At 47.5% G+C, this 242874-nt stretch overlaps 11 protein-coding genes, 1 long non-coding RNA gene and 1 other non-coding gene across 32 annotated transcripts; 7 read left to right on the forward strand and 6 right to left on the reverse strand.

Moving 5' to 3' along the window:
- The first annotated feature begins 8739 nt into the window (after window positions 1-8739).
- On the forward strand, window positions 8740-13315 carry MYL6B (myosin light chain 6B). Its single transcript, XM_066369746.1, has 8 exons — window positions 8740-8881; window positions 10144-10366; window positions 11092-11119; window positions 11335-11478; window positions 11706-11879; window positions 12806-12883; window positions 13033-13070; window positions 13215-13315. Exons 2-7 carry the CDS (start codon window positions 10190-10192, stop codon window positions 13059-13061), a joined length of 630 nt encoding a protein of 209 aa, XP_066225843.1. The 5' UTR covers window positions 8740-8881; window positions 10144-10189; the 3' UTR covers window positions 13062-13070; window positions 13215-13315.
- A 277-nt stretch (window positions 13316-13592) lies between these two features.
- MYL6 (myosin light chain 6) lies at window positions 13593-16732 on the forward strand. 2 transcript variants are annotated; one of them, XM_066369748.1, is made up of 7 exons: window positions 13593-13684; window positions 13953-13980; window positions 14824-14967; window positions 15179-15352; window positions 15445-15522; window positions 15816-15860; window positions 16541-16732. In XM_066369748.1, the coding sequence occupies exons 1-6, from the start codon at window positions 13682-13684 to the stop codon at window positions 15842-15844; spliced, it is 456 nt and encodes a 151-aa protein (XP_066225845.1). In that variant the 5' UTR covers window positions 13593-13681; the 3' UTR covers window positions 15845-15860; window positions 16541-16732. The 2 variants fall into 2 exon arrangements, with proteins under 2 accessions (XP_066225845.1, XP_066225844.1); XM_066369747.1 differs by lacking the exon at window positions 15816-15860.
- A 728-nt stretch (window positions 16733-17460) lies between these two features.
- SMARCC2 (SWI/SNF related, matrix associated, actin dependent regulator of chromatin subfamily c member 2) lies at window positions 17461-44139 on the reverse strand. Of its 4 annotated transcripts, XM_066369755.1 has the most exons (30): window positions 43965-44139; window positions 41004-41123; window positions 39932-40017; window positions 39408-39489; window positions 38985-39077; window positions 38309-38378; window positions 38014-38083; window positions 37195-37270; window positions 36898-37029; window positions 36677-36792; window positions 36199-36323; window positions 34040-34099; window positions 33870-33907; window positions 33467-33597; window positions 33131-33202; window positions 27959-28072; window positions 27164-27317; window positions 26400-26492; window positions 25992-26108; window positions 25838-25900; window positions 25235-25493; window positions 24844-25005; window positions 24510-24574; window positions 24159-24294; window positions 23913-24079; window positions 22168-22302; window positions 20494-20875; window positions 19681-19764; window positions 19345-19410; window positions 17461-18807 (listed from the first exon to the last, which is right to left on the reverse strand). In XM_066369755.1, the coding sequence occupies exons 1-30, from the start codon at window positions 44073-44075 to the stop codon at window positions 18731-18733; spliced, it is 3456 nt and encodes a 1151-aa protein (XP_066225852.1). In that variant the 5' UTR covers window positions 44076-44139; the 3' UTR covers window positions 17461-18730. The 4 variants fall into 4 exon arrangements, with proteins under 4 accessions (XP_066225852.1, XP_066225849.1, XP_066225853.1 ...); XM_066369752.1 differs by having other exon boundaries at window positions 19345-19764; XM_066369756.1 differs by lacking the exon at window positions 19345-19410 and having other exon boundaries at window positions 43965-44138.
- A 771-nt stretch (window positions 44140-44910) lies between these two features.
- On the forward strand, window positions 44911-44992 carry TRNAS-CGA (transfer RNA serine (anticodon CGA)). Its single transcript has one exon. It is a non-coding gene; the product is annotated as a tRNA-Ser (tRNA).
- An 11307-nt stretch (window positions 44993-56299) lies between these two features.
- On the forward strand, window positions 56300-60979 carry LOC136395283 (uncharacterized). Its single transcript, XR_010749306.1, has 3 exons — window positions 56300-56799; window positions 57268-58474; window positions 58844-60979. It is a non-coding gene; the product is annotated as an uncharacterized lncRNA (long non-coding RNA).
- Window positions 60980-61740: 761 nt separating this feature from the next.
- Window positions 61741-95467, reverse strand: RNF41 (ring finger protein 41). Of its 3 annotated transcripts, XM_066369749.1 has the most exons (7): window positions 95299-95467; window positions 90513-90697; window positions 76432-76544; window positions 67059-67330; window positions 65342-65477; window positions 64829-64932; window positions 61741-62109 (listed from the first exon to the last, which is right to left on the reverse strand). In XM_066369749.1, the coding sequence occupies exons 3-7, from the start codon at window positions 76519-76521 to the stop codon at window positions 61758-61760; spliced, it is 954 nt and encodes a 317-aa protein (XP_066225846.1). In that variant the 5' UTR covers window positions 76522-76544; window positions 90513-90697; window positions 95299-95467; the 3' UTR covers window positions 61741-61757. The 3 variants fall into 3 exon arrangements, with proteins under 3 accessions (XP_066225846.1, XP_066225847.1, XP_066225848.1); XM_066369750.1 differs by lacking the exon at window positions 90513-90697; XM_066369751.1 differs by lacking the exons at window positions 76432-76544; window positions 90513-90697; window positions 95299-95467 and adding an exon at window positions 74447-74470.
- Window positions 95468-98020: 2553 nt separating this feature from the next.
- Window positions 98021-108477, forward strand: NABP2 (nucleic acid binding protein 2). Of its 2 annotated transcripts, none has more exons than XM_066369768.1 (7): window positions 98021-98148; window positions 98541-98642; window positions 99039-99177; window positions 99289-99360; window positions 99533-99614; window positions 99708-99771; window positions 107941-108477. In XM_066369768.1, exons 2-7 carry the CDS (start codon window positions 98564-98566, stop codon window positions 108138-108140), a joined length of 636 nt encoding a protein of 211 aa, XP_066225865.1. In that variant the 5' UTR covers window positions 98021-98148; window positions 98541-98563; the 3' UTR covers window positions 108141-108477. The 2 variants fall into 2 exon arrangements, with proteins under 2 accessions (XP_066225865.1, XP_066225864.1); XM_066369767.1 differs by lacking the exon at window positions 98021-98148 and adding an exon at window positions 98176-98219.
- A 192-nt stretch (window positions 108478-108669) lies between these two features.
- SLC39A5 (solute carrier family 39 member 5) lies at window positions 108670-114477 on the forward strand. Of its 6 annotated transcripts, none has more exons than XM_066369760.1 (12): window positions 108670-108744; window positions 109367-109486; window positions 109830-110184; window positions 110692-110851; window positions 111919-112081; window positions 112225-112394; window positions 112605-112745; window positions 113115-113211; window positions 113289-113459; window positions 113625-113705; window positions 113815-114005; window positions 114217-114477. In XM_066369760.1, the coding sequence occupies exons 3-12, from the start codon at window positions 109898-109900 to the stop codon at window positions 114358-114360; spliced, it is 1605 nt and encodes a 534-aa protein (XP_066225857.1). In that variant the 5' UTR covers window positions 108670-108744; window positions 109367-109486; window positions 109830-109897; the 3' UTR covers window positions 114361-114477. The 6 variants fall into 6 exon arrangements, with proteins under 6 accessions (XP_066225857.1, XP_066225861.1, XP_066225859.1 ...); XM_066369764.1 differs by having other exon boundaries at window positions 113815-113915; XM_066369762.1 differs by having other exon boundaries at window positions 113289-113381.
- Window positions 114478-114622: 145 nt separating this feature from the next.
- Window positions 114623-135206, reverse strand: ANKRD52 (ankyrin repeat domain 52). Of its 2 annotated transcripts, none has more exons than XM_066369758.1 (28): window positions 135074-135206; window positions 134669-134752; window positions 134131-134209; window positions 133860-133930; window positions 132648-132848; window positions 131357-131444; window positions 131085-131227; window positions 130585-130797; window positions 130303-130381; window positions 129708-129822; window positions 129434-129516; window positions 129210-129327; window positions 128935-129003; window positions 128282-128422; window positions 128121-128201; window positions 126040-126151; window positions 125792-125863; window positions 125323-125524; window positions 125017-125104; window positions 124821-124938; window positions 122335-122554; window positions 122076-122163; window positions 121884-121967; window positions 121633-121778; window positions 121330-121412; window positions 121058-121140; window positions 120787-120878; window positions 114623-120357 (listed from the first exon to the last, which is right to left on the reverse strand). In XM_066369758.1, exons 1-28 carry the CDS (start codon window positions 135098-135100, stop codon window positions 120107-120109), a joined length of 3231 nt encoding a protein of 1076 aa, XP_066225855.1. In that variant the 5' UTR covers window positions 135101-135206; the 3' UTR covers window positions 114623-120106. The 2 variants fall into 2 exon arrangements, with proteins under 2 accessions (XP_066225855.1, XP_066225854.1); XM_066369757.1 differs by having other exon boundaries at window positions 126040-126208.
- Window positions 135207-145025: 9819 nt separating this feature from the next.
- Window positions 145026-149126, forward strand: COQ10A (coenzyme Q10A). The gene is made up of 5 exons (XM_066369769.1): window positions 145026-145356; window positions 145891-146037; window positions 146811-147003; window positions 147232-147333; window positions 147626-149126. The coding sequence occupies exons 1-5, from the start codon at window positions 145223-145225 to the stop codon at window positions 147791-147793; spliced, it is 744 nt and encodes a 247-aa protein (XP_066225866.1). The 5' UTR covers window positions 145026-145222; the 3' UTR covers window positions 147794-149126.
- A 1084-nt stretch (window positions 149127-150210) lies between these two features.
- CS (citrate synthase) lies at window positions 150211-194013 on the reverse strand. 2 transcript variants are annotated; one of them, XM_066369791.1, is made up of 11 exons: window positions 193789-194013; window positions 172237-172287; window positions 170458-170565; window positions 168629-168694; window positions 167847-167978; window positions 167410-167598; window positions 153401-153600; window positions 152743-152872; window positions 152521-152622; window positions 152109-152318; window positions 150211-151777 (listed from the first exon to the last, which is right to left on the reverse strand). In XM_066369791.1, exons 1-11 carry the CDS (start codon window positions 193828-193830, stop codon window positions 151607-151609), a joined length of 1401 nt encoding a protein of 466 aa, XP_066225888.1. In that variant the 5' UTR covers window positions 193831-194013; the 3' UTR covers window positions 150211-151606. The 2 variants fall into 2 exon arrangements, with proteins under 2 accessions (XP_066225888.1, XP_066225887.1); XM_066369790.1 differs by having other exon boundaries at window positions 172237-172290.
- An 8285-nt stretch (window positions 194014-202298) lies between these two features.
- Window positions 202299-206950, reverse strand: CNPY2 (canopy FGF signaling regulator 2). 4 transcript variants are annotated; one of them, XM_066369773.1, is made up of 6 exons: window positions 206755-206950; window positions 205802-205914; window positions 205537-205652; window positions 204473-204676; window positions 204219-204315; window positions 202299-203260 (listed from the first exon to the last, which is right to left on the reverse strand). In XM_066369773.1, the coding sequence occupies exons 2-6, from the start codon at window positions 205887-205889 to the stop codon at window positions 203217-203219; spliced, it is 549 nt and encodes a 182-aa protein (XP_066225870.1). In that variant the 5' UTR covers window positions 205890-205914; window positions 206755-206950; the 3' UTR covers window positions 202299-203216. The 4 variants fall into 4 exon arrangements, with proteins under 4 accessions (XP_066225870.1, XP_066225868.1, XP_066225867.1 ...); XM_066369771.1 differs by having other exon boundaries at window positions 206751-206950; XM_066369770.1 differs by lacking the exon at window positions 206755-206950 and adding an exon at window positions 206494-206744.
- A 1552-nt stretch (window positions 206951-208502) lies between these two features.
- Window positions 208503-239851, reverse strand: PAN2 (poly(A) specific ribonuclease subunit PAN2). Of its 3 annotated transcripts, none has more exons than XM_066369776.1 (26): window positions 239709-239851; window positions 238716-239101; window positions 235618-235787; window positions 235379-235499; window positions 235133-235210; window positions 231833-232100; window positions 230721-231063; window positions 230427-230523; window positions 228495-228614; window positions 228179-228298; window positions 227776-227904; window positions 227460-227659; window positions 227206-227351; window positions 226972-227078; window positions 226696-226794; window positions 226508-226581; window positions 226257-226404; window positions 225813-225956; window positions 225619-225678; window positions 224914-225004; window positions 211362-211519; window positions 211119-211262; window positions 210811-210990; window positions 210041-210134; window positions 209568-209765; window positions 208503-209213 (listed from the first exon to the last, which is right to left on the reverse strand). In XM_066369776.1, the coding sequence occupies exons 2-26, from the start codon at window positions 238995-238997 to the stop codon at window positions 209179-209181; spliced, it is 3606 nt and encodes a 1201-aa protein (XP_066225873.1). In that variant the 5' UTR covers window positions 238998-239101; window positions 239709-239851; the 3' UTR covers window positions 208503-209178. The 3 variants fall into 3 exon arrangements, with proteins under 3 accessions (XP_066225873.1, XP_066225872.1, XP_066225874.1); XM_066369775.1 differs by having other exon boundaries at window positions 227206-227354; XM_066369777.1 differs by lacking the exon at window positions 239709-239851 and having other exon boundaries at window positions 227206-227354; window positions 238820-238947.
- Window positions 239852-242874: the final 3023 nt, after the last annotated feature.

Consider the following 242874-nt stretch of genomic DNA (forward strand, 5'->3'; position numbering starts at 1 on the left):
GTAGCATCCTAAATAATGCTATAATCCTGGCATCTTCAATGTACATCGCAGGTCACTCAATAAGCATCATAGTTCCTCATTGCTGGTTTCATCCCTGATATCCTTTCCACTCCTCCTATTTTGGATGGACTTTAGTCTACCTCCAGTAGCACGGACATACTCTGAGTGATCACAAAGGTGGGCCATATCCCAAGCCTAAGCCAATCAGGGCATGATATTTCCCTGAATATCATGCCTGGCCATAGTGATTATATATATAATATTATATAATATATATTATTTATTTTAGATAGACAGAGAGGGAGGAAGGAAGAGAGAGAAACATCAATTTGTTTCTCCACTTATTTATGCATTCATTGGGTGATTCTTTTTTTTTTTTTTTACTTATTTATTTACAGAGACAGAGAGAGAGTCAGAGTGAGTGATAGACAGGGACAGATAGGAACGGAGAGATGAGAAGCATCAATCATTAGTTTTTCGTTGCGCATTGCAACACCTTAGTTGTTCATTGATTGCTTTCTCATATGTGCCTTGACCGCGGGCCTTCAGCAGACCGAGTAACCTCTTGCTTGAGCTAGCGACCTTGGGTCCAAGCTGGTGAGCTTTTGCTCAAACCAGATGAGCCTGCGCTCAAGTTGGCGACCTCGGGGTCTCGAACCTGGGTCCTCAGCATCCCAGTCCGACGCTCTATCCACTGTGCCACCGCCTGGTCAGGCCATTGGATGATTCTTGAATGTGCCCTGACTAGGGATCAAACCCACGACCTGACCTTGGCGTATCAGGATAACACTCTAACCAACTTAGCTACCGGTCAGTGCTGGTCACAGTGGTCATACGTTCCATTTTTCTAAGTTAGTCTAGTCAGAATGAAGTCTAGGAATTTATTCCAATGGTGAAGAGCAGCTCACTCACTTCCTCTTGTGGTATAAGAATGGCATAGCTGTGCAGCTAAGCCATATCTGGCTCCAGGAGGGGACCCAGGAAGGTGCTGACACATGGCACATGGAAAACAGTGGCAAGAGAATCAGAGGACAAATCCCCTTTGCTATGTCCTGAACTTCTGGATCAAAATGAACCTAAAATTCACGCGGCCTCTTGACTTTTCAGCTACATAAGCCAATAAATCCTCTGTATTGTTTAGCCAGTGTTAGTCAGATTTTTGCTATTTCAAATCCAAAGAGCCCTAAGGGACATTCTCCTCAAATCTAACAACCTTCACCTCACTACCTTTTCATCCATTCACTCCCATGGCCACTCATCTTTGTCTTCTTTTATATCCTTTGAAATATTAATCCCAAATGCACTCTTTTCTCCAACCATCACACTTCTTTCAGCCTCATTGAAACTCCAGCCTTTAGTGGATTTCCATATTCTCTCACTTTAATAGGCCACTGCTATACTCCTTCTGTATTTGTTGTGGACCACAAACGCTCTTTTACTCAGTCTCTCAGTTACCTCACCCCCATGTGCATTCATCATCTCTATTCCACAAACTGCCAACCCATTACCATCCGAGCTGCTTTTCTCTAGCTAATCGCCCAAGCGGCTGAGTACTGCTGGAGGAAGGAAATCACTACCATGTAGTTTGGTACCATTACAAATTCATGAACTCCCATTAGCAACCACCCAGAACACAGCTCAGCAAGTTCATGCAGAAAGCAGAGAGTAAGCACTTGGTAGATATGAAATGAGTATTGTGAATGAGTCCTGAGTAAGCTGTCTCCTGTCTTACACAGAACGTGCTTCAAACCCTTACTTTCTCAAGTCACCTCCTCATACTTTTTAGCAAATAAATCACCTCACCTTCTACTTTGGGTAAAAGAGTTCAATACATGAAAACCCTCTCAATCTCTTAATTTCCTAATCTGTCTACCTATCTCCCCATTGACTTATAAGTTTTCATCCTTGACTCTACCCCTTTACTCAGTCATTCATTCTACAGATATTTGAGTGCCCAGTACATGCCAGGTACTTTTTTTTTGTTGTTGTTGCTGTTTTGTGTGTGTGTGTGTGTGTGTGTGTGTGTGTGTGTGTGTGAGAGAGAGAGAGAGAGAGAAAGAGAGAGAGAGAGAGAGAGGAGAGAGATGAGAAGCATCAACTCATAGTTGTGGCACTTCAGTTGTTCATTGATTGCCTCTCACTTGTGCCTTGACTGGGGGGCTCCAGCAGAGCCAGTGACCCCTTGCTCAAACCAGTGACGTTGGGCCTCAAGCCAGCGACTCCATGCTCAAGCTGGTGAGCCAATGCTCAAGGTGATGACCTCCTGAGGTTTTGAAACTGGAACCTTAGCAACCCAGGTCAATGCTCTATCCACTGTGCCACCACCAGTCAGGCCAGGCACTGTGCTTTGGCCCTAGAAATAGTGTGTGTTGGTGGGGAAAGGGAGCAGAAACATAAAAGACAGAGGCAATAACATGAGCAGAGAGGACATAGGACACCTCTGAAGATCTGAAAGCTAGTAGGTATGGCTGGTATAGGCAAGGAGGTTTCAAAGTGTGATGGCTTTTATGGGCCAGTGTAAGGATTTAGTCTTTTTTCCCCCCATTGATTTGAGAAAGAGAGAAGCTTCAGCCTCAACTTGTCCCACTCAGTATTCCCCCTCATCTGTGCCCTGACTGGGGATTGAACCCACAACCTCAGTGCGCTGGATGACACAAGGATTTAGTTTTGTTTGTTTTTAATTTTTTTAATTTATTCATTTTAGAGAGGAGAGAGAGAGAGAGAGAGAGAGAGAGAGAGAGAGAGAGAGAGAAAGGGAGGGAAGGAGTGGGAGGAGCAGGAAGCATCAACTCCCATATATGCCTTGACCAGGCAAGCATGGAGCTTTGAATCAGCAACTTCAGCATTCCAGGTCGACGATTTATCCACTGCACCACAGGTCAGGCTTTAATGTTTGTTTTATTGACTTGAGAGTGAGTGGCATTGAGAGTGAGAGGCAGGGAGAGAGAGAGACAGGAATGTTGATCTGTTCCTGTATATGCCATGGGATTGAACCAGCAGCAACCTCTGGGCTTCAAGAGGATGCACGAACTGAGCTATCTGGCCAAAGCTAGGGATTTAGTCTATATGAGAATACAGGGATATTTATTTATTTATTTATTTATTTATTTATTTATTTATTGTGACAGAGACAGAGAGAGGGACAGATAGGGACAAACAGGAAGGGAGAAAGATGAGAAGCATCATCTCTTTGTTGAAGCACCTTAGTTGTTCATTGATTGCTTTCTCATATGTGCCTTGACCAGGGGGCTACAGAAGAGCAAGTGACCCCTTGCTCAAGCTGGTGAGCTGTGCTCAAAGCAGATAAACCCATGCACAAGCTGGCAGCTTCAGGGTTTCGAACCTGGGTCTTCCAGGCACCAGTCCAAAACTCTATCCACTGTGCCACCGCCTGGTCAGGCCACATAGAAGGATTTTAAGTTGGAAGATCAAGTGCACATTTTGAAAATATCACTCCGTTTATTAAAGCTTTGGTTACCTAGCCTGACCAGGCAATGGCGCAGTGGATAGAGTGTCGGACTAGGATGCAGAGGACCCAGGTTTGAGACCCCGAGGTCGCCAGCTTGAGCGTGGGCTCATCTGGTTTGAGCAAAAAGCTCACCAGCTTGGACCCAAGGTCGCTGGCTCAAGTAAGGGGTTACTTGATCTGCTGAAGACCCGTGGTCAAGGCACATGAGAAAACAATCAATGAACAACTAAGGTGTCACAACGAAAAAGTGATGATTGATGCTTCTCATCTCTCTCCGTTCCTGTATGTCTGTCCCTCTCTCTGACTCTCTCTCTCTGTAAAAAACAAACAAACAAACAAAAACCTTTGGTTAGTTCATTCTGTGTGTTCTCCAGTAGGATAAAAATATTTCAAATAGATTCCCAGGCTTTAACACAGATAGAGTCAGAATCTGTGGGGGCAGAATCTGGAAGTTTGTCTACTATAAAGCTCCCAGGATATTTTGAAAAACTAAATCTGAGAAGCACTAGTTTAGAACATTACAAAGAAACTAGCATTATATACCATAACACTTACTTTCTGGTTTTTTGTTTTTTTTTTTTTAATTTTTCTTTTATTAATTTTTAGAGAGGAGAGAGAGAGAGAGAGAGAGAAGGGGGAGGGAGGAGCAGGAAGCATCAACTCCCATATGTGCCTTGACCAGGCAAGCCCAGGGTTTTGAACCGGCGACCTCAGCGTTCCAGGTCGACGCTTTATCCACTGCGCCACCACAGGTCAGGCCTTTTTTTTTTTTTTTTTTTTTTTTTTTTTTTGTATTTTTCTGAAGCTGGAAACAGGGAGAGACAGTCAGACAGACTCCCGCATGCACCCGACTGGGACCCACCTGGCACGCCCACCAGGGGGCGACGCTCTGCCCCTCCGGGGCGTCGCTCTGCCGCAACCAGAGCCACTCTAGCGCCTGGGGCAGAGGCCAAGGAGCCATCCCCAGCGCCGGGGCCATCTTTGCTCCAATGGAGCCTTGCTGCAGGAGAGGAAGAGAGAGAGACAGAGAGGAAGGAGGGGAGGGGGTGGAGAAGCAAATGGGCGCTTCTCCTATGTGCCCTGGCCGGGAATCGAACCCCGGTCCCCTGCACGCCAGGCCGACGCTCTACCACTGAGCCAACTGGCCAGGGCCCACTTACTTTCTGTTTATATCATGCATCTGGTATGGGCCTATAAAAATGGGACTTGAAAGGACTTTATAAATTACCTTTTTTTTTTTTTTAAAGTAAGAGGAGGGGAGATAGAGAAAAAGACTTCTGCATGTGCCCCAACAAGGATCCACCTGTCTGGAGCTGATGCTCAAATCAACCAAGCTATCCTTGCCCCTGAGAAAGACGCTTGGACTAAGGGGCCCACCCTTGAAACAATTGAGACACTGGCTGTGAGAGGGGAAAAGAGAGAGAAGGGGGAAAGGGAGAGGAAGAGAAGCAGATGGTTGCTTCTCATGTGTGCCCTGACCTGGGATCAAACCTGGTATGTTTGTACCCCAGGCTGACATTCTAGCCACTGAGCCAACCGGCCAGGGCCCTCCCTCTTCTTTCTATTATGGGTTACCACCAGTACTACTTTCTGGTCAAAATGCCAGAGGACTGTAGACATCTTCTTAACACACTCCTATTTACTTAGGAAATAATATTCTCTCTTCCTAAATGATAATCCTTATTAACCTATTTGCTAGTGTTTAAAGGGCTAGTGAAGTTGTATAGGGTGAATGCACAATTATTCAAGCTACTGAAGATCTGTAGTGTTGTGTAATTCCAAATATTGGTCTATTGGGTTTTTTTTGTTTTTGTTTTTTAAATATTTTATTTATTGATTTTTTAGAGAGAGAGGAGTGAGAGAGACAGAGAGAGAGAGAGAAGAGGGAGGAGCAGGAAGCATCAACTCCCATATGTGCCTTGACCAGGCAAGCCCAAGGTTTCGAACTGGCGACCTCAGTATTCCAGGTCGACGCTTTATCCCACTGCGCCACCACAGGTCAGGCCTCTATTGGGTTTTTAATTTATATTTCTTTTTCTTTTAAAGATATGTCCTCTCTGCCCTGGCCGGAGAGCTTGGTTGGTTAGAACATTGTCCCGATGCACAGAGGTTGCCAATTTGATCCCTGGTTAGAACACATACAGGAACGGATTGATGTTCCTGTTAGTCTCTCTCTCTCTCTCTTCTTTCCTCTCCCTCTAAAAATCAATAAAATAAACATAAAAAAAGATATGTCAGCCTGACCAGGCGGTGGTGCAGTGGATAGAGCATCAGGCTGGGATGCGGAGGACCCAGGTTCAAGACCCCGAAGTCGTCAGCTTGAGCGCGGGCTCATCGGGTTTGAACAAGGCTCGCCAGCTTGAGCCCAAGGTCTCTGGCTTGAGCAAGGGGTCACTCGGTCTGCTGTAGCCCCCCGGTATAGGCACATATGAGAAAGCAATCAATGAACAACTAAGGAACTGCAACGAAGAATTGATGCTTCTCATCTCTCTCCCTTCCTGTCTGTCTATTCCTCTCTCTGACTCTCTCTGTTTCTGCCACACACAAAAAAAAAAAAAAAAGAAAGAAAAGAATTAAAAAAAAAAAGACATGTCCTTCCTAATTATTTTATGTTGAGACTAATGGTAGAATAAATATGCAATCCTTGATAGTATACAAGTCACATGCTAGACAGGGAAGGAAGAGAGGAGAGGTAGGTATTTGTCACAGAAAATCTACATATAAGATGTATAAATCACCTATGCCAGTTAACACCATGTTCAGTTCAGTTTGCAATATTTACGATTAACATAAGATAGGGATAGTACAGCCTGACCAGGTGGTGGCACAGTGGATAGAGCGTCGGACTGGGATGCGGAAGGACCCAGGTTTGAGACCCCTAGGTCGCCAGCTTGAGCGCGGGCTCATCTGGCTTGAGCAAAGAGCTCACCAGTTTGGACCCAAGGTCGCTGGCTCCAGCAGGGGGTTACTCGGTCTGCTGAAGGCACACGGTCAAGGCACATGTGAGAAAGCAATCAATGAACAACTAAGAAGTCGCAACGCGCAGCGAGAAACTGATGATTAATGCTTCTCATCTCTCTCCGTTCCTGTCTGTCTGTCCCTGTTTATCTCTGCCTCTGTAAAAAAAAAACAAAAAAAAACAAAAAAACAACAACAACAAAAAAAAGATAGGGATAGTACAGAAAATGAAGGCCAGTCCTCCAACCAGTATTTGCCAAGGGTCTTCATCTCTTCTTCTTCTTTTCTTTTTTTTGAGAGAGACAGACAGGAAGGGAGAGAAATGAGAAACATCAACTCATACTTGAGGCACCTTAAGTGTTCATTGATTGCTTTCTCATATGTGCCTTGACCTGGGGCTCCAGCTGAGCCAGTGACCCCTTGCTCAAGCCAGCGACCTTGGGCTTCAAGCCAGTGACCATGGAGTCATGTCACATGCTCAAGCTGGTGAGCCCGTGCTCAAATCAGTGACCTTGGAGTTTCAAACCTGGGTCCTCAACATCCCAGGCCAACACTCTGTCCACACTGTACCATCACCTGGTCAGGCCTTCATGTCTTCTTCTTGTACTAATTCTCTATAAAAGTAAAAAATGCTAGAAAGTTAGATGATGTTATAACTGCTTCTCCTTAACAAAGTGCCAGAAGAGTGCTAGAGATTGAGGAAAGGAAGAAGAGAAAAGAAAATCAGGTAAACCATATTTTCAAAATCACCTTCTGTGGAAGTGATGAAAGGCACAAAAAGGCATCTGTGATGTGGCCTATCCCCAAACATTCTTATAACCAAACACTTCTGAGAAATGTATTCCTTCTTGCTCTCCATCTATCTCTTTATGACTACCAATCCTCTATGGATGTAAAGTAGAGAAAACACCAACTAGCTCATATATTGGGAAGAGTAAAGGAAATCTATTTAACAAACATTTATATACCACTTACTCTATGCCAGGCCCATTCTGTTTTACAAATATTAACACATCGAATCCTCCCCACAGCCCTAATGAGGTAGGTACTATTAACCTGATTTTACAGATGGGGGAACACAGGCACAGCGAGATAACAAAACTTGGTAGATGTGTACAGTAAATACCTGCCAGAACCTAGATTCAAACCTAAGCAGGCTGGTCTGAGTCCATACTTTTTAGCATCCCCTGTGTTGCCTCTCTGAGATAATCTAGTCTCTCAGGCAGTACCAGCTTTGTGGAGGCCTCCAGGAATGGTTGCTAACTCCTCCTCACTGTCCTTATTTCTGTTATACAACCCATTACTAGTTTCCTTTTTAAAAATTTTTAATTGGTTTTTGAGGGGGAGGAGGGTAGAGAGAGAGAGAGAGTGCACAGATCTGCTCCTGTATGTGCTCTAACCAGGGATCCTATAGTAACCTCTGGGCTTCGCAAGGATGCTTTCACCGGATTGGGCCAGGGCGTGTTACAAGTTTTCTGAGAAGCTTTCTTCAACTAACAAACGTCACTTACTGCCCATAAAGTTAACTTATGCCTCACCTGACCTCTCTCCGTTGACTGCATGACCATGCAGCCCCAGCCTCCAGCAGGAGATGCTTGCCAGGGAATTGACTGATCCAGTGAGTGAAGGTGGGCCTGGCCGGGATGGCTCCCTCCCAGCACAGAGACTTTTGATAAATGTCAGAGGCAATGAGCTTTCCAACGCTAGGCAGAGGTGTCTCAGAGCAAAGGGCTGGAGAAGCTAGCCCTCAGTTCCAAGGAGACCTTTGTGTTCCGGACAGGGTGGCGGGCGCATACGCGGCTGCAGTATGGAGAAACTTCAACCGGGTGAGACTGGGGCAGGTGACAAGCTTAATTCCAAATCTTAAAATTTACTTCAACTACCAACTCATTTAAAAAAAACCTTTTTTTTTTTTTAAACTCTGGGGTTACTGTTCTAAGTCACACAGAAAGTCAATGGCCTCTGTTCTCTATTAAACCGTAAGCGGAAGCTAAAGAGACCGCACCACTCTCCCTGGGGCAGTAAGTGCTTCCTAAAAGCTGACCTCCAACCCGCCTGCTGCAGCTGCAGCTGCAGCCTTTCCCTTGGTTCTTTCTGAGTTCTCCACCAGGAAAATATCCCCCCACACACAAAACTTGGAACTCGGGGCTAAGCAAGGAAGATGTAAATCCTGAGGTGCCCCGCACAGTTTTAGGGTCAGGGGTGGGGTCTATAAATTGTGCATTGCTTTTCGGCTCCGGGACAAGAACCGCGCCTGAAAGAACCCGAGTCACTAACCGCAGCCACCGGTCGGAAGTCACCGCCCCAACATCCTCTCCGAGCCTGAGAGCCGCGTTTCCCGTGAGCTCGAGGGCGCGCGGGCACTACGACTCCCGGCATGCTGCGAGGCCAACGGCATTAACCCTTCGGGGCCCACGGCCGCCCCGCCTCCGTTCCTTACCTGGATCCCGCAGGGTGAGTTTTGTGGAGCTGGTAAGGGACTCTCCCCTTTGTGTGTGTGTGTGTGTGTGTGTGTGTGCGCGCGCGCGGTAGGTGATGTATATACTCCCGAGAAATGATTCCGATTTTTCTAAAATGGGACATTTTGCAAATAATGAGATTCAGACGCTTTAGTGGGAGACTCGGCATCTACTCTCTGAACCGCAGGGCCTAAATGGAATCACTACTGTCTTCCTCAGAATGCTCTACTTTAGGCCCAGAACGAAAGTAGCCAGCAATCCCTTCCCTCTCCCTAACGCCCCCGACTTCAGCCCTTCCCCTGCAGCCCCCAACAAAGTTTGTGACCTGGTGCCTGAGTCAAAATTTTTATTATTCCTCTGCTTTGGGGGGAGGTGAGTACTCATGGAGCTCATAGGACCTCCCACATCCTTTTGGATTAGAGATGTTAGAATTTAGGCCCTTTGTCTGCCAGAGCCTGCCCTTCCCCTCACCAGCCACCATGGAGATTTCAGCAGGCACCCTACCTTTGACGCGAATGACCAAGGGCTTGTGGAAAAAGGTTTCTTCTTTCAGAGTGTGGGTGGTGGGTGTTATACTGGTCATTGCCTCCATACCCACCCCTAAAACAACATGGCACAGGAAACAACGGTGGCTGGGGCCACAGTCCTTTTTCTATTACTATCCTTTCTCTATATTGTGCACACTTCCAGGTCTGGGCTGGGAGGTCTGGGCTGAGAGGGAAAAGGATGATGACTACAAGTATTGGGGATTATTATTAGGCTATAGGATCAATTACCCTGTTCCTTATCCATGGTCATAGAGGAGTGCAGAGGATGCTTGTTGTCACTGCTCCCAGATCCCACTTGAACTATTAAAGTTCACAAGGCCTCCCTCCTGCCTCAGCCTTTAAGAGTCTAAAGCTGCTAGAAAAAGGGGCTATTCTGAATCAAGGGGTTGAGAGTCTGGAATGCCTGGATCCCCTTCTTTGCCTCGTCCCTATCTCATTGTCACTAGCAAGCACCCTGTCTTCACTCCTAAGGTTCATCTCCCCATTCTGGGTAATCTCTGGCTTCCTTCCATTGCCCCCAAAGAGGCCATTGTTCTGGCCAGCCTTTGGGACTGGGTAGACAAAAGGGAGAAGACCTTGGGGCAGGATCTTGAATCATAGGAGGCCAGGCAGGCATATCTCTCCTCAATCTCACCCTCCCCACTGCCAGCTGGCTCCCTGCCTCTGCCCCCGCCCCTTGACATCCCAGACTCCCTGGCTATTTAAACAGAGATGGGTGCCCCCATCGGCACACTGTCCCTTGGCCACTGGACATCATGCCTCCCAAGAAGGATGTTCCTGTGAAGAAACCAGTGGGGCCTGCTATCTCCAAGCCTGCTACCAAGCCAGCAGCAGGGGCCCTTCCAGCCAAGACCAAGGCTGAGCCAGTGGCAGCTGTCCCTTCAGCTCCTGAGAAAACTCATGAGCCCCCCATCGATCTCTCCAAAGTGGCGGTGAGTCCTCAGAAAGTGAAAAAAGAATTTGGAGGGGGTGGTGCAAGGGTGGGATACAGCCTAGAGAATTGGGAGGTGTCTGGAAGGTAGGAATCAGCGAGCAGTGGAGTATATCGGGGGTTCCTCTGGGTTCCTCATTTGGAAGCATCCAGGCTTATGACTGCTGGTATCTTTGTTGTTCTCTCCTCTAACCTGTGAACACATTTGGGTGTATGTATACACACATACACACTCACTGACCCCCATGCTGGAGCCAGGGACTGTGAGATGGGGAACATCTGGGTCCCCAGGACAGTTTCAAGGTGAAGGGAAGGAGTTGCTGCCTGTGCCTGGCTGACTGTTCAGCTCTAAAGGCCACACATCTCTGAACTGCAGGAGGGAAGGCTGAAGAGGACAGACTTGTTAGACAATCGCAGCTGGGGGCCAGGGGTAAATTTAGCCTTTGTTCAGTCCCCAGTTATGTGAGGGATGCAGGGCTCAGGGCAATGGAGGGAGGGAAACAGGTGGCATGGGATTAACCCTGTTCCCAGGAAACCCTCCCCCCTGATAATTCCTCCTCTTGGGATTCTCCCAAGGTTCAGATCTGAGAATGGGACTGAGGTGGCTGGGCTTCTAGCGTGGTCCCTTTGGGCCCCTCCCCAGAAGTGGCTAGGAGTTGGCTGGGAGGAGTGCTACAGAGAGATTGAGTCCTGTCATTTCTCCTCACCTGCTCTTTTCTTCCACAGATTGAGTTTAACAAGGACCAGCTGGAAGGTGAGAAGTTGGTCCCCTGAGCCCACTGTCCAGACCCAAGCCCCTGGTCATAGTCTCTTTTTGTCCCTCTAACTCCAATCCTAACTTTGAAACCTTCCATTTCAGTCCTCTGTGTCCCCTGTTCTGCCTAGCTCTAGCTCATAGTTTCTGAACTTCTTTTCTGTCTGGGGGTGATGGGAACCCCTGGTCAATACTGACACCTCTTTATACTTCAGAGTTCAAGGAGGCCTTTGAGCTGTTTGACCGAGTAGGTGATGGCAAGATCCTGTACAGCCAGTGTGGGGACGTGATGAGGGCCCTGGGCCAGAACCCCACCAATGCTGAGGTGCTGAAGGTTCTGGGGAACCCCAAGAGTGATGGTGAGGGGACCCCTGGAACAATGAGGGTTTTCAGTTTGGTGGTGGAACTGAGGAATGATTGGTAAGGTGACAAAGGATGCTGGGGTGGGTCTCAGACTTCAGAAACTGTCAAGCCCTGGGGCAGAAACATCTTGAATGTTGAACCAATAAAATCCTTCATGGTTGGGATGGGAGCTGGGTCCTGGGTGACACCAAAGTGACCTCTCCTTCATCTCTCTAACTTTCAGAGCTAAAGTCCCGGCGTGTGGACTTCGAGACTTTCCTGCCCATGCTCCAGGCAGTGTCCAAGAATCGGGACCAAGGCACCTATGAGGACTATCTGGAGGGGCTTCGGGTGTTTGACAAAGAAGGGAATGGCAAAGTCATGGGAGCAGAGCTCAGACATGTCCTCACCACCCTGGGTGAGGCACAGAACAGAACTCCTGTGGAGCAGAAAGAGGGTGGACCAGCCTGGGCCCGTTGGCTCAGTGGTAGAGCGTCAGCCTAGCGTGCGGGAGTCCCCGGTTCGATTCCTGGCCAGGGCACACAGGAGAAGCACCCATCTGCTTCTCTACCCCTCCCCCTCTCCTTCCTCTCTGTCTCTCTCTTTCCCTCCCACAGTGAGGCTCCACTGGAGCAAAGTTGGCCCCGGGCGCTGAGGATGGCTCATACATGGCCTCTGCCTCAGGCGCTAGAATGGCTCTGGTTGCAGCAGAGCCACTGCCAGATGGGCAGAGCATCGCCCCCTGGTGGGCGTGCCAGGTGGATCCCTCCCGGTTGGGCACATGCGGGAGTCTGTCTGACTGCCTCCCCCTTCAGAAAACTTCAGAGAAATACAAAAAAAGAAAGAAAGAAAGAAAGAAAGAGGGCGGACCAAAAGATTGCCAAGTAGGAAGAGCCAGGGAGGGATTACTGTCCTGTAGGTCATGAGCAAGAGACTGAGAAGGTCAGAGTAATGGGAGGAGAATCTGAAGGGCTTCCTTCTCCTTCAGAGGCTAAAGAGAGCGGGAACACAGATGGCCCCTAAAGGGCAGAGGAAAGGGGATGAGGTGGGGACCTGAGTTTCTGTTTTGAAAGACATGCTGGTGCTCTGTGATCTGGTACTTTTAATTCTCTGGATTTTAGTTTCATTGTCAAAACTTTCACCTGGTGCTAATGCAGGTAAAATGGAAAGCAAGATGCAGAAACACATTCAAGACATTACCATTACAAGGATAGGATTCCTTTGGGGTTCTGTTGCTATGGGCAAATCTCCAGGGTGGGAGAGGAGGCGGTACCACCCAGAATAGCGGGGCCTGGTTGGTGAGGGAGGGAAGGCAGGAGCTAAAACGTTTTGTCTGGGGCTCAGGAGAGAGGATGACAGAAGAGGAGGTGGAGACGGTTCTGGCAGGACATGAGGACAGCAATGGCTGCATCAACTATGAAGGTGAAGGGGTGGAGGAGCAGAAGGGAAAGGGGAGAATGGGCGGCAGGAGGCTCCCGGTATGCGGGTGTGGGCACTCTGGGACCTGGATTATCTGAAGTCGGATGGATAGGGCCTGCTACTCACGTCCTTCTTGCCTCCTCTCTCTGCAGCCTTCTTGAAGCACATCCTAAGCATCTGAGCTCTGCGGGTAGGGCTCTCCCACTACGCTTTGAGAGACCAGTCTTTTTCCGGTCTCTTCGCCTGGGCAGGGGCAGAAAGGCTGGGGAATGTGTTTTCATGTTCTCCTGCGTGCGAGCGCCCGTGTTTGGTTACTTTTCATCTTTTTCTACAGATGCTGAGGGATCGGTCACTGAGTCCTCCGCAGGCGGAAGCACGTTCCTGCCATTAGGATGCCACCTATTGTTTCAAAATAAAGAACCAGTTCCTCCTTTGGCTTCCGACTGTTGCTTTCTCCAGAAGTAGGGGTGGGAGGGAGCAAAGAGAGGGTTCTCCTCTCCCCAGTGCGTTATCCTCAGATGTTCCCTGTGCTCTGAAGAGCAGGCTCCTTGCGCCCATCCACCCTCCATCCCCTAGTGCGGTTTCTGGGCCCTAGGTGTAACTATTCTGGAGGAAAGGGCGGCAACGGGCCCCGCCCACCTAATTACTAATATAGCAACGTCATCTGCATAAACCCAGGCCAGGAATCCTATTGGCTGGATGAGCTGAGGGTGACGTCATTTGGACGTACTAAAACTAGGGTTGGGCCGGGAGCCGCAGCCATTACTGCAGGAAAAGGTCCCGCAGAGCTCAGCCGTTAAGATGGTGGGGCCCTGGGCCTGGGAGCATGAGCGGGATTTGGGGCAAGAGGCAGGAAGCCGGAGATAGGGGGCGAGGAGAAGGCAGAGGTAGGGGGCAAAGGGAACTGAGGGCCTGGAAGGTTAGAAGTGAGGTTGGAAAGTCTGGGGTCCTGTCCTTCTGGGAGGCGAGTCCCCTGCATGGAACAGAAGTTTGTGGTTCAGTATGTGGGACTGGGATAGGAGTTTGGGGGATGGGAGTTCAGATGTAAACCGTTCCTCTCCTCTCTGAGCAGTGTGACTTCACCGAGGACCAGACCGCAGGTAGGTAACTAACTCCTTCCTACCTCACGCTTAGGGAGACCCCCCCCCCCCCGCATCTACCCCTAATTTCAACCTGTCATCTCTTCGGCACCCCCAGGGGAGCACATCCTGGGTTCTCTCCCTCCTGGAGCTTCCATTTTCTTTTCACTCTTTCTTCCTCCCTCCCCTTCCACTCTAGATCTGAACCCCAAGCACTGATGAGTTTTAGATGGTGTGGGTATGTGAAATAACTCGGTCACCTAATGCCTGCTGTGTATGTGTGTGTGTTTGGGGGGGGGGGGTGTTGGGGAGGGTGTCTGAAGGTGCCTGTGTGCCTCTATCCCTTAATCAGCTTCTTCTGCCTCCTTTCTTCTGTGACAATTCTCCCCTTTCCCCAGCTTGGAATTGTGAAGACTGTAAAAAGCAGTGACCTGGTATTTTGTAAAAATGGGGACAGGGGAGTCTATTGAGGATACTTTTGCTGAGCGTGAGAGGTGCAGTGGCAGGCTGGGATGACCCTAGTCCCAGGCTGCTGCTCCCACTTCCTTATAAGGACAGGACCCACACAGGGCGGTGGCAAATTCCTGCCCTAAGTAGTGTAGTGGGGAGACTAGGCAGACTTGCTGCAGGCAGAGTGGGTTTGTAAATGGATGTTATTCCTCTGCCTAGAGGGGAGGAAGGCTGTGTCTTTGTGTGGGACACCAGAGTTGGGAGGGATGAACACTGGGTCCCTTTTAGTGGACTTGATACAGTGGAATAAATATCTGGTTTCCTCAGCATGGTTAATGTTGAATGGGCAACGGACAGGAGAAGGGTTTATATTAACCCCTGTGTGCCCAGTGATGATGTTATCTGAATCCTCAGAGTTCAAGGAGGCCTTCCAGCTGTTTGACCGGACAGGTGATGGCAAGATCCTGTACAGCCAGTGTGGGGACGTGATGAGGGCCCTGGGCCAGAACCCCACCAATGCCGAGGTGCTCAAAGTCCTGGGGAACCCCAAGAGTGATGGTGAGCATCCTCAAGATCAACTCAGTGTGGTAGTGGGTCTACAATTCTTCAACTAAGAGCTTCCTTTACCATCATCACAGGCCACAAACTCAAGCAGGTCTTAACTAGCAAATCCCATGGATTTCTTCTGCTTTGAGTGGGAGCCATCTATTGGTTGTGATCCTTTTAATCCCCCCAGTCTGAGAACTTCTTTCTGCCTCCTTTATGGCAGAGATGAATGTGAAGGTGTTGGACTTTGAGCACTTCCTGCCCATGCTGCAGACTGTGGCCAAGAACAAGGACCAGGGGACCTATGAGGACTATGTCGAAGGCCTTAGGGTATTTGACAAGGAAGGGAATGGCACTGTTATGGGTGCTGAGATCCGGCATGTTCTCGTCACACTGGGTAAGGCTCTCTACCTTTGTTCCTGGAGCTGAGGTGCCACCTGATACTTCACCTGTCATGCAGTTCCCAAAATGTTCTCTTTCCCTCTACAGGTGAGAAAATGACAGAGGAAGAAGTAGAGATGCTGGTGGCAGGGCACGAGGACAGCAATGGTTGTATCAACTATGAAGGTAAGGGATGAGCTGGGGCCCTTGTAAAGGAAGCCATATGGGGCAAGTCAAGTAGTCTGGGGCTTTCCCTGTTCCTGGACTTGGTCCCCAGAAAGTGGCAGGAGGCATGGGGCAGAACCCTGCCCAGCCCAGGAGTGGGAGGCCAGACACGTGAAAGGAAAGGAAGAGGCAATGTGTTCTGAAGGGTGGGGAGTGGGAAGTACAATAACTAGAATGTCTATGCCCCCACCGCCTGACCCCTTCACCTATGTGTGTGTCTTGTCTTCACCATTAATGTCTCTTCCTTCCTGCAGCATTTGTGAGGCATATCCTGTCGGGGTGACGGGCCCGTGGGGCGGGTACGGCTCCTCCCAGCCTCCCCAATGTTTTTCTTCCCAACCTTTGCTTTTTAGCCCTTTCTCTACCCCTACTACCATGTAACTTCTTGGCATGTGTCTGCATGGAGCTGACTGGGGAGGGAGGATTCCTCAAAGGGGAAGACAGCCTGGGGATGTGGTACCTCCTTCTAGAGTGGGCTCTGAAGTTTTACTTACAGGGTCCTGGGTGCTGGTGCCTGGGAGTGCTCACCAGGCTGCCCCCATCCTGCTTTCGGGTGAGCTTTTGGCCCTGGAGCACTGGCAGTTTGCATAGCTGGGTGGGCTGCCTGCCCCAATGAGCTGCTGTAGCTGAACAGTCTCTTCCCCTTCCTTCTGCTGGGCAGCTTGGAGGTATCCTAACCCAAAACTGTCTTCTCCTGCCAGTGGCTGACGGTAGCTGTAGGTATAGTTCAGACCTTTTCTACCTTTGCTGTGTTCTTGCTGCTCAGGGTGGGGAGGGAACTAACAGCTGCTGGAGGGGAGCTGGGGGCCCAGAGAACTGGTCAGACTCACGGTGATGCCTCTGTAAACTGACCCCAAGTTTGGTTGCTGTGGGCACACCCCTTCTTAATGCCACCTTTGTGGTCTTATGGTCTCCTGGCCCCTCGTAGACCCCTCCCCTTGGCCTTACTCCCAGGTTCACACCTCTTTTCTTTCCACAGAGCTTGTCCGCATGGTGCTGAATGGCTGAGACATTCCCATGTGCCCAGAGCCTTTTGCCTTCTCCTGTGGAAGACTGTATGTAGCCCCAAAGGTTCCTAGGTTCTCTGTCACAGCACTTTTCCCAGCTTGTATCTCTTGGGTGATTTTTGTCATCAGCATTCACCAAATAAACTTGTTCCCTGTGCCCTAAATGTGGTTCTGCTTTCCTTCCTGAGCAGGGTGAAGGGGAGAGATGGTCCAGGTTCAATGGACCAGAGGCTGGGGAAAGCTGGGGAAGGGCCTGTAGGAGCCATCTTTGCCTCACTGAAGAAATGCTGACCCTATTCATTGACGTTACAAAGGCCATCCCTTGTGAAATGAGGAAAACCATAACTCTCTCTAGGACCAAGTCTGGCCATCCTTGTTCCAGACACATCAGGCTGAGTCAATGCTTAGTCCTCCAACTCAAACCCAGCCCTTACCCTCCCAAGCACTGCAGGCCTTTTGTGGGGTAGGCCTGGACACTGTTTACTGGAGCTAAAGTCAGGCTGTATTAGCACTGCCTGAGCCTGTTAACCCAGCAGGGCTAGGGGCCAATAATAACAGAAGTAGGTGAGATGCCTGCCTTCTCCCTACCTAATACGGGAAGAAATGAAGCCACTACTTCTGAAAGGATAAATGTACAAAACCTCCAGGTTGTGAGGATGTCCTTCCAAGCCTTAAACAGCTATTTTTAGGGCAGATGAAAGCCTCTGCCCAGCTCCTGCACCAGCGTAGTCCCAACAGCTGTGCCGTCCTCGCCTGTCAGGCCAGTGTCTGCAGGCGGACTGCCTCTCGGGCCCCAGTGGGTGCTCCTGGGAAGAAGTCCAGGGACGATGCCCCAGCCCAACCCCAGAACCTGACAGCCACAGATCAGGGAACACAGCAGGCATCCACAAGATAAAACTGAAAGCAAATTAATTTATAAAAAAGAAAAAGAAAGAAAAGAGAAAATTTACAGAAAACTTGAACAGAAGGAAGGTGCCAAGACGCAGAGGAAAAGAAACGGACATGAGGAACAAAGGGCCTGGTGGGAGGGACCAGGAATTGATGCAGAGCCTGGAATTACATCTGCCTTCACATCAAGGATGAAGAAGGGAGAGCTGGTATGTGAGGCACTAGAATCTGGGGAGCTGGCTGAGCGCCAGCACTATCCTAAGTTGAGCACCCCCACCCCTACTGCCTCCAAGTCCCAGTGAACCCGCAGCAACCAGTCAAGGTTCTGAGGGTCTTGGTGGAAGAGGAAAGAGGTTACGGGGATGATCCAGAGTCATAAGAATGAGGTGCTTAAGTGCTTTTTGAAAATTTTAGACTTTTAAAACTTCCCATCCTCTTATAGCTGCCCTCTCCATGTCTTCTAGGAGCACTCATAGAGCCTAAGGGGTCAAAGACCCCAAATGACTTGTCTTCCTCTTACCTATCACAGGAAATCCCCCAAAATATTTCTCCTCACCAAAAACACTAATGTGACATCAACTATGTCAGTAACTTAAAAACACAAAACTAACATTCAGAGGGAAAGGGCTCAACAGCTGAACTGGGGTGGCCTAAAATAGCAACACTGAGGAAACAGCAGGAGAGATTAGTAGGCATAAAACGTGGGGTAAGGTGGCTGAGGGGGTACTGGGTTACCTCGATCACTAATGAGGGCTGGAGGAGACAGGTTCTGTACCCTATTCTATCCTCAGAACTCTCTAGAATGTTAATTCCCCTTCCCTAAAACTCACCTCCCTCCAAAAAATGTATAAGTTTTTTTTTTTTCCCAGTGGGTGGAGGAAGCTTCAATACAGCTTAAAATAAAATTTCCTTTAAAAGGGCTTTTTTTTCATCCATAAAAAATGCAGTTTTGAGGGGGGGTGTACCCTTAGAAGTAGTTAATTAGAACCTTGTATAAACACCTTCCCCTAGCCATTCCTTTGAGGGCAGCATCCCCGTCCTATGCTTTCTCCCAGACATTAGAAAGATCTTTTAAACAAAAGTCCTTGAATAATCCGATATAAAAATGCATGCCCCTGACAGGCATGGTAGGGGCTTTGGAGGGGCAGGAAGAGCTTTCCTTACGTAGTGACGAACTCTCCAGGCTGGGGAAGTGTCCCAGTGGTGGGGGGAGGCTGTTCCTGGAAACTTGATCTCCACGGGGGAGTAAGGGACAGAGATGTCTGGCTGGATCCTCACTGTGGAGGTGGCACAGGTGTGATTGTGCCTGGGCTCGGGGCTGTGGGGTCTGGAGGCAGGGAGGTGCCTGGGTCTGTGGAGAAAGGGAAGATGAATCAGCTCAGGTGAGCAGGAGAGAAGGCTTCCGACCCAGGCCATCATAGACAAACAGAACTGGGCATGGCATGCAATGGGTGGGGAGATGAATGAGGTACCTACAATGTATAACTTCCTTTTCCCAACACCCTCTCCCACCTCACACTAGGAAAACTGACCCCAAATCATCGTCCTGCCCCCAAAGGAACTCTGTAAATGGGGCACTTGAGCGTGACAGGGACAAGCAAAGAGGATGCCAATCATCATGCAACCAGGTAGGTGTTTTTCAAGTTTACAAATGAGATGCTCTGTGCACAGGACTCCTCTGTGACCCACCAGTGAAAGACCCCAACGTCATCCCAGAGGTGGCAGCTGCCAGGCTGGGGAATGGTGGAGGACAGCCAGAGAGGCCCTTCCTCCTGTGTTCTAATTTTACCAAAGTACTCATAAAAGACCTGAGCCAATCCCCACTTGCCTTCCACCCCTCCATGTGAGCCCCCTCCCTCACCCTTCTCCCCTCCAGGACCCTTCTCACCTGGCAGTGGGCTGGCACTGGGCAGGAGGTTGCCCTGAACAGCTGCCACAATGGCAGGGCTCTGGGCTGCGGCGGATCCGAGCCCCGGCCCAAGAGGCAAGGAAGATGGCATGGTGGTGGTCGCCGGCAGGTTAGGATGTAGAGGGTTCGCCATGGACACAGGCAGGTTAGGTGGGGGGAGAGTGCCCGGGGCAAATGGGAGATGGTGGTGATGCCCATGCAGGTTAGGAGGAGGGGGAAGGTTAATACTGATGGAGTCGGCTAGACTACCAAATGGGATGATGGATGGAGCAGGAGGAGGCGGCATGCCAAAAGGCAAACCCAAAGGAGCATTACCCGCCACGCCTGGGTGCCCGCTGCCTGGCACTGCCCCTGGCATCATTGAAGGAGGAGTTTGTTGGTTGGGGAACGGTGAGGGGCCTGGAAATAAAGAGGAGAGATCAAGAAGGTTAGAGGCAGGCCTGACCTGTGGTGGCGCAGCGGATAAAACATTGACCTGGAATGTTGAGGTTGCCGGTTCAAAACCCTGGGTTTTCTTGGTCAAGGCACATATGGGAGTCGATGCTTCCTGCTCTTCCCCCCTTCTCTCTCTCTCTCTCTCCTCTCTAAAATGAATAAAGTCTTCAACATATTTTTAAAAATTAAAAAAAAAAAAAAGACTAGAGGCAGAAAATCTCACTTATCAACTTACTTTTATACGAAGGATAATCTAGCCACTCCCAGGTACCACCTTCCCTTTCCTTGACACTAGAATCAGTGGTAAATCCTTGGAACAAAATCCCAAAGATCTGGGTTTGGGGAGGGAATCCCTGCTAGCTTAAGGATTTAACAGAGCTGGGCCCATCAGTATAAACTGAGGACAATTCTATCTCCAGTCCTATCATATATCTACTTCCAGGGGACCTGGATCATTCACCTGGATCCCTCTAGTTGGCAAGAGTTCAAGAACCCACCCACCCTGGCTGGATGGCTCAGTCTGTTAGAGCATGATCCCAGTGCACTAAGGTTGCAGGTTCAATCCCTGGTCAGGGTACATACAAGAATCAACCAATGAATGCATCAATAAGTGGAACAACAAACTGATGTCTCTCTCTCTCCTTTCCTCTCTAAAATCAATAATAAAAAAGAGTTTAAGGACCCATCACTTACCATGGGGTCCAGGGGGTGGTACCCCTGGTAGGACTGCCCCCGGCTGGGGGGCTCCAGCTGGTTGCTGCTGCTGCGGCCCTGCAGTTGACCCTGACTGCCCAATCTGTTCAGAGGGGCCCAAGCTTCCAGGAGGGGCCCCACTGCCAGCAGGAGCAGGGGCCACAGAGGCCGGAGCCATAGCCAAGCCATGGACTGCAGGAGGCCCAGCAGCGCCTGTAGGTGGGATAGGCTGGGAGCCTGGGGGCAGGGCTGGTGGTGGCTGCTGCTGCTGTTGGTGCATTTGTTGGAAGTGCTGCTGCCGAGCCCTCATCTCTGCATACTTCAGCTGCTCCATGTGGAAGGCTTGTCTGTCGGCCAGGAGCTGTTGCCTCTGATACTCCAGCTGCCAGTGCCAATTGAGTACTGTTACCAGTGATCAGAAGATCTCCAAGGCAAACACCTTGACCCTATTTGTCTTCTAACAAACCCACCTTCTCACTCTGGCAGTTCCCCACATAAAATCTAAATCGTGTGTTGGCATCATCTTACCCTCCTCCCCAATTTTCTGGCTGTCCACATGGCTTCTCATTGCAATGGAATTAACCAGGGGTGTCCTTGCTCATTTCAACTCCAAAACTTTGTACTTCTCATGCATTTGGAAAACACTTCCAGTTCTCTTGTCAAGTCATGTTATTTTCTTTCTTAAGAATTGGTGCCTGACCACGTGGTGGCGCAGTGGATAGAGCATCGGACTGCGATGCAGAGGACCTGGGTTCGGGACCCTGAGGTCGCCAGCTTGAGTGCGGGCTCATCTGGTTTGAGGAAAAAACCCACCAGCTTGAACCCAGGGTCGCTGGCTCCAGCAAGGGGTTACTCGGTCTGCTGAAGGCCCGCGGTCAAGGCACATGTGAGAGAGCAATCAATGAACAACTAAGGTGTTGCAACATGCAATGAAAAACTAATGATTGATGCTTCTCATCTCTCTCCGTTCCTGTTTGTCCCTGTCTATCCCTCTCTCTGACTCACTCTCTGTCTCGGTAAAAAAAAAAAAATAAGTAAGTAAATAAATAAATAAATAAAAACATATTAAGACATTGCAAAAAAAAAAAAAAAAGAATTGGTGAGTGCCTAACCAGGTGGTGGCACAGTAGATAGGGTGTTGAACTGGGATGCAGAGGACCCAGGTTCAAAACCCTGAGGTCGCCAGCTTGAGCGCAGGTTCATCTGGTTTGAGCAAGGCTCACCAGCTTGTGCACGGGGTCGCTGGTTTGAACAAGGGGTCACTGGCTCAGCTGGAGCCCCCTGCTCAAGGCACATATGAGAAAGCAATCAATGAACAACTAAGGTGCCACAACGCGAAGGCTTGATGCTTCTCATCTCTCTCCCTCCTGTCTGTCCCTCTCTCTGTCTCTGTCACAAAAGTAAAAAGAAAAAAAATTAAAATCTCTGCCCCACGGAGGAGCTGACATTCTGTGGGTCCTCAGTCTCCAGGCTCCACCTGTGGGCCATGTCTTTAACTGCCTGAGGCTGGCTCCTTCTGTCCTGGACTGGATTGCTCTATTCTGTTTTGAAGTCCTATCTCATACTTTCTGTTCTGCAGCTCCCTCCTCCCCACTGCCCCATCCTCAACTGAGGCTCAGCATCAAAGTGGGATCTCTGGGCTCTGCTGACCACCCTTTAGGGGACATTACTCACTGCTTCTCGCTCCCGGTCCATGATCGTCTCCAGCTCCTCGAAGTGCCGGAGTTTGATTTCCAACTTTTTCATCTGGGTCTCTACCAGCAGGGCCACCAGAGATTTGATCTTCCTCTCCTCAACGGCAGCCAAGTGCTAGGAAAGGAGGGTTAGAAGAAACATCAGCAGGAAGACCCAGTGATGGACATTCTGGGGCAAAGAATGGTTGGGTGGAGGCTGACAGGTTTTAGGAAAAAACTTGCCACCTGACCTGTGGTGGTGCAGTGAATAGAGCAGTCAACCTGTAATGCTGGGGTTGTCGGTTTGAAGCCCCAGGCTAGCTTGACCAAGGTAAGAAGCAACTATAGACTGAAGCTTCCTGCCCCTCCCATCTTTCTCTCTCTCTCTCTCCTCCCTCTCAAATCAATAAATAAAATCTTTTTTTTTTTTTTTTTTTTTTTTTTTTTTTAGCAAGCAGGAGAGAGACAAACAGGAAAGGAGAGAGATGAGAAGCATCAATTCTTCATTGCAGTTCAGGAGTCGGGAAACTTTGTGGCTGAGAGAGCCTTGAATGCCACATATTTTAAAATGTAATTCCGTGAGAGCCATACAATGACCCGTGTATGTTAGGCATTATCCAATAAAAATTTGGTGTTGTCCCAGAGGACAGCTGTGATTGGCTCCAGCCACCCGCAACCATGAACATGAGCGGTAGGAAATGAATGGATTGTAATACATGAGAATGTTTTATATATATATATTTTTTAACAGAGACAGAGAGAGAGATAGACAGGGACAGACAGACAGGAACGGAGAGATGAGAAGCATCAATCAACTTTTCTTTGTGCTTTGTGACACCTTAGTTGTTCATTGATTGCTTTCTCATATGTGCCTTGACCGCGGGCCTTCAGCAGACTGAGTAATTCCTTGCTTGAGCCAGCGACCTTGGGTCCAAGCTGGTGAGCCTTGCTCAAACCAGATGAGCCCGCACTCAAGCTGACGACCTTGAGGTCTCGAACCTGGGTCCTTCCGCATCCCAGTCCGACGCTCTATCCACTGAGCCACTGCCTGGTCAGGCAAGAATGTTTTATATTTTTAACGTTATTACTTTTATTAAAGATTTGTCTGCGAGCCAGATGCAGCCATCAAAAGAGCCACATCTGGCTCGCGAGCCATAGGTTCCCGACCCCTGCCTTAGTTGTTCACTGATTGCTTTCTCATATATGCCTTGACCAGGGGGCTCCAGCTGAGCTAGTGACCCCTTGCTCAACCCAGTGACCTTAAGCTTCAAGCCAATGACCTTTGGGCTCAAGCCAGTAACCATGGGGTCATGTCTATGATCGAACACTCAAGCCAGATGAGCCCGCGCTCAAGCCGGCAACCTTGGGGTTTCGAATCTGGGTCCTCATCATCCCAGGTCGATGCTCTAGCCACTTTGCCACCACCTGGTCAGGCAATAAATAAAATCTTAAAAAAGAAAGAAAGAAAGAAAAAACTTGCCATGGTCACAACACAGGCTTAATAGTTTCAAAAAAACATGAAGAAAAATAAAGTGTGGCAAGAGATAAAACCAGATCAAATAATCAGAGGACAGTAAAAGCTTAAAACAGCTTAGAGCAGCAACAACGAACTCACCCTCTTAGAATCAAAAGAAAAAGGAAATGATCAGCATTATTTAAAGGATGAGCAAGGAAGGATTTCTTCCAGGTGAAGTGAAATCAAAGGGGGCATCTCCTTCTTGGGGTCCCTGGATCTCTGGCCCTCACCTTGGCTTTCACGGCGGCAGCAGCCAGCGCGGCGGCGGCAGCAGTAGAAAGATTGCCCTCTCCGATGTCCCTCTCCACCTTGGTCTTCCTCTCCCCCTCCGATTCCACCACTTCCTTCAGTACTTCCTCCTGCCCCTCCTTTGGTTCTTTCTCCTTCTCAGGGTCAACTGGGCCGGGAACAAGGTTGTTAGTCCTACAGCCTCCCTTCTCTCTTCTGGACTTCAATCATCATGCTAGGAGGCTCACCTATGGGGTCCCCATCACTCTTCTCTGACTCTTTCTCACTGTCGCCTTCTTTTCCTTTCTCTTCATCTTTCTTGGGAACATCGTTGGTCTTCTCCTTTGCTTCTTCCTCTACAGCCCCAACTCCTTCTCGGGGTTCCTGGAGTCCCAGGGAAAGAAAAATAGAGGATATCAGGGGGACTGGCTCTCACACAGAGGGTCGGACTGGAAATGAATTTACACCTTTTACTTGGGAGGTTGTCTAGCTCCAGAAGCCCAGCCTTTGACTGCCTGAGCTGGACTAAACCAGCTCCCCATCACCACAGAGCCATGCCTGCCCCTCCACCCTCCTGGCCCAGGTCAATCCCGCTATACCTTGGGCTCCTTCTTCTCCTCTGTGGCCTGACCCTCTGCCCGCGCCTCATCAGTCCCGCTCTCCTCTGGGCCCGTGGGAAGAAGAAATGGGAAATGGCTGATATAGTCTGTCTCTACAACACTTTTCCCACAGCCCCTTTTCATAGCCAAAATCTTAGTGAGAGGACTCATTGGGAGCCACAGTCCCTAAGGTCAAGTCCTGGGGAAAATTAAAAGCCCGCCAGTCTCCTATTGATCTTGTGCTGAGTCTTCCCAAGGCAGAGATGACAGAGGGAGGACAGGTGGCTCTGGCTCTTGGTGGAAGGGGAGAAATCTGGGAACCTGCCAACCTTACCAATCCGTTCAGGCTCGTCAGAAGTGGTTCCGGCAATACCACTACTTTCCAGACCAAAGGCCGGGTCTGCTTTGCCTGTCACCTTGGCTGCTTCTTCCACTTTCCGAACATGGGCTTCCACCAAGGCTGTGGGTACCTCTTCCTTCATTTTGGAGAACTCCTCTGCAAGATCCAGAGAGGATGAGGCTGGGAGTGGGGACAGGTAGGTAGTCCTGGCTGCCCCAGTGAAAGCCCATCTCTTCATCCAGACCAGCATGGAACTAGACAGGTGCCTGAGCTGATGCCAGCAGAAGACAAGGCCAGCAGGGCAGCCAAACCTGAGGGCGTCTCAGGGTCTGAGTAACGAATCCTTCAGCTGCAAACTAAGAGGGCCAGGATCCCTCCACATTACCTAGAGCCGACTTCGCAGCAGCAGAGGCGACTCGAGGATCAACAACGGAGGCCAGGAAGGCAACAGTGCTCATAACAGGGTTGCCTGACTGACTGAAGGGGATGGGCTGGTAGGCCAGGGGGCCCAGAGAGGCCTCTGAATCCTCCAGGTATGGGTCTTCAATTGGCAAACGAAGAAAATGCAAGATGCACTCGTCCTGTGTGCGGCTTCCCACATGCTCTGATACTTTATTCCAGTCGTCTTTGTACATTTCCAGTGCCTAGTGGTGATGGTGGAGATACAACTTTGCTTACTTGGCCACTTTCCTTGAAGGTCAACACCCCCCATCTTACTAATAAGGGTAGCTGACTTCAAAGCTCGCTGTTTGTGGTATTTGTGTACTCTGCTGGTTCCAAGGAGAACTTCCAAGTTGCATTGAGAAAGGATAGGGAGTTAAGGAAATGGCCCAAATCTCGGACCTGGAGCTATTCCCTAGGGCAGGTGTGATGGGTATCGGAAAGGAGAGAGACCGAGGGCAAGATCACTCTTGCCCCACTCACGAGTGCGCCTGGCACCCCGGTCACTTCTGTTTTCACAGACCTCTCTTTTCCTTGGTCCAATTACCTCCAGGAGTAGCAGGGTCTCCTGTTCTGTCCACTCTCGAGTGGCACTGGCCGCAGCTTTGCTCTGCAGGGAAAATACAGGTGAGTCAGAGAGAGGAGCCTGTGACCTCTGAGGAATAAAGGCACTCTAGCCAAGTCATCCCATACCTCCATACCTTGGAGGGAACGTTCTTCTTTGTGTACATGTCTGTGCGCAGCCCAAAGTTCTGCATGTCTGTTGGTTTCTCTTTGCCTTTATCAGGGAAGTTGAGCATTTGCTGGGAAGCAGAGGTCTATTTGTGGAGGGAAAGAAAGAAGTGAGTACAAATGACGACCAAGAGCCAGGGAAGAAAACAAGAAAGAGAGAGAGAAAGACAGAGAGAGAGAGAGAGAAAGTGAGAGAGAGAGAGAGAGAGAGAGAGCAGAGACAGAAGGAGCTTCCTTCCCAAAGCCAGGGACAGCCCTGGGCAGGACTTCCTCCCTCACTGCTGTAGTTCCTCTGCTCTCATGTCTCTTCTTCCCGGGCAGAGGCCCCCCAATAAAGGGGCAAATAAAAAGCCCAGCAGGGTCTACACCCCACCTACCAGCTCTGGCTTGCCCTTAGCAGTCTCTGGCACCAGGTCATCCAGCTCTTTGCCCTTGCGCCCAGCCTTGGTATCAGCATCAACCTGGCGGCCCTGGGGGACAGAGCTTGATGTCATGGAGGCTGGGCAGTGAATACCAGGCCAAGGCCCTAGAGGCCTCAAGACCAAATGCTGGGTGGCCCACAAGCTCTGCAGGCACTCATGCCACCGTTCCATGTTCCCTTAATGATTAATCAGATCTGTAGTTGGCATGTTATCCATTTATATTCACATATATCTTTACAAGTTCTCTTAGGAGCTGGACAATTAGGTTCTAACCCTAGATTTAGTACTCAGTGACCTTGGGCAAGCCACATAAACTTTCTTAATTTCTGTAATGAATGAAATGGAAGTGAAAAAATGGAAGTGATAATAATTATGAGGCAAAAATGAAAAAAATGTTGGAAACATAACCACGTTAAAAATTTCATGCAACTGAATTTGAAGCCATTTTCTCCCTATCTATTCCATCCCCTACATTAGTCTGCTCCTTGAGGACAAGGAACATCTCTTCTCCCTGAGCAAGTCCTCAAAGTCTTAGGTACAGAGGCTGAGAGGTTGCTAAACACCTGGGGGTGATTCTTGTCGCCCTTTGCATCCCATGGAAAAGGAAGAAGCCTCAAAATACTCCTGAACCATTACCCTAAAAAACCAGAAAAAAGAAAAGTCCAAAGAAGCCCAATTTTTACTCATTCCCACCCTGACCCTACAGCCTCTCACCCTACCTGTGGGGTCTTGGGCTGCAGAGGCACCAGCCCTGAGGGTGTGTCCGCCAAGACATGGAAGTGAGAAGTGGGTGGAGGCCCCATTGGGGTTGGCCGACTCTCAGCATCCACCTGGTAGTTTATAAGACCCCACTGTTCCAGGAAGGCGTGGACCCTGTGAGGACAGAGACAGAGACAGGGTCAGAAAGCAACCAGAAAGGTGGAACTGGGGCAGAGGTGGAGGCCTAAAACTCCCTCTCTCTGGCCCTCTTTTCTTTTCTTTCTTTTGCAAATATTTTATTGTTTTTATAGAGGGAGGGAGAGAGGGAGGAGAGATAGGAACACTGATCTGTTCCTGTGTGTTCCCTGACTAGAAAATGAACCAGCAACCTCTGTGCTTCAGGACGATGTTCTAACCCACTGAGCTATCTGGCCAGGGCTCCCTGCCCCTCTTTTCTCTGCTCCTTCTACTTCCTGGGAAATCTCATTTCCTTCTACTATGTATATGCCAAGTCTACATCTCCAGTCAGACCCTCTCTTCATACTCATCCACTTACTAAATATCTCTTCCTAGACAGCAAGTAAAAACCAGGATCCTGCAACTATAGATGTGCTCTCTCTCCTTTCTTCCACACTTCAGAGTGCAACTGCCATTCCTCAAATCACTCATACCCCAAACCTGAACTTCACTCTTCTCTATGGATGTGTTTTTCTGCTCATTCCCCTATGTTCCTTGCTGATATCTCTATTTATGCCAAGAGACATCTGCAGACAGACATCCTGATATACCCCTTTCCTCTCAGCTGCAAAACCTACCTCATGATGGCACAGACATCACCTGCTAGGTTCCTGCGGCAGGCAGTGGAGGTGAGATACTCTTGGGGGTTCAGCCGGTAAGTGTCAATCATAAAGTTTCGATAGGCCAGGTAGCTTAGAAGGAGAAATGAACAATGAGGTAGAAAAATAAATGTCTGTTGAGGGCTAAAGAGCAGGAAAAATGATAAAGGAACTAATGACTCTTGCATGACAAAGATAGAAAAGAGAGAACCACTGGATTCGTTAATATGGGTCTACTATGTGCCAGGGCTTCAAACATGGCTGACATTTTCCTTGATGGGATTTTAGCTAAGTGAATTATGTACTTGGGGATAATTCATCCAATTTTTATTTATTTATCTAGCTATCTATTTATTTATTTAAAGTGAGAAGAGGGAGACAGACTCCCACATGTGCCCCAATCAGATCCTCCCAAACAACCCCCATCTGAGGAGCCAATGCTCGAATCAACTGAGCTATTCTCAGTGCCTGGGGCCGATGCTCGGACCAACCAAGCCACTGGCTGCAGGAGGGAAAGAGACAGAGTAGGGAAAGAAAGGTAGGGAAGAGAACCTGGGATGTCTGACACCAGGCTGATGCTCTACACACTGAGAAAACCAGCCACAGCCTCATCTAAGTTTTTTTCTTTTTTTTTCTCTTTTTTTTTTTTACAGAGACAGAGAGTCAGAGAGGGATAGACAGGGACAGACAGACAGGGAGAGATGAGAAGCATCAATCATTAGTTTTTTGTTGCGCATTGTGACACCTTAGTTGTTCATTGATTGCTTTCTCATATGTGCCTTGACTGCGGGCCTTCAGCAGACTAAGTAACCCCTTGCTTGAGCCAGCGACCTTGGGTTCAAACTGATGAGTTTTTGCTCAAATCAGATGAGTCCACACTCAAGCTGGCGACCTCAGGATCTCGAACCTGGGTCCTTGGCGTCCCAGTCCGACGCTCTATCCACTGCGCCACCGCCTGGTCAGGCACTTTTTTTCTTTTTTTAATTAAGGTTTTATTTATTGACTTTTTAGAGAGGAGAGAGAGAAAGGGAGAGATAAGCAGGAAGTATCAACTTGTAGTTGTAGTTGTTTCTCGTATTTGCCTTGACTGGGCAAACCTGGAGTTTCTTTCTTGTATTTTTCCGAAGCAAGAAGGTGGGGGAGTCAGACAGACAGACTCCCGCATGCACCGGACCGGTATCCACCTAGCAAGCCCACCAGGGGTGATGCTCGGCCCCTCTGGGGCATTGCTCCGCTGCAACCGGAGCCATTCTAGTACCTGAGGCATTGGCCACAGAGCCATCCTCAGCACCCAGGGCCAACTTTGCTCCAATGGAACCTTGGCTGCGGGAGGGGAAGAGAGAGACAGAGAGAAAGGAGAGGGGAAGGTGGAGAAGCAGATGGCTGATTCTCCTGTGTGCCCTGACCAGGAATCAAACTTGGGACTTCCACATGCCAGGCCAATGCTCTACCACTGAGCCATCATCCAGCCAGGGCCAAGCCTGGAGTTTCAAACCAGCAACCTCTGCATTATAGGTCAACATTTCACCCACTGTGCCACCACAGGTCAAGCTCATCTAACGTAAATTTTCTATTATTTTTTGTAATTTTTCTGAAGTGAAAAGCAGGGAGACAGAAACACAGACTCCTGCATGTGCCTGACTGGGATCCACCCAGCATGCCCACTAGGGGACGATGCTCTGCCCATCTGGGGCATTGCTCCGTTGCAAGCAGAGCCATTCTAGCACCTGAGGTGGAAGCCATGGAGCCGTCCTCAGTGCCTGGGCCAACTTTGCTCCAATGGAGTCTTAGCTGAGGGAGGGGAAGAGAGAGACAAAGAGAAAGGAGAGGGGGAAGGGTGGAGAAGCAGATGGCTGCTTCTCTTGTGTGCCCAGACCGGGAATCGAACCCAGGACATCCACACACCAGGCCGATGCTCTACTACTGAGCCAACCGGCCAGGGCCTCATCTAACTTTTAAATAAGAAATCCAAAGGTTAAAAAACAAGCCCTATTTTCCAAATGCAGATGTTAAAGAGAGGTCCATATCCACGTATCCAACTAGTCAGCAGTGACATGGTATACAAATACTTTCTTTTTTATTTTTTTATACAAATACGTTTTGAACATGGAAAGATTTAATTTCTTTCTTTCTTTTTTTTCTTTTAGAAAGAGAGAAGGCAGGAGAGCAGCAGGAAGCATCAACTCATAGTAGCTGCCTCACAAGCTCGGGGTTTTGAGCTGGTGACCACAGTGTTCCAGGTCAACACCTTATTCACTGTACCACCACAGGTCAGGCAGAAAGATCCAATTTTAAATCCCAGTTCTACCATGATGGCCTTCAGTAAGTTACTTAAATTTTTGCCTCTCCATTTCTTCATCCACAAAAATGGAGTGTCTACTGAGGATTAGAAAGACCTGTGAAGATCTAGTACAGTGCCAGACATGTTGTAGGAGCTCAAAAAATGGTAGCTGTTGCGAGATAAAGTGTAAAGTTTAAGACCATGACCTAAAGGATTCAGAGCTCGGGTTTACTACTTACTATCTGTGTGACCTTAAGCAAGTAACTTCACCCCTCTATACCTCAGTTTACTAATCAATAAACTGGGGATACTAATAGGATCTTCCTCTCAAGCTGATATAGAGATTAAACTAGTCAAAGTATGCAGGACACTTAGGACATTGCCTGGGAGACATTAAGCTCTCAATAAATGCAGGCAATTATTATTATTATTTTTTTTTTTTGGTATTTTTTCTGAAGTGAGAAGTAGGGAGGCAGACAGACTTCCACATGTGCCCAACCAGAATCCACCCAGCATGCCCACCAGGGGGCGATGCTCTGCCCATCTGGACCGTTGTTCCGCTGCGACCAGAGCCATTCTAGTGCCTGAGGCAGAGGCCATGGAGCCTTCCTCAGTGCCCGGGCCAACTTTGCTCTAATGGAACGTTGGCTGAAGGAGGGGAAGAGAGAGAGACAGAGAGGAAGGAGAGGGGGAGGGGTGGAGAAGCAGATGGGTGCTTCTGTGTGCCCTGGCCGAGAATCAAACCTGGGACTTCCACACACTGGGCTGCCGCTCTGCTGCTGAGCCAACCGGCCAGGACCTTATTTACTATTTTATACCAAAAGTACAAAATATTAGTTAGGAAATGTGATTTTATTTTATTTATTTGTAAATGTTTATTTTATTGACTTTAAAGAGAGGAAGGGAGAGAGAGACAGGAACATCAATCTGTTCCTGTATGTGCCCTGACTGGGGATTGAACCCACAACCTCTGTGCTTCAGGATGATGCTCTAACCAACAGAGCTATTTGCCCAGCCAGAGTGGAAACATGATTTTAAAAAGCATTCTGCCACCAAAAAATTCTTTGTACCCTTTCTTTGCCAGTCACATCATTTTGACAGGCTTCGTTTGTTAGGTTTTTTTGGGTTTTAAAATTTTTTTTTAAATGTATTGACTTTAGAGAGATAGGGAAGGAGAGAGAGAAAAAGAGAAAGGAACATCACTCTGTTCCTGTATGTGCCCTGACTGGAACCTGCAACCTCTGTGCTTCCGGATGATGCTCTAACCCACTGAGCTATCTGGCCATGGCATGTTTATTAGTTTTTTTTATTTATAATTTTTATTCATTTTAGAGAGGGGAGGGAGACACAGAGATAAGTCGAGGGGAGCAGGAAGCATCTACTATATGTGCCTTGATCAGGCAAGCCCAAGGTTTCAAACCAGCAACCTCAGCGTTCCAGGTCAACGTTTTATCCACTGCACCACCACAGGTCAGGCCTTAATGTGGTTAGTATTATACAACTGATAAGCTTTCTTCCAGACCTAAAAATTTATTATTCTCTCTCTTTTTTTTTTTTTGTATTTTTCTGAAGCTGGAAACAGGGAGAGACAGTCAGACAGACTCCCGCATGCGCCCGACCAGGATCCACCTGGCACGCCCACCAGGGGGCGACGCTCTGCCCCTCCGGTGCGTTGCTCTGTCGCCTGGGGCAGAGGCCAAGGAGCCATCCCCAGTGCCCGGGCCATCTTTGCTCCAATGGAGCCTCGGCTGCGGGAGGGGAAGAGAGAGACAGAGAGGAAGGAGAGGGGGAGGGGTGGAGAAGCAGATGGGCGCTTCTCCTGTGTGCCCTGGCCGGGAATCGAACCTGGGACTTCTGCACGCCGGGCCGACGCTCTACCACTGAGCCAACCGGCCAGGGCTAAATTTATTATTCTCTTCCCAATGAATTTGGTTTATCTCTAAATGAAAAAATGAAACATATAATTATTTTTTTAAAAAGGGAACGAAAGTGTGGAACAGTTCTGGTTCCAACCATGCTTGCAAATCATGTTGAACTCATGCCATCTAGTCACTATTTCTTTTGCCCTGGAGAGAGCAAGGCTTCTTCACACACACTGCTTTCCCCAGGAAGAAGACAGACACATACCAGGGTACAGGAAAAGAAATACTGTAGGAAGGAAAAATGGCCCTGGAGAGGGGAAGCTGAGGAACAGCTGGGAAGCAAGCTTGTTGGGTTCTCAGGAACCCTGGCTCAGCACTCAGTCTCACCGTCTCATCATGATATTGATCCTGGAGCATCCCTAACCAGAGAAGATTGGCAAGTCTCATCCAAAGCCAAGCAGGCTTGGCCTGAGGCAACACCCTGAAGAAGAGAAAGACTTCTGAGCCCCAAGACTGCACTTTACCTAACACTTCTCTACAGAGAGCTCTCTCCATCCCTTAAATGACAGGCTTGAGTTTTTCTACTTGTTTTTCTATCAAAACCTACTCTCAGGGACCAGTGGAGCAATAGTCAATTACATTTTAGTCAAAGCTATTATTTATGCTAGGGATATTTGCATTTTGGACATCAGTAATTACAGATTGAAAGGCCCTGTATCCTGCTTAAAAAAAAAAATTGGAGAAACAAGAGCAGGTACTTGGTTTTGTACAGAAGACATGCTTACATGGCCACTGGGCAAATCCTAGAGAGTATGCTACCATGGTCACAGTGCTGGGCTGGGGCTGCCTGGGGGCAGAGATCACATCTTCGTTAGCCTTGCACAAGTGCATAGTGCAGGGAAGGAGCTTAAGAAATGTTTGCTAAACTGTATGTTGCTGGATCAGGAAAAATAAATGGGAAAATTGGGAATAGGGGGAGAAAGAGACTTATAAGCTGAGATTCCTTACATTTCTGGAGTCTTGGACTTGTTCTTGCCGTTGAAGAACTCAGGGAGAGCCCTCCGCTCAATGGCATGAACACTGCAGGAGAAACCAGAGTGGATTTAGAAGGCATGAGTGAAGAGATGGGAGCCCCAAAGAGAGGAAAAGCCTAGAAGGTAGGGCTGGCAAACAGAGACAGCAGGAAGAAATTAGAACTTCCTGCCAGGGCCCCCCTAAAATTGAAGTATACCTTGATCTATTTGGCTAAGGAAGACATAACTTATTCACAGGCAGGAGGAGGAACAACACATTGACAAGGAGGCAGGGAGACAAGGATTTAGTGAGAAGTTGGAGCAACAATACCTATTATAATCAAACCAGGCTGCATAGCTGGGGATGATGATGTGGTGGGTCTGTTCAGTCACATTGTCCTCATGCAAGTCCGGGTTCTTGGTCTGCTCCCCCTTGTTCCCCGTACTGTTTTCATCCTCATCCTACAAGTATGGAGGCTACTGGATACTCAATATTTCCATTTTGCACCTAGCATCCCCCTCCTTCCCCACACCCCAGGAATGTGGGCACTAAAGATGGGTATGGGAATGAATAGTTATGGCCCGCAGGACTTGAAAAGGGTCAGTTTTGAGCAATAGGTAAGGTTAGTCTAGGGTGGGAAACATCCAGGCAAGGAAAGTTCTGGGCAGAGGGAACTTTATAATCACAAATCAGAATCATATAGAGAGGTAGGGCCTCTCTAAACTGGCTCCACCTTGCCCGTGGTCTCCATGCTTTCATCCTCCTGTTCATCTGGAAGAGACAGCAAGATAGAAGGCTAAAGCTTTCTGAGGGGCCAAGAAGAATCCTACTTTCTGAAAAGCCCCAGCAGGGGGAAGGTGGCAGTTGACCTCCCCTCTTTCAAGCCACGGGCTCCCCTCTTACCCAAGTCAGTCATGGTGCCTCCTTTGACCGGGGCTGACTCCGAGTCTTTCTTAGTGTTGACTGCCAAAAGAGAGTCATTTTATCAGACAGGTTCTGCCTAACTCAGGCCTTTACCTCTCTGCTGTTAAAGTTCCAGAGAGCTCCCTTTCTCCAAAAACGTTTATCCATCTGATTACAAAATGTGGTAACTTCCTATAGTCATAATCATTCTAAGGTTGAAACTCACTTGCTATTTTGCCCCCTTCCCCAACCAAAAATTAATTTAACATTTTCCTTATAGAGAAGCATCTTCTACTCTATGGGCACTCATAAATCATTCTAGTCTTTCATAGGCCCTTATTCCCATTTCCCATTATGTGTCTGTAAGTTCTTAATGAACTGAGACAGCCTGCTCAAATCACCCTGCAGAAGGGTGGTTAGATCTTGAAGGTTTTGAAAGCAGAGGACACTTTCCTCAACTAAACTCATACACAAAAGCTCAGGAGAAAACACAGACAGAGGAGAAAGCTGCTCTGCTTGACTAGGGGTGGGAAGTGGAACTTGTCTTTCCCAGTGTCCCTCTTTACCAAAATGCTGAAATACACTGAAATACACTTGGGGCTAGTCTATAGAATAGATTTTAACCAGTACTGAAAAGCAGTGGTCTCCAAAGTGGGGTTCTAACACAGCATGCACAAGATGATCCACTAGAATACAGGCAGAGAATTATCAGAACTTCTCTTTATATTTGTTTTTAAATCTTATCCTTTACATTTTTCTTTTCTTTTCTTTTCAGCGAGAGAGAGAGAGAGAGAGAGAGAGACAGACAGACAGGTATGGAGAGAGATGAAAAGCATCAATTCTTTGTTCTGGCATCTTAGCTGTTTATTGATTGTTTTCTCATATGTGCCTTGATGGGGGGGGGGGCTCCAGCCAAGCTAGTGACCCCTAGTGCAAGCCAGCAACCTTGGGCTTCAAGCCGGTGACCCCTTGCTCAAGCTGGTAAGCCCACTCTCAAGCCAGTGATCTCAGGGTCTCGAACCTGGGTCCTCACCATCTCAGGACAACACTCCATTCACTGGTCAGGCTACACTTTCCCCATTTTTTTTTAATTTTTTTACTTTCCTCATTTTTTAAAATTGATTTTTAGTGAGAGGGAAGAAGGGATAGAAGGGGAGAGGGAGAGACAGAGAAAGGGAGAAAGGAGGAGAGATAAGTAGAGAAAAGGAGAGGAGAGAGGAGGAGAGAGGAAGCAAGATAGAGAGAGGAAGAGAGAGGGAGAAAGGGAAAAACATCAATCTGCTGTTCCACTTATTTTTGCATTTATTGGTTGATTCTTGTATGTGGCCTGACCAGGAATCAAACCTGCAGCCTTGGTGTATTGGGACGATGCTCTAACCAAATGAGCTACCTGGCCAGGGCCATTTTCCTTTTTTTCTTTTCTTTTTTTATTTTAATTTTTATTTATTTATTCATTTTAGAGGAGAGAGAGAGAGAGAGAGAGAGAGAGAGAGAGAGAGAGAGAGAGAGAGAAAGGGAGGAGGAGCAGGAAGCATCAACTCCCATATGTGCCTTGACCAGGCAAGCCCAGGGTTTTGAACCGACGACCTCAGCATTCCAGGTCGATGTTTTATCCACTGCGCCACCACAGGTCAGGCCCATTTTCCTTTTTTTAAAAAAATGTTTCCATTGATTTTTGAGAGAAAGAAGACGGTGGAGGGAGAGACATCAACTTGTTGTTCCACTTAGTTGTTCCATTTAGTTGTGCACTCATTGGTTGCTTCTCATAAGTGCCCTGACCAGGGATCAAACCCATGACCTTGGCACACTGGCATGATGCTCTATCCCCTGAGCCACCCAACCAGGGCTCATTTTCCCGTTTTTAGATAATGTTTGTATGTGTTTTATAATGTTCCTAAGGAACTGGTATAACAGTTTATGTAGGTAATTTATGCGCAAATATATTTTACTGACAGGGATGCAAAATCAAAGAGTAGATAACTACTGTCAGCCACAAAGCACAGTCCACAACTTAGTTATGAATGTGATGTTAGAGGATTGTCCTTGGTGATAGAAAGATCCTCTAGACCTGAAGATTGGCCTAGGAAATCAGCCCACTCTAGGGGTTTGACTGAGTAGGGGCAGGTTAGGCAGGCCCAGGAGCTAGGCCCGGCCCATACCTGTTTTGGGCAATGTCACCTCTTCTACATTGGGGACTGGTGAGGGCTCATCCATGTCCTTTGTTAGGTCTTCTTGCTCCTCTTCTCTGTGGCCACGCTTGGACTTGGTGTAGGGTGTTGAGGGACTGGGAAAGAAGAAGAGTGAAAGAGAACCCAGTCATCCTTGGACAAGGAGTCCCTGTTAGTTGAAATTAAAGGGAAGCAAGAAAGAATCCCAAGGGCAGAACTGAGCAAAAACAGAAACCAATCAACCCAGAATAACGGGAAGTGGCCAAGGCTTTCATTTGGAGGTAAAGCTCTTCTGGAATTTACTAGTGGCTGAGACTAGAACTAACAACTGGGTAGCTACAGATGACCTTTGCATCTCCCCTCTCAGACCAGTAGGACATGGTCAGGTGGTTATGGGAAGGGATCTGCCCTTTCCTGCAACATGGTGTGGAGAGAATGATGAAGGCTGGGAGCTTAGGGGCTGGCATACCCTTTCTTAGCATTCTTCTTCTTAGCTTCTGGGGTTGGTGAAGGAGAAGGAGAGCGCTTCCTCTTTTTATAGTTCCCCCCCTTCTTGTCCCGTCGATCTGAATCTGGGCTGTTCACCTGCAGGTTGGAGAATTAGGACAAATGTCAGCCAATAATCTCCAGTGCAGACTTATTTCAAAACTTATGGTGAGGGCTCAAAAAAGAAAGAAGAGGAATTTTTACCTCATCTGTCAATGTCTTGGCTGAAATCTTCTTTCGACGGGAGACAGAGTTTTTGTCATCATTTACTTCATAATCTTCCTCATTCATCCATTCATTGAAGGTGTCTGTGTCCAGGATCCACTTTGCATGAATCTAAAATACAAAGGCAGATTGTGCTGAAGAAAAGCCTAGAAGCCATAGCTGTGTTTAAGGGCCTTTTACAGAAAGCCCAAGGGCACAGAGCCTCTGCTTTGCCTCCAAAGAGCGGTCTGGTCCTGGCCTTCCTCTTGGGGCAGGGTGGGCACCAGAAAAGCTCACCTTCCTAGGTTTCTCAGGAGCTGGAGCATCTTCCACAGATGCTTCAATTTCACTGGCTGGGATCCACGTGTCGTAACTGCCACGGAAAATTCAGTATGAAACAGAATCAGTGAGACAAAGTTGTGGAAAAGGAGAAGTATAAATCTTTTACCTTTTCCATGTACAAAAAGTACTGGGTTGTTGGGTTATTTTTTTGATATATATCTTTTTCTAGTTAATACTGAGATTCTTTTCATTATCAAGTAATAAAAACAATTACAAAATATTTCAAAATTAAAAAGTGGATCATCCTAACACAACTACTTGTGACATTCAGCATGTTTTTTTCCCCAGGAACGTTTTTCTGTACAATTTTTTTTTTTACATAATTGCAATGATATTGAAGTTATTTTATATTCTACTTTTTGCAGTTAATATTCATCTACAAATTATCTATGTTACTTCTGTAAGTTCAAGGTCTGTATAATAACAGCCAACTGATATAAATTGGCTGAAACATTTTCCCACCATTAGACATTCAGATTGTTTCTAATATTTATTTATCAAAAATTATACTGGGATAACCATTTCATACATAAAGTCCCAATTCTTTTAGCCTAATCCAATAAGTACAAACCTCCCCTAAGACAGAAAATTTGCATAATAAGAGAGAGAAGAACAAATTAACAAACCTAAAAATAACCCAAAAGATAAAGTAAAAAATAAAAATAAAAATCCCAAAATATCCCCCCCAAATCACTCCTTGTTGCTTTGCTAGATGTTTCAGTGCTTCTCAGCTTGGCTCTTTTACTTATACCTGCCCCAGGAACCCAGACTCACCTGTCAGGGTAATAGCCCCAGTGCAGAAGAACCTGCTTATCTCTCTTCATGACTGGTCGTACCCATTCTTCTGGGGATAGAGATAGAGCAAGGAGAGATATAAGCTAACGGGGAACAGAAAAGTAACTTCATATACAACTATTGTAGCAGAGGACCTAGAAATGGGAATGTGAGACAATAGGAGGATTTCGGATTGAAAGGAGAGAGAAGCCCAGGCACCTCATGGGATCTGAACAGTCCTTCACTGCCTAGCCCAAGCCATTTACTGCAGCGGCTAGGAAGAGCCAGGTCTCACCTTCTTCCAGGTTCCCAGGGACAGGATACACAACATGGGAGGCATTGTTCTTATCTTCAGTGACCGTTCCCTGGATGGCACAAAAAGAAGAAGGTAATTTTAGTCTCCTCTAAACTACTCATAGGTATAAATACCAAAGTAAGATTTAACCAGAGATCTGCCTTCCTGATCAGTTTGCTCAAATTGGCATTAAAGTTAATTTGCACTGTCTGCCAAGCACATACCAGCTGAGTAGCAGAGAGGAATAGCTGGGATTGTGCTAATAATGGAGAAAAGCCATAGAATTAAAACTTGCTACAGGTACTGTAATCCCTCTGAATAAATACTCTATACAGGGAAAATGTAAAGTTGATGCTGTGTTTCTAGCAATGACATCTGCTTGTTATTCTAGATATCCAAAATGCAAAGATCTCATTTCTCTGAAATCAGGCAATCAACAGAAATAGATCTTTTCCCCCCAGGCCAAGATAACCTCTAGGAACAGTGATCCAAACCTGTCAAGACTGGGAAATGGGAGAAGCAGACAGAGAAAAGAGTGGCTCAAGGCTTCAAGTCTAGTCATTTTCCAAGGTAGTGGCACTTTTGCAGTAGAAAACACGGCAGCTCAGGGCTGTTTACTGAATGGAAAAAACAGTCATGGAGTTTCCAAAACCTCTCCTGGCCCCCACCCACTCACCTGGTGTCTCTTGATAATGTCCTTTAATTTTCCTAACAGTTTGGGTTCAATTTCTGGGCACAGAAAAATGTTCGGTCGAGACAGGCAATTATTCTGTGGGGAGAATAAATAGATGGAGCGAGCCCTGGCTGGGTGGCTAAATGGAGAAAGCATCCTCCATTGTGCTAAGGTCACAGGTTCAATCCGTGGTCAGGACACATATAAGAAGCAATCAATGAATATACAACTCAATGGAACAACTAAGTAGAATGGTGAACTTATGCTTCTCTCTCTTCCACATTCTCTACCTCTTTCTTTCTGTCTCTCAAATCAATGGAAAAATTAAAAAAAAAAAAAGAAATAGATGGAGTGAGATTATGGGGGAGAGTGTTTTGGACTCCTACTCGGGAAGGAAAATAGATGGGGGAGGTTCTTAACTAGTACCTGCACCAAGGACTTCTCAATGGTCATGAACATTTCCACGTTGCGGTCCATGCGTGATGGATTCTGGAAGTCGTAACGCCGCCTTGTGAAGAGGCAATAATCTAGTGAATGGTATAGCTCAGATCTGGGGATAAGGTTAGGGTATATGACTTTTTAACATGGGAAATTAGGACGCAGTCCTGCTGTTGCCAAAATAGTCTAGGATCTGGGGTTCACTGGTCTCAATTCACTTTGTACTTAGTCCAAACGGCAAGCAAAGCTTCAGATGCCAACCTAAGAATCCTTTTCCTCTACAATACATAGACTGATGCACACCCACATACTCACTCACTCTTGGAGCCTATTCTGGCCCTTAATTCCAGCCATTTTTCTGACCTAGCAAGTCAGGCCTACTGACCTAGCACAGTAAGAGATTCATAAGAACGTCTACCTAAGCTCTGTCACCCCAGAAGGACCACAAGGAATCAGAGGGGGGAAATTCTCTCTAAATTAAATGTAAGAAGCATAGAGAAGGGGCGTCTCACCATCCCTGGTCACTCTTGAATTTGTAGGCAGCTGCAAGTATGTGGCATAGGGAGCCTCCTGCTTTGAAATCTAGGAAACATTTGATCTACAAAATTGATAGAGGGAAGAAGTATGTAAGAGTTATATCCTAAATTCTTATTACTTAATCCATTCAGAAAATCCCATGCTGGTGATCTCTCCCTCAAAGTTGGAATTCTTTAATCCCTGTGCCATTGTATCATGTGGCCTAGAAGAGGGGAGAGAAAGATAACAACATTCACAAAGCCCCAATCTGTGCCAAGCACTTATTGTGTTATCTTACTGACCATTACAGAAACCCTACAACAGGGGTCCCCAAACTTTTTACACAGGGGGCCAGATCACTGTCCCTCAGACCGTTGGAGGGCTAGACTATAAAAAGAAAACTATGAACAAATCCCTATGCACATTGCACATATCTTATTTTAAAGTAAAAAAACAAAACGGGAACAAATACAATATTTAAATTAAAGAACAAGGAAATTTAAATCAACAAACTGACCAGTATTTCAATGGGAACTATGGGCCTGCTTTTGGCTAATGAGATGGTCAATCTACTTCTCTTACTGACTACCAATGAAAGACATGCCCCTTCCGGAATTGCAGCGGGGGCTGAAAAAATGGCCTCAGGTGGCCCGTGGGCCATAGTTTGGGGACCCCTGCCTTACAATGTAGGTATATTAATCCCATCTAGAGATAAAGAAACTGAGATGCAAAAGGTTTAAATTGTCCAAGTCACAGAGACACCAAGTGGCAGACCCAGGATTCGAATACAAGTCGTGCAAATCCAAATCTCATACCCTTTTAACTGTGCCATGAGAGTTTTGTACACCAAACTCACACACTCTGAAATAACCTGTTGTACAAAGTGTTACTAAGTCAAAGGGGATAATAAATTGGGGACTAGGCCAAGGCAGCATTGCCCTGACCAGGGATAGGTATAGTAAAAAATTACCCAGATTTCAAAAATTATGAAATTTGCCCCCAAAAAACAACTCCCTCTCCAGATTAGAGGATTCATGCCCCCCCCCCCCCCCTTGCTTTCACACTCACCGGCAGTTTAGTGAGCGGTGCATTGCTAACATGTTTGCCAAAAACTTCTTCCTGGAATTGTAGCAACTGTACAACCAGGCTAGACAGGGACTTGTTGGTAGGAGGTTCAGCTTGTATATACTGGGGAAACAAAGGGAAAAGCAAAGAAAAACAGACCCCTATAAATTGTCTACCACTTCCTTATTTCATCCCCAGGAACTCTGAGAACATCTGGGGCAGATAACATTGTATCTTCTTCCCCCACATGTGTAGTTTCTATAAAGAAAATGGCAGGCCTGACCAGGCGGTGGCGCAGTGGATAGAGCGTCGGACTGGGATGCAGAGGACCCAGGTTCGAGACCCCGAGGTTGCCAGCTTGAGCGCGGGCTCATCTGGCTTGAGCAAAAGCCCACCAGCTTGAGCCCAAGGTCGCTGGCTCCAGCAAGGGATTACTCGGTCTGCTGAAGGCCCGCGGTCAAGGCACATATGAGAAAGCAATCAGTGAACAACTAAGGTGTTGCAACGCGCAATGAAAAACTAATGATTGATGCTTCTCATCTCTCTCCATTCCTGTCTGTCTGTCCCTGTCTATCCCTCTCTCTGACTCACTCTCTGTCTCTATAAAAAATAAACAAAATAAAATAAAATAAAAAAATTAAAAAAGAAAATGGCAGAGGCCTGACCTGTGGTGGCGCAGTGGATAAAGCGTCGACCTGGAAATGCTGAGGTCGCCGGTTCGAAACCCTGGGCTTGCCTGGTCAAGGCACATATGGGAGGCACATATGGGAGTTGATGCTTCCAGCTCCTCCCCCCCTTCTCTCTCTCTGTCTCTCCTCTCTCTCTCTATCTCCCTCTCCTCTCTAAAAAATGAATAAAAATTAAAAAAAAAAGAAAAGAACGAAAATGGCAGAAAGGGGGCCCTCTATGCCCTTCACTAAGAAGTGGTACTTCTGCTGCCCCCAGGCCAGGTTGCCAGTAGGAAGGGGGCTTCCTACTCTTCCTCAGCTATATCCTGACATTGGAGTTGCAGGACCCTGATCTCTACACAGAGGACTGTAAAATTATGAAGGTTCATTGAGTTTAGGCCATGGAAGCAATCCCTTTGAGGCTCTAAGTAAGACAATAGTGTATTTCTTAGGATAATTTTATGGAAAGCCAAGATGTCCCCTATAATATAGCTTAATAAGACAAGTCCAAGAGCCGGATAGCTCAGTTGGTTGCATCTGGAACCACAGAGGATGCTGGTTCAACCCCCACTCAGGGCACATACAGGAACAGATTGATGTTCCTGTCTCTTTCTTGCTCTCTCCCTTCCTCTCCTTAAAATCAATGAAAAATAAACGTAAAAAAAAAAAAAAAAGACAGGTCCAAGGAAGCAAGGTAGGGCAAACAGACTGAGAGAGCAAGCTTGGGCAGAATGAGCTTGTGCATTCTGTTTCTACTAGGTACAGGGCACAAATGTTTTTGCAGGTTCTCCTAGATGGCAAGGATCAGCTACTATCCAGCCTGGGTGGTAAAGAGCAAGACCACATCTGTCTTCTCTGAAAAAACCTTAGCTGACTCAAGTAACTCTGGGCATTCTTCAACATTTCCACATTATGCTACCTAGCATCCTTGCCTTCTGTTCTAATTTAAAAGTAAGCCAGAAGGCTAACTTTTTCTTTACTATTTGACCCGTTTCCTCAACCCTAATCACACAGGAGAGTGCTCCTGTCAGTAAAAGGTGTAAAGAGATCCTTCAAGGAAAAGGTAAATGATCAAGAGCTAAGAGCTTGAAAGCTGAACCAGGTCACAGACTGTCAATCCCCCCGTGATCAGAAACGAAGCCCTTCCATTGATCTTCCTTCTGAAAGGTCAAAGGTAGAAAAGCCTGGGAACCAGAGCCTCACCTTGGGGGTACAGACAAACCACAGACTCAGCAGCTGTTTGTCAGGATCCTGACCCCAGAGACCTGAGCAGGAACAGGTTCCTAAGCAAGATCAGAGGGGGGGTGTTCTAAACCACTCATCACACTCCAGATAGGCTGCAAAGCTGGGCAGGAAGAACTGGAGAGCAGAAGGAAAGCTAGAAGAACCCCTCTCTGGGGGCAGTGAGAAGAGAGGATGCCTGTCTCCAAGAAAAACTGTATGTTTAGATGTTTCTTTCAACAAGGCCTAAAAACAAAGACAACACCAGGGAGAGGTTCAGTAGAAAAGACAGGTAAGGCTTCTAAAACCCTTTGTTTTAGTACCTATCATATTATCAACAGCATGAGGTGAGAGGCTTGAAATATAAAAAGAATGGCCTAGACTCTGAACCCCAAACCCAGGGCAACTCCAGGCCGGGCGGCGGGGTGAATTTATTGTGAAGCTGAGGAATGGTTTGAGAAGGGGTCGCTGCCAAGGAACTCCTATACCCTGGCTCCCGAAAAGGTTCTGCTGCTCCTTGGCTAGAGATAGGGGGTCGAGCGGTAGAGACAGGTGACCTCAGGGTGGGGGCCATTTTTTCAGGCTAATGGAGCAGCCAAGGGCCCGCTCTGTGGCTGTTTACCCTCCTGCTTCCATCATCTTGCTCTCAACGTACACAAAGCACCGGCGAGGCCTCAGCCCTACGGCGCCCGGCTCCTGTGGGGAGCTCTGGCAGGCACCGTGGCGGGCACGCTGGGGGTTGGGAGTGGGGTGGGGGCAACTGACACCCGGTCCAACCCCGGCCGCCTCTCCCGGAAGAGCCCGGAAGGCGACTGGCTCAGAGGAGGTGGGCTGCTGGCACCGGACCCGCCGGGCAACGGAGAACAAGGGGCAGAGGGCGCAGCGGTGGGGGCGGGGGCTGGAACCCGCGGCGGGAGGCGGTGGCGAGGGGCGGAAGAGGGGCGCGGGCCGGAGGGCGCGCAGGGGGCCGCAGCCGGGGCCGCGGGCCGCCTGAAGGTGGGCAGGAGCCCGGGGCGCTGTAGAGCCGCGGCCCCTTTGTCCCGCCCCCGGTCTTCGCGCGGCCCGGCCTGCCTACCTTCTTGTAGTTCTTGCCGAGCCAGAGCCGCACGTTGTCGAACTGGGTCACTGTGTCCGCGGCCTCGTAGTACTTCACGTTGGGGCCGCCGTCCTTCTTCCGCACCGCCATCTTCTCGGGCTCGGGCCCAGCCGCCGCCGCCCGCTCAGCTCAGCTCCCGCCTCCTCCGCCCCCTCCCGCCGCCTCCCGCCGCCGCCGAAGCCGCCGCCTCCCGCCGCCTGGGCCGGCCCCGGCCCGCGCAGGCGCCCCCTGCCGGCCGGCCGGGCGCGGCGGCCACGGAGCGCCGGGTGCGGGACCGACCTGGCGGCCTCCCCGGAGGCGGCGGCGGCGGCGGGAGGGGGTGCACACTCCTCCGACACGGCTTCGGGCCTGACGCACAACCTTTTCTTTCTTTTTGCCTCTCAACCCAGGAAGTGGTCCCTCTCCTACCTCCAGGGGACGCTTGTCGCCTGAGGCGCCCCCAGCTCCCAGTGGCCGTCACTTGGGCACATTTCCTAACTCCGTGAGCCCCCCTATCCCAAGGAGCCCCCCGACCCCTTTCATCCGTCTTCAGGAGTTCCCCGTTTAAATGTACTGAGCATCACTCACCCCTCACAACTTGTCCCAGCGCTCCTCCCCCTCCTGAACCCCAGGAGTCCCCTAGCCGCCACCCTCGGGGCCCAGCCCAGCCCCTTACCTTCAGACTGCTTTCTCTGCAGGCCACGCCAGTGCCTCATAAATAGTTTTGAGCTCCTTGAGACCCTGAATCTTCACTGGGCGGGTGACCCTCCCGCCCTGAGTCTCCCGGTACACTGACTCTTTTCTTTGAGTGGCACAGGGAAGAGGTAAGGAGTTGAGTCGGGGGCGAAAGGGGTCGGTCGGAGAGTGTGTGTGTGTGTGGGTTGGGGCCTACATTCCTGCGATGCACACCCCTTCTGTAAGCGCGAAGAGAACCACAAGTTGGGAAGTCACGGTGGCCGAGTGGTTAAGGCGTTGGACTCGAAATCCAATGGGGTTTCCCCGCACAGGTTCGAATCCTGTTCGTGACGGCCGCTTTTTCCTCCCGCCCTTCAGGTGTAAAGGGAAAGCCTCGTTTTTGCACTTTGTCTTCCGTGTACTTTACCTTTCTGTCTCGGAAATAGAAGCCAAAAGGTCTCACCCTCTGGATATGGTGTGCCGGGGTGGGGGTGGGGGTGGGGGTGGGAGGGGTTGTGGGGGCCACGGAAGCTTGGTTATGCACAACCGTATGGGCTGTTTGGAATACAAGGCACTTCAGAATTCTGTAACTTCAGGTTTGCTAGCAGACCTTTAACATTGTTTCATGCTTTTGGGAAGGAACAGCAAAGGAGTTGAAGAACGGTTACTTAACGTAACTTTTGTTTGGGAATGTCAATGCCTGTGTGCTATAAGAGTCAAAACTGGAGTTTCCAGGACAAGAGTGCACCTTTGGAGTTTAGGACCAGAAGTCATTTCTTGTAGGTCTGACTACTTAAAAAAGACTCAGGAAACAGGGCATTCTTTCATTTAGATTTCCTTGAGAAGGGGGAAGTAGCCTATTTAAACAACTCCTGCAGATGCAGCTGGAGCTAGTGTGGGAAGGTAACTACTACTTTTTATTTATTTATTTATTTTTTGTATTTTTCTGAAGTTGGAAACGGGGAGTCAGTCAGACTCCCACATGCGCCCAACCGGGATCCACCCGGCATGCCCACCAGGGGGCGATGTTCTGCTTATCTGGGGCGTTGCTCCACTGCAACCAGAGCCATTCTAGCGCCTGAGGCAGAGGCCATAGAGCCATCCCCAGCGCCCAGGCCATCCTTGCTCCAATGGAGCCTGGGCTGCGGGAGGCGAAGTGAGAGACAGAGAGGAAGGAGAGAGGGAGGAGTGGAGAAGCAGATGGGCGCTTCTCCTGTGTGCCCTGGCCAGCGATCGAACCCGGGACTCCTACATGCCAGGTCGACGCTCTACCACTGAGCCAATCAGTCAGGGCAACTACTGCTTTTTATTAAGTGCTCATTTTGTGCCAGGTACTGTTCTAAGTTCAAGTATTAGAAACCACGCTAGGGAATTAATCTCTTCTCTAACCTGTACTCACTTCACCCAGTTCTTCCCATCCCCCAAATACTGATTGTGAGGAGCTAGGATATTTGTGGAGGACATTCTTTCTGTATTTCGTTTCTTGAACAGCACTGCCTTCTCCAAGAAGGATCCCCAAAGGACAGAAAGCTCAAAAATAACTCACAGAGCTCTCTACACATTTTACTTTGGAGTTTCCTGCCTTTATACTATTGCTTATGCTGTTCTTTTCAAGGTCACCCTCCTTACTGCCTCCAGCCCAGCCCCATGGTGATCACTTTCCATCCTGCACATAATTTTACTCCTCCACCTTGAGGCTCTTGATTACTCCAGCTGGAACCTTTCAATCTACCACCACCATTCACTAGATTGCATGCACAGAATCTCCTTTGATACACGTCTGCAAAAGTTGATTACTTAAAAAGATCAAATCACGCCCTGGCCAGATAGCTCGGTTGGTCAGAGCATCGTCCAAAAACATAGAGGTTTATGGTTCGATCCCTGGTCAGGGCACATACAAGAACAGATGTTTCTGTCTCTCTCCTGCTCTCTCTCTCTCTCTCTCTAAAATCATTAAAATAAACATTAAAAAAATAAAAGAAGGCCCTGGCCAGTTGGCTCAGTGGTAGAGCGTCGGCCTGGTGTGCAGGAGTCCTGGGTTTGATTTCTGGCCGGGTTTGATTTCCGGTCGGGGCACACAGGAGAGGCACTCATCTGCTTCTCCACCCCTCCCCCTCTCCTTCCTCTCTGTCTCTCTCTTCCCCTCCCGCAAGGCTCCATTGGAGCAAAGCTTGCCTCAGGCGCTAGAATGGCTCTGGTTGCAACAGAGCAACGCCCCAGATGGGCAGAGCATCGCCCCCTGGTGGGCTTGCGGGGTGGATCCAGTCCGGCGGATGCGGGAGTCTGTCTGACTGCCTCCCCGTTTCCAACTTCGGAGGGATAGAAAAGAAAAAAAAAAAAAAGAAAGAAAAGAAAAACCAGCAAGCTCGATGGATGCCCATGGCTGGCTGCAGCAGGAAGGCATGCCTAAGGGCAGTGGTCCCCAACCTTTTTATTAAAAAAAAAAGAAAAAAAAAAGATCAAATCTGTCCACTTTTCTAAGGGCTGAGTGCAAGCTGGACCCATCATTTGCTAGAGCCTTCATTTGGAAAATAGGGATAATTGTGTGGACTACAGGAGTTAACTATGTGAAAAAGCACTAAAGCATGCACTCTGTAGCTGGAGACCTTACACCTTTCCATTGCTGCTTTTAGTCTCGTTTCTCTCACTGCTCTTCCATATTCCTTACCTCCATCCACTGGCATTCGTTTAGTTCCTGGTATTGTATTTGTCCATGTTCATGCAGTTCCCTGCCTGAAATCATCTTTAATATCCTCACCTTCTATTCAATCTCCACTTAAATGTTGGTTTTCCTGGAAAGTCTTCTGTAATCACCTATTGCCCACCATGTCCAGCACCCTAATCTTATTACGTGAACTATTTCTTCCCCTGTAGAAAATAAACACTCGGGCCTGACTAAGTGGTGGCACAGTGGATAGAGTTGGCCTCGGTCTCTGAGCACCCAGGCTCGAAGCCCTGAGGTTGCTGGCTTGGGCCTGGACTCATCCAGCTTAAGCCCAAGGTCGCACGGGGGCAGTGGCTCAGCTGGACGACCTCCTCCCCCTATTAAGGCACATAGGAGAGAGCGAACAATGAACTAAGGTGCCACAGCTATGAGTTAATGCTTCTCATCTTTCTTCCTTAATGCCTGTCTCACTAAAAAATACATAAATAAAATAAACTCTTGGCACATATAAGGTGCTAAAGATAATTTTGTTGAGTACATGGATGCTTTTTGCAGTAGTTATGTGCAGTAGTTATGTGGATATGTTTTATTTTTTATGTTGGTTTTTTATGTGTACATGTTTTAATCTTCACTCAGACTGTACTATAAGCTTCTTGGGAGTTAGGACTGTATTTTATTTAAGACTTTATTTACTCATTTTATTTTATTTTTTTTTCATTTTATTTATTTTTTACAGAGACAGAGAGAGAATCAGAGAGAGGGATAGACAGGGACAGACAGACAGGAATGGAGAGAGATGAGAAGCATCAATCATTAGTTTTTCATTGTGCATTGCAACACCTTAGTTGTTCATTGATTGCTTACTCATATGTGCCTTGACCGCGGGCCTCCAGCAGACCGAGTAACCCCTTGCTGGAGCCAGCGACCTTGGGTTCAAGCTGGTGGGCTTTTGCTCAAACCAGATGAGCTTGCGCTCAAGCTGGCAACCTCGGGGTCTCGAACCTGGGTCCTCTGCATCCCAGTACGATGCTCTATCCACTGCGCCACCGCCTGGTCAGGCTATTTACTCATTTTAGAAAGTGAGTGGGGGGAGGAGCAGGAAGCACCAATTCCCGTGTGTGCCTTGACCAGGCAAGCCCAGGGTTTCTAACCAGTGACCTCAGTGTTCTACTGCGCCACCACAGGTCAGGTACTGTGTATTTATATGTAATTCTTCTATTAGGTCTTAAACGTAGATGTGATCAAATATATACTGTAATAGAACCTAATCAACTCAGGAGTCAGCTTCCTACTAAATCCCATTTTGTGTGTATTTTCAGATTTAAGTATCTGGAGAGCCAAGACCAAAATTGACCAGCAGAGGGCAACTGACAACTATGTTGTAAAAGGAAGGCTCCATGTTTCATAAAATGGAGGATCTGTACTGCAAAGGAGAACCTGGCCTCAGTTGCTTGGTACTTAGGAGATCCTATCTTTTGCTCTTAAATGCTTCTCTGGTAACTTTCCGGGGTGAGATGCTAAGGCTTCTAACTTTCATGAATAGTAGATAACTTCTAATTTTTACCATCCCTACAGCCCACCCCAATTCCCCAATTCTTTCATCCTTCTCTTTCCATCCCAACAAATCCTGTCTCTCTTTCTTTGTATTTCATGATCAGACCCCTCTCTCTCTCACTATTCTTATATCTTACATTCTACCCACTGGCATTCTTTAGTTTCTTCTGGTCAGTTTTGACCTTATTTATCTGCTCTTAAATGACCTTCTCCTATGCTTGCAATCCTATTCATTTCGACCTCCTAAGGAACTTTCCGTAATTACTCTTCCATGACATGTTCAGATTCTCCTGCTCCAATGGGTCAACCCTTCATTGATTCAGAACAAACAAAACTACACCTGATGCAAACCACGGCATTGTTTTCTACTTCCTTTCTGCCTCACCTCCATACTATCTTAAAACCCTATGGTAGAGCCTGACCTGTGGTGGTGCAGTGGATAAAGCGTGGACCTGGAAATGCTGAGGTCGCCAGTTCGAAACCCTGGGCTTGCCTGGTCAAGGCACATATGGGAGTTGATGCTTCCTGCTCCTCCCCCCTTCTCTCTCTCTGTCTCTCTCTCCTCTCTGTCTCTCTCTCCTCTCTAAAAATAAATAAATAAAATTTAAAAAATAATAATAAATAAAAAAAAACCTATGGTAGAATTCTTTGCTAAATTTGAAATTATTGATTTATTTATGGGCTTCAGAGACACTGTATTCTTGTTTTTCTCTTAGAACAGTAATTTTCAATCTTTTTCATGTTGTGGCACACAGAAACTAATTACTAAAATTGTGTGGCCCTTGCCTGACTTCTGGTAGCGCCGTGGATAAAGTGTTGACCTGGAAAGCTGAGGTCGCTGGTTCAAAACCCTGGGCTTGCCCGGTCAAGGCACATATGGGAGTTGACGCTTTCTGCTCCTCCTCCCTTCTCTCTCCCTCTCTATCTCTCTCTTCTCAAACATGAATAAATAATAAAAATAATTTTAAAATTGTGTGGCACTCCAAAAAATATATTTTTTGCTGATCAGACAAAAAAATAGGTATATTTTTGATTCATTCACACTGAATGGCTATTGTTGTGTTGGCTGTTGTCATTTTTTAATTTGACAATCTAAGGGAAAAGAACTCAGTTCCCTTAATTCAAGTCAGGCTTTGCATGTTTCGTGTAGCACACCAGTTGAAAATCACTTTTACAACACTGTTTCATCAACAAGTAAATTAAGGTCTTACTTTACAAACTATGTTTCTTTAAAAAAATTAACTGCAAAGAGAGAGTTGTTTGTCCATCTCATTTGTTTTCTCTGTTCTTCTGGGGAATTTTAGCAAGGCTTCATTCTCTTCCCTCCTCATAAGACGAAAATCTCAAGCCACCATTCCAAGAATGGCTTCTCAACTAAACCATGTTCCTTTATCTCTAGCTGTTTGTATAGCTTAACTAATGTCATCTAAAACACAACTCCTTTCCCAGAATTACATTCTTAACTTTTTTTATTTATGTTAATATTGTTCTCAATTCCATCATTCATCAATCAGTGCTTCCTCCATCACATCATGTTTTATCTTTTTTAAGATTTTTATTTATTTATTTTGAGAGAAAGAGGAGGGAGAAGCAGGAAGCATCAACTAGTAGTAGTTGCTTTCTTTAGGTGCCTTGACGAGACAAGCCAGGGATTCGAACCAGCGACCTCAGTGTTTCAGGTCGTTGTCACTCTATCCACTGCGCCACTATAGGTCAGGCAGTGTTTTAAAGATTTAAGTGTGGTGAAACTGGGGCACCTGGAAGGCCATTGTAACAAAAGCATGAATTACATAATGTGATGGAGGCCTGGCCTGTGGTAGCGCAGTGGATAAAGCATCAACCTGGAACGCTGAGGTGCCAGTTTGAAACCCTGGGCTTGCCTGGTCAAGGCACATATGACAATCAATAAACAACTAATGTGAAGCAGCTATGAGTTGATATTTCTCATTCCTCCCCCTCTCTTCCTTCTCTCTGTAAAATCAATAAATAAATCCTAAAAAAACCATTTTTTTAAAAACACTGTTTGTCCAGGAACTTCAATGCTGTCTGATTAAACACATGCTCCTATCATCAATAACACCTGCCTAAGTCACCCATTTTTTTTTGTTTTTAAATTTTTTTTTCATTATAGAGAGGAGAGAGAGAGAGAGAGAGAGAGAGAGAGAGAGAGGAGGGGGGAGGAGCAGGAAGCATCAACTCCCATATGTACCTTGACCAGGCAAGCCCAGGGTTTTGAACCGGCAACCTCAGCGTTTCCAGGTTGACGCTTTATCCACTGCGCCACCACAGGTCAGGCTGTCACTCATTTTTTATCATTAATTATTCCCAGTAAATTACCCCCAATCTAATCAGGCTGGACATTTCCATGTAACAGCCTAATTCCTTCTCTCATAAATCTCCTGTTTCTTCACTTTATAACCAATGACTAGCTAATGCCATCCTATACTGATCTTTTTAGCTAGGAATTCTTTTTGGATTTTTATTGATTTTTTTTTCTTTAGAGATAGGAGGGAGAGAAGCGGAAAGCATCAACTCATACTAGTTGCTTCCTGTATATGCCTTGAGCAGGCAAGCCCAGGGATTTGAACTGGCGACTTCAGTGTTCCAGGTCAATGCTTTATCCACTGCGCCACCACAGGTCAGGTCTTAAAGTTGCTTTTATGTGACTAGTAAGCTAATGTGTGGGAATCTAACACATAAGAATTTAATATTAGCCTTACCAATAGTGGTGCAGTGGATAGAGTTGTCGACCTGGAACCCTGAGGACCGAGGTTTGAAACCCTGAGGTTGCTGGCTTTGGCAAGAGGTCACTGGCTCAGCTGAAGCCCCTACCCCTGTCAAGCTACATATAAGAAGCAATCAGTGAACAACTAAAGTGACGCAACTACGATTTTCATCTCTCTACCGTCCTCTCTCTCTCTCTCTCTCTCACTCTCTCTCTGTCTCACTAAGAAAAAAAAAAAGAAAGAAAGAAAAGAAAGCATGACCTGTGGTGGTGCAGTGGATAGAGCATCAACCTGGAATGCTGAGGTGGCCAGTTCGAGCCCCCCCCCCCCCCCTTCTTGGTCAAGACACATGCGAGAAGCAACTACAAGTTGATGCTTCCCGCTCCTCTCCCTCCCCATCTTCTCTCTCTCAAAATCAATAAATAAAAGCTTTCAGAAAAATAGCATAGCCTGACCAGGTGGTGGCACAGTGGATAGAATGTTGGACTGGGATGCAGAGGAACCAGGTTCAAAACCCCAAGGTCACTGGTTTGAGCGCGGGCTCACTAGCTTGAGTGCAGGGTCCCTGGCTTGAGCCCAGAGGTCGCTGGCTTGAGCAAGGGGTCACTTGCTCTGCTGTAGCCCTCCAGTCAGGGCACTTATGAGAAAGCAATCAATGAACAACTAAGGTGCTGCAACTACGAGCTGATGCTTCTCATCTTTCTCCATTCCTGTTTGTCCCTCTCTCTCACTAAAAAAATAATGTTATACCCTTCCAAGTTGTTGACTTGTTCCAAATGTGGCGTGGATCTCTGCAGTTTATCCAGTAAAGCAAATCATTAGAGGACTTGAACTGAAATGATCTCAACTTACACTTGTTCCAGGAATGCTGTTGTTGTACAAGACATTCACAGCTAGCCTGACGTGTAGTGGTGCAGTAGATAAAGCATTGACCTGGAACACTGAGGGTGCTGGTTTGAAACCCCAAGTTTACCTGGTCAAGGCACATTTAGCAATTGATGCTTCCTGCTCCTCCCCCCCTTCTCTCTTTCTCTTCTCTCTAAAATGAATAAAGTCTTAAAAAAAAACATTCACAGCTAGTTTATGAATGACATTTAAATGACTCATTACTTCAAAAAAATTTTTTTTAAAAACTGACGCATTGGCCAACTTTATAATTTATCTCTTTTCCTGATTTTATTCTAGATTACTTCTGGAATTTCCCTAAGGTCCCATTCCTAGCCTTCTTGTTCTCTCCTTTCATGTTTGCATTAATTCCTAGAATTTCTTGATCACTTCTGGGCAGGTAACTCCCAAATCCACAACTTTAACCCTAACTTCTTGCTCTTAAGTTCCTGACACACATTCTCATTTAGTGACTAAAGAATGCTATATGGAAGCACTCAAACCCAGTGTTCGCTGAATGAGCTCATTACACTTCACCCCTGAAACCTGCCAGTCCTCTCCGCCCTATTCAGGTTAATGACACCGTCTTCTCATTTATAGAATAGAAACCTGTCTTTATGACTCAGCTTTGGGTAAGTACCCCTGTTAAGTGCAGTGGTTAGGAGCACAGGCTTTGGAATGACTTTCTGGGTTCAAATCCCAGTTCTGATAGCTGTGTGAATTTTGTCCTTTGTCTATTTCCCCCCATAGAAAATGGAGATGATAATAGTGCCTTTTAATAAAGTTGGGATGGGTGCTGGTTGGCTCAGTGGTAGAGTATCAACCTGGTGTGTGGAAGTCTTTTTGTGTGTGTGTGGCAGAGAGAGTTAGAGAGAGGGACAGAGAAAGACAGACAGGAAGGGAGATGAGAAACATCAATTCTTTGTTGCGGCTCCTTATTGTTCATTGATTGCTTTCTCATATGTGCCTTGACCGGGGGGCTACAGCAGACTGAGTGACCCCTTGCTCGAGCCAGAGACCTTGGGCTCAAGCTGGTGAGCCCTGCTCATACCAGTTGAGCCTGTACTCAAACTGGCAACCTCGGGGTCTCGAACAGGGGTCCTCCACATCCCAGTCTGACGCTCTATCCACTGCGCCACTGCCTGGTTAGGCTGGTGTGTGGAAGTCTTGAGTTCAGTTTCCAGTCAGAGCACACAGAAGTGCCCATCTGCTTCTCCATCCCTCCCCCTCTCACTTCTCTCTCTTTTTCTCTCCTCTCCTCCTACAGCCATAGCTTGATTGGAGTGAGTTGGCCCCAGGCACCGAGGATGGCTTCATGGCCTCCACCTCAGGTACTAAAAAATGGCTCTGGTTGTAATGGATCAAGGGCCCAGATGGGCAGAGCATTGCCCCCTAGTAGGCTTGCCAGGTGGCTTCTGGTTGGGATGCATGTGGAAATCTGTCTCTGCCTCCCCTCCTCTCACTAAAATTGAAAAAATAAAATAAAAATAAAGTTGGGATAACTAATGTTTAATGCTTAGAGTAGTGCCTGACCAGGCGGTGGCGCAGTGGATAGAGCATCGGACTGGGATGTAGAGGACCCGGGTTCAAGACCCCGAGGTCACCAGCTTGAGCACGAGTTCATCTGGTTTGAGCTAGGCTCACTAGCTTGAGCCCAAGGTCGCTGGCTTGAGCAAGGGGTCACTCGGTCTGCTGTAGCCCCCAGGTCAAGGCACATATGAGAAATCAATCAATGAACAACTAAGGAACCGCAATGAAGAATTGATGTTTCTCATCTCTCTGCCTTTCTGTGTCTGTCCCTATCTGTCCCTCTCTCTGACTCTGTCTCTCTCTCTCTCTCACACACACACACATAATACTTTAGTGTCTCACTCAGTAAATGCTTGATGTTACCCCTTGCCTCATGGCCAATCTGATCCTTTCCATAGTTTAGCTCCAATGATACCTCTGAGAAGCATTCCTTCCTCGTCCTATTGTACTTTGTCCTTATCTATTAGCAATATACTATCCTGTATTCCCCATTGTTTGTTGAAGTGCATCTACTAAGCTGAAATCTTTTTTTTCTTAAGTGAGAAGTGGGGAGGCAGAGAGACAAACTTCCACATGTGTCCTGACCAGGATCTACCCGGCAAGCCCTCTATCTGGCAATGCCCTGCCCATCTGGGGCATTGCTCCATTGCTCAGTAACCAAGCTATTTTAGCTCCTGAAGCAAGGCCATGGAGCCATCCTCAGCATCCAGTGCCAACTTGCTCCATCTGAGCCATGGGTGCAGGAGTGGAAGAGATAGAGAGAAGGGGGAGGGGTGGAGAAGCAGATGGTCACTTCTCCTGTGTGCCCTGACCAGGAATCAAAGTCAGGATGTCCACACACCAGGCCAATGCTCTACCACTGAGCAAACTGGCCAGGGCTGAAAATTCTTTTAAAGACTTGTTTTTTGGCCCTTGCCGGTGGCTCAGTGGCTAGTGTCGGCCTAGCATGTGAACATCCTAGGTTTGATTCCCGGTCAGGGCACACAGGAGAAGCGAACCCCCCTCCCTGCCCCTTTCTCTCTCTTTTCCCCTCTTATGGCTTAATTGGTTCCAGCATGGCCCCAGTGCTGAGGATAGCTCAGTTGGTCCAAGGGCGGCAGTCTCAGGTGCTAAAAATAGCTCGGTATTCAAGCATCATCCTGGTTGGGCGGCATGTGGGAGTCTGCCTCACTATCTCCCCTCCTCTCACCTAAAAAATAAAAGCCCAAGCCCTAGCCGGTTGGCTCAGCAGTAGAGCGTCGGCCTAGCGTGCGGAGGACCCGGGTTCGATTCCCGGCCAGGGCACACAGGAGAAGCGCCCATTTGCTTCTCCACCCCTCCGCCGCGCTTTCCTCTCTGTCTCTCTCTTCCCCTCCCGCAGCCAAGGCTCCATTGGAGCAAAGATGGCCCGGGCGCTGGGGATGGCTCTGTGGCCTCTGCCTCAGGCGCTAGAGTGGCTCTGGTCGCAACATGGCGACGCCAGGATGGGCAGAGCATCACCCCCTGGTGGGCAGAGTGTCGCCCCATGGTGGGCGTGCCGGGTGGATCCCGGTCGGGCGCATGCGGGAGTCTGTCTGACTGTCTCTCCCTGTTTCCAGCTTCAGAAAAATGAAAAAAAATAAAAATTAAAAAATTAAAAAATAAAAAATAAAAGCCCTGGCTGGGTGACTCAGTGGATAAAACATCCTCCCAAGGTCATGGGTATGTATAAGAAGCAATCAACGAGTACACAACTAAATGGAACTAAGTGCAACAAGTTGATGCTTCTCTCTTTTACTCTCTCTCAAATCAATGGAAAACAATTTTTTAAAAAAGACTTGTTTCTCAATTATTTGTATATCTCAAATGCCTAGCCACTACATCTGGCACATGACAGGTATGCTATAAGCGGTGGCTGAGTGAACCTGTCAAGTTTTTCTCTGGATGTTTCTTGTCTTCTTTTTTGCTTTGTTTCAAGCTCTAATCCTCTCTTGCATGACTTACTGTAAAGCTTATTATCGTTGTCACCAGTTTTCGCTAAATTCCCATTGCCAATAAAATCATGAGTTGGAAGTCACTCTTCTCAAAAACTTACCTTTAAAATTTTTGGTTTTTTAAATTTTTTAAAAATTTTTTTTAATTTATTCATTTTTAGAGAGGAGAGAGAGAGACAGAGAGGGAGAAAGAGGAGAGAGAGAGAGAAGGGGGGAGGAACTGGAAGCATCAACTCCCATATGTGCCTTGACCAGGCAAGCCCAAGGTTTCGAACCGGCGACCTCAGTATTTCCAGGTCGACGCTTTATCCACTGTGCCACCACAGGTCAGGCAGTTTTAAAAATTTTTTAAGACTTTATTTATTTTAGTGAGGAGAGAGAGAGACAGAAGGGGTAAGGAGCAGGAAGCATCAACCCCTATATGTACCTTGACCAGGCAAGCCCAAGGTTTCGTACCAGCAACCTCAGTGTTCCAGGTCAATGCTTTATCCACTGCGCCACTACCAGTCAGGCAAAATTTTTGTTCTTTTTATTCATTCATTTATTTGTTTAGAGAGGAGGAGAGGTAGACAGACTCCCGCATGTGCCCCAACCTATATCCACCCAGCAACACCCCCCCACACTGCCAATGCCATCTAAGACTGATGCTCAAATCAACTGAGCTCTCTGCAGTGCCCAGGACAATGCTTGAACCAATAGAGCCACTGGCTGAGAGGGAAAGAAGGGGACGGGGCAGGGGAGGAGAAGCAGATGGTCGCTTTTCTTGTGTCCTGACTGGGAATCACAACCAGAATGTTGCTCTAACCGACTGAGCTAAACAGCCAGGGCTAAGTAAAATATTAAACCAGGCCCTGGCCGGTTGGCTCAGTGGTAGAGCGTCGGCCTGGCGTGCGGGGAACCCGGGTTCGATTCCCGGCCAGGGCACATAGGAGAAGCGCCCATTTGCTTCTCCACCCCCACCCCCTCCTTCCTCTCTGTCTCTCTCTTCCCCTCCCGCAGCCAAGGCTCCATTGGAGCAAAGATGGCCCGGGTGCTGGGGATGGCTCCTTGGCCTCTGCCCCAGGCGCTAGAGTGGCTCTGGTCGCGGCAGAGCATCGCCCCTTGGTGGGCAGAGCGTCGCCCCGGTGGGCGTGCCGGGTGGATCCCGGTCGGGCGCATGCGGGAGTCTGTCTGACTGTCTCTCCCCATTTCCAGCTTCAGAAAAATACACACACACACACACACACACACACACACACACACAAAATATATATATATATATATATATATATATATATATATATATATATATATATATATATATATATATTAACCAGCTTTCTCTACAGTTCTCTCCTCATACTCCTGAACTTAAAAGTTTAGAATGGATTGGCAAACTTTTTTTTTTAGCAAGAGAGACAAAGACAAAGAGACAGAGGGACAGATAGAGACAGGCAGGAAGGGAGAGAGAAGCATTAATTCTTCATTGTGGCACCTGAGTTGTTCATTGATTGCTTTCTCATATGTGCCTTGACTGGGGGGCTCCCGCAGGCCACATGACCCCTTGTTCAAGCCAGTGACCTTGAGCTCAAGTCAGTAACCATGGGGTCATCTCTATGATCCCACGCTTGACCACGCTCAAGCCAATGACCTTGCCCTTAAACTGGTGAGCCTGCACTCAAGCTGGCAACCTCATGGATTTGAACCTGGGTCTCTCTGTAGGGACAGAAACATCAATCTGTTTCTGTATATGCCCTAAGCGGGGATCAAACTGCCAACCTCTGCATATTGTATGCTGTAACCAACTGGGCTATCCGGCTAGGGCATTATAAAGGACCAAAAAAGCAAACATTTGAGGCTTTGTAGGGCTTAGTTCTGTGCAACTACTCAACTCTGCTGTTGTGATCTAAAAGCAGCTATAGACTGGCAGGGTAGCTCAGAGCGTTGTCATAATACACCAAGGTTGCAGGTTTGATCCCCAGTCAGGGCATATAGAAGAATCAAGCAATGAACACATATATAAGTGAAACAAATTGAAGTTTCTATCTTCCTCTCTAAAATCAATCCATAAACATTAAAAAAAAATAAAAGTAGCCATAGACAACATGTAAACAAACGAGCATGGCTATGTTCCAATACAATTTTTTTTTCTTTTACAAAAGCAGACAACAGGCCTGACCTGTGGTGGCAGAATGGATAAAATGACAACCTGGAATGCTGAGGTCACTGGTTGGAAACCCTGGGCTTGCCTGGTCAAGGCACATAAGGGAGTTGATGCTTCCTGCTCCTTCCTCCCCCCCTTCTTTATCTCTCTCTCATCTCTCTAAAATCAATGTCTTTTAAAAAATATAAAAGCAGACAGTGGGAATGCAAGCTGTAATTTGCCAAACTCTGATCTACCACTTATGAAAAAGTCTTTCCTGGTACCCATCACAATCAGTGGCTATATCTTCCCTCCGCTCACACATTGCTTGCAAAACCACTTACAACACTTCTATCTTACTATATGCTCACCTCCATTAGGGAGTGAGTCTTTGAAAGTAGGTGCCATTTTTTTTTTTTTTTTTTTGCTTTTTTCTGAAGCTGGAAACGGGGAGAGACGTCAGACAGACTCCCGCATGCGCCCGACCGGGATCCACCCGGCACGCCTACCAGGGGGCGACGCTCTGCCGAGACCAGTCACTCTAGCACCTGGGGCAGAGGCCAAGGAGCCATCCCCAGCGCCCGGGCCATCTTTGCTCCAATGGAGCCTTGGCTGCGGGAAGGGAAGAGAGAGACAGAGAGGAAGGAGGGGGGGAGGGGGGGAGAAGCAGATGGGCGCTTCTCCTGTGTGCCCTGGCCGGAAATCGAACCCGGGTCCCCCGCACACCAGGCTGACGCTCTACCGCTGAACCAACCGGCCAGGGCCGGTAGGTGCCATTTTGCTACATGAACTCCCCATCCCCTTCCCAGTGAATTCATTGCAGAATAGTCTGAATATTGTCTCTAAAAATCAAATCTACCCTAAAGGGAAGATTTGGTACCATTCATGACATTCAAAAGAATGAGCAACAGGTTCTGAAAGTAATTTTGGAGGAAATTCAAGAAAAAGAAAGCACTTCTGGTACTAGAGTACATATGTTGGCCTCTTATGCTCTATATACTGTGATGTGTTCACCATTACTTTATAGTCAGACCTTGTGTGTATTGAAGTGTAATATATACTCAGTTGGCACAGGAATGTCCTTATGTTCCCACCCCTTAATCCCACTAGAGTATCTACAGTACTATTAAACTTACATTAGGTGCATGATAAATGCTTAACAAATTTAAAATGTAATACTCGGGGGAAAAAATATTTTCTTTTTCTCGTGACAGGGAGGTGGCAACAAATGCCTACCAAAGGGTTTATAGAGGTTTGACAAGCATACCAGGCAGCCAGTCGTTCCAGGTTCCCTTCCTCACATTTGCTTTCTTGGTTAAGAGGCATTAGGGGTAGAGGCTTCCCTGTTTATGATGTAATCCTAGATTCCAAAGCAAAGATGGAACAGGGGAGAAAGGTACATATGTATCTTCTGTGCAAAGTGTCCCCAAATCCCAGGAATGCAAGACTTGGGATTTGGGGCAGAGGCAGACCCTGGAAAAAACAAAATTCAGATCACTAGAGAGAGAGAGAGTGTTCACTGCTACGGAACGGGAGACAGGAGAAGAGGATGTAAGAGGCACACGGAGCAAAGATGTGAGGTGCCCACTAACCTCAGCAGACGTCCTCCTAAAACAGGTTAGTTCTCAGACAAGGATAGGTTACAAGGTAAGGAAGTAGTAAGGAGAATTAACGTGAGAAAAAGGCCAAAGCAGAGGAGAAACCTTCACAAGAAGAGGTGTGAGATTGAATTAAGAATTTATAGTTGAGTGAAAGGTTTATTAGTGCAGTCAACACCATAGAACAGCACATATAACAACCAGCAACCTGTAGAGACACGAGTGCAAAGGGTGGGGAAGCTGCCAGCTTCCTGGCTCCATCTGAGGGTGACAACAGGAGGGCGTGTGCCGTGCTAAGGCAGGCAGGGGCAGCAGGGAATGGAAATGTAGTAACCAGATTAAGTATAGCAGCATTTTCAAATTCCTGAGCACAATGTCCCGGAGCTGGAACATGACTGTTCCTACTCCCTTCAAGTTGTATCCCTCCACTCCAATCCCAGTGGAGCCATGACCCAACTACCCAGGCCTTCAGCAAGCTGGCCTGGAATAAAATTCCAAAAAGAGAAGAAGCTGTTATATGGCCATCTCTCTTTAACCCTACTCCCACCTGCATATGAAAATAATCACACCCACTATCTCTACCCTTCTCTTACTCTGCCAGTCACCCTAGAGGTCAAGGAATGCCCCAGGTGGTCTGAAATGGAGCTGCACTCATTAAGGGGCATGGGTGAGACAGAGTACACCCTATTCTCAGAGACAAAGACAACTTCTATCCCACCTTGCCTGGTGAAGCTTAGAACCCAGATACATATCTTGAAGGAAATGGGGGAGGGAAGTTTCTTCGAAACTAATACTCTAAATCTAGAGTTCTATGCTGAGACCCTGAAAGGGTCAGGAGCAGAGTTCTCCAGAGCGCTCAGGCATCGATGCTGGACTGTCATGTCCATCACTGGAACAGAGGACGCTCCTAATCTCCGATGGGGTCATGGAGGGTTGGGGCAGACATAAGTTCAGCCAAGGACTCCTTTGCCCTTCTTATATTAAAGCCAAAGGTTGTGCTGAAAAGGAAAAATATAAAACAGACCCCACCCCTATCCCACCCTATCCAGAATCCCCACCATAGGAAAAGCAAAAGAAAAGTTTTAAGTTTTGTTAATTTTTTTTCTTTTTCCTTTCTTAGAAAAAAAAAGTAAATAAATTAAATTGCCAACAATGTGGCTGGGCTGGAAAAGTGGGGTAGCCATAACCAGGCCATTCTAAAAAAAAAAAAAAAAAAGTGGGAGGGAGTGAAATATAAACAAACAATGGCCAAAGGAAATGATCAAAATAACTAGTTACAATCACAGGGCTGGACAGGGGGCTATGGAACTACTACAGCCTATGCCACAGGAGGCAGTTGCCTATCTGATTTCAGCAAAAGTCAGAGTTGCTTCTTGATGAGTATATTCACCCCAGCTGACTAACCCCCTACCCCCATTCCCATCATTCCCTAATAAAGAGGAAGTGTAGGAAAGAGCTCATCTGTAAATTTTCGGCAACCCAACCTGCACACCCAGGTGGGAGCCCACGCCTTTAAGGTGGGCTAAACGAAGGTATTGCTTGGCACAGAGGTCCAGTCTTCCCCTAAGGGCCATCAAGGATGGCCAGTTACTGGCTCATTATTTCTAAAGTTTTGGTTCCACCCTTACCATTTCTTCAGGATGTCTGCTCCTCAGAGTTGCCCTCTAAATGTTTCGAGTCAACAAGCCTGCCTACTCAGATTCCCTGCTTTTGCAGGAGGGGAATGATTAAGATTTCTCACTCGACCCTGATCCTCTACAGAAAAAGAATATCTTTGTGCTTTCTGAAAATATCTGGAACCAGGGACCCTAGAGAAGAAAACAGATATAGAGGTGGGGACTTTCCCAACTACTCTGAAGATTTATAGACATCTTATGGGAAGAAATTAGACAAAAGAAGGAAATCTGGGTTTCCCACCTGAAAGGCTGAGTAAAGTGTTCCAGGGCCCTTCAGTGACAAATGAGCAGGGAGATGTGTGGCTCAAGGATAAGCCACAGTATTAAAGACAGTGGAGAGGACTCAGGGCTCAGTTACTAGAGCGATGAGATTTTCTGATTTCCATCTCTTCCTCACAGCCCGCCGAGATCTATATCTCTTCCACACCATGCGCAAATATCATGACAAGCCCTGGCTCCTGCACCATGTCATCACCCATATGCTGGTTCTCACAGGCCATCACGACAACAGCCTGCTTGCCAGGGATGCGTTTGGCGACATAGTTCTCATAGTACCGCCGGTTCATCTGTCTTGTCTCTAGTGTGGCCAGACCCTGGGGCCAGCTTCGCTCATGGGCATTTTCTATCAGCTCGTTGACAATAGAGGCAGGACAGCCACTCTCCACCAGGGAGCGCTTGATTACAGCCTGGAGTACAGCATCTGGGGTGGAGATCATCCCTCCCCAGCGGGTCACTCTTGCTGGCTGTAGGGAGTTCAACCACCTGTGTGGAGGGAGATGGAGATGGTCATTTCAGCTCATACTTTTTCTCTGCATTGCTTCTTTTCCTAATAGGAATGACTTTCCACTCTGCAATTAGCTTAACCCTATTCTTTCTTCTTTCCTTTCATCCATCCATCATTGATTCAGAAACTTGTTTTTTATTTATTTTATTTTATTTTTAATATTTTTTATTTACTGATTTTTTAGAGAGAGAGAGACAGAGAGAGAGAGAAGGGGGAGGAGCAGGAAGCATCAACTCCCATATGTGCCTTGACCAGGCAAGCCCAAGGTTTCGAACCAGCGACCTCAGTGTTTCAGGTCGACGCTTTATCCCACTGCGCCACCACAGGTCAGGCTGATTCAGAAACTTATAATCTTTCCCTAGCTGGTCCCATCTGAATCACCACATATTATTCACCAGATTAAATTGCATGAGTGTAAGGTCCATTATTTTTCTTAAAATTCCCAATATTTTTTAGTCCTGGACAAATAGATTGATTGGCTGGAGCGTCATCCCGAAGCACAGAGGTTGCCGATTTGATTCCCAGTCAGGGCACATACAGAATAGATCGATGTTCCTGTCTTTCTCTCTCTCTAGAAAAATAAAATAAAATCCCAATACTTAGCACACATTGTACCTGGCACATGCTAATTGCTCAAGAAATGTTTGGCTGTGGCTGGTTGGCTCAGTGGTAGAGTGTCAGCCTGGTGTGTGGATGTCCCAGGTTCAATTCCTGGTCAGGGCACAAAGGAGAAGTGCCCATCTGCTTCTCCACCCCTCCCCTCTCACTTCTCTTATCTCTCTCTTCCCCTCCTGCAGCCATTGCTCAATTGGAGCAAGTTGGCCCTGGGTGCTCAGGATGGCTCCATGGCCTCCACCTCAGGTGCTAAGAAAAGCTCAGTTGCTGAGCAACAGAGAAATAGCCCCTGATGGGCAGAGAATCGCCCCCCTTGTGGGCTTGCCAGGTGGATCCTGGTCAGGGTGCATGTGGGAGTCTGTCTCTGGCTCCCCTCCTCTCACTGAGTAAAACACACACACACACACACACACACACACATTTAATGGCCCTGGCTAAACAGGTAGGGCATTAGCCCAAAGCACAGAGGTTGCCAGTTTGATCTCTGGTCAGGGCACATACAGGGACAGGATGATGTTCCTGTTTCCCTGGCTAAAATCAATAAACAAAAATTAAAAAGAAAAAAAGAAATGTTTATTGAAGGAAGCAATTATTCCTCTATACTATGTCCCCTCTATTCCTGACAGCAGAACTATTTGCACTATACATATATTGATTCACCATGAACAGTTTAGTGCAGGGGTCTCAAACTCAACTCAGCATGTTTGCCGCAGAGCAAGATCACAGCCGTTCGGCGGGCCGCACTAGGTCTACAAAAGGCAACTGTTACGCAACACTTTTCTCACTGCAGTTGAAAACAAAAAAAAATCAGTACAACAAGCACAACTGTACATGCAGTTTACTCAGTGTCACAAAACGACCAGAAACTGTAGTTCGCATCACAACTGCTGTTAACTAAGCTAATATCTAGCTAGGATGCTAGAGAAATGAAAAATACAAGTAGGCCCCTAGGCTTACTTAATTTTATCCAAAATATTTTGAACTTCGTGGATTAGTCTGCGGGCCGCACAAAATTGTTCGGCGGGCCGCATGCGGCCCGTGGGCCGCAAGTTTGAGACCCCTGGTTTAGTGTTTGAGATATATAGGACTCCAGAATTGAAATATCTTAGACTTTGCTTGTTTACTTCATTGCACTTTATTGCATTTTTAAATCATTTTCTGGGATTTGCACTCTTTTCTTCTCTGGAAGTTAGCTACCTAAAGATGTACATATCTTCTGTTTCTTTTTTTTTTATGACAGAGACAGAGAGAGGGACAGATAGGAACAGATAGACAGGAAGGGAGAGATGAGAAGCATCAATTCTTCACTGCAGCACTTTGTTAATTGATGGCTTTTCTCATATGTGCCTTGACTGGGGGGCTACAGCTGAGAGAGTGACCCCTTGCTCAAGTCGACAACCTTGGGCTTCAAGCCAGTGACTTTTGGGCTCAAGCCAGTGACCAAGGGGTCATGTCTATGATCCCATGCTCAAGCCAGCGACCCCGCACTCAAGCTGGTGAGCCCGTGCACAAGCTGGCGACCTCGGGGTTTCAAACCTGGGTTCTTCATGCCCCAGTCCAATGCTTTATCTACTGCGCTATTGCCTGGTCAGGCTCTTTTTTCTTTTTTAAAGATTTTATTTATTGATTTTACAGAGGGGGGGGGAGCAAGAGGTATCAACTCATAGTTGCTTCCCTTTCATTGGTTGCTTGTCGTATGTGCCCTGACTGGACAACCCCAGGGTTTTGAACCAGCAGCCTCAGCATGCCAGGTGAACGCTCTACCCACTGCGCCACCGCAGACCAGACTCTTTTATTTCTTTTTGGCCCTCCTAGCATAGCACTTTACAGCCTTTAATACAAGGCTTTGTACATGTGAGTACTCACCTAATTCTGGAGAAACTGTTTCCTTGTGTAAGCTCCCTTCATCTACCCCCAAAAATAAGAGATCACATACTGTGTCCCAGTCCTTCATCCCAACAGCTGAAAAGTAGTGGCTCTCGCCCAGCCTTATTACCCTCCTTCTGCCACTCCCCTGCTCTTCCTCCTTCCAGGGTTCAATGCCAGGTTGTGGATTAACTCCACATCCTGAGTGACACTCACTCTAGGATCTCATTGTATTCAATTGTTTCCTCCAGGTTCTGAAGATTGGGATTGACACTGCGGATTGCACGCATGTATGCCTTCAGCAGCTGGATATCTCGCTTCTAGTGGAGGGAAAGAGAACCAGGGATGATGGTTAAGGCAGAGAGCAGATGACAGACAAAAGTTAATCTGAGAATGAGGGCAACTGGGAGTTCAAAAGAACCACCAGATTGTAAGCTTCATGAAGACTGGGAAATGATTGCTTCATCCACAGCTATATCCCCAGTGCTTATAAAGTGCCTTCATAGAGAAGGCAGCTGATAAATGTTAGGTAGTGAATGACATTGAGGGGATGAAGGGAAGGGAGAAGAGCTCCCATCTGATTCCCTGCTAAGCCGCAGGCAGAGTGTCTCCTCAGCCAGGTGCACAGCAGAGGCACAGATCTGCAGCTCACACGGTGCTTATCACTCACAAGCATGTGGTTATTTGCATATTAGGGACATGTTTTTCCCCATGTTCTCTGGGCCCTACCTGCTCTGCCAGCTGGTGTTTGTGTTCAGCTGAGGTCTTCTCCAGTTCTGCGATGCGTGCCTGCTGCTGCTGTACCACCGAGCGCAGGTGCTTAATGCAGTTGTGGTTTGGTAGCTCATCTTTGGGCATCTCCAGGCTGCCGCCAAGGGTGGGAAAAGAAAATAGGAGCATTCAGTGCGACGTGTAGGCAAAGGCAGAAACTTGCTGAGAAGGCTTTCTCCTACCCCAAATTTCTAACATTCATTCATATCTTTTCTTTTTTTTAAGATTTTATTTAATGATTTTAGAGAGGAGAGAGAAAGGCGGGAGTGGAAGAGAAGGGGGAAGCATCAATTCATAGGTAGTTGCTTCTCACATGTGCCTTGACCTGGCAGGGTTCTGAACTGGCAACCTTAGCATTCCAGGTTGACACTCTATCCACTGCGCCAGCACAGGTCAGGCCATTCATTCATTCATTTCTTTCTTTCTTTCTTTTGTGACAGAGACAGAGAGGGGACAGGTAGGGACAGACAGACAGGAAGGGAACAGACAGGAAAGGAGAGAGATGAGAAGCATCAATTCTCCATTCCAGCACCTTAATTGTTAATTGATTGCTTTCTCATATGTGTCTTGACCGGGGGGCTACAGCAGAGCGAGTGACTCCTTGCTCAAGTCAGCACTTTAGGCTCAAGCTGGTGAACCTTGCTCAAACCAGAGGAGCCCGCGCTCAAGCTGGTGACCTCAGGGTTTCGAACCTGAGTCCTCCTCATCCCAGTCTGACACTCTATCCACTGCACCACCGCCTGGTCAGGCCCATTCATTCATTTCTAACTTCGGTCCTTCCTCTTGTGTTTCTTCACTCTCCTCCCTAGCTCTACCCTCACCTCTCTGCTATCTATTTTCTCTGGGCTTCTTTCCTTCTCTAAGACAGTGTTTTATCTACTATATGGCTGTCCTTTCCTCCTACAGATTCTGCCTGTGCATTCATCCTAAGAAGCTCTAGATTCACACAGCCCTAGCTATTAGCATTTAATTAAATATTGCATACCCCAAAGAAAGAAAAAAAAATAGGGCAAGAGGAAATATAAGGCTGGAAATTAGAGCAGTCAATCTGACAAAGAGCAGGTAATACTGAACAAAAATGAAAGAATAAAATCAAGTTTTTAGTGTTCGCCTGACCAGGCGGTGGCGCAGTGGATAGAGCGTCAGGCTGGGATGCGGAGGACCCAGGTTCGAGACCCCGAGGTCGCCAGCTTGAGCATAGGCTCATCTGGTTTGAGCAAAGCTCACCAGCTTGGACCCAAGGTCACTGGCTCGAGGAAGGGGTTACTCGATCTGCTGAAGGCCCACGGTCAAGGCACATATGAGAAATAAATCAATGAACAACTAAGGTGTCGCAACGAAAAACTAATGACTGAAGCTTCTCATCTTTCTCTATTCCTGTCTGTCTGTCCCTATCTATCCCTCTCTCTGACTCTCTCTCTGTCTCTGTAAATTAAAAAAAAAAAAGATTTTAGTGTTATCATGCAGATTGCTGAATTGCTATCTCCCTTATATAAGAGCAAAAAAATCATAGTTGTAAACAGCATGAAAGTGAGATCTTGAGGCAGGATGCCAGGGCGACCAAGAAAACTCCTTGCTTATATGCCCCTCAGCCAGTGAGCAGGGGACCCAGAGACAGGAGTATAAATGGGAAAACCCTTATCCATGTGGGGCAGAAGAAGGGAAGGAATCTCACCCGCAACCCTGCTCACAGGTCACAGGCCGTTTTGGGTTGTGCTCACAGTCACTGAGGTGAGACATGAGGTTGTCAAGCCGGACAACAGCACTACAGCCAAATACAGCGTTGTCGCAGGCAATCTGCAGCTTTGACAACATGTTCCGCATGATCCGAGGTACTGGGCGCAGGTGGGCAACCGTCACTACACTACGGTCCACCGGACATGTCTGCTGTTGAGAGAACCACTGGGTGATGCAGGCATTGCAGAACGCATGCTCGCAATGAGGTGCCTAGAGGGAAAACAGGGCAAAAGAGAATTAGCAGGACCTAAGAGTCTGTGTATATGACTCAAAAAGCCTTTGAGCAGCTTCCAGGACCAGAGGTCCCTGGGTCGCAACAAAGTATAGCTCCACTATGAGTAAGCAAGGTATTGTGAGGACAGGCTTCAGATATGTTTTCTGTCCTCAAGATTCCAACTGGATTGTGACATAAGAAAAACAAGTAGCAATAAGTTATATAACAATAAGATATAAATAATATTCCAGAACAATAGGAGTAAGGAGTAACAATGACATAAGGTAATCCATTATTAATTGCCAACTGGATTACACACACAATAATTACCAAAGAAATTCAGAGGAGGGTGAGAACTTTCCAAGCTAGGTCAATCAAGACAGAATTCAATATGGATCTTGAAAGATAAGGAGAAGGGAAGGAGGACAAAGATTTATTGGCAAAAGTTCAAGGTAAGAAAGCAAAACCGGCCTGACCAGGCAGTGGTGCAGTGGATAGAGCATTGACCTGGATGCTGAGGACCCAGGTTTGAAACCCTGAGGTCACTGGCTTGAACATGGGATGATAGACATGACCCAATGGTTGCTGGTTTGAAGTTCAAGGTCGCTGGCTTGAACAAGGGGTCACTGGCTCTGCTGTAGCCCCCTGGTCAACGCACATATGAGAAAGCAATCAATGAACAACTAAGGTGCTGTAAATACGAATTGATGTTTCTCATCTCTCTCCCTTCCTGTCTGTCTCTGTCTCACTCAAAAAAAAAAAAAAAGGCAAAACAGAACAAAAGCCCAGAACTCTCCTAGGGAGAGGTTAAGTGTCCTCTGTGTGGGTCCAAGTTCATATTTTATGAGAGCTACTTTGCCCCAAATCCCGTGCCTACACTCCAAAACAGGAATTTTTTTTGTAGAATCACATTTTTTTTTTTTTTAATTTATTGATTTTAGCCTGACCAGGCAGTGGCACAGTGGATAGAGCATCGGACTGGGATGCAGAGGACCCAGGTTCAAGACCCCGAGGTCGCAGGCTTGTCCGCGGGCTCATCTGGTTTGAGCAAAAAGCCCACCAGCTTGAACCCAAGGTGGCTGGCTCCAGCAAGGGGTTACTCGGTCTGCTGAAAGCCCACCATGAAGGCACATATGAGAAAGCAATCAAAGAACAACTAAGGTGTTGCAATGCACAATGAAAAACTGATTGATTGATGCTTCTCATCTCTCTCTGTTCCTGTCTGTCTGTCCCTGTCCCTCTCTCTGACTCACTCTCTGTCTCTGTAAAAATTTAAAAAATAAATAAATAAATAAATAAATAATTTATTGATTTTAGAGGCAGAGGAAAGATGAAAGGCATTGATTTGTTGTTCTACTTATTTCTGCATTCACTGATTGATTCTTTTAATATTTTTTAATTTATTCATTTTAGAGAAGAGAGAGAGAGAGAGAAGGGGGGGAGGAGCAGGAAGCATCAACTCCCATATGTGCCTTGACCAGGCAAGCCCAGGGTTTTGAACTGACAACCTCAGTGTTTTTTGTTTTGGGGTTTTTTTTTTGCAGAGACAGAGTCAGAGAGAGGGACAGATAGGGACAGACAGACAGGAAGGGAGAGAGATGAGAACCATCAATTCTTCATTGCGGCTCCTTAGTTGTTCATTGATTAATTTCTCATATGTGCCTTGACCGAGGGGCTACAGCAGACCGAGTGACCCCTTGCTCAAGCCAGTGACCTTGGGCTTAAGCTGGTGAGCCTTGCTTAAACCAGATGAGCCCGCGCTCAAGCTGGCGACCTTGGGGTTTCAAACCTGGATCCTCCACATCCCAGTCTGACGCTGTATCCACTGCACCACCACCTGGTCAGACACAACCTCAGTGTTTTGAGGTCAGTGCTTTATCCACTGTGCCACCAGGAGTCAGGCCCACTGATTGATTGTTGTATATGCCCTGACTGCAGATTGAACCTACAACCCTGGCGTATCCAGACAACACTCTAACCAACTTAGCTACTCACTCAGCCAGGGCTAGAATTGTATTCTTTTCAGTTTCATAAAGATCATATTTCATCCCTCATCAGACAGCTCAGTTGATGCCGTTAGAGCATCATCCTGAAGTACAGAGGTTGCCAGTTCAATCCCTGATCAGGGCACGTACAGGAGCAAATATAGGTTCCTGTCTCTCTTCTCACCCTTCTTTTCTCTCTAAAATCAATACAATGAACATTTAAAATAAAATTTCAGCCTACTTTCTTTTTTTTTTTTTGTATTTTTCTGAAGCTGGAAATGGGGAGGCAGTTCAGACAGACTCCTGCATGCGCCCAACCGGGATCCACCTGGCACGCCCACCAGGGGGCGATGCTCTGCCTATCTGGGGCGTCGCTCTGTTGCAACCAGAGCCATTCTAACGCCTGAGGCAGAGGCCACAGAGCCATCCTCAGCACCAGGGCTAACTTTGCTCCAATGAAGCCTTGGCTGCGGGAAGGGAAGAGAGAGACAGAGAGGAAGGAGAGGGGTAGGGGTGGAGAAGCAGATGGACGCTTCTCCTGTGTGCCCTGGCCAGCAATCGAACCCAGGACTCCTGCACGCCAGGCCAACGCTCTACCACTGAGCCAACCGGCCAGGGCCTCAGCCTACTTTCTTGATAACTCAGATAACCTCTAAAGTTAATCCTTCAAGTGAGAAGATTCCCCGGTCTATGTGGAGATACTATCTGGCCTCTAGCATAGAAAAAACATAGTAGGCATTTAGTAAATGTTGATGAATGGATGGATGGATGGATGGAGTGCCTACTATGTCCCAACACTTTGCTAGGTGCATATAATAAAAAAATAAGTTTCTGCCTTCAATATACTCACAGACACCAAAGACTGAAACACAAAAGGCTTTGTAAGGAAGAAGTCATTGTTGATATCACTAATTCAACTGTCAGATTCCTTTCACTCAAAGACATGTGGTTCTTTCCAAAAATCTTAGAAACCCTATCTCCAAAAAACCCTTAAATCTGCCTACTTTCCCCCCATCTCTACAGCTAATAACCCAGTTTAAGTGATCTTTTCTCACCAATGTTACTAAATATGTCTTCTAACTGGTCTCTTTACTTCTATCTTGCCCCATTATATTCCATTCTTTTGTTTTTTAATTTTTATTTATTGATTTTCTTAGAGAGAGGGGGAGACGAGAGAGAGTAGCATCAACTCATAGTTGCTTCACTTAAGTTGTTCAGTGATTGCTTCTGGTATGTGCCTTGACCAGGCAAGCCCAGGGTTTTGAACTGGCAACCTCAGTGTTCCAGGTCAACGCTTTATCCACTGCACCACCACAGGTCATATTCCATTCTACATTCAGCAGCCAGAATGGTCATTTAAAAATATAAACTACATCAGCCCTGGCCAGTTTGCTCAGTGGTAGAGCTGTGACCTGGCGTGTGGAAGTTCCAGATTCGATTCCTGGTTAGAGCACACAGGGTAACCATCTGCTTCGCCTGCCTTCCACCCCCTCCACCTTCTCTTCTTCTCTCTCTCAATTCCCCTCTTGCAGCCATGGCTCGATTGTTCCAGCGTGTTACCCCCAGGGACACTGAAGATGGCTTCAAGGAGCCTCTGCCTTAGGTGTTAAAAATAGCTGATTGCCAGTATGACCCCTAATGGGCAGAGCATCGGCTCCAGATGGCAGTTGCTGAGTGGCTTCTGGTTGGGGCACAAGCAGGAATCTATCTCCCCTCCTCTCACTTAAATAAAAAATAAAAATAAATAAAAATACAGACTAGATCAAATCACACCCCTGCTTAAAATTTTACAATGGCTTCCTACCATATTTAAAATAAATCCAAACAATTATTCAGGACCCCTAACATTCTGCTTGATCTGGCCCTATGCCTCTGCCCTTTCCTCACCTCATATCACACTCCCAGCACTGTGTTCAGGCCATTTTGGCTTTCTTTCTGTTCCTTGTCCATACTCAGCTCATTCCTGCCTCAGGACCTTTGCTTTTGCTACTCTTCTATGCCCGAAATGCTCTTTCTCTAAATCATAGCATGAATAGTCCCTTATCATTCAGCTCTCAGCAAAACTATCACCTCTTTTGTGACCATCTTAACTAAATCTGCCACACCTGCAAAAATATACAGAATGTACTACCATTCATGTAAGAAAGGTGGACAAAGGCCCTGACCGGTTGGCTCAGCGGTAGAGCGTCGGCCTGGCGTGCGGGGGACCCGGGTTTGATTCCCGGCCAGGGCACATAGGAGAAGCGCCCATTTGCTTCTCCACCCCCACCCCCTCCTTCCTCTCTGTCTCTCTCTTCCCCTCCCGCAGCCAAGGCTCCATTGGAGCAAGGAGGCCCGGGCGCTGGGGATGGCTCCTTGGCCTCTGCCCCAGGCGCTAGAGTGGCTCTGGTCGCGGCAGAGCGACGCCCTGGAGGGGCAGAGCATCGCCCCTGGTGGGCGTGCAGCGTGGATCCCGGTCGGGCGCATGCGGGAGTCTGTCTGACTGTCTCTCCCCGTTTCCAGCTTCAGAAAAAAAAAAAAAAAAAAAGAAGGTGGACAAATATATATATATATATTCATACTTGTTTGTATTGGCCTATACATACTGGAAGGATACCAAATAAAGTAATATACTGATGGGGGGATTACATATACTGGGACAAGGATACAAGAGTTCTCACTGTATACCTTCTTATACTGTTTTGATTTCTGAACCATATGAATTTAAAAATATATATAAATATAAAATGTTTTACATATATATAAAATATAAAAACATCAGCATCCCTAGCAGGGGACTTCTACTCGTGGAAATGTGGCTAGTAGCCTGGCATCACGAGGTTTGCCTGGCCTGCTACTCAGAAGGTAAACCCTGAAGGCTGGGGAGTGGGTTCTGATAAGATAGTCAACCAACTTCACTGATCTCTCCACACGTGTCTCGCCTCAAACGATAGTGCCAGAAAACAGACAAGGACCTGCCAGTGTGGTCAGGGAACTGACACACCCCTGACCTCTGACACTGCCACGATAACTTGCTCTACACCCAGCCAATCTGCTTCTACTAGTAGTAGGCTACAAAGGCCTAGAGGACAGGGGAGAGGTCCAGGATGAGCTGCCACTGGAATACAGGATGATTTTCATTTAGCTCAGGCATCTGTGCTCCTTTGAGTGGTTGAAAACTGGAATAAGAATAAACTCACCTGGCTGGTTGGCTCAGCGGTAGAGTCTCGGCCTGGCGTGCAGGAGTCCCGGGTTCGATACCCGGCCAGGGCACACAGGAGAAGTGCCCATCTGCTTCTTCACCCCTCCCCCCTCCTTCCTCTCTGTCTCTCTCTTCCCCTCCCGCAGCTGAGGCTCCATTGGAGCAAAGATGGCCCGGACGCTGAGGATGGCTCTGTAGCCTCTGCCTCAAGCGCTAGAATGGCTCTGGATGCAACAGATCGACGCCCCAGAGGGTCAGAGCATCGCCCCCTGGTGGGCGTGCCGGGTGGATCCCGGTCAGGTGCATGCGGGAATCTGTCTGATTGCCTCCCCGTTATCAGCTTCAGAAAAATTAAAAAAAAAAAAAAAAAAAAAAGAATAAACTCAAAGAATCAAGGAGAGTTGGGATATGAGCTGTATAAGCAGTGTGTGGGGGAAGGGCCATGAGACTTTGTAGATAGTGTCCTGGTTTGGAAAATAGGATTATCTCTAGCTAGCCAGGAGTGGCAGAGGATTAATTGGTATTTAGAGTCCAGGCAAAAGGACATGCAGGATGATATCCCAGGAATACAACTGTTAAGAATTCTTCTGTCCTAGTTGGTTGGCTCAGCTGCCCTAGAGTGTTGGCTTGGCGTCTGAAAGTCCTAGGTTCAATTCCTGATCAGGTCACACAGGAGCAGTGACCATCTGCTTCTCCACCCCTCCCTCCCTCTCTTCTTTCTCTATCTCTTTCTCTCTTCCCTTCCTGCAGCCATGGCTAGAATGGATCGAGCAGGTTGGCCCTGTGTGCTGAGGATGGCTCCATGGCCTCATCACAGGCACTAAAATAGCTCAGTTGCTGAGCAATGAAGCAGCGGCCCCAGATGGGCAGAGCATCACCTGGTAGGGGGCTTGCCAGGTAGATCCAGGTCGGGGTGCATGCCAGAGTCTGTCTCTCTACCTCCCCACTTCTCACTTAATAAAACAAAATTCATCTCAGTATACTTGCCTATTAATCACAAGCTTCTCCTCATGCTTGCCTCAGGAAGATACAACTGACTCTGGTCTGGCAAGGCTAATCGAGAAATGACCTATTGAAGATGGCAGCTTTTGTATCAAATGCAGAGTACATGGCTGCATCAAAAATTGTTTTTTCGGCCCTGGCCAGTTGGCTCAGCGGTAGAGGGTCAACCTGGCGTGCGGGGGACCCGGGTACGATTCCCGGCCAGGGCACATAGGAGAAGCGCCCATTTGCTTCTCCACCCCCACCCCGTCCTTCCTCTCTGTCTCTCTCTTCCCCTCCTGCAGCCAAGGCTCCATTGGAGCAAGGATGGCCCGGGTGCTGGGGATGGCTCCTTGGCCTCTGCCCCAGGCGCTAGAGTGGCTCTGGTCACGGCAGAGCGACGCCCTGGAGGGGCAGAGCATCGCCCCCTGGTGGGCAGAGCGTCGCCCCTGGTGGGCGTGCCGGGTGGATCCCGGTCGGGTGCATGCGGGAGTCTGTCTGGCTGTCTCTCCCCGTTTCCAGCTTCAGAAAAATACAAAAAAAATAAAAAAAATAAAAAATTGTTTTTTCGCCCTGGCCAGTTGGCTCAGTGGTAGAGCGTCGGCCTGGCGTGCAGAAGTCCCGGGCTCGATTCCCGGCCAGGGCACACAGGAGAAGCGCCCATCTGCTTCTCCACCCCTCCCCCTCTCCTTCCTCTCTGTCTCTCTCTTCCCCTCCAGCAGCCGAGGCTCCATTGGAGCAAAGATGGCCCGGGCACTGGGGATGGCTCCTTGGCCTCTGCCCCAGGCCCTAGAGTGGCTCTGGTCGCGGCAGAGCGACGCCCCCTGGTGGGCAGAGCGTCGCCCCCTGGTGGGCGTGCCGGGTGGATCCCGGTCGGGCGCATGCGGGAGTCTGTCTGGCTGTCTCTCCCAGTTTCTAGCTTCAGAAAAATACAAAAAAAAAAAAAAAAAATTGTTTTTTCTCACCTGACCAGGCAGTGGCGTAATGGATAGAGGGTCGGACTGGGATGCGAAGGACCCAGGTTCGAAACCCCAAGGTCACTGGTTTGAGCAAGGGTCACTCGGTCTGCTGTAACCCCCCCCCCCCCCCCCCAGTAAATGCACATATTAGAAAGCAATCAGTGAACAACTAAGGTGCTGCAACGAAGAACTGATGCTTCTCATCTCTCTCCCTTCCATCCAGTCTGTCTGTCCCTATCTGTCCCTCTCTCTGTCTCTGCCACACACAAACAAATTGTGTATCATTCATACATTTCCCATGTCCCCAAACATAAGCCAACACCTTCATCTGATGTTGATAAAAAAAAAATTTTTTTTTAATTTGGTTTTTGTCCCTGGCTGGTTGGCTAAGCAGTACAGTGTGGGCCCAGGGCGTGGAAGTCCCGGGTTTGATTCCTGGTCAGGGAACAAAGAAGTGACCATCTGCTTCTCCATCTCTCCCGCTTCAATCTCTCTCTCTCTCTCTCTACTCTCCCACAGCCGTGGCTCATTCGAACAAGTTGGTCCCAGGCATTGAAGATGGCACTATGGCTTTGCCTCAGGCACTAAAATAGCTCAATTATCGAGCAAGGGACCCACGGCTCCAGATGAGCAGAGCATTGCCCTGTAGGGGGTTTGCTGGGTAGATCCCAGCTGGGGCACACACAGGAGTCTGTCTCTCTGCCTCCCCACCTCTTATTCAATATTTTTTTAAAAATTGGTTTTTCCAATAAATCCCAAGAAGAAAATAGGTAAGTACGTACAGTTCCCCACTTCCTATTTGTTAGACAGTAGGCAGGGGCTGCAGGGAGACTGGCTGACTACCCAAAGCACTACACATCAAAATGCAGAGAGAGCTGATACAGAGAGCCCAGAAGTTCAGTTGAAGTTAGGAAGACAAAACCTAGTCAAAGCTCCTGCAGAGGAAAGAAAGTTCACAAGCTACTGTCAAAATACAGAAACAAACAACTGATTTATTTTTTTGTGTGTCAGAGACAGAGAGACAGAGAGAGGGACAGATAGAGACAGACAGGAAGGGAGATGAGAAGCATCAATTCTTTGTTGCAGCTCCTTAGTTGTTCATTGATTGCATTCTCATATGTGCCTTGATTGAGGGGGGATGGGGGCTACAGAGAGCGAGTGACCTGTGCTCAAGCCAGTGACCTTGGGCTCAAGCCAGTGACCATGGAGTCATGTCTATGATCCCATGCTCAGGCCAGCGACTTCGCATTCAAGCTGGTGAACCTGTGCTCAAGCCGGCAACCTCATGGTTTTTTGTTTGTTTGTTTGTTTGTTTTTACAGAGACAGAAAGAGTCAGAGAGAGGGATAGGTAGGGACAGACAGACAGGAATGGAGAAAGATGAGAAGCATCAATCATCAGTTTTTCATTGCGACACCTTAGTTGTTCATTGATTGCTTTCTCATATGTGCCTTGACCATGGGCCTTTAGCAGACCAAGTAACCCCTTGCTTGAGCCAGCGACCTTGGGTCCAAGCTGGTGGGCTTTTTGCTCAAGCCAGATGAGCCTACGCTCAAGTTGGCGACCTCGGGGTCTCAAACCTGGGTCCTCCGCATCCCAGTCCGATGCTCTATCCACTGTGCCATCGCCTGGTCAGGCCCAACCTCATGGTTTCAAACCTGGGTCCTCTGCATCCCAGTCCGATGCTCTATCCACTGTGCCACCGCCTGGTTAGGCATAACTGATCATTTTACAACAGAAAAAGCTCTGAGCGACCTGAGAAGAAAATCTGAAGCCCTGGACTTCTGCGGCATCCTATTCTAGACAGAGTGGAGGCCCTATTCCTCTTGTAGCCGTCACTGCTTCTCTGCCCCAAACCTCTATTCTAAGTGTGTGAAGTGTGGGAGAAGGGCAATGGGGAGTCAGAACACAGTGGTCCCATTACCTGTGAATACTTTGTACTAGTTCCATGTCACCTATTGCCCCACTAAACCTGCCATCATACCAACTCACCTGGACCGGCTCCTCCAAGACTCCACTGCAAATAGGACAGATAAGATCTTCATCAACATCGCCCTGGAAGCGGGTCACATCATACCCCATGTCTCATCACTGAAACCCAGGCCCTGAAAGGAACCACAAAGGAAAATGAGGCCAGTTCAGAAGAAGCCAACATACATGTACTAATTTGAACTCATTGCTAAGATTTATTCATTTGTCCAACAATTATTTATTGAGAGCATACTATGTGCCTGTCATTTTGGGGGGGAAAAACTGACTCAAGAAACTTAATTTTAATGGGAAAAGACATTACATAGCATACATTTTAAAAAATATTTTACTTACTGATTTTAGAGAGAGGAGAGAGAGAGAGAGAGGAAGGAGGAATGGGAAGTATTTACTCATAGTAGTTGCTTCTTGTATGTGCCTTCACCAGACAAGCCTGGGGTTTTGAACTGGTGACCTTAGCATTCCAGGTTGATGCTTTATCCACTGCAGCACCTCAGGTCAGGCTACACAGCATACATTTAAAATATAAAGTGATAAATGCTTTAATAGAGTAAGTACAGTATATTATGAGGGTAAGAGATGTAGACACCTAATCCAGGCTGAAGGGAGAGGATTTTTGAGAAGTTTTCTTTTTTTAAAAATTTTTTTTATTCATTTTTTTTTTAGAGAGGAGAGGGAGAGAGAGAGAGAGAGAGAGAGGAGAGACAGAGAGAGAAGGGGGGGAGGAGCTGGAAGCATCAACTCCCATATGTGCCTTGACCAGGCAAGCCCAGGGTTTCGAACTGGCGACCTCAGCATTTCCAGGTCGATGCTTTAGAGAAGTTTTCTAAGACTAGGTGTCACCAACGGGACAAGCACGAATTAGCTAGATAACAGGGAGGGGGTAGACAGGCATTAGGGTTTTAGACAAAAATTAGCACAAAGGCCCTAAAGAGGGTATATGATGGGCTCAGGGGACTCTTAAGTGATTCAGAAAAAGGCTGACCTGAAGGGTGCAAGGGAAGTGATGTTGAGATAAAAGGTTGGAAGCAAGCAAGGGTTGGGCCCTTATATAGTGTTTAGACTCCATCCTGGTGGCTATGGGAAGCCACTAAAAGACAAAAGGAATAACTAAGCCCTGGCCGGCTGGCTCAGTGGTAGAGCGTCAGCCTGGCGTGCAGGAGTCCCGGGTTCGATTCCCGGCCAGGGCACACAGGAGAAGCGGCCATCTGCTTCTCCACCCCTCCCCCTCTCCTTCCTCTCTGTCTCTCTCTTCCCCTCCTGCAGGCAAGGCTCCATTGGAGCAAAGTTGGCCCAGGCACTGAGGATGGTTCTATGGCCTCTGCCTCAGGCACTAGATTGGCTCTGGTTGCAACAGAGCAACGCCCCAGATGGGCAGAGCATTGCCCCCTGGTGGGCGAGCTGGGTGGATCCCCGTCAGGCGCATGCGGGAGTCTGTCTGACTGACTCCCCATTTCCAACTTCAGAAAAATACAAAAAAAAAAAAAAAAAAAGATAATAAAGCATTGACCTGGAATGCTGAGGTCGTCGGTTCAAAACCCTGGGCTTGCCTAATCAAGGCACATATGGGAGTTGATGCTTCCTGCTCCACCCTCCCTTTCTCTCTTTCTCCTCTCTAAAAAATGAATAAACTTTAAAAAAATACTTCAATAAAAAAAATAAATCAAAACAAAAAAAAATCATTGCTGTCTTTCAAATGTACCAGGTATGAAAGGACTGGCAAGATACATTGTTAAGAGAAAAAAAACTAAGGTACAGAATGGTATATGTAAAGTACACCACCATGAGTGCAAAAAACTATGTATGTGTATATGCTTGTATACGCACGGAACTCTCCAGAAAGCAAGAGAGGAAATTACCTACAGTGGTTGCTGCTAAGAAAGGCTAACAAGGAACAGAGAGATAGGAGGAAATTTTTAATTTCCTTAATTATTCCTCTGTGCCTTTTAAAAAGATTTCCAGTGGCACAGTGGATAAAGCTTCAGTCTTGAATGCTGAGGTTCGAAACCACGGGCTTGCCAAGGAACAAATGAGAAGCTACTATGAGCTGAGGCTTCCCGCTCCTCTACCTCTCCCTTCTCTCTCTCTCCTCTGTCTAAAATTCAGTAAATAGACCTGACCTGTGGTGGCGCAGTGGATAAAGCGTCGACCTGGAAATACTGAGGTCGCCGGTTCGAAACCCTGGGCTTGCCTGGTCAAGGCACATATGGGAGTTGATGCTTCCAGCTCCTCCCCCCTTCTCTCTCTCTGTCTCTCTCTCCTCTTTCTCCCTCTCTGTCTCTCTCCTCTCTAAAAATGAATAAATAAAATAAATTAAAAATAAAAAAATTTAAAAAAAAAAGTAAAATTCAGTAAATAAAATCTTTAAGAAAATAGCTTCATCATTTGGAGGTGCAGTGGATAGAGCATCAACCTGGAATGCTGAGGACAGAGGTTCAAACCCCGAGGTCGCTGGTTTGAGGGTGGACTCATCTGGCTTGAGCATAGGGTCACCAGCTTGAGCGTGGCATCATATACATGACCCCATGGTTGCTGACTTTAGCCCAAAGGTCAATGGCTTGAAGTCCAAGGTCGCTGGCTTGAGCCTAAGGTCACTGGCTTGACCAAGGGGTCATTGGCTCAGCTAGAGCTCCCACCCCACATCAAGGCACATATGAGAAAGCAATCAATGAATAACTAAAGTGCCACAGCGACAAGCTGATGCTTCTCATCTCTCCCCCTTCCCGTCTGTCCCTTTCTCTGTGTGTGTGTGTGTGTGTGTGTGTGTGTGTGTGTCTTGCTAAAAAAAAAAAAAAAAAAAAAGATTTCCAGTGTGTGTGTATTTGCTATTAAAATAAAGAAATAGGCCCTGGCTGGTTGGCTCAGTGGTAGAGCGTCGGCCTGGCATGCAGAAGTCCCGGGTTCGATTCCCGGCCAGGGCACACAGGAGAAGCACCCATTTGCTTCTCCACCCCTCCCCCTCTCCTTCCTCTCTGTCTCTCTCTTCCCCTCCCACAGCCAAGGCTCCATTGGAGCAAAGATGGCCCGGGCGCTGGGGATGGCTCCTTGGCCTCTGCTCCAGGTGCTAGAGTGGCTCTGGTCACGACAGAGCGACGCCCCGGAGGGGCAGAGCATCGCCCCTGGTGGGCGTGCCGGGTGGATCCCGGTCGGGCGCATGCAGAAGTCTGTCTGACTGTCTCTCCCCATTTCCAGCTTCAGAAAAATACAAAAATAAAGAAATAAATATGTGATCCTAAATTGAGAAGTATTAAGATATTAAGATAAGGCCTTGGCTAGTAGGTTCAGTTGTAGAGTGTCAGCCTGGCGGGGTGGATGTCTGGGGTTCGATTCATGGTCAGGGCATACAGGAGAAGTGCTCATCCACTTCTCCACCCCTCCCACTCTTGCTTCTCTCTCTCATTCTCTCTCTCTCTCTCTCTACCCCTGCAGCTGCCATGGCTCCACTGTTCCAGCGAATTGCCCTTGGGGATACTGAGGATGGCTCCATGGGCCCTCTGCCTCAGGCATTAAAAATAGCTTGTTTCCCAGCATGGCCCCAAATAGGCAGAACATTGGCCCCAGATCGGGGTCACCAAGTGGATTCCAGTTGGGGCACATGCAAGAGTCTGTCTCTCTGCCTCCCCTCCTCTCACTGAATTAAAAAAAAAAAAAGATATTAAGGCACAGACAAGAGGCAACTACTCCGTGTTGATGCTTCCCATTCCTCCCCCACCTTTCTTTTCTTAAAGAGATTTTATTTATTGATTTTACAGAGAGGAGAGAAAGTAAAGTTGCTGCATTTAAGTTGTTCATTGCTTGTTTGTTGCTTATCACATGTCCCTTGACTGCATAAGCCCAGGGTTTTGTTTTGTTTGTTTTTTTCATTTTTCCGAAGCTGGAAACGGGGAGGCAGTCAGATTCCCGCATGCGCCCGACCGGGATCCACCCCGCATGCCCACTAGGGGGCGATGCTCTGCCCATCTGGGGCATCACTCTGTTGCAACCAGAGCCATTCTAGCACCTGAGGCAGAGGCCACAGAGCCATCCCCAGCACCCGGGCCATCTTTGCTCCAATGGAGCCTCGCTGCAGGAGGGGAAGAGAGAGACAGAGAGGAAGGAGAGGGGGAGGGGTGGAGAAGCAAATGGGTGCCTCTCCTGTGTGCCCTGGCTGGGAATCGAACCCGGGATTTCTGCACGCCAGGCCGACACTCTACCGCTGAGCCAACTGGCCAGGGCCAGCCCAGGGTTTTTATCAAGTGACTTCAGCATTCCAGGTCAATGCTTTATCTACTGCACCATCACAGGTCAGGCTACCCCCACCCTTCTCACTCTCTGTCTATGAGAAAAAACACAAAGATATATATATCTTTATATATATATATATATCTTTATTATAAATATATATATACCCTGGCAGTTGGCTTAGTGGTAGAGCATCAGCCTGGCATATGGATGTCCCATCCCAGGTTTCATTCCCAGTCAGGGCACACAGGAGAAGCAACCATCTAATTCTCCACCCCTCCCCCTTCACCTTCTCTCTCTCTCTCTCTCTTTCTCTCTCTCTCTCTCTCTTTCCTCCCACAGCCCACAGCCATGGCAATTGGTTCGAGCACATCAGCCTCACATGTTAAAAATAGTTTGGTTGCGAGCATGGCCTCAATGGGCAGGGCATTACCCCAGACGGGTGTCGCCAAGTTGATCCTGGTCGGGGTGTATCTCCCCTCCAGGAAAATACCCCTATTTCCCCTCCTCTCACTTGGAAAAAGAAAAAAAAAAAGGACATGTCAAAAAATTATATACCATTTTTTTTTATTTTTTTTTTCAGGGACAGAGAGAGAGTCAGAGGAGGGATAGATAGGGACAGACAGACAGGAACGGAGAGAGATGAGAAGCATCAATCATGTTTTTCATTGGGAGACCTTAGTTGTTCATGGATTGCTTTCTCATATGTGCCATGACCGCAGGCCTTCAGCAGACCAAGTAACCCCCTGCTCAAGCCAGGACCTTGGGTCCAAGCTGGTGAGCTTTTTGCTCAAACCAGATGAGCCCGCACTCAAGCTGGTGACCTCGGGGTCTCGAACCTGGGTCCTCTGCATCCCAGTCTGACGCTCTAGCCACTGCGCCACCACCTGGTCAGGCTATATACCATTTTATCTAGCACTCCCACTTCTAGAAACTTAGCCTAAGGAAATAATTACACAAGGGTATAAAAACAATAGGCCTGGCCTGTGGTGACGCAATGGATAAGGCGCGACCTGGAGTGCTGAGGTTGCCAGTTAAGGACCCTGCGCTTGCCTGGTCAAGGCACTTATAAGAAGCAACTGTGAGTTGGTGCTTCCTATTCCTCCCTCCGCTTTACCTTTCTCACTCTCTTTCTCTCTCAAATCAATAAAAAAAAATATATATATATAATATATATAAAAAGCAGGTTGTTTATCTAAGCATTGTTTATAATAGCAAAAAAAAGTATCACAAACAGCCAGAATTCCTTACATCTATAAAATGAAATACCACGTAGCAATAATATGACTTACTATATATATAAGTAAGTCCCCCCATTTTTCTGAAGCTGGAAACAGGGAGGCAGGCAGACAGACTCCTTCATGCGCCCGGGATCCACCCGGCATGCCCACCAGGGGGTGATGCTCTGCCCCTCTGGGGCGTCGCTCTGTTGCATCCAGAGCCATTCTAGCGCCTGAGGCAGAGGCTACAGAGCCATACTCAGCGCCTGGGCAAACTTTGCTCCAAAGGAGCCTCGGCTGTGGGAGGGGAAGAGAGAGACAGAGAGGAAGGAGAGGGGGAAGGGTGGAGAAGCAGATGGGCGCTTCTCCTGTGTGCCCTGGCCGGGAATCGAACCCAGGACTCCTGTACACCAGGCCGACGCTCTACCACTGAGCCAACCGGCCAGAGCTGTTTATTTTTTGTTTTTTGTTTTTTGTTTTTACAGAGACAGAGAGTCAGAGAGAGGGACAGACAGACAGGAACGGAGAGAGATGAGAAGCATCAACCATCAGTTCTTCGTTGCAACACCTTAGTTGTTCATTGATTGCTTTCTCATATGTGCCTTGACCGCGGGCCTTCAGCAGACCGAGTGACCCCTTGCTTGAGCCAGTGACCTTGGGTCCAAGCTGGTGAGCTTTGCTCAAACCAGATGAGCCCGCGCTCAAGCTGGCGACCTTGGGGTCTCGAACCTGGGTCCTCTGCATCCCAATCTGACGCTCTATCCACTGCGCCACCACCTGGTCAGGCTATATTTGTTTATTTTTTAAAATATATTTATTTATATAATAAATTAGAATTTGTTATATATGCTAGAATGTAATTTTTGTTAAAAAGTATGATTATATTTATGTATGTACACATTTATATTGGAGAGCAGCTAGAAGGATACATAGGAAGGAAGCTGTCTCTAAATAGACTTTTTTACTTTTTATTTATTTATTTATTTAGTTTTAAGAGATAGAGAATCAGAGAGAGGGATAGATAGGGACAAACAGGAACAGAGAAAGATGAGAAGCATCAATCATCAGTTTTTCGTTGTGGCACCTTAGTTGTTATTGATTGCTTTCTCATATGTGCCTTGACCATGGACGACAGCAGACCAAATAACTCCTTTCTCAAGCCAGCGACCTTGGGTACAAGCTGGTGAGCTTTGCTCAAACCAGATGAGCCCGCGCTCAAGCTGGCTACCTCGGGGTCTCGAACCTGGGTCCTCGACATCCCAGTCCAATGCACTATCCACTGTGCAACCGCCTGGTCAAACTTACTTTTTATTTTATTATTTTTTTAGTTGAATTAATTGGGGTGACTGGTTAACAAAATTATAGTTTTCAGGTGCACAATTCTCTAAATGTAGACTTTTAATACTTTGAATTTCACTCAGTTTTGCTTTATTGGTTTCCCCCTACTTTTTCACAATACTCTTGCTTTTACTTATACAACTAAATATTAATGAAGCCAACTTTTATTGAGTGTTATTATATGCTAGGCACTATTCTAAGCATTTCTCATATATTAAATCATATAATTCTTACAATACTATGAGCTAGAACTATCATTATCCATATTTTATAGATGAGTAACAGATGCACAAAGGTTAACAAACTTGTCCAAAATCATACAGCTAGCAAGTGGTTTAGTCAGATTCAAACCCAGTCAGACTGACTCCAGAGCCCAAGCTTTTAACTCTAGGCTGGTCTGCCTCTCAACTAAAAAATGCAAGTTGTTAAAACAGTATACCATATTTTCCCTCCATAAGACGCACCTGACCATAAGACATAATTAGGGTTTTAAGGAGGAGAATAAGAAAAAAAATATTCTGAACCAAATGGTATGTTAAAATACTTAATAGAATACCGTATTTTTTGCTCTATAATATGCATGGGCATTTCCCCCTCCACTTATGTGGGGGAAGTGTGTCCTATGGAATAAAAAATATGGTATATAGTACAGTTCCATTTTTATAAAGACAATTAAAAAAATAAAAAGTAATATATGGCCTGACCAGGCGGTGGCACAGTGGATAGAGTGTCAGACTGGGATGCGGAGGACTCAGGTTCGAGACCCCGAGGTCACCAGCTTGGCGTGGGCTCATCTGGTTTGAGCAAAGCTCACCAGCTTGGACCCAAGGTCACTGGCTCGAGCAAGGGGTTACTTCGTCTGCTGAAGGCCCGCAGTCAAGGCACATATGAGAAAGCAATCAATGAACAACTAAGGTGTGGCCACGAAAAACTGATGATTGATGCTTCTCATCTCTCTCCGTTCCTGTCTGTCTGTCCCTATCTATCCCTCTCTCTGACTCTCTCTGTTTCTGTAAAATATAAATAACTAAATAAAAAATAAAAAAAGTAATATATGTGTGTGTATATCTTAAAAATCTAGATGCTGAGATTATACTTTCAATCTAGGTTATATACTTCTGCAAGGTTTAAATTTTAGTTTTTTTAATCAGTTATCCTTAGAACAAGGGGCAAAAATTAAAATAACATTACTCTAGCCTTGGCTGGTTTGCTTAGTGGTAGAACGTTGGCCCCACGTGTGGATATCCTGGGTTCAATTTCCAGTCAGGGCCACACAGGAGAAGCAACCTTCTGCTTTTCCACCCTTCTTCCTTCTCTCTTTCTCTCATCCCCTCCCGTAGCCATGGCTCAAATGGTTCAGGTGCATCAGCTCTGGACACTGAGGATGGCTCTGTGGAGCCTCCACCTCAGGTGCTAAAAATAGCTCGGTTGCAAGCCAGGTGGAGTTGCTGGGTGGATCCCAGTCAGGGAGCATGCAGGAGTCTGTCAATCTCCCCTACTCTCACTTAGAAAAAGAAGAAAAAAAAAGTATTCTTTTTTCCCTTGTTGCTATGTAGAAAACTGGCCTAGAGTTTGTGCTGTGCTTCACTTTAACTTTTTATTTTAAATCGATGCAAACAACAGCTGGGGGCACAGGGGAGAGGTGGAGGAAGATCTAGGGGGGATGAATGATGATGGACGAGGACTTGACTTGGGGGAATGAACACACAATCTGCTGGACAGAGATGTGTTGTAGAAATGGGCACCTGAAACCTGTATAATTATGTGAACCAGTGTCATCCCAATAAATTCTATTACAAATAAATAAATAAATAATGCTAACATCTGACCAGGTGGTGGAGCACTGGATGGAGTGTCAGCCTTGGATGCAGAGGGCCCAGCTCAAAACCCCAAGGTTGCCGGCTTGAGCACGGGCTCACCAACTTGAGCCCAGGGTCGCTGGCTTGAGCAAGGGGTCACTCGCTCTGCTGTAGCCCCCCTGGTCAAGGCTCATATGAGAAAGCAATCAATGAACAACTAAGGTGCTGCAACAAAAAATTGATGCTTCTCATCTATCTCTCTTCCTGTCTGTCTGCCCCTCTCACTAAAATAATAATAATAATGTTAACAACATTGTCTTAAGGAGGAATATAAATTCTGAAAAATTTATCTTAATAGGGTCTCAGAGATTCTACATCCACAAAATAAACAGCAGAGAACTTGCCTGCATTGGTGCAGAGATGCCCAGAGGATGTGGGAAGCTACCTGCAAGGGTTAAGAGCTTCAAGGTTCTCATAAGGTCAGGATTTACAAAACTACAGAGATCCTGGGCATTGTTCTTTTTTTTTTTTTTTAATTTTTTTTAATTTATTTACTTTTTTAGATTTTTTATTTATTTATTCATTTTTATTAGAAAGAGAGGGAAGAGATAGAAAGAACAGGGGGAGGAGCAGGAAGCATCAACTCCCATATGTGCCTTGACCAGGCAAGCCCAGGGTTTTGAACCAGTGACCTCAGCATTCCAGGTCGACGCTTTATCCACTGTGCCACCACAGGTCAGGCGGCATTGTTCTTTGTAAAAAATATTTTATTTTTATTCATACAGAGAGAGGAAAGAGAGAGAGAAAGAGGGAGAGAGGCGGGGGGGGGGGGGGAGCAGGAAGCATCAACTCCCATATGTGCCTTGACCAGGCAAGCAGGGGGATTTGAACCAGCAACCTCAGCATTCCTGGTCAATGCTTTATCCATGGAGCCACCACAGGTCAGGCTGGGTATTGTTCTTTTAAATTGAACACCCACCCTATCTCCCTACCCCTGCTACTGCCCCCAACCTTATCTGCTTAGAGTCTCCTGTTTTATCTACTCTCCTATAAATACATTCTGTTGGTGGTGCAGCTTTAATAATTAATAGGTAATTTAGATTTCCAATATGATTAGAGTATTCTCTATTTGTCACCTATGGGAACAAATGCTGACGTGGATCTATATAACCTTGGAAGCCAGCTCCTTGCCCTGCCTTTCCCATAGGCAGAGAGTCAAGCTGATAGCCTAGATTCCTTGACTATTCTTTCTACTTTCTGTGACTTTCCACACTGCTATGTGGCTGTCAAGGGGCAGGATATCATTCAAATCTAGATGCCTCCCAAGAATTCACTGCTCACTGCCCGAGGGACGAAAGTCTTAATAAAGCTGAAACCACAGAGACCTCAAGAATCACAGCTAGTGACCACAGCCACTGGAAGCAGTTTCCTGGATATTCTCCTTGAGTTGTCAAATAGGAAAAGGTTTCACTTAAGGTGGGGAACTGGACAGAAGTAGCGCTGGGGTGTCCCTTCAGGCTTATAGTTCTGCCAGCCTCCCTGATTTGAAACTGAAAACTGCATTCCACACCTGCTATTCTGTAGGTCAAAACCAAAGCAGGTTAATTGTGTGACTTTCCTTCCTCACTGTTACACTGGAGTCTCTCTCTCTATTCCTGGTCAGCATCATTACAGAAATGCAACAGACCCCTTCCTATATCCTTTTAATTTACTGCTGCAGTTGTTTCCTCTAGTCAACCCCTAGAGATAGCTAGGAATTTAAAAGTTTGTTCCTAAAGGAACTCAAACATTAATCCTTTTTTATTCATGGTTTCTTTTTTTTTTTTTTTTTCTGAAGCTGGAAATGGGGAGGCAGTCAGACAGACTCCAGCATGCGCCCAACCGGGATCCATCCGGCACACCCACCAGGGGGCGATGCTCTGCCCATCCGGGGCATTGCTCTGTCGCGACCAGAGCCACTCTAGCACCTGAGGCAGAGGCCAAGGAGCCATCCCCAGCGCCCGGGCCATCTTTTGCTCCAATGGAGCCTCAGCTGCGGGAGGGGAAGAGAGAGACAGAGAGGAAGGAGAGGGGGAGGGGTGGAGAAGCAGATGGGCGCCTCTCCTGTGTGCCCTGGCCGGGAATCGAACCCGGGACTTCCGCACGCCAGGCCGACGTTCTACCACTGAGCCAACCGGCCAGGGCCTATTCGTGGTTTCTTGAATCCATGTACAGGTGTGCAAACCATGCACATCCACACCCTCACTTGAGAAACACTAGATAAGAAACAGTGTTCTAGGGCTCTGGCCGGTTGGCTCAGCGATAGAGCATCGGCCCAACATGTGGAAGTTCCGGGTTCGGTTCCCAGTCAGGGCACACAGGAGAAGCACCCATCTGCTTCTCCACCATTTCCCCTCTCCTTCCTCTCTCTCTCTCTCTCTCTCTCTCTCTCTCTCTCTTTCTTCCCCTCCCACAGCCAAGGCTCCACTGGAGCAAAGTTGGCCTGGGCGCTGAGGATGGCTCCATGGCCTCTGCCTCAGGCGCTAGAATGGCTCTGGTTGCAACAGAGTGACACCCCAGATGGGCAGAGCATCACCCCCTGGTGGGCGTGCCAGGTGGATCCCAGTCAGGCGCACACAGGAGTCTGTCTGTCTGACTGCCTCCTGCTTCTAACTTCGGAAAAATACAAAAAAAAACTCAGTATTTTAGGGTAACTGTGGATGCTGTCACCAAGTTTCAGCAAAAGCATAAGGTAAAAGCCACGTAGATGTGCTGTAGTCTCCCTTCTGCTAATTTTCTTCTCTGCCCTGAATATAAAAGATGTGCAGAAGGCTGAGGGGTCTCTAGCTTCAATTACTACAAATGAGGAAAAGACCTCTTAAGGAACTTCAATCTAGTGAAGAAATTAGTTGATAAAGGGTCTCATATGTATCCCCAAACCATTTCATGATCATCTCCCTGTCTCGCAATGAAGAAATAGGTCTGGAAAAAAAGAAAACTGAGTCCAGAACTCAGAAACCTAAGTCCTAGTTTTAGCTCTATTACTGACTAAATGTGTGGCCTTGGGCAAGTTACTTAACCTCTTTGGGCCTCAGTTCCCTTACTCCACATAAAACAAAGCATTAATGGACTACATTAACTTCTTTATTTTAATTTTCATTAAGAGTTTATTTGAGGCCCTGGCCGGTTGGTTCAGCGGTAGAGCGTCGGCCTGGTGTGTGGGGGACCCGGGTTCGATTCCCGGCCAGGGCACATAGGAGAAGCGCCCATTTGCTTCTCCACCCCCACCACCTCCTTCCCCTCTGTCTCTCTCTTCCCCTCCCGCAGCCGAGGCTCCACTGGAGCAAAGATGGCCCGGGCACTGGGGATGGCTCCTTGGCCTCTGCCCCAGGCGCTGGAGTGGCTCTGGTTGCGGCAGAGCGACGCCCAGGAGGGGCAGAGCATCGCCCCCTGGTGGGCAGAGCATCACCCCTGGTGGGCGTGCCAGGTGGATCCTGGTTGGGCGTATGCGGGAGTCTGTCTGACTGTCTCTCCTCGTTTCCAGCTTCAGAAAAATACAAAAAAAAAAAAAAAAGAGTTTATTTGAGCCTGACCAGATAGTGGTGCAGTTGATAAAGCCTGGGACGCTGAGGACCCACAAAACCCCGAGGTTGCCAGCTTGATTGGAGGCTCACCAGCTTGAATGTGGGATCATGGACATGACCCCACAGTCACTGGCTTGAGCCCAAAGCTTGCTGGCTTGAGCAACGGGTCAGTGGCTAGGCTGGAGCTCCCCAAGTCAAGGCACATATGAGAAAGCAATCAATGAACAACTAAGGTGCCACAACGAAGAATTGATGCTTTTCATCTCTCTCTCTTCCTGTCTGTCCCAGTCTGTCTGTCTGTCTCTTTCACACAAACAAAAAAAAGTTTGAGTCAAACTGATGACATATACTGGGGAGCAAGATCTCAAATACTCCCATAGACTACATAAATTCTAGGGTGCTCTAGAAGTCCTGTAAGTCTAAGATTCTGCATATGAAACAAAAATAAATAAGTTAGGGGGGAATTTTGCTATAAAAGGTGAAGGTGTCCTGGCTTTACTACTACCTGACTGTTCTCTTTGGGCAACTCTCTTGACTTTAAGTGAAAGGAAATATTCTCTTTTTTATTATTATTATTGGGGTTTTTTTTAAGATTTTATTTATTCATTTAGAGTGAAGAGAGAGAAGGGGGAAGGAGCAGGAAGCGTCAACTCCCATATGTACCTTGACCAGGCAAGCCCAGGGTTTCAAACTGGCGACTTCTGTGTACCAGGTCGACACTTTATCCACTGCGCCACCACAGGTCAGGCTATTTTTTTATTGATTTTAGAGAGAGGAAGGGAGAGAGCAAGAGAGATAGGAACACAATCTGTTCTTGTATGTGCTCTGACTGGGAATCAAGCTTTGGGAAGATGCTCTAACTAACTGAGCTATCTGCCCATGGCTGGAAATAGTCTCTTTTACTTAAGCAGTAGAATCCTTAGAAGGAAGTCACAACCCCTTTCACCTGTGAAATGAGAGGGGTGGGCTACATTGCCTCTAAGTTTCTGTTTAATTCTAAAATGCTGTGATTCATACTGGAAATTTTTTTTTTAGCCAGAGACAAAGAGAAAGAGAGAGACAGACACAGACAGGGACAGAGAGACAGGAAGGGAAAGAGATGAGAAGCATCACCTCCTAGTTGCGGCACCTTAGTTGTTCATTGACTGCTTTCTCATATGTGCCTTGACTGGGAGGTTCTAGCTGAGCCAGTGACCCCTTGCTCAAGCCAGCATCCTTGGGCTCAAGCCATTGACCTTGGGCTTCAAGCCAGTGACCATGGGGTCATGTCTATAATCCTGCCCTCAAGCCAGCGACTTCAGGGTTTCAAAGCTGGGTCCTCAGCGTCCCAGGTTGACACTCTATCCACTGCACCACTGCCTGGTCAGGCCATACTGAGGATTTTAAAGTTAGGCTTCTTTAGTACATTTTAAGGGACTCACTCTACAAAAGAATCCAGAGGATATACAATTCTTCAAGATTCATCCAACACCTAAAATGAGGCCTACCAAGCCTAAAGGCCAGCGAGGACCTGTCACTTGGTTGCCAGCACCAAGCATTCTTTGTGTGATCAGCCCACAAACAGCTAATGTAAGACATGAACATGCAAAGAAGAACAGATTTATGTGGACCAATCATGAAAACGTTTATGCAGAAAGGAATTTTAAAAAGCAGGTTAAGCCTGACCTGTGGTGGTGCAGTGGATAAAGCGTCGACCTGGAAATGCTGAGGTTGCTGGTTCGAAACCCTGGGCTTGCCTGGTCAAGGCACATATGGGAGTTGATGCTTCCAGCTCCTCCCCCCCTTCTCTCTCTCTGTCTCTCCCTCTCCTCTCTAAAATTAATTAAAAAAAAAATTTTTTTTTAAATAAAAATAAAAAGCAGGTTAAGAGCAGAAGCAACCCAGACTGCTGGCAAAGAAGAGGGCTGAAGCCTGGAATGAGGTTCTGAATCAAGACTTTTTACCTTCCTGGCGTTGGGGGGCAGGTTCCCTGTTCACAAGGCTCCAACCCCCTGATGCCTCCACTCAGTGCCACACAGGAGACACTCCCAGTAACCCATCTTGTTAGCTATTCTCCAACTGCATCCTCCTTCCCAGGGATTAGCTCCATCGCCAAGGGGATGGATGTGATGTCACAATCAGGAGAACTCTATTAATAGAAACAAGGAAGAAAAAAGTGAGTCGGGGAAATACCTTCACATGGCAGTAAGACTGGATGGACTTGAATTTGGTGGTCGGGGGCAGAGGATGAGACAACTCCATTAAGGTTCCTGTGATAGGCAGATAGGACTCCCTCTAAGGGGCGAGATCACTGGCTAAGGGATTGAATGCATGGTCCAGGAGATTCAAACATACCTGAGAAGGGGAGAGAGAGGGACAAGAAGAAACGCAGGAAAAGGGAGAGGAGTTTAAAATAGACAAAGATTCTCTTTTTTTTTTTTTTTTTGTATTTTTCTGAAGTTGGAAACGGGGAGGCAGTCAGACAGACTCCCACATGCGCCTGACCGGGATCCACCAGGGGGTGATGCTCTGCCCATCTGGGGCGTCGCTCTGTTGCAACCAGAGCCATTCTCAGCGCCTGGGCCAACCCTGCTCCAATGGAACCCTGGCTGCGGGAGGGGAAGAGAGAGACAGAGAGGAAGGAGAGGGGGAGGAGTGGAGAAGCAGATGGGCGCTTCTCCTGTGTGCCCTGGTCGGGAATCGAACCCGGGACTCAAACCCGGGACTCCTGCACGCCAGGCCGACGCTCAACCACTGAGCAAACCGGCCAGGGCCTGACAAAGATTCTTTTATTCTGTGCACACAAGTACCAGTAATGTCAATGATTCTAAATTTGTAGCTACACAATGTCTAGATCCATACCTTACATTCACAGAATGGTGCTTTCATGTTTCCAAAGTGCTTTCACATAAATTAATTCATGTAAAGAGAATTCTAGTCCTATTCTCCAATTGGGAAATACTATTTCATAAGGAGAAGAATGTTGGTACAGGTGGAATTCAACTTCCCAAGTGAGAACATATTCCTGAGGGAATCAGGCTCTTCTAAAAAAAGATGAGGCAATGAATTGGATAATTCTGGGGTGTGTAACTAGGAAGACTAGCAGTAGCAGTATGATTAGGCTGACCATACACATTATTATTATTTTTTTAAGTGAGAGAAGGGGAGATAGACTCCTGCATGCGCGCCAACTGGGATCTTACCCAGCAACTTCATCTGGGGCCAGTGCTCAAATCAACCCAGCATCTGAGGCCAATGCCTGGACCAACTGAGCTATCCTCAGCACTCAGAGCCGACACTGGAACCATCTGAGCCACTGGCTGCGGGAGGGGAAGAGGGAGAAAGGGGAAAAGAACAGGGAGAGAAGCAGACAGTTCTCTTGTGCGCCCTGACCTGGAATCCAACCCGGGACATCCAAACACTGGGCCGACACTCTATCCACTGAACAAACCAGCCAGGGCCCAGACACATTATTAAAAGGATAGAACCAAGTAGAGGGAGACAAGTTTTCAGATGAACAGTGCTACAAGATCTATTCAACGCTATGGGGGAGAATAGCAACCGTTCAAACTCACATGTCTATTAGTAGATTAAGGGCTATGTTAGGAAGGAGTAGGATGATGATGATTTTTATACCTAAAACAGAGACCACTGGCCCTGGCAGGTTGTGGCTCAGTGGTAGAGCGTCGGCCTGGTGTGCAGGAGTCCCGGGTTCAATTCCCGGCCAAGGCACACAGGAAAAGCGCCCATCTGCTTCTCCACCCCTCCCCCTCTCCTTCCTCTCTGTCTCTTTCTTCCCCTCCCGCAGCCAAGGCTCCACTGGAGCAAAGTTGGCCCGGGCGCTGAGGATGGCTCCATGGCCTCTGCCTCAGGTGCTAGAAAGGCTCTGGTCGCAACAGAGCAACGTCCTAGATGGGCAGAGCATCCCCCCCGTGGTGGGCATGCCGGGTGGATCCAGGTCGGGCGCATGCGGAGTCTGTCTGCCTGCCTCCCCGTTTCCAGCTTCAGAAAAATACAAAAAATAAATAAATAAAACAGAGACCACTGCCTGACCTATGGTGATGCAGTGGATAAAGTATCAACTGCAATCCTGAGGTTGCCGGTTTGAAACCTGGGTTTGCCTGGTAGAGACATGAATGAGAAGAACTCCTACAAGTTGATGCTTCCCTCTCCTCCTTGGTTCTTCTTTTTCTCTCTACAATCAATAAATAAAACCTTAAAAAAAAAAAGAAATAAAGAAGCCTGACTAGTCATGGCACAGTGGATAGAGCATCAACCTGGGACACTAAGGTCCCAGATTCAAAATCCCGAGGTCACCGGCTTGAGTGTGGGCTCATCTGCCTTGATCATGGAGTGTGGTGGGATCATCAACATGATCCCATAGTCATTGGCTTGAGCCCAAAGGTCGCTGACTTGAAGCCCAAGGTCATCAGCTTGAGCAAGGGGTCACTGGCTCAGCTTGAGCCCCCCACCCGTCAAGGCACATGTGAGAAACTAATCAATGAACTGAAGTGCCACAACTACAAGTTGATACTTCTCATCTCTCTCCCTGTCTGTCTCTCACAAAATAAAACCAAAAAAAACAAAACAAGTACCTTCAAAAATTTTTTTTGTTTTTTTATTATTATTTATTGATTGATATTTATTTTTAAAATTTTATTGATTTTAGAGAGGAAGAGAGAGAGATAAAACATTGATCTGGCCTGTGGAGGCGCAGTGGATAAAGCCTTGACCTGGAACGCTAAGGTTGCTGGTTCGAAACCCTGGGCTTGCCTGGTCAAGGAACATATGGGAGTTGATGCTTCCTGCTCCTCCCTAACTTCTCATTTCCTATTCTCTCTCTTCTCTAAATTTAATAAATAAAATCTTTAAAAACAAAACATCGATTTGCTCCTGCATGTCCCCTGACAAGAGATCAAACCTGCAACCTTGGCATACGGGGATGACACTAACCAACTGAGCAATCCAGCCAGGGCTATTGATTGATTTGAGAGAGAAAGAAAGAGAGTGTAGCATTGATTTGTTTCACTTAGTTGTGCATTCATTAGTTGCTTCCGCTATCTGCCCTGACCAGGAATCCAATCCACATCCTTGTTGTTTCGGGGCCATGCTCTAACTAAGCTAACCTGCCAGTGCCATTTCATCTTCTGTGTCTGGTACACATACCAATTAGCTTACTATGCTCATCAGCCACACCTTTAGTGTGCTATTTTTAAACTAATCAGAGATAAAAGTGCAAGGCCAGACCACACTTTCTTTTCCCTGTGATTGGGGGATGGGAGTAAGTTCCTCCACATCCAAAATACAGAGGAGGGTATAATGCTTCTTCCATTATGAGTAACTACACTTGTTTCCCAATAGCCTGGCATATGCCCCTGTACCTCAAAAAATGCTCCCAGGAACCAGTTCTGTTGGCTCTGCTCAGTCATCTTCTAGTGACAAGTTCCAGACTCAGAAAGCAAATAGTTGCCCATGCTGGGAAAATCAATCCTACTTTGATGCAGCCTTGGCCAGAACAAAACAGGATTTTTCAAATGAGAGGAGGACCAGAAGTCAAAAGATTTGAGTTCTGGTCCCAGTTTTGCCAACTGTATGACTTTTAGCAAGCCATGTAACCCTTCTGTAAAGTAGTGAAAATGATTACCTGCCTTATCTACTTTAAATAACATAATAGATGTGAAAGCATACTGAATCTGCTATTCTCAGGGTAAGATATTTGTAGTAACAGACTGCAAAATAGATTTAGAGTACTGAGGACTATTGAGCAAATGCTTGAAAGAAGCTTCTTCTTTTCAATTACTGGGAACCAGGCCCAGCCACAAAGTCAGCTAGACACACAGGGTAGTAACATTATTGCATCACTCAAATTCCCTACCACTAGTCTACTCCATTCCTATTTGGGAGAAAACCATCAGCCAGCAACACTATCAGCCTCGACCTATTGTCAGATTCTAAAACCACCTGTATTGGAAAGGATTAGACTATCATCACAGCCCAGTCTCCAAGAACTGTGGCTCAGTGGTTTCATTAACAGCTACATTTGCTATTAGGTGGAATGAAGTCAGTTTCTGAATGGGGACAATGTCTGTCAGTCCCTGAGGCTAAACAACCTCACCCCTCTTAGCCTTCTGCTCCTTCTTCAGCCCCCTCATCCCCACTCCTCATTTTTTCCTGTGTCCTACGTTGGAGAAGGTTTTCCGGTGTGCGAAGCCTGCGAAGAGGGCTTGGCCGCAAACCCAGGGCAGGGATGTAAGGAATGTGAGATTCCTTCATGGAGGGGTGGGAGGGGGCGAGAGGGAAAGGAATGGAGGAGGAAGACAAGGCTGCCAAAGACAAGGCACGGGAGAGGAGCCAAGTTATGGCGCTTCGAGGGCGGGGGTTCTGGTTCCGCCACCCCTGCCCAGGCTGGCCCCCAGAACGTTCTCTTCTCCTCCCAGCCCGTCAATCATTGACCATTTAAACACCACGTTGTTGCCCAGGTCCCCTCCTCTCTGTCCTCCAGCCCGCCCAGGCCCCCTCCCTCACTTTTTAAGGTTCTAATGAAACTCCCCCACAACCCACCTTCTTGCTCCCCTTTCTCACCTCCCGACTCCTCCCTATTGCTGCTCCCTTCCTCCATTTTTCATCTTTATTCTCATCCCTTATCCTGACCTCCAATATCTCGAACCCCAGCCCCAATAACCCTGAGACATCACCCCCACCCTTCCCACACCCTCTTTAGGTGGGAGCCCGCGCAGGCGCAGTACGCACCGCCCTGGAAGCGGTCTGGACTCTCCGTACTCCAGCCCGGCTGGAGCTGAGGCCGCAGCGGCCGCGGTACAGCCCCTGCGCCGTATCCTAGCCTTTCCTGGGAGGGGAAGGGTAAGGGAAGGAGAGGGAGGAAGGTTCCGACCACTCGCCGCTGTGTGAGACAGCCCCTTGCCCCGCCCACCGCTGCTACGCAAGCTGGCGGAAGCTCGTCACCAAGCCCCGCCTCTTTGTTTTAACTCAGCCCTAGACTAGAATCTAGGAGCGGCCAACGAAGACTAGGGGAAGGCTAGCCAGGCCTCTGCTGCAGACCGGAAGTCTTTGTGTCTCCACGAGAGTTTTTTGGTCATTAGAGAAGGCGAACTCTGTATTTCCCAGTTGGAGCTTCAGGGGCGGGTCTCGAGGTTGACTACCCAGAAAGGAAAGACTTCGCTTTGATGGGACGCACGTGTCCCGTGTCCTAAAGCTGATGCGGAGTGGTGGCGAGATTGTCTCTAGTGGGCTGGCCTGCGGTGTGACCTGCTCTCCGCTTGGCCCCTCTCTGGTTTCCAGAGTGGTGATGAGGGTCCCGGAGCCTCCCGACCCCTATGACTCATAGTCATGGGTGTGGATATTGGGTTAGCAAGGCGACCACTGAGTGGGGAGTGGGGGAGTGTCTGGCCCTAAAGCTTTGATACAGGGTGTCCAACTGATTGCCAGTCTCCTCCTAGCCGTACTGCTGCCTAATCTACGTCGGCTCTCTGAACACTTGTAGAGTTCCCTGAAACACGTTAGGGGAGAAAAGGGGGATTAAATGTCTCTCTTCCGGGGTTTTTGTTTGATTTTCTTAGGATACAACATCGTGGTTGAGGGGGCGGGCGGGAGAGAATCTGAGCTCCGAGAAAAGTCAAAGTGGAGCCGAAGGTGTTAACTAAGCAAGCGAAGTCATTACAATTACATGACCTCTTTGGCCGATCTAATATTATTAAGTAGTATTTGTTACAGATATTCGCTAAGTAAATGGTAATGTATTTGCATTTGTTTATATGTAATTGGTTTATACACATTACTGAGCTAGTAATAATCAACCTGTTGTTGGCTATCTAGCAAATCCCAAAAGGAACTAAAGTTTCGGGCCTCCTGTTTTTCAGTCATGGGACGGGGCACCCAGATAAGTGAGATAACAGCTTTAGGAACAAGTGCCTCTAATTGTGAGAGGGGCTACTGCAACTGTGGTTGTCTAGCAGAGAACATTTCTTACAAGGGGTGGGTCGGCCTGTTGTCTGGTATGGATGCTACCTTTTTCAGAGACCCTGACCAAGCCAGATAGTGCATTAAAGATGAAGAACCCCAAATCAGGAATAAAGATAGTGTTAAAGAGGTGTAAGAGGAGGAAACTGCCTGGTGTCTGCCAGGCACTGCTTTCTATGTAATTTCCGTTTGTTCTTCTGCAAAACAATTACATTTTTTTTTTTTTTTTTTTTTTCATTTTTCTAAAGCTGGAAACGGGGAGAGACAGTCAGACAGACTCCCGCATGCGCCCGACCGGGATCCACCCGGCACGCCCACCACGGGGCGACGCTCTGCCCACCAGGGGGCGATGCTCTGCCCATCCTGGGCGTCGCCATATTGCGACCAGAGCCACTCTAGCGCCTGGGGCAGAGGCCACAGAGCCATCCCCAGCGCCCGGGCCATCTTTGCTCCAATGGAGCCTTGGCTGCGGGAGGGGAAGAGAGAGACAGAGAGGAAAGTGCGGCGGAGGGGTGGAGAAGCAAATGGGCGCTTCTCCTGTGTGCCCTGGCCGGGAATCGAACCCGGGTCCTCCGCACGCTAGGCCGACGCTCTACCGCTGAGCCAACCGGCCAGGGCAACAATTACATATTTAAGACCCGTCGGGCCTGACCTGTGCTAGTGCAGTAGATAGAGCCTCGACCTGGAATGCTGAAGTCGCCGGTTCGAAGCCCGGAGCTTGCCAGTCAGGGCACACGCGAGAAGCAGCTGCGAGTTGGTCCTTCCCGCTCCTCCCCCCGCCTTTCTCTCTCTATCCTCTCTCTATCAAATCAATTTTTAAAAAAAGAATTGTTAAGAAAACTGAAGCTCTGAGCCAGGTTTCAAACTTTTGTCCTCCGGATTCCAAAACCCTTGGTCTTTTTTCCACTGTGTCACGTCTAGGAGAGAAACAAAATCTTAGCTCTTAGGCAGGGGTCCCCAAACTTTTTACACAGGGGGCCAGTTCACTGGCCCTCAGACCGTTGGAGGGCCGGACTATTAAAAAAAACTATTAACAAATCCCTATGCACACTGCACATATCTTATTTTAAAGAAAAAAAACAAAACGGGAACAAATGCAATATTTAAAATAAAGAACAAGTAAATTTAAATCAACAAACTGACCAGTATTTCAATGGTAACTATGCTCCTCTCATTGACCACCAATGAAAGAGGTGCCCCTTCTGGAAGTGGGGCGGGGGCCGGATAAATGGCCTCAGGGGGCCGCATGCGGGCCCGCGGGCCGTAGTTTGGGGACCCCTGCTCTTAGGTGTATTCTCCCATTCAAGCAGTAAAGGAAGGCTGTAACGCCACACAACCGTGCTGGTCCATCTTTCTCTCTGCGAATCCCATCTGCTCTCAGGCTTCTTTAATAGCTGGTGCACGCCCCTTCATGGCGCGCTAATCTCGGTCCCGATTGGCAGGGCGGGGGCCAGTGGCAGGGCGCAGGGAGCACCAGAGGGGTGCTGATTGGCCCGGGATGGGGGGAAACTTCCGGGAATGTCCGCACTCCCGCGTTCCATTGAGTTGCATCCGGCGGCAGCGGGGCCTCTGGCACCCCCTGCGGGTGGCTCAGCTGCATACACTGTCCCGCAGTCAGCCAGGGTGGGTGGTGAGCTGTGGGTGGGGGAGGGGATGGATCGAGTCCCGGGTTGTCCAGATGAAGGTTCGGAAAGGTTTGGAGACTAAGATTCTATTCCCTGGCTCTGCACCGGGCTCCCTACCCCCATCTCTGTCAACTCCCCCACCTCGGGGATTGAGACTAAAAGAGCATCCTGGGAAGGGGCATTCCAGCTCCGAGGCAGCCTATCCAGAGACCCCAAATTCTGATCTTGAAGTTGGAGGCCCCCGGGGAAGTTCATTTCTAACCTTTTAGAAGAGTTAGAGGGTTTGAGGCTGCCTGATCCCAGCCGAGTGTGGTAGATAGACCTTGGGAAGCGGAGCATGTGGGCAAAGCCTTTAAGCATTGAGCCTTCACCCCCATTTCCCCCTTCTAGTGGGGCGCGGGGGCTCAGGCAGCATGACGACGGAGACGTTTGTGAAAGATATCAAGCCCGGGCTCAAGAATCTGAACCTCATCTTCATTGTGCTGGAAACAGGTGGCTATGCTGGGGCAGTGGGACCCCTGCGCTGGTTCTTAGGGTTGGGGGGGGGCAGGAGAGGGAGAACATAACCTGCGTTCTTAACTTGCTTCCTGGGTGGCAGGGCGCACCCCAAGACATGGCTAACGCCCAATCGCTCTCCTAGGCCCCGGAGCAGAGAGTTACAATGAAATGTGGGGTAGATGGAACTCTTGCCAGATCCAAGTCTCCAGTGCCACAGGGGCCTCTTTTCATTCGGCACCCTCTCCATGGTGCCCGCCCTTCTACTCCCCACCAACATCCCAGCCTGCCCCGGAGATTTGGCTTTGCCCTGTTTGTACAACTACTTCACCCACCAATATCTCTAAATCTCCTCCTTCTGACTACTCCCCGTTGTTTTTTGGTTTTCTCCAGGTCGAGTGACCAAGACAAAGGACGGTCATGAGGTTCGGACCTGCAAAGTGGCAGACAAAACAGGCAGCATTAATATCTCTGTCTGGGACGATGTGGGCAACCTGATCCAGCCTGGGGACATTATCCGGCTCACCAAAGGGTAAGCCAGCCAGCTGGTGACTCCTGGCTATCCAAGGGCAATAATAGTCAAGTAGATGGGGTTCACAGTCTCTGCCCCTCTTCTGAGTACTCTGAATCCTGCTTTTTGAAGGTACGCTTCAGTGTTCAAAGGTTGTCTGACACTGTACACTGGCCGTGGGGGTGATCTTCAGAAGATTGGAGAGTAAGTACTGTGTTGGGGATTGGGATATAGAAGCAGCAGGCCAAGAGGGGAAGTTTAAGGTTTGCAGGGAGGCAGCATAAGAGTGTGCAGTCATGTACTGTATCTCGACCTTTCCGAGGCCTCCAGCAGTGGCCTAGAGGTCTGAGGCTTTGGACACTTTCTTCCCTTGCAGATTCTGTATGGTTTATTCTGAGGTTCCTAACTTCAGTGAGCCAAACCCAGAGTACAGTGCCCAGCAGGCACCCAACAAGACCGTGAGTCCCAGGGCCACAATGTGGGGGAGGGCATAGGTCAGGCCAAGAACCATGGTGGGAAAAAGTAAGGTCTGAGTGTTATTTGTGCCTTAGGTGCAGAACGACAGCAGCTCTACAGCTCCCCAGGCTAACGCTGGAACTCCTGCTGCTTCTCCAGGTAAACCTGTTCCCTTCCATTCATTGGTCGCCCAGCCTGGTGAGATGCACTCTTCCAAATCTCTCTTTTCTCAATGTAACACCTTCTACCCAATTCTTCTCCCAGTTCTTTTCTTTTTTTTTTCCCTAAGATTTTATTGGGCCTGGCTGGTTGGCTCAGTAGTAGAGCATTGGCCTGGCATATGAATGTCCCGGGTTCAATTCCTGGTCAGGGCACACAGGAGAAGCGCCCATCTGCTTCTCTGCCCCCCCTTGCTTCTCTCTCTCTTTCTCTCTCTCTATTCTCCTCCTGCAGCCATAACTCGATTGGAACGAGCTGGCCCCGGGAGCTGAGGATGGCTCCATGGCCTCCGCCTCAGGCGCTAAGAAGAGCTCAGTTGCTGAGCAACAGAGCAATGTCCCAGATGGGCAGAGCATCACCCTTTAGTGGGCTTCCCGAGTGGATCCTGGTCGGTGTCCATGTGGGAGTCTGTCTGTCTGCCTCCCCTCCCCTCACTGAATAAAAATAATAAAAAAAATTTTATTTATTCATTTTAGAGGAGAGAGAGAGAAAGGAGAAGGAGTAGCCGGAAGTATCAACTTATAGTTGCTTCTTGTATATGCTTTGACCGGGCAAGCCTGGGGTTTCGGACCTGTGACCTCAGCATTCCAGGTCGATGCTTTATCCACTGCCCCACCACAGGTCAGACCCTTTTTTTTTTTCTTAAGATTTTTATGTGCCTGACCAGGCGGTGGCACAGTGGATAGAGTGTCGGACTGAGATGCAGAGGACCCAGGTTTGAGACCTGGAGGTCGCCAGCTTGAGCGCGGGCTCATCTTGTTTGAGCAAAGCTCACCAGCTTGGATCCAAGGTCGCTGGCTCTAGCAAGGGTTTACTCGGTCTGCTGAAGGCCCACGGTCAAGGCATATATGAGAAAGCAATCAATGAACAACTAAGGTGTCGCAATGAAAAACTGATGATTGATGCTTCTCATCTCTCTCCATTCCTGTCTGTCTGTCCCTATCTATCCCTCTCTCAGACTTTCTCTGTTTCTGTAAAAAAAAAAAAGATTTTTATGTATTGATTTTTTAGAGAGAGGATAGAGAGAAAGTAGGAGCAAGAGCAGGAAGCATCAACTCGTAGTAGTGCTTCTGTTATGTGCCTTGAATAGGTAAGTCCCGGGTTTCAAACCTGTGACCTCAGCATTCCAGGTTGGCACTTTATTTACTGTGCCACCACAAGTTAGGCCTCCCAGTTCTTTTGTAAGTACCTGTGGTGAAAAGATTTAGGGACCTGTTTCTATTGCTGATAGAGCTCTGGTTCCCTTTGCTATTACCACTCAGGCAAAAATGAGAACAGTTTTCCACAGAGATTGCACTGCTTCATTCAGGCTTGTTTCTCTCTGCTTCTTCTCTTGCAGAACCTTGCCATTTTCCCTTGCCGTTTTGATTTGTTACCCAGTTCTAATGTACAGTGTGACTTAGATGACTCAACATATAGTCCACAATGCACAGCTTTTGAGCACTAAATACATAGTTCTCTTTTGGAGTCACCACTCTTCTTGAAACTAAAGGCCCTGCTTCTGGACCTTAGGATTATGATTCTTCAATTCCATGTACTTCAAGCCCCTGTTTTTTGGTCTTTCTTTTTTTTTTTTAATTGATTTTAGAGAGGGAGAAAATAACATCGACTTGTTCCACTTATTCATACATTCATTGGTTGATTCTTGGATGTGCCCTGGTCAGGGATAGGACCCGCAACCTTGGCGTATCAGGATGATGTTTTAATCAGTTGAGCTACCTGGCCATGACCTATTGGCTTTTGATTAGAATCACTCACCAATACCACCCTCTTCATCTGGTGGTAGCTTCCCCTCAGGAACCTTGTTTTTACAGCTCTTTTCTCTTTCTGGTCATCTCTCATCTGACCCTACTGCTCCCTGAGTGTTTGGCTTTCTCTTGCCTTCGATCCATGCATTAGGCTTCTCCCTGGTATGTGACTCTAGGCTTCAGTTTGGGTCTGCATCCGCAGTCACCATGGTTTTCAGAATGGTTTGTGTTGGAACCACCAGAGGTCGTGTGTATGTGTGTGCGCACGTGCACGTGTGTGTTTTATTTTAGAGAGAGAGAGAATGAAACATCAATTTGTTGTTTATACTTGTGTTGTTGTATGTGCCCTAACCAGGGATCAAACCCACAACCTTGGCATTTAAGGACAACAATCTAACCACCTGAGTCACCCAGCCAGAGCAGGGGTTGTGTGTTTTTGAAAACACTATGAAATAACAACAATTAATTCCACCACAAAAATTAGCATTTATATTTTCTTTAGAATATTTTTTTCCTTTCTATTTTTTTTTTAAGATTTTAGAAAGGTGAGAGAGAGAGAGAGAGAGAGAGAGAGAGAGAGAAGGGGGAGGAGCAGGAAGCATCAACTCCCATATGTGCCCTGACCAGGCAAGCCCAGGGTTTCAAACCGGCAACCTCAGCATTCCAGGCTGATGCTTTATCCACTGTGCCACCACAGGTCAGGCCTCTTTAAAATATTTTTAAGGCTATTCATTTTAGAGAGGAGAGAGAGAAAGAGAGAGACAGAGAAGGGGGGAGGAGCAGGAAGTATCAACTCCCATATGTGCCTTGACCAGGCAAGCCCAGGGTTTTGAACCGGAGACCTGAGCATTCCAGGTCGACACTTTATTTACTGCGTCACCACAAGTCAGGCAGCTTTTATGGTTTGTTTTTGTTTTTTTTTACAGAGACAGAGAGAGAGAGATAGGGACAGACAGACAGGAACGTAGAGAGATGAGAAGCATCAATCATCAGTTTTTTTTGTTTTGTTTTGTTTTTCACAGGAACAGAGAGAGAGTCAGAGAAGGATACATAGGGACAGACAGACAGGAACAGAGAGAGACGAGAAGCATCAATCATCAGTTTCTCGTTGTGACACCTTGGTTGTTCATTGATTGCTCTCTTATATGTGCCTTGACACCACGGGCCTTCAGCAGACCGAGTGACCCCTTGCTCGAGCCAGCGACCTTGGGTCCAAGCTGGTGAGCTTCTTTTTTTTTTTTTTTGCTCAAGCCAGATGAGCTCGCGCTAAGCTGGCGACCTCAGGGTCGCGAACCCGGGTCTTCTGCATCCTAGTCTGACGCTCTATCCACTGCGCCACTGCCTGGTCAGGCAGGTAGCATTTATGTTTTAAACTGAAAATATGACTTACATATTTTTAGGTCTCCATAAAAAAAAGTATATATATATATATATATATATATATATATATATATATATTTTTTTTAGGCAAGGAGAGAGAGGTACAGACAGACAGAAAGGGAGATGAGAAACAAACATCCACTCATAGTTGCAATACTTTAGTCATTCATTTACTGGGGAGCCCCAGCCAAGCCAGTGAGCCCGTGCTCAAGCAGGCGACCTTGGGGTTTCGAACCTGGGTCTTCAGTGTCCCAAGTCAACACTATCCACTGCTCCACCGCCTGCTCAGGCTCCATAAAAATTAAGGTATATTTAAGCCTGTTTGTCCTGATACTCATTTTTACCAGATGTATATTTACTTTGTCCTCTGCCAGTAGATACAAAAGGCTCAATAAAAAAACATTGGCACATGACCAGGCGGTGGAGCTGTGGATGGAGTGTCGGCCCAGGGTGCTGAGGACAACAGTTTGAAATCCTGAGATTGCTGGCTTGAGCGTGGACTCACCAGGGGGCACATATGGGAAAGCAATCAGTGAACAACTAAGGTGCCACAACTGAGTTGATGCTTCTCATCTCTCTCACTTCCTGTCTGTCTGTCCTGGTCTGTCCTGCTATCTCTCTCTCTCTCTCTCTCTCTTTCTCAAAACAAAAACAACAACAACAAAAAAAACCACATTGGTCCTGGCCAGTTGGCTCAGTATTAGAGCATTGGCCCTGTGTGTGGATTTCCCAGGTTTGATTCCCAGTCAGGGCACACAGGAGAAGCACCCATCTGTTTCTCTACCCCTCTCCCTCCCCCTCTCCCTCCCCCTTCTTTCTTTCTTTCTCTCTCTCTCTCTCTCTCTCTCTCTCCCTCTCTCTCTGTTCCCCTCTTGAAGCCATGGCTTGATTGGTTCAAGCACATCTGCTCTGGGGGGATGGCTCCATGAAGCCTCTGCCTCAGGCACTAAAAATAGCTTGGCTGTGAGCATGGCTCCAGGTTGGCAGAGCATCGGCCCCAGATGGGGTTGATGGGTGGATTCCCATTGGGGCACATATGGGAGTGTGTCTCACTATCTCCCTTCCTCTCACTTAGAAAAGAGGAAGGAAACAAAAAACCATGTCTGGCATTAAAAACTTAACATTGACTTTCTGTACATTCCAACCTTTTTCTGTGAATTGAGGAAAGGGCATTATTCTTCAGTTCTGGCTGTAAGAATCTTAGCCTGGTGGAGCAGGGTTCGACAGGAATATGGTCTGAGAAGCACTAGCGTATGACTTCTACCCCATTTAGGGTTCATAGTGCCCAACCTACACGAGAGGCAGTCTCATTTCATTTAACAAACTTTTATAGATGAGGGATGCCAAGAAATGAAAAACAGCACTTGCCTTTAAGAGCTTGTAGTCTATGAAGAAAATAGTCACACAGATAATAATTATAATACACTGTGAGTGTAATGATAGTCATATGCACAGTATTGGGAGCATCAGAAAGTCATCTCATACATCTGGCTTCAATCTCAGGTTTAAAATATACACACACAAAGATAAGTAAATAAAATATACACAGAAATGTTACTTATTATTTGGGGGAGCGTGGTGAGAGTATGTGTAATAATTATTTTGCTTATTTTTTTAATTTTTTTTTATTTATTCATTTTAGAGGGGAGGGGGGGAGAGAGAGAGAGAGAGAGAGAGAGAGAAGGGGGAGGAGCAGGAAGCATCAACTCCCATATATGCCTTGACCAGGCAAGCCAGGGTTTTGAACCGGCCACCTCAGCGTTTCCAGGTTGACGCTTTATCCACTGAGCCACCACAGGTCAGGCCTTGCTTATTCTTATCTATATCCTGTAATGAACATATGTCATTGTGATACACACTATACCTTTGAAAAAAAAGAGGCCCTGGCTGATTAGCTCAGTCAGTTAAGAGCGTCATCCCAAATGACAAGCTTGCAGGTTCAATTCCCTGGTCAGGGTATATACAGGAGCAGCTTGATGTTCCTGCCTCTCTCTCAAAAAATAAAGAGAATTTTTTTTTTGACAGAGACAGAGAGGGACAAATAGGGATAGACAGGAAGGAAGAGAGGTGAGAAGCATCAATTCTTCGTTGTGGCATTTTAGTTGCTCATTGATTGCTTTCTCCTCTGTGCCTTGACTGAGGGCTACAGCAGAGCGAGTGACACCTTGCTCAAGCCAGTGACCTTGGGCTCAAGTAGCGACGTTGGGGTCATGTCTGATCCCATGCTGAAGCCACTGACCTTGGGGTTTCAAACCTGGGTCCTCTGCATCCCAGTCCAATGCTCTATCTACTGTGCCACTGCTTGGTCAGGCAGAGAGAATGTTTATTTAGAAAGTTACAGAGGTATGCTGTCAGTTGGTTAGAGCTTTGTCGATTCCTGGTCAGGGAACATACAAGAATCCACTACTGAATACATGAATAAGTGGAAGAACAAATCAATGTTTCTCTCTCTCTCCCCCTTCCTCTCTCTGAAATCAATAAATAAGTTATTTATTTTTTTTATTTATTCATTTTAGAGAGGAGAGGGAGAGACAGAGAGAGAGGAGAGACAGAGAGAGAGAAGGGGGGGAGGAGCTGGAAGCATCAACTCCCATATGTGCCTTGACCAGGCAAGCCCAGGGTTTCAAACCGGCGACCTCAGCATTTCCAGGTCGACACTTTATCCACAGCGCCACCACAGGTCAGGCAAGTTATTTTTTTTTAAACTTACAAAGGTGCCCAGGCCAGATTGTTCAGCTGGTTAGAGTATCATCCCAAAGTACAGAGGTTGCTGGTTCGATCCGGGGTCAGGGCACATACAGGAACTGATCTATGTTCCCGTTTCTCTCTCTCCCTACCTCTCTCTCTAAAATCAATTTTTAAAAAAACTCACAAAAGTAGTAAAAGTGAGCTGTAGAAGAAATGGGGTAATGCCTGACCTGTGGTGGCGCAGTGGATAAAGCGTCGACCTGGAAATGCTGAGGTCGCTGGTTCGAAACCTTGGGCTTGCCTGGTCAAGGCACATATGGGAGTTGATGCTTCCAGCTCCTCCCCACCTTCTCTCTCTGTCTCTCTCCTCTCTCTCTCTCTCCCTCTCTGTCTCTCTCTCTCCCTTTCTCTCTTCTCTCTAAAATGAATAAGTAAAATAAAATAAAAAAAGCTTTAAAAAAAAAAGAAGAAATGGGCTAAGGAAACAAGTTACAGAGACGAAAGAAGAACCTTGGAGCTTAGGAGAGTACACTCGAAAATAGGATTCAAGTGGGCCTCCTTTGGGAAAAGAGAGAGACGGACAGACAGACAAAGGAGAGAAATGAGAAGCATCAACTCATAGTTGGAGCACTGTAGTTGTTCACTGATTGCTTGCCATACCTGCCTTGACTGGGGTGGGAAGGGGTGGGGCTCAAGCCAAGCTAGTTACTACTTGCTCAAGCCAGTGACCTTGGGCTTCAAACCAACGAAACCAGCGACCTTTGGGATCATGTGATCCCACACTCAAGCCAGCAATGTTGGGGTTTGAACCTGCACCCTCAGCATCCCTGGTTGACGTTCTCTCCACTGCAACATTGGTCGGGCATATTTATTTATTTATTTATTTACTTATTTATTTATTTTTATCCTTTTTACATTATAACACAGAAACTTCAGGCCCTTTCCCTTCCCATGCTTCTCCATTTTACAGTTACTTTTGGTAAAGGGGCATTTTGTCAGAGATCCTATATATTTTTTAATTTATTTATTGATTCATTTTAAAGAGCAAGGAAGCTAGAGAGACAGAATTAGTTTATTCTCCCACTTATTTATGCATTCATTGGTTGATACTTATATGTGCCCTTATCGGAGATCAAACCTACAACCTTAGCATATGGAGATGACACTGTAATCAACTTAGCTACCTGGCCAGGGCTCTCAGAGGTCCTTGAGCCTAGAACTAAATAGCTAATTCTAGGTCTGACTCCCAATTATACAGAGATGAATAAAAGAGAAAAATGTCATATTAGAGTTCATGTAGCAACTTCCAAAATGACCGAGTCTTTCTTGGGACTCCATTCATACAACCCACATTCTTTTTTTTTTTTTACAGAGACAGAGAGAGAGAGTCAGAGAGAGGGATAGACAGGGACAGACAGACAAGAATGGAGAGATAAGAAGCATCAATCATTAGTTTTTTGTTGCGCATTGCAACACCTTAGTTGTTCATTGATTACCTTCTCATACATGCCTTGACCAGGGGCCTTCAGCAGACAGAGTAACCCCTTGCTCAAGCCAGCGACCTTGGGCTCAAGCTGGTGAGCTTTTGCTCAAACCAGATGAGCCCTCGCTCAAGCTGGCGACCTCGGGGCCTCGAACCTGGGTTCTCTGCATCCCAGTCCAACGCTCTATCCACTGCGCCACCGCCCGGTCAGGCCAACCCACATTCTTTTTTTTTTCCATTGATTTGAGAGAGGAATGAGGAGAGGGGGGAGGGAAAAAGGGGGAGAGAGAAGCATTAACTAGTTCCACTTAGTTATGCACTCATTGGTTGCTTCTCTGTTCCCTGACTGAGGATTGAACCCTATAACCTCGGCACAACGGAGTGACGCTCTATCCACTGAACCACCCAGCTAGGGTCACAACCACATTCATCCAGTTAGTAGTGAGTTTTTTTCTGCTCGCTGAACCCCGGGAGTGAGTATTTTTTCAAAAAATGAAATTAGTTCCAGTTCCAGTTTTATTAACTTAAAATCATGTTTGTTTGATAACCAATTTATTATGGAAACAAGAACATATATTTGCTTTTTTTAATGTTGCCTTACGTGTTTTTAAAATAAAAATTTTTGTTGTCTGCATGGTCAGGAGGCACAAGGACGTACATGAATGTTTGTACTACTCAAAGGGTTAATGTGCAGTTGTGCTTGATTGAAGACTATGCTACTCTGGGTTACGGGAGGAGGCCCTGAGGATGGACCTCTTTCCTACCTTATTTCTCTAATTCCTGTATTTCTTCCTCTTCTCCCACAACTAGCCTCTGAGAGCCAGAATGGGAATGGACTGAGTGCCCCACCAGGTCCTGGTGGTGGCCCACACCCCCCTCACACTCCTTCTCACCCCCCCAGCACCCGAATTACCCGAAGCCAGCCCAACCACACACCTGCTGGCCCTCCTGGCCCCTCCAACAACCTTGTCAGTAATGGCAAAGAGACCCGGAGGAGCAGCAAGAGATAGCAAGACATTCTTCCTCCTTTCCCACCACTGCCCATAACCCAAGTGTCTGCTAGAGAACACAGCCTTCTTCTGGGCTGCTGGTATTGGGGATGGGAAGGGGTAGGTAGCAGTATTTTAGCCACTAAACGTCATTTAAAGGGTGGTAAGAAGTAGCCTTATACACCCTAAGCCCATACTTGCCCCCTTGTCCAGCTGAAGCTGCCTGTGCCCTGGGATTCAGGACCCTCTGCCTGCCCTTCTTTAGAAACAACAGTGACAGTCTGTCTCGTGTACTTGTGTAATGTGGAAGTCTAATTAAATCCCTTTTTCCCAATAAATGTTACCACTCTGTACTGGACTCCTTTGCTTTTTTTGTAGGAAAATGAAGAGGTTAGCAGCTGGGTGATTGGGGAGGTGGGGTGTCCCTAGGAGATGGAGAGAAGATAGGTTACTGGTAAGTAGGCCTAGACAAAGAAGGCCTGCCCCTTTAAGGTAGTGGCCCTCCCCTGCCCCCTCCCTGCAGGTGACCCTTGCCCACCTGCCTGTCTATCCCCCCCATCACAGCTGGAGCCAAGAAGGCTGTGTCCCCCTTCCTCTGGTTGTCCTTTCCATCTCCTGCTGTCAGGTAATACCAACATCGACCCCCTAAACCATTCACCCCAATCAGACTGTGCTCCCTTGCTCTTAAGCCAGGTCAGACATCAGAAGGGAGACCAGATTCTTATTCCCTCTTCCCAAGAGAGCTTCCTCTTTCTTGCTCACTGATTTCCAGAGCTCTGGTTCTAACTCTGTGGGGTGAGGAATTGCTAAAAACAATCTATTTGCCATGCATGTGGGTTGCCACTAAACTGTCTTTTCACCCTCCTCTCCAGTTTAGGAACTCCTGGGTCCACCTTTCCCAGGGAATGTGGGATTGGGGTGGAGATAAATGAAGCCCAGTGCCAGATGTAAGGTAGGTGAGGTTGGAGTATACTCAGGGAAAAGCTAAAATAGTACTTAACTGGGTTCGGGTGTAGATTATATAGAAGAAAAGACCAGGCCTAGATTCTCAGCCATGTGGCTTTTCCAAGGGCAGTGGGTGGCCCCTCCCTACTGCCCCCCCCCCCTCAGCAGAGACTGACCTTTGACCCCCACCCAAGAGACCAGTGAACCATTAACTCATATCCTATGTGAGCCTTCCCACACTTGCCCCACCCTTGACCCCGCCCCAAGACAGGTGGGCTAAGAGGAGGGGCTTTCCATCCCAGCCTTCCTTCTGACGTGGCCTCCATTCCACCTGGGAGCTCACAGGCTGAGCTTGGCTAGTTTCCTTCCCTGACTCGAGAGAACCTCTTGGTGTCCACAGCAAGGCCTGACGTGGATCTAAGGTGATGGGGCTCTTATGCTCCCAGTGGGTGTGAGGTCCTAAGGATTGAGGGGTGAGAGAGAGGTGGGGCAAATTTGAGGGTTGTACTTTAGGGGACAGGGAATAGACATCAGCTCTGGATCAGGTGAGGGGAGCACACTGAGTCAGGGAAGGTGTTCTAGGAACTGGCACATAAGAAAGAGGAGCAGCTGCACCAGGAGGAGGCAGTGGGGGGCAGGAAGGAGGCTAGAGTGGGGGCTGCTGCTGGATTTATGTTGGGGGTTATACTAGGAGTGAGGGATCCCCTCTGGCCCTGAGCTGAACAGCAGAGCAGGAACACCAACCCTTCCTCCTTATTGTTCCAGGACACAGTCCTCAGGATGTTCCAGGGGGAATAGAAGTTAGAACCAGAGACCCTGACCAGTTCCCCCCAATGATGGGGCTCCCAGTGAGTCATCTGTTGGCTGGATTGTGTGTGTGTGTGGCCTTGGGCTGGGGAGGAGTTTCAGCCCCCAACCTGGGCCCTGCGGAGCTGGAGCAGAACCATTACCTGGCCCAGCTGTTTGGCCTGTATGGGGAGAATGGCACACTGACTTCCGGGGGCCTTGCGAGGCTTCTCCACAGCCTGGGACTAGGCCGAGTTCAGGGGCTGCGCCTGGGACACCATGGGCCTTCAGCTGGGCGGGCTGTACCCCCATCTGGAGACAACTCTACACACAGGTACTAATAATCCCTGTCTCCCACCCCAAAATACCACATCCCAGCTCTTTTCAGTGCTTAGATCAGTCTCCAGTTGTCTAAATGTTCTGACTCCTAAAATCAGATTCCTGTGATTACAAATTTTTCAGAACCTTGACTCCTTGTATCCTCTTCAAGACCCCCTAAATGAGGATGTGAGCCTTCTAGTTCTTTCCTCTTCCAAATCCCTGTGCCCTTCAATTCCTTGCTTTTAGTCCCAATGTTCAGTATCTCCAGGCTGACTTGGCTCCCAATTTGTAGCATTTCTGGCTGTCCCCTGACTCCTATTTCTTCTTACTCCCATGCCCCCACTCCTATAAACTAACAATGCTCAGATCCTCTCAGAACTGACAGTCTGGTTTCTGGGTCCCAAGAACTCCATCCAATTGCTGGTCTTTCCTTTTCCACTAAGCTCCCTGGCAGCCTCTCAAGGAGGATTTATCAGAGAACATAGGCAATCTGACTCTCTATCCCATCCATCCATTCCAGGCCACAGGACCCTGATTTGAATGTAGATGTCTGGGCAGAGCTGCCTCTGGGTCCCTCAGGATGGGGTAACATTGAGGAGCCAAAGGCCCCCTCGCGCCTGGATCTCTTTCACAGGCTTCTGTTGCTGGACCATTCACTAGCTGACCATCTGAATGAGGATGTGAGTCTAATGACCTCTGGAGAGGGGGAAGGAGCCATGGGATTTAGATGGCATGAAATGTTTAAAGAGTAAATTGCCTGACCAGGCAGTGGTGCAATGGATAGAGCATCAACCTGGGACGCTGAGGACCCAGGTTAGAAACCCTGAGGTTGCCAGCTTGAGCGTGGGGTTACTGGCTCGAGCATGGGGTCCAGGTGTCACCCCATGTTCCCTGGCTTGAGCCCAAGGTCACTGGCTTGAGCAAGGGGGTCACTGGATTGGCTGCATCCCCAAGGCACGAATGAGAAAGCAATCAATGAACAACCAAGGTGCTGCAAATATGAACTGATGTTTCTTATCTCTCCTTTCCTGTCTGTCTGTCCCTCTCTTAAAAAAAAAAAAAGAGTAAGTTTATGCAGTTACTTTTTAAAAAATCCAGATGTGATCTTAAAGTATGTTCCCTCTGGACACAGAAGAAATAAGCCATGCCCAGAACTCCAGGACTTAGTTTAAGTGTCACACTTGACAAAGCAGAGAAATCAGAGAAGCAGCCCAGGGTAGGCTGTAGGGCTGATGACTGTCTTCATTCAGAAAGACAGTGAACTTGTTCCACATACATCAGACGGCAGCTAAAACTGACCCTGAAGCAGGCCTGGTAAGAATGAGTGCCCTAAAGCAGGAAGCATTCAAGCATTCAAGAGCTTGATAAACATGTGTCAGGGCTGTTGAAAGGAAGGTTGATGGCATTTCAGGTTCTTTTCCCTTCTTAGAATCTGGACAGGAGAGCTCTAGCTCTCCAGCCAACTCTATGACCAAATCAATTAAATCATCAGGTGCTTAGGAGGAGGGAGATGGTGGCAGTATTCACTAGCACCCAATCTGCATTGAATTGAATATTTGCATTGGATTGAATATTTACTACTAATTAACACATACTGATTACTCATACCTATTCCCAGTCCCTGATGCATGGCGGGGGTGGAGGTAGGGGTGAGGAGTGGGGGCTAGGAGAGCCCCAGGAGTTCATGCAATGGAAAGGCAGGCCTGATTCACGGTTCAGTGTATGACTCCCAACTCAACTCCCCTAGTGTCTGAATGGCTCCCAGCTGCTGGTGAATTTTGGCCTGAGCCCTGCTGCTCCTCTGACTCCTCATCAGTTTGCTCTGCTGTGCCCAGCCTTGCTTTATCAGATCGACAGCCGTGTCTGCATCCAGGCTGCTGTTCCAAACCCCCCAGGGGATCTACTATCTGGTCAGTGGGTGAAAGTTGGTGGTGGGCACCCTGAATCTAGGTAGGGAGTGAGCTGACTGGGGTTCTGCCTCCCCTTGCAGTGTATCTGCCTCTGAGGCACTCCCTCCAGGCCTGGCCTAACTTCAGTTCCTGATTCTCCTCAGTCCTGGTTCATAGTGCCCTGGCAGTCCTGCTGCTCAGCCTCCCTGCTCCCCTCTCCCTGCTGCTGCTGCGGCTCCTGGGATCTCATCTATTGCGGCCCCTGCTGGGCTTCCTCGGAACCCTGGCCGTGGGCACACTCTGTGGGGATGCGCTGCTGCACCTGCTGCCACATGTACGTGGAGACCTTCCTTGTTCCTCTGTCCCCACTGGCAGACAGCTCCCTCAGACCCAAGGGGTTCCCAGTCAAAGAACATCCCGGCCCCTGTCAGCCCAGAGCTAGTAGAATGTATGAGTGAAAAGCTTGGCACCCCCTCCCATCCAGGAGGGGAAGGTTGTCGGGTGCAAGGGTTTCTGGGGTCTGCCCTGACCTCCTCTCTGTCAGGCACAAGGAAGGCAGCATGCTGCTCCTAACGGACGACCCCAGGAAGACCTGGGTCCAGGGCTGTCGGTGCTTGGTGGTCTCTTCCTGCTCTTCTTCCTGGAGAACATGCTAGGAATTCTACAGCGCCGAGGGATCAGGCCAGTGAGTGACACCCCTTTTCCCTCCTTCTGCCAAGCCTAGACTCCTAGCCAAGAACTGGCCATTTGAACAAGGTGTGGAGCCAAGTGTGCTCCTGGCTCTGCTATTTGCCTGACTGCAGGCCCTGACTGCTAACGGGAATGGGTAGGGCTCCCTTAGCCTAGACTCAGGACTCTGTCTGGCCCAACAGTTTCCTCTCCTGAGTTCAAGGCAACAAACGTGATATGCCAAACTGGGGAGAGTAATGGCCAAAAACATCCCCAAGTGCCAGAAACAGAACCAGGTGTTCCTTTTCCCAGCTGGTAGCCTGGCCTCTCCTTAGCCCCTGGCACTACTGCCTCCTCCACCAGGAGGGATACCCTCCTATTTTAGAGATGCTGCAGGCGAAAAAGAAAGGATCTCAGAACACCAAACCTGGACCCAGAGGACGGCAGTGGGATGGCACTTCAGCCCCTACCAGCAGCTCCAGGTGACTAGAGAAGAAATTGAAGAGTAGGCTCCCAGTCTCACTTGCAGCCACCAACACTGTCCTTGTCCTTCCTGCAGAGCCAGGAGCTCAGGGCTGCAGGGAGCAGGACAGCCAGACCCCAGCAGCCCCAGTCCCTCCTGGGCACCAAGGCCACAGTCACGGGCATCAAGGTGGCAGTGACACCAGTCTAACATGGATGGTCCTCCTGGGAGATGGTCTGCACAACCTCACTGATGGGCTGGCCATAGGTGTGAGGGGAGGGGACAGAGGGGGGCAGGTCAGAGGCTCCTAGTTATTGGCTGGGGCTGAGAGGGCTACCAGGAAGGGTGGCAAGGAGAGGACCACAGAGAAAATCTAGGCCCCTGCGGAGAGCTTTCTGCCAGACTGCCCACCTCCAATTCTGCCAACCCCAGGTGCTGCCTTCTCTGATGGCTTCTCCAGTGGCTTCAGCACCACTCTAGCAGTGTTCTGCCATGAAATGCCCCACGAGCTGGGTAGGAAGGGCAGAAGGGGGGTTAGGGTGGGACTTCAGAGCAGAAGGGTGACATGGGTGAGGGGCAGCCCTGGTTTATTCCCTCCTACCCTGTCCTCTCTTCCCAACAGGTGACTTTGCCATGCTGCTCAGGGCCGGGCTGCCCTTTCAGCGGCTGCTGCTGCTGAGCCTGGTGTCTGGAGTTCTCGGCCTTGGGGGTGCAGCCTTGGGGGTGGGGCTCAGTTTGGGCCCTGTCCCCCTCACTCCCTGGGTGTTTGGGGTCACTGCTGGGGTCTTCCTCTATGTGGCCCTTGTGGACATGGTGAGGTGTGGGGTAGTGCAGAGAAACCGAGGGAAGGGAGAGGGGTGTGGAGGAGAGGGAAACGGCCACCTTCACCCTGGGCCACAGGCCTGCCGTCTGGGAGACAAGGGCAGAAAGAGTTGGGGCGGGGCTGCTCCTTCCTGACACATTCTTCCCCTTTGGGTTTTGGGCACAGCCGTAAGGCCAGGATCCTGATGTTCTTTTCTTTCAGCTCCCAGCCCTGCTGCATCCTCCTGAGCCCCTCCCTCCACTGGAGGTTGTACTGCAGGGGCTGGGGCTGCTGCTGGGCGGTGGCCTCATGCTCACCATAGCCCTAATGGAGGAGCAGCTGCAGCCCCAGGGCTCTGATGGCTGACAGGGGCCAGTGGAAAGGCAACCAGCTTGCCCTTCCTTCCCCCCAACCACAGGAATGGAGGCGGGACACAGGACCAGTAGGAGCAATAGGATTTTAATAAACAGAACCCATCCCAAAGCCATGACTACGACAGTTGTACTTGCACCAAAACAGCATAGAAAACCAGGATGTGGTGGGACGGGGGCTCAAAGCAGATTGAGGAAGGACATGAGTAGGGCCTAGAGGGTGTAGGGTGCTTCAGTCTGTGGGAGAGCATTGTGCTTTAGCCCAGGGAGGAGGCGGAGGGGTGGGCAATGCACCGAGGCCCCGACTTTTTCCTGCTGCCCTCAGCACCCTGGGGATACAGGCATCTTGGCATATCTGCCCTTTATTGCTGATAACCAGCATTAACACCCCTGACCCCAATGCTAGCACCACAGGTGGATCCAGGGCAGGAAGAGCAGGAAAGGAAAAATTGCTTAGAGAAAGATTCAACTAGAATCCAGTGAATTGTGCTCAATTCTCTTTTACTTCCTATAACCGAGTACATGGGTCACAGGGTGGAGGGTGCCCCTCAGTGCCCCCAACACACCCCTGCACACAGGATGGTGGTGTCTGCAGCATCACAGGTCATGCAGGGCACGGGGAAGGAGAGGATCACACACACAGAGACACCCGCAGCGGGTACCAGACAGAACACCCCTGAATATACACAGCTGTACACAGGGAACCCCCAGGTCCCCAACCCAACCCTCTCCCCTGTCTTGCCGCCCCCCAGGCAGGAGGAACTATATTGCTTTGAGAGAGCCACCCTGGGGGCTACTCTTCCAGGCACCCTCCCCTCCCACCCAGCCCCATTTTGGCACATCTGCAAGACACACAGCAGCGAGTAGGCACCCTCCCTCCCAGGCTTCTGTGGCTTGGAGTTGAGGAAGGGGGTAGGAGACTTCATCTTCCATCTTTCTCCTAGCCCTTCCCAAATCCCTACCAAGCCCAGTCCAGCCAGAACCCACCCCCACCCCCAAACGCACACATACAAAGCTGAACTGTCCAGGACTACAGGAACAAGGAGATTGTCCAGGATGGGAGTGGAGGCAGGGGGAGAGGAAAGACTGGAAGCAGAGACCCCACCCTGGTGTGGGGATAAGACTGGCACAACAGCTATACTTTAGTGCAATTGGAGAGGGTGCCCACAGTGAGGGATGGAAATGGAAGGGGAAGGCTCTCCCCAACTTCCCTGGAGGCAAAGCCAGGCTCCCCAGGGAAGGGACCAGGCAGGAGTGAGCGCGGGCCAAGAGCAAATCCTCTTATCACCCAACACCCTCTGCCCTCCCGGATGCAGTGACAATGTCCCCCTCACACCTAAGTGGGCAACAGCAGCCTCAGAGTCAGTACCTTCAAGTAATTCATAGAGCAGACCCTCCCCACCCCAGCTTCCTCCCATCTCTGGGATTTGGTCACTTCTATAGGGATTGGGTCAGGAGGGAATCCTAAAGTCAGACCCTTCCTTCTCTACCTCCCTCTTCCCAGACCACTGGGCTTGGTCCTCAAAGATTCCTCACCTCCGCCCTTGCCCAACATGGGTCAAGGCTGCGGAGGACTGGAGCCACCACAATCAGAGGGGGGAAGGGGCTGCTTTGCTCCTTTTCCCTCCTCCTTTCAAGGTAGGTCCAAACTAGGCAGGAATGGGGCCCCACACTGGTTTGCCCCAGGAGGAGGGTTTCTGGGCTAGGGTCCGTAAGGCTATTTTCCTTTGTCGTGGGAAGGGGAGGCAGGGGATGAACACTGGATGTGGGAGAGGGTGAGGAATGGTGGAGTTGGAAGGAAGAAGGGGCCTTCCTGCTGGAGCACAGTCACTGGAGTCATTCAAACAAAAAAACAGTCATGTGCACAAGATCCAGAGTGTGCCTGCTCCCAGCCCCTCCAGCCTGGCCCACCCCACCTCTTAGGGCCCTTTCCAAGACCCCAGAGAAGATTTTGGGGGTACAGCTGTAGAACCGTTCACTCTGGCCCCACACCCCTGTGCCCCCAGCCTCTTCTCCCCTTCTAGGTTCAGGGAGGAAGGTGCTCAGGTGGGCAGACAGTGGTGGAAACAGTATTGAGTTTTCCTTTGGTTACATATTGAAGGCAAAGGTGAGCTGGACTTACAGTCAAAATGGATAGGGATGAGGAAGGAAGAGGGGCCATGGCTGGGGCTGGAGAGGGAGCTAGACCCTCCTCAGCCCCTCCACCCCAAGGAATACATGTCTAAGTGGGGTGGCAGTCCCTCAGTCTCATCTCTCCCACCCCCCACAGCACCAAACAAAAGGAGAGGCCCCCTCCCCCAGGGGCTGCTCCCCACCCCAACCTGGGCTGTACATTCAGTGGTTTCAGCAGTCCTATGGCTCAGGGGGTCAGAGGGTGGGGGAGGTGGCCTGTCAGTCTCAGCTGGACAGTGGCAGTGACCTGGGTCTGTTGGTCCATCCTGGGACCCACAGTTTGTGCCATTTGTTTTTCTGAAGGATAGTACACAACTCTACCAAAGCCACCACCCAGTCAGAAACATATCCCCCGAATATCAGAAACTAAAAACTGGCTCTTTTCATCTCGCCCTCTGATTTACACATCTGTTTCCCTGTCTTCTACGTAGCCCTCGCTCTGTCTCCTTTGCTGGGACCTGGGGCTGCTCCCAGGGTCCTCAATTAAAATAGGCCTTTTCTCAAAAGTGCTTATTACTTGAAGCAAGTGCTTTAGAGCTGTGGTGGGGAGACGGGGCGGGGAAGAGGATGGGTGAAGGGAAGGAGAGGTTTCCTCCCCACCCTACGCCCTGAAGACTGGGGGGCATTCTGCCTGTTTTACTTCTCCACACCCGTTTAAGTCAAAGAGGTTTAAAAATAATCTTTACATTAAAATAAATATGCAGTGGCCATGAGAATGGTCAAAATGCTTCAAAAACAAAACCCCAAAAAAACAAAACAAAAAAAACACTTGGGGCTGGAGAACCAGGGTGCGGTGTGGGATTTCCTTTGGCATTAGGAGAAGAGGCTGCTTGTCCTCTAGGCCTCCTCATAGCCTCATGAGGAGGGACAGAGAATGCCCACACAGGCCCCAGCACTGCTGACAGTGTGCTGATGGGGCCTCAGGGAGCGGGCAGGCAGCCACCAGAAGTTTCATCTAGCAAAACGATGGGGCTCCTGACAAATACTCCGATTATCCTTGTCATCGCTGAACGTTGATAAAGGAGAACACGACTGATATCCCGAGAGTCTTCTTCTCTTGGAGGACCCATCTCCCTTCTCCCCTACCCCCCACCACCTAATTCCCAGCACCAAAATGAAAGGGGGGGTGGAATGGGAAGATTTCAGGAGAATTAGAAAGTTAGGGGGCAAGCTCTACAGAACCAGCAGGGTGAGGGGGGCTGCAGCCCTTAAGAGAGGTCACATTGATTGTCATATAAGGGAGGACAGGGGGTGGAGGGAAGTGGGCAAGAGGGGCATTGCAAGGCCCTTTGGCTTTGAAAACAAAAATAAAAACTAAAAGCTGCACAATCCTTCTCACCAATAATGGTCATTTGGAAGTTTGAAATGGTTTAGGAACTGAGGGGTAAGGGAAGCGAGACAGAGAGAGGGAAGGTAAAAAGGGACCATGACAAAGAGTAAGGACTTTGACAAACACCCCAGGCATCAGGGAATCAGCATGAGGTATGGTTAAGGGTATCTTTTGGGGAGAGAGGGGTCCTGGGATGCCCCTTTCCCCTCAGCCCACCCTTGGCAAGGGTGGCAAGACTTGCAGGGGCCACAACTAAAAATTGGGTAAGATTGTGAATAAAGTAAGCATGAGTAGGGGCAGGAGACTGAGGGACCCGCTGACAGGAGACTCTCTACTCTACTGTGTAAACGAAGCCTATCCAGTTCTCAAGGGACAATATTGATGGCAGCCAAACTGGGCAAGGACACACTATGAGGGCGAGGGGCATGACCTCTTTTCAAGTTCTGTGTCTTGGCCCCTGGCTGAGGTATTGAGTGTGAGGAAGGGAACACAGGGCTGTGGGAACGGGTCCAACGGTCCAGGAGGCTTAGCTAGGAGATGGATGGACAGGGCGTTAGAAGGGACCAGGGCCAAATTCAATGCTACATTTAGAGAAAAAACTGCCCCCTCCTCACTCCGGCCCAGTTTGGCTTTTTGGGGTGCAACTTTGAGGAATCGTCTCAGTGCAGCCCCTAGCTCAGGGGTCGGGAACCTTTTTGGCTGAGAGAGCCATGAACGCCACCTAGTTTAAAATGTGATTCCGTGAGAGCCATACAACGACCCATGTACGTTAAGCATTATCCAATAAAAATTTGGTGTTGTCCTGGAGGACAGCTGTGATTGGCTCCAGCCACCCGCAACCATGAACATGAGTGGTAGGAAATGAATGGATTGTAATACATGAGAATGTTTTATATTTTTAACGTTATTATTTTTATTAAAGATTTGTCTGTGAGCCAGATGCAGCCATCAAAAGAGCCACATCTAGCTCGCAAGCCATAGGTTCCCGACCCCTGCCCTAGCTCAAACCCGTCTCTCCCTGCTGCTGGGAAGGCAAGGAACCTAGCCTCAGTATCTGTTGGTTGCTCCTTAGATCACAGCTTCATCCTCACACCTGAGGGGAAGCCTGGGTCCCAAGTACCATGGTTCCTAATCTGTCCTGCCCTCCCACCATCTTTGGCTTCAGATCAGGAGTAACAGGGGTGGTGGGTACTCTTGGACGTAACATAAGGTGGTGGCAGACAGGGAGTAGAGGAACTATAGGATTAGGGAGCACAGGAGGAAGAAAACAGTCCCTCCCTTCATACACATGCAAACACATGCCTGAAACAAATAGGACATACTAGGGCTGTGGTTTTGAAATGGGCAGGAAATTAATTTGTTTTTTTTCCTAAAGGATAAAATGCTTACTTAAAAATTCATGACAAGCCTCAAAGTTAAGAGAGGAGAGCCATGGAGGGATGGCCAGAGGCTCTGCCCTCCCAAAAGAAGTTAAAAGAAAGAAGCAAGGTTAAAGTGCATGGTTAGGGGCCAGGCCAGGAGGAAAAGAAAGCAGGGAGGGGTAGGCTGTGGGGGCAGAACCAGCCCTTGATTTGCATATGAGGAGCCAGAGGAGTGCAGGACTAGGGCCAGGTACAGTAGTTGCTGCTTCAAGTGTGTTGCATTTGAACTTTAGGGATGATGGGGTACAAAAGTGGGGGAAAAGCTCCAGGCCCCAGTGCTAAATACTCTCCCCTCAGCCACTAGCTGCCCCTGAAGGGGGAGGGCGATGCCCCCAGAGTGCTCACACAGTACCAGAAATTAAGGCTTCTCACTGCTGCGGGGATGGAGGAGCCGGCCGAGCAGGGAGGCAGTGATGGGAATGGAGGAAGAGGAGGGGATGTGCCTGGCAGTAGGGCAGGAGGACACAGAGAGGAGAGTCAGAGGGGAGAGTTGGGGGAGCTGGCAGCAGAAAGGGGGAACTGAGAGATGGGGTAAAAGAGAGGGGAAGCCAGGCATTCAGCAATCATTTTGGGACACTTGGCAAAAGGGGCAGCCCTGGGGTTACCAAGGGCCTAGGGTGCTCCCTGTCAGTCCCAGACCCCTGCCAGGCCAGGATGGTGTGGCAAAGGGGTGAGCAGCTGCTCCCCAGTGCTTTTTCCCCCTCCGCCCCCCAACCCAGTCGTGTTCTCCTTTAAAGTGCCCTAAATGTATAGACTTTTTCTAAATAAATAGAATAAGATATCAAGCCACCGGCAAGGGGAGGGAAACTGGAAGAGGGCTACTCAGAGTAGCAGCCATCTAACCCAATGGCGCTGTGCCGCTCCTGGCTGTAGGGGCAGGAGGCCCCGTGGGGCAGGGCCCCGCAGCCACCCACCGTCTTGGCGGCTGCAATGCCACAGTTCTTGAGCAGGCTGAAGCTGAAAGGACTGATGGCGTCCTTGGGTGGGAAAGGCTTCATGGTGGAAAGGATCAAGGCCAGGCAGTCTGCCACATCTTTGTTGGGGGCACAGGCCAGTGCTGGGGTGTGACCTGCAGGCAAGGGTGAGAACTAAGGCACAGGGTCCTGTATCCCTGGGTCCCCACAAACCCCCTTTGGGGTCCTGAGCTTTCTTATCTGTGGAGGGAGCCAAGGCAGGCAAGCACCCAGTATGGACAAAAGTCAAGGGCCACGAGCCCCAGGAGGCTGCCTGTAGGCAGTGTGTGTAAGTGTAGAGCTAAAGGCAGAGCATGGGGACAGGGTGCTGGGGTGGGGGGGCTCCTCTTCCTGAGGACCCTGCTGGCTCCACCTAGTTCCGACAGACTTCCCTCAGAGACTCTAGCAGATTGGTGTTGGGTCCCTGCTCTGAAGCGTTCCCTTGAGAAGAAAATCTAGTTTATAGCAAATTTTAAAAGTCACCTCCTGAAGAATGTCCCTGAACCCACACCCAGGAGAGGCGGGGGGCTCCAGACCCCACCCACCTTCTTCATCCACAGCTAGCACTGTGGCCCCACGACTCAGCAGGGCCTGCACCACAGAAGCTAGACCATTCCGGGCAGCAATGTGGAGTGGCCTAGGAAGAAAGGAGAGAAGGAGCAGGAAGTCAGTGGGATGCCACTGCCCTCCCACTGCCAGCCACAGTGGCAGGGCTCTGAACAAATACTGGGAGCTCCAGAGAGCCCCTAGAATGCAGACGACTCTCTTCACCCACCTGCCTCCCCCAGCCAGGAGCCCCCTTCCCTGGGCACTCACATCTGCAGCGCACTGTTGGTAGCATTGATAAGGCCAAGGTCTTGGGTTTCTGCCAGGATCATGAGGGCACATTTCTCATGGCCCTGTGGGAGAGGGACAGAGTGGAGACTTGTGAAGTGGAAGCATGACAGGCCACAGAAGAGGAGTTGCGGAGGGCAGCAGAGGGACAAAGAGCTACCCTATCCTACTCATCCTCTATCCTATCAAGCCAGCCCAGCCCCCTTCATCAAGCCCTGACCTATGCAGCCTCGCCACCGCACTCCAGGCAGTACCTTGCTACAAGCCAAGTGGAGGGCAGTGTTCTTGTTCTCATCCAGCACAGTGAGGTCTGCCTTCCCTCGATAGAGCAGAAATTCTACAAAAGAAAGGTGACAAAGAAGGACTGACACCTCCCAGCCAGAGCAGCAGCCATCCTGGTTCTCAACCCTTCTGTCTGTGTACACTTTGCCTCCCATCTCCAGAGGGTGAAGCACCCAAAGACATGCCTCCTGCTTCCTGAACCCCAAGAGCAGGGCTGAATCATCTTGCAAAAACCCAAGAGGAGCTCCTCCCTTCCACACATGACCCCTACACACCCACAGCAGCGGTCTGCCCATTCTCAGCTGCCGTCATGAGTGCAGTGCGGCCAGTATGGTCAGTGGCGTTCACCTCAGCCTGATGCTGCAGCAACAACCGGAGGCCAGAAACATTGTCCGCAAAGGCAGCGGCATGAAGAGGGGTCCTGAGGAGTAGGGGTCAGGGCATAGTGAGATAGGGAAGACTCTTGGCTCTTCTGCCTGAGTAGAAGGAGGAGGCCAGAGGCAATTCAGGTTAGCCACTCACTCACCGTCCTTTGGCATCTCGGCTGTTCACAATCTTGGCACCCAGAGCTCCCAGCAGCATCTCTGTGGTGCTGTCCTGGTTATTAATTCTGGGGGAAGAAAGGAAGGCTCAGCAGGAGGGACAAGGGCAGTGGACTCCTGTGCTAAGCCCACATCACAGACCCTTGAGAAGGGCTGAGGCAAAGGAAGGGACTTACACTGCACAGTGCAAAGGAGTGAAGGGGTTTCCTTCCAGGTATGAAAATGGGCTGTGTTCAAGTAACAACTCCAGACAGTCTTCATGTCCTGGGTATGAGGAAGAGTGGTAATGGGCAGAAGTGACAAGGTTCCCTATGTCTGTCCTAGCCCACCTTCTGACACTCCATTCTACTACCAGAACCAGTTCAATCCAGGTCCCTCCCCAAACCCACTTGTTCTTGGTCTCATTACACATTCCTGTGCCTACAAAGACCTTACCAGTGTAGGAGGCCCAGTGCATGGGCGAGTATCCGCTATAATCCACACCAGCATCCAGGGGGTCTGTGGAAAGGGCGGCCTGAAGCAGGGTCCGCAGGACTGCAGTGTGGCCACAGGCCGAGGCCAGGTGAATGGGTGTGCGGCCCTTGAAGTCTCGGCATAGCACAAACGCGTCGTGGTCCAGCAGGGCAGCCAGGCAGTCCTCACAGCCGGTCACTGCCTGTGGGGGACATGGAGGTGGGAAGTGGAGGTGAGGAGCCACTCCCTACCCAATGACCAGTCACTGGGGCTGGCCAGCAGTAAGAAGCACATCCAGGACCCTGGCCAGTTAGCTCAGCTGGTTAAAAGCGTCATCCTGAAACAACAAGGTTGTGGGTTCAATCCCCCCTCAGGGCACACACAGGAAGCAACCAATGAATGCAAGACTGAGTGGAACAACAATGCTTCCATTCCTCCTCCCCTTTCTCTTCCTTCCTCTCTCTGTCTCTAAATTAAAAATATAAAGCCCTGGCTGGATAGCTTGGTTGGTTGAAGCATTGTCCTGGAGCATGGAGGTTGCAGGTTCAGTTCCTCAGTCAGCAGCTCGATGTCCCTGTCTCTCTCCCCGCCTCTCTCTCAAAAAAAGAACCATGTCCAGGGCTCTAATCCTAGTCTTTATAATAATGAGCTCAAGTGTAAGTGATAGCATTTCCTTCGTCCACTCTTTGTGCCAACAGACAATCAGGATAACAAGAGTGAATTTTGGCACTCCGGAATGGGAGACAGAATGCAGAGCAAGGAGGCTAAGGGATCAAAGAATTCTGCTCCCTGGCCGGTTGGCCCAGTGGTAGAGCGTCAGCCTGGCGTGCAGAAGTCCCGGGTTCGATTCCCGGCCAGGGCACACAGGAGAAGCGCCCATCTGCTTCTCCACACCCCCTCTTCCTCTCTGTCTCTCTCTTCCCCTCCCGCAGCCGAGGCTCCATTGGAGCAAAAAGATGGCCCGGGCGCTGGGGATGGCTCCTTGGCCTCTGCCCCAGGCGCTAGAGTGGCTCTGGTCGCAACAGAGCGACGCCCCGGAGGGGCAGAGCGTCGCCCCCTGGTGGGAGTGCCGGGTGGATCCCGGTCGGGCGCATGCGGGAGTCTGTCTGACTGTCTCTCCCCGTTTCCAGCTTCAGAAAAATACAAAAAAAAAAAAAAAAGAATTCTGCGGGGCCCTGGCCAGTTGGCTCAGTGGTAGTGTCTGCCAGTGTGTGGATGTCCTGGGTTCGAATCCTGGTCAGGGCACACAGAAGCGCCCATCTGCTTCTCCACCCTTGTCCCTCTCCTTTCTATCTCTCTCTTCCCCTCTGGCAGCCAAGGCTCCATTGGAGCAAAGTTGGCCTGGGTGCTGAGGATGGCTCCATGACCTCTGCCTCAGGCGCTAGAATGGCTCTGGTCGCATCAGAGCAACAGCCCAGATGGGCAGAGCATCACCCCCAGTGGACATGCTGGGTGGATCCCGGTTGGGCGCACGCGGGAGTCTGTCTCTCTGCCTCCCTGCTTCTCACTTCAGAAAAAAAAAAAAAGTTCTGCGGTATGAGGAGGCAGCTTTAGGACAGGTGATGGTGGTGAAAGAACAGGTAGTAGCATCATTATGTGATGAGACAGGGCCAGCAGGGCATCCTGGGGCAGAGTCTGGGTGGTAAACAGGTGGCTGTATGTGATTACAAAGGTCATCAGGGAGCCTGGCCTGTGGTGGCACAGTGGATAAAGCCTCAATCTGGAACACTAAGGTCACCAGTTCAAATCCCTGGGCTTACCTGATCAAGGCACATACAACAAGCAATCACTAAACAACTAAAGTGAAGCAGCTATGAGTTGATATTTCTTGCTACCTGGCCCCTTCTCTCTCCTCATTCTGTAAAATCAATAAATAAAATCTTTTAAGCCCTGGCCGGTTGGCTCAGTGGTAGAGCATCAGCCTAGCGTGCAGGAGTCGCAGGTTCGATTCCCGGCCAGGGCACACAGGAGAAGCGCCCATCTGCTTTTCCACCCCTCCCCCTCTCCTTCCTCTCTGTCTCTCTCTTCCCCTCCTGCAGCCAAGGCTCCATTGGAGCAAAGTTGGCCCGGGCGCTGAGGATAGCTTCATGGCCTCCGCCTTAGGCGCTAGAATGGCTCTGGTCACAACAGAAAGATGCCCCCTGGTGGGCATGCCGGGTGGACCCGGTCGGGCGCATGCGGGAGTCTGTCTCTCTGCCTCCCTGCTTCTCACTTCAGAAAAATACCAAAAAAAAAAAAAAAAAAATTTTAAACCTTCTCCCCCCCAAAAACAAAAACACAAGGTAATCAGGGAGATCAGCTGTAGATATCAAGTACTCATCCTGGAGCAAACACAGTGAAACCCAATAAGACCCTGGGCACAAAATCCTGGCCCACCTGCTAGACAACCTGATGTCCTACTGCTGGTGGGTCCTGTGCTCCCATGTCTAGGCCCATCTATGAGCAACCCCACCCAGAAGCTCACTCACTCCACGATGGAGGGCGGTGCGGCCACGGAGGTCAGCAGCATCAGCTGTTGATCCTTTCTCTAGCAGCAGATGTACACAGTCCACGTGGCCATTCATGATGGCCAGCATCAGTGGGGTTCTACAGAGGGGACAGGAGAAAGGATGAAGGCCTGTCAAAGATAGAAATACCTACACACCACACCTGGTCCACACTCACTGTCCATAGGCATCCATAACATCTGTGATGTCAGCTCGTTCTCCACTGTCGATCAGCAAGTGCAGGGAATCAGTGTGGCCAGAGGCAGCTAGGAGGAAAAGGGGCCTGTCAGGGCATGGTCAGGGGAAGGAGGCCAGGTCAAGGCTAAATGGGCAGGTGATAGGAAGCTACAAATCAGTATAGGAAGTTTCCATCCTCGTCACCCCACTCCATTCCCAACCCTAATCCCATTCAGGAGGGATGGGGGAACCAGTCTCCAAGGCCTGGTGTGCCAATAGGAGGGTGCAACATAAACAGCATACGAACCAGCAGCGTGCAAGGGTGTCCACTTGCGCTTGCGCTCCTTGATGAGTGCAGAGGCCCCGTGGGCCGTAAGCACCTCCACACACTCAGTGGAGCCTCGCTCAGTGGCCAGGAAGAGCGCAGTCCGGCCCTTGTGGTCCCTTACATCCAGATTCACCAGCGTCTCAGCCAGTGTCTTCAGAGCTTCACAGTGACCATTGTAGGCCTGGAGAGGTGCAGGCAACCAACAATATAGTTCAGGACACTGCCTCATTCTGCTCTCGGTGTCCATGGGGAGACTCTAAGAGGTCCTCCCCACAAACTCCTCAGACCCCTCAGGCTCTTAACCTGTACTATGCCTATCCCAACTCCAGACCACTGCCTGCTGCCACATGCCACAAGAAAGTGGAAGCAAGGACAGATTCACAGGGTGTGCACCTGTGTGAGGGGCAGGTAAGAACAAGGAAGGCTAGAAGGAAAGGCTGGGACTTACAGCTAAGTGCAAAGGGCTGACTGGAATGGTGCTCTCCACATCCTCCAGGCAGTTAAAGGACATTTCTAAGAGCTGCAATGAAGGTTCAACAGCAGGTGCTAAGGTTCTGTTCTCCCACCAACAGTAACCCCCTGAGCCCCTGAAGCTAGAGACCACACTGGATTCAGTCAGCCCTTCATTTCAGAACCCACAAACACAAAGGTGCTCTGCCCCTACCTCTCCTACCCAGGGCCAGATCCCACACGTACCAGTTCGAGGTTCTGTCTGTTGCCGTAGGCGGCTGCATAGTGCACAGCTGTGTAGCCCTGCCTGTCCCGCAGGGACGGGTCTGCACCGTTATCCAGTAAGAACTCCAGACAGCTGGGGGCAGGGGTAGACAGTGGGGTGGAGACAGGCCCAGTCCAGGAGGGCAGAGTTCTGGGAGAGGCAGAAGAGGGGGCAAGGGAGCCCCTCCAGGCCTAGCTGGCAAACACCCAGGTAGGCTAACTCCCGCCCATTCGACCCCAGCTCCAGACCCAGCCCTCCTCCAGGTCTGCCTTGAACCACACAGGCTTTACCACCCTCCTTCATCCTTTGAACGCTCTCCTAGAGAACCTACAGCACAAGTACCAGTTATCAATATCCTGCTGATTGATACTTCCCCCTCACTTCCGGGCATGCTAACCCCCTCCCTTGAATGCCTTCTACTCCTAGCCCATCTGAAGAAGTCTACTCATGTCAACATGGTCCCAGTGTCCTCTCCTCTGTGAGGCACTGCCCAGCCTTCCCAGGCCGGTGCCTCCTCCTCCGTACTCCCTTGGCACCCTTCTCAATGCTTACAGTAGTTGTACTAGTAGTGAATTCATTCAATGGTGAGCGCTTACTACATAATGAGCACTGTTTTAAGCATTTCCTGTACATTAAATAGTTTAATCCTCATAATGATCCTATGAGGTTGATACCAGTCTTATCCTTACTATGGTTGAAGAAATTGAGGCAGAGAGAGGTTAAGTTACTTGCCAAAGGTCACAAAGTTGAGCCTCTTGTATTTAAGTATCCTTTTTTTTTTAAATAAACCTTTTATTTTATTTTATTTTTTTTTAAAGATAAGCATTGACCTTTTTTTTTTTATTTAATTTTATTTTTTTTATTCATTTTAGAAAGGAGAGAGAGAGAAGAGAGAGAGAAAGGGGAAGGAGCAGGAAGCATCAACTCCCATATGTGCCTTGACCAGGCAAGCGCAGGGTTTTGAACCGGCAACCTCAGCATTTCCAGGTTGACGCTTTATCCACTGCGCTACCACAGGTCAGGCCAAACCTTTTATTTTAGAACAGTCTTAGATTTACAGAAAAACTGAAGATAATAGAGTTCTCATATACTCCATACCTAGTTTTCCTTATAATTAACATCTTATATTAGAATGCTAAGTGCACTGGTCAGGTACTCAGCTGGTCAGAGCATAGTTCCAGTGCACCAAGGTTGCGGGTTCCATCCCAGGTCAGGACACATACAACAATCAACCAATAAATGCATAAACAAGTTAAACAACAAATCAATGTTCCTCTCGCTCTAAAATCATTGGAAAAAGAAAAAAGAATGTATCAGTGACCTTTAACTTATCTTTCTCAACAGATTATCAGCTTTCAGAAAGCAGAAACCTCGGGTAATTTATCCCTTATCCTTAGTACTAGCATAGAGCTTGGTAGCTAATAAGTAATTACTCAATTAATGCTTGTGGGATAAGCCTGACCAGGCGGTGGCGCAGTGGATGGAGCGTCAGACTGGGATGCAGAGGACCCGGGTTCAAGACCCCAAGGTCGCCAGCTTGAGTGCGGGTTCATCTGGTTTGAGGAAAAGCCCACCAGCTTGAACCCAAGGTTGCTGGCTCCAGTAAGGGGTTACTCGGTCTGCTGAAGGCCCACGGTCAAGGCACATATGAGAGGGCAATCAATGAACAACTAAGGTGGTGCAACGCACAATGAAAAACTAATGATTCTCATCTCTCTCTGTCCCTGTCTATCCCTCTCTCTGACTCAATCTCTGTCTCTGTAAAATATAAATAAATAAATAAAAATTAAATAATGCTTGTGGGATAAACAAATAATTTTGTGTGTTTGGTGTTTCTGATCCTCTCAAGAAGACCATCTGTTCCTTGAGGAAAGAAACTATGTCTCATACTTTTGTCTTTAGCCACAATGCTTAGTCCAAGACTGAACTCTGAGTGCTCCAAACACACTGCTGGCTGGCCAGCGGCACAGTGGCAGGAGTACAATGGTGGGATTCACAGTGGGTGGGAGAAGAGGAGGACAGAGTTGGAAAGCACAGCCTAGCAATCTTCTCATCTACTCACAAGAAGGCCTCCTTCCTGCGGGACTCCTTCAGTGGCTCGTCCTCTTCAGCATCATGGCTGGAAGACGAGTAGGGTTCTGCTCTGTGGGAGGGAGAGTAAAGGATTCAGGGGAAGGTTCAGGGAGGTGAGTGGGGTTGAAAGGGCCAAAGTGGGAGTCTCACCTCCTGTAGGTGTCAGAGGCAGCAGCATAGTGGAGGGGGGAGCAGCCTTTACAGTCGGCTTCGTTGACACCTGCCCCGGCGGTGACCAGTGTGACAGCACATTGGTAGCTGCCGTTGGCAGCTGCGTAGTGCAGTGGGGTCCTGGGAAGAAGTGGAGGTAGGTGTGTAGAAGAATCAGCGACAGATCCAAATGCACCCAGATGTGCAGCTAAAACCTGCTTTTTCATATTCTCATTTAGTCTCCAACTCCCCACCCCTCGCTCTATCACAGGGGTCCCCAAACTACGGCCCCACGGGCCGCATGCAGCCCCCTGAGGCCATTTATCCAGCCCCCGCCGCACTTCCAGAAGGGGCACCTCTTTCATTGGTGGTCAATGAGAGGAGCATAGTTCCCATTGAAATACTGGTCAGTTTGTTGATATGTTCTTTATTTTAAATATTGTATTTGTTCCCGTTTTGTTTTTTTACTTTAAAATAAGATATGTGCAGTGTGCATAGGGATTTGTTCATAGTTTTTTTTTATAGTCCGGCCCTCCAACGGTCTGAGGGACAGTTAAATGGCCCCCTGTGTAAAAAGTTTGGGGACCCCTGCTCTATCATTTGTTTCTCTAATCAGATAATCCCTATTTATATACCCATGTACATTAACACACCTTCCAAATTTGTCTCTTCTCCTCAAGTCAGCTCCACTGCTCAACAGCAAATTGAGACATTCAACATTCCTAAAATGAAAGATGAGGGTTAAGAGAGTGAGAGCCTCAGGAGAAGCCACAGGCATAGGGAGGGGCTAAGGAAGGATGGAAGTAGACAGCCCTTTCTGCTGTGACTGCTCTCACTGTGAGAGGGGGAGAGACCTGGGCAGGAAAGGAGGAGCTGACCCTTGCCCCATTCTCTTCTCAAGGCCTAGGAGAGAGGGAAAAGAACTCACCCTCCAGAAGCAGCAGCATGAAGACAGGTGCGGCCAAGGTTGTCAGGCGTATTGATGTCAAACCCAGCTGAAAGCACGTGCTCATTGCTGAGTGAAGATACAATGCTGTACAGCTGACCTGCAGAGCCAGAACAGCCACAGATCCCATCTGAGGGCACTGAGCAAAGGGGACAGACCTCTGCTCTCCTACTCACCTGCCCAACCCCCAACTGGTCAGCACATACCTGAGGAAAGAAGCTTACGACAACAGTCAGAGAATCCAAAAAGAACAGCTAAGTGCAGGGGGAACATGTCGTGGATTCCACGCCTGGGGAGAAATTGGGACTCAGTCCTTGGGTCAAGGAGGGTCCCATTATAGATCTCTTTTCTGTGACCCACCACAAGCCTAGGAGATTGAGAGCTTCCCTTCGGCAAGCTTCTTTGTGCCACCATGTTTGATGTGAGCTGTCTGTACAGATCTGAGGGTGCCCTAGAAGTGGGTCCAGGGTCCTGACTCACCGGGCAGTATCCGCGCCATTGGTCATAAGGGTGCTGATGAGCAGCTCGTGTCCATAGCGAGCAGCAACATGCAGTGGTGTGTTCCCAAATTTGTCAGCACAATCAATCTCGCTGCCTGAGAGGGGGATGCATACACATAAACTCAGGCAGACCTTAGGCTTCAGGCTACTTACACTAACTTGAGTATTTATTCTGTGCCAAGTACCAGGCACCAGGCTAAGCATTCTACAAGTGTTACCATGTTTGTAAGCCTTAGGGGAGAGGGCAGGCAGAGCAGGGCCATTTCCATTGGTACCTAGCTCAGAGCTCCAGATGCCAGTCCTGACTGGACAAAAGGGTAGGAGGTAGAATAAGAAATGAAAGGGGTTTCTAGAAATGAGTTTTCAGCCTGACCTGTGGAATGCCGAGGTCGCCGGTTTGAAACCCATGGCTTGCCCAGTCAAGGCACATAGGAGAAGCAACAACAAGTTGCTTCCTGCTCTTCCCCCCACCCCTCCCTCTAAAATCAATAAATAAAATCTTTTAAAAAAAATAAATAGAAATGAGTTCTCTGGGGGAGGAGGAATATGGAGCACAGAGTCTCTGGAATCCATACCATTCTGGATGAGGATCTGGGAACGGGTAAAACGGCCATGGATGGCAGCCATGTGCAGAGGACTTTTCCCTTCTTTGCTCTGTGGAAACATGGTGTGGTTTTGGTTGTTGGTGGTGGTGGAGGTGGTGGTGTGTGTGTGTGTGCATGCGTCCTTGACCCAAGGACTGATCAACCCAAGAAGCAAGTGGACAATTCCCCAGAGTTATCCAGAAGGAAGATATGGTAGGACCCCCAAAGCCAGGCTCCTCTCCCCACTGGTCTTAGCCTCATCCCTTCAGGTACCTGGTAGTTGACATCAGCCCCATTATTAACCAGCAGCTCTAAGCAGAGAGCGCCATTGGTGGAGACTGCAGCCACATGTAGTGGTGTGAAGCCCTTGTCATTCGGCTGGTTGACATTGGCTCCTGCATTCACCAGCTCAATAGCCACAGCATCCTGGCCCAGGTAGCAGGCAATGTGCAAAGCTGTGTTTCCAAAAGCGTTGGGCTCATCAATCTAGATTTCCAGGGGTGGGGGTTAGGGGGTAACGGAAGGATTAGTTTAAACAAAGTGGAAGCTGGCACAGATAGCCTAGAGAATCCCAGAAATCCAATGAATGCCTCAGCCTCTTTAGGATACTGACCCAAAAGACTTAGGACCACTATTTCTTAAGGTAAGCATTATTCAGGCCTTCTCACCACATCCTCCATGCCTCCCCAAACCACACCTTCATGTCTCCACAACAGACTCTGACCTCCAGCGTCCTGCCCTTAGTCCCCAGCCCCCATGCTCAGTACCCTGACCTCAGCACCCATCCGGAGCAGGTACTTCACCACTTCAATCTGGCCACTGGCAGCAGCTGTATGAAGCAGCCCGTAGCCCTTGCGGTCCTTGCAGCCAAGATCTGCTCCCCGTGCCACCAGCAGTTTCAGGACCTCCAAATGCCCTGGGAAGAGAGAGGATGCTCTCAAGGAGGGTCTGTATGTGCCTCTCTCTCAAGGTTACAACCCTCTCACCCTGCCCTAGGAATCTTAAATGTCAAATTCTGCTCCTCCCATGGTGAATCCTTTCTCACCTAGAAAAGCTGCCCAGTGCAGAGGCTGCCGCTCCTTTTTGTCACAGACATTCAGGCTGGCTCCCTTATTGAGGAGCAGGTTCACCGTCTGTATCGGAATATGGAACACCTGTTCAGTGCCAGGTTCATGCCCTCAACCTACCTAAGAGCAGAGGCCTCAGTTCCTTAAAAGGCTGAGGCATCCTAATGTCCTTGATCTTGAGCAAAACAATCTGGAGAACTAGAGGGAACAGAAAGCAGGCACTACAAAGGAGACCCCATACAGATCTGGCAGTTTGAGGGAGTCTCTTCAGGCAATGTGGTGTTTGTTTGTTTGTTTATTTTTAAATTACAGTTGACATCCAATATTATTTTGTATTAGTAGCAGGCATACAGCATAGTGGTTAGACAATCATATATTTTACAAAGTGTTCTCCCAATATTTCCAGTACCCACCTTGTTCCATACATAGTTATTACAGTATTATTGTAATTCCCTATGCTATACTTAACATCCCCATGATCTGGTGGTTCTTAAAAGCTTTTGAGAAGTCTTTGAAAATGTGCTGTGCTCTGGCCAGATAGCTAAGTTGGTTGGAGCATCATACTAATGCACAGAGGTTGCCGATTTGATCCCTAGTCAGGGCACACATGGAAACAAGACTGAAGTTTCTGTCTGTTTGTCTCTTTCCGTTCCTCTTTCTCTAAAGTCAATAAAAAATAAAATAAAAAAATAAGAAAGACAGCTTGACTGGGCGGTGGCACAGTGGATAGAGTGTCGAACTGGGATGCGGAGTACCCAGGTTCAAGACCCCGAGGTCACCAGCTTGAGCGCAGGCTCATCTGGTTTGAGCAAAGCTCACCAGCTTGGACCCAAGGTTGCTGGCTCGAGCAAGGGGTTACTCAGTCTGCTGCAACCCCACGGTCAAAGCACATATGAGAAAGCAATCAATGAACAATTAAGGTGTCGCAACGAAAAACTGATGATTGATGCTTCTCATCTCTCTCCGTTCCTGTCTGTCTGTCCCTATCTATTCTTCTCTCTGTCACTGTAAAAAAAAAAAAGATAGACTCTCACTTCAGAAAAAGTATGTATACAAACATTTTCCATGCAACTCTAGAGAGATTATCACTTTTTTGAAGTTCAAGTCAAGAATTTCAATCTAATATACCATTCATTCAGTGCTCAAGCCCAACTGATCACATAACCATCAGGGTTTCTCCTCTGCAGGCCTGTTGGCCCAGAAGCCAGGGAATATGAGTAGAAAGAAAGAGAAGGCACAGGTTAGGCATAGACTGGAAGTGGTCCTCACCTCTAAATGCCCACTGTGCACTGCATGGTGCAGGGCACTACGCCCGCTCCTGTCAGCCACGTTGAGGCTGCTCAACAGGGGTGCCAGAGCCTCAGCACACTTGGTGGCCCGGTTGGCGGCAGCCACATGCAATGGTGTCTGCCACAGTTTGTCCCGGGCATTCACATCTGCTGAATGTGCCAGCAGCAGCCCCAGCACCTTCTGTTCAGGGGGAGGGTATAAGAGAGGTGACAGAGGGAAATCAGGAGGTAAAACAATAGGAAATAGAGGAAAGAATAGGTCAGCATGGCAGACGTTGCCCCATTCCCCCTACCCCCTGACCTCCCTGCAGAGGCCAGTATATCTAGCTTCTCAATACCTACTTCCCATCATCCAGATCTTCTTAGAGCTTAGAATCTTCCCTACCCTGCTAAGGAAAATATGAATCCCTTCCTCTTCCTTAAGCCAACAGTATCATTCTATAACCCAGACTCTGAAAATCATCAACCACACATACAGCCACTACCACACATGCAGAGGATCCCAATCCCCCACTACTTCCAGGAAAGATACACATTTCTGCAACATTAATGCCCCAAATACCCTCTTTCAGCCCTTCCATTACCTAGGTAAACAAACAAATACTAGTTCCTCTTCAAAACCCAGGTTAAAATGGCCCTCCTCATCACCATCCAGCACATTCCCACTGGCCTCAGTCCCACCCCTTCCCTAATGGCTGGAGCCAGGGAAGTGACTCGAACCAAGAGGGACAAGGACATCTCCTTTTCAGACTCTTCAGGGTTGATGGACCCAACTGATGAGGCACATTTGACCCCTGTGCTGTCAACTTCCAATTGCTTAAGGAGCAGAGATACAATGGATCACTACCTCTGTCCCTACATCACAAGAAAAAAAATCTCAGTGCCCAGAGGGGTATCAGACTCCAAGGTGGCCCCCCAGGGAGGAATGAGTCACTCAGGCCTGGCAGCAGGGCCCCCTGCAGCCTGCCAGCCTAGCGTTAAGCTCTCCCCTTACATCACATCAGCTGGCAACACTCAGCCCCCCATTACCAGCCAGTTCTAGGGGTGGGAGGGAGGAGCAAAGGTCTGGTATCTCCCCATCCTGAGGTAGACCAACTTGTAGGGCAGAAGATTGAGGCTCTCCAACCCTTATCCTTCACCTTTAACCAATTCCTCTCCTTTGGCAAGGTGGAAGAAAGTGGGAGGGCTGTACCTCATTTCGGGAGGCAGCAGCACGATGAAGAGGGGTCAGCCACAGTGTGTCCTTAGCGTTGACATTAGCACCTGTGGGGATATAATATTCTCTTTTGAGAGGAGGTGGAGAAGAGGTAGGAAAGGAAGCCAGATTCAGGCCACGGAATTCTGGACGGAGCTGTGGCTTCCCTTGGACCAACCGAACGAGAGCAATCCTTGGATAGGAAAACAGAGGCTCCTCCCCTCAGCTCCCTCCCCAGGTGCCACACCTTCCAGCTCCCCACTTTCACCTGACATCAGTAGCAACTGAAGGATGGGGACATCGCCTACATAGGCAGCAGCATGCAGCGGGGTTCGCCTCTCTTGGTCCTGGGAAGACAGAAAAGAGTAGCCGCTGCAGGGGTGAACTATGGAGGACCCCAGCCCAGGTCTTAGAGCCCCAGGCCTTTCCCCACAACCTCTTCCCATAGGTTCTGCAGACTCTTAAATCCCAATCGCGGGTCAAAGCAAGCACCTAGGGAGGATGGGGTCGGGGGTCAGGGCCGAGGGGCCCATAAAGCCGCCTCCTCTTTCCAAGAGGGGTGGAGGCACTGCAGACACTGACGCTTCAGAAGCGAACACCGTTCCTGGACAGCCTCAGTCGCTCGTCTGTGCTCCGAGCCTGACCTCTCTCCATCCCCAAAGATAGGGCAGGCGCCCACCCCAGGGTGGAAAGAGCTGCGGCCTCATCAGAACCGAGACAGCACGGAGCCGCCCCGATGGTGGGGAGGAGTCCAGGATATCAGGGCCCAGATTCCAGGCTCGCCATCCTCCCCGATCTCAACTCACCAGCACATTGATATTCTCCTTCTGCGAGAGGAGGGTACGCACTTCCTCCACATCTCGGCTAAAGATGGCCTGGACCAGGGGCGGCTGCAGGGAGAACCGGCGTTCAGGGAGCGGGCCGGAGCGGAACCGGGGCTGGGGTGGCGGGGGTACTCCAGGTTCGAGGGGGGCTCGCTGAAGGGGCTCCACTCTGGAGTCTTGGCTGCAAGGTACTCTCGCGGCGTCTCCGCCGGTCGCCAGGCCCCCAAGGACACCGGCTCGGTGGAGGGGAGAGCGGCGTGGGGCGGGGAGGGAGCCGCTGGAGCTCCGGGCTAGGGCCCAGCCTAGGCCGCGCATGCATCCCCGGGCTCGCGTGGAGGCGGCGCCGGGCCCTGGAGGGAGGAAGCGGGAAAAGGCAGAAGGGCTGACCTGGTCCGTGATGCTGAGGATCCCCATGGCCCGGCCCGGGCTCCGTCCGCATCGAGCTCCCGGCGGCGGCGGCGGAGGCTCCACCGGGGACACGGGCGGCCCAGGCGGCGGCTGCGGCGGCGGTTGCGGGTAGAGCGCGGCCCCGCCTACCGGGGGGAGGCGGCGAGCGGGAGTCGCAGCGCCCCCTGGCGGCCGACCTGGGCCAGGCCGCAGGACGCTGGCCGCGCTGTCTCCGGCCGCGGCGCGCGGGCAGCCCGGTGTTCCCCACCTCGCGTGTCGGTTCCCAGGCCGGCCGCACTGTGCTCTCCGCTTCAGTCTGGCAGCCCCAGGTCGCCCCCGCAAGACTCCAGCGGCCGCTGGGCCTGTGGCCCTACGGTGTCTGCCAACCTAAGGACCCAGCCCATAATGCCTCAGTGCCTCCTCGGGAGCTAACTCCTCCCGTTAGCGATTACAGGCACCCCCAAATCACCCCCAGATTGGAGAAGCAGGACCGTGGAGATCTGGGGATTATATATGGCAATAGCTTCAGAGGGAGGGAAGGCGCGTAAGTCCACCAGCGGTGACATGAGTTGAGTAGAAAGAAAAGAGCAAAAGTGCTCAAATTTCAGAGAGAAATCCCAAGGACTCTTCCGGCTGCAGAAAACCCTCTAAAAGAGGCTGGTCAGGACAGCTGACAGCCGACGGCCTCCAAGGCCAACAGAAGGGGCACTTTCTGATTTCTTAATTACTACACTGCCAGGTCAAGGATGGCGGCTACACTTTAAAAGATTCAACAGTTTCTACCCAGAAAAGGGTGGGGGTGCTTCCCTCCTCCTTTGGAGAGGCCAGAGAGCAGCCAATCAGGGAAGATCTGGATGCAGGGCAACCCAGCCCAGAAAGAGAAAAAGAGGGAAGAAAAGTGGATATTGAAAAATGGGTACGTGACTCAGGGTCCTGTTCAGAGCTCAGCAACTCAATAAGCATGTTCTAAGAAGGGAACACACTTAGGAAGAATGGTAGAACTGGCCCCCTGTCAAGGCATAGATATAGCAGCCCTCTCTTGCTCTCCAACAATATATAACCCACTTCATTGATCTCATTTTTTTTTTAATTTTTTTTAAATATTTTTTTATTTTATTTATTCATTTTTAGAGAGGAGAGAGAGACAGAGAGGAGAGAGAGACAGAGAGAGAGAAGGGGGGAGGAGCTGGAAGCATCAACTCCCATATGTGCCTTGACCAGGCAAGCCCAGGGTTTCGAACCGGCGACCTCAGCATTTCCAGGTCGACGCTTTATCCACTGCGCCACCACAGGTCAGGCGATCTCATTTTTTTTTTTTAAGATTTTATTTATTTTAGAGAGAGGCGAGAGAGAGAGAAAGGAGTGGGGGGAGCAGGAAGCATCATCTCACAGTAGTTGCTTCTTGTATGTGCCTTGACACTGCAAGCCTGGGGTTTCAAACGGGAGACCTCATTGCTCCTGGTTGATGCTTTATCCCACTGTGCCTTCACAGGTCAGGCTGATTTCATTAAAAAAAAATTTATTGATTGATTTTAGTAAGAGAGAGAGAGAGAAACATCAACCTATCACTCTACTTATTTATGTATCCATTGGTTGATTCTTATTTGTGCCCTGACCAGGATCAAACCTATAACGTTAGCCTGACCAGGCGGTGGCTAATGAGAAATAAAAGGGAAATACACCTATCAGTTTGTTGTTCCACTTATTGATGCATCCATTGGTTGATTCTTGTATGTGCCCATACTGAAAAATTTATCCCCTGGTTGAGTATAGTATCTCAGTTAGTTAGAGTGTTGTTCCCATATGCAAAGGTTGGGAATTCAGTCCCAGGCACAAGAAAAAAAAAAATCTCAGTTGTTCATTAATTGCTTTCTCATATGTGCCTTGATGAGGGTGGGGAGGTGAGGGGGTAAGGGGGAGAGGCTCCAGCTGAGCCAGTGACCCCTTGCTCCAGCCAGTGACCTTGCGGTCATACCTATGATCCTAGGCTCAAGCTGGCAACCTGCCCGGTGCTCAAGGTGATGAGCCCATGCTTAAGCCAGTGACCTTGGGGTTTCTAACCTGAGTCCTCAGCATCCCAGGTCAATGCTCTATCCACTGTGCCACTGCCTGGTCAGATAACTGTTTCCCTTTTGTTAAATCTCCTTAATGCTTACTTAGTTTACCCTGTAGCGGTCACATTTAAATCACACACTTTGTCCTGGCCAGATAGCTGGGTTGGTTAGAGATCATCCTCATACACAAGGGTTGTGGGTTTGATTTCCAGTCAGGGCAAATACAGAAACAGGTCAATGTTTCTATTTCTTTCTCTCTTTCTAAAATCAATAAGTAAATTTAAAAAATAAATTGCATGCCTTTATTGTTCATTTTACCTTCCATCTTTGACATACAAAGTTCCCAACAGTTCAGAATGAATTTTAAATCCTTGTTAGCTAGTCTTTCAACACAGGACTTCAAATTGTTTGTTTGTTTGTTTTTCTATGAAAAAAAGGATTTTGAATTTTCTGAAGGTGACAATAGATATTAAATTATTCTTTATAGCTCCAGCAGAGCAGCGCATGGGAACAGGTACTTAATATTTAATGATGATGATGATGATGAAGATGAGGTAAAGTAGACACTGAAGGTAGCTGGAGATGAGTTGAATATGGGACATGCTGACTTGGCTGTTAGGGATGATGGACCTTCCAGGAAGAGCTAAGTTAGGATATGGCCCAGAGGATAGGGAGGAGGGGACTATGTGGCCTCTATTGCCTGAAATAGCTCTTGGTAACCTGAGGAATTGAGAGTCAAGAGTTGAACTGGAGTCACGTGCCTGGTTTTGGCTCAGGAGTCGAGGTGAACAAGGGGGGTCACCAGCCAGGTTCTTCAGGCAGCTGGAAGGAGGAGGAAGGGCTAGAAGAATTACTTTTAATATTATTCAGAGTACTGAAAGAGGATTTTCTAGTTGGGAAAAAGGGGATATGATAACACAAATATTTCCAGGGCTCAAGGAGATGCATAGAGCAGAAGCTAAACATAATGGCAAACCCTCTTATGTGGAACGTCCTACTGGATTCAACTACTGAATTCATATTTGCATAAATCTATGTAGATACCTGTCTGTCTTTAAGTTTGTTTTCATTCTTCTAACAAATGTTGATTGAAAACTCAACATTGGGTACAGCACTTTATTAACTAGTTTGCAGCTAGAAGCTTTGAAATTATGGTGTCTATTTCTGTGGAATTTATAACTTAGAAGAGCATACATATACACATGAAACAACTAGAGAATATAAGAGACATGCTATTTTATTTATTTTAAAGATTTTATTTATTGATTTTTAGAGAGAGGAGAGAAAGGGGAGAGGAATGGGAACCATCAATTTGTAGTTGCTTCTTGTATGTGCCTTGACTGGGCAAGCCCAAGGTTTCAAACTGGTGACCTCAGCACTTCAGGTCAATGCTTTATCCACTGTGCCACCACAGATCAGGCTATTTATTTTTTGAGAAAGGGAGAGAGGGAGAGAGAGAGAAACATCAATTTGTTCCACTTATTTATGTATTCACTGGTTGATTCTTGTATGTGCCCTGATCAGGGATCTAATCCACAACCTTGGCATATCAGGATGATGCTCTAACCAACTGAGCTACATGGCCAACGCTGGATATGTGCTACTTTACACGACATGGATGTTGATATGGGTTCAGTCAAGAGGGTCTTCCTGGAGAAGGTGTAATATTGAGTCAGTATCTGAAGGACATTATCAATGTAGAATGATAGGGAAATGGAAGGAATTTGGTTGAATAGGGAATGAACTAGGAGAAGTTTAAAAGGAAGTAATTAGCTCATCTAATTATTGTAGTAGGGTACAACAAGCAAATTTGTTCGGCAGGCCTATTGTACTCTGGGGATTCTGTAGTATCAATAGTTAACTCGGTTAAGGCAGAATGTTAATCAGGTCACAGTTCATGTATCCCAGTTATTTTCTTTTTTTAGTTTCTGTCTTTTTTTCTGGCCAGATCCTTCCTCCTCACTCAAAGGTGTTGTCTCACATGTGTAAGCCCTTAGTGGGACTAGACAAGAGAGTAGAATTGGAAAGAGTTCATCTGTCCCTCAAAGTCACATGCCCATTGACAGTAGCTCCAGACTATCATCTTTGAACAGAAAGGAGATATTGTATCCTGATGGTTGGGGTAGGGGTGCTGAAGGAAAAAGAAAAATGTTAGGGAAGAAAAAGAAATAAGCTCATTCCCCAGCTTGGGGCTTTATATATAAATATAAAATAAGAATTTAAATACCTTCCTTATAAAATGTTAACTGTTGGCCCTGGCTGGTTGGCTCAGTGGTAGAGCGTCGGCCTGGCGTGCGGGAGTCCTGGGTTCGATTCCCGGCGAGGGCACACAGGAGAATCGCCCATCTGCTTCTCCACCCCTCCCCCTCTCCTTCCTTTCTGTCTCTCTCTTCCCCTCCCGCAGCCAAGGCTCCATTGGAGCAAAGTTTGCCTGGGCGCTGAGGATGGCTCTGTGGTCTCTGCCTCAGGCACTAGAATGGCTCTGGTTGCAGCAGAGCGACACCTCAGATGGGCAGAGCATCGCCCCCTGGTGGCCATGCCGGGTGGATCCCGGTCGGGTGCATGCGGGAGTCTGTCTGACTGCCACCCCGTTTCCAACTTCAGAAAAATACAAAAATAAATAAATAAATTAAATAAAATGTTAACTGTAAGCCAGAGTTCAAGGGAGGACTCCTGCTCCTTGAAATCCAGATAAAATGGGCTCAAATTTTATGTATTTATTTTTATTTTTTAAAAGATTTTAGGCTCTGGCCTGAGCAGACAGTAGAGCAGTGGATAGAGCATTTGACTGGGACACAGAGGACCCAGGTTTGAAACCCCAAGGTTGCCGGCTTGAGCGCGGGCTCACCAGCTTGAGGGTGGGGTTGCTGGCTTGAGCATGGGATCATAGATATGACCCCATGGTCACTGACTTGAGCAAGGGGTCACTTGCTCTGCTGTAGCCCCCTGGGTCAAGGCACATATGAGAAAGCAATCCATGAACAACTAAGGTGCCACAACTATGAGTTGATGCTTCTCCTCTCTCTCCCTCCCTGTCTGTCCCTATCTGTCCCTCTCTCTCTATCTCTCTCTCTGTTTGTGTCTCAAAACAACAAAAAAAGATTTTAGGCCTTGGCCAGTTGGCTCAGTGGTAGAGCATTGGCATGTGGATGTCCTGGGTTCGATCCCTAGTCAGGGCACACAGGAGAAGTGACCATCTGCTTCTCTACCCCTCCTCCTTCTCTCTCTCTCTTCCCCCTCCCACAGCTATGGCTTGATTGGTTCCAGCGAGTTGGCCTGGGGCACTGAGGATGGCTCTGTGGCCTCTGCCTCAGATGCTAAAAAAATGGTTCTGTTGCTGAGCAATGGAGCAACGACCCAGATGGGCAGAGCATTGCTCCCTAGTGGGCTTGCCAGGTGGATCCTGGTCGGGGCACATGGGGGAGTCTGTCTCTCTGCCTCCCCTCCTCTTACTTAAAAAAAAAAAAAAGATTTTCTTTATTGATTTTAGAGAGAGGAGAGAGTGTGACCTGTGGTGGTGCAGTGGATAAAGCGTGGACCTGGAATGCTGAGGTCAACAGTTTGAAACCCTGGGCTTGACTAGTCAAGACACATACAGGAAGCAACTATATGAGTTAATACTTCCTGCTTCTCCCTCTCTCTCTAAAAATCAAATAAATACTTAAAAGAGAGAGAGAAAGAGATAAGGGGGGTGGGAGCAGGAAGCATCAACTTGTAATTGCTTCTGGTATGTGCCTTGTGCCTTAACCAGGCAAGTCTGGACTTTCAAACTGGTGACCTCAGCATACCAGGCCGACACTTTATACACTGCACCAGATCAGGCTTCTTTTTTATATTCTTTTATTTTTTTTTTTAAGATTTTATTTATTGGTTTTACAGAGAGAAGGGTGGGAGCAAGAAGTGTTAACTCATAATTACTTCACTTTTAGTTGTTGATTGATTGGTTGTCTTATGTGCATTGACCAGCAAGCCCAGGGTTTCGAACCTGGGACCTCAGAATTCCAGGTCAATACTTTTCCACTGTGCCACCACAGGCCAGGCTCAAATTTTAAATCAATCCATATCCAGTGGGAAGCTGAAAATAAATGCTAATCTCAAGGAGGGAGGAGAAGTTGGATTTATATTTGTTTCCAGGCCTCTGTTTCTGAGCAAGATGTCTCTTCCAGACCAATTAGACCTAAAAGGCAACACAGTCTTTATTTATTTATTTATTTATTTATTTATTATTATTATTTTTTTTTTGTATTTTTCTGAAGCTGGAAACGGGGAGAGACAGTCAGACAGACTCCCGCATGTGCCTGACCGGGATCCACCCGGCACGCCCACCAGGTGGCATGCTCTGCCCACCAGGGGGTGATGCTCTGCCCCTCTGGGGGGCAGGGTCGCTCTGTTGCGACCAGAGCCACTCTAGCGCCTGGGGCAGAGGCCAAGGAGCCATCCCCAGCGCCCGGGCCATCTTTGCTCCAATGGAGTCTTGGCTGCGGGAGGGGAAGAGAGAGACAGAGAGGAAGGAGAGGGGGAGGGGTGGAGAAGCAGATGGGCGCTTCTCCTATGTGCCCTGGCCGGGAATCGAACCCAGGACTTCTGCACGCCAGGCCAATGCTCTACCACTGAGCCAACCGGCCAGGGTGGCAACACAGTCTTTAATTATTTTATCCCCCCAACCCACCCCCATAACAGTACTCAGACAAAGCTTTCCTCAATGTGTTGAGCTTGACTAATATTTAGAAAGAAAGCAGAGGAGGGGCTTGTAATGTAGGAAAACATCTTTAATTGTAACAGCAGGCATCAGCATCCCTTCTTTTTTTTCTTTCTTTAATTTATTTTAAAGAGAAGAAGGGAGAAAGGAGGAGAAAGACAGGAACATCAGTTCCTGTATTTGCTCTGACCAGGGATCGAAATGGCAACCCCTCTGCTTCTGGACTATGCTTCAACCAACTGAGCAATCCAGGCAGGGCATGTGTGTGTGTGTGTGTATATATATATATATATACACATATACATATAAATTTTTTTTAATTTATTTATTCATTTTAGAGAGGAGAGAGAGTTAGAATGAGAGAGAGAGACAGAGAAAGGGGGGAGGAGCAGGAAGCATCAACTCCCATATGTGCCTTGACCAGGCAAGCCCAGGGTTTTGAACCGGTGACCTCAGTGTTCCAGGTCAACGCTTTATCCACTGTGCCACCACAGGTCAGGCTAAAAAATTTTTTTGAGAGAGAGACAGGCAGGAAGGGAGAGAGATGAGAAGCATCAACTCATAGTCGTAGCACCTAAGTTGTTCATTGATTGCTTTCTCATATGTGCCTAGATGGGGGGAGGCGAGAGGGGGCTCCAACTGAGCCAATGACCGATTGCTCAAGCCAGAGACCTTGGTTTCAAGCCAGCGACCATGGGGTCATGTCTATGTTCAAGCTGGTGACCCTGCAATCAAGCCAGATGTGCCCCTCGCTCAAGACAGCAACCTCGGGGTTTCACATCTGGGTCCTCAGCATTCGAGCCCAATGCTCTATCCACTGCACCACTCCCTGGTCACTCAGGTATCATCATTCTTTTTTTTTTTTTTTGTATTTTTCTGAAGTTGGAAACGGGGAGGCAGTCAGACTCCTACATGCGCCCAACCGGGATCCACCTGGCATGCCCACCAGGGGGCGATGCTCTGCCCATCTGGGGCGTTGCTCTGTTGTAACCAGAGCCATTCTAGCACCTGAGGCAGAGGCCACAGAGCCACCCCCAGCGCCTGGGCCACTTTTGCTCCAATGGAGCCCTGGCTGTGGGAGGGGAAGAGAGAGACAGAGAGGAAGGAGAGGGAGAGGGGTGGAGAAGCAGATGGGTGCTTCTTTTGTGTGCCCTGGCTGGGAATCGTACCTGGGAATCCTGCACGCCAGGCCGACACTCTACCACTGAGCCAACCGGCCAGGGCCAGTATCATCAGTCTTAAAATGTCTTTCCTGTACTGCATTGTGGGAGAATTTCAATGGCCCTTGCACCTCCTATTTTCAGTATCTAATCACTCATTTCTCTTTCCATTTTTTCTCTTTTGTTTTCCTCACTTTTTTTTATTTGTTTTTTTTTTTTTTTTTTTTTTTTTTTTTTTTTTTTTACAGAGACAGAGAGTGAGTCAGAGAGAGGGATAGACAGGGACAGACAGACAGGAACGGAGAGAGATGAGAAGCATCAATCATTAGTTTTTTATTGCGATGTCTTAGTTGTTCATTGATTGCTTTCTCATATGTGCCTTGACCACAGGCCTTCAGCAAACCGAGTAACCCCTTGCTGGAGCCAGGGACTTTGGGTTCAAGCTGGTGGGCTTTTGCTCTAACCAGATGAGTCCGCGCTCAAGCTGGCGACCTCGGGGTCTTGAACCTGGGTTTTCTGCATCCCAGTCCGATGCTCTATCCACTGCGCCACCGCCTGGTCAGGCTTCCTCACTTTTTAAAAAATTGATTTTTAGCCTGACCTGTGGTGGCGCAGTGGATAAAGTGTCGACCTGGAAATGCTGAGGTTGCCGGTTCAAAACCCTGGGCTTGCCTGGTCAAGGCACATATGGGAGTTGATGCTTCCAGCTCCTCCCCCCTTCTCTCTCTCTGTCTCTCCTCTCTCTCTCTCTTACCCCCCTTCTCTCTGTCTCTCCTCTCTCTCTCTGTCTCTCCCTCTCCTCTCTAAAAAAAAAAAAAAAAAAAAAAATGAAAAAAAAAATGAAAAAATTGATTTTTAGATAGAGGGGAGAGAGAGAAAGAGGGGCGAGAAGTGGGAAGTTTTCCCCACTTTTCTTTTTTTTTTTACAGGGACAGAGAAAGAGTCAGAGAGAGGGATAGACAGGGACAGACAGACAGGAACAGAGAGAGATGAGAAGCATCAATCATCAGTTTTTCGTTGCGACACCTTCGTTGTTCATTGATTGCTCTCTCATATGTGCCTTGACCGTGGGCCTTTAGCAGACCAAGTAACTACCCTTGCTCGAGCCAGCGACCTTGGGTCCAAGCTGGTGAGCTTTGTTCAAACCAGATGAGCATGCGCTCAAGCTAGCAACCTCGGGGTCTCAAACCTGGGTCCTCCGGATCTCAGTCCAACACTCTATCCACTGTGCTAGCGCCTGGTCAGGCCCCACTTAAGAGCTTTTTTTTTTTTCTCCTTATATCATGATGGAAAGCAGTATACATAGTGACATTTCATTGCCTGGGTTCCCCCTGCCCATGAGATCTTACCCTTCACCAAGTGAAAAGATGCTTCTCTTCCCTAGAAGTAAATTTGGTTCTTCCCACCCCGATTTCTTTGTATAAGGAGAGCCTGACCTGTAGTGGTACAGTGGATTAAACACCGACCTGGAATGCTGAGGTTCCCTGGTTGGAAACCCTGGGCTTGCCGGGTCAAGGAACATAAGAGAAGCAATTACTACAAATTGATGCTTCTCAATCCTCAGCCCCCTTCTCTCTCTCACCTCTCTCTATAATCACTAAATAAAATCTTAAAAAATAAAAGAGAAAGGTATGTGAAATCTTAGCCCAGAGTTTGGAACATTCGTTTCCTTTCTCAAAGATGTAAAAAGCACAGTGCTAAGCACTATGAAGACTACAAAGATTAATAGACTTTATCGAACTAACTATAAACAAAGCAAAAGATAATCTAATAGTAGATTATCTAATCTACTGTTGAAACGCCTACAAAATCGCCTTTGTGTTTACGTATCAGGTCCGTGACCCTAGACTGGCCAAAGAGTTTGCCAGACGACTTTGCACCACGGGGCTGGCTATCTCTGAATCTTTTCAAACACACACTCCAGTGCCCTTTCTCACCACAGGTGTGAAACTACATCTCCCGACAGGCCACGTTGTCCCCTTGCTTTCCTCCCTCTCCCGATCCCGAGCCATGGCAACCGCGTGACGTGGGGGTATTGGGAACTGCAGGAGCAGCGGTCGCGGCTTCAGTTCTAGCTCACTCAGCCACCCGGGAGGAAGCGAGGCGAGAGGAGCCGCAGCCCCGCGCAACCCTAGCGCTCCCTGAACCCACCCCGCGGCCGCTTTCTGCCGCTCTTTCCCTGGAGGGAGGAGGACGCAGCAGGTGTCAGAGCGGAGAGTCAGGGAGGGTCGCGCGCATGGCCTCGGCGGGCGCGCGGCGGCTCCCAGTGCGGACGCGCGTGGCGGTCCAGCGCTGCTGCGGCCTCCCGCTCCGCCCGGGCGCGCGCCCGGCCCCGCCCCCGGGCTCTTCGCGACCGCTGCGACCAATGAGGTGAGAGGGAGGCCAGGGCAGCGGGTCGGGAGGAAAGGGGGTCGCTCCGGACCCAAAGTTCCGCTGTGAAGGACTGAGACCCAGGGATACTAGCGCGGCCGGGGTTGGAGCAGTCATACCCGTGGTGCAGTGTACAACTTTCGAGAACACTTTTGCCAGCTATTCGCGAAGGGAAGTCCCCGGGGTTCCCAACCCGTTCTTGACCCTCGCACATGCCGGGGCATAACGGGCTTGACATCCCCGCGGCCTAGGATGCTTCCTAGCTTTTAGCGGTAGCAGAGCCTGCAAAGGCAATTGGCAGTTCGCACGCACCCTTGCTTTCTCTCGTGTCCTCCTGCGGCACTGTCCTCGGTCGCCCTCGACCTTTCGCACTCGTGACTGCCTGGCCAGGGATCCTGGCGGGTTGAAGCAGGTGCTGGGGGGAAAGCTTGTCTGGACGACCTTCCTCTGGGATGCGGCCCTCTTCCCCTTAACCTGGCAATAGTTGAACAGAAAAGAAACCTGACTTTGTGTCTCCTTTCCTTTCTGACTTAGGTTGCTGATTTCCTACAGCTTCCTCTTGCCCCGGGCTGCCCAAGTCTTGGCGTCTGAGGCTGCTTTACCTCCCAGGCGTTCCTTTATGGGCTTTGCTGCTCCCTTCACCAACAAGAGAAAAGCTTACTCCGAGCGTAGGATCATGGGGTGAGCATTCTCTTGTGTCCAGTATCCCTCACATTCCCTTCCCTTCCAAACAAATGACCATGTCTAGGGTAGAATGTAATGGTAGCAAGAATGGGCAGGGTTCATCCCTGGCTAGCTCTCCAGGCTTTATCACTTATCTTTACCCTCCCCTGCAAGCCTTCCAACCTAAGTTCCCCTTTCTTGGTTGCCCTGCATGTGCACTAGATGAAACATACCCAGAATTGGATAGTATCATAAAACGACAGGGTGTTATTTCTGTGCTGACCTAAGTATGTATTCTGAGCACAATATAAAATAGCTAACACTTATTGAACACTTGCTACTGATAGCACTTAGGCTGCTCAGGTGTTTTACATAGATTTTCTCATTTGATCTAAAACAACAACAACTATAAATCAGGTACTGTTATTACCTCTGATTTGCAGATGAGAAAAGGGAGACAAGGGTAATGTGCCCAGGGCTACATTAGAAAGTTGTAGAGCTGGGATCTAAGTCCTTGTATGATTGACAACCTCTGTTCTTCCTAGATGAGCCCTCTTAAGATAAAAAGAGATCCTAAATGCAAAAGCATTTTGTAAACTGTGAAAACATTAACATTATGATAATTTGACCATTTGTTTTTGGAAAGTCATTCATTCAGGCTTATTTGGGATCTCTAGTTCCTGAGTGTGCATGGTTAGAGGGCCAAGGTGGGTGGGTGGGGCGTGCACTCAGGGCAAGGAGGAGCTTGAACCAGCTGGGAGTTCCTTGGCCTCTCTGATTCCTGCCCCTAGGTACTCAATGCAGGAGATGTTCGAAGTGGTATCCAATGTCCAGGAGTACTGTGAGTTTGTGCCCTGGTGTAAGAAGTCTTTGGTGGTATCCAGCCGCAAAGGTCACCTGAAGGCTCAGTTGGAGGTTGGCTTTCCACCTGTCGTGGAACGTTATACCTCTGCTGTTTCCATGGTCAAACCTCATATGGTCAAGGTGAGGCCTTTCTGGGACAGATTAATCAGGCAGTTTTTTCTGTGTTCTCTAGCATTTTTACATTTAAGGGCTACTTTGGCCTCCTTTGTAATGATTTTATGTCCATGTGTCAAATACTTCCCTAATAAAATATTAGAAGGAAAAGAACTTTCAATCCTTTCTTATAGCCTTCTATACCTTTTGACTTTATTTCATTGTATGTTTAACTACCTGACTGCCCTATTCTAGGCTGTTTGCACCGATGGCAAGCTCTTCAACCACTTAGAGACCATTTGGCGATTCAGCCCCGGTATTCCAGCCTACCCCCGAACTTGCACTGTGGACTTTTCGGTGAGTCAGGAGCCTATAACACAAGCTACAATGGGTGTGGGGCAGAGCTGAGATACTGTGACAGCTATTCTTTATGTATAGCTAGCACTTAGTTAGCACTTTCCAAATCAATACTTTCCACAGGTTTGCCTTTTATAAAACTTGAACATTATGCTCAGTCCTAAGTTAGGGCTTTTGAGGGGCTCTAAGGAATTGGAGGGGGAGGGGAAGAAAAGGCACTGAATAGTATCCTTGGATTTAGCCAAGGTCTATCCAACATGATCTTGAGTTTCTGTCTCTTACCCATTCCCAGATTTCCTTTGAATTTCGTTCTCTGCTGCACTCCCAGCTGGCCACCATGTTTTTTGATGAGGTTGTCAAACAGAATGTCGCTGCCTTCGAGCGCCGGGCAGGCAACAAGTTTGGTCCAGAAACAGCCATCCCCCGTGAACTGATGTTCCATGAAGTGCACCAGACTTGAGGCCAGATAGTTTCTTAGCTTCTCCTCTCCTTCCACCCAATTCTCTATTTCATTTGGCTCCTGCTCCAATCTAAGAGAAGAGTCTGTGTTCACAATACTGTTTTCTCTCAATTTTCCAGAAATTGGGCTCTTAAGTTGGCTAGAAATGCTGGAGGAAAGAAAAGGCAGGGAGGTATCCAAAGGACACATGCTTAGGAAATGGTCAGGCTCATCTTTAGAGCCCTATATATACATGATACCTGCAGCCTTCTCACACTGAGTTATAAGTAGGACAATATGGTTATCTCTGAGCCCTGTGTCAAGGTACCTTAGTTTGACCAGGGAAATTAACAACTTTTTTTTTTTTTTAATATATTGATTTTAGAGGGAGGGGGAAAGAAGCAGCTATTTGTTGTTCCATTTATTTATTCATTCATTGGTTTTTAAATTTTATTTATTGATTTTAGAGAAAGGAGATAAAAAGGGGGGAGGATGGAAAGCATCAACTTGTAGTAGTTCTTTTTTTTTTTTTTTAGGACACAGGCGAGACAGACAGACACAGAACAGACAGGGAGAGAGATAAGCATCAGCTTGTTGCCGCACCTTAGTTGTTCATTGATTGCCTTCTCATCTGTGCCTTGACCAGGGGGCTACAGCTGAGCTAGCGACCTTGGGCTCAAGCCAGCAACCATGGGGTCATGTCTATGATCCCATGCTCAAGCTAGTGACCCTGCTGGTAAGCCCATACTCAAGCCAGATGAGATGGAGCTCAAGGCGACCTTGGGGTTTCTAGCCTGGGTGTTCAGTGTCCCAGGTCCATGCTCTATCTACTGTGTCACTGCCTGGTCAGGCAGTAGTTGCTTCTGGTATGTACCTTGACTGGCAAAGCCCAGGGTTTCAAACTAGTGACCTCAGCATTCCAGGTTGATGCTTTATCCACTGTGCCACCACAGGTCAGGCTCATTGATTCTTGTTATATGCCCTAACCAAGAATCCAACCTGCAACCTTAGTGTTTCGGGATGATGCTCTAAGCTACCCAGCCAGGGAAAATTTTTTCTTAAAAGATTAAATAAATGGAGTTTTGTGTTTTGGGGTTTTTTTTGGACACAGAGGAACTGAATGGTCAATTAGCTTTGCTTGCCGGAAATGCCAGAGATCTGGCCACAGCTTGAAACCCACATGACCTCACTTTAAGAGTATTTCCATGCTAGTGGAGAGCCTGGGGCTTTCTAATCATCCTCACTGGGCAAGGAGAAAAAAAAGCACTGAACAGAGTTGTACTCTTGGGTTGTACCTTATTCTTCCACTTGGCCTGAGTTTTTATAAAATTTTAATAAATTGTGATAGTGTGAATTTGGCTTTTTTATATTGTTTCTTGGGAGAATAATATAGATACAGCAGAGAAAAAACTTATGGCTTTCTTCCTAGGGAAGTGAAGGTGCAAGAAGGCCTCTTGAACACAGTGTCCCTGCTAACTATAGTACTATATTCTACAAGCCAGGACTCACTCCCTTGCCTATTAATAGACTTTTTCAGAAGGTCAGCTGTAGCAGGAGTCTCAGAAAGAATAATCTGGTCTCAGACCTCCTATATAACTGATGCCCTCAGGACCACCTCTTATTTTATGGGCCTTCTTTTTTTGTTTTTTTGGGGGTTTTTTCTGAAGCAGGAAACGGGGAGAGACAGTCAGACAGACTCCTGCATGCGCCCGACTGGGATCCACCCGACACGCCCACCAGGGGCGATGCTCTGCCAGAGCCACTCTAGTGCCTGGGGCAGAGGCCAAGGAGCCATCCCCAGCGCCCGGGCCATCTTCGCTCCAATGGAGCCTTGGCTGCGGGAGGGGAAGAGAGAGACAGAGAGGAAGGAGGGGGGGTGGAGAAGCAAATGGGCGCTTCTCCTGTGTGCCCTGGCCGGGAATCGAACCCTGGTCCCCCGCACGCCAGGCCGATGCTCTACCGCTCAACCAACCGGCCAGGGCCTTTATGGGCCTTCTTAAGGGAGGTTATAAAGAAAAACAGGCATTCTATTAAATACCAGAGCACTCCAGTTGTTCCCTCATCCTGAGCTAGCCATCCTACCCCTATTTATCCCTGGTATATTTTGTTCTTTTCACACAGTGGGCTGGACCAGTTTCCTTGGATTAATCACATCAGCAGTTGTGAGGTCTCAGCTATAGTCCTTCAGTGCTCCTACCTTACAAAATCAGAAAGGGTGGGGACTAAAAGTCAAGGACTACTAACCTTGAGCAAAGACAAAAAGTCTCTTTTGGAATTCTTACAGGGAGCTTGTCTTTCAATTAGGGTAAAAAAGGCCAAACTTAACTAAAATTAAACAGATATACATAACTTATATCCCATTAAGTCCAGGATCTTGCCAGCCAGATTCCTTACCTCATAATAAATTCCTCCAGGCCTTATTTAATAATAGGCTCAAGCACTGTTAATAAAAACATTTATTTTGCATTTTATACAGAACAATCTGAAGTCTGCATCATAACTTGACAAGTTACCCAGGAGTTTATAGACAGTGTGTCCATCTCAACAGCGTGGTTCTGGTGATGAGGGACCCACACAAACAGGCAGGAGTCGTGAGGGAGGAAAGGGGCACAGCAGGAGTGTATTTCAATCCTTTCTTAAAGAAAAGGCAGTAGAGCATTCTGAGTCACTGAAACCTGTGCTTCTAAAACAAACACTGTACTATGAGCTCTTTAGGGATGGGGCAGGCACTATAAGGACCTTGATAAATATAAGGATATTTTCTTGTGGACAAGGATGAGGAGGGAGGTTTACTATTTTTAATACCCTCAGCCCTAGGACTCGATATTCAAAGGAGACCATGTCCAAACTTAAATAATTTTCCTGCTCAGAGGAAGGTGCTAGTATATCCCTGGGACCAGACCATGAAGATGTTATGCCGGTCATTCCCAAGTCTCTATTCTATGGCCCACAACATACTAAAATAAATGCAAAAAAAGGACCAGAGGGTAATGGTGAAAAAGCTTAGTTTATGTTAAGCACTGATAAAGCCAAATTACTGGGAAAGACCGCATATCAAACTGCTTTATACAACCCCCAGTGAAAGAGGTCTCCAGTAGGAACCAAGAGGGGAAGGGCCAGAGCATCCTCAACTTGAGGGATAGCACGTATAGAAAACCTGAAAGTAGTAGTATAGTAGTGGGGAACAGAACATTCCCACATTTTAATTTTTACGGGATAATTTTAAAAAGAGAAATAATCAAACACTGTGCCATCAATAACAAATGCCATGGCCTTTCTGGTCACCTGGTAGCATTAAAAAAAATGTTCAAAGCATGTCCAGCTAATCAATAGGTCTTGCTAGGAAGTGTGTGCACATAGGAGAGGAAAACGGCTTGGTACAGCTGACAATCCAGCACGATTCCTATGAAACAGAAGGGGCAGAGTCCTCATTTGCTAGCCTGTACAGGGCTGGGCAGGGTAGAACCAAAAGCTCTGAAGTGACTGCAAATTCTCTGCTATCAGCTTTGACCCAGGGAAAGAGGAGCCAAGTTCTCACTCTGGAGATGGTGGTGAGTGGGGGGAGGGGCCAGATCTAGCCCACACCACATGCATTAGTCCTGGTCATCCTACTGTTGGTGTGCAACTCATACCAGGCAGGGGAAAGGAGCTGGTTAGGAAAAAAGGGGTCACTCTTCATCATTTAAAGGCTTAATTTATATTTAACCTCAAGCTTATTATCAGTGCCTCAGATGCAATTTAATCTTGTCTTTAAAAGCCCCCTGAAACAGAACCAAAGTATACTTTTTTAAAGCTCCCTCACTTCTGGTAGTTAGTATCCTCAAGTCTTCAGTTTTATCCTGACTTAGAGTCCACAAACTTCATCAGACCATCCGTGCTCATGGACTTGGGCCTCTCTAGAGGAAAGCCTAGGGCTCGGCTCCAGATGAGCTGTGCCAGTACACCCAATGCTCGTGATACCCCAAAAAGGACTGTGTAGTAATTCATCTCCGTCATGCCATAGTACTGTAAGGTAAAAGAGAAAAATGTTTTTGTTAAAGGCTCAGAGGTAGTGGCATATACAAATCCAAGGTTATTGAAACCTTAATCCCATCCACCTTAAACAGAAATGACACTGGGGAAAAAAAATGACACTGGGAAAAGTATAGCAATTGGGTTTCTGGGAAAAAAAAAAGGCACCCCTTTCCTCTTGCCTGCACTTCTCCAACTATAGGCAACTTTATCAAAAAGGTAAGGAAAGAGAAGAGTCCCTAATCTGACCAGGGAGCTGCTTTTGTGCATGGCACAGAACAGCAGTGTTTGGTACAAAGTAAAGAGAAGGGAAGGGAGGACTCACCTGGAGCAGCACCCCACTGTGAGCATCTACATTGGGCCAAGGATTCTTGGCCTTGCCCTGCTCTAAGAGGACATTGGGCACAATCTTGTACAGCTGAGCGACCAGCTTAAACATGGGGTCCTGAGGCAGGTGTTTCAGAGCAAACTCTCGCTGACATGTATATCGTGGATCTGTCTTCCTTAGTACTGCATGGCCATAGCCTGGGACAACCTATAAAGAGTGAGGGGGGAAAGCCAGTTGTATTCTCAGTCAGAAATTCTGTCTCTTCTAAATTCTTGAGGGTAGACAAATGGAGGAGGGGAAGCTCCTCTAATTTAGGGACCTCTTCTCATTCTTTTCTCTTTAATTCTTCCAAATTGCAGAACCTGGATCTTGGCTTCTTTCCTATTGCTAAGCATCTCTCTCTGCTTACCCGTCCTGAGTTGAGTGTGTTCCATATGTAGTCTCGTAACTTCTCATCTGATACATCTTTGCCAACTTCCTTTTGTAGTTGTGTCAGCCAAACAAGCACTTCCTGTGGGTAACGTGTGGGGAATAAAAGAGTGTCAATACATATGCCAAGGAGAATACTAAGATCAGAAAAACAAAAGCATGGGAGTAAAAAAGCCATGGAGCAGTAAAAGAACGGCCTTACCTGATTTGCCAGTCCGTGCAGAGGCCCTGCCAGCCCGTTCATGGCTGCTGCAAAAGACAGATAAGGGTCTGAAAGGGCACTGCCCACCAAGTGGCTGGTATGGGCACTTACATTGCCACCTTCATGGTCACTGTGGGGAAACAAAAAACAAGAATCAAGACCAAGAGAAAGAGGAGCAAACACGGGCAGATATTGTTCTCGTCACACACTAGCCTGGTTATGGGCCCACACCAGCCTATAGCCAGTCAGTTATTCATAAGGTCTTGTAAGAGATGTCCCAGTCTCATTACCAGCCTTTGCTCACTAATCTGGGGCTGGAGAGGCTACTGGTTGATGATGCCTGTATGCCAAGCTCCCTGACTCTCACTCCAGCTTCATAAACAATGGCCAGAAGAGGGAGCCCCTAGAAAGCTAAAGGAAAACCTAATGTGGGCAGCTGAAGCCTTTCCCAGCTAGAAGCACTAACTTGTTCTTGGTGTGGTTATAACTTCCCTATACCCCTTGACCTTTACTAGATCCCTTACTTATCTTGTATCATCCCTTATGTCATTTTCCATTGCCTTGCTGTCTACCACTTGTTCCCAGAAGATGAGACAGTTAAGGAGGTTTTCTTAAAATTTCCCACCAATCCAAACTATGGGTGCTGGGTCTAGCTCACCTGTGGATGGTGAGGTACAAGCGCATGAGCTCAGTAAACTGAGCATCGGTATAGCCTAACATGTTGGTGAAATTGTGGGACCAGTCCAGCTTAGAGTCAATGGCCCCAATACTGCTGCCCTCCCGGTACAGATTTCGGTAGATCTTTGCGGCAACACAAGGTAGTTTTGCGATCAGATCCATACAGTCTTCGTAAATCAACTAAAGGGGATAAAAGGAAAATTGAGGGAAAAAATAATAATCAACAAATAATTAGGCAGGGATGCTACTGTCCTCCATGGACCAGGCTATTTGGGTTGATGGTTATACACTGAATGCTTTCCTATGGAGCATAACAACAAAAACCATTTAACTAAACTATTATGACCCAGGCACTGCACTAGATGATTTATTTATATTATCCCAGGTACAGTAAAACATTATTCCCAATGTTTACAATTCTACAAAGTATACAATGACCTCCATTTTACAGATCAGGGAAATGAAGCTCAGAGCATTTAGTTAAATCCAAAGTCAGATTGTAAACCCTTAAGTGTTTAATCATGATCTTTCCTGCAACGTGATTTTTTGCTCAATGAATGTGGTAAGGCACTAGGTTTTTTTTTTTATTTAACTTTTTTTAGATTTTATTTGACTTTTAGAGAGAGGAGAATGAAAGAGAGGAAAAGAGAGAAAGAGGGAGGAGAAACAGAATTCATCAACTCATAGTAGTTGCTTCCTGTATGTGCCTTGACCAGGCAAGCCTGGGGGGTTTTGAACTGGTGACCTCAGTGTTCCAGGTCAACGCTTCATCCACTGCACCACTACAGATCAGGCACTAGGTTTTAAAATTAATTTATTTTGTTTTGTTTTTTTGTATTTTTCCGAAGCTGGAAATGGGGAGGCAGTCAGACAGACTCCCGCATGCGCCTGACCGAGATCCACCTGGCATGCCCACCAGGTGGTGCCGCTCCGTTGCAACCGGAGCCATTCTAGCACCTGAGGTAGAGGCCATGGAGCCATCCTCAGCACCTGGGCCAACTTTGCTCCAATGGAGCCTTGGCTGCAGGAGGGGAAGAGACAGACAGAGAGGAAGGAGAGGGGGAGGGGTGGAGAAGCAGATGGGTGCTTCTCCTGTGTGCCCTGGCCGGGAATCGAACCCGGGACTCCTGCACGCCAGGCCGATGCTCTACCACTGAGCCAACCGGCCAGGGCCAAAATTAATTTATTTTATCCTTTAATTAATTTGCTTTTTTAGACAGAGAGAAAAGCGGAAGAGGGGGAGAGAGACATCGATTTATTGTTCCATTTATTTATGCATTCACTGGGTGATTCTTGTACATGCCCTGAAGGATTGAATGGGCAACCTCTGTGCTTCAGGATGATGCTCTAAGTAACAGAACTATCCGGCCAGGGAAATTTTTTTTTTAAGCAAGCCTATTTGATAATTTTGTTGTGTTCATTTACTATTTATTTACTGAGAGAGACAGATGAGAAGCATCAACTCATAGTTGTGGCACATTAGTTGTTCACTGATTGCTTCTCATATGTGTCTTGACCAGCGGGCTCCAATTGAGCCTTCGACCTTGGACTTCAAGCCAGCAACCATAGGGTCATGTCTACAATCCCATACTCAAACTGGTGACCTCATGCTCAAGCCAGATGTGCCTGCACTCAAGCCGGTGACCTTGGGGTTTCGAACCTGGGTCCTCAGTGTCCCAGGCCAACACTCTATCCACTGTGCCACCATCTGGTCAGGCTTAACTCATTGATTTTTTCAGAGAGAGAAAAACATCAATTTGTTCCGCTTATTTATGCATTAATTGGTTGACTCTTGTATGTGTACTGACCAGGGGATTGAACCCACAACCTGGGCGTAAAAGACAAAGCTCTAACTTACCTGACCTGTGATGGTGCAATGGATGAAGCATTGACCTAGAATAATGAGGTTGCTGGTTTAAACCCTGGGTTTGCCAGGTCAAGGCACATATAAGAAACCCCATTCTGTGCCCCTCCCCTTTCTCTCCATCCTCTCTCTAAAGTCAATAAATAAAATCTAAAAAAAAAAAAAGACAAGACAAGGCTCTATCTAATCAACTGAGCTACTGGCCAGCGCACTTGCTCAACTTTTATCTTCTCTCTCTCTTTTTTTTTTTTTTTTTTGTATTTTTCTGAAGCTGGAAATGGGGAGAGACAGTCAGATAGACTCCCGCATGCAACCGACCGGGATCCACCCGGCACGCCCACCAGGGGCGATGCTCTGCCCCTCCGGGGGGTCGCTCTGCCGTGACCAGAGCCACTCTAGCGCCTGGGGCAGAGGCCAAGGAGCCATCCCCAGCGCCCGGGCCATCTTTGCTCCAATGGAGCCTTGGCTGCGGGAGGGGAAGAGAGAGACAGAGAGGAAGGAGGGGTGTGGGGGTGGAGAAGCAAATGGGCGCTTCTCCTTATGTGCCCTGGCCGGGAATCGAACCCGGGTCCCCCGCATGCCAGGCCGACGCTCTACCGCTGAGCCAACCGGGCAGGGCCAACTTTTATCTTCTCAAAGGGATTTCTTTCTTCTTTCTTAAGTGAGAAGCAAGGAGGCAGAGAGTCAGACTCCCACATGTGCCCGAACTGGATGCACCCAGCAAGCCCCCTATGGGGCCACTGCTCCACTACTCAGCAACTGAGCTATTTTAGCACATGAGGTGAAGTCATGGAACTATCCTCAGTGCCCGGGGCCAACTTGCTCCAACTGAGCCATGGCTGCAGGACCGGAAGAGAGAGAGAGAAAGGAGAGGGGAAGGGGTAGAGAAGTAGATAATCACTTCTCTTGTGTCCTGACCAGGAACTGAACCCAGGACATCCACAACCGGGAAGATGCTCTGTCACTGAACCAACCTAGCCAGAGCTCAAAAGGATTTTAAGTTCCTTTAGGGAAGAAACAGGGTTTTAGTCTTGATTTTTAAAGACTTTTAAAGATTCGCCCTGACCTGTAGTGGTGCAATAGATAAAGCATTGACCTGGAGTGCTGAGGATGCCAGTGTGAAACCCTGTTCAAGACACATATGAGAATCAACTACTATAAGTTGATGCTTCCTGCCCCCCCCCCCCCCCCAATAATAATAGCCTGACCTGTGGCGCAGTGGATAGGGCATTGACCTGGAATGCTGAGGTTGCCAGTTTAAGACCCCAGGCTTGTCTGGTCAAGGCATATATAAGAAGCAACTGTGAATTGATGGTCCCCGCCCGTCCCTCCCTCCTGGCTTTTTCTCTCTCTCCTCTCTAAAATTAATAAAATCTTTTAAAAATAACTTTTAAAGGTTCTGCTTTTGCCTGGCCTGTGGTGGTACAGTGGATAGAGCATTGCCCTAGAACACTGAGGTTGCTGGTTTGAAACCCTGGGCTTGCCTGGTCAAGGAACATACAACAAGCCAACTAAAATAAAGTAACTATGAGTTAATACCTCTTGTTCTTTCCCCTCTACTCTTTCTGTAAAATCAATAAGTAAAATCTTAAAAAATAATTATTTCATCCACAGTTCCTTATACTTAAAAAGCATGGAATAGCCTGACCAGGTGGTGGCACAGTGGACGGAGCGTTGAACTGGGATGCGGAGGACCAGGGTTCAAGACCCCGAGGTTGCCAGCTTGAGCACGGACTCATCTGGTTTGAGAAAAGCTCACCAGCTTGGACCCAAGGTCGCTGGCTCGAGCAAGGGGTTACTCAGTCTGCTGAAGGCCCGCGGTCAAGGCACATATGAGAAATCAATCAATGAACAACTAAGGAAACGCAATGAAGAATTGATGTTTCTCATCTCTCTCCCTTCCTGTCTGTCCCTTTACTCTGACTCTGTCTCTCCCACCAAAAAAAAAAAAAAAAAAAGCATGGAATAAATATTTGCTGGTTGATATTATATAGTGCTAGCCTATGAAAATAACTGGGTTAAAAGCTCTTACAAGAAGTGATTGCTTGCCTGACCTGTGGTGGCACAGTGGATAAAGCATTAACCTGGAATGCGGGGTCACTGGTTCAAAACCCTGGGCTTGTCCAGTCAAGGCACATATGGGAGTTGATGCTTCCTGCTGCTCTCCCCCTTCTCTCTCTCTCTCTCTCCCTCCCCTCTCTATAATGAATAAATAAAATCTTAAAAAAAAAAAAAAAAAAACCCACACAAAAAAAACCCAAGGTTCACCAGCTTGAGCCCAAGGTCTTTGGCTTGAGCAAGGGGTCACTCGGTCTGCTGTAGCCCCCCAATCAAGGCACATATGAGAAAGCAATCAATGAACTAAGGAGCTACAACAAAGAAGATGCTTCTCATCTCTCTCTCTTCCTGCCTGTCTGTCCCTCTCTGTCTCTCTCTGTCTCTCTCTGTCTCTCTCTGTCTCTCTCTCACACACACACACACACACACACACACACACACACACACACGATGAAGTTTCGGTCACTCTGGTGGAACTAAGAGCAAAATTTCTTCTATTTTTTTTTTTTTTACAAAGACAGAGTTCGAGATAGGGATAGATAGGGGCAGACAGACAGGAATGAAGAGAGATGAGAAGCATCAATTATCATTTTTTCGTTAAGGCTTAAGAGCAAAATTTGTAATAACTAGCTTAAATGAGTTAATCTCTATGAAGTCATCTATACTCATATACTCAGTTAATTTTGTCAATGCCACCAGAATTCAGTGAGAATACTACCAAAATAAAAGCTACTTCAAGCAAGAAATACTTAGAAACACTTTGCAAGTTCTCAGATTACTTACATGATAATCATACTATTAACTATACCTCCTTGCAGATTTACATCCCCCAATGAAATAGATCATTTCCAGAAGCTTGCATCAAAAACAGACAGCTCTCGCCTGACCAGGCGGTGGCACAGTGGATAGAGCGTCAGACTGGGATGCGGAGGACCCAGGTTTGAGACCCCAAGGTCTCCAGCTTGAGCACAGGCTCATCTGGTTTGAGAAAAGCTCACCAGCTTGGACCCAAGGTCGCTGGCTCGAGCAAGGGGTTACTCGGTCTGCTGTAGCCCCACGGTCAAGGCACATATGAGAAAGCAATCAATGAACAACTAAGGTGTCACAACGAAAAACTGATGATTCTCAACTCTCTCCGTTCCTGTCTGTCCCTGTCTATCCCTCTCTCTGACTCTGTAAAAAATAAAATAAAATAATTTTTAAAAAAAGGCAGCTCTCAGAGACCTGGATTCATTGGCAGAATGCCAAGAACAAACCGCTGGCAAACTGGTATCTGTGAAGTATACACTAACTTTCAAAATCATCTGGAAAGTATGAATGGCCACATCATAAATAAACCACAACAAGGAGATTGTTGTACCAGTGAGAATGAAGTATATAAAGCAACAGATATCAGACTAGGTATGACAGTGTGGGATCCTTACCTTGCTTTTTTATGGTGGTCAATGCTATATACAGTTAAGAAAAGTTAAAAAAAAAAAGTCGGGCAGAGAAGTATTGCACATCAATTTTTTTTTTTTTTTTCATTTTTCTGAAGCTGGAAACAGGGAGAGACAGTCAGACAGACTCCCGCATGCGCCCGACCGGGATCCACCCGGCACGCCCACCATGGGGCGAGCTCTGCCCACCAGGGGGCAATGCTCTGCCCATCCGGGGCGTCGCCATGTTGGGACCAGAGCCACTCTAGTGCCTGAGGCAGAGGCCACAGAGCCATCCCCAGCGACCGGGCCATCTTTGCTCCAATGGAGCCTTGGCTGCAGGAGGGGAAGAGAGAGACAGAGAGGAAGGAGAGGGGGAGGGGTGGAGAAGCAGATGGGCGCTTCTGCTGTGTGCCCTGGCCGGGAATCGAACCCGGGTCCTCCGCACGCTAGGCCGACGCTCTATCAATTTTTTTTTTTAAATTGAGAAATGGGGAGGCAGACGTAGACTCCCACATAGGCCCTGACTGGGATCTACTCTGCTAGCCCCTACCAGGCAATATTTTGCCTGGCTGGGCTGCCACTTCATTGCTTAGCAACCAAGCTATTTTAGTGCCTGAGGCCGAGGTCATAGAGCCATCCTCAGCACTCAGGGCCAACTTTGCTCAAAGCAGTTGAGCCATGGCTGCAGGAGAGGACGAAAGAGAGAGGAGGGGGAATGGGTAGAAAAGCAGATGGTCACTTCCTCTGTGTGCCCTGACGATAACTGAACCTGGGACTTCCACACACTGGGCTGACACTCCACTGCTGAGCCAAGTGGCCAAGGCCACATTAATTATTTAATAAAGCCTTGGGGGGGGGAAAGACATTAAAACACGCCACCATCTGGTGCAGTGAACAGAGAGTCGAACTGGGATGTGGAGGACCCAGGTTCAAAACCCCGAGGTTGCCAGCTTGAGCGTGGGCTCACTGGCTTGAGTGTGGGGTCACTTGCTCTGCTGTAGCCCCCCTCCCCTCCATCAAGGTACATATGAAAAAGCAATTAATGAACTAAGGAGCCTCAATGAGAAATTGATGCTTCTCATCTCTCTCCCTGTCTGTCTGTCCCTATCTGTCCCCCTCTCTGACTCTGTATGAAAAATAAAAATAAAACACGCCACCATCACAACAGTCTGGAGTAAAGGCAACAAACTGATAACTGTCACTGTGAGCCACTATCTCTATTGCTAGTAAATCTGGATCAAGTATTTAGTTCTCAATAATTTTATTTTTTAAGCACGAGAGAGATAGAGAGAGAGAGAGACAGACACAGGCAGGCAGGGAGAGAGATGAGAAGCATCAACTTGTTGCGGCACCTTAGTTGTTAGTTGATTGCTTTCTCATATGTGCCTTGACTGGGGGGCTGCAGCTGAGCCAGTGACCCCTTGCTCAAGTCTATGATCCCATGCTCAAGCCAGCAACCCTGCACTCAAGCTGGATGAGCCTGGGTTTCAGACCCGGGTCCTCAACGTCCCAGGCCAATGCTCTATCCACTGCACCATTGCCTGGTTAGGCAATTATCAGTAATTATTAAGAAGACACAGAAGCCCTGGCTGGATAGCGTGGTTGGTTGGTTAGAGCTTCATCCTAAAAAGCAGAGGCTGGCCCTGGCCGGTTGACTCAGCGGTAGAGCGTTGGCCTGGCGTGCGGGGGACCTGGGTTCGATTCCCGGCCAGGGCACATAGGAGAAGTGCCCATTTGCGTCTCTACCCCCCCCCTCCTTCCTCTCTGTCTCTCTCTTCCCCTCCCGCAGTCAAGGCTCCATTGGAGCAAAAGATGGCCCGGGTGCTGGGGATGGCTCCTTGGCTTCTGCCCCAGGCGCTAGAGTGGCTCTGGTCGCGGCAGAGCGACACCCCGGAGGGGCAGAGCATCGCCCCCTGGTGGGCAGAGTGTCGCCCCTGGTGGGCATGCCGGGTAGATCCCGGTCGGGTGCATGTGGGAGTCTGTCTGACTCTCCCCGTTTCCAGCTTCAGAAAAATACAAAATAAATAAATAAATAAATAAATAAATAAAAAAAAATAAAAAGCAGAGGTTGATTCAATCCCTGGTCAGGGCACATACAGGAACAGATGTTTCTCTCTCTCTCTCTCTCTCACTTCCTTCCTCTTTATCAATGAATAAATCACACACACTCACACACACACACACACACACACACACAAAGACATAGAAGATAGTACTAACAGTGAAGAGATCCCAGAGTGGAACAAACTTAAATTTGGTTCTTGTATCTACTATTTACTTAGCTGCAAGCTACTTAAATTTCTCTAACCTTCAGTTTTCCCATTCAGTAAAATGGGAATACCAAAATAACAACATCTACCTCACTGAGTTGTTCTAAGGATTAAAGTAGACGATGAACATATTTGGCATGTTTTCAAGTGGTTAGGTGTTAGAATGATTTTGATTATGAACAACTTCAAAACCTACATATATACTGTTTATAGACCTTACAAAAGGTTATGTTATAGCAAAACTTGATCTGTCAGCTACTTCACAAATCTTACTCAACATTTACTTAATGCTACTTTACAATTAAACAGCTAGTTGCATCATAGCAATCCACTAGTCATGAGTGAAGCTAAGCCAAATAGAAAAAGGCTGAACTTTTTAAACTCAAAGTGGTTACACTATCTAAAGTTCTATGAACGGGTGGAAGAAATGTAGTAAGCTTGACCAGGCAGTGATGCAGTGGACAGAGTATTAGCCTGGAATGCTAAGGACCCAGGTTCGAAACCCCGAGGTCACCAGCTTGAATGTGGGATCATACACATGACCCCATGGTCACTGGCTTGAGCAAGGGGTCACTGGCTTGGCTGGAGCCCCCCCCACCCCCCGTTAAGACACATATGAGAAAGCATTAACTGAACTAAGGTGCCACAACTAGGAATTTATGCTTCTCATCTCTCTCCCATCCTAGTTGTCAGTCCCTCTCTCTCTCTCTCTCTCTCTCTCTCTCTCTCAAAAATAAATAAATAAATAAGAGTAGTCAAATCATCCTCTTGAGGTATATATAAATAAACAAGATGTAACTGATGATTCTAGTCAAGATTCAGATCACATATAAATTTAACATAATTTTTTTTTAGGTGAGAGGAGGGGAGATAGTAAGGCAGATTCCTGCATGCACCTCAACTGGGATCCACCCAGCAACCTCATCTGGGGCCAGTGCTCGAGTATCAAGCTATTTTTTTTTTTATAAAATTTTTATTTATTTTTTATTTATTCATTTTAGAGTGGAGAGGGAGAGATAGGGAGAGAGAAAGGGAGAGAGAGAGGGAGAGAGAGAGGGGGAGGGGGAGGGAGAGAGAGAGAGAGAGAGAGAGAGAGAGAGAGAGAGGGAGAGGAGAGACAGAGAGAGAGAAGGGGGGAGGAGCTGGAAGCATCAACTCCCATATGTGCCTTGACCAGGCAAGTCCAGGGTTTCGAACCGGCAACCTCAGCATTTCCAGGTCGACGCTTTATCCACTGCGCCACCACAGGTCAGGCTCAAGCTATTTTTAATGTCTGGAGCTGATGCACTTGGACCAACCAAGCTATCCTTAGCACTCAGGACCATGCTCAAACCAGTCGAGCCACTAGCTGTGGGAGGGAAGAGGGTGAAAAGGGGGAAAGGGAGGAGTGGAGAAGCAAATGGTTCTCCTGTGTGCCTTGACCTGGAATTGAACCCAGGACATCCATACGCCAGACCAACATATATTTTTTTTTAATTTTTTTTCTTTTTCTTTTTTTCAATTTTTTATTTATTCATTTTAGAGAGGAGAGGGAGAGACGGGGGGGGGGGGGAGGAGCTGGAAGCATCAACTCCCATATGTGCCTTGACCAGGCAAGCCCAGGGTTTTGAACTGGCGACCTCAGCATTTCCAGGTCGATGCTTTATCCACAGCGCCACCACAGGTCAGGCCCCAACATAAATTTTTAAACAGAAATAACCAGCTGAATGGTGTCATGTAATTCTTCTTAAATAACTCATGGTTAAAGTAACCAAAACAAAACTGAACTGAAATAGTATGTCTGACCTGAGTCACAAGATGTGGCAGCAAAAGAGTATTAAGCTCCACTAAACTAAAGCACTAAAACTGATTGGTGCTAATTTTTGGTGACTTATTAGACACACATCCTAAGGCTGACAAATACACATCAGTACTGTTTATATTCTCCAGAGATTGGCAAAGTCTTGAAATACATGTTTACCAACAGACAGAGGCAATAGCAAGCGGAGGAGTACATTTTAGCAATTCAACAAACACAGTCTGAAGCAATGTAGCATGTCTGGATGCCTAGAAAATATCTTAAAAAAAAAAAAAGATTTGGGAGGGAGGGGTGGGGGAGAGAGAAAGAAAGAGAGAAAAGAGAGAGGGTGGGAAGCATTCATTTGTTTGTTGCTTCCTGACTGGGTATCAAACTTGCAAACTTGGCATTTCGGGACAACACTCAAACTGGACTAACCAGCTGGGACCACGCCTGGGAAACACCTCACAGGCATCTATTAAAAAGTGTGAAGCAGCTGTTTTCTCCCTTCCCCATGACACTCAAGACAACCATACCGTAAGTAGTAACAGGCACTTCTGGGCAGTCAATTTCTGAAAGATGAGTTTTAAAAGAAAAGAACTTCAGGTTTGTTTTGTTTTTTCTTTTTTCCAAAGAGAGTCAGAGAGGGATAGATAGGGACAGACAGACAGACAGGAATGGAGAGAGATGAGAAGCATCAATCACCAGTTTTTCGTGTGGCACTTAGTTGTTCATTGATTGCTTTCTCATATTTGCCTTGACCGTCAGCCCTCAGCAGACCGAGTAACCCCTTGCTCGAGCCAGTGATCCTGGGTCCAAGCTTGGTGAGCTTTGCTCAAACCAGATGAGCCAACGCTCAAGCTGGCGACCTTGGGGTCTCGAACCTGGGTCTTCCGCATCCCAGTCCGACGCTCTATCCACTGTGCCACCGCCTGGTCAGGCGAACTTCAGGTTTTGATTTAACCTTATGTGTTATGGTAACCAACACAGATAACAATTATTTGAATATCATTTTAAAAAGAAAATTAAAAAAGCAATATATTCAGGTTATACAGTCTTCTGAACTTACTGATGTGTGGCTCTATAAATGCTCTAAGTGTTTGTGAATGTGTATATTCTGCACCATTCCAATACCCTTCTCCTTAATGCCAAACAGACTAGTATCAATTGTAAACTCTCTCTCCTTCCTTCCCCCAACAGTAAACATAATTCTTTACATACAGTTGGCATCAAACATACATTGACCAACCAAATAAAGCAGGGATTTCCCAAAATTCTAAGGGGATTTCATCAGACCAGTGGACCAGAGTATGGCCCACAGACCATTCTGTGCCTTGCATCACAGTGAACTCTTTCAGGTTTTCTTGGTGGTTGGCATCTTATGATCAAAAATCATTTAGTGACTGACCTGTGGTGGTGCAGTGGATAAGGCATTGACCTGGAACACTGAGGTTGCCCACTGGAAACCCTGGGCTTGCACAGTCAAGGCACATATAAGAAGCAACTACAGTTGATGCTTCATGCTCCTCCTCCCACCCTGCTTTTCTCTCTCTCTCTCTTTCTCTGTCTTTTTCTAAAGTCAATAAATAAAATCCTCGCCTGACCAGGCAGTGGTGCAGTGGATAGAGCATCGGACTGGGATGCGGAGGACCCAGGTTTGAGACCCCGAGGTCACCAGCTTGAGCCTGGGCTCATCTGGTTTGAGTAAAGCTCACCAGCTTGGACCCAAGGTCGCTGGCTTGAGCAAGGGGTCACTTGGTCTGCTGAAGGACCACGGTCAAGGCACATATGAGAAAGCAATCAATGAACAACTAAGGTGTCGCAACGAAAAACTGATTGATGCTTCTCATCTCTCTCCGTTCCTGTCTGTCTGTCCCTATCTATCCCCCTCTCTGACTCTCTCTCTCTGTGTAAAAAAAAAAAAAAAAAAAATCAATAAGGCCTGCCCTGTGAGGGCACAATGGATAAAACATTGACCTGAGGCCCTGGCCGGTTGGCTCAGTGGTAGAGCATCGGCCTGGCGTGCAGAAGTCCCGGGTTCGATTCCCGGCCAGGGCACACAGAAGAGGTGTCCATCTGCTTCTCCACCCCTCCCCCTCTCCTTCCTCTCTGTCTCTCTCTTCCCCTCCCGCAGCCAAGGCTCCACTGGAGCAAAGATGGCCCGGGCGCTGGGGATGGCTCCTTGGCCTCTGCCCCAGGCGCTAGAGTGGCTCTGGTCGCAACAGAGCGACGCCCTGAGGGGCAGAGCATCGCCCCCTGATGGGCGTGCCGGGTGGATCCTGGTCAGGCGCATGCGGGAGTCTGTCTGACTGTCTCTCCCTGTTTCCGGCTTCAGAAAAATACAGAAAAAACAAACAAACAAAAAAAACATTGACCTGGAACACTGAGGTTGCTGGTTCAAAACCCTTGGCTTGCCCGGTCAAGACATATACAGAAAGCAGCTACTATGAGTTGATGCTTCCAGTTTCTCCCACCTCTTTCTCTTTCTGTCTCTCCTCTCCTATCTCTAGAAGTCAATAAATAAGATCTAAAATAAATAAATAAATAAATAAATAAATAAAATCCTCATATATCCCTGGCCAGAAGGCTTGTTTGGTTGGAGCATAGAGATTACCAGTTTGATCCTCGATCAGGGCACATACAGAAACAGATCAATGTTTCTGTCTCTCTCTTCTTCCCTTCGTCCCTCTCTAAAATCAATAAAATAAATATAAAAAAAAAAGAAAAAAAAAGAATATCCAAAATTATTAAAAAAAAAAGAATCATTTAGGGCCCTGGCCAGTTGGCTCAATGGTAGTGTTGGCCCAGTGTGTGGATGTCCCGGGTTCGATTCCTGACCAGGGCACACAGGAGAAGCGCCCATCTGCTTCTTCACCCCTCCCCCTCTTGCTTCTCTCTCTCTCTTCTCCTCCCCTCCTGAAGCCATGACTCGACTGAGGTGAGTTGGCCCTGGGCACTGAGGATGTCTCCACGGCCTCTGCCTTAGGCACTAAAAAATGGCTTTGGTTGCAACTGAGCAAGGGCGCTAGACAGGCAGAGCATCACTCTCTAGTGATGCTGGGTGGATCTTGGTCAGGGCACATGTGGGAATCTGTCTCTGCCTCACCTCCTCTCACTAAATAAATAATAATTAAAAAAAAAAAAAAAGAAGCCATTTAGGCCTGACCAGGCAGTGGTGGCACAGTGGATAGATTGTCGGACTGGGATGCAGAGGAACCAGGTTCGAAACCCTAAGGTCACTGGCTTGAGCACAGGTTCATCTGGTTCGAGCAAGGCTCACCAGCTTGAGTGCGGGGTCACTCACTCTGCTATAGCCCCACAGTCAAGGCACATATGAGAAAGCAATCAATGAACAACTAAGGTGCTGGAATGAAGAATTGATGCTTCTCATTTCTCTCCCTTCCTGTCTGTCCCTATCTCTCCCTCTCTTTGTCTCTCCCTGTCTGTCAAAAAACCAAACAAACAGCATTTAGTATACATGTCCTGCAAAAAGGAGCTCTTCTGCTCCTATATTACCTGTCTTGGAATAAGAAACAAAAGAAAAGAAGATGTCGTATTATATACCTATCCAGAAAACTTGTACCTTACCCAATGTTTATGAGCATGTGGGGTATTGGAAATAGGATGGAAGAAATTAGATAATATGCACCGGGACAAGGCATAAGTTTTTTACTACCACAGAGTACAAATACTTCATTTTCAGAAAATAAAACTCAGTATCCTGGTTCCTGCTTTTGGGATACTAACTTCCCTCCCACTTCTGCCAGGTATGTTGAATAGGCTGCTAGTGCATAACTGAGGCTGACCCAGAGTCGTCCCAGACTCTAGTATTGCCTTAAGCTGCCATTGTCCCTCATCTTGTAAATTTTATTTTATTTTACTTTTTTTGGTGACAGAGAGAGAGAGAGAGAGAGAGAGAGAGAGAGAGAGAGAGAGAGAGAGATAGGGACAGGCAGGAAGGGAGAGAGATGAGAAGCATCAATTCTTTGTTGTGGTTCCTTAGTTGTTCATTGATTGCTTTCTCCTTTGTGCCTTGGCCAGAGGGGCTACAGCAGACTGAGAGTGACCTGTTGCTTGAGCCAGTGACCTTGGGCTCAAGCTGGCAACCTCGGGGTCTCAAACCTGGATCCTCCATGTCCCAGTCCGACGCTCTATCTACTGTGCCACTGCCTGGTCAGGCTCATCTCATAAATCTTCTCAAGGTTGTCCTATTTGAAGAAGAGGAGATGGGACTGTTGGGGTTAGGATGAGACTACTCTGTGAAATCTTCCCCTGGGAACCCTGTAATTAAGTCAAATCCTTTTTCAATGTTCCAACAGCCCTGTGTGCGTATTTCAGCAGGGTTACTGAATTATAATTTCTCTTTTACAGGGACATCACCCTAACCAAACCAATAATTTTGGTGATAAAAAGCATGTTCCATATACCTTTGTAATCCCAAAGACTGACAAAAAAAGCAAGATACAATAAAAATTTGGTAAATAAGTTCCTGGCATAACTAGAAGTAAATTTTCCTAAAGATTCTACACTTTTTTTCTCCCTTTACATTCAATTCTTTTTGAATCCCTATCACACGTCAATCACACCACAATTCCCTACCTCCCAGTACTTGGTTCGACTGATTCCCTCTGCATACGCTCGGGCAAAGTTGCTTTCACTGTTGAGGGCAGTAATGGCTGCACTGAGCTGAGACATGGGGTGCAGATTGTTGGGAAAGTTGTCCAGCATGGTTACCACATGGGAAGGCAGAGCTGCCCTCTTTGCCCACTCTTTTGAGAGCCAAGATACCTGTGGAGAAGGAGATACTGCTCAAACTAGGCAAGGAAAAAAAGAAGAGAAAAATACAGTGACTTATGAGTAAAGAAAACACAAGAGAATTCAATCCGATCCACTTATAAAGCCACAATTCTACTCTGATTCCTTCCACTCACTGTTTATCTTTAAACTACTACCCATAGTCAGGTCAGGATTAAGTGTCAGAGATTAGAGAAAGGCAAAGGAGGGAAATGAGAAAGGCCAATGTCTTTCTGCTTTACCTGTTCCTCTGTTGGGATTTGCCCAGTTACCAGCAGCCAAAATAAACCCTCTGGCAGGGGTTCTTCCCCACCCTTAGCCTTGGGAAGCAGTTTCTGGCATTCAGGGATACTGTAGCCACGGAAACGGATGCCCTTAAAGAAAAAGTAAGAGTTAAAACTTAAATTTATTAGCCTAAAAACCACATAATTGACTCTTATCAGACATTTCAACAAATTGGAGTAGAACTTTTATTATTATTATTTAGGTGAGAGGAGGGGAGATAGTGAGGCAGATTCCTGCATGCATCCTGACTGGGATCTACCCAACAATCCCATCTATGGCTGATGATTGAGTACCGAGCTATTTTTAGCATCTGAGGTCCTATGTGCTTGGACCAACCAAGCCATGCTTGGTGCCTGGGGCCACACTCCAACCAATCAAGCCACTGGCTATAGGAGGGGAAGAGGGAGAGAAGGGGAAGAGGGGTGGAGAAGCAGATGGTCACTTCTGTGTGCCCTGACCAGGAATCAAACTGGGACATCCACACACTGGGCTGACATTCTATCCACTGAGCCACTGGTCAGGGCCACTTAAATCTTCACATAATTTACTTCTGCTTTGTACTTGTTGTTTTACTAGTTGACTTATTTTAAATCTAAACTTACTTCTCAGTTATCCATATATACCTATTTTCAGCCTTCCAAAATATGAAGGTAGGTGCTTAATTTTGTTTTCCTTTCACCCTAAGCACAATACTCAGTACACACAATAATTATTAGTGATTAACATGAGAACCTCTTACCTCATCAGGATCAAGAACTGATGTTTCATATACCAATCCTTTCATGCCTCTCATGCCACCATACATCTAAAGAAAGAAGATGCAACCAACAGAATTCAGCCTAGAGCTTACTATACTATGCTTCATGGGATTTGGGAGAAGTCATTTATGTCTGACTTGCAACACTTCATTTGAGGGAAGATGATTTCTGAGGAGGCAACTTACTACAGTATGGAACTTTGCAAGGGAGACTGCTAACATTGGAAATGAAAATTTAAATTTAAAAAATCAATATATTGAATGTTTCTACCTCTGCTTGCTTCCTTTTCTTATTTTTTTCTTCTGCCTACTGTTACTCTTTCATTCCCATCAACCAAAGTAAACAGAATGGGATATATTACAGGAGAAGAAGATAGAGACCAATGGCTAAACGCTGCTATGGAATTACCTTATCTATTGAGCTGCTCAGACTCTTAGGGCTAGAGGAGAAGCCATCCTAAAGCTGTTCTAGAGGGCCTGCTAGAGCTGTGGTTTTAACTGGATGGTCAGTACAGCATCATCTCAAAGACAGAGAGCCTTAGCCCCAAAAACTAAGAGGTTAGAAAGAGAAACAGAAACTTTATTCATCCTTCCCATAGGTGAATTAGGTTAGGCTCAATAATTAAATCTGGAGAAAAAAAAGAATTCAATTTTTTCTTTTTTCTTTTTCCAAGTGAGAGGAGGGGAGATAGACAGACTCTTGCATGCATCCTGCCTGGGATCCACCAGACAACCCCCATTTGGGGCCATGCTCTGCCCATCTGGGGCCATGGTCACAACCCAGCTATTTTTAGTGCCTAAGGTGGAGTCTCCACAGAGCCATCCACAGTGCCCAGGACTGATGAATTCAAACCAATCGACCCGGGCTGCAGGAGAAAGAGAAAGAGAAAGAGAAAGAGAGAGAGAGGGTGGGGTGGAGTGGAGAAGCAGATGGTCGCTTCTCTTGTGTGGCTTGACTGGGAATCAAATCCTGGACATCCACACACTGGGTGATGCTCTACCAATGAACCAACTGGCCAGGTCCATTAACAGTCTGATTTTTTTTTTTTTTATTATTCATTTTATTATTTATTTATTTATTATTATTTTTTGTATTTTTCTGAAGCTGAAAACGGGGAGAGACAGTCAGACAGACTCCCGCATGTGCCCGACCGGGATCCACCTGGCACGCCCACCAGGGGCGACGCTCTGCCCACCAGGGGGCGATGCTCTGCCCCTCCGGGGCGTCGCTCTGCCGTGACCAGAGCCACTCTAGCGCCTGGGGCAGAGGCCAAGGAGCCATCCCCAGCGCCCGGGCCAACTTTGCTCCAATGGAGCCTTGGCTGCAGGAGGGGAAGAGAGAGACAGAGAGGAAGGGGCGGGTGGAGAAGTAAATGGGCGCTTCTCCTATGTGCCCTGGCCGGGAATCGAACCCGGGTCCCCCGCACACCAGGCCGATGCTCTACCGCTGAGCCAACCGGCCAGGGCTTTATTATTCATTTTAGAGAGGAGAGGGAAGAGACAGAGGGAGAGAGAGAGAGGAGAGACAGAGAGAGAGAAGGGGGGGAGGAGCTGGAAGCATCAACTCCCATATGTGCCTTGACCAGGCAAGCCCAGGGTTTCGAACCGGCGACTTCAGCATTTCCAGGTCGATGCTTTATCCACTGCGCCACCACAGGTCAGGCCAACAGTCTAATTTTTAATAAACACAATTAAGCACCAACAGTTCCTTGTAAGAGAGAGAATGCTTTTCAATAGTCAGTGAAAAGAATGGTACTTTTGGTGAAACACATTAAAGAGCTACTTTTCCAGCCCAAAGCCACAACCCTTACCATGTCCACAGTGATCTGGCCCACCACAGTCTTGCCATGTTGCTGCCTGAAGGTCTTAATTCTGGCCTGTTCTTTAGGTATCAGGTCGGTCAATACGTCTTTCAGATTCTAAAAGAGAAAGGGAAAGGGTAAGTGACGGTCAAAATGTTAACTATATTTCTTGCAAAGTAGGCATATGAAGACTGCCTTTTAGAACTTGGCTTTCTCTATCTGCCAGGGAAGAATGGTCAATTACTCTGTATAGATGAGGTTAAAAGATTAGGCAGAGGGAAAGGAGATTAATAGGGAGTTGTTTAAACAAGTACAGAGTTTCAATCTGAGAACATGAAAAAGTTCTGGAGATGAACAGTGGTGATGATTGCACAATAAAGTGAATGTATTTACTGCCACTGAACTAATCCACTTAAAAATGGTTAAAATGAGCCTGACCAGGCGGTGGCACAGTGGATAGAGTGCTGGACTGGGATGCGGAGGACCCAGGTTCAAGACCCAGAGGTCGCCAGCTTGAGCGCGGGCTCATCTGGTTTGAGCAAGAGCTCACCAGCTTGGACCCAAAGTCGCTGGCTCCAGCAAGGGGTTGCTCAGTCTGCTGAAGGCCCGCGGTCAGGGCACGTATGAGAGAGCAATCAATGAACAACTAAGGTGTTGCAATGCGCAATGAAAAACTGATGATTGATGCTTTTCATCTCTCTCCGTTCCTGTCTGTCTGTCCCTGTCTATCCCTCTCTCTGACTCACTCTGTCTCTGTAAAAGATAAATAAATAAAATGGTTAAAATGATAAATTTTATGGTATATTTTATCACAGTTTTTAAAAAGATTAGGCAAATATATTTGATATTCAATCTCACTACGCTACTGAATAAATTATTTCTTAAAGTAGTAGTAATAATAATGGTATAACAACAATAACAAAAACCACAAACAGGCCCTGGCCGGTTGGCTCAGTGGTAGAGCGTCGGCCTGGCGTGCAGAAGTCCTGGGTTCGATTCCCGGCCAGGGCACACAGGAGAAGCGTCCATCTGCTTCTCCACCCCTCCCCCTCTCCTTCCTCTCTGTCTCTCTCTTCCCCTCCCGCAGCCGAGGCTCCATTGGAGCAAAGATGGCCCGGGCACTGGGGATGGCTCCTCGGCCTCTGCCCCAGGCACTAGAATGGCTCTGGTCGCAATAGAGCGACGCCCCGGAGGGGCAGAGCATCACCCCCTGGTGGGCATGCCGGGTGGATCCCAGTCGGGCGCATGCTGGAGTCTGTCTGACTGTCTCTCCCCGTTTCTAGCTTCAGAAAAATACAAAAAACAAACAAACAAACAAAAAACACCACAAACAGCCAGACCAGGATAAAGCATCAGACTGGGATGCAGAGGACCCAGGTTTGAGACCCCGAGGTCGCCAGTTTGAGCGCGGGCTCATCTGGTTTGAGCAAAAATGCTCACCACCTTGGACCCAAGGTCACTGGCTTGAGCAAGGGGTTACTCTGTCTGCTGTAGCTCCACGGTCAAGGCACATATGAGAAAGCAATCAATGAACAACTAAGGTTTCGCAACGAGAAACTAGTGATTGATGCTTCTCATCTCTCTCTGTTCCTGCCTGTCTGTCCCTATCTATCCCTCTCTCTGACTCTGTCTCTGTAAAAAAAAAAAAAAAGGCAAAAACCACAAATACCTCCAAAAGATAGATACTCAGGATGATGATGAGTCTGGGTAATAGCCAAACCACCCCCCCAACCCCACTCCACAGTCAGGCTGCTTCAATGATTCTCAGTCCTCTTTTTCAAATCTTACCGAGGAAGAAGCACTAGCGTGCCGGGCAGCAAGAACAAGACAGGATGCATTCTGCTGAGAAAACAAAAAATTTATGCAATAGTTACTCCTCCCTCCTATGTAGTAACAAAGAGTGACAGTGACTCAGCCTCTCTCTATCTCAGCTTCTAAGGACAGTTTGCCATAATAAAGCTATAAAAGCCCTGGCCAGATAGCTAGGTTGGTTAGAGCATCATCCCAAAGTGCAAAGGTTGCCGGTTCGATCCCTGGTCATGGCACATACAGGAACAACTCAATGTTCCTGCGCCCCCTCCCCCGCTGAAATGAATAAGTTAAAAAAAAGAAAAAAAGAAAAGAAAGCTGTAAAAGGCCATGAATAGCTTAGAAGGAGTTACCAAATCTGGAGGCATCCAGAGCTTCATTACATTCCCTAAAGACAGACTTTGTCCCATCCCCTGGGTTCCAGGGCTTGGCTTTTTTAGGCATAGAGGAAAGGTCAGAAAGGCCTTGCTACAGAGAACCCAGTCCATCCCAATCTAGCTGTTAATAGTTCTGAGTGGCCTGGAGAAAAGCAATGAGGTAACTGATTAATTACTTAACCCAGCTGGTAAGATCTCTCCAACACCTAGTGTTCCAGCAACACTTCAACCTCTTCAGTTGGTCTAGGAAAACCCACAGGCTGAGGTGGACTTTGAGGACACTACCTCAAAAGCTCCTGGAAAAAGCAGAAGACGGAACCTCTACAAAGTAACAACTGACAGCAATGGAAACTAGAAAACTATCTTCAAAGTACTGAGAGAATAACTAAGCTAGAATTGTGTACCTAGGTGAGAAAATATCTTAAAGGGCTTAAATAAAGACATTTCAGACAAAACAAAACAAAAAAACAAAAACCTAAAAAAAAACCCAACTGAGTTTATCACCTATACACCTGCACCCAAAGGAATTTTTAAAGATATACTTCAGAAAGAAAATTACACAGAAAGACAGATCTATAAGTCAAGGTTATATCCCTCACTACAAAGACAAATGGTGTAGCTAGCCCACTTCATTGTTTAGACCAGGGGTTGGGAACCTATGTCTAGCGAGCCAGATGTGGTTCTTTTGATGGCTACATCTGGCTCGCAGACAAATCTTTAATAAAAAAAATAATAGCGTTAAAAATATAAAACATTCTCATATATTACAATCCATTCATTTCCTACTGCTCATGTTCATGGTTGTGGGTGGCTGGAGCCAATCACAGCTGTCCTCCGGGACAACACCAAATTTTTATTGGATAATGTGTAACGTATACGTTACACATTATCCAATAAAATACAATTTATTGCGTTTTATTCCTAGTGAATGCCTGTCGACGTTGATTATTATCGGATCTTCCTTGAACTGTGTATGGCTCTTCCTTGTCGTTGTATGGCTCTCACGGAATTATTTTATTTATTTTTATTTTTTTTCTTTTCTGAAGCTGGAAATGGGGAGAGACAGTCAGAAAGACTCCCGCATGCGCCCGACTGGGATCCACCTGGCACACCCACCAGGGGTGACGCTCTGCCCACCAGGGGGTGATGCTCTGCCCCTCCGGGGCGTCGCTCTGCCACGACCAGAGCCACTCTAGCACCTGGGGCAGAGGCCAAGGAGCCATCCCCAGCGCCCGGGCCGTCTTTGCTCCAATGGAGCCTTGGCTGCGGGAGGGGAAGAGAGAGACAGAGAGGAAGGGGGGGGGGTGGAGAAGCAAATGAGCGCTTCTATGTGCCCTGGCCGGAAATTGAACCCGGGTCCCCCGCACACCAGGCCGACGCTCTACCGCTGAGCCAACCGGCCAGGGCGGAATTACATTTTAAAATATGTGGCATTCGCCTGACCAGGCAGTGGCGCAGTGGATACAGTGTCGGACTAGGATGCCGAGGACCCAGGTTCGAGACCCCAAGCTCGCCAGCTTGAGCGCAGGTTCATCTGGTTTGAGCAAAAGCTCACCAGCTTGGACCCAAGGTTGCTGGCTTGAGCAAGTGGTTACTCGGTCTGCGCAATGAAAAACTATTGATTGATACTTCTCATCTCTCTGTTCCTGTCTGTCTCTGTCTATCCCTCTCTCGGTCTCTGAGAGAAAAAAAAAAAAAAAAAAAAAAAAAAAGTGGCGTTCATGGCTCTCTCAGCCAAAAAGATTCCCGACCTCTGGTTTAGAGATAGGTTCCTCCCCTCCAGCAAAGAGAACCAGCTTTCTATGAGTAAATCACTGAGTTGCAACAAAAAATTCAACACTGCCTTTGAAAAATACAACCAATTATATACTACATAGCATAGTTTCAGTTAACCATGGTCCAAAAATACTAAATAGAAAATTCCAGAAATAAGCAGTTCATAAGTTTTATTTATTTATTTTTTTGTATTTTTCTGAAGCTGGAAATGGGGAGAGACAGTCAGACAGACTCCCGCATGCGCCCGACAGGGATCCACCCAGCATGCCCACCAGGGGGCGATGCTCTGCCCCTCCCGGGCGTTACTCTGTTGCGACCAGAGCCACTCTAGCACCTGGGGCAGAGGCCAAGGAGCCATCCCTAACGCCCGGGCCATCTTTGCTCCAATGGAGCCTCGGCTGCGGGAGGGGAAGAGAGAGACAGAGAGGAAGGAGAGGGGGAGGGGTGGAGAAGCAGATGGGCGCTTCTCCTGTGTGCCCTGGCCAGGAATCGAACCCGGGACTTCTGCACGCCAGGCTGATGCTCTACCACTGAGCCAACCGGCCAGGGCCTAGCAGTTCATAAGTTTTTTTTTTTTGTTTTTTGTTTTTGTATTTTTCTGAAGCTGGAAACAGGGAGAGACAGTCAGACTCCCACATGCGCCCGACAGGGATCCACCAAGCACGCCCACCAGGGGCGATGCTCTGCCCCTCCGGGGCATCGCTCTGCCTCGACCAGAGCCACTCTAGCGCCTGGGGCAGAGGCCAAGGAGCCATCCCCAGCGCCCGGGCCATCTTTGCTCCAATGGAGCCTTGGCTGCAGGAGGGGAAGAGAGAGACAGAGAGGAAGGGGGAGGGTAGAGAAGCAAATGGGCGTTTCTCCTATGTGCCCTGGCCGGGAATTGAACCCGGGTCCCCCGCACGCCAGGCCGACGTTCTACCGCTGAGCCAACCGGCCAGGGTGCAGTTCATAAGTTTTAAATCTCACACTGTTCTACTGCGTCCCACTGGGATGTGAATCGTACTTTGTCTAGCATATGTATCCACACTGTTCAAGATCCCACCCATTAGTCAGTAGTCGGCTCAGTTATCAGATCCACAGTTGAGGCATCACAGTGTTCACATTCAAGTAACCCTCATTTTACTTAATAATGGTCCCACAATGTAAACACTACTGATGCTGGCAACTCAGATATGCCAAAGAGAAGCTATAAAGTGCTTTAAATGAAAAGGTGAGTAACATACAATAAAATTTTGAAAATAGACTATATTCACATAACTTTTACTACAGTATATTGTTATAACTTTTTTTTATTATTAGTTGTTATTAATCTCTGCCACTAACTTATAAATTAAATCATAGGTATGTATGTACAGGGAAAAAACAATACATACACAAAGGGTTTGGTACTATTTGCAGTTTTGGTCATCCACTGGCGGTCTTGGAATGTAACCCTTGTGAATGACTACTGTACTAACTAGCTATAAGGGCTCAGACAAGATTAACTCTTCTTCACAATATTATTTTGAGAATAAAACAAGATACTCAAAGTAAGTCCCAGTTTCCGTATCAACAGTGTGGTGCTAATACACACTACACACTTACAGGATTCTCTTGTGATAAAATGGATGCAAAAGCCAATTAAAAAAACTTTTTTAGGTGGGGGATGGGGCAGCCTGGCCAGTCAGCTCAGTTGGTTATAGCATTGTCCCCGATAGGCCAAGGTTGCAGGTTTGGTCTGTGGTCAGGGCACATGCAAGAATTGACCAATGAATCCATGAATGAATAGAAAATTAAATTGATGTCTCTCTCTCTCCTCTACTTCTTTTCTCTCTCAAATTAATAAAATTTTAAAAAAAATTTTAAGGGAGAGTTCAGGAGCGGTAGAACAGAGTAAAGGGGGGATAAATAGTGATGAACAGAGGCCTGACTTGGGGTGGTGAACACACAGTACAATATACAGATGACCTGTTTCAGAGCTGTGCACCTGAAACCTATATGATTTTATTAACCAGTCACTCCAATAAATTCAATTTAAAAATTTTTTTTTTTTTATTGATTGATTTTATTTTATTATTTTATTTTATTTATTCATTTTTAGAGAGGAGAGGGAGGGGGAGAGAGAGAGACAGAGAGACAGGGGGGAGGAGCTGGAAGCATCAACTCCCATATGTGCCTTGACCAGGCAAGCCCAGGGTTTCGAACCGGCGACCTCAGCATTTCCAGGTCGACACTTTAGCCACTGCGCCACCACAGGTCAGGCCTAAAAAATTGTTTTTTTAATGTGAAAGCACTTTGCAAACTAAAAACATTACACACATATAAACTAACCTTGGAGCAAGCCTACAATTTTTCCTCCTTTCACTAAAAAGCCAGAAGCATCTTTTATAGTAACTATTGCCTTACTGTCTAGTTGTACTGAAAATCATTTGAACCAGTGATATTGTGTAACTTCCAAAAAGCTACTTGCCTAGGATGAGGATTCAGTAGGGTCTGGGGCTTTTTATATTTTAGTGCCCCTCTTTCTGATGTGGCAGTAGTGAGGATTGAAAAGGGAAGTGACCCTTCAGAAAAAGGTTATTTTAAAAAGAATCGATCCACCTGACCTGTGATGGTGCAGTGGATAAAGCATTGACCTTGACCTAGAATGCTGAGGTCGCTGGTTTGAAACCCTGGGCTTGCCTGGTCAAGGAACATATGGGAGTTGATGCTTCCTGCTCCTCCCCCTTTCTTTCTCTCTCTTTCTCTCTCTCTTCTCTTAAATGAATAAAAATTTTTAAAAATAAATAAATAAATAAAAATAAAAAGAATCAATCCAAAGCTAAATTCAGACATCACAGGCAAACTAATTATGTCCCTAAAGCAAAGGGGGAATGCCTCAACTTGTTAACCAGGGCTGTCCTAACTCCTTTGATTCACTTCTTTATCTTTTTTTTTGTATTTTTCTGAAGCAAGGAGCGGGGAGGCAGTCAGACAGACTCCCACATGCACCCGACCAGGATCCACCCTGCATGCCCACCAGGGAGCGATGCTGTGCCCATCTGGGGCGTTGCTCCGCTGCAACCCGAGCCATTCTAGCGCCTGAGGTGGAGGCCATGAAGCCATCCTCAGCGCCTGGGCCAACTCTGCTCCAATGGAGCCTTGGCTGCAGGAGGGGAAGAGAGAAACAGAGAGAAGGGAGAGGGGGAAGGGTGGAGAAGCAGATGGGTGCTTCTCCTGTGTGCCCTGACCGGGAATCGAACTCAGGACTTCCACATGCCAGGCCAATGCTCTACCATATAGCCAACCGGCCAGGGTCATTAACTTCCTATGGAGGCTGGACCCAGCATTAAAAAAATAACTTTGCCTAATCTCACTAGTCACCAAAAAAGTGAACAAGAGAAAATATGTGAATAAGTGTAAATTACTGTTCTACAGAGCTAATAGTCATGTTCAATCTATTCCATGCTCAAACATCCCACAGATCCCCTATTACAGAAGCTCCATCTCCCAGCACCTACACCAGCCCTGCAGCAGACCTTTTAATTGTGAGTGGTTGGCTGTGTTTTAAAAGAGGGTACAAAGAACTTATCATCTGAATAAAGAAAAGTTGAAATATCCATAATGAATCATTTTCCCACTTCTAAACCATCTTTAAGTTTCTACATGGCTGGCTGCTTCATTGGCAAGAAGGATTATAAAATTAATAGTTTAAGGCCCTGGCCGGTTGGCTCAGCGGTAGAGCGTCGGCCTGGCGTGCGGGGGACCCGGGTTCGATTCCCGGCCAGGGCACATAGGAGAAGTGCCCATTTGCTTCTCCACTCCCCCCCCTTCCTCTCTGTCTCTCTCTTCCCCTCCTGCAGCCAAGGCTCCATTGGAGCAAAGATGGCCCAGGCGCTGGGGATGGCTCCTTGGCCTCTGCCCCAGACGCTAGAGTGGCTCTGGTCGCGGCAGAGCGACGCCCTGGAGGGGCAGAGTATCGCCCCCTGGTGGGCGTGCCGGGTGGATCCCAGTCGGGCGCATGCGGGAGTCTGTCTGACTGTCTCTCCCCGTTTCCAGCTTCAGAAAAATACAAAAAAAAAAAAAAAAAAAAAGTTTAAGGTTAAATTTTAAGGGGAAAAATGTATACAAGCTCAACAGGCAGAATGAGAGCCCAGATCTTAAGATAAAAAATGGAAATTGGTTGGAGTTCTTTCTCCAACCAATATGAACACAACACAAAACAAAACAATTTTTCCCCCTTGTAAGAGAGAATTGCTAGAATCAATGAGTGACCCTTTTTTTTTTTTTTTTTTTTTTGCATTTTTCCGAAGCTGGAAACGGGGAGGCAGTCGGACAGACTCCAGCATGCACCCGACTGGGATCCACCTGGCATGCCCACCAGAGGGTGATGCTCTGCCCATCTGGGGCGTTGCTCTGTTGCAACCAGAGCCATTCTAGCGTCTGAGGCAGAGGCCGCAGAGGCCACAAAGCTGTCCTCAGCACACGGGCCAACTTTGCTCCAATGGAGCCTTGGCTGCGGGAGGGGAAGAGAGAGACAGAGAGAAAGGAGAGGGGGAGGGGTGGAGAAGCAGATGGGCGCTTCTCCTGTGTGCCCTGGCCGGAAATCGAACCCGGGACTCCTGCACGCCAGGCTGACACTCTACCACTGAGCCAACCAGCCAGGGCCGACCCTTTCTTTTTAAGATTAAAACATAATAGCCTGGCTTGCGGTGGCGCAGCGGATAAAGCGTTGGCCAGGAATGCTGCGGTCACCAGTTTGAAACCCTGGGCCTGCCAGGTCAAGGCTCATACAACAAGCAATCAATGAACAACTAACGTGAAGCAGCTATGAGTTGATAATTGTCTCTCTTCTCCCTCTACTCTGTAAAATCAATACATAAAATCTTAAAAAATAATAATAAATAATAAGAAAATAAAGATTAAAACAAAAGAACACAAAAAACAAGAGGCAATCCGAAAGAAAAGGTGTAAGGTCACTTAAGAAGGCTGTAAGAGCCTGACCCGGCGGTGGCGCAGTGGATGGAGCGTCGGACTTGGATGCAGAGGACCCAGGTTCGAGACCTCTGGGTCGCCAGCTTGAGCACGGGCTCATCTGGTTTGAGCAAAAGCTCACCAGCTTGGACCCATGGTCGCTGGCTCCAGCAAGGGGTTGCTCGGTCTGCTGAAGGTCCGCAGTCAAGGCACATATGAGAGGGCAATCGAACAACTAAGGTGTTGCAACGCGCAATGAAAAACTGATTGATGCTTCTCATCTCTCTCCGTTCCTGTCTGTCTGTCCCTGTCTACCCGTCTATCCCTCTCTCTGACTCACTGTCTCTGTAAAAAAAAAGAAAAGGAAAAAAAGGCTGTAATAATCCAACATCACTTAAAGCAGGGGTCCCCAAACTTTTTACACAGGGGGCCAGTTCACTGTCCCTCAGACCGTTGGAGGGCCGGACTATAAAAAAACCATGAACAAATCCCTATGCACACTGCACATATCTTATTTTAAAGTAAAAAAAACAAAACGGGAACAAATACAATATTGAAAATAAAGAATTTAAATCAACAAACTGACCAATATTTCAATGGGAACTATGCTCCTCTCACTGACCACCAATGAAAGAGGTGCCCCTTCCGGAAGTGTGGTGGGGGTGGATAAATGGCCTCAGGTGGCCGCATGCGGCCTGCGGGCTGTAGTTTGGGGACCCCTGACTTAAAGCAATCAGATTGGTCATGACTACTGCTTAGTCACTTCCCAAATGTTTATATGAACGCTACTTTAAGCAAATGGTTAAAAAGGAACACAGAAATAAACTTATTACCCCACTTCCACCATTAACAAAGTCTTAATTTCCTTGGTAGAGAGGATGTTTGTCATTTAATGAGGAGCCCCAGGAGTAAGTTAAAAAGAGCTGATCTCAACTTTCCCTAATCTCCATCAGTAACACATTTTTTAAAAATTTTCTTTTGAGAGATAGAGAAGCATCAACTTGTTGTCCCACTTAGTTGGGCACTCATTAGTGGCTTCTCTTATGTGCCCTGACAGGGGATTTCACCTGTGACCTCAGCATACCAAAACAATGCTTGCTCTATCCATTTAGACACCCTGCTAGAGCCTACATCAGCAACACTTCTTAGCCAGATCTCCAATTTGTAAAGCACTGCTAATTTGCAGAGAGCTTGGCTATGCAGCTATACACAGTGTGGTCGGCAAACCCCGGCTTGTGAATGAGCCACATGTGTCTCTGGCCCCTTGAGTGTGGCTCTCCCACAAAATACCATGTGCGGGCGCTACCTCAATAAGGAATGTACCTACCTATATAGTTTAAGTTTAAAACATTTGGCTCTCTTGACTAACGAGTTTGCTGACCACTGAGCTGTAGAATAAAGCTTGTATATTGTTTGTACTACACTCCTCTGCCAGGTGACCCTAGCCAAGTCATTTAACCTTTCTGTACCTCACTGTCCTTATCTGTAAAATGGGAATGATAGCAGTACCTATCTCCAACAATTGCTGAGGATTAATACAGGTGGGGCAAAAGTAAATTTACAGTTGTTCATATGGAAAATACAGTAATTAGTAAATTATAATACAAGAACTATTTTCGCATGCTCACAACTATAAACGTATTTTTGCTATCCCTTACCCCAATATTTACACACTTAAAACCATGTCTAGCACAAAGCAAGTGCTCGTATTTATTATATAATAAAGATATAAAATTAAATAGTATGGCCATTCTCTCACACTCTTCAGTGTAATTTTTTTTTTAAAGATTTTATTTAGCCCTGGCCAGTTGGCTCAGTGGTAGAGCATCGGCCTGGCGTGCAGAAGTCCTGGGTTCGATTCCTGGCCAGGGTACACAGGAGAAGCGCCCATCTGCTTCTCCACCCCTCCCCCTCTCCTTCCTCTCTCTCTCTTCCCCTCCCGCAGCTGAGGCTCCATTGGAGCAAAGATGGCCCGGGCGCTGGGGATGGCTCCTTGGCCTCTGCCCCAGGCACTAGAGTGGCTCTGGTTGCAACAGAACGACGCCCCGAAGGGCAGAGCATCGCCCCCTGGTGGGCATGCCGGTGGATCCTGGTCAGGCGCATGCGGGAGTCTGTCTGACTGTCTCTCCCCGTTTCCAGCTTCAGAAAAATAAAAAAAAATAAAAAAAAATAAAAAGATTTTATTTATTCATTTTTTTTTTGGGGGGGGGAGCAGGAAGTACCAACTCACATATGAGCCTTGACCAGGCAAGCCCAGTGCTTTGAACTAGTGACCTAAGTGTTCCAGGTCAACGCTTTATCCACTGAGCTGCCCCAGGTCAGGCCCTTCAGTGTAAGGTTTATTCATATTTTTTAGCTAACCCTGCAGCTTAGGGAAAACTAAAGAAATCAGAAAGGTTTAAAATCAACAATTCACTGGTATGACCACTCAAAAGACTAGAACGGGAAAAACTTAAGCGAGGACAACTTTACCTAATGATGTAGAAAACAGAGAACATGATGTGAAATTAAGAACAGAAATCTGGGTTCTAGCCCCAGCTCCACTACTAAATAACTGACATCCAAAGTCAAACAACTAACTACTATTCCCCTTTCCTTCTCCATATTTAGGATAAAATCCAAGCTACTTCGCTCAAAGTCTCAATAAGGACATATGTAAAAATATTCGAAAACCTTGCTATTTAAAATATGACTGCCTACCCAATGGCATTGGTATTACTTGGAAATTCTTTGAAATGCAGATTTTTGGGCCTCATCTAAGACCAACAGAATCCAAGCCTGCCCTTTAACCAGCTCACTAGGTGAGTCACATGAACAATAAAGTCTGAGGGACACCCCTGGTCCAAAGTGTTAAGCAAGGGAGAAGAACAGAATGTAAACAGCCTGGGCTTTGGAATTACCAAGTATCAAGCCCTAAATCCAGATCCTGCCACTATCCTGCTGTGTTACCTTGACTATATGACCTAACTTCTGTGGGCAAGGAAGAAACTTTATTCTACCTTCCAAGGCTCTTTCGGCTTGTCTAATAATTAAATCTACAGGAGACAGAAAATAACCAAATTTAATACATACGAACACATGGGAGAGTCAGAGACACCCCCCCCCCCATACAGAGGTTCAAAGACAGAAAGGAAAAATGAGATATATGTCTATGGATCAAAGAGGGGATTCAGAGGGGAGATGGATAATAAGAGGAGCAGATGTTCAGCCCTGGCCAGGTAGCTCAGTTGGTTAGAGCATCGTCACCATTCACCAAGGTTGCAAGTTTGATCCCCCAGGTCAGGGCACATACAAGCACAAGTGGAACAACACATCGATGCTTCTCTCTCTCTAAAATCAACCAATAATAAAAAAAAGTTTAAAAGAGCAGATGTTGAGTAATTAAAAGTCTGCCCTCGCCTGACCTGTGGTGGTACAGTGGATAACGCATTGACTTGGAATGCTGAGGTTGCTGGTTCAAAACCCTGGGCTTGTCCGGTCAAGGCACATACAACAAGCAATCAATGAACAACTAAAGTGAAGCAACTATGACTTGATACTTCTTGTTCTCTCCCCTACTCTCTCTGTAAAATCAATAAATAAAATTAAAAAAAATTTTTTTTAAAGTCTGCCCTGTCTTATAGATAGGCCATAAAGACATTTCTGGTGATAATTATCATGGGCAGGGCCTCTAATTTAAATTCTTTAAAGGGGAAGTAGGCCCTGGCCGGTTGGCTCAGCGGTAGAGCGTCGGCCTGGCGTGCGGGGGACCCGGGTTCGATTCCCGGCCAGGGCACACAGGAGAAGCGCCCATTTGCTTCTCCACCCCCACCCCCTCCTTCCTCTCTGTCTCTCTCTTCCCCTCCCGCAGCTGAGGCTCCATTGGAGCAGAGATGGCCCGGGCGCTGGGGATGGCTCCTTGGCCGCTGCCCCAGGCGCTGGAGTGGCTCTGGTCCCGGCAGAGCGACGCCCCGGAGGGGCAGGCAGAGCATCGCCCCTGGTGGGCGTGCCAGGTGGATCCAGGTCGGGCGCTTGCGGGAGTCTGTCTGACTGTCTCTCCCCGTTTCCAGCTTCAGAAAAAGAAAAAAAAAAAAAATAAATAAAAAAATAAAATAAAGGGGAAGTAAATTTCTTGTGTGCCTTCAGGATCTTCATGGCCTTCAGCTCAAATTAATTTACATGTCAAAGTAGCAAATTTCGGTGAGGTCTGTTCTGAACCCCTATATTTTTAAGTGTCAGTTTTCACATCTCTAAATTTTTTAATAATAAAACCAACTTCAGAGTAGACAAGTAGACTATATAAAATAATTTGCATGGCCTGACCAGGCGGTGGTGCAGTGGACAGAGCGTCGGACTGGGATGCGGAAGGACCCAGGTTCAAGACCCCGAAGTCGCCAGCTTGAGTATGGGCTCATCTGGCTTGAACAAAAAGCTCACCAGCTTGGACCCAGGGTCGCTGGCTTGACAAGGGGTTACTCAGTCTGCTGAAGGCCCGCGGTCAAGGCACATATGAGAAAGCAATCAATGATCAACTATGGTGTCGCAACGAAAAACTAATGATTGATGCTTCTCATCTCTCTTCATTCTGTCTGTCTGTCCTTATCTATCCCTCTCTCTGACTCTCTCTCTGTCCCTGTAAAAATAAATAAATAAATAAATAAAATCTTAAAAAATAAAATAAAATAATTTGCATGAAAGCATCTAGAATAGTGCCTTCTGCATAGCTCAGTTCAATAAGTATTTGTTTCTTAGAACTGTGTTGGCCAATATTACCTACTACCGCAAGGGTCACAACTCTTCCCTGTACGTAGTTGGATCACAGGAAAGAGGCAGTCAAACCTGAGGATGGGATGAATGGATTAATTCCCTCTAGCTAGGAATAGAAAATAAAACGCCAATTCCTTTTTCAGGGCCTGCTGACCAAGATGGGGAGGAGTCAGGACAAGGAAACAAATTTAACTAACCTTAATCGCCACCAGCAGAACAAATGATTCTAGACAGGAGATACTGGAGGACTGTCACACCCCTGGCTACACACACCTCATTTCATTTACCCTCTGGCTGACCAAAAAAGCGGCAGTACATGCAGACTGTACTTACTGATGGGACAGGCAGATTACAAACCTTTGAGTCGTCCCTGCTTTTCACTTCCCAACTCCTCCCCCAATTTTTGAGGTGCGGCAACTAGGCTTTTGGTTTCCGGTTGCATGCCACGTGTCAAGTCACCCTACTAGAACAGCAGCTGTCTGGTTAATCAGAGTCACCTCACTCAATAGGTCAGCTCCTTCATGGGGAGATGGAGAGAACTGCTTCCAAAGATAAGGACCTGACTCACAATGTCTGACAGCCAGGATTCTCTACAGATGGGGGTATCACAGTCACCAAGAGGATTTTTCAAACCTGCTGCCACCATTGTAAGAACTCTTCTAGTGAGTTTGCTATTACTGATAGATTACAGCTCTCAAATGTGCTAGGATTGAAAAATATAATGAAAAAGAACCTCTACCTTAAAGGGCCAAGAGAGGAAAAGAACTAATAACACATGCAGGAAATTCTGCCAAAGACTTGCCTGTAAAGACTTCAGGTATTTTTGAAATAGGGTATTGGCCAAATTGCTTACCAAAAATCAATTAATGCCTGACCTGTGGTGGCGCAGTGGATAAAGCGTCGACCTGGAATGCTGAGGTTCAAAACCCTGGGCTTGCCTGGTCAAGGCACATGTGGGAATTGATGCTTCCTGCTCCTCTCCCTGTTCTCTCTCTCTCTCTCTCTCTCTAATAAAAAATGAATAAAATCTAAAAAAAAAAGTAAATAGATAAAATTTGTTTCCACATGTCTTTGAGATAGATGGGAAATATCCTTTAAAAAAAAAAAAAAAAAAAAGCCTGACCTGTGGTGGTACAGTGGGATAAAGAGTCGACCTGGAACACTGAGGTCGCTGGTTTGAAACCTTGGGCTTGCCTGGTCAAGGCACATATGGGAGTTGATGCTTCCTGCTCCTCCCCTTTCTCTCTCTCTCTCTCTCTCTCTCACTCCTCTCTCTAAAAAATCAATAAATAAAATATTAAAAAAAAAAAAAAAAGGCCCTGGCCGGTTGGCTCGGCGGTAGAGCGTTGGCCTGGCGTGCAGGGGACCCGGGTTCAATTCCCGGCCAGGGTACATAGGAGAAGCGCCCATTTGCTTCTCCACCCCCCCCCCTCCTTCCTCTCTGTCTCTCTCTTCCCCTCCTGCAGCCAAGGCTCCATTGGAGCAAAGATGGCCCGGGCGCTGGGGATGGCTCCTTGGCCTCTGCCCCAGGCGCTAGAGTGGCTCTGGTTGCGGCAGAGCGACACCCCGGAGGGGCAGAGCATCGCCCCCTGGTGGGCAGAGCGTGGCCCCTGGTGGGCATGCCGGGTGGATCCCGGTCGGGCACATGCGGGAGTCTGTCTGACTGTCTATCCCCATTTCCAGCTTCAGAAAAATACAAAAAAAAAAAAAAATCAATTAAAACTACTCCCTCCTCCCCCAAATTCTGGCAATTGTAGAATCCTATTTGGATACTTAACAATGTGATTATTTCCCTCTTACTCATCTCATCTTATTATCATCAATGGTCCACACCTAGGACCCTTACTCTACAGGGAAAAGCAGAATTTTCTTGGATCCTCCATCTTAGACACATTCGGAACATGTCCTGTCACATATCCAGGAACTCCAACACAAAAATCTTGAGAGAGATGCTCTAAGTTTAATAGAGCTTTTGTCCTTCATTAACAAAAGATTAGAACTTGCTTAGTTGATGAAGCAAGCATAAATGCTCTAATAATTAGTAGGAAAAATCTTGTGCTACAAAGGCTTCCAGTGCAGAAAGAACAACTTACATTAAGGAAAAAGAACACACACAAGACAAAGGCTCCTCTCTCCCCAGAACCAGGTCAGAGAACTAAAGCCATTTAACATCTGTGTTTCCCAATGGGGATACTAGAAGTCTGCCTATACTTAATAGGCCACTTAATAGTCTAAGCAGAATAATCAGATTTCATACTTTGACCCCCTTCATATTTACAATTTCCTTATTCATTCTACTTGTCATTTTCTAACAGGTTTTTTCCTAAAGATTTGCTGACCATTCAGCAAGGAAGCTAGGAAGAGAGCAAAAGACACCAATCAGCTTCAGAAAGGAATCAAAATTTCTAATTCTCCTTTTAGTAGAAATCCTTACTGGTCTTTATTTATTTATTTTAACAGAGACAGAGTCAGAGGAGAGAGGGACAGCTAAGGACAGACAGACAGGAAGGGAGAGAGAGATGAGAAGCATCAATTCCTTGCGGCACCTTAAGCTGTTCATTGACTGCCCTCCCATACGCGCCCTGACTGCGAGGGGGCAGGGCTACAGCAGACCAAGTGACCCCCTGCTCAAGCCAGAGACCTTGGGCTCAAGCTGGCGACCTCGGGGTCTCGAACCCGGGTCGTCCACATCCCAGTCCGATGTTTTATCCACTGCGCCACCGCCTGGTCAGGCCTTACTGGTCTTCAATTTACTGAACCCTTACTTTTTATGTGCAACATAAGCATCCAACACTAAGCATACATTAGTGAATAACCTATATAGGATCTGTCACCTTACTCTTTTTTTCAGGAACTAGAAACTGTTCTCTCAATTCCACTATAAGTTTTTACAAGTTTTAGCTCCTAACGTTTTGCTAAAGGAATTTACAAGAAACTTTTCCTAAGGTATTTGAAAAAAAGACTTAGGAAGACAAACCTAGAGATAATAGCCTAAAAAGACAGACAGGAAGGGAGAGAGATGAGATGCATCAATTCTTTGTTGTGGCTCCTCAATTGTTCACTGATTGCTTTCTCATATGTGCCTTGACTGGGAGACTACAGCACAGCAAGTGACCCCTTGCTCAAGCCAGTGAGGTTGGGCTTCAAGCCAGTAACCTTTGAGCTCAAGCTAGCAACCATGGGGTCATGTCTAGGATCCCACACTCAAGCCAGCAACCCCGCGCTCAAGCCGGATGACCTTGGGGTTTAGAACCTGGGTCCTCTGCGTCCAAGTCCGATGCTCTATCCACTGTGCCACTGTCTGGGCAGGCTAAAGTCAATTTTTGTAGTAGTCACTAATTTTAAAAAAATGCCCAAAGTTTCATTTGTATAGTCAGTGAAGTTGTAGTTCTGGCCGTTTGGTTCAGTGAATAGAGCATCGACCTGGCGTGCAGTCGTCCTGGTTTCCATCACTAGTCAAGGCACACATGAGAAGCAACCATTTGTTTTTTTCCCCTCCCTCTCCCCCTTCTCTCTCTCTTCCCCTCTTGTAGCCAGTGGCTTGACTGGTTCAAGTGTCAGCCTCAGACAAGGGTTGCAAGGGGGATCCTGGTTGGGGTGCATGTGGGAGTCTGTCTCTATCTCCCCTCCTTTCACTTTAAAGAGATATAGATCGGTAAATAAAGGCGCCTGCATGTGGCTCAACAGAAAGGACCACTGAGCATCGTCAGTCACCTGAGGTACTTGGAAATAAACACAAGTTTCCAGATACCAATCTACCTTTGCTGAATAAGAATCTAAAGGTAGGATTCACAAATGTGCAATCTGAATAAGCACCTTAGGTGATGATGTCCACTGTGAACTTACAGACCTTTTTAATCGATAACCTGTTAAAAAAAAATATGGGAATCTAAGGATTTTGGGCAGCTGAGGGAAGAACTAAGAGACAGTCAAAGTCAGATACTAAGAAAGATCTATTGCTAAAGTTGTCTCACTCCTGTTTTAAATGTCACATCCTACTCAAATCTATCACATAAAGCACTGAAACAGGGCAGAAGGAACTAGTGTGTGCTTTTAGAAAAATTAACCAAGTCTGGTTTCCTGCCTTCTGCCCACTTGGATTTTAAGAACTAGAAATGCCAGCCTTTCTTATTCTGATTATCTACTTCATCTAGCCTCCCCATACCCAGGCATTCACCTGCTACCAATCTTAAGCCATTAGAAAGAACAGATGCATTCATCCCACCACTAGCACATGACAAGGGTTTACTCTCCATTTTTCATCTCTGTTCCATCTAGTAAGCATCAAGTAACTGCCATTACTTTGGATAGGTTGATAATCAAAGTAAAGGCACAGAGATTTGAGCACTTGCTTTTAAGAGTTTTGGGCTTTGAGGCCTTGACCAGTTTGCTCAGTGGATAGAGTGTTGGCCTGGTGTGTGAATGTCCTGGGTTCTATTCCTGGTCAGGGCTCACAGAAGAAACGACCATCTGCTTCTCCACCACTCCACCTTTTCTTTCTCTCTCTCCACACCAATTGGTTTGAGTGCGTTAGCCCAGGGCACTGGGGAAGGCTCTGTGGAGCCACTTCCTCAGGCAATAAAGGTGGCTCCGTTGCAGGTTGCCATTATGGCCCAGATGGGCAGAGCATCCCTGTCCTGCAGGGGACTTGCTTGGGTGGATTTGGGTGAGGCATATGCAGGAGTCTGTCTCTGTCTCCCCTCCTCTAAAAAAAATGAAATGTTTTGGGCTTTGCCCTGGACAGATAGATAGGTTGATTGATTAGAGCCATGCTTGGCAAACTGTGGCTCACAAGCCATATGCAGCTCTTTGGCCCCTTGAGTGTGGCTCTTCCACAAAATACCACGTGTGGGCACTACCTTGATAAGGAATGTACCTACCTAGTTTAAGTTTAAAAAATTTGGCTCTCAAAAGAAATTTCAGCCTGACCAGGCGGTGGCACAGTGGATAGAGCGTCGGACTGGGATGCGGAAGGACCCAGGTTCAAGACCCCGAGGTCGCCAGCTTGAGCGCTGGCTCGTCTGGTTTGAGCAAAGCTCACCAGCTTGGACCTAAGGTCACTGGCTCGAGCAAGGGGTTACTTGGTCTGCTGAAGGCCCGTGGTCAAGGCACATATGAGAAAGCAATCAATGAACAACTAAGGTGTCACAATGAAAAACTGATGATTGATGCTTTCCATTTCTCTCCGTTCCTATCTGTCTGTCCCTATGTATCCCTCTCTCTGACTCTCTCTCTGTCCCTGTAAAAAAAAAAATTTCAATCGTTGTACTGTTGATATTTGGCACTGTTGACTAATGAGTTTGCCCGACCACTGTGTTAGAGCATCGTTCCATATGCAAAGGTTGCCGTTTAGATCCCCAATTAATGTTTCTGTCTGTTCGTCTGTCAGTCCCTTTCTCTCTCTCTCAAAAAATTTTTAAAAAATAAATAAATTAATTTAAAAAATTAAAGTTTGGGGCTTTAAGTGAAAACTGACTCACTTTTGTTGAACTCAATTTCAGATTAGGATTCACATAAAAGTTATGCAGTGGTGCGGATCTGTAGTAAGGAATCATCGGTACTAAGTCCTGAAAAAGTCTAGAAATAATATAGAAACACCTTTGGATTGATTTACTCAAAGTTATCAAATAGCCTAGCTTGAAGAGGCAAAGTAAAGGAAATAACTAGGGTTGGTTAAGTCAGTGGACCCCAAACCTTTTTTGGGCCATGGACCGGTTTAATGTCAGAAAATATTTTCACGGACTGGCCTTTAGGGTGGGACAGATAAATGTATCACGTGACCGAGACAAGCATTAAGAGTGAGTCTTCGACGGATGTAACAGAGGGAATCTGGTCATTTTAAAAAAATAAAACATTGTTCAGACTTAAATATAAATAAAACGGAAATAATGTAAGTTATTTATTCTTTCTCTGCAGATTGGTACCAAATGGCCCACAGACCAGCACCAGTCCACGGCCCGGGGGGGTTGGAGACCATTGGGTTAAATCACATTGATGTTGCGAGTACAGAAGTAAATTGGTAGCCCTAATCCAATTCCCAGCCCAAACCCAAACCCAGATCACCAATGAAAAGAGAGTACTTACATCACAAGGCTAAACTACTACTAATCCCACTGGGTAGGATGAATTCTTTAGGATGAATAAGAAATTAGTCTCAAGGCTCTGAATTAGTTTAGCTCTCCAACTCAGGTGTTCATTAAATTACATGGCCATGAGTAGAGTGAAACAATAGAATGACTAATATTTGTGTCTCCTAGCAAGGTTAAAAAAAAAATCTCTCCACAGAAAGGTGAACCTGACCAGGCGGTGGCACAGTGGATAGAGCGTTGGCCTGGGACATGGAGGACCCAGGTTCGAGACCCAGAGGTCACTAGCTTGAGCATGAGCTCATCCGGCTTGAGTGCAGGGTCACTGGCTTGAGCCCAAAGGATGCTGGCTCAGCTGGAGGCCCCCCCCCAGTCAAGGCAAAAATGAGAAAGCAATAAAAAAGTGCCACAAGAAGGAACTGATGCTTCTCATCTCTCTCCTTTCCTGTCTGTCCCTCCCTTTGTCTCTCTCACTAAAAAGAAAAATAAAAACAAGAAAAATGAAATTATATCTGACCTTGAGAATTAAAGTGGTAGGGGTCAGTTCTCCCAGGTCAGAAGACTATTTTTGCCTTCCAAAGCCTATTTTCGCCCGACCTGTGGTGGCACAGTGGACAAAGCATCGACCTGAAATGCTGAGGTCACAGGTTTGAAACTCTGGACTTGCCCGGTCAAGGCACATATGGGAATTGATGCTTCCTGCTCCTCCCCCTTCTCTCTCCCTCCTCTCTCTAAAAGAGAATAAAAAAGCCGATTTTCACAGCAAAAGGTAAAATGAGTACTAATTATGCTGCAGGCTAATCTGGAAATCTCAGGCAGGTACTTGCAGTGCTGACAAAATGAAAGGCTTCTTGTTATCCTGGTCTATTTAGATATCAGGAAATTTTCAGTCCTGAATCGACTGGGCTTTGCTAGTTAGTCTTAAGGGTCAAAAGCCACCTGACCAGGCGGTGGCGCAGTGGACCCAGGTTCGAGACACCGAAGTCACCAGCTTGAGAGCAGGCTCATCTGCTTTGAGCAAGGCTCACCAGCTTGAGCCCAAGGTTGCTGGCCCGAGCAAGGGGGTCACTCGGTCTGCTGTAGCCCCATGGTCAAGGCACATATGAGAAATCAATCAATGAACAACTAAGGAGCTGCAAAGAAGAATTGATGTTTCTCATCTCTCTTGCTTCCTGTCTGTCTGTCCCTCTCTCTGACTCTGTCTCTGACACAATACAAAAAAGAGAGTCAAAAGCCTTTTCTGATGGCTTCCTATTTACAGGCTTTTGGGATCCTCAGTTCTACCAGGAAAGTAAACAAAATAAAAACAATACAATTATGTAGCCTTGTCACCCCAAAAGTTTTTTGAGCTTCCCTCCAGGCTTAAGACACCAAATAAATTCAAAAGGTAAATTCTAAAGCCTTTACTCTAATTCACTGCAGGATTAGACTATCTATCTCAGGGGTCCCCAAACTTTTTACACAGGGGGCCAGTTCATTGTCCCTCAGACCGTTGGAGGGCCGGACTATAAAAAAAACTATGAATAAATCCCTATGCACACTGCACATATCTTATTTTAAAGTAAAAAAAAACAAAACGGGAACAAATACAATATTTAAAATAAGGAACAAGTAAATTTAAATCAACAAACTGACCAGTATTTCAATGGGAACTATGCTCCTCTCACTGACCACCAATGAAAGAGGTGTCCCTTCTGGAAGTGCAGCGGGGTGGATAAATGGCCTCAGGGGCCCACCCTGATCTATCTGGTCTAGGTTAGCAGCTCTACAATGAGCTAATTATGGTGTCCCCTATTCTGCCAAAACACTATCTAGAACCTACTTCATGTCCCAAGAGGCTTCCTTACTTTGCTGCTCCTTGGCAGGAGGAGAAGCAACAGTCAAGTCAAGTATCTTCCAAATGGTCAGTGGCCTCCCAGTACAAATCCTACAGGCTTCACCTTATCTGCCAACCATGCAAGATAACACATAGCAAGCCAAATCCATCCTAACATTTTCTTTAACTTCAGTTGCTGACAGCTTTAATCTGCAGAAAAGAAAGTATATATTCTTTGTAGGAGTCAAGGTCACTTGTGGGACTATCCCTACTTGGATTAGAGGGGCTATGACTTCCCCAGCACAACAGTTTGTTTAAAGGGCCATGTTACCCACAGGCAATTTGAAACTGAAAGCACCATCAGCCTGACCTGTGGTGGCAAAGTGGATAGTGTTGACCTGGAACACTAAGGTCGCTGGTTCAAAACCCCAAGTTTATCTGGTCAAGGCACATATGGGAGTTGATACTTCCTCCTCCTCCTCCCCCCTTCTCTCTCTCTCTCCTCTACTCTCTAACATGAATAAAATCTAAAATCTAAAAAAGTAAAAAAAGAAAGCACCATCAACTGCAACAATACTCCTATGATCCAAAAAGCAACAAAAGTGCCCTGGCCTGTTGGCTCAGTGGTAGAGCACCGGCCTGGCGTGCAGGAGTCCCGGGTTCGATTCCTGGCCAGGGCACACAGGAGAAGCGCCCATCTGCTTCTCCACCCCTCCCCTTCTCCTTCCTCTCTGTCTCTCTCTTCCCCTCCTGTAGCCAGGGCTCCATTGGAGCAAGGTTTACCCGGGCGCTGAGGATAGCTCTGTGGCCTCTGCCTCAGGCGCTAGAATGGCTCTGATTGAGGTAGAGCAACACCCCAGATGGGCAGAGCATCACCCCCTGGTGGGCATGCCGGGTGGATCCCAGTCGGGCGCATGCGGGAGTCTGTCTGACTGCCTCCCCGTTTCCAGATTCGGAAAAATACAATAAAAAAAAAAAGTCAAGTAAAGGATCCCTCCAAATGAGGAATTTCTCCTGGGTAAAGTAGACATAACATAAGAGCAATAGCAAAACCTGGGTAATCAAGTAGTAGGATTGGTCCTATGACCTTGGGATTACTATAACCTGCCCAGTATCTTCACTTAATGATCTGTCTGGAAGAACAGTCCTTCTGGTTCTTTCTCCAATCATATGTGATAATCACGCATGTTGAACACAGGCGCTCCACCCCACTCAAGCCTTCGTATATAAAAAGTAAGTGCAAGAGTTCCAAGGACAAAGAGGACCCGAGTCCCATTCCTCTAGCAAAAAGTGCTAGGGCTTTGTCACTAAAGGCTTAAATTACGGGTGGAGAATTAGAAACAGGCAGTCTGGAACTGACAAGACCCTCCCTACAAAACAGAAGCCGAAATTAACCACCGGTCCAGCTCTGGCCCACGTAGAACGAACACATCCCTACCCCCTCCTCCAAACCGGCTTTCTCCCCAACTCTGATGAAACATAACACCTGTGTTCTCCACTGGCGGCTCCTTCTTCCAGGACCGCGCATCTCCCTCTTCCGACATAAATATCTGCATGGACAGCACGTCCAGCCTCTCTAAGCGTCCAACACCTCCTGCGGGGGCGAGCAGCGCCCACTTCTCCCCTAGGGGCCGGAAGGCCAGAGTAACATATGGCCCCGGGAACGCCAGGCAAGCCTGGCGGCCAGCCAAAGGCAGGGCCCCTTTAAGGCGCGCTGGGGTGCGTACGGGTAGGGGAGGGAGACCCCGGTACTTCAACCCCACCCTGGGGCCGCGCGCTCCCTCCTTCATTTGCTCACCTTGGCTCCAATGAGCCGGGCGGCCGCAGTGAGTAAAGCCATGGTGGGAAGACTCAGGAATCTGGTGGGGAGGAAGGAAGGGGAGAGAGTGCTGCGGCAGGAACCGGAGCCTCCCCAGCTGCACCAGACGCCGCGCTGACGGGTGAACAAGGTTGAAAGGAGGCGACGGAGGGAAAGGGTAGACAAACCGGCTGCGGCGCCCAGTCCGGGGTCCTCAGCGAGGCCCCGCCTACTGCCCGGAACTCGCTTTCGCCCCCCCTCTCGGGGAACTCGATCCGGCCTCGGCCATTGGTCTGGTGTAGAGGGAGGCGGGACCTGCGCTGTTGACAGCTGTTGTAGCGGGGAGGATTGGGCCGCCGGATTAGGCTAATTCAGGGTGGATCCGGGCGGGAGTGAGAGGAGGAGTTTGAAGGTGGCTAAGTATGTGCCTGAGAACTCAGTTAACTTTTATTTTAAGGCCCTTTCCTTGTCCATGACATATTTGGGGTTAGTTATTAGGTGACTATTAGAGAAAAAGCCTCAAGGACTTCAACCTTTGAAGGTCCTCGAAAGCCAATCCCTTATTATCACGGCAACCGATCAGTACCCGTTCCTCCTATCCCCTTGCTGTGCTTTCTTGAATGTCTTTGGTCGATGACTTAAAGGCCATAGAGGTGACATAATGTGGACACAGGCTATGGTTCCAGAGTTAGCTGCTTGGTGGAGATCTTTTGAGGTAAGCAGAGGCCATGCTATCATAGATTCTAACGGTCCCAATAGGTGGAGAAGGAAAGCAAAGGCAGGAGCCTGAATATTCAGTGCTCTTTGTGGGCTGTCAGTCAGTGTTTAGTGCCCCAAAACCCAAGATACAAATGCCCCCTTAATAGGGAGGCTTCCAGCACAGGCCAAAAGAACCTGTCGGTCCTGGGCATTAGTCTCACGGCTACTCCAGTAACGTTAATCTTCTACAGCCAGCGCATTCCACTTCTAGCCGTAAGATCAGGAGCTGCAAACCAAACCCTCATCCAAAATCAGGCATCAGGCACCCTCCCTTTTTGTCACATCACTCCCATAGGGCCTCTAGACCCCTTCTTCTACTTGGCTATCTGTACACTTATCCTGTGCTCCCCCCGCCCCCCTACCCAGACCATTAAATGAACCATGGCCCTAAAGTGATCTTCCACACCATTCTTGACTAACTTTGGTCAGACAAGACCTCAGGAGTTTCTACCTCCAGAAGTCTATCATTGTCATTGACCCAAAGGCAGAAGGGAACTGACTCAAGGACCAGGGAATCTTATCTACAAACCTAAGCCCCAAGCAAACAGTCCTCTTATCTCTTCACAAAGCAGTAACAAATTTCAGAGGTCTCAGTATCATCTAAACTAGGTTTAGATAGACCTAGTTTATAAAGAACCTAATTTATAGCTTGGACTTGGAAAAAGAAAGAAAACAATCATTTTATTTTGCCAAGTTTCCTTGTACCCAGCTTCATACCTACCAACCAATGCTCCTCTGGGCTGGGGATCATATATATAGGTGCTAGGAAAGAACTTCATAAAGGGAAGCCAAACAGTGCCCAGAGAAGCAGTGACCTCCGCTACCTCATCGGTGATTTCAAATCTCCGCTGATCAATAATCCCAATTTAGCATCTCGCAGAGGATTTCCTCCTGACCCTAGAATAGTCTAACCTGGCTTCTCCTCTCTGGTTAATTATCCACAGAGACTAGCCAGCAGACCAAGAGGACTGACCTCCAGTACCCCTAGAGACAGAAGGCATTTTCACTAGGAGACTGCCAAAAGGGGTAATTACTGAGTGGCCATAGGGTAAGATATTTTGGCACTCTAGTGATTGGAGGGAAGATGGGGAACAGTAATGCTCTAAGCCCTTTGACACAGTTTCCTGGAGCCTAGTGTCATAAGGACTATGAAGTTGTTCAGTCCTGACATTTACTGCTCTAAGGCCAATGGGAAAGCCCAGGAAACAAATGGTATCTTTCAGGAACTAGCTGGCTTAGTCTTTTTCTGCAAGTGGACAGGACCTGGGGACGTGGGAAGAAAGTTAAGGGGAAAAGATTGGAATAGATAAAATAGCCAAGTGAGTTCTAGGCCCAAATACAGTGAGGAGCCTGAGAACCGGTGGGGGCAAGGGAAAGAAGGCAGAGAGCACTGAGGTCATTTTGACCTTGGGAGGGCCTCTTTTAAAATAGACAAAGGCACTGGTGCCCTCTGGTGGCCAGGGATAAGTGGGAGAATGCAGCCTCAACTTTTTTTAAAAATTGATTTTAGAGCAGCGGTTCTCAACCTGTATGTATTTCCGATGGCTTTAGGTGACCCCTGTGTTTTGGTCGTTTGACCCCTGCCTGGGTCGTGACCCACAGGTTGAGAACCGCTGTTTTAGAGAGAAACATCTTTTTGTTGTTCCATTTATTTATCCATTCATTGGTTGATTCTTGTATCTGCCCTGACTGGGATTCAAACCCACAGCCTTGGCGTATCAGGACGGCACTGTAACCAACTGAACTAACCCAGCCAGGGCTTAAACTTAAACAATCTACATCAATAAACCAAACTCCTGTATTTAAGGGGTAATAGCTAAAATGTATTTAATACTATTTCCAGATACTATCTAAATGTGGTAATGAATTTGCTTAATTAGTCCTCACAACTCAAAGGAATGTAAGTAATATTAATATCTCTACAGAGGAGGAAACTGAGGTTTAAATAAAGTATCCTGTTCTGGGCCATAGCTTGCAGTTGGCATTGCCAGAATTCACTTAGGTTGGTTTCACTCCATAAGCTGTATCTTTTTCTTTTAAATGTTATAAAAGATTTTATTTATTGATTTTAGAGAGAGAAAGGTGAGTGGAGAGAGAGCATCAACTTATAGTTGCTTCTCATTTGTGCCTTGACCGGCAAGCCTGGGGTTTCAAACCGGTGACCTCAGTATTCTAGGTCAATATTCTTGCCACTGTGCCCATGGGGAAGACAGCTCTGGTTTACTGGCTGCAATCCCTTTGTGCAATTAGTGCTTGAGCACAGGGCAGCACTATTGTAAGGATTTAAGTGCTTCCCCTCAGGGGAGATTAGAGCAGATAGCGCTACCACCTAGGCTAGGTCTTTTGTTTCCTGATCCCTAGTCCTCCACTGCAGAAAGCAGGTTTTCCTTTTTCCCCATTCTTTTTATGGCTTGACTGTCTTTACGAGCTTCCAATAAGTTGGTATGGGTCACCATTTTCTGGCTCCACAGTTCCTTTACTGTCTGCCTTAATTCAATGTGAATCTGCATGGCCACAACCACCAGCCTTACAGCCCCCACAGATCAGGCTCCAAAAGCTGTATCTTAACTATTTAAGTCATATTGAGGCAGGGTTTTTATTCATTTTTAAAAAGACAGAGCAAGAAAAGGAGAGAGAGGAGGGGGAGAAGGGAAGCATTCATTTGTTGTTTCATACAGTTGTGCAATTCATTGGTTGCTTCCCGTATGTGCCCTCACAGGCATTGAATTTGCAACCTTGTTTCAGGACTATGCTCTTAACCAGGGGTCCCCAAACCTTTACACAGGGGGCCAGTTCACTGTCCCTCAGACCGTTGGAGGGCCAGACTATAAAAAAAACTATGAACAAATCCCTATGCACACTGCACATATCTTATTTTAAAGTAAAAAAAACAAAACGAGAACAAATACAATATTTAAAATAAAGAACAAGTAAATTTAAATCAACAAACTGACCAGTATTTCAATGGGAACTATGCTCCTCTCACTGACCACCAATGAAAGAGGTGCCCCTTCCGGAAGTGCGGCGGGGGGCCGGATAAATGGCCTCAGGGGGCTGTATGCGCAGGCCGTAGTTTGGGGACCCCTGCTCTTAACAGACTTAGCTAACCCCTCAGGGCCGATTCATCCCATTCTGTATCATGTCCCTGTTCTGAACCCTTTAAAAATGTTTTTTGATTGATCTTAGAGGGAGAAATAGAAACAGACAGAAACATTGATCTGTTCCTGTATGTGCCCTGAGTGGGGATTGAACCTGCAACCTTTGCATTCCGGGATGACATTTGAACCAACCAAGCTATCTGACCAGGGCTGAATCCTTTTTAACAACAAAAAATCCTCTGAGCCTGACCTGTGGTGGCACAGTGGATAAAGCGTTGACCTGGAAATGTGAGGTTGCCGGTTTGAAACCCTGGGCTTGCCTGGTCAAGGTACATATGGGAGTTGATGCTTCCAGCTCCTCCCCCCTTCTCTCTCCCTGTCTCTCTCTCTCCTCTCTAAAAATGGATAAATAAAATAAATAAATAAAAAAAGTTAAAAAAAATCCTCTGAAACTTAGTGTTTTATTTTATTGATTTTAGAAAGAGGAAGGGAGAGAGTGAGAGACAGAAATATCTGCTCTTGTATGTGCCCTGACTGGGGATCAACCTTTGTGCTTTGGGCCAATGCTCCAACCAACCTAGCTATCTGGCTAGGGCTGAAACTTTTTTTTTATCAAGTGAGAGTTAGTGAGGCAGAGGGTCAGACTCTGGCATGCGACCCAACAGGGACCTACCTGGCAACCTCTGTCTGGGGCTGATGCTCTGCCCACCTGGGGCCACTGCTCCATTGCTTGGCAACTGCGCTATTTTAGCACCTGAGGTGAGGCCATGGAGCCATCCTCGGCACCCAGGGCCAACTCACTTGAAACAATCAAGCTATGGCTGCTGGAAAGGAAGAGAGAGAGAGAGAAAGAAGGGGAGGGGGAGGACGGGAAGAAGCAGATGGTTGCTTCTGTGTGCTCTGAAAATCAAACCCGGGACTTCCACATACCAGGCCAACACTCTATCGTTGAGCCAACCGGCCAGGGCCAGAAACTTACTTTTGAAAGACTAGATTTTCCCATAATACATTTTCCTAGTCACCTGGATCTCATTTAACACTTTGAGAATGTTTAAATTCTAGCCTGACCAAGCAGTGGTGCAGTAGATAGAGCATCAACCTGGGATTCTGGGGACCCAGGTTCAAAACCTGGACATAGCCGGCTTGAGCATGGGATTATACCACCACTACCTGGTCAGGCTAGAATAATTTGTTCTGCTGAGCCTCCAGAAGGGTTTATATAAATTCACTGATTCATTGTGGTAATCTGTGTTAGATTCAGGAAGGGGTGCTGAGACTGAATTATTGAAGGAGCCAGAACAGGGAGGTGCTGATAGAGCCCCTCTGAGGCTGAGAACAAAGAAGATCAGCACAAAGGAGGAAAAAAGTTTGCATTCCATTGGTCAGAGACCCTTATCAGAAGTTTATGTTTGAAATTCACCACTAAGCTAAACCCAGCCCCTGTTGCTATGGTGCAGACCCCTTAGTGAATAGTTAACTGCCACATCTGCTTCTGTATAATGCTTGTTTACTTAGGATATATAAGGACCTGGCTGTAAGCGCCAGGGGCGACTCCCATTTGCATCTCCCTGTGAGTATGGTGTCTCAGGACATCTGGGGAGTTCGCCCCTGCGCAGGTTAAACTTGGCCAATAAAGTACGATCTAAGCTCCTGAAAGTCTCCGATGTTTGTTCTCATACCTGGTGGATCCAATAATCTGTGATATGAATTAAGAGATGTGGCCTGACCTGTGGTGGCGCAGTGGATAAAGCGTCGACCTGGAAATGCTGAGGTTGCCGGTTCAAAACCCTGGGCTTGCCTGGTCAAGGCACATATGGGAGTTGATGCTTCCAGCTCCTCCCCCCTTCTCTCGCTCTGTCTCTCCTCTCTCTCTGTGTCTCTCCCTCTCCTCTCTAAAATGAAAAAAAAAAAAAAAAAAAAGAGATGTGCAAAGTATATCCTCCTAACCTTCTGAGGATCAAGTTAAAGACAATAATGTCCACCCTTTCCTATGTAGGACACATTCCTGTGTACCAATGGCAAAGACTTGGGCTGGAGAGTTCTTAAAAACTGTACTTTGACAAATTAGTGAGATGCATCACAAGTAACTTGTTATCAATTAGCATTACATTTATTTTATTAAAACTTGTGCCTGCCTGACCTGTGGTGGCGCAGTGGATAAAGCATTGACCTGGAGATGCTGAGGTTGCCGGTTCAAAACCCTGGGCTTACCTGGTCAAGGCACATATGGGAGTTGATGCTTCCTGCTCCTCCCCACCTTCTCTCTCTGTCTCTCTCTCCCCCTTTCTCTCTCCTCTCTAAAATGAATAAATTGAAAACCTTAGAAAACAAAAAAACAAAACAAAAAAACAACTTGTGCCTGACCTGTGGTGGCGCAGTGGATAAAGCGTCGACCTAGAAATGCTGAGATCGCCGGTTCGAAACCCTGGGCTTGCCTGGTCAAGGCACATATGGGAGTTGATGCTTCCAGCTCCCCCCGCCTCTGTCTCTCCCCCTCCTCTCGAAAATGAATAAATAAATAAAAATTAAAAAAAAAAACAAAAAAAAAACTTGTGCCTGACCTGTGGTGGCTCAGTGGATAAAACCTCAACCTGGAAATGCTGAGGTTGCCAGTTCAAGACCCTGGGCTTGCCTGGTCAAGGCACATATGGGAGTTGATGCTTCCAGCTCCTCCCCCCTTCTCTCTCTCTATCTCTCTCCTCTCTCTTCCTCTCTCCCTCCTCTCTAAAAATGAATATAAACAAAACAAAACAAAAAAAAAAAAAAAACTTGTGAATGATTTGCTTTTTTTGTAAGTTAAAAGTTTCCAGTTTAGCCTGACCAGGAGGTGGCGCAGTGGATTGAACGTCAACCTGGGATGTTGAGGACCCAGGTTTGAAACCCCAAGGTTGCCAGCTTGAGTGCAGGCTCATCTGGTTTGAGCTTGGGCTCACCAGCTTGAGCCCAAGGTCGCTAGCTCGAGTAAGGGGTCACTTGGTCTGCTGTAGCCCCCCCCCCCCCCCCCCCCCCCCCGTCAAGGCATATATGAGAAATCAATCAATGAACAACTAAGGAACTGCAACGAAGAATTGATGTTTCTCATCTCTCTCCCTTCCTGTCTGTCCCTATCTGTCCCTCTCTCTGTCTCTGCCACAAAAAAAAGAAAAGCAATCAATGAACAACTAAGGTGCCATAACTATGAGTTGATGCTTTCCATTTCTCCCCCTTCCTGTCTGTCCCTGTCTATCCCTCTCTTTCTCTCTTGCTAAAAAAAGGTTTTAAGTTCCCTATATGAGTACTCTCACTTACAATTCTGATAAGTTTTCTGATGGAAGAGTAAGAAGTATTTAGACACCAGGCAGGCAATGGACAGAATCCTGGGTATATTCACGGGGTAAGGAAGCATTTTAACATTATTCAAGTTCATTACAGAGACAAAAAGGTTAAGGACAGTTGCTTTGAAAAACTGATTTGATGGGATATAGTAGTTCTTTTTTCCTTTTTTAAGGCTATTTTAAAAAATTTATTTTAGAGAAAGGGAAGAGAGAGAGAAACACTAATTTGGTATTCCACTTACTTATACATTCGTTGGCTGGTTTTTTTTTTAAATTTTCCATTGATTTGAGAGAAAGAGAGGGCAAGAAACATCAACTCATTGATCCATATAGTTGTGCACTTATTGGTTGACTCTCATGTGACCTGACTGGGGATCAAAACTGTGACCTTGGCATGCTGGCCCCACTTCCTATCTACTGAGCCCCCTGGCCAGGGCCTCCTTGGTTGATTCTTATATGTGCCTGACTAGAGATTGAACCTGCAACCTTGGTGTATGGGGATGATGCTCTAACCAATTCAGCTACCTGGGCAGGGTGGGCCTTAGTTTCTTTTTTTTTTTTAATTTTTATTTTATTTTTTTGCAGTGACAGAGAGAGAGTCAGAGAGAGGGATAGATAGGGACAGACAGACAGGAGCGGAGAGAGATGAGAAGCATCAATCATCAGTTTTTCGTTGCGGTTCCTTAGTTGTTCATTGATTGCTTTCTCATATGTGCCTTGACCGTGGGCCTTCAGCAGACTGAGTAACCCCTTGCTGGAGCCAGCGACCTTGGGTCCAAGCTGGTGAGCTTTTGCTCAAACCAGATGAGCCCACACTCAAGCTGGCGACCTCGGGGTCTCGAACCTGGGTCCTCCGCATCCCAGACTGACGCTCTATCCACTGAGCCACCGCCCGGTCAGGCTAGTTTCTTCTTATGTAAAATGGGCAGAGGTGAACTAGATGAACTCCAAGGTCCCTTTGGATTCTCAAACAGTTAATTTAAAAGTCTTTGAAGCCTGACCAGGCGGTGGCGCAGTGGATAGAGCGTTGGACTGGGATGTGAAAGGACCCAGGTTCGAGACCCCGAGGTCGCCAGCTTGAGCGTGGGCTCATCTGGTTTGAGCAAAAAAGCTCACCAGCTTGGACCCAGGGTCGCTGGCTCCAGCAAGGGGTTACTCAGTTTGCTGAAGGCCCGCAGTCAAGGCACATATGAGAAAGCAATCAATGAACAACTAAGGAGTCGCAACGCACAATGAAAAACTAATGATTGATGCTTCTCGTCTCTCTCTGTTCCTGTCTGTCTATTCCTCTCTCTGACTCTCTATCTCTGTAAAAAAAATAAATTAATTAAAAAAAAGATAAAAGTCTTTGGAATATTTATTCACGTGTTCTCTCTCTCAGGCATTCCTGGGACAGAAATGTCCCAGTGTAAACCCTAAGACAGCCGCACCTCAGAATCAGGGTATTTAAAGAGTTCCTCAAAAAAGTATCCTTTGTTTTCACCCCTATGTCCCAGTACAGAATCTCTACATACAGAAAGTACAGACTTATAGACTAGATTGACAATAGCTTGTGCTGGAGATGAAAAAGGTATGCTTTAGTGTTGCTGTTGGCATCAAATCTAAAAACTTAGGCCATTAAATAAGGCCTTTCATTAAATAACATTCCTTACCTAATTTCTTTCTATCTGATAAAGCCCTTACTTTTCAGCTGAGTTGATCACATCCATTTTCCCCTTCCTGTATGCTTTTGCTGATCCCTCCATCTAGAATGGCAGGGAGGGAAGAATAAAACATGTCCATTATTTCCTTTGAGACTAAGCTCTGTCTTACTTTATATTTCATCAGTGTGAATACACGTAATTTTTAGAACCTTATAGTACCATACACGTATGTATAGAGGATCCTCTTCTCTCCACACTTAAACATGTTGTATTGAGGAGGCACTGAATAAATGCTTATCTAGTTTGTGAGTGCAGCAGGAGTCTCAGATGGCTCCTCTAAAAAAATGAATGAAAACTTCAGGCTTCTCCTACCTTCATGCTATACCATTCCCAAAGCTCCTCCTTCCCTTCCTTTTTCTCTCCTACCTGGAAGCCCCTATCTTCAAACCTAATGTAAGGACCAATTCTGGGCATGAAAAGACAACAGAGTTCATACTTTTGCTTTCTTATTTTTTCAGTTCATTTCAGTAAAAACATAATATAAATGGCATTGCCACCTTTTCCCCTCCTGGGGGTGATCCATCAAGCTCGTCAGTCTGGGCTGCTCCCATGGTTCACAGCTCATCATGCGATATGTGCAGGGCATGGTCACACAGATCTGCAAACAGCACATAACAGTTTGAAGTAAAATACCACTCTTATACTGATATATGCCACTATTAAGAAAATACCCCAAATCAAACTGATACACATACTAACCACCATTTTTCAGAACATACACTTATTATTATTATTAAGATAGGGAGACAGAAAGACAGAAACAGGCAGGCAGGGAGAGAGATGAGAAGCATCAACTAACAGTTGCAACACTTCAGTTATTCATCAATTAATTATCTTATGTGTCTTGACCAGGGGGCTCCACCTGAGCCAGGGACCCCATGCTTAAGCTGGTGACCTTGGAGTTTCAAACCTGGGTCCTTAGCATCCCAGGTTGACACTCTATCCGTTGTACCACCACCTGGTCATGCAAGCATAGGCTTTTTTTATATTTTAATTTATTTTTATTATTATTTTTTGTGGTAGAGACAGAGGGACAGCTAGGGACAGACAAGAAGGGAGAGAGATGAGAAGCATCTCTTCATTGCGGCATCTTAGTTGTTCATTGATTGCTTTCTCATATGTGCCTTGGCTATGGAGCTACAGCAGGCCAAGTGACCCCTTACTCAAGCCAGCGACCTTGGGCTCAAGCTGATGAGCTTTGCTCAAACCAGATGAGCCCACACTCAAGCTGGCGACCTCGGGGTCTCAAACCTGATGTCCTCCACATCCCAGTCCGACGCTCTATCCACTGTGCCACTGCCTGGTCAGGCAAGCATAGGCTTTTAAATGACAAAACATTCCCATTATCCTCTCACCTGCACCTCAGATGAGGGAGCCATACATTCTGAAAGCTGACAGGAAGAGAATGGATAGGAACAACCCAAGTGCCTATGCTATGGGTAATGGAAGCTAATTCTTGACTAATATCAGAGGACTAGGGATGGGGAGGACATGCTAGAGAATGTGCCAGATTCTACAGAACTATGAGGACAGAAGATAAAGTGATAGTATCTTACCTGTTCTCTTACTACAAAGTTTGTCTTTAACATTGTCAGCCTCTCGGGAAAAGAATTCAATGAGTTCATCCTCATATTCCTCCACAATGCTCTCACACTGCCAACCCAAGGGAGAAACCGGTGAGAGAAGGCAGCAAGAGGACTCTTGCCTCTGACTCCAGAAGGAGAACAAAAATATTAACCCAACTTTCTACTTGGGCTTTCCAATAACTCCCCTAATTTCTAAGAACCAGCTACCCAATCCCAAAGCTCACCACAAACTTGAGTGTGCCGCTGATGTCTGAGTCAATTCGGATGCCCTGTAGGTCTAGTTCACTGGATTCTCCATTCCGGCTCACTACACGTACATAATTCTTGCGGTGGGTAGAAGGGTCAATCTGTTCCCCATACTCCTTCATCCGGTCACATACCTCTTCTAGCAGCTCTGTGAGGTGGGCCTCTGAGCGAGCATAAGGCACCTAGAAATGTCCTCAGCCTTGGGTCACACTCTTCTACCTCTGTACATTAGTAATTTACATCCTTACTTTTCCTTCCAAATCTAGCTCAACCAACCTATTCTAAAAAGCCTGCCCTATTTAAAAATAGTATGGTTTATTTGTGTAGTTCCAAAGTGCTTTCAAATACTGTATATGGTTTTATTTTACCTCCTTATATAATCCCAAGAAATAAAACAGGTGACATTAGGTCCAAATTATATAGAGACCTCTTTGATTAATCCTAGTCAACTATGTGTTCTTTTCCTTTGAATTCCCTTAATTTTTATGGATGTAAAGTAATGCTTTTTTTTTTTTGTATTAAAATGAGACTGAAACCTGCCCTCAATAGAGCACTAGAAAGGTAGTTTAGGCTTTGAGGATAACAACTATTAAATCATTTCACAAGCATTACAACATTTACATTTTATTTATTGTTCACTACGTACAACTTTGTTATATGTGTTGTTTTCAACTAAAATAAATTTCTTAAATATACGGATAAGAACTTCTATTTCTTTTTTGAATGAATGTTTGTGTGAATACTGTATTTGCCATGGTGAAAACAAGAGTCACATGGATTAAGGATGTGGAGAAGGGGGCTGATCAAGGTTCTCTGTCTACTGACAACTTCTAAAGCAGAAACAAAGCATCGAGGTTTGAAGCCAAGAAGCAAGTGCATATATAAGTCTTCAGCTTCTTCCACATGAAGACAGCATTATCTTTTAGATAGCTCTCTGGGTCAGTGTTTTCTTCATTTTTATTAAACCAAGCTCCTTCTTAATTAGTTGAGTCCTCATTCAAAGTCAGAGTGAGCTACTTTATTTGGGGAAACAGTATGTTACCTCCACCACTGACTGGCTGCCATCTGGATTAATTCGGAAAGAGCCCATCTGAATGGTCTTCTTGGGATCCACCTGGGCAATTTCCCACTCTAGTTCATCCACCAGAGCCCTGCAAGCTGGTGCAGGGGGAAAGAAGTTGGGGGTAAGGGAAAAAGGAATCATCCCAGGGGTTTCCATTCATTCTTATCCAGGCTTTGGATCTCCTGTCCTCCCAAGGCTTTGCACTCCCCACCCTCCTTCCTCCCTCTTCTTTTTGTGTCTTTACCTCCACAGTGTAGATCCTGGCTCCTCCGAGCCCAGGCAGTTCCCAGCAGGGCCCCTAGAAGCAGGGCCAGCCAATCCCAGCCTTTCATCTTTAACGTAATGGGGTTGCTCCACCTGGGTTTGGGTTGGAATAAAGCATTAAGTATGAGAATCCGGTTCCACTGCCCCCATTTCTCATCCCAAGGCCTACAAAGCCTCAGTGTGACTCTGGTTCTACTTTCCAGGAAATGGACGGGATACAAAGGAGCTCCTCTGTTTCGGGCTTGAGGACCCGGATTCCCCCGGGTGGTGGGTCAGAGCGCGAGCTCAGGTCTTGGGACTCAGCCCAGCCCTGGACACTACGTCGAGAAGTGAGGCCCCAGATATTAGTACTACTTGAACGTCTTCTACCTAGGGCTCACCGGGCTGTGTAGCAGCTAAGGAATAGAAACGGACGATGAAGCGAGGACGAGAAGCACAGAGGAGCTGCCAGCAAGGAGAGAAGCTGATTCAGGCCAGGAGGCAGCGAAGTGGCTGTTCCGAGGAGCACACTCTATAACTAGGACCTAGTTGGACCCAGCACCGAAGATCAATGCATCATCACTTCCAGCCTATAAATTATTTCCCGCGGACCAGCCCCCTTTCTAAGGACCCCACCATCGCTTTCGCTCCAGTCCATCCCCGACCTCTCAGCGCCACTCGTCTGCGTCCCACCTCTTCTCCCAGGGCCGCAGCCGTGACCCAGGTGCTGGAAGGCAGTCTGTCTCTCACTCCAGTTTTCAATCCCAGCACCTGGCTGTGGGGCAGCGGGGCTGTCCCGGTCTCTCCAGAGCGCTCCGGCGCTTCTCAGACCCAGGGTGCCCCGGCAATCGCCTGAAGAGCTCCCCGCACCCTAAGTAGGCGACTAAGCAGGGCCCCGGTTCACTGAAGTGCAAGCCCCACACCAAGAGCCGGACCCCAAACCTGCCCACCTACTCTCGCGCGAACAGGCAGTTTAGGCACGACTCCCAGGCGGCGAGGACCCCGGTGTATCACAGAAGGACCCAGACTTGCGTGGCGAGCAGCTCCACGTGACCAGTAGGGGTCTGGGTCAGCCGGAAAAATAGGAGTGGCCTGAAGCAAGGACAAGTCCTGCACAGGTACATGGAGGCGGTCAGACGCGAGTGTATCAAAGTGGGCTAGGACCTTCAAACACAAAGGTGCGCTGATAGCCAATAAGAAGCCCAAGTTTCAATAAACAGGAAACTACATCTCCCAGGAAGCCCTGCAACACCACACAAATCCTGTAGCTACAGACTGTAAAATACCTTGGGACCTGTAGCTTTGTCAACTTCCACACTCCCCTTCTCCAGTTAACGGGTATACCCTACCATAAGTTTTAAAAAACTCAACCTGAACCTGACCAGGTGGTGGCGCAGTGGATAGAGCGTCGGACTGAGATGCGGAGGACCCAGGTTCAAGACCCCAAGGTTGCCAGCTTGAGCGCGGGTTCATCTGGTTTGAGCAAAAGCCTACCAGCTTGAACCCAAGGTCGCTGGCTCGAGCAAGGGGTCACTCGGTCTGCTGAAGGCCCATGGTCAAGGCACATATGAGAAAGCAATCAATGAACAACTAAGGTGTCGCAACGAAAAACTGATGATTGTTGCTTCTCATCTCTCTCCGTTCCTATCTATCCCTCTCTCTCTGTCCCTGTAGGAAAAACAAAACAAAACAAAAAATCCCTGACCTAGTAAGGCAGCCACAGCATTGTCCAGAAAAGAGATAACCACACACACACACACACACACATACATTCCTTTTTTTAGCAAGAGAGACAGGAATGGGGAGAGATGAGAAGCACCTTAGTTGTTCATTGATTGCTTTCTCATATGTGCCTTGACTGGGGTGGGGGAGGGGAGCCCAACAGCAGAACCAGTGACCCGTGCTCAAACCAGCAACCTTGGGCTCAAGCCAGCAACCATCGGGTCATGTCTATGATCCCATCCATGCTCAAGCTGGTGACCCTGTGCTCAGGCTGGTGAGCCACCATGCTCAACACGGATAAGCCTGTCTTTGCTCAAGCAGTGACTTTGGGGTTTCGAATGTGGGTCCTCTGTATCCTAGGCTTACTCTTTTTTTTTTTTTTTTTTTTTTTTTTTTTTTTTTTCATTTTTTCTGAAGCTGGAAACAGGGAGAGACAGTCAGACAGACTCCCGCATGCACCCGACCGGGATCCACCCGGCACGCCCACCAGGGGCGGTGCTCTGCGCCCCAGGGGGCGATGCTCTGCCCATCCTGGGCGTCGCCATATTGCGACCAGAGCCACTCTAGCGCCTGAGGCAGAGGCCACAGAGCCATCCCCAGCGCCCGGGCCATCTTTGCTCCAATGGAGCCTCGGCTGCGGGAGGGGAAGAGAGAGACAGAGAGGAAAGCGCGGCGGAGGGGGTGGAGAAGCAAATGGGCGCTTCTCCTATGTGCCCTGGCCGGGAATCGAACCCGGGTCCTCCGCACGCTAGGCCGACGCTCTACCGCTGAGCCAACCGGCCAGGGCCTCCTAGGCTTACTCTTTATCCACTGTGCCACTGCCTGGTCAGTCACTCGTCCAATATCCTTAACTTTGGACTCCACAGAGTTTTATCTTTATTTTTAGATGAAAATTTAAAAGCCTTAGATTTCCCCAATTGTAACATAAAGCCAACACAAAGGAGAGGAAGACCAAAAAGAGAACCAGACACTCACAGATCTCCAATGAGAGATGATAGTCAATAACATTTTTGTTTTTATTTTATAAAACATGCAGTTTAAAACAAAACTTTAAAAATAGCAAGAAAACAAAACTTGGGAGAGGAACGTGGAGTGGATGGAAGACAGATGCTTCTCAGCTGTCAGCAGGAGTGAAGCCAGCAGCCAAGCTTTGTCTGGGACCTAAAGACCCTTTTGGCAATGATGGTGTTGGCAACAGTGGTTTGCTAGGGCCACTGATTGCATGCTGACTTCCTGGCATCCGTTAAACATCATAGACTAGAACTAAGTATTGAACTACTATTGTCTCCTGTCACTGTCCAGTGCTTCAGTCCTTAGCCAATTAGGAACTGAAAGTTTTGGTTCCAGGATCTTCTTTGCCTGAATATTAATCACCCAGGATATTTATTAAACATACCCAGTATTTATAATCTGGGTCAATTCTAGACTGTGCTGCTGTTCCACTGTTTCACCAAAGGATGAAAAAGGAATCTGGCTGCTAGATGCTTTGCAACAATTCTGCTGCGTTCCAGTTCTAAGAATAGCACCATCTGTAAACCCTGAGCAGGTTCAATGCAGGAAGTAGACAGGGTATAGACAACTTAGGAAGCCATCTCCCAGTTCTGGGGCCACAGAACACTGAAGGGAGAGGCAGTAGTTCATTGGGAGAGGGTGAGGTCAGAGCGCCAGCACCGAGGGAAAAACAGCTGCATCTGTCAAAGACAAAACCAAGAACATTGACTCTTAGGGTGAGTGGAGAAAGAGCACCCGAGATTCTTCTTAGGAAAAATGCAAGAAAAAAGAAAAAAGAGGGCATGGACCTGCCCCAAACATTTTAGAATTAGGCAAGAGTACGTTAGGACCAATGGAGAGTTTCAATAACAGCATCTATTTCATGGATTGCTAGGAGAATTAAGTGCTTTGTAAACATTAAGTGCTTTGCAAATATAAAGTAGGGATGGTTAACTGTTGTTAACAACATCATCATCATTATGGTGGGTATAATCTTCACCTATACAATCAAAACCCACCCAGTCCAGTTTCCTTTGTCCCATCCCAGGCCTTACTCTTGGGACTTGTCTGGCCCTCAGGCTCAGGCACCTTCCAGTCCATTTTTCGGCCCTTCTCGTACAGACCCTTGAGCACTTTGTGGAAGGACTCGGGCTCAGTGCCGTTTTTGCTTAGCTCCAGATACTTTCGGTAGAGCTGAAGGGCTGTGCGAGCATCCTCAATACTGTCATGGGTCTCTCCTTGAATCTTCAGGTCTGGGGGAAGTAGAAGTAGAATAACTTGGGACCTAGCAAAGTAAGGTACATGTCCCCTACTCATAGCCCCAACTTCCCCAAAACAACAAAAATCCTGATTGCCCTGAAAGGAAGAAACCAAACACCATCCCTGATGCACAAAAGGGATACTGAAGCTAATTAAATCCATTAATAACTTCACCAGTAACTGAGGGTCCTCCCTACTCCCCTTTGCCCCTCTAATGCTTTTTTCTGCTCTTAATGAGCACAAGTCCCTTCAAGGCAGAGGAACTCACCGAGAAAGTACCAAGCAAGGAATCGCAGGGAAATCATTCGTTTTCGTGGCATGTGAAACAGATAGACAGTGTCAAGAACTTGGTCCTTGGGTACCTGGCAGGTATAAAAAAATGGGAGGCTGAAGGTAGGGGATCCATAATTATCCTCCAAAAGCATAATGTACACCCTGAGGGGCCCACACCCCAAGAAGACTTAAGCCCTGCTTGGCCTAACTGGTGGTGGTGCAGTGGATAGAGCAGGCGTCCCCAAACTGCAGCCCCCTGAGGCCATTTATCTGGCCCCCACCGCACTACTGGAAGGGGCACCTCTTTCATTGGTGGTCAATGAGAGGAATACTGTATGTGGCGGCCTTCCAACGGCCTGAGGGACAGTGAACTGGCCCCCTGTGTAAAAAGTCTGGGGACCCCTGGGATAGAGTGTTGACCTGGGATACTGAGGTCCCAGGTTCAAACCCCGAAGTCACTGGCTTGAGTGCAGGCTCACCAGTTTGAGTATGGGGTCACTAGCTTGAGCATGGGATCATAGACATGACCCCGTGGTTGCTGGCTTGAAGCCTAAGGTAAATGGATTAAGCCCAAGTTCACTGGCTTGAGCAAGGGGTCACCGGCTCGGCTGGAGCCACCTAATATAGCATGTATGCAAAGCAACCAATGAACAGTTAAAAATGCACAACTACAAGCTGATGCTTCTCATCTCTCTCCCTTCCTTCCTGTCTGTCTCTTTCACAAAAAAAAAAAAAGAAAAGAAAGAAAAAAAACTCTGCCCGAACCATGAGGTTGATGACCCGGAAGTCCTTCTGCAGACCATGACCCACAAACTTGACTCCAATGTCTATGAGAAAACGAAGCTTTAAGTAAGTAGACTTGAGAGTTGTGAGGTGCTTAGAGGAAATCTTGGCATCGAGATCTCCTGGCTTTATCCCTGAGTACTGAGTCAAGTAATCCACCACCTACGAATAGAGAAAAGGACAAGTCTCCCAGGAAGCAAGGTACAATCTACCCCTACCATTCTTCCCTGGGTTCTAGATCACTGTACATAAGTACAGGGTCTCTTACTTGCACTTCCATATCCTTATACCTGCTCCTGGGTAGAGATGTAGTCATCAATGAAAGGGATACCCTCATTGGGTCCCTGGCCCCGAACACAGGTAATCCTAGCTACTGACATCTGGCTTGGTTTGATGGTAGACTTGGTGCCATCACTGCGCAACTCTGCTTCCTCCTACATAAGAAGAGTCAATAAGAAAATCAAAGAAATGCTTATAACTCCTAATATCCCCAGTGTTCTGTTCCAACACCCGACACTTTAGATGTCAGTTACCTCATTAAGGGTGACAAACTCAGCGTCCAAGCCCACCAGGTCCCCAACCTGTGGCATCTCATTCAGCATCAGCGGAATAAAGGTAGTATGTGTTTTCCGCTGCTTCCGTGCTAGTGAGGCTTCAGCCAGCAGGACACTTGCCTCAATAGGGTTCTTGACTGGAAGGGAGAATCCAAAAGACACATTGCTGGGAACAGAGAAGTGACGGAGAAGAGGGAAACCCAGCAGGGTAGCTAACCAGAGACCAGGTATACACTGTGATCCCTCAATAATTAAAGCATATGAGGGCCCTGGCCAGTTGGCTCAGCAGTAGAGCATTGGCCCGACATATGGGCGTCATGGGTTCGATTCTTGGTCAGGGCACACAGAAGTGACCATCTACTTCTCTACCCCTTCCCCTCCTCTTTCTTCCCCTCCCATAGCCACTGCTCAGTTGGAGCAAGTTGGCTCCAGGCACTGCGAATGGCTCCATGGCACTGAGAATGGCTCCATGGCCTTGCCTCAGGCACTGAAATACTATAACTGGGTTGCCAGGCAATGGAGCAATGCCCCAAATGGGCAGAGCATTGCCCACTAGGGGGGTTTGCCAGGTGAATTCCAGTCAGGGTACATGCAAGAGTATGTCTTTCTGCCTCCCTACTTCTCACTTAATTAAAAAGATCACATTAGCCTGACCAGGCGGTGGCGCAGTGGATAGAGCGTCAGACTGGGATGCGGAGGACCCAGGTTTGAGACCCTGAGGTCACCAACTTGAGCACAGGCTCATCTGGCTTCAGCAAAGCTCACCAGCTTGGACCCAAGGTTGCTGGCTTAAGCAAGGGGTTACTCGGTCTGCTGAAGGCCCACGGACAAGGCACATATAAGAAAGCAACCAATGAACAACTAAGGTGTCGCAAAAAAAACCTGATGATTGATGCTTCTCATCTTTCTCCATTCCTGTCTGTCTATCCCCATCTGTCCCTCTCTCTGACTCTCTCTCTGTCTCTGTAAAAAAAAAAAAAAAAAAAAAAAAAAAATCACATTTCTTTCTTTTCTTTTTTTTTGTATTTTCTGAAGTTGGAAACGGGGAGGCAGTCAGACAGACTCCTGCATGTGCCCGACCAGGATCCACCCGGCATGCCCACCAGGAGGCGATGCTCTGCCCATCTGGGGCGATGATCTGTTGCAACCAGAGCCATTCTAGCGCCTGAGGCAGAAGCCACGGAGCCATCCTCAGCGCCCGGGCCAACTTTGCTCCAATGGAGCCTTGGCTGTGGAGGGGAAGAGAGAGACAGAGAGGAAGGAGAGGGGTTAAGGTGGAGAAGCAGATGGGCGCTTCTCCTGTGTGCCCTGGCCGGGAATTGAACCCAGGACTCTTGCACACCAGGCCGATGCTCTACCACTGAGCCAACTGGCCAGGGCCCTAAAAAATCACATTTGATGACCACAGCAGGTAGATGGGCCAGGTAAATAAGAAAATTATCACAAAATGTGATAAGAAAATAAAAGTCAGCCCTGGCCAGTTGGCTTAGCAGTAGAGCATCAGCCCGGTGTGTGAAGGTCTTGGGTTCAATTCCCATTCAGGACACATGGAAGCTACCATCTGCTTCTCCACCTCTCCCCCTTCTCTCTCTCTTCCCCACAGCCATGGCTCTAATGGTTCAAGCAAAGTTGGCCCTGGGTGCTGAGGATGGCTCCATGGCCTTGCCTCAGGCGCAAAAATAGCTCAGTTGCCAAGATACGAAGCAGCAACCCCAGATGGGCAGAGCATTGCCCCAGTAAAGGGCTTGCTGGGTGAATCCCAGTTGGAGTACATGCAGGAGTCTGTCTCTCTGCCTCCCCACCTTTCACTTAATTAAAAAAAAAAGTCAATAGAAAGGAGAGAATAAGATTTTCACTTAGGAATTTGGCTTAGAAAATCCAGAAAAACGCCCTGGCCTGTTGGCTCAGCAGTAGAGCATTGGCCCAGCATGTGGATGTCCTGGGTTCGATTCCCGGTCAGGGCAAACAAGAGAAGTAACCATTTGCTTCTCTCCCCTTCCCTCTCTTCTCCCTCTTCTCCTCCCACAGCCAGTGGCTTGACTAGTTTGAGTGTTGGCCCCAGCTGCTGAAGATAGCTCAGCTGGTCCAAGCATTGGACTTAGTCACCGAGGAGAGTTCAGTTGATTTGTACATAGAGCATTGATCATCAGCCCCAGACAAGGGTTGCCAGGTGGATCCCAGTTGGGGGCATGCAGCAGTCTGTTTCACTATCTCCCCTCCTCATTTAAAAAAAAAAATTTATAAAAATGAAGTTAAAAGAGAAACTAAAAGGCACTTTTGGTGCCTTTGGTTTAAAGGCACCAAAAAGGAGTTCATTCCCAAAAGAAGAAGAGATCTTCACTTAGGGATAACAATGACTGGACTCAAAACTGTAACCTTAGTCACTTTGATCAGACTTTTCCCCATCATTTTTTTCCCACTATACCCTCAGGGTCTCCAACTTCTAAACTTAAGGCTTTATCCCAGGCCAGGTAGCTGAGCTGGTTAGAGCATCATCCCAACATGGCAAGGTTGCGGGTTCAACCCCCAGTCACATACAATAAACCAATACATGCATAAATAAGTGGAACAACAAACGGATGTTTTTCTTTCTCTCTCTCCTTTCCTTTCCCTCTTAAGTCAAAAAATAAATTTGGAAAGACAAGATGGCGATGGAGTAGACGGACGTCACAACTTCCACCTCCCAGAACCAAAGTGGATTACAAACTAATTTTAAGAACCATCATCTGGGAAAAAACCTTCTTTTACACAGACAAAATGAGAAAGCAGAGAAATGCAACACAAATGAATCCAGAGAAATCCCCAGAAAAGGACCTGAATGAGTCAGATATAACCAAATTACCAGATGCAGAGTTTAAAATAACGATTGTTAGGATGCTCAAAGATATCAGAACAACAATAGATGGTCATTATGAACAATAGATGGTCATTATAAATAAAGAGATAGCAAATATAAAAAAGGACATTGAAATAATAAAAAAGAATCAGTCTGAAGTGACATACAATATCAGAAATGAAGAACACAATGGAAGGAATTAAAAGCAGGATGGATGAAGCTGAGAATCGAATCAGTGAGTTAGAGGACAAGATAAATAAAGGCATGGAAGCAGAGCAGAAAAAAGAAAAGAGACTCAAAAAGTCTGAGGAAACTCTAAGAGAGCTCTGTGACAACATGAAGAGAAATAACATCCGCATCATAGGGGTTCCTAAAGAAGAAGAGAAAGAACAAGGGATAGAGACTTTGTTCAAACATATCATAGCTGAAAACTTCCCTCAATTAAGGCAGGAAAACATCTCACAAGTTCAAGAAGCACAGAGAACTCCATGAAAAAGAAATCTATACCAAGACACATCATAATTAAAATACCAAAGCTAAGTGATAAAGAGAAAATAGTAAAAGCTGCTAGAGAAAAAAAGACTATCACCTACAAAGGAGCCCCCATAAGGATGACTTCTGACTTCTCAACAGAAACACTTGAGGCCAGAAGGGAATGGCAAGAAATATTCAAAGTAATGCAAAACAAGAGCCTACAACTAAGACTACTTTATCCAGCAAGGCTATAGTTTATTTTTTTTTTTTTTAATTTTTTTAAAAATTTTTATTTATTTTATTTTTAATTTTTTTTTTTTTTTTACAGGGACAGAGAGAGAGTCAGATAGAAGGATAGACAGGGACAGACAGACAGGAATGGAGAGAGATGAGAAGTATCAATCATCAGTATTTTGTTGCAGCACCATAGTTGTTCATTGATTGTTTTCTAATATGTGCCATGACCGTGGGCCTTCAGTAGATTGAGTAACCCCCTGATCGAGCCAGTGACCTTGGGTCCATGCTAGTGAGCTTTTTGCTCAAGCCAGATGAGCCCACGCTCAAGCTGGCAACCCCAGGGTCTCGAACCTGGGTCCTTCCACATCCCAGTCCGATACTTTATCCACTGCACCAACGCCTGGTCAGGCTATTTTTATTAATTTTTTTACAGGGACAGAGAGAGAGAGAGTCAGAGAGAGGGATAGACTGACAGGAACGGAGAGAGAGATGAGAAGCATCAATCATCAGGGTTTTTTTGTTTGTTTTGTTTTTTCAGGTGTTGACAACTCTTTATTTTTATTTTTTTATTTTTTTTATTTTTCTGAAGTTAGAAATGGGGAGGCAGTCAGACTCCCGCATGCGCCCGACTGAGATCCACCCGGCATGCTCACCAGGGGGCAATGCTCTGCCCATCTGGGGTGATGCTCTGTTGCAACCAGAGCCATTCTAGCACCTGAGGCAGACCACAGAGCCATCCTCAGTGCCCAGGCCAACTTTGCTCCACTGGAGCCTCAGCTGCGGGACGGGAAGAGAGAGAGAGGAAGGAGAGGGGGAAGGGTGGAGAAGCAGATGGGCGCTTCTCCGGGGTGCCCTGGCCAGGAATCGAACACGGGACTCCTGCACGCCAGGCCAACACTCTACCTCTGAGCCAACCGGTCAGGGCCAATCATCAGCTTTTCGTTGCGACACCTTAATTGTTCATTGATTGCCCTCTCATACGTGCCCTGACTGCGGGCTTTCAGCAGACTGAGTAACTCCCTGCTCGAGCCAGCGACCTTGAGTCCAAGCTGGTGAGCCTTTGCTCAAACCAGATGAGCCCACACTCAAGCTGGCAACCTCAGGGTCTCGAACCTGGGTCCTTCCGCATCCCAGTCCGATGCTCTATCCACTGCGCCACCACCTGGTCAGGCGCAAGGCTATCATTTAAAATTGAAGGAGAGGCCCTGGCCAGTTGGCTCAGCGGTAGAGCGTCGGCCTGGCGTACGGGGGACCCGGGTTCGATTCCCGGCCAGGGCACATAGGAGAGGCGCCCATTTGCATCTCCACCACCCCCTCCTTTCTCTCTGTCTCTCTCTTCCCCTCCCGCAGCCAAGGCTCCATTGGAGCAAAGATGGCCCGGGCGCTGGGGATGGCTCCTTGGCCTCTGCACCAGGCGATAGAGTGGCTCTGGTCGCGGCAGAGCGACGCCCCGGAGGGGCAGAGCGTCGCCCCTGGTGGGCATGCCGGGTGGATCCCGGTCGGGTGCATGCGGGAGTCTGTCTGACTGTCTCTCCCCGTTTCCAGCTTCAGAAAAGTACAAAAATAAATAAATAAATAAAATAAAATTGAAGGAGAAATAAAAAGCTTTCCAGACAAAAAAAACTCAAGGAATTCACTACAACCAATCCAAGGCTGCAAGAAATGCTAAGGGGCCTGTTGTAAACAGATCAAAGGAGAAAAAGAATATAGCAAAAAAGGAATACAGTTTTAAAGAATAAAATGGCAATAAAAAATTACATATCAATAATAACCTTAAATGTAAATGGATTAAATGATCCAATCAAAAGACATAGGGTAGCTGCATGGATAAGAAAACAGGACCCATACATATGCTGTCTACAAGAGACACACCTTAAAACAAAAGATGCACATAGACTGAAGATAAAAGGATGGAAAAAAATATTTCATGCAAATGGAAATGAAAAAAAAGCTGGGGTAGCAATACTTATATCAGACAAAATGGACTTTAAAACAAAGACTAGCCCTGGCCGGTTGGCTCAGTGGTAGAGCATCGGCCTGGTGTGCAGAAGTCCTGAGTTCGATTCCCGGCCAGGGCACACAGGAGAAGCGCCCATCTGCTTCTCCACCCCTCCCCCTCTCCTTCCTCTCTGTCTCTCTCTTCCCCTCCCGCAGCCGAGGCTCCACTGGAGCAAAGATGGCCCGGGCGCTGGGGATGGCTCCTTGGCCTCTGCTCCAGGCGCTAGAGTGGCTCTGGTCTCGGCAGAGCGACGCCCCGGAGGGGCAGAGCATCGCCCCCTGGTGGGCAGAGCGTCCGTCCCTGGTGGGCGTGCCGGGTGGATCCCTGTCGGGCGCATGCGGGAGTCTGTCTGACTGTGTTTCCCCGTTTCCAGCTTCAGAAAAATACAAAAAAAATAAATAAATAAAACAAAACAAAAAAAACCCCAAAGACTATAATAAGAGATAAAGAAGGTCACTATATAATGATAAAGGGAGCAATCCAACAGGAAGGTATAACCGTTATAAATATCTACGCACCTAATACAGGAGCACCTAAATATATAAAGCAGACTTTGATGGATTTAAAGGGCGAGATCAACAGCAATACTATAACAGTAGGGGATTTCAATACCCCACTAACATCACTAGATAGATCCTCAAGAAAGAAAATTAGGCCTGACTTGTGGTGGCGTAGTGGGTAGAGCATCGACCTGGAATGCTAAGGTCGCTGGTTCGAAACCCCTGGCTTGCCTGGTCAAGGCACATGTGGGAGTTGATGCTTTCTGCTCCTCCCCCCTTCTCTCTCTCTCTCTCTCTGTGTACCTTCTCTCTAAAATGAATAAATAAAATCTAAAAAAAAAAAAAAAAAAGAAAGAAAATTAACAAAGAAACAGCAGACTTAAAGGACATACTAGATCAACTTGATTTAATAGATATCTTTAAAACCTTTCACCCTAAGGCAGCAGAATATACATTCTTTTCAAGTGCTCTTGGTACATTCTCTAGGATAGACCACATGTTAAGGCACAAAAACGGCCTCAACAAATTTAAGAAGATTGAAATCATATCGAGCACTTTCTCTGATCACAATGGCATGAAACTAGAAATCAACCACAACAGAAAGAATGAAAAATACTCAAACACTTGGAAACTAAATACCATGTTATTAAATAACAAATGGGTTAACAATGAGATCAAAGAAGAAATTAAAAAACTCCTAGAAACAACAATAACGAGTATACATCAACTCAAAATTTATGGGACACAGAAAAAGCAGTCCTGAGAGGGAAGTTCATAGCATTACAGGCATACCTCAAGAAGCTAGAAAAAGCTCAAATAAACAATTTGACCCTGCATCTAAAAGAACTAGAAAAAGAACAGCAAGTAAAGCCCAGAGCTAGTAGAGGGAAGGAAATAATAAAGATCAGAGCAGAAATAAACGACATAGAGGCTAAAGAAACAATACAGAGGATCAATGAAACCAGGAGGTGGTTCTTTGAAAAGGTAAACAAGATCGATGAACCTTTAACCAGTCTCACCAAGAAAAAAAGAGAGAGGACTCAAATAAATAAAATTAGAAATGAGAGTGGAAGCCTGACCTGTGGTGGCGCAGTGGATAAAGCGTCGACCTGGAAATGCTGAGGTCGCCGGTTCGAAACCCTGGGCTTGCCTGGTCAAGGCACATATGGGAGTTGATGCTTCCAGCTCCTCCCCCCTTCTCTCTCTCTGTTTGTTTTTTTGTTTTTTGTATTTTTCTGAAGCTGGAAACGGGGAGAGACAGTCAGACAGACTCCCGCATGCGCCCGACCAGGATCCACCCGGCACGCCCAGCAGGGGCGACGCTCTGCCCACCAGGGGGCGATGCTCTGCCCCTCTGGGGCATTGCTCTGCCGCGACCAGAGCCACTCTAGCGCCTGGTGCAGAGGCCAAGGAGCCATCTCCAGCGCACGGGCCATCCTCGCTCCAATGAAGCCCTGGCTGCGGGAGGGGAAGAGAGAGACAGAGAGGAAGGAGCGGGGGGGTGGTGGTGGAGAAGCAAATGGGTGCTTCTCCTATGTGCCCTGGCCGGGAATCGAACCCAGGACTTCTGCACGCCAGGCCGACGCTCTACCGCTGAGCCAACTGGCCAGGGCCCCTTCTCTCTCTCTGTCTCTCTCTCCTCTCTCTCCCTCTCTGTCTCTCTCTCCTCTCTAAAAATGAATAAATAAAAAATTTAAAAAAAAGAGAAAAAAGAAATGAGAGTGGAGAAATAACAACTGACACAACAGAAATACAAAATATTGTAAGAAAATACTATGAAGAACTGTATGCCAAAAAACTAGACAACCTAGATGAAATGGACAAATTCCTTGAAACATATAATCTTCCAAAAAATAATCTGGAAGAATCAGAAAACCTAAACAGACCAATAACAACAAATGAGATCGAAGCAGTTATCAAAAAACTCCCAAAAAAGAAAAATCCTGGGCCTGATGGCTTCCCAAGTGAATTCTACCAAATATTCAAAGAAGAACTAACTCCTATCCTTCTCAAGCTATTTCAAAAAATTCAAGAGGAAGGAAGACTTCCAAGCTCCTTTTATGAGGCGAGCATAATTCTGATTCCAAAAACAGGCAAAGACAACACAAAGAAAGAAAATTATAGGCCAATATCCATGATAAATATAGATGCTAAAATCCTCAAAAAAATATTAGCAAACCGGATCCTGCAACATATGAAAAAAATCATACACCATGATCAAGTGGGATTTATTCTTGGGAGGCAAGGCTGGTACAATATTCGCAAATCAATCAATGTGATTCATCACATAAACAAAAGGAAGGAGAAAAACCACATGATAATTTCAATAGATGTAGAAAAAGCATTTGATAAAATCTAGCACCTATTCATGATCAAAACTCTTAGCAAAGGGGGAATACAGGGAACATACCTAACATGATAAAGGCCATCTATGACAAACCCACAGCCAACATCATACTCAATGGGAAAAATTTAAAAGCAATCCCCTTAACATCAGGAACAAGGCAGGGGTGCCCCCTTTCACCACTCTTATTCAACATAGTTCTGGAAGTCCTAGCCACAGCAATCAGACAAGAAAAAGAAATAAAAGGCATCCATATTGGAAAAGAAGAAGTAAAACTATCATTATTTGCAGATGATATGATATTGTATATAGAAAACCTTAAAGTCTCAGTCAAAAAAACTACTAGATCTGATAAATGAATTCAGCAAGGTGGCAGGATATAAAATTAATACTCAGAAATCAGAGGCATTTTTATATGCTAACAATGAACTGTCAGAGAAATTAAGGAAGCAATCCCCTTTACCATTGCAACCAAAAGAATAAAGTACCTAGGAATAAATTTAACCAAGGAGATTAAAGACTTGTACTCAGAAAATTATAAAACATTGATAAAAGAAATCAGGGAAGATACAAACAAGTGGAAGCATATGCCGTGCTCATGGTTAGGAAGTCTTCTTCATTAAAATGGTTAGGAAGTAACATCATTAAAATGTCTATATTACCCAAAGCAATTTATAAATTCAATGCAATACCGATTAAAATACCAATGACTTACTTCAAAGATATAGAACACATATTCCAAAACTTTATTTGGAACCAAAAGAGAATACGAATAGCCTGAGCAATCTTGAGAAGGAAGAATAAAGTGGGAGGTATCACACTTCCGGATATCAAGTTATACTACAAGGCCATTGTACTCAAAACAGCCTGGGGCCCTGGCTGGTTGGCTCAGTGGTAGAGTGTTGGCCTGGCGTGCAGGAGTCCCGAGTTCGATTCCCAGCCAGGGCACACAGGAGAGGCGCCCATCTGCTTCTCCACCCCTCCCCCTCTCCTTCCTCTCTGTCTCTCTCTTCTCCTCCCGCAGTCTAGGCTCCATTGGAGCAAAGTTGGCCCAGGAGCTGATGATGGCTCCAAGGCCTCTGCCTCAGGCGCTAGAATGGCTCTGGTTGCAGCAGAGCAACGCCCCAGATGGGCAGAGCATCGCCCCCTGGTGGGCATGCTGGGTGGATCCCAGTCGGGCGCATGCAGGAATCTGACTGCCTCCCCGTTTCCAACTTCGGAAAAATACACAAAAAACCCCCAGCCTGGTACTGGCATAAGAACAGGCATATAGATCAATGGAACAGAACAGAGAACCCAGAAATAAACCCACAGCTCTATGGACAACTGATATTTGACAAAGGAGGTAAGAGCATACAATGGAGTAAAGATAGCCTCTTTAATAAATGGTGTTGGGAAAATTGGACAGCTACCTGCAAAAAAATGAAACTAGACCACCAACTTACACCAGTCACAAAAATAAACTCAAAATGGATAAAAGACTTAAATGTAAGCCATGAAACCATATGTATCTTAGAAGAAAACATAGGCAATAAACTCTCTGACATCTCTCGCAGCAATATATTTGCCGATTTATCTCCACGGGCAAGTGAAATAAAAGGATAAACAAATGGGACTATATCAAACTAAAAAGCTTCTGCACAGCTAAAGACAATAAGAACAGAATAAAAAGATAAACTACACAATGGGAGAATATATTTGACAATACGTTTGATAAGGGGTTAATAAGCAACATTTATAAAGAACTTGTAAAACTCAATACCAGGAAGACAAACAATCCAATCAAAAAATGGGCGAAAGAAATGAATAGTCACTTCTCCAAAGAGGACATACAGATGGCCAATAGGCATATGCAAAAATGCTCAACATCACTAATCATTAGAGAAATACAAATTAAAACCACAATGAGATATCACCTCACACCAGCTAGAATGGCGCTCATCAACAAAATAACACAGAATAAGTGCTGGCGAGGATGTGGAGAAAAGGGAACCCTCCTGCACTGCTGGTGGGAATGCAGACTGGTGCAGCCACTGTGGAAAACAGTATGGAGATTCCTCAAGAAATTAAAAATCGAACTGCCTTTTGACCCAGCTATATACCACTTTTAGGAATATACCCCAAGAACACCATAGCACTATTTGAAAAGAAGAAATGCATCCCCATGTTTATGGCAGCATTGTTCACAATAGCGAACATCTGGAAACAGCCCAAGTGTCCGTCAGTGGACAAGTGGATTAAAAATCTTTGGTACATATATACTATGGAATACTACTCAGCCATAAGAAATGATGACATTGGATCATTTACAACAACATGGATGAACCTTGAAAACATTATACTGAGCGAAATAAGTAAATCAGAAAAAACTAAGAACTGTATGATTCCATACAGAAGTGAGTGGGACATAAAAATGAGACTCAGAGGCATGGACAAGAGTGTGGGGGTTCCGGGGTGGGGGGGAGGAGAGGGACGGTGTTGGGGGAAGGGAGGGGCACAAAGAAAACCAGTTAGAAGGTGACGGAAGACAACTGGACTTTGGGTGATGGGAATGCAGCATAATCAAATGTCAAAATAACCTAGAGATGTTTTCTCTGAACATATGTACCCTGATTTATCAATGTCACGCCATTAAAATTAATTTTAAAAAAATAAAAATAAAAAATAATTTGCCCTCTTCCTAAAAAATAAATAAATAAATAAATTTAAGAAGTTTTTAAATTTTAAAAAAAGTAAATTTAAAGCCTTATGAGCAGGAATCTCTAGTATCCTTGGGAATATATATATATTTAACCGAGAGGCAGAAGGCAGGAAGGCAGAGACAGACTCTCACATGCGCCCTCACCAGGATCCACCTGACAAGCTCCCTACAGGGCAACGCCCTGCCCTTTTGGGGCAGCTCTGTTGCTCAGCAACCAAGCTATTTCAGTGTCTGAGGCGAGGCCATGGAGCCATCCTCAGCACCTGGGGCCAAATTGCTTGAACCATTCTAGCAATAGCTGTGGGGGGGGTAGGGAGGGAGAGAGATAGACAGACAGACAAACACACACACACACACACACACACACACACACACACACACACACACAGAAACGGGGAAGGAGAGGGGTAAAGAAGCAGATGGTGGCTTCACCTGTGTGCCCTGACTTGGAATTGAACCCGGGACTTCCACATGCTGGGTTGACACTCTATTGCTAAGCCAAACGGCTAGGGCCATCCCTGGAAATATTAATACTGATCACAGATCCTAATCTTTTTTTTTAAGATTTTATTTACCTTTTTTTTTTATTTATTTTTATTTATTTTTATTTTTTTTACAGAGACAGTGAGTGAGTCAGAGAGAGGGATAGACAGGGAAGGAAAGAGATGAGAAGCATCAATCATTAGTTTTTCATTGTGCATTGCAACACCTTAGTTATTCATTGATTGCTTTCTCATATGTGCCTTGACCATGGGCCTTCAGCAAACCGAGTAACCCCTTGCTGGAGCCAGTGACCTTGGGTTCAAGCTGGTGGACTTTTTCTCAAACCAGATGAGCCCACACTCAAGCTGGCGACCTCGGGGTCTCGAACCCAGGTCTTCTGCATCCCAGTCCGACGCTCTATCTACTGCGCCACCACCTACCTGGTCAGGCTTTTGTTTTATTTTTAAAATTTTATTTATTCATTTTTAGAGAGGAGAGAGAGAGGGGGAGAGACAGAGAGAGAGAAGGGGGGAGGAGCTGGAAGCATCAACTCCCATATGTGCCTTGACCAGGCAAGCCCAGGGTTTTGAACCAGCGACCTCAGCATTTCCAGGTCGACGCTTTATCCACTGCGCCACCACAGGTCAGGCCATATTTACCATTTTTAGAGAGGAGAAAATGAGAGATAAGGGAGAAGGGGGGAGGAGCAGGAAGTATCAACTTTCACATGTGCCTTGACCAGGTAAGCCCAGGGTTTTGAACTGGTGACCTCAGCATTCTAGGTCGACGCTTTATGCACTGCACCACCACAGGCCAGGCTTTTTAATTTTTTAAGAATATGTTTATTGCCTGACCAGGCGGTGGAGCAGTGGATAGAGTGTTGGACTGGGATGCCGAGGACCCAGGTTCGAGACCCCGAGGTCGCCAGCTTGAGCGCGGGCTCATCTGGTTTGAGCAAAGCTCACTAGCTTGGACCCAAGGTCGCTGGCTCGAGCAAGGAGTCACTCGGTCTGCTGAAGGCCCACGTTCAAGGCACATATGAGAAAGCAATCAATGAACAACTGAGGTGTTGCAATGAAAAACTAATGATTGATGCTTCTCATCTCTCTTTGTTCCTGTCTGTCTGTCCCTATCTATCCCTCTCTCTGACTCTCTGTCTGTCTCTGAAAAAAAAAAAAGAATACATTTATTCAAGCTGGAGACAGTGAAACAGGAAGGCCTTTGGATAAAGAAAGCAATGGGAAAGAGCCTTGGCAGGGCTGCTTTGGTTCCCCAGAAACATCATTGGGAAAGAAGTGAGCCAAGGTGGGGCTGTCAGCTCACTGGTGAGTCAGTGAAAGGGGGCCTTGGGGACAGGTTCAGGGGGTTAGCCAAGGATGAGCTGCTGCTGCCCATTGCTCCCCTGGTGTAAGTCTCATGGGGTTCCTAAGAGATTAGGAGATGCACGCTTGAGAGGGAAGAAGAGGGTGAAGGGAAAGGCACGGTATGCTCCCTGGAGGGAGACACCCAGATTCTAATAGAAGTATCAACTTATACTTGCTTCAGTTTAGTTGTTCATTGCTTGCTTGTTGCTCCTCCTATGTGCCTTGATTGGGGAAGGGTTTGAATCGGTGACCTCAGCATTCCAGGTCAATGTTTTATCCACTGCGCCACCACAGGTCAAGCCAGATCCTAATCTTAAGTTATTTCTCAAATCTCTTCTGAAGAACAATCTAAACTGCCCATACCTTCGGACTACTTTTTTTTTTTTTTTTTTAGAAAGCAGAGAGATAGAGAGAGAGAGAGAGAGAGAGAGAGAGAGAGAGAAGGGCAGGGGAAGGACAAGGAAGCATCAACTCCTGTATGCGCCTTGACCAGGAAAGCCCAGGGTATCAAACCGGTGACCTCAGGATTCCAGGTTGACACTTTATCCACTGTGCCACCACAGGTCAGTCTGGTCTACTCTTATATCACTTACTGTTCAGGCTGTATTTGGAATTAAGATTTCTTTTGATGTAATAAAGGATAGCAGGCACTTTCCAATTCATGTCAAACTGCACAGCTTCATGCTGTAAGAGAAAAAGCAGTTATATGTATATGCCCTTTTCCCAAGTCAGACAGAAGATAGGACCTAGGTACTGTTTTTAGCTCTGTTAATGGCTTTTTATTCTTGAGAACCCACCCTTTTCTCCTGAATTTGTCTCACATTCTCTAGGGCAATAAGGATGAGGATGCTTGGAAAGGGGGAGATAAAAAAGGGAATGCACACCCTGGCCAGTTGGCTCAGTGGTAGAGCATCGGCCTGGCGTGCAGGAGTCCCGGGTTCAATTCCCGGCCAGGGCACACAGGAGAAGCGCCCATCTGCTTCTCCACCCGTCCCCCTCTCCTTCTTCTCTCTCTCTCTCTCTTCCCCTCCCACAGCCAAGGCTCCATTAGAGCAAAGTTGGCCCGGGCGCTGAGGATGGCTCCATGGCCTCTGCGTCAGGCGCTAGAATGGCTCTGGTTGTAGTGGAGCAATGCCCCAGATGGGCAGAGCATCGCCCCCTGGTGGGCATGCCCAGTGGATCCCGGTCGGGCGCATGCAGGAGTCTGTCTGACTGCCTCCCCATTTCCAGCTTCGGAAAAATACAAAAAAAAAAAAAGAAAAGAAAAGAAAAAGGGAATGCAATGTGTTACAACTAACCTTATCAATAGGTTCAATAAGAAAGTCATTGAACAGATACCACTGCTGGTGGGTAACGCCCTATGGAAATAAAGAAAAAGACTGATGACAAAGAGATGGCTGGACTACTCTGGCTCAGACTGAAGATAAGGACAGATCTGGGATTCCATTCTGCCACCACCAGAACTGTCCCTGCCCTCTATTACCTCACTTACCTCCTTGCGTTGGTGGTAGGTCTCTCCAACTTTGATGTGAGCCACCAGGCTGCTCCCTGTGCGTGAGTCCAGGATGTGTACCACAGTAGCCATCAGGTCATACACATAGACACCATGCTCCTCGTCTGCCCTGGCTGGGCCCCACTGTCAGGGGGGGTACCCAGGCTGCTAAGCTACGTTTAAGGATAGGGAAGGAAGGGGAATGGGGATAGAGGACAGGGAGTTTGGGGTATGGATGGGATACCAGGGTGGGATATCTCTATCCTAGCCCATCTATGACTCCCAACAGTGAACTGAGTGATTGTGGAAAAGCCTACAACTGGTAAAAAGAAATCAGCCTTCTTCCCTTTCTTTCCCCTATACTAAGTTCCACCTTACCCCTGCCCTGCTTATACCCCATTCCTCTCTCCCTTATTCCCCTCCTCTTCCCAATTTTCCAACAACCTGCATCTCATCCTCATCAGTCCAATTGCAAACATCCAGTCCTTTGTTCTTGGTCATTGTCATGCGAATAGAGAAAGGAAGCCAGACATTCTTCAACTCCTCAATGGAAGGACACATCAGCATGCCCTCTGGACTCCCTAGTTCCTTCCTATCAGGACAGGAGAATTGGAAATTTGTTCTGAGATCTAGCCAGTGACAGGAGTAGCCACTGGGTAGTTCAGTACTTTGATGAATCCCAAGACAGTGCCTACCAATCAGCCAAAGCAAACTCCTTGTTCTTGGGGACTTCCCCACTGTGCTTCTTTAATACCATCTTGAAGGCAACCTGAACACAAAAAAGAAAATACCTGATTCCTCAGGAATACTAATCACATATGGAAGTCAAAAGAGGCAGAAAACTAAAAAGTACTAAGACCTCATTTCCAGCTCTAGTCCTTACCTCAGCCTGCATTCTCCAGAAATCAGCTTCTTTCAAGCTGTTCACTTCACAATTGATGACAAGAATATCTGGCAGATGACAGATGTTGCGTGTCTGAATCTGAGAAGATAAAGCAGGAAGGCCACAGAAAGAGAAACATGGCCAGGATCAGTACAACTTGGGTCTGCACTCCCTACAGAGCCCTGGATGGCAGTGCTCACCTAGTCAGCCCCAGATGACACCATGGTCGAGTCCCTAACATGGCAGGACTCTAGTCCAGTGCAAGATCCCACTCACCGTGGGTTGGTACTTTTCACAGTTGTCACACCAGGCCTGCGTATTCTGCTCCAGGCAGATGCTTCGCTTCAGCACCTGAGCAAAGTCACAGCTCTTCCCAGTTTTATCTGTGGGGAAACTGAATACTTCACTTCAGATTCCCCTTCTACCCACTGTTAGTGTTAGCCACCCAGCACCCCTCCATGATATTACAGGATATTGGGGGAGCCTTCCCAACCCAGTGACAGGGTATACCGCTGTTGCTGCCCTCAGGGTAGGAGAGCGTGAAGAGCAGGGTGGACGAGGCTCGCACAGTCTCACTGCCACAGCGGCAGAGGCTGCAGTTCTCCATCTCACAGCTGAACAGCTGCCCGATGACAGAGTCCCCCGAGGAGCAAAAGCTGCTAAGGGTAGGGAAGGTGATACATGCACACTGGAGTTACGAAACCCTGTACGTCACAGAGGGGCCTGTCATGTTAGCTTTAACTATTCCTGTCCCAATTCCATACCTGCCTCCAGCACCTCGATAAGCCTGGGGTACTTCCAGCTCCTGCATATCCTGATGCAACTGTGTGAGAATGAAGCGATTCCACCTCTGGATGAGCCTGGCTAGATTGCTCTTGCCTGAAGCCTCGTCCGAGTCAGCCAGGATCAGACCAAGGGCTGAGGCCTCAGGAATGGTGCGGAACGCCCGAAGAAAATTACTTCCCTAGAATCCAGGAAGTGTGTTGGTGGGAAGAGGTTATTTTCTCTTTTCTGGCTATTTATACAGAAATGTTTCTGTATACTATCCTCCTTTATTGTCCCAGGTCTCCAGGCACTGACCTGACATGGGTCACCTCGGGAGAGGTCCAACATGTGGAAGAGGAAGCCCAGCTCACATGCCAGACAGAACTCCTTCTGGCAAAGGTGGTTCTGGATTAGGCAGCGAACGGGCTCCAGGAAATAGAGCACCTGGAGGGAAGAGCAGGAGAAATAACAGGCAACTGCTACAAGGAGGAAGAGAGACTGGAAGGTTAAGCAAGTTGGTGGAGAATCCAAAGCAAGAGACCACTGAAGGAGGAGCTCACAGAGGAGACTTGAAGGCTGTGGCAGAAAGAAAGAATGGTAGTGGGAGCCATGGTAAAGTGGGCCTGGTTGGGGAGACACTGAAAAAGAGTAGGAATTGTGGGGCCACGGAGAAGAAAGGCAGCAGGTACATTCAAGTCACAGGAATACCCACCCTTACCTGGATCATGCAGTTACAGTAGGCATTAGGGATGTGGGGCTCTAATCCAGCAAACAAGGTCTTATTGTAGTGTTTGAAGTCAAAGTCCTCCAGCCCTAGCTTGGAGTATTTGATGGTTACCTGAGGCAAAAACAGTCCAAGCAAGATGAAGACATCCTCAAAGTGTCCCCTTGCCATAACCTTTCCCAAAACCTCCCTCCTGAGTCCAGCAAGGTAGGTGAAAGCTTCCCGACCGAATCCTTCAGTCTTTTCTTGTGACCCCCTTCCCTGGAACGTTTCCCTGTATCCCAGGGGTCCTCCCTGGTATCCCCAGCACCTTGCGGTATTTCTTAGAGACCATGTGCAGATGTGGCTCCTCTTCCCGTCCTACTGGTGACTCAGTGACCTGGCTGAAGCTGTCAAATTTACTGTCTGACTCCTTGAATCGATAAGGAATCTAGAATTTTTAAAAAGAAGCAACCTTGTTGGATGTTTTAATGATCTTTGTTCCCCCAATACTAAAACAGTCACTCAGCCCTCAACCTAATTTCATAGGGTTTTCACCATTTACTGCTTTTATTTTCATTCCCACTGCCATCAACCTGTATCACAGCTGGACAACTGTGATGGCTTCCACACTGGGCTCCCCACGTTCACTCTGTCCAGCATACTACTCTCCTACTACTAACCCTCCCTGAAGCCCCCTTTCAGTGCACCACTGCTTCCAACTATACACTGGATTTCAAGGCCTGACAAACAGGCCCTTTCCAACCTCAATCTCACTATTTCCCAGGTTAACAGCTACTCCAGCCAGATTGGTTGGTATAGTCATAGTCGCCATTAGGTACCCACTTTGCAGTTATGCCTGTTGAGACCTGTATTAATAGTGAAGTCTCATCTTTAATATGCTTTGTTGTCACTATCTACTTACTCATCTCTCACCTCTCCAGTTCGAGATCTGCCTCTTTCAGTATGCCTGCCCTGACTACTCCAGTCCAGAGTAAAATTTTCCCTCCAAACAGCTGTGGCAATGAATGCTTATAACATCCCTCTAGCTCTTAAAAACAGAACATAAATAATTTCTGTTACAAATATGTCTTATTTTCACGAAGCAAAAACTAAACTCTTTTTAAGCACGAGAGAGACAGACAGGCAGGAAGGGAGAGAGAAGCATCAACTTATAGTTGTAGCACTTTAGTTGTTCATTGATTGCTTTCTCATATGTGCCTTGATGGGGGGGCAGCCGAGCCAGTGACCCCTTGCTCAAGCCAGATGAGCCCGCGCTCAAACTGGCGACCTTAGCGTCCCAGGTTGACGCTGTATCCACTGCACCACCCCTGGTCAGGCTACTAACTTTTTTTTTTTTTTTTGTATTTTTCTGAAGATAGAAACGGGGAGAGACAGTCAGACAGACTCCCGCATGCGCCCGACAGGGATCCACCCGGCACGCCCACCAGGGGGCGATGCTCTGCCCCTCCGGGGCGTCGCTCTGTTGCCACTCTAGCGCCTGGGGCAGAGGCCAAGGAGCCATCCCCAGCGCCCGGGCCATCTTTGCTCCAATGGAGCCTCAGCTGTGGGAGGGGAAGAGAGAGACAGAGAGGAAGGAGAGGGGGAGGAGTGGAGAAGCAGATGGGCGCTTCTCCTGTGTGCCCTGGCCGGGAATCGAACCCGGGACTTCTGCACGCCAGGCTGACGCTCTACCACTGAGCCAACCGGCCAGGGCCCAGGCTACTAACTTTTTAAGATCAAGGAATCTACCTTCTATGTCTCTGAATCCTCTCTAACACTGAGCATAGTGCCTTCATTTTTTTTTTTTTTTACAGAGACAGAGTCGGAGAGAGGAATAGATAGGGACAGATGGACAGGAATGGAGAGATGAGAAGCATCAATCATTAGTTTCTCATTGCAACACCTTAGTTATTCATTGATTGCTTTCTCATATGTGCCTTGACCGTGGGCCTTCAGCAGATGGAGTAACCCCTTGCTCGAGCCAGCAACCTTGGGTTCAAGCTGGTGAATTTTGCTCAAACCAGATGAGCCCGCGCTCAAGCTGGCGACCTCGGAGTCTTGAACCTGGGTCCTCCGCATCCCAGTCTGACGCTCTATCCACTGCGCCAATGCCTGGTCAGGCATACCTTCAATTTAGTAGGCTTCAAAAACCTTTTCTGACTAAAAACAAAAACTACTGAGGACTAGTAAAGGAAAAAGGAGAAATGCCAGTGGGCTGATGGTGGGGAGGTAGGGCTGGCCCTCTCCCCTCTGAACGTACCTGATTACGCAGCCTGGTTCGGGGGTTGGGTGCATAGCCAATGAAGCCCACCTTCTTCATGGTGCGCAGAATCTCTGCATCCACAGGGGGTGCTCGCCTATAATGCAGTATACTTCTAAGGCTTGAAGGTTGTGGTATCTGCCCATGTAATCCCCAACCCCCAAGAAGCCAGGTAAAAAGAAAATACTGAAGATAAACAAAAACCAGAAAAGAAGTAGAATAATAGAGCTTGCATAAAATCCCCGTATCTCAGCCCTTTTCCCACTCCCCTTTTGGCCAGATGTGAGGTACAACCTGGGAGCTGGAGCAGAATTGGCAGCAGGCCAATCAGAGAGAAGGGTGTCATTGGTGAGTGGGACAGGGATGAGGGAAAGAGGCAGCAGGTCCTGGCTCCAGTCCAGAGGCGGCAGTGAGTCCACAAGGCAGGGTAAAGCAAACTCTGTTTCCCGGGAGTAGGGGTTGAAGGAAGGTTCAGGGGAGTCAGTCCAGAGGTGCACACAGCCCTCAGAATCTCCAAAGGCCAGGGCTTGCTTGCTAGCTGACACATCAAATGTCATCAACAGAGGCCCCACAGGATTCACATGAAAGATGTCTGCTGGGTTGGCCAAGCCTGTGGGTTCACAAAACTGGCATTGCCCTAAAAGGGAGGAAAAAGCCTATTGAGCAAGCCCTAGTAGTAGGCGAAGTGAGCCTTCCTTTTATGCTCTTCCTACTCTCTGCCCCTGCTATCAGGGGAAGATAGGCCTCTTGGCCCTGGCCAGTTTGCTTAGTGGTAGAGTGTCGGCCTGGCATGTGGATGTCCTGAGTTCGAATCCCAGGGCACACAGGAGAAGCGACCATCTGCTTCTCCACCCCTCCCCCTCCCCTGCTCTTTCTCTTCCCCTCCCACAGCCATGGCTCAACTGGTTTGAGTTGGCCCAGGTGCTGGCTTCATGGAGCCTCTGGTCTCAGGCATTAAAAATAGCTCAGCTGCCCAGCAACGGCCCCATATAGAAATATCATCACCCCCTAGGGGCTTGCCAGGTGGACTCCAGTCAAGTGCATGGGGGAATCTGTCTTTTTTGTATCCCTTCTTTTCACTTAAAATAAAAAAAGAAATCTATGCGTAGAGCTAGAAAGAATACTGTCTGATGTCTTCCCATAAACCACAGGGATGTTTGCTACACAGCAAAGAGCAGTTTTAAAGTTGTTTTGCCTGCAGCACCTTTTATCTTTTTCTGTGTTCTTCATATCCAGGGAGACAACAAAAGCTTTAATCTTTTACCAAACCTGAGAACTGAGAGACTCCACTGAAAGATCACCATTTTTTTCCCCAACAAAGAGGCTCCTGGGAGTACACTTCCTTGGGTGCCTAGTTCCCCTTTGCTCATCAAGCTCTCTTACACCACCTTATGTGCCCTGCATACCCGACTGGGAGATGATAGCAAGACGAGAAGTGTACGTAGGGATGAAGCGCAAGAAGGCAGGGTCCACGTGTACTTGAAGTGGTGTGATGGCACGCATCATGCGGAGATCATACACCTTGAGGAAACGGTCACAGGCGAGACCGGTGAGGCGGCTGGAGAAGCCACAAGTGGCCAACAGGTTGCCATGCACGTCAAAATCTGACAGACTCCCCGAGAAAGCATCGAATTCATGCTCCACCTTAAAAGTACGAAGATCTCGCAGAGAAATCTGAAGAAGAGATAATTTGGTTATCTGCCAAAGTTGTTATCAGGAAGAGTAATTTCCACCTCCTCACCTTGTGAGGCCACAACAAAAAGAACTAAGGCTTGCCCTGGTCAAGTAGCTCAGTTGGTTAGAGCATCGTCCTGATATACCAGGCTGTAAGTTCAATCTCTCTGGTCAGAGCACATACAAGAATCAACCAATGAGCCCTATCCAAGTAGCTCAGTTAGTTAGAGCGTCCCCCTGATACACCAAGGTTGCGGGTGAGATTCCCCAGTGAGGGCACCTACAAGAATCAACCAGTGAATGCATAAATAAGCAGGAAGGCAAATTGATGTTTCTCTCTCTCTAAATAAAAAGAATTTTTTAAATAACCAATGAATACATAAATAAGTGGAAAAACAAATTGATGTTTTTCTCTATCTATCCCCTAAACTCAATTAAATAAACAAACCCTGGCCGGTTAGCTCAGCGGTAGAGTATCAGCCCAGCATGTGAATGTCCCAGGATCGATTCCTGATCAGGGCACACAGAAGTGCCCATCTGCTTCTCCACCCCACCCCCTCTTGCTTCTCTCTCTTTCTCTCTCTCTCTACCTCTCCTGCAGCCATGGCTCGATTGCAGGGAGTTGGCCCCCTGGCCTCCACCTCAGGTGCTAGGAAAAGCTTGGTTGGAGCAACGAAGCAATGGCCCCAGAAGGGCAGAGCATCACTCCCTAAAGGGCTTGTAGGGGGAATCCCAGTTGGGGCCTCCCATCCTCTCACTAAATTAAAAAAAAAAAAGGCTGACTTGTGGTGGCACAGTAGATAAGAGCGTTGACCTGGAACACTGAGGTTGCCAGTTCAAAACCCGGGCTTCTGATCAGGTGGTGGCGCAGTGGATAGAGCATTGGACTGGGATGCTGAGGACCCAGGTTCGAGACCCCGAGGTCACCAGCTTGAGCGCGGGCTCATCTGGTTTGAGCAAAAAAAAGCTCACCAGCTTGAACCCAAGATCTCTGATTAAGCAAGGGGTTTCTTGGTCTGCTGAAGGCCCATGGTCAAGGCACATATGAGGAAGCAATCAATGAACAACTAAGATGTCGCAATGCACAACAAAAAACTAATGATTGATGCTTCCCATTTCTCCTTTCCTGTCTGTCTGTCCCTGTCTATTCCTCACTCTGACTCTCTCTCTGTCTCTGTAAAATAATAAAATAAAATAAAATAATTATAAAAAACAAACAAACAAAACCTGGGCTTGCCTGGTCAAGGCACATACTTGAAGCAACAAGTTGCTTCTTGCTCCACCCCCACCCCTCTCTAAAAAAAAAAAAAAAAAAAAAAAAAAAATATATATATATATATATATATATATATATATATATATTTTTTTTTTTTTTTTTTCCTGAAGTTGGAAACAGTCAGACAGACTCCCGCATGCGCCCGACCGGGATCCACCTGGCATGCCCACCAGGGGGTGATGCTCTGCCCATCCGGGGCGTTGCTCTGTTGCATCCAGAGCCATTCTAGCGCCTGAGGCAGAGGCCATAGAGCCATCCTCAGCGCCCGGGCCAACTTTGCTCCCATGGAGCCTTGGCTGTGGGAGGGGAAGAGACTGAGAGGAAGGAGAGGGGGAGGGGTGGAGAAGCAGATGGGCGCTTCACCTGTGTGCCCTGGCCGCGAATCGAACCTAGGACTCCTGCATACCAGGCCGACCAGCCAGGGCCTTATATATTTTTTTTATTGAGAGGTGGGGAAGCAGAGAGATAGATTCCCACATGCACTGGGACCAGTATCCATCCGGCAAGCTCCCAGCCTGGCAATGCTCTGCTCATCTGGGGCCGATGCGTTGCTCAACAACTGAGCTATTTTAGTGCCTGAGGCAAGGCCATGGAGCCATCCTTAGTGCATGGGGCCAACTTTGCTTGAACCATTCGAGCCCTGGCTGCAGGAGCGGAAGAGAGAGAGAGAGTGAGAGTGAGAGTGAGAGAGAGAAGGAGAAAGGAGAGAAGTGGATAAACAGAGAGTCGCTTCTCCTGTGTGCCCTGACAGGGAATTGAACCCGGGAGTTCCACACACCAGGCCAAAGCTCTACCATGGAGCCAACTGGCCAGGGCTAATAAATTTTTTTTTTTTTTTACAAAGACAGAGAGTCAGAGAGAGGGACAGATAGGGACAGACAGACAGGAAGGGAGAGAGATGAGAAGCATCAATTCTTTGTTGCAGCTCCTTAGTTGTTCATTGATTGCTTTCCCATATGCGCCTTGACTGTGGGGCTACAGCAGAGAGCGTTGATGCCCTGTTCAAGCCAGCGACCTTGGGCTTCAAGCCAGCGATCTTTGGGTTCAAGCCAGCAACTGTGGGGTTATCTCTATTATCCCACGCTCAAGCCAGTGAGACCCCATGCTCAAGCTGGTGAGCCCGTGCTCAAGCCGGATGAGCCCACACTCAAGCTGGGGACCTCAGGGTTTCAAACCTGGGTCCTCCGCGTCCCAGTCTGATGCTCTATCCACTGTGCCACCACTTGTCAGGCATAAAATCTTAAAATAAAAAAATAACTAAGTCTCTAGATACGGGTAATTAAAGCAACAGAAAAGGCAAAAAGAAAAGCCAAGAGCTGGCCTGACCTGTGGTGGCGCAGTGGATAAAGCGTCGACCTGGAAATGCTGAGGTTGCCGGTTCGAAACCCTGGGCTTGCCTGGTCAAGGCACATATGGGAGTTGATGCTTCCTGCTCCTCCCCCCTTCTCTCTCTCTGTCTCTCCCTCTCCTCTCTAAAATGAATAAATTAAAAAAAAAAAAAAAATTAAAGAAAAGCCAAGAGCTAGAAGGCACCTCCAAAGAGAACTCCTTTACCCTTTTGCCCCAAGGTACCTCGCTACAACAGAAAACATCAGGCTGAAAAATTAATCTCATAGAATAACATGGCTGGATAGGAACTCAATTCACTCCTCCCTTCCCTCCAACTATAGGCACAGCATCGAAGGAAAGGCTGAGCCCAGTCACCTATCTGGCGAAGCTGGGCCCAATGGTGAGAGGGAAAATGGAACTTGGCCACCTTGCCAGATGTGTGGCCACAAAAGAAGAAGCGGTTTGTCTGTCTCATGATGGTGACTCCAGGTGTCTCAACTGCATACTGAGGAAGGAAGGAGAAACAACCAGTTAGAATGATTCTTCTCACAAACAAAAGGAACAGAAAGATCACACACATATCTTAGGCATGTTCCCAGACTATGTATTATCCACCGCCACTGCCACAATAACCTCAGACCCTGCTTGGGTCATTCCTTCCCCAGGCTTATACCTTCTGAGTCTCCTGGACAGTGTTAAGGTCAATCTCCAATATGTGATTCTGCAGCCCACCAACAAGTAACAGGCTACTATCAGTCAGCAGGAGACTGTGCATATCCTCACTCTCATCCAGCCTGTGGGAAAGACGAAAGGTTAAGGGGTCAGGGTCTTAAAAGCTTCCAATCCTTTAGCCTTCTCCCTCTGGGAAGGACCCTCTCCTCTTTCCCAGTCCAGAGCTGAGAAGCCACTTACAAGTAATCAAATATAATGAGGCCCCCACGGGCCATATACTTGAGGTTGTTCTTGGTGAGAAAAAGGATACCATTCTCCAGGCTCTGGATCTGCCGAATGTCATCACTGCCATTGACCTGAAAGGATGAGTAGCGCTCCAAGGTTGGGCCGAAAAATGAAGTGGCATGACCCTATTAGAGAACAAAAAAATGAGACACCCTGAGTGGAGGAGCAGGGCCATCCCAGATATAATTCAGGAATGAGATATTGCTCAGCTTGTTTCCCCTCTTGCTTCCTGGCCTTTCTGGCTAGCAGCGACTAAGGCATAAGGCTAGGCACCAATCTTTGTGATAAACAATCTGAAAACACCACCTTATGTTTGTTTAATGCTTACAAAGAACTTTTGTTAACTCTACCTCATTTTATCCTCACAATGACCCTGCTGAATAGGTAATGGCTAAGTTGGTTAAAACAGCAGTCAGAAGGTCAGGAATGAGTGTGATCTTCCACATGCCACCTGGGGTTCTTTCTTTTTACAGAGACACAGAGAGGGACAGACAGACAGGAAGGGAAAGAGATGAGAAGCATCAATTCTTCATTGCGGTATCTTAGTTGTTCTTTGATTGCTTTCTCATATGTGCCTTGATGGGGGCTACTGCAGAGCGAGACCCCTTGCTCAAGCCAGCAACCTTGGGCTCAAGCCAGCGATCATGGGGTCACATCTATGATCTCATGCTCAAGCCAGCGACCCTGGGCTCAAGCTGGTGAGCCCACACTCAAGCTGGCAACCTTGGGGTTTCGAATCTGGGTCTCAATCCAATGCTCTATCCACTGTGCCACTGCCTGGTCAGGCTGGGATTATGTTCCAGTCAAATCTTAATCACTACCAGCCATAAGGGAAATGTATACTGTGGGTCACAGGCTGGAAAAGAGAGAATATGAAACTCATTCCACCCTTGCCTCTTATGTCATTTGCTCCTGGCTTCTCTCCTGCGTCTTAGCTCATGCCCTTCTCTTCATGTGCTCCCCTCTGACCACTCTTGAAATATGGCTATTCCCAACCCACTATCTTCTTACTCTACTTGTCTTCCTAGGTAATCTTATTCACCTCAAGGTTTCAACTATCCATTTTTTAGCTGATGAATCCTAATTTCCTTCCTTAGCTCAGACCACTGTTTCAAGCTTCAGACATACATCCAAACACCTACTAAACATCTCTCCTTAGAAATTCCATGAGAACCTCAAACTCATTACAGCCTAAAATAAATTCACCACTTTTACCCCATTTCAATTCTTCTCAATTGTATTCTCTATGGCAGTGGTCCCCTTTTGGGCCATGGACCGGTTTAATGTCAGAAAATATTTTCACGGACCGGCCTTTAGGGTGGGACGGATAAATGCACAAAATAAAATTATGCGACCGGTGTAAAAACTGTGGTATTTTTATTTTTTCTGAAGTTGGAAATGGGGAGGCAGTCAGAACGACTCCCGCATGTGCCCGACCAGGATCCACCCGGCATGCCCACCAGTGGGTGATGCTCAGGCATTGAGTATTGTTTTTTGTTTTTGTTTTGTATACTACTATGGCATTGTTTTTTGTTTTTGTTTTGTATACTACTATGACAGCCTGCAGACTGATCTCAGATGGTCCTATCTCGTCCCCCTTAAGTCAAACTCTATACTGCTACCTCAATAATCCACCTAGGTAGCAAACCAGAACTTGTCATTCTGGATAAAAATCTTTGGTGGCCTGAGGGATCAAGTTCAAGCTCCTTTAAGATAGCATATGGGTTTTTCTAGAATGTCTCTCCTCAATATTTGCATGGCTCCCTCCTTCCCTTCTAAATAGCTTAAAATAGACACCCTGGCCTGCACCCAGGTCTCTACTCAAATGTGCTTTTATCAGAAAGACCTTCCCTGACCAACTATCTAAAACAGCAACACTTCCCACCCTTCAGTACATTAACAACACTACACTGCATTTCCCTTAAGGATATTAAACAACACCTGATATACTATAATTTTTGCTGCCTTTTAAAATGCTTATTCCAAACCTAGACTCCAGAACAAGGTCTGGCATCTAGTAGGTACTCAAAAAGCACTGGTTGAATGAAGAAATGTCTAACTCTTCAGCTTCAGCTTTCAGTCCAGTAAATCTTAATTGTTCGTATTTCCTGTATTCCGCAATCACTATGCCATGTGATATATTGGGAATCTTTGTTTATCCTATTGCTTTTCCCAAGGCAGCATTTTCCTCTTCTTCACCCGACTTCTGCTCATCTCTCAGAACTCAGTTCAGGTGTCACTTTCTTTTGGCAGTCTTCTGACTCTCCTCTATGCTGATCAGCACCAAGTACAAATTTTCACACTGGCATTTAGTAGTTTATAACCTAAATTCATAATTATTAAGTCAAGCAGTTAAGTATCTTCTAAAGTACCATGAATTATATATCTCTTTTTTCCTCAGTGTCCTGAAAACTCCTTGAAGGCAATGATTATGTTTTATTCAGCTTAATTCCCTGGACCTAGCATAGCAGTAAATACTGCCCACAGAAATGCATGTATTACCAAAAATAATTTCATTCTTTCTAATGGAAAAACAATTCATACCCCATTGAAGGTAAATTAGTAAACCAAGCCTAGCATGTAATTTCTTCCAAAATATTAGGGCTCCCTAGCATACCGGCAGTATGGATACACAATTTTTTTAAAATCACATTTATAACTGCTCTCAGAGAGATTAAAATCAGCCAGAGAAGAATAATTCCATGTCAGATATATATAGAAACATGCGTTAACTATTCTACATAATAAAAATGTAAAAGATGAGGGGCGTTAGAGATTGGATTTGGATGGCTACAGATTAACAGTCATCAAGATTAATAAAAGTATGGGATAAGTAAATTGTGGGAGAAGTGAGATGCCTTTGGAAAAAGAACACCTATATAACTCATTCCTGGATCCCATGTCTCCCTCTTCCTCCACTCCCTTTCTCTGGCTTGTCTTATAGACCCAGCTAACTCATCACTTTGATTCTGACTCCCTGCAAAGCAGCTAAAAACCAGATAAAACATATCAAACATCTCCTTTCAGTTCTTACAAAGGGGTACAGTTCTTACCCCGTGGCTTCCCACCCACAGCATCTCCTCGTGCAAGTCAAAGTGGGAGATGGAGACAGGCACACCCACTTCAGCTACCACACTGTGCAATTCAGAGTAGACACCTTCCATTATGTGCACTGACTCCTGGACAGGAAGCGCCTCCAAGGCCACTCCCTCCGGGTCCAGCTCCACATTCTGTAGCAGACTTGGGTTCAGATGGGCATCCAGGACAGGGTCCAGGGCAGAATGCATGGCTGGGGCATACTCTGCCAGTCCAGGGTCCAGACTCTCGAAGTTCATGATGATTGCAGCAGATCAGACCCGTGTCACACCCTACCTTGCCACGGCCCTTTTAGATGCCTGACCCAAACATATAACAGGATAGCACCAGTGGGCATCCTGGCCTGTAAAGGGAAAGAGGTAGCTAAATCAGGGGTAGGCCCAGGTACTTGTATTGAGTGTGTTACATATTATCTAGAGAGGAGAAAGATGAGGCAGGCAGGGAATGAAGCTGGAAAGGGGATGGGCAGTAGGACAAAGGTGGGAGAAGTATCTTCCCTTCCTCTTCTCTAGGCCCTCTGTATTCACCCCCCCGCCCCCACTATCTAATCTAATCTAATCGTTGACTTTCTTTTTACTTCAAGCTTGCCCACTTTCCTGGTTCACACCAGGAAAGCGAAAGGGGCAGCAACTGCAGGAGTAGGAATTAGGCAGGGGGCTAAGATAGTTCCCCAGAATTAGGGCTGGCGGTGGAGGGTTGGGGGATGAAAACACAATAAAGTTTCCCAGAATCCTCTGTAATGTTACCCAGGATTCTCTAGGAGAAAATAGGAATGATCAGGTACCCACAGTTGGGGCGGGGGCCGTAGGAGAAATGGCTAGTTACCCAGAATTCCCTGGGGGAACCAAAGAAATCAACTACCCAGAATTCTCCCCCGGCGGCGGGAAAGGGAGGGTTTAGGGCAGGGGTCAGATGTGTTCCTAGGATGCTTAAGGGGATAGGGCCATTACCAAGATTTCTCCATGGCGGATATTTTGGAGCGCGTGGAATTAAAACGAGTAGGGGTAGAACAAGGGCCGTCACTTCCGTGGGAAATTCCAGTTTCCCCAATTCTCCCCCGCGCCTAAGGCTCAACCGAGAACCTACGACGGAAAAGAAGCCGGCTCCCAGTCACAGCTTCCAATCAGAAAGGGTTTAGGGCTCGCCTAAGCCAATCAGAAGCAGCCAGGTTCAGACGATTCCGCGAGAAGGCGGGTGACACAGGGCTGGGCAGAAACAAGGGTTACGGCATGCCGACGGGGACAAATGTAGTTAGGTACTGGCCCTATTTAATGTTAAAACAAAAAAACCCTTGTCTTTTAAGCTGTCTTTGAACAAAATTAGAGAACATAAATTCGGAAACAGAGCTTTTTATGCCCCTTTAAACTTAAACTATATATAATCATTGACACCCAAGGCAAAAGACTGGGAATCTGCTGGGCATTTTCTTTTTTAAAAAATTTTTTATTTCTTTATTAATTTTAGAGAGGAGGGAGAGAGAGAGAGAAGAGGGGAGGAGCAGGAAGCATCAACTCCCATATGTTTCTTGACCAGGCAAGCCTGGGGTTTCAAACCAAGACCTCAGCGTTCCAGGTCGATGCTTTATCCACTGCGTCACCACAGGTCAAGCCGGCTGGTCATTTTCACCACTGTCGCGCCCACTCCCTCTTTCGCAGTGCTCTTGTGAGCTACCCCGCCACCTTTGACCCTGTTGCCACCCCCCCACCCCCTGCCATCACCTCGCTGGCATTTCCAGATATGAAGGGGGGGGGGGCAGGCTCCTAACACGGCACAAGTAGCTACATCTTCCGAGATTCTTAAGGCATCCATCTGAAACTCCCATCTGGGACTAACCAACCCAGAGACCCTGGTAATATTCCCAGGGAACAGGACCCCTCTGCTATCAAATTCCCCTAGCTCTTGAAGCTGGACACTATCCCTCAGCGGGGGCATGACCATGGCAAAGTGAGACATTTGCGTTCCCAAAACTCTTAAGGATTTAGCACCAACTGTTCTTCTGAGGTATTTGGGGAGCCTAACTCTGAGCTTTTACTACCTTGGAATGGATCCAGGTTGTGAGATATCTCCAAAGCACTTGAACTCCGTTTAAAGGCCACATAGAGGGCCTCTTTGGTGGAAGGAATTCCTCACAGAGAATACAGTTTTGGTATGACAACATGGGACACTGCGATCCCAGGTTTGAAACCCCAAGGTCACTGGCTTGAGCGCGGGATCACGGGGTCGCCGGCTCGGGTGAGGGATCATCCACAGGATCCCACGGTCTCTTGCTTGAGCAAGGGGTCACTGGCTCTGCTGAAGCCCCACCCCCACCCCATCAAGGCACATATAAGAAATAATGAACAGTAACTGAAGTGCCACAACTACAAGTTGATGCTTCTCACCTTTACCCCCATCCAACTAAAAAAGAAAAAAATATATACTTTTATTTACTTAGTTTTAGCCAGAGATAGATAAAGACGGGAAGGCAGAGAGATGAGATGCATCAACTCATAGCTGCTGCACTTGCACTTTAGTAGTTCATTGTTTACTTCTTGTATGTGCCTTGACTGGGGGGCTACAGTCAAGCTAGTGACCCCTTGCTCAAGCCAGAGACCTTAGACTGAAGCCAATGACCTTTGGGATCAAGCCAGTGACCATGCAGTCATATTGATGATCCCATGCTCAAGGCAGCAACCTGGTACTCAAGCTGGAAAGCCTGTGTTCAAGCCTTGGGGTTTCCAACCTGGGTCCTCAGAGTCCCAGGTGGACACTTTACCCACTGCACAACCGCCTGGTCAGGCAAGAATAGTTTTAAAATATCTCTCTCCCTCAATAGACTGGAACATAGATAGACCTTTATAAAAGGACCCCAGAATTAAGACTTCCAGGACTCAGCATACTCCTTGACTCAGAGGTCATAAACCAAGAGAAAAATACCTTAACTCAGAGGGTCTCTTAAGATAATTTGCCTTCACAGGTCCCTGGATTTAAAATCCCACAAAAAGAGACCTGGCCCAGTAGCCCAGTTAGTTAGAGCATTATCCAACTACACCAAGATTGTGGGTTGGAACTCCAGTCAGGATACATACAAGAATTAACCAATGAATACATAAATAAGTAGAATGACAAATCGATGTCTTCCCCCCACACTCTCTCTCTCAAATCAGTGAAATTAAATAAAAAAAATCTCCAGATTTTACAAAAAGATGGATGCTGAAAGACAGATAATTCCTACACTTTGAGAAATTTTCATATTGAGGTCTCAAATTGAGAAAGTTGTTCACAGATCCATGAGAATTACAGAATTTGATACCAGAGATACCTGGGCTAAATGAGCTACTTTATAAAGATGCTCTTTGTCTCCTCACAGTGTCTAACATAATAGAATGGTTGAGAATGCAGGATCTGAAGCCAGACTGCACAGGAATTCTGGTCACTTAGTGATCTTGGGCAAGTTACTTATTTCTGTGCCTGTTTCCTTGTTTTATTGGGATAAAAACAGTACCTACCTTATTGGGTCGTTGTGAGAATTAAATGGGTTTTAATACATAAGAGCTTAGGTCAAGTACTTGGCATGAAGTGAGAGCTGGATATACAGGATGAGGCAAAAGGAGGTTTATAGTTGTTAATACACAAAAGTTTATTTTTGTATTATTTTCCATGTGAACAACTGTAACCTTCTTTTGCTCCACCCTGTGTATTAGCCATCATTATTAACCACCTAGGGGAACTTCAAATGGATTTGGAGCCTCAGTATACAGCTAGAAAGGTCTGCTTAGAAGTGTCTTGTGAATATGATTTGCATAAGGGTTACAGCCCTGCTGACGTCAAGGACTCCTTGCAGCTCCAGGTCAGATCTAGTCCTGGAAGTAGTTCCTGCACGCAATAGTCCCACAATTGCCCCACCAACCTTGCTTCCTACTCAACTCCCAGAGCACCAGGAAGTGAAACAAAGCAGCAGAACCCCATGCCTCCAGCTCATCCTTGTCCCTCTCACCTCATCCCTAAGGGCTTCACTTCGTCCTCCTTTTCACTTTTCATCTCCTATCCTTTAGGGCTCCCAGAATGGGGATCAGTTATGAGAAAATCATAGGGCACGTTATACAAGAGTGAGGTGAGCTCACCTACTCCCACTGC

Source organism: Saccopteryx leptura, chromosome 2, assembly GCF_036850995.1.
Source record: "Saccopteryx leptura isolate mSacLep1 chromosome 2, mSacLep1_pri_phased_curated, whole genome shotgun sequence".
NCBI lineage: Eukaryota > Metazoa > Chordata > Mammalia > Chiroptera > Emballonuridae > Saccopteryx > Saccopteryx leptura.

Excerpts from the sequence above, each read along its gene's own strand:
- ANKRD52 (XM_066369757.1), bottom strand. The coding sequence starts at position 135,100 with ATGGGGATCCTCAGCATCACGGACCAG. Across the intron at positions 129,823-130,302 it reads CCAGATCCTCATCCAGAATG|GCAGCGAGATTGATTGTGCT; the intron begins GTATGGATTCCA and ends TCCCCCTCTCAG. Across the intron at positions 125,525-125,791 it reads TCAGCCCTTTGCACTTAGCT|GCCTACAATGGTCACTGTGA; the intron begins GTAAGTCCCAGC and ends GCACCTCTCCAG.
- MYL6 (XM_066369748.1), top strand. Across the intron at positions 14,968-15,178 it reads GGGGAACCCCAAGAGTGATG|AGATGAATGTGAAGGTGTTG; the intron begins GTGAGCATCCTC and ends CCTTTATGGCAG. Across the intron at positions 15,353-15,444 it reads GCATGTTCTCGTCACACTGG|GTGAGAAAATGACAGAGGAA; the intron begins GTAAGGCTCTCT and ends TTCCCTCTACAG.
- PAN2 (XM_066369775.1), bottom strand. The coding sequence starts at position 238,997 with ATGAACTTCGAGAGTCTGGACCCTGGACTGGCAGAGTATGCCCCAGCC. Across the intron at positions 235,211-235,378 it reads CTGTCCAGGAGACTCAGAAG|TATGCAGTTGAGACACCTGG; the intron begins GTATAAGCCTGG and ends TTCCTTCCTCAG. Across the intron at positions 211,263-211,361 it reads AGTTTGTCACCCTTAATGAG|GAGGAAGCAGAGTTGCGCAG; the intron begins GTAACTGACATC and ends CTTCTTATGTAG.
- COQ10A (XM_066369769.1), top strand. The coding sequence starts at position 145,223 with ATGGCCTCGGCGGGCGCGCGGCGGCTCCCAGTGCGGACGCGCGTGGCG. Across the intron at positions 146,038-146,810 it reads TCCGAGCGTAGGATCATGGG|GTACTCAATGCAGGAGATGT; the intron begins GTGAGCATTCTC and ends TCCTGCCCCTAG. Across the intron at positions 147,004-147,231 it reads TCAAACCTCATATGGTCAAG|GCTGTTTGCACCGATGGCAA; the intron begins GTGAGGCCTTTC and ends GCCCTATTCTAG.
- RNF41 (XM_066369750.1), bottom strand. The coding sequence starts at position 76,521 with ATGGGGTATGATGTGACCCGCTTCCAGGGCGATGTTGATGAAGATCTT. Across the intron at positions 65,478-67,058 it reads ACCTGTGAGCAGGGTTGCGG|CCTGGAGATGCCCAAAGATG; the intron begins GTGAGATTCCTT and ends CCTTGGCGGCAG. Across the intron at positions 62,110-64,828 it reads GAATACAATGAGATCCTAGA|GTGGTTGAACTCCCTACAGC; the intron begins GTGAGTGTCACT and ends CCCTCCACACAG.
- SMARCC2 (XM_066369752.1), bottom strand. The coding sequence starts at position 44,075 with ATGGCGGTGCGGAAGAAGGACGGCGGCCCCAACGTGAAGTACTACGAG. Across the intron at positions 39,078-39,407 it reads TTGAGAAGTCCTTGGTGCAG|AATAATTGCCTGTCTCGACC; the intron begins GTACTAGTTAAG and ends TTCTCCCCACAG. Across the intron at positions 28,073-33,130 it reads AAGTCCAAGACTCCAGAAAT|CTACCTGGCCTATCGAAACT; the intron begins GTAAGGAATCTC and ends TCTCCTTCTAAG.
- CNPY2 (XM_066369773.1), bottom strand. The coding sequence starts at position 205,889 with ATGAAAGGCTGGGATTGGCTGGCCCTGCTTCTAGGGGCCCTGCTGGGA. Across the intron at positions 205,653-205,801 it reads CCAGGATCTACACTGTGGAG|CTTGCAGGGCTCTGGTGGAT; the intron begins GTAAAGACACAA and ends CCCCTGCACCAG. Across the intron at positions 204,677-205,536 it reads GCAGCCAGTCAGTGGTGGAG|GTGCCTTATGCTCGCTCAGA; the intron begins GTAACATACTGT and ends GGACATTTCTAG.
- CS (XM_066369790.1), bottom strand. The coding sequence starts at position 193,830 with ATGGCTTTACTCACTGCGGCCGCCCGGCTCATTGGAGCCAAG. Across the intron at positions 167,599-167,846 it reads AAATCCCAACAGAGGAACAG|GTATCTTGGCTCTCAAAAGA; the intron begins GTAAAGCAGAAA and ends CCTTCTCCACAG. Across the intron at positions 153,601-167,409 it reads GTCGAACCAAGTACTGGGAG|TTGATTTACGAAGACTGTAT; the intron begins GTAGGGAATTGT and ends TATCCCCTTTAG.
- SLC39A5 (XM_066369760.1), top strand. The coding sequence starts at position 109,898 with ATGATGGGGCTCCCAGTGAGTCATCTGTTGGCTGGATTGTGTGTGTGT. Across the intron at positions 113,212-113,288 it reads GCCCCTACCAGCAGCTCCAG|AGCCAGGAGCTCAGGGCTGC; the intron begins GTGACTAGAGAA and ends TCCTTCCTGCAG. Across the intron at positions 114,006-114,216 it reads ATGTGGCCCTTGTGGACATG|CTCCCAGCCCTGCTGCATCC; the intron begins GTGAGGTGTGGG and ends CTTTTCTTTCAG.
- NABP2 (XM_066369767.1), top strand. Across the intron at positions 98,643-99,038 it reads CTTCATTGTGCTGGAAACAG|GTCGAGTGACCAAGACAAAG; the intron begins GTGGCTATGCTG and ends GGTTTTCTCCAG. Across the intron at positions 99,615-99,707 it reads AGCAGGCACCCAACAAGACC|GTGCAGAACGACAGCAGCTC; the intron begins GTGAGTCCCAGG and ends TTTGTGCCTTAG.
- MYL6B (XM_066369746.1), top strand. The coding sequence starts at position 10,190 with ATGCCTCCCAAGAAGGATGTTCCTGTGAAGAAACCAGTGGGGCCTGCT. Across the intron at positions 11,479-11,705 it reads GGGGAACCCCAAGAGTGATG|AGCTAAAGTCCCGGCGTGTG; the intron begins GTGAGGGGACCC and ends TCTAACTTTCAG. Across the intron at positions 12,884-13,032 it reads TGGCTGCATCAACTATGAAG|CCTTCTTGAAGCACATCCTA; the intron begins GTGAAGGGGTGG and ends CTCTCTCTGCAG.